This window comes from Dipodomys merriami, unplaced genomic scaffold (genome assembly GCF_024711535.1).
Source record: "Dipodomys merriami isolate MVZ:Mamm:240054 unplaced genomic scaffold, mDipMer1.0.p SCAF_10, whole genome shotgun sequence".
NCBI classification, from domain to species: domain Eukaryota; kingdom Metazoa; phylum Chordata; class Mammalia; order Rodentia; family Heteromyidae; genus Dipodomys; species Dipodomys merriami.
The window spans coordinates 948401-1210642 of record NW_027202271.1 but is presented as its reverse complement, the minus strand read 5'-3'; the positions used below and the strand labels follow the sequence as shown (position 1 = coordinate 1210642).

The 262242-nt window shown below is 43.1% G+C and overlaps 6 protein-coding genes, 1 long non-coding RNA gene and 2 pseudogenes across 15 annotated transcripts; 5 read left to right on the top strand and 4 right to left on the bottom strand.

Moving 5' to 3' along the window:
- Positions 1 to 37221: 37221 nt before the first annotated feature.
- Positions 37222 to 49555, bottom strand: Klhl42 (kelch like family member 42). The gene is made up of 3 exons (XM_070038090.1): positions 48687 to 49555; positions 44553 to 44746; positions 37222 to 40944 (listed from the first exon to the last, which is right to left on the bottom strand). The coding sequence occupies exons 1-3, from the start codon at positions 49553 to 49555 to the stop codon at positions 40493 to 40495; spliced, it is 1515 nt and encodes a 504-aa protein (XP_069894191.1). The 3' UTR covers positions 37222 to 40492.
- A 6703-nt stretch (positions 49556 to 56258) lies between these two features.
- Positions 56259 to 64482, top strand: Mansc4 (MANSC domain containing 4). Its single transcript, XM_070034542.1, has 3 exons — positions 56259 to 56490; positions 59138 to 59272; positions 63809 to 64482. The coding sequence occupies exons 1-3, from the start codon at positions 56259 to 56261 to the stop codon at positions 64480 to 64482; spliced, it is 1041 nt and encodes a 346-aa protein (XP_069890643.1).
- Positions 64483 to 68992: 4510 nt separating this feature from the next.
- Positions 68993 to 92416, bottom strand: Mrps35 (mitochondrial ribosomal protein S35). Its single transcript, XM_070038080.1, has 8 exons — positions 92233 to 92416; positions 91709 to 91755; positions 89647 to 89814; positions 87723 to 87783; positions 83858 to 83997; positions 78838 to 78947; positions 78509 to 78578; positions 68993 to 70128 (listed from the first exon to the last, which is right to left on the bottom strand). Exons 1-8 carry the CDS (start codon positions 92342 to 92344, stop codon positions 69859 to 69861), a joined length of 978 nt encoding a protein of 325 aa, XP_069894181.1. The 5' UTR covers positions 92345 to 92416; the 3' UTR covers positions 68993 to 69858.
- Positions 92417 to 93473: 1057 nt separating this feature from the next.
- On the bottom strand, positions 93474 to 95895 carry Rep15 (RAB15 effector protein). Its single transcript, XM_070038066.1, has one exon. It carries the CDS (start codon positions 94983 to 94985, stop codon positions 94293 to 94295), a length of 693 nt encoding a protein of 230 aa, XP_069894167.1. The 5' UTR covers positions 94986 to 95895; the 3' UTR covers positions 93474 to 94292.
- A 2463-nt stretch (positions 95896 to 98358) lies between these two features.
- Positions 98359 to 230622, bottom strand: Ppfibp1 (PPFIA binding protein 1). 7 transcript variants are annotated; one of them, XM_070038056.1, is made up of 31 exons: positions 230048 to 230221; positions 192232 to 192264; positions 190218 to 190308; positions 160697 to 160795; positions 159663 to 159868; positions 152297 to 152383; positions 149489 to 149602; positions 148306 to 148437; positions 144753 to 144845; positions 144340 to 144432; positions 141971 to 142085; positions 140801 to 140833; positions 138958 to 139019; positions 135757 to 135841; positions 133181 to 133338; positions 130795 to 130910; positions 129136 to 129177; positions 125522 to 125582; positions 125137 to 125166; positions 121504 to 121675; positions 117548 to 117698; positions 116721 to 116849; positions 114584 to 114734; positions 112610 to 112721; positions 112421 to 112509; positions 105573 to 105695; positions 103575 to 103700; positions 102692 to 102880; positions 100399 to 100578; positions 99975 to 100040; positions 98359 to 99120 (listed from the first exon to the last, which is right to left on the bottom strand). In XM_070038056.1, the coding sequence occupies exons 4-31, from the start codon at positions 160758 to 160760 to the stop codon at positions 99034 to 99036; spliced, it is 3066 nt and encodes a 1021-aa protein (XP_069894157.1). In that variant the 5' UTR covers positions 160761 to 160795; positions 190218 to 190308; positions 192232 to 192264; positions 230048 to 230221; the 3' UTR covers positions 98359 to 99033. The 7 variants fall into 7 exon arrangements, with proteins under 7 accessions (XP_069894157.1, XP_069894158.1, XP_069894156.1 ...); XM_070038057.1 differs by lacking the exons at positions 192232 to 192264; positions 230048 to 230221 and adding an exon at positions 230385 to 230622; XM_070038055.1 differs by lacking the exon at positions 192232 to 192264.
- LOC138836138 (G2/mitotic-specific cyclin-B1-like) lies at positions 156385 to 157731 on the top strand (annotated as a pseudogene).
- CUNH12orf71 (chromosome unknown C12orf71 homolog) lies at positions 174248 to 177023 on the top strand. Of its 2 annotated transcripts, none has more exons than XM_070034647.1 (3): positions 174248 to 174345; positions 175491 to 176080; positions 176672 to 177023. In XM_070034647.1, the coding sequence occupies exons 2-3, from the start codon at positions 175535 to 175537 to the stop codon at positions 176975 to 176977; spliced, it is 852 nt and encodes a 283-aa protein (XP_069890748.1). In that variant the 5' UTR covers positions 174248 to 174345; positions 175491 to 175534; the 3' UTR covers positions 176978 to 177023. The 2 variants fall into 2 exon arrangements, with proteins under 2 accessions (XP_069890748.1, XP_069890745.1); XM_070034644.1 differs by having other exon boundaries at positions 174248 to 174376.
- On the top strand, positions 230331 to 249542 carry LOC138838733 (uncharacterized). Of its 2 annotated transcripts, none has more exons than XR_011375734.1 (4): positions 230331 to 230413; positions 231467 to 231532; positions 246179 to 246380; positions 248395 to 249542. It is a non-coding gene; the product is annotated as an uncharacterized lncRNA (long non-coding RNA). The 2 variants fall into 2 exon arrangements; XR_011375735.1 differs by lacking the exon at positions 230331 to 230413 and adding an exon at positions 230795 to 231372.
- A 7041-nt stretch (positions 249543 to 256583) lies between these two features.
- Positions 256584 to 257386, top strand: LOC138836117 (NADH dehydrogenase [ubiquinone] flavoprotein 2, mitochondrial-like; annotated as a pseudogene).
- Positions 257387 to 262242: the final 4856 nt, after the last annotated feature.

Sequence of the window (262242 nt, the reverse complement as noted above, 5' to 3'; positions counted from 1 at the left end):
TATGGAAGGAAGGATTCTGGTTTGCTTCTCCAACACAAACACATGCTCAGGAGGAATCCATACAAGAATTAACAGAACATCACTCCTGAAGTTTACTTGTCAGATTAGAGTTTTTTATGCCTGACTATGAAAAAAACAGCAATGTCTTACTGATCACAAATAAAGCTATGCAGGCTGGCACCAGCCACTTATACTTGTAATCCTAGCTTCTCGGGAGATTGAGATATGAGCATTGCAGTTCAAAGCCTGCCTGGGCGGGAAATTTTGTGACACTTTTTAACTAACCAGCAAAAGGCTAGAAATAGAGCTGTAGCTAAAGTGGTAAAATGTGAACTTTGAGTGAAAAGGCTGAGGGACAGCACCCAGGCCCTAAGTTCAAGCCCCAAGACTGACATCAAAAAAGAAGGTGGCGGGGGGGGGGGGGGGGTGAGGAAAGGAAAGGAAGGAGATATTTAATTTTCAGAAAAAGAGCTAAGTGAGTGTATTTATTAAATCTGAGTGTATTTGAGGCAATCCTCCCCCCAAAGAAACATTATGTCATTGTCCAAAAAAAAAAAAAAAAAAAAAAACAAATGAGTTTGTGGCAAGGAAAAGACCAATCTCTGCCCTTATGAGATCTCCCTTCCGTCACTTTTCAAATGCACATCACTGGTTTGCCTATAGGGACATGCTTCTTTGGAGGAGCCCTCTGAAGTTTCTCCACCTCAAAAGAGTTCTTCTCTAAGCATGCGTAGCATGTTAACATAGCATGTTAACATACATAGCATATGCTTGTATATACCAATATGTGTATACAGGGGATTTGTCACCAGCAGAGTCCTAGAGGGGAGAACTTGACCCTGACTGCACAGGCAGACAATAAACACACAGAGATGACATTGCCAAAGCGCTCTTATAATGACTTGTTAAATTGATTTTTAAATATTTTTGAGCTGTCTGTGGTGGTGCAAGCCTGTTACCCCAGCTTTCAGGAGGCTGAGGCAGGAAGTTGGAACTTTGAGGCCAGTCTGGGCTCCCTAGTGAAATTTTGCCTGCCTTGATATTGCAGCCTGAGCATCTGAGAGAGATTTGACTGAAAAGGAAAGTGTGCATGTGTGTGTTTGGAACTGCAGTCTAAATCCTATTACTTATTAGTTGTATAATACCTGATATGAATTTTTTTCTAAAAATTGAGGATAATAAATCACTTAAAGGGTTATTTTAAAAGCTAAATACAGCCAGGCTCCAATGCCTCACAACTGTAATCCTAGCCACTTAGGAGACTGAGATCTTAGGATCACAGTTCAAAGTCAGCCCAAGCAGGAAAGACTGTGAGACTCTTACCTCCAATTAATCACCAGAAAACCAGAAGTGGCACTATGGCTTAAGTGGCAGAGTGCTAGCCTTGAGCAAAAAAAGCTCAGGGATGGTGACCGGACCCTGAGTTCAAACCCCATGACTGACCCCCCCCCCAAAAAAAACTGAACAATAGCACAAGGCCTTGAGTCCAAGCCCCAATATTGGTGTGTGCATGTGTGTGTGTGCGCACACACACACACACACACACACACACATCCACCTTTGTGTGTATGAAACAATTTTGAAAGTATGTGACCAAAAAAAAAGTGCTTAGAAAGTACACAGGGATCAGGAAGGAGGAGGTGAGAATCTTGCTTTGTTCTTCTTGTTGCCTAGCCTTCAGCAAATGTGAAATCTATGAAAAACAAAAGGAGATATTTTTCAGGATCTAGTTTTACAACAAAGCAATCATTGATAACATGTGTACCCCTTCCCCAGTCATCATCGTCTTGCCAGACATTTCTCATTTAAACTATGATATTCGGCCTCCTGAGTGGCTGGGATTACAGGCGAAAGCCACTGTCCCCAACTCATTCTGTCTGTCTTTGCCCGATTGTTTCCAGTGGTCTTTGGTGTTATGATGGTTGGTCTGTAATTGGGTTTGATGATGTTTTTCTATGATCATAATAACCTGGTTTGGCTTTGTGTCCTTGATGTTGTGGCTGTTTGTATCTCTGTGAGTTCACACAGAAGGAAAACCTGCAACTGAGGTGCTCCCTGGGCCTTGGACCTGAGCTCTGATGACATCGGAAGTCAACAGAAGAGCAAAATGCTCTCACTCCTCGTTTATTATGCCACCATTTCCTCTAATTACTACTAAGATGCTGCTTTGCCTGAGTCACTGGGAAACTGAAATCCAAGCCACAGGAGTCAGAGTCAGAATGCTGACAAGTCCCAGGCCAGCTAGCTACGTAACCTTCACTATCTAAAAGAAACCAATTCTGATGCTGGAGGGAAATGCAGCTTCATTCTCCCATCTCACTTCTTCTTTCTTCCTCTATAAACTTTGTTGATTGCTTGATGGGGTTTTTTTGCAGGGGGGGGGGGTGGAGGGTCAATCATGGACTTGAACTCAGGACCTGCGCATTGTCCCTGAGCTCTTTGTGCTCAAGGCTAGTGCTCTACCACTTGAGCCACAGCCCCACTTCTGGCTTTTTTGCTGGCTACTTGGAGAAAAGAATCTCAGGAACTTTTCATGCCCGAGCTGACTTCAAACCACAGTCCTCAGATCTCAGCCTCCTGAGTAGCTAGGATAACAGGCATGAGCCACCAGCGCCCAGCTTGAATTGTACTTCTACTTATCTATTATTTGTAACATATAAGCCAGCTGAGCACAGTGGCTCACCTCTGTAATCCTAGCTATTAAAAAAGCTGAGCTCTGAGGATCAGGTTCAAAGCCAGCCTAGGAAGGGAAGTCCATGAGACTCTTATCTGCAGTGAATCACCAAAAAGCCAAAGCAGAGGTGTGACTCAAGTGGTAGAGTTCCAGTCTTGCGCTACAAAAGCCAAAAGAGAGTGTGACACCTTGAGTTCAAGCCCAAGGGGGGGGAAAGAAGAGAAGGGAAGGGAAGGGAAGGGAAGGGGAGGGAAGGGAAGGGAAGGAGGAAGGGAGGGGAATGGAAGAAAGGAAGGAAGGAAGGAAGGAAGGAGGGAAGGAAGGAGGGAGGGAGGGAGAGAGGGAGGGAAGGAGGGAGAGAGGGAGGGAAGGAGAAAGAAAAAGAGAAGAAAGAAAGGAAGAAAGGAAAGAAAGAAAGAAAGAGAGAAAGAAAGAAAGGAGGAGGGAGGAGTGGGCAGGAAGGAAGGAAGGTAAATGAAGGAAGGAAGGAAGGAAGGAGGGAGGGAGAGAGGGAGGGAAGGAAGGGAGGGAGGGAGAAAGGAAAGAAAGAAGCGAGGAAGGAGGGAGGGAGAAAGAAAAGAAAAAGAAAGAAAAGGGAGAGAGGAAGGGGTGGGCAGGAAAGAAGGAAGGAAGGAAGGAGGAGGGAGGGAAGGGAGGGAGGGAGGGAGAAAGAAAAGAAGGAAAGAAGGAAGGAAGGAAAGAATGAAAGAAAAAAGAAAGAAAGAAAGACAGACAAAGAAAGAAAGAAAGGAAAGAAAAAGAGAAAGAAAGGAAAGGAAGGAAGGAAAGAAGGAAGGATAAAAGACAAACTGGATTTTACAAAGAGATTCTTTAAAAAAAAAAAAAAACAACAACTTATGGGCTGAGGTAGTTACTGGTAGGGTGCTATGTCATGTACATGAGGCCCTATGTTCTAGTCTGAGCTCTCCAAAATAATAAAATAACAAAAACTTCTGTGCAAAGGACACTCTTTCATAATAGCAAAAATATTAGCCAATTCATAAAAATCACATACTCTAGTGTGTGGTGATTAAGCAGAATCTATAGAGAGCTCTTCCAAAGCAGTAACCAAAAGAAAGGAAAATGAGAGAAGAATGCACAGAGCTCTTAGATAGTTCTTAAAAGAAGATTCACAAAGTTCAATACAGACTTGAGAACAAATCTCAACAGCAGCGATTTGAAACCAAGACCACTGTAAAAGGTCACCTCACACCTATTTGGCCAACATTAAAAAGTAATACTACCTTGGCACGGGTGGCTCACGCCTGTCATCCTGAACTACTCAGGAGGTTGAGATCTGAGGATCATGGTTTGAAGCCAGTCAAGGAAGCAAAGTCTGTGAAACCCTTATCTCCCAATTAACCAGCAAAAAGCCAGAAGTATAGCTGCGGCTTCAGTGGTAGAGTGATAGCCTTGAGTGGAAAAACTCAGGGACAGTGTCCAGGCCCTGAGTTCAAACATGAAGAAGAAGGAGAAGGAAAAAGAAAGGACTAGGAAGAGAAAGGGGAGGAGGAGGAAGAAGAGGAGGAGAAGGGAGGGGGAGGAGGAAGGGGAGGTGTGGGGGGGATGGGGGGGGGGGGGAAGAAATTGCTGAGTCCAACAAAATTAATTGAAAAATCATACAGCTTTTGTCAAAGTACAAAATGGCTCTAGAAAAAAAAAAGTAAGTTAGATAAATGTTAATTCCTAATTACAGGGTTTCCGTAGAGGAAGGCTTCAGGGTAGGACTAGCTTTTCAGCTCATCAACTGCTTTCACTCAAAGAAAATTATGGGTTTTCCAAGTTTGACAGGTTCTTAATTGCAAGAGACAGGAAAAAAGGGGCTTGATTTTTTTTTCTCCTAGTTCATCTAATTAAATTCTCCATATTCTTCAGATTTTGAAAGCTTTCCATGAGGAAGCTAACCTTCTTAATATTGGCATTTCTATGCTTAATTAATTAAACAAATCCCATTGTTTTGTTTGGAAAAAAGCAAAGCCTCAAAACCAGAGAGACACAGAAGGAAAAAAAAGGGAACTTTGGATGCAGAGTTTGTCATAATAAAAAGTCTGCCTGATTTGCCATTTGGGTTTGACCTGACTTGTTAAATGAGAAAAAAAGAAAGAAAGATTAAATCTTAACACAGTGAATTAACTGTGTCACAACCCACATTAATCAGTACAAAGCCTTTCCAACAAGAGAAGACTCTTTTCTGGGAACTTAAATCGTTTCAGGGAAACATTATATATTCTAAGACCACATCAATCCTTCTAGGAATCAAAGCCTGTCTTCGGAACATGTAAGTCTTTGTTAATGTGTATGTGTATGTGTGCATGCGCATGCACACATATGCCAGTACTGGGGCATGGACTTGGAGCTTGCTTGGCTTTTTCTGCTCAAGGCTGGCAATCTACTAGTTGAGCAACACCACTGCTTCGACTTTTTTGGTGGTTAATTGGAAATAAGAGTCTCACTAACTTTCCTGCCTGGGCTGGCTTCAAATTAAGATCTTCATACCTCGGCCTCCTGAGTAGCTAGGATTACAGACATGAGCACCTGCGCTCTGCTTTATTTTGATCATGTTTGTATTCTATGAGCTCAAGTCTTTGCATCAAGCCTGAAAATTACAAGATGAAAAAATGTGTTCACAATATTGCTCCTCCACGCTTTGGGAAAGAACATTAACGATCACACTTTCTGTTTCCATTCTGTGATGTGAACCAGAAAATAGATAGGCCAATTCTCTATCATTAAGTTGTAGTTTTTCTCCCCTTGTTTCATAATATTTCAGTCAAGCTGTCATTTTAAATTCTGTCAAACTAGCATAGGTTGAAATTCAGGCCTAGAGATATAACTGCCATCAAGAATCATAGGTGGCATTCATCCAGTCTCTAATTTTCCCCTAAAACAAATCTAGTTCCAGAAAAGTCCACACGATCTGTACCAAATTCCAATGTGGCCACACATCTCCTCAAAACTTTGGACTCCACCAAGAGCGATGGCGCGCTGTCCGCTTCCAACTGACTGATCACAGCTGATGAGGGTGAGGGTCTATTATTTTCCTTTCTGTCACTTTCATTGAAACGATATTTGTGTTTTGGTCCAAGCCTGTCACTTCTCTCTGACCAACCACACAAGTAATAACATAGCCCATAATATTGAAGGAAACAGGGCTGCCTAAAAGGAAATCAAAGCCTGGCACAGTGACTTAGACCTGCCTGCAATCCTGGTTACTCAGGAGGTTAAGATATGAGAATTAAGGTTCAAAGCCACTCCAAGCAGGAAATTATCTGTCTGTCTGTCTACCTATCTATCTTTATTCTATACAAATATAAACTAAGTCAAACATAAGCTATTAACTAAACAGATCCTATATATGTATATATGTATATGTAAATATACAGAGAATTTTTTTACTTATGCTTTTTTTTACAAAATAATCATTTTATTAAGGAAACTGAACATAGTTTACACTTGAACCTCTTTTATTTTCATGCTGGTCTTGGGTCTTGAATTTAGAGCTTGGACACTGCCTCTGAGCTTTTTCATGTTTTTAATGTTTCTCATCTATACTTATTAAATATATCATTTTAATATAATTTTATTGTTACTATTGAGTTGTACAGAGGGGTTTCCATCTTATAAGTCAGGTAATGAGTACATCTCTATTTTTGGACAATGTCACCCCTTCCTTCGCTTTCCCCTGTTTCCCCTCCCATTCTTGCCCAAAGTTACATAGCTCATTTTCCACATATCAAGAGTGCATTGGGTCATTCTTCCTCCCTGCCTTCTCTCCCCCTCCCAAAGAAAAAAAAACAAAGCAAAATCAAGCAACAACAATAACAAACATGTTAGTGCATGAGATTCTTGTCCACAATTAACTAGCAAAAGCCAAAAGTGGAGATAGGGCTCAAGCAAAGCAAAATTGTGAGGCCCTGAGTTCAAGACTCAGTATAGAAGGGAGGGAGGGAGCGAAGGAGGGAAGATTAAATCCAGCTAAGTATGGTGGCATATAACTGTAATCTCAGCCATCAGGAAGTAGAGGCAGCCTGGACTATTTATCAAGTTCCTCTAAATAATAAGTAACTAAATAAATCCAATTAATATTGTGCCAAGAAAACAAGCTCTGGATTTTTAAAATTTCATTTCTGTGCCATACTGGGGCTTGAACTCAGGACCTCATACCCCTCCTTTGGCTTTTTGTGCTCAAGGTTGTCACTCTACCACTTGAACCACACCTCCTCTTCTGGAGTGATGTGTGTGTGTGTGTGTGTGTGTGTGTGTGTGTGTGTGTGTGTGCGCATGTGTGCGCGCATGCACTCTGGTCCTGGGGCTTGAACAGAATCTGGATGCTTCCCTTGAGCTTTTTCTCAAGGCTAGTGCTCTAGTACTTGAGAAACAGCTACATTTCCAGCCTTTTGGTAGTTTATTGGAAATAAGAGTCTGGTGGACTTTCCTGCCCAGGCTGACCTTGAACCACGATCCTCAGATCTCAGCCTCCTGAGTAGCTGAGATTCTAGGCATGAGCCACCAGTGCCCTGCAATTCTGGATTTTTTTTGGGGGGGGGGTCCAGTTGTGGGGTGTGAACTCTGGGCCTGGGCGCTGTCCCTCAGCTCTTCAGCTCAAGGCTAGCCCTCTACCACTTAAGCCACAGCGCCACTTCCGGCTTTTTTCTTTTTGCTTATGTGGTGCTGAGGAATCGAACCCAGGGCCTCAGGCATGCAAGGCAAGCGCTCTACCACTGAGCCACCTTCCCAGCCCCCTAATTCTGGATATTTTTAAACCAGGTTATTATAGCTTCAAACTTAACATACAGCTTATTTAGTACATTTTCACAGGAATCAAATCTACTTGAAAAATCAGTCTTGAACACCAATTTACTGATAGTCATTTTAATTTTTATTAGGATGCATACCTAGTTGAGGTCCTATTTTATCAAATTTTAATCTGGGCACTGGGGGCTCACAATATAATTCTAGCTACTCATGAGGCTGAGATCTGAGAATTATGGTTCAAAGCCAGCCTGGGCAGGAAAGTCCCTGAGACTCTTATCTACAATTAACCATGAAAAACCTGGAAGTGGAGCAAAAACCCCAGCAAGAGCACAAAGTCCAAGCCCCAGTACTAACACAAAAAGTAATAATAATAATAATAACTTTTAAATAGAAAGCAAGGAGATGTTTATGCCATGTACTAAGAAACAAACTCAAAGATGTAAATTTTTCCTGTTGAGAGAATAATCACATAGAAGTCTAGATGTCTGTGGAGACCACTGCTCTGAGGATTTGATGTGAACCACTTCCCCACCCCTACCCCCAGCCCCCATCCTCCACACCTCATCATTCAACACTTCATACATGGTCATGTCTCTGAAAATGTGCTGTGGTGGAGCCGGGCGCCAGTGGCTCACACTGATCGGAGCTGCTCAGGAGGCTGAGATCTGAGGATCACAGTTAGACACAGGTTCGGGCAAGAAAGTCTTTGAGCCTCTCATCTCCATTTAGCTAGGAAAAAAACCCACAAGTGAAAGAGCACTAGCTCTGAGTGAAAAATCTAAGGGACAGAATCCAGGCTCTGAGTTCAAGACCCAGCACATACACAAAAAAATAAAATACACATATACACACACACAAAAATTTAAAATTATAATTTAAAAAGTCATAAGTAAGGAAAAGTAAGTCCTCAGATCTCAGCCTCCTGAGTAGCTAGGATTACAGGCGTGAGCTACCAGCACCTGGCTTCCATTTTGTTTTCTTGGAAACTTCCTGTAAAGAAGTGACTGTTCATAAGAATGGAGGTTAGGTAGAATTTTTAACCTCATTCATACATGTTGAAGCCCTTCTCATTTTTCTCAGAATCCTTTCATCTCTCACCCAAATGGCTAAAGATATTCTGTGCCCCAAAAACCAAATTACAGGGTGCAGAAATGAGAACAATAATAATAACAGCCTACTCCAGAGATAGATGACTGAAGAGAGAAATCAGCTGAGCACAATCACACCACACACATTCACACAGTCTCCCCCACAACAGACTCATACATACTCACACTCTCACACTCACTCTTTCTTGCACAAACTCACACTCTCTTACACATTCACACACTCACAAACACACACACCCTTTTACATACTCACAATATTACTCACATACACATTCTCTTACACGCTTCCACATACTATCTCTTACACATTCTCACACTCACAATACTCTCTTATACACGCACATGTGTGCACGCATACACACACACACACACACACACAAACACACACCCTGCATCCACCTCAGCTTCCTTGGCCTCAGAGTGCTCTGTGTGGCACGCGCTTCCTGCACTGGGAAGCGTCCTGACCAGGAAGATTCCACACCCACCCAGTGGAATCTCTGGGGAATGGAGGCTGGACAGCTCCATCAAAGCACCACCTCAAGCTTTTTTTTTTTTTTTTTTTTTTTTGTGAGTCAAACAAACCTCTTTCCTTTCTTTTTTTTTTATATATTTTATTTTATTTTATTTGAGAACATACTGTACAGAGGGGTTACAATTACATGGGCAGGATAATGCATACATTTCTTACCAAGCATTGCAGCCTCCTCCTTTGTTTACCCTTCACCTCCCTTCCCAGCCTCCCCCCTCCCCCCCACCCAATCATACCCCCCTCCCCCCCCACACCGACATTGTAAAGCTTGCTTTGACATGACATTTTGTACTTCTCATTGTTGCAACAGGTCCACCTGAATCCTTAAACGACTTGTTCACCTCAAGCTTTTACCTTGACATTGATCATACAGAGAAAGGCAGTGGTTTCATGACCAAGAGTCACAAAAGATAATCATCACCATCATAAGCAAGTAGCATATTTTCTTCCACAATTTACCCTCTAGAAAGAAGCAGAAAGATGAGGATGACAAACTGCAGATGCAACAACAGTTCCATGGATGTCCTTCTGACAGCCTTCCTCACCGCTCACACCTGCCATCACCTTCCCTTCCCCACCCCTGACAGCCCATCACCTTCCCTTCCTCACAGTTGACATCTGCCTGTCGCTTACCCCTCAGCGTTGGCATCTATCCATCACATACACCCTGGGAGTCTGTATCCACCTGTCACTTGTCTCCCTCACAGTTGATCTCCTTCCCCACAGAGCACCGCACACCAGCATCTGGCCGGCGCCCACCTTCCCCCATTCCTGGGCAGATGGCTTCCCGAGGCGAGGCCGGTGGCAGTCAGCCATCTGACGCAGGCCTGTGCTACCACTGCATCTCAAACTGCAAGAAGGCTGGAGCCAGCAGAGGTCAGGGGTCAATCTGGACTGGATTCAGGCCTGGTTCCACGTGATTTGGCACAACTTGTTCCTCCATTTGTTCTCCTTTTAATGTCTTTATCCTTTAGGTTTTGTATTCTGGGCAGTCACTTTCCCTGCCTAGATCCAGATGCATTTCTGTTTTCCTAAATTCTTTTTTTTTTTTTTTTTTGGGGGGGGGGTCGGGTCGTGGGGCCTGGACTCTGGGCCTGGGCGCTGTCCCTCAGCTCTTCAGCTCAAGGCTTGCGCTCTACCACTTGAGCCACAGCACCACTTCCGGCTTTTTTCTTTTTTGCTTATGTGGTACTGAGGAATCAAACCCAGGGCCTCAGGCATGCAAGGCAAGCGCTCTACCACTGAGCCACCTTCCCAACCCCTGTTTTCCTAAATTCTTATCATCTCTACCATATCCCCAAATCTTCCTTCCTCTGCCACTCCAATTCCTTTTCGGTTACACCATTTTTTCTTTAAAAACAAAAACAAAAACAGGAATGAGCTCGAGACAAAATAAACCAATGCAACCAATAGAACATCACTAATTTGAAAGTGTGTTCCATTTCACTAAAATATCCTTTTCTTCTGAAATTTTTTGGGAGATTCAATAGGAAGTGTGGTAGACAACTCAGATATTCAGACTGAGCAGAGATAGATAGAGCAAATAAAAACTTTCTCTTCTACAAGCACCTTATATGGAAAATACACAATGGAAAATCTCACAATATGACAAATTACTGGCAAAGACTTCTGTGTGTTTGGTGATTGAAAATAACCACAAACCACAGTTCACCAGTGCTTTTTTTTTTGGGGGGGGGTGCAGTCCTTGTGCTTCAATTCAGGCCCTGGGCGCTGTCCCTAAACTTTCATGCTCAAAGCTAGCACTCCACCACTTAAGCCACAGCTCCACTTCTGACTGTTTTGCTAGCTCATTGGAGATAAGAAGTTCATAGACTTTTCTGCCTGGTCTGGCTTCAAACCACTATCTTCATGTCAGCATCTTGAGTAGCTAGGATTACAGGCATGACCAGTACCCAGTGTCACTTTTAAGCCAAAGGGCATTGTGAATTCTACCTTTCTTCATAGAAGATGGATCTCTTCCTCTCTCCTCCTCCACTTCCTCCTCCTCCTCCCCCTTCTCCCTCTCCCTCTTTCTCTCCCTCTCTCTCTCCGTCTCTCTGTCTCTCTGGTGTGTGTGTACACGCGCGCACACACACACACACACACACACACACACACACACGCATATGCACGTGCCTGTGCACCAATAGTGGGCCTGGACACTGTCCCTGAGCTTTTTTGTTCAAGGTTACCACTCTACCACTTGAGCCACAGCACCACTTCCAGCTTTTAGCAGGTTAATTGGAGATAAGAGCCTCACGGACTTTCCTGTCCAGGCTGACTTTAAACCTTTAAATCCTCTGATCTCCACCTCCTGAATAAGCCAGGATTATAGGTATAAGCTACAGGTGCTCAGCAAGGGTAGATCTTATGTTACATGTTCTTATCACAAATACAAAAGCAAAATGAAACTTTCAAAGGCAATGAATTCATGGACAGCATAGTTTATAAGCAGTATTCCATGGGTTTCTCCAAACTAACCAAATTGAGTACGCTAATATGTATGGATTTTTACAGGCCAAGAAGACACAGTTATACCAACTAAAACAAATGAAAGTAAAATATAAAATAAGGCATTTCACCCATTGACAATTATTGAAAATTTACCTTCAAACCTCTAATACTACAACTCTTGCACATAACCCATAAAATTATTCTGGATACTCAATTGCAGTCCTACAGAATCACTGGCATCCTATGAGATTGTGTGTGTGCACGTGTGCACACATGCATGGGCACGCATGCCAGTCCTGGGCTTGAACTCAGGGCCTGGGTGCTCTCCCTGAGCATTTTTCTCAAGGTTAGCGCTCTACCACTTGAGCCACAACTCCACTTCTGGCTTTTTGGTGATTAATTGGACTTTCCTGCCCAGGCTAGCTTTGAACTATGATCCTCAGATCTCAGCCTCCTGAGTAGCTGGGATGACAGGCATGAGCCACCGGCGCCTGGAAAGATATTTTTTAACCCCAGGGAGAGGAGGCCATCTTCTCCATCCCTCCGCTCTCCTGTTCTTTGGATCCTTCTCATCCCTTTCTTTTCCTGATATTTTCAGTTCCATCCATTTTTCTGATCTGTTTTTCCTAGAAACAAATGTAAGAGACATTCACACCAAATAGGGGCCTTGAATGACTGACTCTTTCCTCACCACACCCAAACCACAGCCAGCCTTAAAAACGTGGCTGTCATTACCTTCTCACCACTCAGGCCATTTCTCCACTTGGTGACTTACTCAGGTTTACACTCTTTCTAGCCAAATCTCCCTGGTTTTCATCTCATTAGTGTATATGGAAGGGTGCTGGGAGGGAGGGAAAAAGGTCAGAAGTGCTCACATTGGACCAAAGGAAACGATTCTCTATTCTCTTAGATGAATTCAAAGATCATTTTTGGAAAAATCAATCTTTTAAAAGATTACATCATTATTTTGTTTGGTGTCAATATCTCTTCATAAACCATGTTTGGGTACTTCATGGCCACTGTTGCTCAAAAGCACGGAGGATTTTAATTTGAAAACATTGCTGGATGCATAAAAAAGTAAATGAAGAGACAAAGAAGACAATTTATGTCTCCTAAACACAGCTCGAGTCTTTTCACTGAAACTTGAACACAGGGCCTTGTACTCTTGCTTGGATTTTTTACTCAAGGCTGGCACTCTACCCCTTGAGCCACATCTCCACTTCTAGCTTTTTGATGGTTAACTGGAGATAAGCGTCTCTCAGATTTGTCTGCCTGAGCTGCCTTCAAATCCCCATCCTCAGATCCTAGCCAGCCTCCTGAGAACTGGGATTACAGGCGTGAGCCACCAGCCCCAACCTGGCTACATTTCACATCTTATCTTGAGTCCACCGTGGGGACTAGAGAGTTAGGTTTGTATGTCTAATCTTTCTAGAAAGTTAAAATGGCCTTGGGAAGTGATGTATTGCTAGTGTTATTGGGTTTTTTTTCTCCCCTTGGGAACATCCATGGAGTGTGGTAAATAAACATTTTTTTAATCTATCAAGCACATCAGGACAAGTGATCTTATTTATGTCAAGGGTCTTAGATTAGCCCACTCTTATTTCAAGGAGATACCAGTAATAATTCGAATCAGCCTGAATAAAGCTCTGTGACTCAGGGAGATAATCCAGGCTCCAGGGAGCGAACCAGAAAACACAGCCAAAATCTCAACGTCCTCTGAATTATAAAAGCCCATGGCAGCCAGTGCTGGTGGCTCACACCTAGGATCCCAGCTATGCAAGAGGCTGAGCTCTGAGGGTCACGGTTCAAAGCCCATAGACTCTTATCTCCACTTAACCAGCAAAAAGCCGGACATGGAGGTATAAGTGGTAGGGTGCCAGCTTGAGGGAAAAAGCTAAAGGACAGTGCCCAGGCTCTGAGTTCAAGTCCTGGTACCAGCAAACATTTTTAAAATGTACATCAGGAGCACCGAATGTATCCCAAAAGTTCACATATTAGAAAGTCCAATTTCTAAGTTCATATGTTCGTGGCATTTGGGGGTGAGATAACCCAGACACACACAGTGATGGAGTTAATGGCTTCATCAGAAGAAGAATTGGCGGTCACCATGCCAGGCCCTCCCCCAACAAGAAGGCCCCAAGCAGATACGTTACTCAAGTTTCCCAGCTTTCAGAAGTACGAGCTGAAGAAACCTGCATGGCTTATAAATTCACAGGTCTGTGACACTCTATTCCAGTCCTGTGAAATGGACTAAGAAACAGCTCAGCTCCCCTCTGACGCGACTTGCTCTAAATCACCTCCTGCCAATTCCTCAAACCCAACCTTTCCATCCGTCTGAGCTGAGGTGGTCTTGGCCTCTGCTCTCCCAGGAGTTTCAGGGAAAATTAAATAGAGAGAAGGTATAAACAACACTTGAATGTTCAACACACAACCCCTTTTAAGAACTACAAGTTCAAAAATCCAAGGCCTTCCAGCTGGGCTGAAGACAGCTGCTCTACTCCTCTTCCATGCCAGGCCTTTGAAACAGAAAACAAAGCAGGAGTAATAAAAATAAAATTTGTACTTAAAAAAAATATGTTGGTCTCTTCCCACTCATGTTTATGTATAAACCAAACACCCAGCCAAGCAAACCAGTGGTTACACTGGCATTTGAGTAGGGAGCCATAGCATTTACCAAACAAGCCATGGGACACCCACAGAATCTCTACTTTTTATAATGTTGGATGGCAGGAATGCCAGGCTGGTCTGTCCAGGTATCCCAACTGCTCAGGAGAGGTTGGTGACCTTCATTGTTTCTACAGAAATTGATCTTAATTTTTTAAAAAATCATAAGAAATTTTAGAAGTTTTCAAAGGAGAAATTACTCCTAAGCTTAGGCTTCACCACCTTTTTTAAAGAGAAACTAAATGATTTAGTTTAATTTAAAGCTCCTTAGCTGGGTATCAGAGGCTCATGCTACCCCAGAGGCTGAGATCTGAGCATCCTGCTTTGAAGCCAGACAGGGCAGCAATTAACCAGCAAAAATGCCAAGTGTGGCAAAGCACTGGCGTTGAGTGAAGAAAGCCAAATGAGAGCTTGAGGCTGAGTTCAAGCCCCAGTATAGGCACAAAAACAAAAACAAACAACAACAACAACAAACCTTCCACCCTCCAAAGCATAACTTTTCCAACTGACTGATGGACGGCGTCTTGAATTCTGGCTCTTCACTCGGGTTCTTTAACCCAGATCATATTCTCATCTCGCCAATGCAGGTGATGCCATGTTACTAGACCTAGAGGCCTTTAGTCAACCAGAAATCCACAGCAGGCCACAGCTGGCCACAGCAGGCCACAGCAGGCCGCTGCCAGCCTTGGAAAACAAGTCCACCTGGGTGGACTTTGTCTCTTTCGTGTCAAAGAATGGGTCCACAGACTCAGGGGAGAAGGAAGACGGCAAAGGTTTACTGAAGAGAGTGAAGAGAGCCATCAATCAGGAGGATCCACCGCTCCCGCTGGACGCTGGACGGGAGGGTGGCTCAGGAGGCACTGCTTGGCGCGCTGTCGGGGTGGCTGCTTTAGCCCCTCTGATTGGATGCCCATCTCGGCGCTCACCTCGCGTAGTCCAATCAGCGCATTTGTTACCAGGCAAGCTTTTGAGGCTGCAGGCAAGCTTTTGAGGCTGCAGAGCTTCTGGGACAGAGGCCCAAGGCCTTGTGGCCCAGCCCAGCCCTCTGCCCGCTCTCAGGTGTGAACACCTGGCCAGCAGCATTCCAGAGAGCGCCTGTGTCAAGGCAGGGACAAGAAAAAGTGGGAGCATCCCAGGAAGCGAAGCTTGGGTTTGACTGGCAGTCGGCCTTGCAGGTTAAGAAGTCAATGGAGAAACGATCCTTCCTCAGTTACTTTTATTTTGTTTTTGTTAAAATTTCTTTCCGGGGGGATGGGGGACACATGTGGATCTCTGGGTGGAAATCATTGTTATAGTCACTGGAAAACAATCATAGATGTATTTTTTGTTTTTTGTTTTGTTTTTGTCGGCCGTGGGGCTTGAACTCTGGGCCTGGGCGCTGTCCCTCAGCTCTTCAGCTCAAGGCTAGCGCTCTACCACTTGAGCCACAGTGCCACTTTCAGTTTTCTGGAGGTTTTTTGGAAATAAAAGTCTCTCACGGACTTTCCTGCCCAGGCTGGCTTTGAACCATGATCCTCAGATCGCAGCCTCCTGAGTAGCTAGGATTACAGGCGTGAGCCACTGGCACCCAGCTTGGTGTTTTGTTTTGTTCTGTTTTGTTTTGTGTTTTCATAGAGTTTGGCCAAGGAAGATGTGAGGGTATAAAAAGCTTCAAGACAGGGTGACTGCTTCACTCGCCTTCAAATATTTTGAAAATAAGTGCACTGAATACATTTCTGGGGCGTTGATCTAACACTACATTGGGCTCTGCCCAGCAAAGACAGGAGCCTCACTTCCCTAGGCAAGGAGAAGTCCTTCTAGTTTAAACTTGATTGTTTATATTGCTAAATATTATATTTTTTCCCCTAAGGTTGATGTTTCTATTTTGGAAAGACAAGAAAGACAATTGTTGTGCTATATTTTAATCACTATTGTGTGTGTATGTGTACAAGCCAGAGTGTATGCGTGTGTACATGTGCATTCATACATTGTATGTGAGTGATGGTCCTAGAACTTGAACTCAAGGCCTGGCCCCAAACCTAAGCTATTTTGCTCAAGGCAAGAGCTCAATCAATTGAGCCACAACTCCACTCCTCGCTTTTTTTAGTGGTTAATTGAAGAAAAGAGCCTCATGGACTTCCCTGCCAGGGCTGGCTTTGAACCACAATTCTCAGATTTCAGCCTCCTGAGAAGCTAGGATTATAGGCATGAGCCTGGTGCCTGGCTCATTATATGTTTGTTGTGTCAGTACTTTGGGCTTGAACTAAGGCCTTGACATTTTATTTAACTTTTTCACTCAAGGCTAGCACTCCCCCAGTGCCTGTAATCCTAGCTACTAAAAAGACTGAGATCCGAGGATCGAAGCTCAAAGCCAGGCCAGGTAGGAAAGTCTAAGACTCTTATCTGCAACTAACCACCAAAAAGCCGGAAGTGGAGCAGTGGCTCAAGTGGTAGACCATTAGTCTTGAGCAAAAAAGCTTAGGAACAGTGCCTGGGCCCTGAGTTCAAGCCCCCAAACTGACACACATACAAAAAAGAATTACACTGAGGGGGCTGGGAAGGTGGCTCAGTGGTAGCATGTTTGCCTTGCATGCATGAGGCCCTGGGTTTGATTCCTCAGCACCACATAAGCAGAAAAAGCCAGAAGTGGCGCTGTGGCTCAAGTGGTAGAGTGCTAGCCTTGAGATGAAGAGCTGAGGGAGAGCGCCCAGGTCCAGAGCTCAAGCTCCACAACTGACTGGGAAAAAAAAAAAAGAATTACACTGAAAAGATGGTATAAGACAGGAAATGTAACCACAGATAAGAAAAAGATACACATATTTTACATTTATGTTCTGCCTCAGAAGCCTAAGTGAACAGGAGATCTGCTTCAGCACAGCCTGAGGCCAAGCTTTAAGCAACAGTCATTTGTCTGGACATGAGCCTGCAAAGTACTCCAGGAATATGGGAAGGAAACAAGGAAGTGATTTAGAAAAACAAGAACAAGGCTGGATCCAGTGTTCACACCTGTAATCCAACACAACCTTTTGCCAAACATTTTTGATCCAAATCCTAACACCCAATAAAATGGCCACAGTTTACTTTAAGAAGATATAATAGGATTCAGTCCACAGGTTTTGGTGTGTGTGCTGGTTCTGGGACTTGAACTCAAGGCCTGAGTGCTGTGTACTAGTCCACTGTTGTATAGTGGCCCTTGTCCACCCTGATGTAGTAGCTGTGTGCACTGTGGCATAGTAGCCATGTGCACTGTGTAGTGACCATGTCCACTGTGGCATAATGGCTGTGTGCACTGTGGCATAGTGGCTGTGTGCACTATGGCAGAGTGGCCATGTCCATTGTGGTGTAGTGGCCCTTGTCCACTGTGGTGTAGTGGCTGTGTCCACTGTGGTGTTGTGGACGTGTGTACTGTGGTGTAGTGGCTGTGTCCACTGTAGTGAAGTGGCCGTGTCTACTGGCATAGTGATTACTTCCTTAGTCGCTGCCATTCTGAGTTTCTCTTATTCTCATTGAAATACAGGAGTTCCACTAGCTCAAATAAAGAATATTCCAGTAGCATCCCGAGCTGTTAAAAAATATAGTTACCAACAGTGTGCGAGTGCGCATGTGTGTGAATGCGCACAGGCACACAAGTACTGGGACTTGAATTTAGGGTCTCATCATCTTGCTTGGCTTTTCCACTCAAGCCTAGGACTCTAACAGTTGAGCTAAACTTCTTCTGAGTTTTTGCTGGCCGGCTGGAGACAAAGAGCCTCATGCATTTGTCAGCCCATCCTGGCTTTGAACTGTAATCCTCAGATCTCAGCCACCGGAGTAGCTGAGATCACAGGATGAGCACCAGGAGCCCAGTCAAAGCACTTGCAAAGTGCTTAATGTGTTCAGTAAGGTCTCAGTGGAGGAAGTACACTCGCAAGTGGCATTTTCCCCGTACTTTTTAAATTACCTTCAAATGGGCTCTGAATGCCTTGTGAGAAGAGAATCCCATGATCGGCATCCCAGCCTCTGGCTCCCTGCTCCCTCGCACTGTACTGCAGCAAGCCATCCAGGACATCTTCAATTTATCTGAAATCGTCCAAGGTCTTAGACCTGAGAGAGCAATCAATGCAGGTTTGTACAGCTGTGCAACCTGGCAAAGTAAATTTTAACTATGTTCTTACCATCTTGAGACATTTTTTGTGTATGTGCCTATAGTGGGGCTTGAACTCAGGGCCTCACACTCTTGCTTAGCATTTTTGTACTAATCTGGTGCTCTACCATTTCAGCCACACCTCCATTCCCTGTTTTTGAGTAGTTAATGGCAGATTAGAGTCTTTCAGATGTATGTGCCCAGGCTGGCTTCTAATCAGAATCCTCACATCTCAGCCTCCTGAGTAGTTAGGATTACAGGCGTGAGCCTCCAGTGCCTGGCACTATTTTGGTTTTTATTGCAGCTTTTCACCCAAAGCACAGATTTCCCTGCACTGATTTCCCTGACCGTATGTAGCTACTTTTTATACTGTTAGCCAAATGGCTTAGGTACAACAGAATGCAAATCTGGCTTTAAGCAAAAAGTAATATCGTAAGTAATATGTGGCTACACAATTAATGGAGGTCTTCAGAGCCCAGCTCAAGCCATCAGTTAGGAATAAGGTTTGTGTTTTGTTTTTGTTTTGTTTTGTTTTGTTTGTTTGGTAGTTGTGGGGCTCAAACTCTGGGCCTGGGTACTGTTCCTGAGCTCTTCAGCTCAAGGCAAGGAAGTGTTCTACCACCTGAGCAACAGCGCCACTTCCAGTTTTCTGGTGGTTTATTGGAGATAAGAGTCTCATGGACGGGCTGGGAAGGTGGCTCAGTGGTAGAGCGCTTGCCTTGCATGCCAGAAGCCCTGGGTTCGATTCCTCAGCACCACATACGCAAAAAGAAAAAAAAGCCGCAAGTGGTGCTGTGGCTCAAGTGGTAGAGCGCTAGCCTTGAGCTGAAGAGCTGAGGGACAGCACCCAGGCCCAGAGTTCAGGCCCCACGACCGGACCCAAAATAAAAAAAGAGTCTCATGGATATTCCTGCCCAGGCTGGATTTTGAACTGAGAGCCTCAGATCTCAGCCTCCTAAGTAGCTTGGATTGTAGGCGAGAGCCACCGGTGCCTGGTTAGGAAAAAGGTTTGACAAGGAAGCCAGAAGCACAGTCCACATGACCCCACACAACCAATATGGCGGAGAGGGCAATGGTGCAGCCACCATGGCCAGCAGCCACGGTGATCCTTCCCAAATGAGCTGTTCCTGCGCTCCAACTTTGTCTCACTCAATGTAGTAGACTCCAAGTTCTGAAAAGAAGCATGGGCTGGATTGCTTTTCAACCACAGTTGAATGTTCTGTTGTCTGGGAAGAAAGATGAGCCAGAATCTGGCCTCTCTGGAGGAGGAAAGAAGGGTGCATACTTCCAAATGGAATAATTGCAGAGAGAATTGCCCCATGGAGGACACAGACTACATCCTAATTTGGGGTCTCTAGAAGTGGAAACATAGCAGGCCCTTCATAAATAGAAAGAATATATGAAATAGTATTTCTAGAGTTTTCTTAGGACCTTTCAAAACAAGAATAGGAAATGAACTATTAAAGGATAGTAGACAGTAATTGGGAAAAAGCAAGAGCTTAGGGAAAAAATGACTCAAAACCTTAAACAAAGTATCATGTAAGCAACTAATAATAACCCATAGTTATTAATGCCCAATGCCCTCAAATTATTTTTCCTAAAACAAATATCTCATCAAAGAACTCTCCACCCAGAAACTTTCAACAACTTACCAATGCCAGAGAATAAAATCCATATGCCTAGCCAGGAGCTAGTGGCTCATGCCAGTAAGTCTAGCTATTTGGAGGCTGAAATGTGAGGGTGATGGTTCGAGGCCAGCCCAACAGAAAAGTCTATGAGACTCGTATCTCCAGTTAATTGGCAAAGGCCAGAAGTGGAGGTGTGGTTTATGTGGTAGAGTGCCAACTCTGAGCCTAAGTATAAGCCAAGCAAGAGCATGAAGGCCTCTAAGTTCAAGCCCCAGTACCAACACAAAACAATAATCAGGACCACAGACCTCTCTCTCCACCTGCTCCTGCTCCTGCAGGCTTCTCTTCCAGCAGGGGCAAAATTGGAGGGAACTCTGGATTTTGGCTTCCAAGAAGGGTTAATAGGACCATGGAAGGACTTTAACTTGATCTCATGAAAGCTGTTTTCCTTGTGATTAAGTTGTATTTGCCTGTTAACTATGTGGTAAGCAAACTCTCCGCTCTAGTCTCTCTGCTCTAGTGAACACTCATGGCTGAGTGTTCACTGGGACTTGGAGAGTGGTGGATGGCAGGGAGGGCCATGGGGGACAGGAAGCCACAGAGCCCAGTCTGGTTATCAGTTCTGTTGACACATGTGGGTGTGTGGCTTGTCCAGCAGGTCCAGCTGAGGTTTTGCTGTCGTGAAAGGCCTGCTGTTTGGAATACCTGGCCCAGAATCCAACAAGGATTTGAGATCAGGGCCCAGAATCCAACAAGGATTTGAGATCAGGGCTCAAGGCCCTGCAGTCTTACCAGCTCATAAAGGGGTCAGCCAAATGTGCTGGTCCTCGATTGTGTGAAGGCCTAGAGTGTTGGGAATGAAACATCTAGAGCTGATCTGGTGTGTGTGTGTGTGTGTGTGTGTGTGTGTGTGTGTGTGTGTGTGTGTGTTTGTGTGTGTGTGTGTTTGTGTGTGTGTGTGTGTGTGTGTACGCGCCCACACACGCACATGTACTGAGGTTTGAACTTAGAGCTTTATATTCTTGTTTGGCCTTTTTTGCTCAAGGCCACACTCTACCACTCCATCCACTGCTCCACTTCGGGCTTTTTTGTTGGTTAAGTGGAGATGAGTTGCATAGATTTGCCTGCCTAGAGTGGCTTTGAACCACAATCCTCAGCTCTCAGCCTCCTGAGTAGCTGGAATTCCAAGTGTGAGCCACCAGGCCCCAGCCTGTTTTTTTGTTTGTTTATTGGTTTGGGGGAGGGGGGGTTGCCAGTACTGGGGCTTGAACTCAGGGTCTGCGCACTGTCCCTGAGCTTTTTTTTGCTCAAAGCTAGTACTCTACCATTTGAGCTACAGCACCACTTCTGGCTTTTTCTGTGTATGTGGTACTGAGGAATTGAACCCAGGGCTTCATGCATGCTAGGCAAGCACTTTACCACTAAGCCACATACATTCCCAGCCCCGTTTTCTGTTCTTAATAACACATCACACATCACATTCCAACTGAGGTAAAAGAAAACTCCTTGTCCTGAGACATGCTAGGAAAGGCCCTGTTCTTGCATGACCCATCAGAACTGAACTCAAGCCCTCCGGCCTCTGAAACCAGGCCTCCCAGGAATACTGTGAGATCCAAGAGCATGCTGGGAAATCCCTTATCACAGCCCTTGGACACCATGTGACTCTCCAAGAAAATGCAGAACTGCCCCACACAATGTGCCATTCCTCCCCAGGGCAATCACTCTCAAGAATTTTTTTTTTTCTGGTCCTGGGGCTTGAACCCAGGGCCTGGGGCACTGTCCATGACCTTTTTTTCTTTCTTTCTTTTTGTCGGTCATGGGGCTTGAACTGTGGGCCTGGGCTCTGTCCCTCAGCTCTTCAGTTCAAGGTAATCACTCTACCATTTGAGCCACAGCACCACTTCCAGTTTTCTGCTGGTTAATTGGAGATAAGAGTCTCACAGACTTTCTTGCCCAGGCTGGCTTTGACCTACAATCATCAGCTCTCAGCCTCCTGAGTAGCTAGGATTACAGGCATGAGCCACTGGTGCCCGGCCTTCAAAGCTAGTGCTCTTCTATGTGAGCCACAGCTCCACTTCTGTCTTTTTGGTAGTTAATTGGAGATAAGAGTCTCACAGGACTTTTCTGCCTGGGCTAGCTTCAAACCATGATTCTCAGATCTCAGCCTTTGAGTACTAGGATTACAGGCATGTGTCACTGGTGTTTGACAAGAATGATTTTTTTTTTTTTGCCAGCACCAGTGATCTGCCACTCAGGGCCCAGACACTGTCCCTTCCCTTTTTTTGGTCGTGGGGCCTGAACTCTGGGCCTGGGCACTGTCCCTCAGCTCTTCAGCTCAAGGCTAGCACTTGAGCCACAGCACCACTTCTGGCTTTTTCTGCTTATGTGGTGCTGAGGAATCGAACCCAGGGGCTCATGCAGGCAAGGCAAGCACTCTACCACTAAGCCACCTTCCAGCCCCTCCCTTCACTTTTTTGTTCAAGACTGGTGCTCTGTCACTTGAGCCACAGCTCCAGTGTTTCAAATTCTTAGAGGCAGGAATATTTTCTATCCACCTGACCTAAACCTTACAATTGGTTATTTGAGAGGCATTTCCTCCTCCTTTTTTATTTCAAAGAAAATAGATTCACTCATCATTTAATAATTACGTACGTAGCTGGACACTGGTGGCTGACACCCATAATCCTAGCTATTCAGGAGGCTGAGATCTGAGGATCACGGTTCAAAGCCAGCGTGGGCAGGGAAGTTTATGAGACTGTCATCTCCACTAAACTACCAAAAAAGCTGGAAGTGGTGCTGTGGCTCAAGTGGTAGAGTACTAGCCTTGAGCAAAAGAAGCTCAGGGACAGCGCCCAGGCCCTGAGTTCAAGCCTTAAGATCCGCACCAAAAAAAAAGGAAGGAAGGAAGGAAGGACTGGAGGGAGAGAGAGAAAGAAAGAGAGAGAAAGGTGGGAGAGAAAGAAGAGAAAGAAAAGGAAGTGGGTACTGGTACTGGAATGTGCATTCACGGACGCACAAGCTCACACACACACACGCACACGCACACACACACACAAACACACACACACCTCTGCATGCATAGATTTAAATATATCTGATCACATGGATTCCTAAGCCATGGAACATGGGAAGACATTTCTCAGTGTTTCTCCCATGTACTTGAAAGGTGTTGCCTGAGCAGTTCAAGTTTCTGGAACCTTCCAGAATGGGCTTGAGGCAGCTCTTAGGTCTTTAATAATTCCCCAGGTCCTCACTTTGAAGTGATGACTCACAGAAAATATTTTGTCAGGCCAACTAAGCCATAAAAATATTAAGTGTGGTTTTAAGTGGTAAAGGGTTTTTTATTATCTTGCTCACTTCCTGTCACGAAGCATGGCATTAAATTGTACTTTAAAGGGATTAATGACCTGCCTGCCATGTTTCACAAGAAATTCATCCCCATAAACATTCTTAAAGCATTGATATTAATACTCAAGTTTAATTTTTTTTAAGCAAAGGTACTCACTACGCTCCGTGCACAGCATTGTCATGTGTTACATATGGAGCAGGATAGTGCTGAGTGCATTGTCGGTTGATATTTTTGTGTGTGTGCCAATACTGGGACTTGAACTCAGGGCCTCAGTCACTTGATTTTTATACTCAAGGCTGGCGCTCTATCACTTGAGTCATACCTTAACTTTGACATTTTGCTGGTTAATTGACGATAAACATCTCATAGATTTGTCTGTCCAGGCTGGCATCAAACACTGGTCCTTCTGTAGCAGCCTCCACTGATGTCCCACACAGTGCCATCATCTTTTATAAAATCCAGCCAGGAAAATAATCACTTCCTATGTAGGTTATAACTAAGGTTCACCATTTACTAACTGGATAAGCTCCCTCCTATCAGCCCACAAGCTATGTCCGGCTTTGAGCGACCCCTGCCTTGTAGAAGCCCTGTTTTCACCTAACATCCTCCTGTTAGACCCAACATTTATCTTCCATTTTTCTCTTGCGTGTCCAACTGCCTCTTCTGGAAGGGGACGATAATTCTACAGATTGTTTTAAGCTGCATAATATTTCCAGATAAACTTGCTAAATGCCAAGAACTTTGCACAGAGCCATGGTCTGGGACCACAATGCCCAAGCCCTAATTTTGACAACATTTCAGATGTGATGCTTTGATTTGCATTACAAGAAAGGACTGAAGCACAACATCTGATGAGACTGGAAGACAGGAAGCTGCACACGTGTTTTTCTTGTTAAATCCATATTGCATTGTACACTTCTCTGTCGAAAAAATATGTAAAAGTCCTAGCTACTCAGGAGGCTGAGATCTATCTGAGGATCATGGTTCAAAGCCAACCTAGGCAGAAAAGTCTGTGAAATTCCTTTCTCTAATAATCTTGCAAAAAAAACTGAAGAAGAGTTGTGGCTCAAGTGGTTGAGCACCCACTTGAACAAAAACTCTCAGGGACTGCACCAGGCTCTGAGTTCAGACCCAAGTTCCTGTACACGCAAATAAATAAATAAATAAATAAATAACTTCCAGAGGAGGCTAATGCTTCCAAAGCCAATTTTGCTAATACATTTTCCAAACACCAAAAATTCACACTAACTCTCTGTTATTTACTCAAAAACACTCTTGTGGTTAAGTCTGAGAACTGATGATTTGGGGGAAAATCATTGAATTTGTTCCTGATTGCCCTTATAAATATTACAGTAACTTTCCTTTTCTTGAGAAATTTGAAACTATTCTATCTGTTTGACATACCATCTTCTTTGGGGTATAAGAAGTTCTGGGAAATCTCTTAGTATTGTGCCAGATTTAGTTACTCTGCCAGTATACAAACTTTGATTCTGGTTTTTCCCTTCAAGACAGAACTCTGGGTGTTATTTTAGATGGGTGCGTGGTGAGGATGATCACCATTTGATCCACAAAAAGAAGAGCTTAGAAAAACATAGTTTGACGGTGCTTTTCCTCTCTGAGCTGCTAAGAAGCCAGCTCCAGAAGCTACAGGTTATAAATCACTCTGCCTGCTCCACAGAACTTGAGAAATCTGACCCCAAGTCTCCACAGGAGCCGACAGGAAAGAACCAGTTTCTTTCTGCTGAAAACTGCTAGATTATCACTGAGATTTTTTTTTTCCTAGAAAGGAACTGTTCATAGATGGAATGGAGCCAGGCACTGGTGGCTCATGCCTGTAATCCTAACTACCCAAGAGGCTGAGATCTGAGGATCACAGTCCAAAGCCAGCGCAAACAGAAAAAGCCTGTGAGACTCTGAACTCCAATTAGCCAGAAAAGGCTGGAAGTGGAGCTGTGGCTCAAGTGGTAGAGTGCTAGTCTTGAGTACAAGAAGCTCAGGAACAGTGCTGAGGCCTAGAGTTAAAGCCCTAGGACCAGAAAAAAATTTAAAATTAAAATTAAAATTAAAATTAAAGAAACATGGGGTGGAGTAGGATAAAAAAGTTTTCCAAGAAAGGTTTCTTTTGATTTTATAATTATTGTCTTGCTATTTTATTTTATGTGCTCAAGGCTAGTGCTCAACCACTTGAGCCAGGCCTTCACTTCCAGGTTCTTAGTAATTAATTGGAGATAAGTCTCAAGGACGTTCCTGCCCAGGCTGACTTTGAACCACAATCCTCAGATCTCAGCCTCCAGAGTAGCTAGGATTATAGGTGTGAGCCACTGGCACCAAGCTATAATTATTATCTTTAAGTGGTTGCACAAAGTATTGTCATTATTTTTTTCAGTTACTATTTTTATAGTTTTAAGGATAATCCAAAATTCTGTTAGATTATTAGATGCAGTTTTGATTATATAGTTTCAATTTAAACATCATCAATATTTTCAATATATCTTAAAGATTCTCAATATAGTCTATACAGATGAATTTATTTCTTATTGTTCTCTCTTGATATGATTAGATTATATATGAAAAATCTATATAAATAATAGATATATGAAGATTATATATGCACAATCTATATATATGAATAATAGATATGAACAAATTATATATATTCTACAATCTATATATCTATCATAACCTATATACCTATATGATCTCAATATATTATATATTAATCTATGAACATCTATATATGTGAATGATCTATTTAGAGAGAGAGAGAGAGAGAGAACACGCAATAAGAAAAACCCTTGAGAGCTAGGTATTTTATTTATTTGTTTGTTTTGTCTTAAGGGATTATGCTGTTTTATTAGGTTTTCTGTTATTTTAAAAGTTCTTCATTTTAATAAACATTAAAGTTATTTAATACTCAGTTTATTTAAATATTTAATCTCTTTGACAGATATTTGATTTATTTATTTTAATAATAATCAAATTATTCTCTTTCATTGTACAAAGGGGTTTCAAGTCAACAGGGCAGTTTGTGAGTACAACGCATCCTGATTGATGTTACCTCTTCCTAGAAAGGTTCCTTAATTCAGCCCAAAATGGCCCAGGGAAACTATTTGCAGAGAATTTGGGTGAGTTTCTGGTTTCTCCTAATGGGAACAGACTGTTCCAGCCAGGCACACTGTAATAAAAAATGACCTGCCACATCCCAAGCAGAATTTTGCCTAAAAGATCTCAAAATGGCAAAGCCAACTTCCATTAACCTCTCCAAACCCTATAAAATTATCACCTGAGTGGACATCTATTTTATTGGTTTGCTTTACTTTGCATGCCAATATTCTTTTTCCCCTTTTCTTTTGGCTAAGAATACTCAGGCCATGCACATGTGATTCCAGGTTGACCAGTTGATTTTTCTCTTCTCAGAGTATGACCCTTGTTAAAATTGCAAAAAGCAAAAGAACAGTTGGGGTACATTCCTTTACAATGACCCGATGAAGAAACTACCACTGCTCTCTGTTGCTGCCCCCTTAGACTCTCCTGGTCTCTGCCCTTTCCCAGGCCTTATCCTCAGATTTGGCAAGGAGCTTATGTGAACTGGAAGTAATGTCTGTTGCTTGCAACCAAGGAAACCTTGCTGACAGGTCTCCTGAGTGGAGAGAAATGCTGAGTTTCCCCACAGGAAATCCCCACTCAAGTGGCACCGTGATACATGCCAGCTCTCAGAAGGCTGAGGCAGCAAGATTAGACATTCAAGACCAGACTGGCTGTGTATTAAGACTGGTTTGCCTGCCACCAGTGATTCACACATATAATTCTAGCTACCGGGAGGCTGGGATCTGAGGATCCTGGTTCAAAGCCAGACAAAGCAGACAAATCTGATTCTTATCTCCAATTCACCAGCCAAAAGCTCAAGTGGCAGAGTACCAGCCTTGAGTGAAAAAGCCGAGACAGCCTTGAATGCAAGCCCCAGGTCCAGCGCTCACATGCGTGCGCGCGCGCAAGCGCACGTGCGCACACACACACACACACACACACTCAATCAATCAACCAGTCAATGAAAAGACTTAGCCAAAAGATATAGATCTAGAGTTCAAAATTATTGCTTCTGGGGACAGAGACCAAACTGAGAAGGGAAATAATTACTATTTTGTACAATAAAGCATTTCATTTTTTAATTTTAATTTTGAAGCTACCCATAGATAGTCCTTTGATAAAAAAAAATCCAAATTAACTTTTCAATTGCTAGAACTAGTAGGAAGATTAATAACATGCCAAGGGCCAATGGATTTTTTTAAACAACACATCAACTGTAAGTCCTGAATGATTTAGTAAGATGATCAAAGTCCTTGCTGGTGGGCTCCTGCTTATTTGAAGTGGGTTATGCATAAAATAATTTGGAGATGCAAAGCCTTTTGTGTGTGTGCTGGTAGTGGGGCTTTAACTCTTCCTTGGCTTTTCCACTTGTGGCTATACCACTTGAGCCAAAGCTTCACTTTCATCTTTTTGCTGGTTAAATAGAAATAAGAGTCTTGCAGCCTTTTTCTACCCAGGCTGGTCTAGAACCACGATCCTCAGATTTCAGCCTCCCAAGTAGCTAGGATGACAGAGTGAACCACTGGTGCCTGGTTGCCATTTTGAAACAAAATAAAAATAAAAAGGAAGTTAGCCAGGCGCCGTGGCTCACACCTGTCATCCTAGCTACTCACGCCTGTCCATGCTTCAGTAGGCTTGCTTTAGGAAGCTAAGATCTGAGGATTGAGGTTCAAAACCAGCCCAGGCAGGAAGGTCTGTGAGACTCTGATTTCCACTAAACTACAAAAAGCTGGAAGTGGTGCTATGGTTGAAATGGTAGAGAGCTAGCCTTGAGCACAAAAGCTCAGGGACAGCACCCAGGCCCAGACTAACACACACACACACACACACACACACACACAATCAATCAATCAATCAATCAAGCAAGCAAGCAAGCAGTCAGCCCTGTACTGCTGCTGAAGCAGGTGCTGACCACAAGGGACCACTCCCGTGTCATCATTCCCAGGTAAGGGAGTGACCTCTGACCCCAGGCAGAGGCCCCGCCCCAGCCTCTCCTGTGCACCACGGCCCATCCAAGGTGAGAGATGCTAACCTAGTCATTCTAGAAAAACAGTCCTCAAACACCCTGACCCCATCCATCCTGGCTGTCCCCCATGGCCCCCTTGCGATCCTTGCATGTGGTTCATGCCTCCAATCTCAGGAACACCAAGCACTCAGCTAAAGCAACTGTTTTAAGCCTGTGTATCAGGCGTCTATTCTGTGCCTTTCCCCCGTAGACCCTTCAAACCTTTGCTCTCTCCCCAAAAGTTGGTGAGCCTGTTTGTTACCCCCCTCCGAGAAGCAGCTCTGTGAGGACAGTAGACAGGACAGAAGTGGGGGGAGATGCCCCATGCCTGCCCTTCCCCTCTGCGGCCTGAGGATGAAGGGTCCACCCCCAGTTTACCCCCAGTGTGCTTCTACAGCTCACCCCTGTCCCCTGCATAAGACTGGAGCTGTGGCTCAAGTGGTAGAGCACCAGCCTTGAGTGAAAAAGCTAAAGGACAGCTCCCAGGCCCTGAGTTCAAGCCCCCGTTCAAGCCTGAGTTCAAGGCACAGAATTAAACACACACACACACACACACACACACACACACACACACACACACACACACACACACACACATACACACACGCAACATGAAACTGGGTGGTCAGAAAACACTTGAACCCCTTGCTCCTGCCAGTCCCCAACTGGAGTCTCTGAGGCATGTTTCAAGGCTGTGTCCCAACCACTGCATTGTATCAACACCAGGCATCCCAGACCCCAGCTCTGAACTCATGCAGCAGGCACATGTGCTGCTCTGCCCCGAGCCCTTCAGGCTGCCAGGCTTAGCCAGATGGGAACAGCTTTATTTTATTTTATCAGTCGTGGGGCCTGAACTCTGGGCCTGGACGCTGTCCCTCAGCTCTTCAGCTCAAGGCTAGTGCTCTACCACTTGAGCCACAGCACCACTTCCAGTTTTCTGGCAGTTTATTGGAGATAAGAGTCTCAAGGACTTTCCTGCCTGGGCTGGCTTTGAACCATGATCCTCAGATCTCAGCCTCCTGAGTAGCTAGGATTACAGGCGTGAGCCACTGGTGCCTGCGGGGAGCAGCTTCATTTTTAAGACCCTAAGTGCAGGGCCCACGTTGGAGGCTAACTTAAGGCCGCTGTGCCGACCGATCTCGGCGATGGCCACTAATAATACCTGCTTTACAGCTCCCTCCCGGCCTCCCTCTGCCAGGGGAGGCCACAGCTGCCAAGCCCAGTGCCCATCCAGCCAGGGCTGAGCGCACGGACTGAAAACACTTTGCACACCCAAGCGCCAGAGTCCTCCCCCCCAGCCCTGCCCACGCTGGAGGCGCCCCTTCCTTCAGTCTATACTGAACAGCAAAATGACCAGCACCCCAGGAACGCCCCAGGGCCACGGGGAGACACGTGCAGAATGGGAGGGCGACGGGGAGCCTCCAGAGAGGTCTGGGGATAAAGGCCGGGGAACACGATCAACCGCCTCACCTTCGGAGAAGCCTGGACTGAGGCAGCGTGGGTGAGTGGGGGCTGGCCCCTGCCTTGGCACCCAAGTCTGAGGCAGAGCCCGTGTGGAGTCTGTACTCCCTTCTAAGGTTCACTTTCTGTTGTTCCCATCCTGGAGCTTAAACTCGGGGCCTGGGCACTCTTCCCGAGCTCTTTTGCGTGAGGCTAGTGCTCTTCTCCACTTCTGGTGTTTGGGGTGGCTCATTGGAGGTAAGAGTCTCTCAGACTTTGCCTTCCTTGGCTGACTTTGAACTGCTATCCTCACATCTCAGCTGCCTGATTAGCTAGGATTACTAACATGAGCTACAGTGCAAACCTGGGTCCTCCTATCTCAGCCTCCTGATTGGCTAGGATTACAGGCATGCGCTACAGTACCCTGCTGACCCAAGGCTGTTGCTGTCTAATTCTTTCTCAGATCACTCATCCTAGAGGAAAAGCACCGGGCCATGAGTCAGCTTGTGAAAAGCCCCAGCGGGTAGAAAGCCAAACCCTCCTGAGACCAGAAACGGTCGCACCACCCAGGCAAGCGTCCAGACAACGGAAACATTTTAATTGAACCCACACAGGAGACTGGGCCATGAGTGTCTGGCCAGATTGCTCTTGGATTCTGACTCTCCCACACTATGTAAATAAGAAATATTTGTTTATTAAGCTGCTTATGTTGTGAGGTGATTTGTTATATAGCAGTAGGTAGCAAATACAGAGTTAATACAGGAAAAAAAACATATAAAGTGTTGCATTAATATGGTTAAGTACAATAAAAATATATATACATATATATGTATTATATATATATATATATATATATATATATATATATATATATTCAGTTAGCCAGGCAGACACTGTCTGCGGCTCGTGCCTGTAATCCTAGTGGCTGAGGAAGATTGGGGTTCAAAGCAGGAAAGTCTGTGAGGCTTTTAGCCCCAATTAACCAATTAATTAAAAGCTGGGGTGCTGTGGCTCAAGTGGTAGAGTGCTAGCTAGCCTTGAATAGAGAAGCTCAGGGACAGCACCTCGGCCTTAAGTTAGAGTCCCATGACCAACCAAAAAAAAAAGCCAAACAGGATCATGGAGGCATCATCAAGGAAAAAAGCAGCAGGAAAATGAGGACATTCCTGTCCCCAGTCCTGTCCCATGGCATGCTGGGTAGGCAGCTAGCGGGGTTCTCACCACCAAGTGCCCTGGAGCAAATCTTATAAACCACATCCATTGCCTATTTTCTTTCTTTTCTTTTCTTTTTCTTTTTGTGCCAGTCCTTGGGCTTGAACTCAGAGTCTGAGCACTGTCCCTGGGCTTTTCTGCTCAAGGCTTGATGCTCTATTACTTGAGCCACAACTCCCCCTCTAAGGTTTTTTGGGGGTTTTTTTCGGGGGGAGGGGTTGGTTCATTGGAGATAAGTCTCAGGCTTTCCTGTCTAGACTGGCTTTGAATCTTGATCCTCAGATGTGAGCCACCAGCAGCCAGTTTTTCATTTTCCCTTTTCAATTTCACAAAGCTCCATCTCCTGACACATTAGAAGCAGAGGAGCTGCTGTGCTTCAAGCCCGTCCCTCCCCTCCCAGGACTCGAGTTCTTCCCTGGCAGGTGCATCGGGCACACGGGGGTAGACAGGGTGGGAAGAAGGCTGTGCATGAACAGAGACACCACAAAAGGATGTGGCCACGTCCTGCACAGAACCCCGCACACCTGGGCCACCTAAGCCCTACTGTGAGGGCCAGCATCTCCAAAGCGGGGGGAAGATGGCTCCTTGTCTGCTTTGTTGAGCCTGGGAAGCTTTTCCTTAAAACATTTATATCAAGGCCCCTCAGAAAAACTCCCATTTCTATATATACTGGGCGGGGCAGGGGGGTGTATATTACACACAAGGTTAGAGAAACTTAGCTAGACACACTAGCAGCTCACGCCTATAATCCTGGCTATTCAAAAGGCTGAGATCTAACATTATGGTTTGAAGGCAGCCCAGGCAGGAAAGCCCATGAGACTCTTATCTCCAATGAACCAAAAAGCCAGAAGCAGCGCTGTAGTTCAAGCAGTAGAGTACCAGCCTTGATCCTCAGGGACAGTGCCCAGAGTTCAAGCCCCAGAACCAGCAAAAATTAAAATTAAATAACTAGAAGTAGGGCTGTGGCTCAAGTGCCAGCCTTAAGCATGAGTTCAAGTCCTAGGACCAGCACATACACAAAAATAAAATCCAAAACAAAAGTATTAGGCAAGCATTGTGCTGGGGGCGGGGGCACCCCACCCCGGACCCCTCAGTGCTTGAGTGGGGGCAGGAGCAGGGCTAGGCAGCACGCAGAGGCCAGTGTCCACTGCCCCAGCCCCGTCCCCACAAGATAGCTGCCAATTCCTGAGGGCCTGCTCGCAGATCTCCCCAACAAAATACAAGCCCACCTCAGAAGGGCCTTTGTGTGTTACTTTGGCCACAGAACAGTCCACTTCCCAAACACCCTGCACATGTCAACCAAGATACCTGTAAATAACAGCCTGACTCAAACAGAATTTGCGCTTGTCCGATGTGGAGAGCCGTCTGGATCCAGCCTGGTGACTAAGAGGCCTCAGAAAGCATGTCGTGAATCAGGCTGAGTCAGTGCTAACTCATGCAGCAGGTGGTGTTGGGGATGTGCAGGTCCTGGGCCGCTGAAAGCCAACAGCCCCTCATTTGTTATTTAATCTCCTCCTGGGGTACTGCAAAATAGGATCCCATGTAAGAGGTAAATGAGGCTTGGGGAGCATGCAGTGCCCCCTAGAAGACAAGTCCCGACATTGCTAACCACACTCTGTGAGACTATGGATGCCTTTCAGTAAGAAGCTGTAAATAAGGATTGAACATGGAGCCAGGCGCTGTAGCTCACGCCTGTAATCCTAGCCATTCAGGAGGCTGAGATGTAAAGATGGCTGTGTAAAGCCAACCTTGGCAGGAAAGTCCAGGAGTCTCTTATCTCCGATTTACTAACACAAAGCTAGAAGTGGAGCTTTGGCTCAAGTGGTATAGTGCCAGATTTGAGCAGAATAAAAGCGTATGAGAGTATGTGACCCTGAGTTCAAACCCTAGTACTAGTACACACACACACACACACAAGAATTTAAATGATTTAAAACATCCCAGAAGCTTCTACTTTTTACTATTACTATTATTATTATTTTAGGGTTCTTTTAGACAAAATAGGCCACACTGACCTCCAACCCATAATCTTCCTATCTTGGCCTCCCAAGTTCTAGGATTCCAGGTGTGCGCCATCAGGCACGTTCTAGACCTCATTTTAACTATGGCTTTCATTTCCTCACCTAAGATAAACTCTACAAGTAATAAAGTAAATCTTTTATTTAATACTTCATTTCTTCTATTCTTATCCAAGTGGGAATTTGTAGGACTTAATCTAGCTGACTGGGATCACTGACACACAAAAGCACAAAATCCTGAGTATGGGTGTATCATTAAGGTACTATTTTTCTGATGGCTGCTGACAGCTCAAACACATATTCATAAAGAACTGTGTCAGAACTAGCCTCAAGGGGGTGCACTAGCCCATGTTCCTTTGGCCTGTTGAGATCCCCTCTATCTCCCCCCCCCCATCCCCAAGAATGATGGAGCTGCCGGGAATGGTCGCTAACACTTGTAATCCTTGCTACCCAGGAGGCTGAGATCTGAGGATCACAGTTCAAATCCAGTGTGGGCAGAGAAATCCAGAAACTCTTCTCTCCAAGTAACCAAGCAAAAAGCCAGAGGTGGGGGTATAGCTCAAGTACTAAGTAGGGTGTCAGGCCAGCCTTGAGCAAAATCCATAAGCAAGAGCTCCAGGCCCTGAGTTCAAGTCCCAGTATGGAAACAAACAAAGCAAAACAAAACAAATAGAATGGCAGAGGCATCCTTAACAACAGGAGGCCCTGTGGGCACACGGATGGGAACCCTTCCAAGTAGGAGCAGGCCTGCAATTCATATTTGAACCGGTAGGGGGCTGGTGGGACTTCATGCATAGTCCAAAAGCACTGCTGACCAACCAGAGCCAGTAAAGTGCATTATGAAGTCAGCTCAGATGATGTGCACCACTGCACAGCAAGACTTCACACAGGCCAGGAGAACAAACATACAACGAGCAAAGTTCAAGCCCAAAGCCAGGACTGTGGCTCACACCTGTAATCCTAGCCACTCAGGAGGCTGAGATCTGAGGATCGCAGTTCAAAGTTATCCTGAGCAGGAAAGTCCATGAGACTCTTATCTCCAATGAACCACCAGAAAACTGGAAGTGGAGAAGTGGCTCAAGTGGTAGAGCGCTAGCCTTAAGTGAAAGAGCTCAGAGACAGTGTCTGAGCCTTAAATTCAAGTCCTAGTACCAGCATACAGACATCACACACACACCATATATACACATCATACACTCCATACACCCATCATAAACACTACACATATACACACACCATACACACATCATATACACCATACATATACACACCATACACACATCATATATACCACACACACATCATATACACCATACACACATCACACACAAGATACACATGGTATAACATATGTACACATACACATTCATCATACACACACTGCATGTGTGTGTTCGCACAGCTCAGACCAAAAATTCTCAATTATGCCTTTTTGTTAAAAAGAATGAACTAATCTGATTTGGGACAAACAGAACCGACTCTTTTCTTTTTTTATTTTAAAATTTTTTTTAATTTTTTATTGTGATTGATTACATAATTTCACAAATTTCACAGTATTGTGGGATAGTCACAAACACATTCTTTCATGGGGAAAATTGTCTATCGTGGTCTATAAAGTTTTTGAGTTCTATGAACTTTGACAATACAGTTATTTCTTCCACATCAGATGATCTGTACATTCCTTTCCTTTTGCATAGTATCAGCTGTTCCCTCTTTCCCACTCATTCCCTCCCTCCCATCGCTGCCATTGAGTTGCTTAGTTCATTTTGATCTATGTCCAGTGCGGCTGATGGGTCCCACTGTTTTCCCTGTTTCCCTCTAGTTCTGTGTCCTCCTCCTAGTTTCCCTCCCATGTGCACATATACACCATATATGTGATCAGCAGCATGGGGGTTATTTAGTAGTGATTCGACCAGATGAGTGGAAGTCCTTTGTTTCTCGAGTCTTGTTTACTTTGTGGTATCACCTTACCTTTTGGATTTAACATCCACTTATCAGGGAGGTCATGTGTTGTTTGTCTCTTTGCTCTTGGCTTACCTCGCTCAACATGATTCCTTCTAGCTCCATCCATTTCCCTGTGAATGCCATTATTTTGTCCTTCCTAATGGCTGCATAATATTCCATTGTGTATAGATACCACAATTTTTGGATCCATTCATCTGTGGTGGGGCATCTGGGTTGTTTCCATATCCTGGCTATTGTGAACAGTGCTTCAACGAACATGGAGGTGCACGTGTCCTTGTATATTGGTTCCTGTTGTTCAGGATAGATGCCTAGAAGTGGAATGGCTGAGTCATAGGGGAGGTCAATATTTAGCTTTCTGAGGACCCTCCAGACTGCTTTCCAAAGTGGCTGTATGAGTGTACATTCCCACCAGCAGTGTAATAGTGTTCCTCGTTCTCCACATCCCCTCCAGCATTTGCTGTTGGCTGACTTGAGGATGTGGGCCATTCTGACTGGGGTAAGGTGGTATCTCAGGGTTGTCTTTATTTGCATTTCCTTCACAACCAGGGATGGTGAACATTTCCTCATGTGTTTCTTTGCCATTGTTATTTCTTCTGAGAGGTCTCTCTTTAGTTCCCTTGCCCATTTAGTAATTGGTTTGTTGTGTTTGGGAGGGATTAGTTTCTTGAGTTCCCTGTATATACTGGATATTAACCCCTTGTCTGATACATTGCTGGTAAATATTTTTTCCCAGTTAGTTGATTGTCTTTCTAGCTTGGTTGCTATAGCTTTAGCAGTGCTGAAACTTTAAGATAGTCCCATTTGTCAAGACTCCCTAATTTGTTGTGACCGTGGAAGTTCCTTCCTGTGCCTATAAGTTCAAGTGTCTCTCCTACTCTGTCCTGCAGTAGTTTCAGAGATTCAGGTTTGCTGTTAAGATCTTTAATCCATTTTGAGTTGATGTTGGTGCATGGTGATAGGCTGGGGTCCACTATTAGTTTTCTGCATGTGGCCGCCCAGTTTTCCCAGCTCCAGTGGTTGAAGAAGCTGTGCTTCTTCCACTGTATGTGGTTGGTCGGACTCCTTTCTCAAAGCTCTTGGACACCTTTCTAGCTAAATTTCAGTGCTGCTGACTGTTTCCAGTTTTTACTCAGTCACTCTTTTTGTCCTCCCGGCCTCCCCACCCCCGGTGTCAGTACGCCCCCAAGGCGGGGGCCCTCCTCCCAGTGGGTCAGTACCCCTCAAGGCAGGAGTGCACTGGGGCACTCGTGCTTGGCTGATAGCACATAGGAACCATCAGTTTTCCCGGGCTGGGAACTCCTCCGGGGAACTGGTTTGTCCTCCGGTGCCACCGTGGCTGACAGGCCTGTGCCAGCCCTGATGAGCACCTCCTTTCTCAACAGACTCCTAAGGAATTTGAGCTGCTCCAAGGCCGAGATGTCAGGATTGTGGTTCAAAGCCAGCCTGGGCAGACAAATCCAAGACTTTTATCTTCATTGAGCCAGAATGTGGCTCAAAGAACCAGCGGGGCGCTGGGCTGAGCAAGTCCCCAAGTTCAAGCCCCACAACACAACTAAAGGAACAAAAGAAGTATAACTAATTCCCTGCACTGACTCTCTTAGACTTGATTATATTTACTACACACATGGCAGATTCTAATATATATAGTAATATGCATGTTATTGTATCTCACATCATATAGTGTAGCATATAATGTGTATGCTATAGTATGTTATATATACTAATTCTAGTAGATAAGAGAATATATTATATATAGTGTGACATCCATAGTATAGTACAATCTGCCATGGTTGATATACTGAAGCATATATGCACTATATACGGCTCATAGTGGATGCATATGGTGTGTATATATCACATTCTGTATACTATATATGGTATAAGGGTATCATTATAATAAAGTAACATACTGCTATTATAGATACAGTGTCCTGCTGGTCAGTTGGAGACAGGAATCGCTGGGTCTTTCTGGCTAGCCAAGACATGAAAGGCATGATGTCTATAATCCTAACTGCTCAGGAGACTGAGATCTGAGGATCATGGTTCAAAGCCAGCCCAGGCAGATAAGTATTATCCCCAATTAACCATACAAAGCCAGAAGTGGAGCTGTGGCTCAAGTGGTAGAACACCAATCTTGAGCAAAATAAGCAAAGGGAAAGCACCCGGGCACTGAGTTCAAGCCTAAGACTGACAAAAAATAAAAATAAATAAATAAAATCTTACAACATAGTGATCCACAAGTGCTTTATTTGAAGACAGTCTCTTCATAGACACAGGAGAGCTCTTACGGTGCTTCATCTAAGTCATGAGTGTATGCCACACCTTTAAACAAGGAAGTACCAGTCCAAACAAAACAGAACTTTACCCTACACATCATTTTTCCTAAAAACGACTACTACAAAGGAAAATACTGTAAGGCCCATTCTAAAGTTAATTTTTGAATGACACTAATACTCCTGATCCCATTTGACTGCACCAGCTGACCCCATGAAGGCGATTTCTGTACCCTCTGCTCTTCAGCCATCTTGAATGGGCATCTCGTGGCTCACTCCTGAAATCCTAGCTATTCAGGTGGCTGAGATCTGAGGATCACAGTTCAGGGCCAGGCAAACAAATCCACGAGACTCTGACCTCCAATTAACCAGCAAAAACCAGAAGTAGAGCTGTGGCTCAAGAGATACAGCTTTAAGTGAAAAACACAAGTGACGGTGTCCAGGCATTGAGTTCAAGCCCCAATACTGACAACACATGTGTGTGTGCACACACACACACACATACTCACAGAAACACAAATTCTCTTTGGTTTCATATTTAACCTTTTGCCTTGTTTCTAACATCCATAACTTTCTCAGTACTTCAATATTAAGACAATCTACACTGTAGGGAAAAAAATCACCTTTCTGGCAGAAAAACTCTTTAAAAAAGGAAGAAAGCCAGAAGTGGAGGCATGGCTCAAGTAGTAGAGTACCAGCTTTGAACAGAAAAGCCAACCAATAAGGTCCCAAGATCTAGACCCAGTACCACCATTAAAAAAATTGTAGGCGAGGCGCTGGTGGCTCATGCCTGTAATCCTAGCTACTCAGGAGGCTGAGATCTGAGGATCGTGGTTCAAACCCAGCCTGGGCAGGAAAGTCCGTGAAACTCTTTTCTCCAATAAACTACCAGAAAACCGGAACAGCGCTCAGGCCCAGAGTTCAAGCCCCACAACCGACAAAAAAAAAAAAAAAAAAGAATTGTAGCTGCGGGCTGGTGGCTCACGCCTGCAATCCTAGCTACTCAGGAGGCTGAGATCTGAGGGTTGTGGTTCAAACCCAGCCTGGGCAGGAAGGTCCCTGAGACTCTTACTTCAACAATGAACCACAGAATACCAGAAATGGCTCTGTGGCTCAAGTGGTAGAGCATTTGCCTTGAGCTGAAGAGCTCAGGGGCCGTACCCAAGGCCCAGAGTTCAAGTCCCATGACAGACAAAAAAATAAATTCTTTAAGTATGACTATGGCAGTTTTTTCTTTTGGTTTAAGTTTTGGCTTTTTGGTGTGGGTTTTTTTTTTTTGTTTGTTTGTTTTGGAGGGGCGGGGGAGAGGAAACCAGTCCTGGGGCTTGAATTCAGGGCCTGGGCATGTCCCTGAGCTTTTGTCCAAGGCTAGCCCTCTACCACTTGAGCCACAGCATCACTTCCAGTTTTTTTTGAGTTGTTTATTGAAGGTAAGTATATTGGCAGACTGTCCTGCCCAGGCTGGCTTCTAACTTCAGTCTTCAGATCTCAGCCTCCTGTGTAGCTAGGATTACAGGTGTGAGGCACCGGCGCCCAGCTTGGGGTGTTTCTTAGTGCCGGGGATTATACCTCAGACATCATGCATGGTAAATGTGCTCATGTGCACGAATGCTAAGATTAAATTAGAAAACATGATGATTTCAACATGGGAAAGTTGTTCAAAACAAAACAATAACTAAGTCAAATGCATTCAATGAAAGTAACTCTTTTAATGCTAGGTGCTGGTGGTTCATGCCTGTAATCCTAGCTCCTTAGGAGGCTGAGATCTGAAGAACAAAGTTCACAGCTAAGTGGAGGCTGCAAAGTCCATGAGACTCTTATCGCCAATTAACCACCAAAAAGCCAGAGGTGGAGCTGTTGGTCAAGAAGTAGAGTACCAGCCTGAGTGAAAAGCTAAGTAAGACCACCAGGTCCTGAGTTCAAGTCCCAATACTGACATATACAAAAAAATAAATAAATAACCCTTAAAGGCAATTGTTTTTTCTTATTTAGCATTTCCTTGTTTCTCTATGTAAGACTGATCTTTAAAATACTTGTTTATGTTCATTCTTTAAAACAGCATACTCTTTTCAACAATCCTCTCAGCAACTTACATGAACTGCACAGATCTGTAGTATGTCAAATCTGAAATAAGAGGTTTTACTCAGTCTCTATTCTTCATTCCTAAATTGAAAAAAACAAACAAAAAAGCACACTGATGATAGCTTTGTGTAAGTCTGAGTAGGGTGAAATGCTTGTGTGTATTCATGAAGAAATCCCATTTGTGTAGCTTTCTTGAAAATGAAATATGTAAATAAAGCATTTGAACATGGAAAGATATCAAAAACACACAGGAAGTGTGCGTATGATGCTGGAGGACCATAATGTTGATACTAATGTTCATCCATTAAATTGTTGTCAATTCAAAGAAAGGAAATCTCCCACTTAAAACACTAGAGTTTAAGTAACATAAATGAAGCAAGTTCAAAGTCATCTTTGCTGTTCACTCATCAACTCTGGTTCTTCTCATGTCTTCAATTTTAGTCACTGGACTAAGAAAAAGCATTATGGGATGGTAAAAATATGTATTTATCTGGAGGGCTTGTAGCTCAATCCTAACTACTTAGGAAACTGGAATCTGAGGACTGGAGGTTGAAGCCAGCCATGGCAGAAGAGTCCATAAGACTCTTATCTCCAATTAACTAGCAAAAAGCCAGAAGTGGTGGTGGTGTTCGAATGGTAGAACACCAGCCTTGAGCAAAAAAGGTAAGGGGCAGCAGCACCCAGGCCCTGAGTTTGTCTCAGTTTGGGCACCAAAAAAACCCAACAAACAAACAAACAAGAAAATCAATAACATAAGAAATAAAGATAGTTTTTTCTTTGCCACATGTATTCAACTTTAAGCCTATTTATGCTGTTAGTGCAAACTATGGGATGTATTTCAGTGTATTTTTCCCTAGTAGAAAGAACACACCACTAGTTTTGCTTTTTCTTTCCTTCCTATTTCTTTCCCTTTTTTCTTTCATTTTTTCTTTCCTTTTTCTTTTTCTTTCTTCCTTCCCTTCTCTTTCCCTCCTTCCCTCCCTCTCTTCCTTCCTTCCTTTCTTCCTTCCTTCGGTCCTTCCCTCCCTCTCTTCCTTCCTTCCTTCCTTCCTTCCTTCCTCCCTCTCTCTCCTTTCCTTCCTCCTGTCCTCCTGAAGCAGGCCTCTTGGCATCATCCATCCATCCATGCGTGCATGCGTGCGTGCATCACGTCCGGGCCGCGCTGGGCAGGTAGAGAGAGGAGAGGAGCAGGTTGTGTCCAAAGGCGGGGAAGCGGCGGAAGGCCTCCCAGCTGTGGGAGAAGACATTGTACTTGAGGAAGACGCGGTGCTCCAGGCTGGTGGACAGAGTCACGTCCCTGCTCATGATGTAGATGCCGTCATTATGCAGCGCACAGGTCAGGTTCAGGCCTGACTTGGATGTGTTCTCCTTGAGGTGGAGCCATTGCCGGGTAGCCGTGTTGTAGGCCTGCACCGTCAGCATGTCCTGGCTCTGGCCACTCCTCCGGCCGGGCCCAAACTCATGGAGGCAGCCCCCCACCATGTAAATGGTCTCCTCCACAGACACCATCTGCTGCTTGCGAACGTGGACACCGCAGGTCTCGAAGAGTGTCCACACGTCGGATACCGGGCAGTACTGCAGGACATGCATGTTGCGGTCTGGAAGACAGAAAAAGCCCAGCATGGCCCCGCTGCCACACTGGGGCACCACCCTCTGTACAAATTCCCTCTACTTTGTGCCCAACTTGATCACAAAGAAGCAAAAGGCATTCAGGAGAGGTTGGCTGGCCAAACTGGTGGTTTATGTCTGTAATCCCAGACACGCAGGAGGCTGAGATAGGAGGATCATGCTTCAGAACCCGCCTAGTTAAAAAAGTCTTATATAAGACAAGATGCGAACATAAAGGGGATCCAAATAGGGAAAGAAGAAGTAAAACTCTCCCTCTTTGCAGATGACATGATCTTGTATTTAAAGAATCCCATAGACTCCACTCCCAAATTACTCAAGCTGATTCAAAACTTTGGCAAAGTAGCAGGGTATAAAATTAACCCACAAAAATCAATGGCTTTTCTGTATACCAAGAATGAGAAAAGTGTGGCTGAAATTAGGAAAGCAACTCCATTTGTAATAGCCCCACAAAAAATAAAATACCTAGGAATTAACCAAAGAAGTGAAGGACCTCTATGATGAAAACTTTAAAAACTTGAAAAAGGAAATCAACACAGAACTTAAAAAATGGCAAAACCTCCCATGCTCCTGGATAGGAAGAGTCAACATCGTGAAAATGGCAATACTTCCCAAGGCTATCTACAAATTCAATGCGATACCTATCAATATTCCATCCTCATTCTTCAAGGAAATAGAAGAGGCAATCCAAAAATTCATAAAAGACCCCGAATAGCAAAAACGATCCTCAACAGAAAGAGCAGTGCTGGAGGAATATCAATACCAAATTTCAAACTCTACTATAAAGCCATAGTAATCAAAACAGCTTGGTATTGGCACAAGAACAGACCTCAGGACCAATAGAATAGAATTGAAAACCCAGAAATGAACCTACAGACCTATAGCAATCTAATCTTCGATAAGGGAGCTAAAAAAATAGAATGGAAGAAAGACAGCCTCTTCAGTAAACGGTGCTGGCAAAATTGGTTAACTACTTGTAGAAAACTAAAGCTAGATCCTTATATATCACCTTGCACCAGAATCAACTCCAAATGGATCAAAGACCTCGAAGTCAAAGCAGACACTCTGAAAACATTACAGGAAGGAATAGGAGAAACCCTAGGACTCCTTGGCACAGGCCAAAATTTTCTTAATAGAGACCCAGAAACACAACAAATCAAAGAAAGGTTGGACAAATGGGACTGCATGAAATTGCAGAGCTTCTGCATGGCAAAGGACATAGCTAGCAAGATCAATAGAAAGCCCACGAATTGGGAGAAGATCTTCACTAGCCATACAACGGAGAAGGATCTCATATCTAAAATATACCTTGAACTCAAAAAATTAAATCCCCCAACAACAAATCTTCAAGGAAACAACTGCCCAATAAATAAGTGGGCGAAAGACTTAAAGAGAAACTTCTCTGAAGAGGAAAGAAGAATGGCCAATAGATACATGAAGAAATGCTCAACCTCCCTAGCCATAATAGAAATGCAAATCAAAACAACATTGAGATACCACCTCACTCCAGTTAGAATGGCAAAAATCAAGAACTCTAATAACAACAGATGCCGGAGGGGATGTGGACAGAAGGGAACCTTATTGCATTGTTGGTGGGAGTGTAAACTTGTTCAACCACTTTGGAAAGCAGTATGGAGGTTCCACATAGAGCTTCCCTATGACCCAGCAATCCCACTTTTGGGCATTTATCCAAATGTTTACAAACAAGACCACACTAAAGCTACCAGCACAACTATGTTTATTGCAGCATTATTTACTATAGCTAAGATATGGAACCAACCCAGATGCCCTTCAGTAGATGAATGGATCAAGAAAATGTGGTATATATACACAATGGAATTCTATGCCTCCATCAAAAAGAATGACATTGCCCCATTTGTTAGGAAATGGAAAGGCTTGGAAAAATTATATTAAGTGAAGTAAGCCAGGCCCAAAGAAACATAGGTCCCATGGTTTCCCTTATTTGCAATATCTAGTATATGTCTGAGTCAAGCAGAAAAGGACAGATAAGGTGATGTTAGGGATATGTATTCAAATGTTGTTTTTTCTTTCATGAGATTGTTTCTAACACATTTATAAGATTATCTCTTTGTTGCTTTGTATGTCCCTCCCCCACAGTATAACCCCTGCTTTCACTGTATTTGATGACAATATAATTTGGAGGGGAAGGGGAAAAACAAATCGTTTAAACAGGGATACAGGTGGACCCATTGCAACAATGAGATGTACAAGTTGTTATGTCGAAAACGAACTTTACAATTTTGGTAGTGGGGTGGAGGAGTGTCGGGGAGGATTGGGGGGGGCAGGGGAGAATGGGAAGGGATAGGAAGGGGAAACAAAGGAGGAGGCTACAATGCTTGATAAGAAATGTACTCATTATCTTGCCCATGTAATTGTAATCCCTCTGTACAGTATTTTCACAATAAAAAATAAATTAATTAAATTTAAAAATAGTCTTATGTAAGACTCTTATCTCCAAGGAACCAACAAAAAGTAGCTCCAGTGACAAGAGTGCTACCTATGAGAGGAAAAAAACGAAAGACAGTGACCAGGCTCTGAGTTCAAGTCCTCATATACACACAAAAATTTATAACAATTAGGATGAAGCTGGATGCACACACACACACACACACACACACACACACACACACACACACACACACACGCTGATTTGTTTGAAGTACTATAAGAAGGGCTGAGCAAAGGCCCACCCAGAGGAGGGAGAGCTCTGCAGGGCTCACACAGCTGTCCTGTCCTCTCCTCTTAGAAAGCGCTCATCCATGTGTGCTAGCACCATGGCCTTGAGCACAAGGAATTCGGTGGCAATCACACTGGGTGGCCCCTGGGCAGAAGGTACATTCATGGTGGATTGTGCAGCTCAAAACACACAGAGACCACAGTCAGGAAAAAAACTAGGAGTTCACAGCTCATCCAGAGACATAAAAAAACAAAAAACAAAAAACAAAAAAAAACCCCTAGGAATCTATCAGCCGAACCATACAGGGCTCAGGGGCTCTGGGTTAGAAAAGAAATAGAAAGCAAGACAGCCAGAGACTGGTGGCTCACACCTATAATCCTGGCTTTTTAGGAAGCTGAGATCTGAGAATCGAGGCTAAAGGCCAGCCCAGACAGACAGGTGGCAAGACCCTAATCTCCAATAAACCACTCAAAAAAGTCTGGAAGTCAAGATGTGGTTCAAGTGATAGAGCACCTGCCTTGAGCAAAAAGTTCATGAGTACTGCCCAGGCCCTGAGTTCAAACCCCAGGAGCAGCACAAAAAGAAAGAGAAAAGAGGGGGGAAGAGCGAGAGAAGGAGAGAGGGAGGGACCATACCTTCACTTGAGCCTTTTTTGCCGAGATAGGAGTCTCACAGACTTTGCTGCCTGTGCTGACTTCAAGCTGCAGTCCTCAGATCTCAGCCTCCCGGGAAGCCAGGATCATAGGCGTGAGCCACCAGTGCCACTGGATGTACACAATGACACTCCTGGTGTGTGTTTGGGGGGCGAGGGGAGTCCCTGCCGACACACCGACATTCCCGTGCAGTGGGCACATGCGCAGACCCTCCTCAGGCCCTGCTCACCTCTGGTGGTGTAGCCTCCAATGACGTAAATCTTCCCTTTACACTCACATGCGGAGAACTCAGCCAGAGGGTTTGGTAAGGGTGCCACAAAATTCCAGGCATCCTGCTCCGGACTGTAACACTCCACATTGGATGTGGCCTGCCCACCAATGGCATAGAGCTTGGAATGGACTGCCACCAGTTTGAAGTTAGACCTGAAGGAGAGATGCAAAGTCCGCCAAGTCAGCGTGGCCCATGAAAATGACACTTTCACCTGGGCAGTCACCTGCGGCGGGCACTCGGGTGCACGCCTGTCATCCTAGCAACCCAGAGGCCCAGATCTGAGGATACAGGTTCCCAGCCAGCCTGAGCAGGAAAGTCCTTGAGACTCTTATCTCCCATTAACCAGCAAAAAGCTGGAAGTGCCTGAAGTGGAGCGGTGGCTCAAGTGGTAGAGTGCCAGCCTTGAGTGAAAAAGCTCAGGCACGGCGCCACTGCTGTTCAAAGCCCCAGGAGTGACACCAAAAAAAATTTCAAAAGTGGGGGCTGGGAAGGTGGCTCAGTGGTAGAGCGCTTGCCTTGCATGCCTGAGGCCCTGGGTTCGATTCCTCAGCACCACATAAGCAAAAAAAAAAAAAAAAAGCCGGAAGTGGCACTGTGGCTCAAGTGGTAGAGCACTAGCCTTGAGCTGAAGAGCTGAGGGACAGTGCTCAGGCCCAGAGTTCAGGCACCAGGACGGGACCCAAAAAAAAATTTTTTTTCAAAAGTGCTACAGTGTTTATATTTCAATGTTTTCCTCTAGCCTGTGTTCTCTAAACCCAACCAGCCATGCAGGTTTTTTTTTTTTCCTGCCAATGTGGTGGCAGTGGCTGGGGGTGCTTAAATCTAAGCAGGAAGACCTCCCTGGGTATGAAGCAGGGAAGTGGAGGAGAGGAAGCTTGTAAACAAGCACTTTCACCAGCTCTCAATTTGGATTTGCTCCCCAGGGTACACAGGCTGTAAACTTTGTAAGATCGATGCAAAAACAGAACAGTTTTGCTTTTTGTTGTTTTTTTAAGATTGTATGTGTGTGCATGTGTGCACGCTGGCATACATGCACACATGCACACACACACACATATGCTAGTCCTAAGACTAACTCAGGGTCTAGGTGCTGTGCCTGAGCTTTTTTTGTGCTCAACGCTGGTGCTCTACTACTTTAGCCACAGCTCTTCTGGCTTTTTAATAATTAACTGGAGATGAGAGTCTCATGGACTGTTCTGCCCAGGCTGGCTTCAAACCTCAATCCTCAGATCTCAGCCGCCCGAGGGGCTAGGAAAAGGCATGAGGCAGCGGTGCCCGGCTAAGCCCATTTCTGGAGGTGGGAAGGTGGATGTCTCTCAGCATTGCAGGCAGTGGCTGAGCTGCACGTGCCTGCGTGCTTCTTTGATTCCAGACAATAACCCACCACTCGCTGCATGGCACAGCCTGCACATGGGTCACACATCATTTCAGAATTGTGGCTTCCAGCCGCAGCCTCAGACCTGTAATCCTAGCTACTCCAAAGGCTAAGATCTGAGGATTGCGGTTCAAAGCCAGCCCAGCAGACAAATCTAAGACTCTCCTCTGAAATTAACCAGCAAAAGGCCAGAAGTGGGGGTGTGGCTCAAATGGTAGAGCTCCAGTCTGGAATGAAAAAAATCAACTGAGAGTGTCAGGACCTAAGTTCAAACTCCACTGCTGACATACACCTGTGTGCATACACATGCACACGCACGTGTGCACACACACATAAAGAATCAAGAAGAAAATACTGCCACAATGATTTCTTCATACTATGTTCATAACTATAAATAGAAAAACTTTAAATAAATGTGAGGAAAAAATAAATTAAAAAATCAGATAAAATAGCAATTTGAGCTGGGAGCCAGGGGATCACACCTGTAATCCTACTTACTCAGGAGGCTGAGATTTGGGGATCACAGTTCAGAGACAGTCTGGGCAGGAAAGTCCATGAGACTCTTATCTCCACTAAAACTACCAAAAAAACCAAGAAGCAGAGCTGTGGCTCAAGTGATAGAGCACTAGCCTAGTGCAAAAGAGCTCAGGGACAGCACCCAGACCCTGAGTTCAAGCCCCAGGATTGGCACCAAAAAGGAAAAAAAAAAAAGCAACGACTTGATGTTGACAATACTCTTTTTGTGTGTGTATTCTGGTACCAGTATTTGAATTCAGTGCCCCACAGTAGCTTGGTTTGTTTACTAGGTTGGTGCTCTAACACTTGAACCACACCTCTAACATGACTTTTTGCTATTTTCAAAATAAGAGTCTGAAAATTCTTCTGCTCAGGTTAGCCTTGAATATTGATCCTTCAGACCTCAACCTCCTGAGTAGTTAGAATTATAGGTATGAATCACTGATGCCCAGCTAAGTTTGACTTTAGTTTTGTTCTTTTTCTTTTAATGGTACTTCGATTTTAACTCAGGGCTTTATGCTTGTTTGGCTGATACTTGATGTTTAAGAAATTAATGGCTGCTGGGCGCTGGTGGCTCACGCCTGTAATCCTAGCTACTCAGGAGGCTGAGATCTGAGGATCGTGGTTCAAAGCCAGCCCCGGCAGGAGAGGCCGTGAGACTCCTATCTCCAATAAACCACTAGAAAACCGGAAGTGGCGCTGTAGCTCAAGTGGTAGAGCCCTCGCCTTGAGCTGAAGAGCTGAGGGACAAGCGCCCAGGCCCAGAGTTCAAGCCCCACAACCACCAAAAAAAAAAAAAAAGAAGAAATTAAAGGCTGTCCTAAAGCAGGGCAGTACATACTTTTATAATCTCAGCCTTCTTCAGGAGTCTGAGGTTATGTTTCAAGGCCAGCTTGGGCGATACAAGACTATGGCAAAAACAAAACAAAACAACAAAAACAGGAGGGAAAAAAAAGTAAAAGAGGAGGAGGAGGAACAGGAGAGGAGGGTGCTCTGAGCTCCTCATACGCTAAGCCCTGAGTGATCGAACTCACTGAACTTTGTCAGGTACCAGTGGCTCATGCCTGAAATCCTAGTGAATCAGGGAGGAGGTTAAGATCTGAGGATGGTTTAAAACCAGTGGAGGCTGACAATTCCAAGACATTCTTATATCCAGTTAATCAGAAAAAAAAAAAGCTGGAAGTGGAGCGATGGCTCGGGTGTGGAGCACCAGCCTTGAATGAAAAAGCTTCCTCCCCCCCCCCCCATAGTGGGGGGAGGGGACCTTTCTAAGGATCTCCTGGCCATGAAATGGTGAATAGCTGTTATTATCCTCACCATTACACCCTAAAAATTAAAATTCTTTTTTTTTCTTTTTTTTTTTTTTTTTTTTGTCGGTCATGGGGCTTGAACTCTGGGCCTGGGCGCTGTCCCTCAGCTCTTCAGCTCAAGGCGAGCGCTCTACCACTTGAGCTACAGCGCCACTTCCGGTTTTCTGGTGGTTTATTGGAGATAGGAGTCTCACGGTCTCTCCTGCCCGGGCTGGCTTTGAACCGCGATCCTCAGATCTCAGCCTCCTGAGTAGCTAGGATTACAGGCGTGAGCCACCAGCGCCCGGCCTTTTTTTTTCTTTTATTCCTTCAGTTCTGTGGCTTGAACTCAGGGCCTGGACACTCCTGAGCTTTTTCACTCAAGGCTGGCACTCTACCACTGGAACCATACCTCTACTTCCAACCTTTAGTTGGTTGACTGGAGATAAAGTCTCAGATTTTCCAGTTCTGGCTGGTTTTGAACCCCAATCATCAGATCTCAGCCTCCAGAGTAGTTAAATGACAGGCGTGGACCATCAGCTTCTTTTAAGGTTTCTTTGCCAGAAACCACATCATCTTCCTCCCCCTGGGAGAGGAGGCAGAGAAGTTCCTGCAGGGAAATCACTCAGCCCACTGCCCTCCCCAGCACACGCCTAGCATCCTGGGAAAGAATGCTCCACTGCCCTGGAGGGAGGGGCGGGAATTCGGCCTGGAAGTTTGGGCCCCAGACAAGAAACAAGGAAGTTGTCATACTGGCTCCAGGACCGGGGCAAGGAGTCTCCAGATCATTCAAGGGGCAACAGTGAGCCGGACAGCGCCCGGGCCCCGAGTTCAAGGCCGAAGACCGGCGCGCCACCTGCACGCACCCCCTCCGCACGCACATCCACCCCCCCCCCGGCCCTGGAACCTCACCTCTTCTGGTTCATGGAGGCCACCTGCAGCCACTCGTTGGCGCCGGGGTTGTAGGAGTGCGCAGCGGCGATCTCCTGGCTGGAGGCCCGGTAGCCCCCCACGATAAAGAGGTAGTTGTGCAGGGCAGCGGCACCGTAGCCCCGGACGTTCTCCAGGTCCGGGGGCAGATTGCTGGCCAGGGGGAACCAGCGCTCGGTCGTCTCCTCGTACCTGAGCATGGACGGGGGCTCGCCCTGGTAGGGGTGCGGGGCCAGGGGCCCCCCCAAGAAGTCCCCCAAGGCCACCAGGACGGGGGTCCCCGCCATCCGGGCTTCCAGCAGCTGCTGCTTCAGACCGACGTCCCCCGGGGCGGGCGCGGGAGGGGCCAGGAGGGGAAACTGAGGCTGGCACAGCACCTGGTGGAAGTGGACGGCCATGAAGGCCAGGCAGGCGTCCCGCAGGTCGGGCAGGCCGTAGACCTGGGCCAGGCGGTAGAGCTCCAGGCAGTTGGAGAGGCGCACGTGGGACAGCAGGCGCTGCAGCAGGGGGGTGACCTGCAGGAAGGAGGCGGCCTCCACCAGCCCGGCCAGCAGCCCGGCCTCGTCCTCCTCTTCCTCCGGCCGGCCTCCGCCCGCCGGGCCCCGCGCGCCCGGCACCCAGCCCTCGCGGGCGCCGCCCGCGTCAATGAACTCCAGCACCAGCCGCAGGCCCGGGGCGCTCAGGCCGCGCAGCTGCTGCACCTCGGGCCCCCCGGCCTCGGCGCCCAGGGCCTCCCGCATGCCCGAGCGGTAAAGCGCGCGGAAGTAGTCGCTCTGCTCGATCAGCTTCCGCTTGCTCACTGGGAAGCAACGGTCCTCCAGGCGGATCTGCACCACCTCCTCGGCAGACATGGCTGGGCCCGCGCGCCCCGCGCCCCAGGCCCCGCCCCGCGCCCCGCCCTACACGGCAAAGTCCCGCCCCGCACCTAAGCTCCGCCCTACACGACGAAACCCCGACCTCCTGCCCTGCGCCCACCCCTACACGCCTGAGCCCCTCTCCTCGCCTGTGCCCCGCCCATCCGCGCCTGAGTCCCGCCCTCCGCCCATAAGTCCCGTCTGGCCCGCCTGGCCCCGCCCACATCTCCGCCTTGTTTACATCAGCCCCGCCCCATACCCTCCCAGTCCCTCCCCCGCTGACCCGCCCCCTCCGGCCTCAGTTCTGGGGTGTGCCGCCTGGATCGCTGATCTCGGGCTCCTCCTCCTTCCCCGCCCCTCCCCGCTTTCCCTTCCTGGGCAACCATAAAGGCCTGGGCTGCTGCAAGCCGGCTCAGAGCCCTGCTATGGAGTTCTGGCCACATCCGCATTTCCACCCCGAGGCAACCTGGAGAAGTCTGGTGGGGTACAGGGCGTGGGGCCTCCTCCCCAGGGGCACTGGGCCTCTTCCCCATGGGCGCTGGGCCTCCTCCCCATGGGTGCTGGGATTCCTCCCTATGGGATTCTGGGCCTCCTCGGGCACTGGGCCTCCTCCCCATAGAGTGCTGGGACTGAAGTGCTGTCTTCCCATGACTGCCATGTAATAAATCTATCCCTGTCCTTTGTCGTGTGTCTTTATTTGGCATAGGGAGGTGAGGAGCCAGACCCAACAATGGACTCCTGGACTTTGGGCTTGGGGTCAGTAGGATGAGAAAGTCCTTCTGCTTTGACCTTTCCAAGAAAGTAACCAAAATGAATCCTGCATTTTTGAATTTTGGCCTTTGGTTTGTTTTGTGCCAGTACTAGGGTGTGAACTCAAATCCTCAAGTTCTTGCTTAGATTTTTCAGTCAAGACTGGTGCTCTACCATTTGAGTCACATCTCTACTTCTGGCTTTTTACTGCTTAATTGGAGATGTGTCTCAGATGTGTCGGCTATGGCTGGCTTCAAGCCACCATGCTTTGATCTCAGCCTCCTGAGTAGGTAGAATTACAGTAGGGAATCACAGCCCCTGTGCACTTTTTTTTTTTTTTTTTTTGTCGGCCGTGGGGCTTGAACTCTGGGCCTGGGCGCTGTCCCTCAGCTCTTCAGCTCAAGGCGAGCGCTCTACCACTTGAGCTACAGCGCCACTTCCGGTTTTCTGGTGGTTTATTGGAGATAGGAGTCTCACAGTCTCTCCTGCCCGGGCTGGCTTTGAACCGCGATCCTCAGATCTCAGCCTCCTGAGTAGCTAGGATTACAGGCGTGAGCCACCAGCGCCCGGCTCCCCTGTGCACTTTTGGTTCTGTGTGTTTCCCTTTGCTCTTTTCTACCTAATATTAGGTCCACTGGGGAAAATGGCCCCTACCCTTTGTTCTCCCTGGGCGCACAACTCCCTAGAAGTCCCCACCCAGCACCGTAACCCAGGTAACTGGCACACCTGGGCGCAGTCGGAGGTTCCCAGGTTCTGAGGTTATTTCCACATCCACCGTGGTCGGTGGTCACGCCTCCTTCAGGCCTTGAGAGGTTCCGTGGCCACACCTTCCTCCCCACCCACCCACCATATAAGCAGTCTCCATGATTAGACCCCCCACTCCATCAGGTGTGGCCGGCAGTTCTGTTACCCTAAATACACTTTTTAGCCTGAACAACGGCATGGCAGTCTCCTTTCAGCTAACCTTGCACCTATGAAAAGAAAACTCTACTTACCTAATTCTGGACACCAGAAAGAGATGTTTCCTGATTCTAGAATTTAAAACATAAACCAAGGGCTGGGAATGTGGCTTGCCTAGCATGCACGAAACCCTGGGCTCAATTCCTCAGAACCAAATACAGAGAAAAATCCGGAAGTGGCACTGTGTCTCAAGTGGTAGAGTGCTAGCCTTGAGCAAAAGAAGCTCAGGAACAGCTCCTAGGCCCTGAGTTCAAGTCCCAGAACTGGCAAAAAAAAAAAAAAGATAAACCAATTAATATCTTTAAATTGTGCTGAGCACCAGTGGCTCACACCTATTATCCTACCTACTCAGGAGGCTGAGACCTGAGGACTGCAGTTCAAAACCAGCCAGGGCAGGAGACTCTCATCTCCAATAAATCAGCAAAAAGCCAGAAGTGGAGCTGTGTCTCAAGTAGTAGTGTTGCAATCTTGAGTGGAGAGGGGAAGTACCCAAGCTCTGAGATTAAGTCACAGGATACGTACACACACACACACACACACACACACACACACACACACACACACACACACACACACACACACGACTTGTGACTATAGAATTTAAAAGCCAAGTATAATTATGCTCAATTAGGAGAAAAGGTATATTTTTACTTTTTATTTATAAGACCTGGAATTCAAATATTGATTTTTATGCATGATAAACTACCTCTACCAATCTACATCCCTCCTCCTATCCTTCTTTAAAAAATAAACTTCATCTTTCTTCTTGGATGATAAGACATTAAATGAAATCTTCCTACTTAAAATACTTTCCCCTATTTCAAAGTCAAAGAACATTGTGCCATGCTCATTAGTCTGTTGTTTTAGGAGGATTTAAAAAACCAGAGAAGAGAAAGTCTAAATGGTAAAGCACAAAGTTTTTTCAACAGATTGTTGAAAATTGCACATTGTATTCACAAACTGATTAAAAACCCTTTGTACAACTAAGGATAATCAATAATAATAAGGCTGGTGGCTCCTACCTGTAATTCCATCCACTCTGAAGACAGATCTGAGGATCCTGGTTCAAAGCAAGCCCAGGCAGCAAAGTCTGTGAGACTCTTATTTCCAATTAACCACCAGAATATCAGAAGTGGCACTGTGGCTCAAGTGGTAGAGTGCTAGCCTTGAGCAAAAGAGCTCAGGACAGTACCTAGGCCCTAAGTTCACACCCCATGACCCACAAACATTAATTAATGAATTAATAATATAGGCTGGGCGCTGGTGGCTCATGCTGTCATCCTAGCTACTCAGGAGGCTTAGATCTGAGGATCATGGTTCAAAGCCAGCCTGAGCAGGAAAGACAGTGAGATCCCTATCTCCAATTAACCAGCAAAAAGCTGGAAGTGGAGGTGTGACTCAAGTGGTTTCAGCACCAACTTGGAGCAAAAAAGCCAAATGAAACTAAGGGGCCCTGACTTGAAGTCCCAGGGAAGGCGCACACACACACACACACACACACACACACACACACACACACACACACACACACACACACACACACACACACACACACACACACACACACACACACACACACACACACACACAGAATAATAATATAAAATAAAGATACATTGTACTTATAAACTGACATATTGAATAGAACCCCCCTTGTCAGACTAGAGATCATTTAAAAAATAATAATATAAAATAAAGATGTACTCATAAATTGACATGTTGAATGGGAAACTGACTCAAGGTAATTTTTAAAAATCAATGAATTGTTTATGTCATTACTAGTAAGACTGACTTCATCTGTTCCCACAAGGGCCTCTCACCCTCCATCTGCCGACAGAGTGGTGGGACAGTGTTGTTTTTGGTGGGGGAGCAGGAGCAGGTGTGGACCCATGAGGACAGGTGAGAGGTCAAGGTGTAGCCTTCTCTGCAGAAATACCACTTGGATCAAGGATTAGGCAGTCGGCTAGAGGACCTGCTGGAAGACCCAGTGTCAGAGCAGTTGGCTGTGCAGTTGATGTGCTACAGTGCAGGACTCAGCGGGTCAGTCAGGATGAACAGGCTCTCAGTCTCTCCTCAGCCTCTTTAGAATCCTACACCAATGGATGCTTTTGTTTCCCATCAGCCACAGGTATGCTTCAGACTGGTATTTTCTGGCCTTTTGAAATAGACCAAAAACAAAATCCTGTTCAATGAAAGATGTGTCCTGGAAAAGCAATGCGAGCACAGTAATAATATCAGGGCAAGATCGCCTGGCCTGGAAATCTGGTCTTAGTCTGACAATTCTGGGCACTGGTCCTAGGAGCTTTTTTTTTTTTTTTCCTTTGACATAACAATAACATCATTGAAGACTGAGAACATCTAAAAAGATCAAATCATCTAAATACCTCACACAGTAAGTTTTCTGTTAGGCTGGAAATGCAAAATCAGAGCCAGTATAAATTCCTTTCTTTATAAAAGACCTAAAATATTATGCAAAGGCTTCAAGAAAACACTGTTCTATGAAATAAGGTAAATTGAATCAATCTGTATTCTATTATCAAGTGATCATGGAACTCTGGTTCACTTCAAGAAATTTATATCACTGTTGTACAAAAAACCAAAATAAGAAAGCACATTGTGGTTTACGCCTATAATCCCAACTCCTCAGGAGGCTGAGATCTAAGGATTGTGGTTCAAAGCCAATCCTGGAAGAAAAGTCTGTGAGACTCTTATTTCCAATTAATCAGGTTCTTGCTGGTTAACTGCTGGTTAATTTGCCTTGAGCAGAAAAGCTAAAGAACCATATGTGGGCCCTGAGTCCAAGCTCCAAAACTCCCATAAAAACAAACAAAACAATCCTGCTCACCACACAACTGCATATCTTGATCCACATTCCCCATATTCTTAGCTGTTTCAGTAGATAAGTGTTTTTAAGAGGGTAATTTCATTTTGAATTTCTCATAATACCCTACTAGAAACATAAATATAAAGCATCACTATATTACAATAGTACAGTCAGGGGCTGGGAAGGTGGCTCAGTGGTAGAGCACTTGCTTTGCAAGCATGAGGCCCTGGGTTCGATTCCTCAGCACCACATAAGCAAAATGAAAAACCCAGAAGTGGCACTGTGGCTCAAGTGGTAGAGCGCTAGCCTTGAGCTGAAGAGCTGAGGGACAGCGCCCAGGCCCAGAGTTCAGGCCCCACGACCGGACCAAAAAAAAAAAATAGTACAGTCATTCTGGGTAACTGACAGGATTTGTAAGAAAGGCTATCTGCTGTGTGTGTGTGTGCTTGAACCCTGGAATTCATCACTATATTACAATAGTACAGTCATTCTGGGTAACTGACAGGATTTGTAAGAAAGGCTATCTGCTGTGTGTGTGTGTGTGTGTGTGTGTGTGTGTGTGTGTGTGTGTGTGTGTGTGTGTGTGTGTGTGTGTGTCTGGGTAACTGACAGGATTTATAAGAAAGGCTATCTGCTGTGTGTGTGTGTGTGTGTGTGTGTGTGTGCTTGAACCCTGGAATTGGGTCCTGTCACTGAGCTTTTCAGCTCAAGGCAAGCGCTCTAACCCTTGAGACACAGTGCCACTTCCGGTTTTCTGATGGTTAATTGGAGATAAGAGTATCTTGGACTTGCCTGCCCAGGCTGGATTTGAATCGTGTTCCTCAGATCTCAGCCTCTTTAGAAGCTAGGATTACAGGTATGAGCCACCAGCATCCAGCAATGCTGATACTGGGGCTTGAACTTGGAACCTGGACACTCTCGCTTAGCTTTTCCACTCAAGGCTGGAACTCTACCACTTGAGCCACAGCTCCACTTGAGCTTTTTGGTAGTTTATTGGAGATTAGAATGTCACAGAATTTTTCTGCCTACACTGTTTCACACTGTCATCCTCAGATCTCAAACTCTTGACAGCTATGATTTCAGGAATAGGCACCAGCACCCAGCTCTGTTTGGCACATTTGAAGGCAAGCTTTTACTTTACTTATGAAACAATGGCTTTCATTTAAGAATCATTTGGCCGCCAAAGGGTTAAACAATGATGGAGGGTTCCACTTTCCCTGCGTGGACTGTGAGAATTTCTAAGAATTACACATCACACAAAAGAAACATATTCCATGTGTCTAAAAGACTGGAAGGAAGCCAGGTGCTGGTGGCTCACATCTGTAATCCTAGCTACTCAGGAGGCTGAGATCTGAGGATCATATTTCAAAGCCAGCCTGGGCAGGAAAGTCCTTGAGACTCTTACCTCCATTAACCTACCAAAAAAAGCCTGAAGTAGAGCTGTGACTTAAGTGATAGAGAGCCTTGAGCAAAAGAAGCTCAGGGACAGTACCCAGGCCCTGAGTTCAAGCCCCAGGAACAGCACCGGAAAAGTGACCAGAATCTATGATCAATCAATGATTTAGCAATCTCTATAAAACTAAAACTTCAAACTTTCTCTCATCTTCACTTTCAAGTTGTTTTGAGGTAGAAATAACAAAAATATGAGAGTGCAAAGTGAACTTGAACACCAGAACTTAGAATCAAAGAAATAAAGAACTAAGTTATACTTAGATCCTTTAAAACAATGCAGAATACTCCACAAAACAACATCTTGTTTTTGGTGAACTAGATCCTTCCTTTATCAGATGCTTGGTGACGAACTTGTTTTCCTCAGCAAGACTCCTGGGTAGGGTTTCTTCTTGTTTTTCTATTTGCTTTACTAAGAGGTGTCTGTGACTCTATTTCAGAGAAAGAAGAAAAGCCAGGGGAGAGGATCGGCATCTTTAAAAGCTCGAGGGAAAGACACTGAAGCCGTCTGAAAAGTGTTCAGAAGAGAAAGCAACAGTTTGCTGCTTACCTTGGATGCCACTGTGAGGAAAGAAAAAATCAACATAGGTGACTCTGGAAACGTCCCAAAAGAGCCTCACCCTAGCAACAGCCTGAAGATCTGCAGATTCCTAAAACCTGCACTCCAATGGTGGGCTCCTGCACCCCTCTGGAGGTCGTGCTGTCTGCGCGTGGGCCATGCGGGCGGCCAAGGCACTGACGCTGGCTGCGCTGCTGCTCCTCAGCAGGGGCCCCGCCGCACACACCCTCTGCTCGCCCACCGTCTTCTTCAGAGACTGCTGGATCCGCCGATTCCCGGGGCTCCTCCTCGACCTGGAAGAGTCTCAGAAGCTGGGAGCCCAGTTCTTGAAGTATTACTCTGAGAGCACCGGTCAGAAGTGTGGCCGCAGCTGCTGTCTCAGGAAGGATGGTAAGTGGTGAAAAGTCAGGGCAGGGCCTCCCAAGACTCAAGGCCTAGGTAAGGAGCCCAGGCCCAAGACCTGGGCAGAGAGAGGACGAAAGGGGGAGAAGAGATGCGCTGTGATGGGACCTAGGGGAGGGAGGGAAGGAGAGTCAGAGAGACACAGGGAGAAGAGAGAGGGAGAGAGAGAGGTGAGGATGAAGGGGGAAAGGGAGGGGAGGAGAGGATACAAGAGAAGAGACTGAGGGACACTGAGAGGCAGATTGCCTTTGCAGGGTGGCCACAGCAAGCTCTGTTTCAGAATGCTACAAGATCTGGACTGCTGCAAACAGCCTTCCTGCCTGCCTGCCTGCTTGCTTCCTTCCTTTCCTTTTTACTCTTTGTGCCAGTACTAGGGCTTAAACTCAGGGCCTAGTACACTCACTTGGCTTTTTCTACCACTTGAACCACACCTCCACTTCTAGCTTTTTGCTGATTAATTGGAGAGAAGAGTCTTGCGCTTATCTGTCCTGACTGGCTTCAAACTGGGATTTTTTGTTTTGTTCTGTTTTTTTTTGTGCTCATCCTAGCGCTTGAACTCAGGGTCTAGGTGTTGTTCCTGGGCTTTTGTACTCAAGGCTTATCACTTGAACCAAGCCCCAGTCCAGTTTCTTGCTGGTTAATTGGAGTTTGGATTCTCATGGATTTCTCTGCCTGCGCTGGCTTCAAACCATGATCCTCCCATCTCTTGAGTAGCTAGGATTACAGCTGTGAGCTACTAATGCTTGGTTCCCAATCCTTTTTTCTTTCTGTGTGCGTGTGTTTTTGTTTGTTTTTTGGTCGGTCATGGGGACTGAACTCTGGGACTGAGCCCTGTCCCTCAGCTCTTCAGCTTAAGGCTAGCACTCTGTCACTTTAGCTACAGTGCCACTTTGGTTTTCTGGTGGTTTCTGGAGATGAGTTTCATGGCTTTTTCTGCCCAGCTGGCTTTGAACTGTGATCCACAGAGCTCAGCCTCTTGAGCAGCTAGGATAGGCGTGAGCCACTGGTGCTTGGCTGGCTCTGTGTGTGTGTGTGTGTGTGTGTGTGTTTGTCCATCATGGGGCCTGAACTCTGGGCCTGGGTGCTGTCCCTGAGCTCTTTAGCTTAAGGCACTCTACCACTTGAGCCACCTTCCCAGCCCCGGTGTGTGTTTTTAAGTGCTAAAAGAACATATTTCCTTCAGGGTTGAAAATATTTTTTATAACCAGATATGATTTCAAAAATGTTTATAATAATTAGCTTTTTAAAGTACCATTTAAAGGTTAGTAGTATCATTTTTTTTTTTTTTTTACTTTGTGCTAGTCCTAGGGCTTGAACTCAGGGCCTGGACACTGTCATTGAGTTTTTTATCTTAAGGCTGGTGCTATATCACTTGAGTCACAGCCCCACTTATGGATTTTTCCTGGTTAATTGGAAATAAGAAGCTCACAGACTTTCCTTCCTGGGCTGGCATTGAACCATAATCCTCAGATCTCCTGATAGCCAGGATTACAGTTGGGGCTCCAGTATGCAGCTAGATCAAACAATTTAAACATATCTGATACTAAAATGGGGTTGACTGAGAGCTTTTCCACACCAACAGAGGTATAGAATGTACATGGAGAACTTAAAATTATTATTATTATTTGGTCAGTCATGGGGCCTGAACTCTAGGCTTGTGTGCTCCCTCAGCTCTTCAGCTCAAGCCTAGTGCTCTACCATTTGAGCCACAGCACCACTTCCGGCTTTTTCTGCTTATGTGGTGCTGAGGAATTGAACCCAGTGCCTCATGCATGCAAGGCAAGCATTCTACCACTGAGCCACCTTCCTAGCCCCTTAAAATTATTTTTGAAATTTGCTTTCTAATTTATTATTTTTGGCCATGCTTGCTCAACACTACAAATAAATAAGGTATGCTTACTGTACAAAACCCAGAAATTTTCAGTCAGTTCAAGTTTTCATGAACATACACTACAAAATAATGACTTACAGTATCCTTTGTGGAAAGAGAAAGACAAGTGTTTTCTTTTAAAAAGAATTATCAAAACTAGGTACTGGTGACTCACACCTATAATCCTAGCTACTCAGGAGTCTAAGATCTGAAAATTGAGGTTCACAGCCAGTCCAGGTAGAAAAGTCTATTAGTCTCTTATCTCAAATTAACCAGCACAAAGCAGGAAGTGGAACTGTGGCTCAAGTGGTAGGTGAAATGCCAGCTTTGGACGGAAAAAGCCAAGCAAGAGCAAGAGGCCCCAAGTTCAAGCTCCTAACAGTCCTCATAAGTGCACACAAAAAAAGCAGTATGAGAACGAGGGACATGGCTTAAGTGACAGAGCACCTGCCTAGCAAACACAAGGCCCTGACTTCAAACCCCAGAACTGCCAAAGAAAAAGAAAAAAAAGGGTTCGGTCACAGGTCTAAATGGAGTTTTACAATGTAGTGTTAATCCAATGTTCCTGAAAGAGAAGTAATTACAGCTGTCATCACACTAATAGTGGGGCTGAGTGTGGTGGCATATGCCTATAATCCCAGTATTTGGGAGGCTAAGCAAAGAGGAGATTGACGCCAGCCTGTGTTAGATAGCCAGATCCTCAAACAAAAACTGGTGGAAATCAAGACCACCTGCAGATATACTTTGCCTATTCTTGTTTTACAGTGTCCTGTAATTTGGCAGTCTTCTTCTATGACCCAATTCATGACAACGTCAATTGTCTCCACATCCACTGCCCAACACTAGAGAGCTGCATATTAAAACCTGGAACCAGCGCTATCTTGTACAACATAACAGATGGTAATAGATCAGTATTTCAAGACTCTGTGTGTGTGTGTGTGTGTGTGTATCTGTGTGTCTGTGTGCTGGTTCTGAAGCTTGAACTCATGGCCTGGGTGATGTCCCTATTAGCTCTTTTTGCTCAAGGCTAGCATTTTATTTACCACTTTGAGCCAGTTTTCAGGTGGCTTTCTGGAGGTAAGAGTCTGATAGACTTTCCAGGCTGAGCTGGCTTTGAATTGTGATCCTCAGATCTCAGCCTCCTAAGTAGCTAGGATTACAGGTGTGAGCCACCAGTGCCTGGCTTATATTCAAGATGTTTGAAGGTGTTGATAATACTCTAGTAGAGGAGGATAGCCTGGAAAGTGGCTGGCAGCTGTCACGCAGCTATCAATCCCTAAGTCATTCAGTGCCCTCTGTGTGAAAAGGTGGCAAGGAAATTCCTTTTGGCTTGGCAAATTCAACTATGACAAGTTCACTCCAGATGATAAACCTTACATGAACTTAAGTGCTTTATTTCAGGAGCCCTCAACAAAACCTAAAGTAGGTACTTGAACTGAATGAATATATCACTAGAAAAATAAAAAGAATTATAAAGCCAGGTGCTGGTGGCTTACACCTGTAATCCTAGCTACTCGAGGCTGAGATCTAAGAACTGCCATTCAGAGCCAGCCTGGGCAAGAAAGCCTGTGAGATTCTTATCACCAGTTAACCACTAAAAAACTGGAATTGGAACTGTGGCTCAGGTGGCAGAGCACTAGCCTTGAGCAAAAAAGCTCAAGGACAATACCTAGGCCCTGAGTTCATGGCCCATAACCAACAGTAACAACAACAAAAAGAATTATAAAGCCAGGTGTAGTGGTGCATGCCTATAATTCCAGCAAGATTCACCAGGGTGTCTGTGGTTTGGAGGATTTTGAGTTGTAGCCAGTCTGAGGTACAGAGAAAGAACCTGCTCCCAAAAAGGGAAAGGGGCAAAGCCAAAAGTAAATGTTAACTGTCTATGGGCATTGCATATAAGTACAAAGATGGAAGGCAGGGACCACTGTGAACATGTATTAGCATCTCATTTCATTGGTCTCAAAGCAACAGGCCTTGGTCATTTTATATGATTCCACTGGTGATCTTAGCTACTCTAGAGGCTGAGATCTGAGGATCAAGGCAAAAAGCCAATTAGATATAGACCTATATAAGTATAGATTATCAATATAAATATAGATCATTATAGATCTCTCTATCTATACATATATATATATACATATATATATGTATATATATACCAAAGAGATAGAAGTGGAGATATGGCCCAAGTGGTAGAGCACCAACCTTTAGCACAAAAGCTAAAAAAGAACATGCACACACGTACGCACGCACGCATGTGCGCGCACGCACACACGCACACACGCACACACACACACACACACTGTAAGAAGGAGTACTGGTGGGAGCTAATTTCTTGGGGGGAGATGAAGAGGCCAGGAAATTGGCCATAGGTTTTCTGGAATTCCAGTGGCAAAAGACATTTTTGCCCACTGCATGCTATAACCATATGTTCAATGCTAAAAAAACAGGGAACATCAAACAAAATACAAGGCAAAACAAGACACAAAGCTTTTGCTAACAGACAGAATCTCTTACAGATAACCAAGACCTAAATAAGCAAGAACAGAATATGTTTAGGCATTTTTTCCAGCAATTAGACGGAGGAGCCCAGTTTCCAGTGCCTGTGAAGAGAGGTAGCAACTTTGTTAGTAAGGCACATTAGCATATGAATTAATCATAGAATACTTCCTGGATGGGTGGAAGAGTAAGTTTGGTGGAAGAGTAGGGGCTATGCAGGGTTAAACCCTTAACCACCATGTGGCCAAGATGGTGAATTTCTGGACAAGTCACGATGGTAAGAAAATTTGGCGGAGCTTTAGTAAGTAGGCAAGCAAACAAACACAAAGCAGACAGACAAGCAAAAAGAAAGGGAAAGGCAGGGGCACCTCTTTTTTAACAGTGTGGGTGCTCTTGAGGAGAGACAGACAGCTTTAGCTAGGAGAATTCAAGCCCAGGACAGCTAGCCTTCAGGGGGGAACTAGAGGGAGGAGAGGGGGTCCCCAGGACTCAGCCTGCATCTTACTTCTAAAGGGCACAAACCAAAGGGCTGTTGGCTGGTATGGATGTGATCCAATGGCAAATGATCTCCAGTTTGGAGGAAGGGAGGGAGGGGGGGAGGAAGAGACAGAGAGATAGGGGAGAGGGAGGGAGGGAGGGGGAGAAACTACTACAAGCCAGATTTCTAAGTGGATGTTTCTTTTGATTTTAAAGTGGTTTCAAGTCCAGAATGGCTAGCCTTCGAGAGGAAACCTAGAGGGTTTCCCCGGGATGTAGAGGGGTTGCCTGGGACTTAGAGGGGGTCTGTGAGAACAGAGGGGTCCACAAAGATGTAGAGGGGTTAGGCCTGCCCAGGAGAACAGCCCCCACTTCCTCTTAGTGAAAGACAGCAGGTAGCCATACCAGAAATCACCTGCCTGAAACCAGTATTCACCTGACTGTCAATCACCTGACTGTGGGTGAGCAAAGGACCCTAGACTCTGAGGTCACTTCCTGAACCAGAGGTTCCCCAGGCTCTGTGATCACTTCCACATCCGCTGTGGTCACACCTCCCACCTTTCCCTACAGAATTCCACTCACCCACGTTTCCTCTTCTTCCCTTCTTCTTCCCTCTCTCCTCTTTGCATGCCGCCATCTTGTGTGGGATGGCAGTTTGCTCTCTCCCCAGTAAGCTCTTTTCTGCCTGAACCACGTGGTGTTATCCTTTCAGTCAACTTTACCCAGGGGAAGTTCTGTCTTCCTGCAGGAACATGAGAAAATCTGCCTGCTACCTTAAGAAGACATGAGGAATTGGACTGGAAAATAAAGCTGACCTAGAAAAGAACAGGGCTGGGCATGCATGTGAAAGGTGTGGATTCTTTTGGGATGACTTTGTCAGCATTTAGGGAATCAAGCCAAGTGTGATGGCTCCTGCCTTTAATCCCCGCACAGGAGGCCAAGGGAAGAGGATTGTGAGTTTAAGGCCAACCTGGACTACACAGAGAGACTTATCTCAACAAATGTGGAAACAAGACAGTTAAAGTGATAAACTGGATTGCCTTAATCTAGGAAAATGCTCAGGGCTACAGGGTAGAAAACTGCTCAAGGAACTATCAAATAGATAAGTAGATCTTTTATATATAAATTTATATATACCCTTACATATAATTGAAAGATACATAAATAGGTATATTTGTATATAAATATATCCATAGATATGTATACACATCTGACACTTTATGCTCACTGGCAGGCACCTTACCACCTCAGCCATAACTCTAACCCCTTTTTTGGCTTTTTTGCTCAAGGCTGGCACTCTACTACTTGAACTACACTTCTACTTCTAGCATTTTGGTGGTTCATTGGAAGTAAGAGTCTCAAAGACTTTTTTGCCTGGGCTGGCTTTGAACCTAGATCCTCAGATCTCAAGGATTACAGATATGAGCCACTAGTGCCAGACAGAAGAACCAGATTTTAACAGAATGGTGAGTAGAATAAGATGACAGAGATAAAGTCAGAAAAGAAATGGAGAGAATGGGGTTGCTAGCAGGAACAATGGGAGAGCTCTTGTTTTAATCTTGCCATTGCTTAAAGATGTCTAAAGTCAGAGGAAAAGGAGTTAGTATACAAAGAGAAAAGAGTAAAGCAGAGCAGAGCACCTCAGGGATTGTTATTTTTGAATCACTCCCCTACTCAGGTCCTTATTTTATTTTGTTATATTTTTATTTTTGCCAGTCTTGGGCTTGAACTCAGGGCCTAGGCACTGTCCCTGAGCTCTTCTGCTCTACCACTTGAGCCACAGCTCCACTTTCATTTTAGTGGTTAACTGGAGGTAAGAGTCTCAGACTTTCCTGCCTGGGCTGGCTTTGAACCTCAACCCTCAGATCTCAGCCTCCTGAGTAGCTAAGATTCCAGGCACAAGCCACTAGCACCCCCGGCTTATTTTGTTCTATTTAAATATGTTCTAGAGCACCTCACTATGTTTCCATTTCTCACACCCACTGCTGTTCAGTAGCACTTGCACATGAAAGGCCTGCTTGTGGTGTAAACAAACATGCTCCCAGCAGAGAGTCTTCCAGCGTTTTGATACATGCAATACACCCAGTGCTCTGTGTATGCCCTTCAGAAGTTCACAGTGGCACATTTTCAACTTTGTTCAAATGTCGAAAACTCAACATTTCTCCAAACTATGCCTTAAAGCTTTCTGGTATTTATCTGGCATTAAAAATTGAAATGAGCCAAGCACTGGTTGACTCACACTTGTAATCCTAGCTATTCAGGAGGCTGAGATATGAGGATCACAGTTCTACCAAGAAGCTGGAAGTGGAGCTGTGGCTCAAGTGGTAGAGCGCCAGCCTTGAGTCAAAGAAACTCAGGGGCAGTGCCCAGGCCCTGAGTTCAAGACCCATGACTGGCACCCAACACATGCACACAAAAACCTTCAAAAATCAAATCAGTGATATTTTATTTATCTTTCAGGTAAAGATCCAGACTTGATGGTTTTCGAGCAGTCACCTTCCACCTATCTAAACACTCGTTCTTCATCTGATGGAAGGGACAGATTAAGGTTCTTAAAAACTATGAATTTACATCACCAACCAACTACTAGGATGAGCTATTTTCTGCCATTAATAGAAAATCCATCAGCAACCACACAGGAAGGTTTGGTTGCAAACACAGAGGATACTGGTAGTCCCCAGGAACTCACCACAGATTCTGGGGCCAAATACAGTTCTCTGAAGGAGTTCATTACCCCCAAGGTAAATATGCTGTCACCACCAAGTTCTGACTCTGTCAGCAACCCAGATAACAAGACCATCTCGCCTTTCTTTGTGCCCAGAGACACAAGGCTTTCCCATATGCCGGTTCCTTCACCATCTAACATCAGCAAACAATCATTGAACAGAACAAAGGGATCTGATGGCAGGAACCACACATCTGAGAATGAGAACCAGACCTGGGGGGACCCACAGGTGACTCCGAAGCCGTGGCTGGCGCCCCTGGCCTGGTGTGCCTTGCTCTTCTTTCTTTGCTTCTGTGTAGTCACCCTGGTCTTGGGACGCTGCGGTAAGCAGCAGGGTCACTATCAACCAGGACAGAGGAAGTCAGGATTTGGGCCAAGGAAAAAGTACCATCCCTTGGAGAAATCTTAAAACATTGGAGCAAGGTTAAACAGATACCTTCAAAGGTATCATTTCTGCCTTATATCTAAGAAATGTGGAATTTGGAAGTAGAGGTGTGGTTCAAGTGGAAGAACATCAGCCTGGAGTAGAAAAAGCCAGTAAGAGACAAGGCCCTGGGTTCCAGGCCTAGTACTGGCACCAAATTAAAAAAAAAAATGAGGAATTTGGATTCAAAATCTGACCCAGAATGCCACCCTACCACTCTAAAAGGTCAATGGTTGGTAAACATAACCATCTTGTTGATATTCCTATTTCTCCCTTTGCCAACTTTCCAAAGTCTAGTAGTCCCAGAAGCTATTGACTACTGTTAAGGACAGTTCTTGCTGGACACTAGGACTCATGCCTGTGATCCTGGCTACTCACAAGGCTGAGATCTGAGGATCATGTTTTGAAGCCAGCCCAAACAGGAAAGCCCATGAGACTCATATCTCCAATTAATCACCTAAAACCCAGAGTGGAGGTATAGCTCAAGTGGTAGAGTGCCACCCCCAAGAGCCAAGCACAGCATGGGGTTACTAGTTCAAGCCCCAGTACCAGCATTTAAAAAAAGGTAGTTCTAAGTGCTTTTGGTACATTAGCCAATTAGATACTTACACTCTGCAAGTTAGGTATACTGTTATTAACTATTACTATGAATAAAATTATGATTATTAACAATTAGTACTGTGTTTGACAGATGGGGAAATTGAGGGAGACCTCAACTCAAGTCACACAGAAATAGCAAGGCCAAAATTAATTATATAAGCAATCCAGTTCAGAAGACTGTGTCAGAAAAAATGCTATAATGGCATCAGATTTATCTGAGTTCAATTCCAATTATTACCACATATGATAACATTGAGCAAAAGAGCGTTGTCACAGTTACTAATCCAGAAACAAATGCCTGCTGATTTTTGTGCTCAGTTGATTAAATCCTTCTCAAACCCAATCCATCTTGAGAAGTTTTTTTTTCTTTTTCTTTTGGTCAGGGGCCTGAACTCTGGGCCTGGGCATTGTTCCTCAGCTCTTCAGCTCAAGGTTATCGCTCCACAACTTGAGCCACCACACCACTTCCGGTTTTGAGTGGTTTATTGGAGATAAGAGTTTCATGGACTTTTCCTGCCCAGGCTGGCTTTGAACCGTGATCCTCAGCTCTCAGCCTCCTGAGTAGGTAGGATTACAGGCGTGAGCCACCAGCACCGGCTTTGAGAAATTTTCTAAGGCTGTGGTGCCTCTCTATGACTGGCACTGGGTTTTCAGTTGGCTTCTGTACAATCCCTGGATGTATCTTCAGCGACTGCAGTTCTGTGGAATGCCAGGGCTGGGGTTAATGCTAGAGATCAAGCAAGCCATGACCTCACGTGCAGGATGCAGTATTCAAATAATGAAGCTACATGAGCAGCCCTGCTCTGCCCAAATTGTGTTATGTGCATGTATGCACATGCATGTGTGTACGTGTTTGTGTTACAGGTCTGGGGCCTGCACTCAGTGCCTGGGCACTGTCCTTAAGCTTTTTTGCCTAAGGCTAGTGCTCTACTATGAGCCACACCTCCACTTCTGGTTTTTTGTTAATTGAAGCACCTTGGCCTTGCTGCTCGGGCTGGCTTCAAACTGCGATCCTCAGAACTCAGTCTCTTGAGTTAGGACTGTTCAAATCTTACAGCAGATTTATTCCCTTAATCTTACCTTCAGACTTTTTAAATGTAGAAAACTGTAATTCCACTCTAATGACCTTATGCGTTAGGCAGTTCCATGCCATCCCTAAGAGACAGCTAGTAAGCATAAAGAATAAATCATAAGATTAATAGCATGTTTCTTCAGATAAAAACAGTCCAGGGGCTTAAAAGACAACTCATTTTCTTTTTCTGTGTGGAAGTGGACCATCATTACTGGTGGAGTACCAACCACAAACAGAAGGCTGCTCACTCACCTTAATTGTGTCATGGTATTAAGAATCATAAATTTTTGCTGGGTGCCAGTGGCTCACACCTGTAATCCTAGCTACTCAGGAGGCTGAGATCTGAGGATTATGGTTCAAAGCCAGCCCAGGCAGAAAAGTCTGTGAGATTCTATTTTTTTTTTTTGTCGGTCATAGGGCTTGAACTCTGGGCTTGGGCGCTGTCCCTGAGCTCTTCAGCTCAAGGCAAGTGCTCTACCGCTTGAACCACAATGCCACTTCCAGTTTTCTAGTGGTTTATTGGAGGCAAGAGTCTCATGGACTTTCCTGCCCAGGCTGGCTTTGAACTTCAACCTTCAGATCTCAGCCTCCTGAGTAGCTAGGATTACAGGCATGAGTCACCTGTGTCCAGCCTGTGAGATTCTTATCTCCAATAAACCACTAGAAAACCAGAAGTGACACTGTGGCTCAAGTGGTAGAGCACTTGCCTTGAGCTGAAGAGAGCAGGAACAGCGCCCATGGCGAGTTCAAGCCCCATGACCAACAAAAACCCCCCAACAAAAAAGAATCAGATTTTTATCAGTCTATTTCTTAATACATCAGAGGACAAAAACATTAGTGGGAAGGGCATTAAGATTTAAATTAGCATAAAATTAGATTTGTGGCTTGTGTGTGTTTGTATGTGTGCCACTACTGAGGCTTGAACTAGAGGCCTAAGCACTGTCCTTAATCTTCTGTGCTCAAGGCTGGTGCTCCACTTCTAGCTTTTTGGTGATTAATTGGACATGGTCTCATGGACTTTCCTACCTGGGCTGTCTTCAAACTATGATCCTCAGATCTGTCTCTGCAGCTAGGATTACAGGTGTGAGCCACCAAGCTCCTTGCTAAAAATCTCACTTTTAAATATGTATGAATGGCTTAGATGTTTTCTAATAAGCTAGAGCTACTAGAGAGGAAACCTTCCACAAGGTTTAGAATTTTACTACTTCCTTGAAGATGGAGAAACACACTTACTGATGAAGACAACACATTTCATCTCTTCCTCAGCCTCTGCTTTTGCCCTTCTGATGACCTTGGCCTGGAGAGGCAACCCAAGTCAGTCAGGTGAAGAAGGAAAACTAAGTGGGCTAGAAACCATACCCTCACTGGATGATGGACCAAAAAGAATTGAATACAACTCAGCTGGCTCACACCCTTAATCCTAGCAACTCAGGCAGCTGAGAACTAAGGATCAGGGTTCAAAACCTGTCTGAGCAAGTCTATGAGACTCGTCTCCAATTAGCCACCAAAAAGCTGGAAGCAGAGCTGTGGCTCAAGCTGTAAAGCTCTAGATTTGAGCAAATAAACCCTGGGACAGTGTCCACGCTCTGAGTTCAAGTCCCTGGGCCAGCACAAACACACACACACAAACAAAAAGCAAAACAAAAAACAACTCAGGACCCAGTTAGGAACCATAAAATCCCTAACACTACAGGTCATACTTTTTAATAAAAAGACTCATCTCCAGTATTGTGTGTGACACGCAAAAACCAAAAGTGGTTGAGAACTGAAGCAACTTACAAACACAGGTTTGGGCAGTTTGTCACATGCTTAAACTTTAAACTTTTGAGCCTCACTACTCAGTTTGAGAAATGATTGCAATAAGCCAGGCACTAGTGGCTCATGCCTGTAATCCTAGTTCCTCAGGAGGCTGAGTTCTGAGGGTTGAGGTTCAATGCCAGCCTAAGCAGAAAAATCCATGAGACTCTTATCTCCAATTAACCAGCAAAAAGCCAGAAGTGGGGCTGTAGCTCAAGTGGTAAAGTGACAGCCCTGGGCAAAGAAACCCAGTGAGAGTGGGAGGCCCTGAGTTCAAGCCTGGGGAACAGCACACACACACTCACTAATACGGCTTGCACCTTTTAGAATTTTCATTTATCAGGACAAATATGGTAATACTCATTGTATATATTGTTATCAACTAACAAATTTTAAAAGGAAAGGATGTAATTAATGACTGCTGCTTAATTGTTGCTAAAATTACAGTTATCAATTATTTGTGTGTGTATGCCAGTACCAGGGCTTGAACTCAGGACCTCAGGTTACTTTTGCCCATATACCTCCCCCATGATCTGGAATTACTGAACTACCATGCCCGGGGTCCACACTCTACTATGTCACTGCTGCTTGCTCTCGTCTGTACTACTGTGATGGCATAGTCACTCCAACCTGCTCCTCAGGATCACCCCAGTGTCTGTGTCCCCAAATGTTCCTCCCACCACCTCTGTGGGTTTTCTTTAAATATGCGGACAGATCTTGTAAATAATCCAGGCTGGCCTCAAACCCCAGATCCTTCTGTCCTGGCCTCCTTAATGCTGGGTTACAAGTATCTATCATACCTGGCTGATGTGTGTATGTGTGTGCGCATGCTGGCAACAAGGCTTGAGCTCTGGGCCTTCTCTCATGTGGCATTTCTGCTCTCATTTGCATCCCTCTTCCACTACTGCCTATTTACAAGTCTGATCACGGACTTTGAGCCTTGATCCTAGGATATTAGCCTCCCAAGTTACAGGTGTGAGCTACCACTTCCCAGATATACAAACATTTTAGCAAACGAACTCAAAATTTCTTTCTTTTTTACTTGGCGGTACTAGCATTTGAACTTAGAACCTTGCACTTGCTGTGTTGTGATCCAGCCCTTGAGCCATTCCTCCAGCTCTTTTTTGCTTTAGTTGTTTTTCACTTAAGGTCTCACATTTGTCTAGGCTGGCCTGGCCTATGATCCTCCTCTTTATGCTTCCTGTAAAACAAGGATTACAGGTGTGTGTATTATGCCCAACTTTAAATTCCTCTGTTTTCTTTTTGTATTTGAATTAGGGCTTGAACTCAGGGCCTGGGCACTGTCTCAGAGCTTTTTCTGCTCAAGGCTAGTGCTAGCAAAAAAAGCAATACCAATATATGAGGATAAAAACATGGCAATGACAAAAATATATATTAAATTCATCCCATAGAAAAAAATTCAAAACACTTCAGAGCCAGAGAAATCAAAGTGACCCTCTCATTATTTAAATTATTCCAATGTACAGAGTAGAAAACTTTGAAATAACTATTGTCATTGTACATAAACATGAAAGGGATTTTATTTTTGTGCAAGTACTGGGGCTTAAACTCAAGGCCTAGGAGCAGTTCCTGAACTTTTTCACTCAACGCTGGCATTCTACCACTTGAACTACAGTGCCACTTCTGGCTTTTGCTAGTTAATTAGACATAAAGATTCTCACTGACTTTGCTGCCTGGGCTGTCTCTGAACCACGATCCTTTAGATTTCAGCCTCTTGAGTAGCAAGGATTATAGATGCGAGCACCAGTACCTGGCTGGATGGGATTAATTTCAGTGCTGACATGAAACTGTGATTTTTAAATCTTTTCATTATATACTGATTACCTAGGTCCTAAAATGTATAAATCAAAGCCTATTTTCGACTTCATTCTTCATGTCAAATTTAATAGTCTCTTCACTGATTCTTTGTACTGGGAAAGGATTGCTTCATTCTCCCCGTCATTCTTCAGGCTCACGACACACTTCATGTACTCTTTGACTTCCTTGGTGCCAAGCAGCTCTTCCCTTGTCACTTCCCCGTCCTTCTCTGCAGCTCTAATTTGTTGCAGTGTCTCCAGGACATTTCTTTCCGAAGAGCTATTTTTCCATACATACTCATCCATGTCTCCTTCTGTCTTATTTTTTTCCCATTCTTCAGTTTTCTGAAAGAAAGAAAAAAAAAGGGGGGGAGGGAAGTGCTTCTGAATTCTGAGAAATAGTATCTGTAGCTATGGGCTATTTGTTGTTATTGTTTATCTGCCTGAACTGGAGCTTGAACTCAGGGCCAAGTTGCTGTCCCTTAGCTTCTTTGCTCAAGGTTGGTGCTCTACCACTTGAGCCACAGTTCCACTTTTGGCTTTTTGCTAATTAACTGGAGCTATGCGGTATCTCTCGTATTTGTCTGCCTGAGCTGAATATAAATGGTAACAGTTCTCAGCTAGCTGAGCTGCGAGAATTACAAGAGTGAGCTTCTGGTGCCTGGCTAACAAGAGGCTGGCACCCTACCATTTGAGCCATGCCTCTACTTCTAGATTTTTGGTGGCCAATTTCAGCTGAGTCCACAGACCTTTCTGCCTGGGCTGGCTTCAAACCCAGATTGTTAGATCTCAACTTCTTGAGTTGCTAGAATCACAAGTGTGAGCCACTACACTTGGCTACAATTAAGTTTAATGAAATTAAAGTATCAAGTCCATGTACACATTTGTACACAATAGGTGGCTTTTGTTATAATGACCTCCTGCCTTCCCGAATTTTGTTTTATTATACTCTTTATTTTCTGTTTCCACAGGATAAAGAATGTCTTGTTTAGTCTTGATTTAAAAAAAAAATCATGCTATTCTAGGGCAGATTATTCAGGTTGGTGATTGAACTGGAGCTGTAACATTCTGAGAACATCAGCAACACAGCTAGTATGCTCTAGTCAAGGCGTGCTGAAGAACAGGCACATTCTTTTCATGTTAACATCATCTCCAGAGCTATGAGGTGGTGAAGAATCCTCCCCTAGACTGAGTAAGGATTCTTGAAGGTATTATGAGTGGTATATCCATAACTGGGCATAGTGGCACATGCTCATAATCCCAGCAACTCAGGAGGGTGGAGACATGGGGATTATGCAGCTCAGGAAAAGTTAGGTCTTACTTTAGAAACAAAATACAAAAGCAAAGCAAGAAATACTGTATTATCTCTTAAAAAGAATCCCATTGAAGGAGCCCCACCTAGGAGTACAAGGCTCAGGTTCTTCGAACATCCTGCTCATTCCCAGCTTCCCCCCCTTCGCCCCACTTTTTTTTTTTTTTTTTTGCCAGTCATGGGGTTTGAACTCAGGGCCTGGGAACTGTATATGAGCTTCTTTGGCTCAAGGCTAGTGTTCTACCACTTGAGCCACAGCTCCCCTTCAGGCTTTTTTCTGTGGTACTGAGGAATCGAACCCAGGGCTTCATGCATGCTAGGCAGGCACTCTACCACTGAGCCAAATTCCCAGCCTTAGTCCCCCTTTTACAGGAGTCCATGAACAAAGAAAAAAACAAAAGCCAAGGACGTAGCTAGGGGAAGAGTGCTTGCTTAGCAAAGCCAGGACCTGAACTGGATCTCTAGTACTACTGAAATGAACAAAAACAAAAACAAATATCCCCAAAGACAGGGTTTGGAGGTATGAGTCAGTTGGTAGAGTACGAGCAAAGGGGCAAAAGCACCCTGAGTCCTGAGCCCAGGCCTCCACCCAAACATCCAGAAAGAAACATGGGGACAATGGGTCCAGTCAGAGGCAGAGGATCTAATCAGTAGGACCCAGAAATGGTCAGAAGAAATCCCCTGGAGTCTTCAGACTCAGTATTTGTCCTTTAGAGAAATCAGTAAAGACACAGGATATCTGGAGGGTCTCTACTCTGACTCCTAAATTCCTGAGCCCAAGTGGAGAGTCTGTTCTCTTGCTCCTGAGCCATGTTGTCCCTCAAACTGAATTTATAGTTAGGGATAATAGCCTAGCTTATGTTTAAGAAATAACATGAGCCGGGCGCCAGTGGCTCACACCTGTAATCCTAGATCTCAGGAGGCTGAGATCTGAGGAACATGGTTCAAAGTCAGCCTGGACAGGAAAGTCCATGAGACTCTTATCTTCAATAAACCACTAGGAAACCAGAAGTGGCTCAAGTGGTAGAGCGCTTGCCTTGAACAGAAGAACTAAGGGACAGCACCCAGGCACAGAGTTCAAGCCCTACAACCAACCAAAAAACCCCCCAAAAACATGTCCAGGTCTGGGGAGGTGGCTCAGTGGTAGAGTGTTTGCCTTGCATGTATGAGGCCCTGGATTCGATTCCTTAAAACCACATAAACAGAAAAAGCCAGAAGTGGCGCTGTGTGTCAAGTGATAGAGTGCTAGTCTTGAGTGGAAGAGTGAAGGACTGCACCCAGGCTGTCCAGAACATGTCCAGGTAAACCAATCCTATGTCCTTTCTTTGTCTGGTAGGAAAGATTTTTTTTTTGAAGCATCTACACTTGAGATTTATTAATAGCCATGGTGAGAGAGAAAGAGACAGTTAATTGTCAATTGGTATTTTAGGTGTTAAAAGAGGAAAGTTGTTTTTGCTTTTCTTTTGGTTTTGTGCTGGTAGTAGAATTTGAACGCAAGGCCTCACATTCTTCTTCTTATTATTATTTATTTATTTTTGTCAGTCATAGGGCTTGAACTCAGGGCCTGAGTGCTGGTCCCTGAGCTCCTTTGCTCAAGGCTAGCTAGTGCTATACCACTTGGGGCCACAGCACTACTTCTGGTTTTCTGTAATTGGAGGTAAGAGCCTCACAGACTTTTCTGCCTGGGTTGACTTTGAATCATGATACTCAGATTTCAGCCTCCTGAGTAGGAGGGAGCTACCAGTACTTACTAAGGCCTCTCATTCTTGCTAAGCTTTTTCCCTCAAGCCTGGGATTATACCATCTGAACCACAGCTCCATTTCTGGCTTTCTGCTGACTAACTTAAGTGATAAAGTCAGCACATTCTGTAATAACAAAGTAACATACTAAGATCTCATGTACAACTCCATTTGGTAAAGACATGAATCATGATCCACTATTCATGACTACAAACAAGGCACTGTGCCATGAGGAAAACTGTTAAGCCATTAAAAAAATCCTAGGGGCTGGGAAGGTGGCTCAGTGGTAGAGCGCTTGCCTTGCATGCATGAGGCCCTGGGTTTGATTCCTCAGTGCCATATAAGCAGGAAAAAAAAGCCGGAAGTGGCGCTGTGGCTCAAGTGGTAGAGCGCGAGCTGAAGAGCTGAGGGACAGCGCCCAGGCCTAGAGTACAGGCCCCACGACTGGACCCCCCCCCAAAAAAAATCCTAAGCTGGGTGCCAGTGGCTCACACCCGTAATCTTGGCTACTCAAGAAGCTGAGATCAAGAGATCATGGTTTGAAGCCAGCCTGAGCTGGCTGGAGATTCATATCTCCACTTAACTAGCACAAAGCCAGGAGAGGTGTGACTCAAGTGGTAGAGCACCAACCAACCTTGAGGGAAAAAACAAGTTCACGAGGACCTAATTTCAACCCCAGTGTATGTAGACACACACACACACACACACACACACACACACACACACTCACTCTCTCACTCAAAAAACATGCAAATCAGAAAACACAGGTAGAGAAAAATATTTATAGTGGATTAAAAGCAAAAGTTATTGCAATGCTAAATTCTAACCTAGTACGCCAAGAAATTCAATTAGATTTAGATGTGTGTATGTGTGTGTGCGTGCGTGCGTGCGTGCGTGTGTGTGTGTGTGTGTGTGTGTGTGATTGAAATCAGGTCCTCGTGCTGTTGTTTGGCTTTCTTCCAGAAAGAACGCAAAGCCTCCTGAGTAGCTAAGATTATAGGCAGGAATGAGCCACTGGCACACATCTTGGAGTTTTTTGTTTTTTGCCCATCCTGGGGCTTGAACTCAGGGCCCAGGGAACTGTCCCTGAGCTCCTTTTGCTCAAGGCTAAGACTACCACTTACGCCACAGTGCCTCTTCCGGCTTTTTCTTGTGTTTATGGAACTGAGGAATCGAACCCAGGGCTTCATGAATGCTAGGCAAGTACTCTACCACTAAGCCACATTCTCAGCCCCTTGAATTTTTTTTTTTAAATGATTAAACAGTTTTCCTGCATCTATAGCACAATGCTTTAAGAGTCTAGAGTTCATCTGCTCAGGTTAGCTTTGAACTGAGATCCTCAGATCTCAGCTTCCTAAGTAGCTAGGTTTATAGGCAAGAGTCACCAGTGCCTGGCATTAATTTAGACAGTTTTTCTGAATGCTAATATGTGAGACAGTGTAACAATCTAGGAGCTGCTGGGTTCCTCTGGCATGTTCCTCAACTGGGGATTTTTTTCCTGTTAGGTCTCAACCTTTGTAACTAAGAAATAACTGACCGTAAGTATCTTTTTTTGTGTGTATGTACCCAGTCCTGGGGCTTCAACTCAGGATCCGGGCACTGTCCTTGAGTTTCTTTTGCTAAAGGCAAGTGCTTTACCACTTTAGACATAGCTACATGTCCAAGTTTGTGCTGGTAAACTGAAAATATGAGTATCATGGACTTTCCTGTCCAGACTGGCTTTGAACCACAATCCTCAAATCTCAGCCTCCTGAGTAGCTAGGATGGCAGGGATAAGCCACAAGCATCCAGCTTAGCGTCTGTTTCCTTAGACTTCTGAGAGTAAGTGTCTTTTAGTGACCTCTCAGTTCTGACATAACGGGGTTCTGAGGCATCGCTGGGCCCCTCCAGCAGAAGCCTGTGCTTTGTGAAAGGTGCGCCCACTTGAGTCAGCTTTGATGCTATAGAGTCTTGAAGATTTTACAGCAGTAACATTCCTGTACAGGAGCTTCCATGAATGCTTTTTCAGCTGAGTCCCAACTACTTTCCTCTCAATGCTACTTAGAAGCGACCATGGAACAATGAAGAAGCCAAGGGACACAAATATTTGAGGATTAAGTGCTCGGAGGCTAGCATATAAAAAATAATAATGCAACGATGTATTAAGCAGGGCTCTCTATAAATACAGGATTGGATGCCAAGTATAACACCAGTATCAAGCTTGAATTCCCTGCTGGTGAAGGAAAAAAGAATTCTGATTCAATAAAAATTCTGTTCTGCAAACCTTCATGGCTGATCTTCATTCTTTTAAAGCTTCTTCCCTGATGGTGCTTGTTTAGAAAGGCCTACGAGTTGCTCTTAATGTAGGAATTCTTTAATTATGTGTATCTGTGCTATGGGGCTCCTTGTTCTCGCCTCAAGTCATTAGCACGGTAGATGTCATGCATGAATCTAGAATAAGGGCTGGTTGGGTCCTAAGTCACAGATTTCCCAAGAAGAACCCAGTCAGTCAACTTTCACTGAGTTCATTTATGGCTGCCATTTCCTTTTGTAGGGGGAGGGATGCATTTTACAGGCTGCACGGCAAGAATGGAAACTGGCTGGTTTGATTGCTTGTGATTAACTCTCAGAAACAGCAGCTATGGAGCTATAGCTAATGCAACCATGCTGCTGGTTCAAAGGGACAGTGACTGTCTGATGTCCACGGTGTTTCTTAAATCCACTGACAGGAAGATTACCTGCTGCTGTGATGCTGCTCCTGAAGCCAGAGGAATGAGAGGAAAGAGAATACTGCCACCCCCGCCCCTACACAAAAGCAAGTCCTGCTGTCTGTATGTTTTTCTTTTTTTTTTTTTTTGGGGGGGGGGTCCGGTCATGGGGCCTGAACTCTGGGCCTGGGTGCTGTCCCTCAGCTCTTTAGCTCAAGGCTAACACTCTACCACTTGAGCCACAGCGCCACTTCCGACTTTTTTCATTTTGCTTATGTGGTGCTGAGGAATCGAACCCAGGGCCTCAGGCATGCAAGGCAAGCCCTTTACCACTGAGCCACCTTCCCAGCCCCATGTATGTTTTTCTTAGGTGCTTAGCTAGCTCACTCAAGGCTAGGTGCTCTACCACTCGGGCCACAGCTCTACTTCCTCAGCTTTTTTCCCAGTTAATTGGAAAATTCTTGCCCAAGCTGGCTTCAAACTGTGACCCAGAGGGCCACAAATAGCTAGGATTATAGGTGTGAGCCACTGATGCCCAGCTACTTTTTGTTTTAATATTCAAAAAACATTTTCTTTTTTTTATTTTAAATTTTTTTTATAATTTTTTGTGAACATACTGTACAGAGGCATTACAATTACATGGGCAACATAATGAGTCCATTTCTTATCAAGCATTGCAGTCTCCTCCTTTGTTTACCCTTCACATCCCTTCCCAGCCTCCCCTAACCCCTCAACAAAAAACATTTTCTTTTATTATTATAAATGTGATGTATAGAAGATTTAGAGTTAGGTAAACAGCACATTTCTTTTTGGACAATGTCACCTCTTTCTTTGCTCTTAAATAATTTGAAATAAAACTTTTCCTTCTCCACTTGCTACTGCCCTGTGTTAAATGGCTTTGTTTAACACCAATGAAGATGCCTTGAGCAGTCTGAAGAACAGCTCTATCACAAGACCTCAGGCTTGAATCCTAGGAATTAGTTTCTTCACTAAATGGCTAATAGTTGCATGTGCCCGTGCATGCACATGTGAATGCCAATACTAGGATTTGAACTTAGAGCCTGTGGCAGCTCAGATTGGTTTGCTCAGCTGGTGCTCTACTATTTGAGACACACTTCCAACCTGGCCTTCTGTGGGTTATTTCAGAAATGGGAGTCTTACAGAGTTTTCTACCAGGGTTGACTTGACCCATGATCCTCTAGATCTCAGCTTCCTGAGTAGTGAGGATTACAGGACAGAGCGCCCGCACCAGGCTGACATGGAACATTCTTACCACTATATAGTAGTCTATTGCATCTTTGTCTCACTACCACTTCTACATTGTTGTAGCTCTAAAGTTCACAAAACAACAAATCGAAAGCCCGTGTGGTGGCACACACACACAGAAACCCAGCAATTAGGAGGCTCAGGCAGGAGGATCATGAGTTCAGCGCCAGTCTAGGCTAGCATTACATAGAAAGACCCTGTCTCAACTTCTCTATCTAAATCTAAGTTCTCTATACATTGAAGAGTCTCTCTAGTTAACTCTATTAAAATGTTCCTAATATAAAATGCTGCTCAGTGCCTAGGTATTTGGAATGCAAACTAATTTTTAAGTAATATTAATATTTACCTAAAATTAAAAAATTAATGTTTAAAACTTTGAGGCCAGGCACTGTGTCTCACACATGTAATCCTAGCTGAGGACTATAGGAGGCTGAGAGCTGAGGATTCTGGTGCAAAGCCAGCCTGGCAGATGTGTCCAAGAAACTCTTTTTTTTTTTTTTTTTGGGTCTGGTTGTGGGGCCTGAGCTCTGGGCCTGGGCACTGTCCCTCAGCTCTTCAGCTCAAGGCTAGCGCTCTACCACTTGAGCCACAGTGCCACTTCCGGCTTTTTTCTTTTTGCTTATGTGGTGCTGAGGAATCGAACCCAGGGCCTCAGGCATGCAAAGCAAGCACTCTACCACTGAGCCACCTTCCCAGCCCAAGAAACTCTTATCTACAATTAATCAGCAAAAAGCTGGATGTAGAGGTACAGCTCAAGTGGTAAAGCTCCAACTTTGAGAAAAAAGCTAAGGAAGAGAGCATAGCCCTGAGGCTTTTTTTTTTTTTTTTTTTTTGGTTGGCATGGGGCTTGAACTCTGGGCTTGGGCGCTACTCCTGCACTCTTCAGCTCAAAGCGAGCACTCTGCCGCTTGAGCCACAGCACCACTTCCGGTCTTCTAGTGGTTAATTGGAGATAAGAGTCTCATGGACTTTTCTGCCCGGGCTGGCTTTTTTTTTTGGGGGGGGGGGGGGGGGGAGTCCGGTGGTGGGGCCTGAGCGCTGTTCCTCAGCTCTTCAGCTCAAGGCTAGCTCTCTACCACTTGAGCCACAGCGCCACTTCCGGCTTTTTTTCTTTTTGCTTATGTGGTGCTAGGGAATCAAACCCAGGGTCTCATGCATGCAAGGCAAGCACTCTACCACTGAGCCACCTTCCCAGCCCTAAAATAATTTTTTAATCAAATAAAAACTTACATGTTTTCCAAGAAAAGTGAGAAACATCATTTAAGGGTCTTTAGGCATATGGCAGTCCAGTCCTGTGAGTGAGTGAATAATCTAACTCAAGATGCCTGCTTTTGGCCCCAGAAGCTCTGTAGGACATTTTATGCGTTCTTAGTGGTTACAAAATACCCAAGTGAGTACTTACATGAGACCTTTTTGTTCTTTTTGATGGTCATGGGGGCTTGAACTCAGGGCCTGGGTGTTGTCCCTGAGCTTTCACACTCAAGACTAGTAGTGTACCACTTTGAGCCACAGCGCCACTTCTGGTTTTCTGGTAGTTAATTAGAGATAAGAGTCTCACACAGACTTTCCTGACTAGGTTGGCTTTGAACCATGATCCTCAGATCTCAGCTTCCTAAGTAGCAAGGATTACAGGCATGACTTACTGGCACCTGGCTTACCTGACACCTTAGCGTGATCTAAATTAAACTTACAAAATCATTAAATGTACACATACACTTACCCAAGACTCATGGTATAAAACTGTCAGCAGGTACATCGCATAATCATAGTTCTGTCTCTTTAAAGGGCACCTTTAAAAAAAGGAAAAGAAAGTCAAATTCTACAAACTCAGTACCTAAGCACATTTGTCAAAGGGGTCATCTACTAAAATGCTGTTTTTAGAATAGTCTGGGTAGCTCATTAACTGAGGATTTAAAAAGTCTGGAGTTATTATTATTGTTGTATTGCTTAAACTGGGGCTTGAACTCAGGCCCTAGGTGCTCTCCCTCAGCTTTCTCACTCAAGGCCGGCACTCTACCATTTGAGCCACTGCCCTACTTCTTTTCTTACCTATCTGTTTTGATAGTAAGTATATCCGTGGTCTTGCAATATTGGTTTCCTACAAGTTTAGTAAGTTTCTTCTTTGCGTGGTCATCTAAATTCAAACTGGAAAGTTTAACCTTAAAACAAAACAGGAAAAACAATTATTGAAACAGTAATTTCATGTAATGAAAACAAGTAGCAGTATTATATTACTTACTTGTATTAATATTAACCCCACTAAAAACAAACAAACAAACAACAAACCTCTCCAAACCCTTCTCTATACAGTTAGTGGTTTGAATACATTATGAAGCTGATTTTCCTAACAGAAAAGGGGAACAAAAACCAAAAAACAAGCCGGGCGCTGGTGGCTCACGCCTGTAATCCTAGCTACTCAGGAGGCTGAGATCTGAGGATCGCGGTTCAAAGCCAGCCCGGGCAGGAGAGACCGTGAGACTCCTATCTCCAATAAACCACCAGAAAACCGGAAGTGGCGCTGTAGCTCAAGTGGTAGAGCGCTCGCCTTGAGCTGGAGCTGAGGGACAGCGCCCAGGCCCAGAGTTCAAGCCCCACGGCCGACAAAACAAACAAACAAACAAACAAAAAACCCAAAAAACATTAGAAGTAAACTTAGTATCTTTCCTGAAAGAACTGGTAATCCTCTAAAGTAAGTAAACTCAAGGACATCTGAGATGCACCAATAGAGTTTAACTAACAAAGGTGGATTATAGAAATAAGTGGATAAAACATAATTGCTTTAAGGCTGGGCGTGCTGGTACACATCTATAATTCCAATTACTCAGGAGTCAGACAGGAAGATCCTGGTTGGAAGCTAGCCAGGACAAAGTTGGTGTGAGACTCTACCTGAAAAACAAATTAAAATCAAGAGGAGCAGGGCACTGGTGGCATGCTTGTAAATCCTATTTAAGGATTGCACTTGGAAGCCAGGCAAGGCAGACAAATCTATGGCTCTTATCTCCAATGGATCAGCAAAAAGCCCAAAGTAGAGGCATGGTTCAAGGAGTTAAGTGCCAGCCTTGATCAAAAAGACAAGTAAGAGCACACAGCCGTGAGTTCACCCTCCAATACTAGTAAAAGAAAAAAAACAAAAACAAAAGGACTGGCTATATGGCTCAGGACGCAAGCAGGTACAATGCCTGAGGTCCTGAGTTTATGTAATGCACAATACTGCAAGGGAAATCCTCTTCTGTGCAATTCTGAAATATACATCACTGCCAACAGTTAGGGGACGTTTGCTGAGAAGGCCTTACAATGTAGCCTATGCTGGTCTTGAACATGTGATTCTCTCCCCTCAATCTTCTGAGTGTGGGGATTATAGGTGTGTGCCATCATACCTAGCTGGGACATTTACTTTTAAAACATAGATATCTTTTGAAGGTTGGAATATTATATAAAGGAAGGATCAAAACATTTAAAAATAATTCAGCTCAACATTTTTCAAAAGTTAAAACTAATCTCAGACTTAAGAATTTTTTAAAGACTGGGTAGAGGGTGTTCTTAGCATATAAGGCCCTGGGTTCAATTTCTGGAACAAAAGAAACATTTTTTTTTTTTAGGTCATGGGGCTTGAATTCTGGGCCTGGGCGCTGCTCCTGTGCTCTTCAGCTCAAGGTTAGTGCTCTTCCACTTCCAGTTTTCTACTAATTAATTGGAGATAAGAGTCTCACAGACTTTCCTGCCTGGGCTGGATTCGAACCACAATTCTCAGATCTCAGCTTCCTAAGTAGCTAGGATTATAGGTGTGAGCCACTGGTGCGTGGCTTTTATTCCTTTTTTTTTTTCTTTTTTAAAAAGTCATGTCCTGAGACAAGGTAGCCAGGCTGATCTGGAACTGACTGATCAAGAATGGCCTATCTCAGCCCCCAGCACACTCAATTCTAAATTTGGATTTTTTTTTTCTTGTCAGTGCTAGGTGGAACTTCACTCCAGGTTGGTGCTTTACCACTTGAGAGACATCTCTAGTTCTGGCTTTTTGTTGGTTAGAGATAAGAGTCATGGATTTATCTGAGCTGGCTTTGAACTGTGATCCTCAGATCTCAGCCTCCACAGTGGCTAGGATTATAAACATGAGGCCACCAGCATTTAACAACACATTAAAAAAAATGGTAGCAATGCTAGTATTTCATATTCATATGAACACCTTGATGTTAAAAACTAAGAGTTTATGCCAGAAACTCCATGGTTCAAGAAACTGTGGCACAGTCTGCCCCCTGGTGGATGCATGGGTACTACAAAACTAGCCTTAATTGGGGATCCCCTGACATAAAGGCTGTGTGCCACCTTCTTTCATCAAAATTCTAAAGAATCCTCAAGACGCTTTTTTTCCAAGTTGTTATTTTTCAAGAATATATATTATGCTATTTCCATAATATCCCCCAAATAACAGTGATGCTTCAAATTACAAGTGAAGGTAACATGATAGTGGCGCTTATTTTTTCTTTACCTATATGCCAACTGGATGTAGTTAGTGCAAGTCTGGTATTGCATGTAAGACACGAACAAGGTTAAGCCTCCGCAAGACTCAGTTTCCGCGGAGTAAGTTCATACACAGGCTTTTTGCCAGAAATAAATCAGAATGGCAGCACTTTTAAAGGGAAGTGCCTGTGGCTCACGCCTGTAATACTAGCTACTCAGGCAGCTGAGGTTTAATGATCATGTTTGAAGCCAGGCTGGGCATGAAAGTCTGTGAGATCCTTACCTCCAATTAATAAACAAAAGCTGGAAGTGGAGCTTTAGTGGAAGAGCACTAGCATTGAGCAAAAGAGGCCAAATGAGAGAGAATAGCCCCAAGTTCAAACTCCAGCACCAGCACAAAAACAAACAACAAAAAGAGAAAATAAAAAAAATGAAACCTGTGCTGAGCACCAGTGGCTGATGCCTGTAATGCTAGCTACTCAGGAGGCTGAAATCTGAGGATTGTGGTTCAAAGCCAGCCCAGGCCGGAAAGTCCATGAGACTCTTGTCTCTAATAAACCACCAGAAAACCAGATGTGGCACTATGACTCAAGTGGTAGAGCACTTGCATGAGCTGAAGAGCTCATGGACAGCTCCCAGGCCCAGAGTTCAAGCCCCACAAATGACAAAAAAATACCCCAAAATACAAAAAATCCAAACCAAAAACCTGTTAAAATTGTTTTAAGAAGCACCATCAGGGGTTGGGGGAGATGTAGAGTGGGAGTCTGATGGGGTGCACTCTACGCACATTTGGATACATCACAAGATGTAATATGTACTCATATATATATATATATATATATATATATATATATATACGTATATATATGTTCATAATGAGAAACGAATTAAAATTTAATTGTAAAAGGTTAGAATAAATGCATTTTCTTCATTTATTTGGATTCTGCCATTCTAACAAAGTGCTTCCAATGCTTTCCCCACTAGTATTACTTTTTGCTAGTAGTAACTCTTGTTTTTTGGGGTGTTTTTTTTGCCTTTGGTGCAGGTACTGGGGTTTGAACTCAGGGTCTTGCATTTTCCCTTAGCTTTTTCACTTAAGAAAGACACTCTACCACTTGAGCCACAGCTCTACTTCAAGCTTTTGGCTTGTTGTTTTTTGAGTCTCATGGACTTTCCTGCTCCAGTGGGCTTTGAACCAGCATCCTCAGTAGCTAGGACTACAGGCGTGAACTCCAAGCCCTGGGGTACATCTCTTGATTTTTTATGTCTTTTTTTTTTTTTTTAATGCTTTTCAAATGGCTTGTCAGGGGCCCACTTTCTTTTTTAATTTCCCCCAATGGTAGACTGATATGAAGCCCAATAATATTACAACCAAGTTTTCTACCAGGTAAGTATCTCCCAATAATGTTTATTCTACTTGCTCCTCACCACTACACTGCCTCATTATGCTGGGCTGCAACGCTGGGCCCATGTTCATGACCACCCCTGAGCATGTGGCTATCACCACAGGGATCACTGCACTGCACTGCACTGCGGCCTGACTGTCAGGAAACAGGGGTGAGTCCCAAGGCAGAGGAGAGCCATCACAGCAGGCAATGATACAGAACAGATTCTCGGCCTCACTAGTACTAAATCACATGTTTCAATCCTTTGCAAAATGCTGATTATCAATTATAAAAAATTTAGTGTACCACATGGCAGTATATCAAAGTTGTGAATGTATAGGAAAATAGGACTTTATAGCAATCTGCCTTAAAAAAAAATCCTGCAGAAAATTTGTGATATATAGCAAAAACTACAAGAGTTATATCCTTTGACCTGCATTTTCCCATTCATTTTAGGAATATATACAAATATTAATCCTGAGGATATTCATTTCATTTCTAAATAGCAAAGTATTGAGGTTGAGGATGTAGTTCAAGGGACAGAGCACTTGCCTTGCATGCAGAGGGTCCTGAGATGAATTTAGGAGAGAAATGGGGTGGGGGTAGGGAGAGCAAGTAAGGAAATACATTCATCTCTGTGTACGTAGACATGTACATTTCTATGCATATTATATAGGTATTTATCATCTATCATCCATAATCTATATTTCTATGATCTATCTTTTGTGTGTGTGTGTGCTGGGGCTGAACTCAGGGCCTAGGGTGCTGTGGCTGAACTGCTTTTTCTCAAGGCCAGTGCTTTACTACTTGAGCCATGGAGCCACTTTTGGCCTTTGTCTATTGGAGGTAAGAGTCTCTCTGCTGGAACTGGCTTTGAACCCTGAGCCTCAGATCTCAGCCTCCTGAGTAGCTAGGATTGCAAGCATGAGCCACCAGCACTGGTGATTCTTATCTTTAAAAAAAACCTCTTACCAGCCGCTGGTGTCTCACACTTGTAATCCTAGCTACTCAGGAAGCTGAGATCTGAGCATCGCACTTGGAAGCCAGCTGGGCATACAAATCTAAGAGTCTCTTAACCTCCAATTAACCAGCAAAAATCCAGTGGTAGGGCATCCTTGAGCAAAAAAACCCCAACCAAACAAAAACCTAAGAAATAGCACGGGGTCCCGAGTTCATGCCCCTGTACCAACGCTGCCCTCCCCCACCCCCATGCACACACCTCTTACCCTTAATGTTACTACTCTGGCTTTGGGGTTCCGGATGGATGGTCCTGATGACACATAGTCAGCAGTGTCAATTTCAATAGGAAAATGCTTCTCACATTTCTCATCACTGTCTAGTGCAGCTGGCCACTCAGTGCAGAAATCTGAATATTAAAAGGGTATCAATTATATTTGGCAAGTAAATTCTTTTTTTTTTTTTTTTTGGGGGGTCTGGTCGTGGGGCCTGAACTGGGCCTGGGTGCTGTCCCTCAGCTCTTCAGCTCAATGCTAGTGCTCTACCACTTGAGCCACAGCGCCACTTCCGGCTTTTTTCTTTTTGCTTATGTGGTGCTGAGGAATCGAACCCAGGGCCTCATGCATGCAAGGCAAGCGCTCTACCACTGAGCCACCTTCCCAGCCCCTTGGCAAGTAAATTCTTGTTGTAATGCGTGCTACCTGACAATGTCAAATGAGTGCAACCTACTCTCAGGTCACAGGAAATGAAAGCCTGGAATCTCTTTTGCATTTTACATATATAATCACAACCCTCATCCCTTTTCTTCTTAACTACATTCTAAGTAGAGAATTTTATCAAGAAAATGATTCTGAATATTTCAGGTGTAGCGGGGAATAGTACATTCAGCTAAAAGGAACAATTGCACTGGATTGGAGCTTAGTGGTTCAACTCCCAACACCAAAATTAGACAAAAGGTGGGGAAGCTGGATGCTAGAGACTCAGGTCTGTAACCGTAGCTACTCAGGAGGCCACTGAGGACTGCAGTTCGAAGCCAGCCCAAGCAGAGCAATTTAAGACTCTAGTGGAGCTCAGATGACATAGTACCAGCCTCAAATGGAAAAGCTAAGGAAGAGCTCTACGCCCTGGGTTTAAACCCCAACAGCAACACATGTGGGCACTGACTTGGGTGCACGTGTGTACACAGGGAAGAAAGGGTGGGAGCTTCCAGCACCCCTGCAGTGCTAGTGGCCACCTCTGTGGCCCTGTTTGGGGACAAACTTTTGACAGTCTCAGAATCCCCTTTCCTTCCTCAACGAGCCCCACACTCTAAGAAGAGCTAAAGCAACTGGTTGGCCCTGGTGGAGCCCCTTCCTGTAATGAATCACACTGCAGGACGGGCGGCCAGATATGACCACCAAAGTGACAGTGAGAGGTGCCTTTACCTAAGGTGAAAGTTTCCTAACAGCAGGGATGATATTTAGCTGATATAAAATCAAGCTTTAGGCTTTATTTTAAAACCATGGTCAGAGCGGGGCAATGGTGGCTCACACCTGGAATCCTAGCTACTCAGGAGGCTGACATTTGAGGATCATGGGTCAAAGCCAGCCAGGGCAGAAAAGTCCATGAGATTCTTATCTCCAATTAACTACTCAAACAAAACAACAACAACAAAAAGAAGTGGAGCTGTGGCTCAAGTGATTCAGCCCTAACCTTGAGCAAAAAGCTCAGGGATAATGTCTGGGTCCTGAATTCAAGCTCTGGGACTGGCACAAAAAAAATAAAATAAAACTAGAGTCAGTAACATGTCATTCTAGGTTACAAAGACTCCCTTGATATTGAGAACTAAAATCAATGCTCAGAAATTAAGTAGAGCTCATATCACTCCCTAACCATCCTATTTATAAGATCTATAACTAGCTACTTTAATGAAAAAGCAGTATTTTTGGAATTAGGAAGTTTTTGGCTTTTTTTTGGGCCAGTCCTGGGGCTTGAACTCAGGCTAGCACTCTACCACTTTGAGACACAACTGCACTTCTGGTTTTTCGGTGGCTAATTGGAGATGACAGTCTTATGGACTTTCCTGCCTTGCTGGTTCTGAACTATGATCTTCAGATCTCAGCCTCCTGAATAGTTAGGATTACAGGTGTGTGCCACCAGTGCTTGGCTACCTTTTGACATTTAAAACAATGAACAGCCGGGCTTCAGTGAATGACTCATACCAGTAAACCTAGATCAAGATCATGGTTCACAAAGCTAGCCCAAGGCTTGCCCTGGTGGATAAATGTGAGATTCTTATTTCCAATTAACCAGCAAAAGCCCAACATGGTGGTGTGTCTCAAGTGGTAGAGCACCAGCCTTGAGCAAAAAAGCCAAGGGAGAACACACGGCTTACCTTGAACTGCCATCTCAGTCTCAGACTCCTGAGAAGCCAGAAATACAGGCATGAGTGACTGGGGCCAGGCTAAGTTTGATAATTTCATCAGCACAAATAGATTGTATAAAAGGGTTTCACTGTGCTATTTCATGATACCTTTAAATCGGCATGAATCCACGAGACTTTATTCAAAGGTCCTAACTCTTGAATTAAACTGCAGCAATGACTACCGCTGTGACACAGAAATAACTGGTACAAGTTTATCCCACACACAGTCTAGTATCCATTACATCAAAATACATAAAAATCTATACCTAGGGATCAACATATGTTCAAGCCAGACACCAATAGTTCACACATGTAATCCTAGCTGCTCAGGAAGTCTGGGATCTGGAAGATTGTGGTTCTAAGCCAGGTCAGAGAGCTAAGTACAACAGATTTCATCTTTTAACCAGCAAAGAACTACATTGGAAGCAAGGCTCCAATAATAGAATGACAGCTATGAGCAAAAAAGCCAAATGAGAGCACAAGACCTTGAGCTCTAGCTCTAGTACCAACACAAAACCAACTAACCAAATAAACAAACATTATTCAAAAACATCAGATCATGACCTGGAGGTGCACTCACTCTGTGGATTACTTCTATTAGTTACTCATATACAGACACATGTGAAATGTAAGCATAAACAAACAACTATTAGAATAATAGCATTTCAGGATGAAGTTTAGGGGTAAAAGAGAAGTAGGTGACTTGATTGTCATCATAAACTCTAACTATTTGTATGGCAGTACCAGGGTTTGAAACCAGGGCCCCATACTTGCTGGGTAGGTACTCAACCATTTGAGCCACTCCTCCAATCTTTTATGCTTTATTTTTTCCAAAACAGGGTCTTGCATTTACATCTGGGATGGCCTAGCCAGTGATCCTACTATTTACACTTCCTGCAGAGCTGGAGAGGTGTAACACCATACCTAGCTTTTCACTGGTTGAGATGGGGTTCTCACCAACTTTGGACCCAAGCAGGCCTCAAACTGCAATTCTCCTGCTTTCTACCTTCTCAGCATCTAGGATTACAGATGTGAGCCACCACCACAGTATTTCCTTCAGCCTCATCACATATGCACGTTTGTATTTTTATTTCCCGGCAGTACTGGGTTTTGCATTTATGGCACCGCACTTTATAGGCAGCCATCTACCCCTTCTTCTATGCCCTCAGCCTTTTCACTTTCCCAACTGGATCTCATTTTCTGTTCAAATTGGCCTGGAATATGGCAGGTGAGCATCAGCATACCAAGCTTGTTTGTTGAGATATGGTCTCACAAACTTTTTGCTTAGGTTGTCCTTGGACCATAATCCCGATGACTAGCTAAGATTATAGAGTGAGCCTTTGTGCCTAGCTCATGTATGACTTTCAATAACCCAACATTAAGTCCCTAACTTACCCTTTTTTTGGTTTTCAGAGACAAGGTCTCCATTGTGAGGCCTAGGCTGCTAGCCTTCAATTCCCAGGCCACCTGCCTCAGCCTCCTGCAACCTGGGACTATAATCATGCACCCATTGCCAGTTGGCTTATGGCTTCACTTTAACATTCATAATGCCTTATAGAATAGTGAGCAAATTGGTGCAGATTTAAGATCTAACAATTCACTGAGAGAACAGCTTAAAAGTCTTTTGAAAAAAAGGGAGAAACTGACAAAGCTTTAGAAGACAATTTTATGCTCTTCAATTTTATGCTCAATGTCAATGAAGTTTATATAACTTATAACAAGTCACTTGCCTTTAAGAGCGTCACAGTGCTTCTTGATTGCTACAGGTGTCAAATGGAGAAAGTTGGGAATCTAAAATAGAAAAAGATATAAAAACCATCACTAAATGTCTCTTCTTTCTGAAATAGGATACATGCTGTCAAAAGTGATCTTAAACTCATGAGCTCAGCTGATCCTTCTGCCTCAGTTTCCATAGCCGGAACTACAGGTATGGGTCACCTTACTTGGCTAGCTAAATGTCCTGAAAATATGAAAAAGACAATTTTCTCAGAGAATGAAATTGTAGGCCCCACAGATTTTATTTATGTAGCAAATAAAATCTGACAATAGTTTTACAATATTAGTTCAATGTCAATGTGTTGTCAATTGAAGAATCAAATTTCTTAAAATAGACATTCAGTACTAATATACTCTCCAGTGTCTTCATACAGTGTATATCATTTACTTTTTATCACGCATCTTGTGACACTTATGCTGGAAATGCCAACCTGGTTTTGATTATATTCTTTGGCCATGAACATCCAGGTGTCCATGTAGAGTCCCACAGGAAACTGAGAACAAAGGATGCTTATCATTGTTACATAGTCCCAAAGGTCTACAAAGTCTCACACAGTGGCATTTCCACTTTGTCAACCATAAGTTGTTTTGTTTTTATTTTTGTCAGTCGTGGAGCCTTAACTCTGGGCCTGGGCGCTGTCCCTCAGCTCTTCAGCTCAAGGTGAGCTCCCTACCACTTGAGCCACAGCGTCACTTCCAGTTTCCTGATGGTTTGCTGGAGATAAAGAGTCTCACAGACTTTCCTGCCCGGGCTGGCTTTGAACCGTGATCCTCAGATCTCAGCCTCCTGAGCAATTAGGATTACAGGTGTGAGCCACCAGCATCCAGCTTCAACCATAAACATTTTATGACTTGGATAAATGAATAAAAGCTAGCAAATCTTAACTGAGTAATTGAATGATGTTAGGGATACATTTGTGATGGCACACAGAAGGGCAAGAAAAAGGAAAATTCAATCCTTTTAAAAAAGTAACTTAGGGGCTGGGAAGGTGGCTCAGTGGTAGAGTGCTTGCCTTGCATGCCTGAGGCCCTGGGTTCGATTCTTCAGCACCACATAAGCAAAAAGAAAAAAGCCGGAAGTGGCGCTGTGGCTCAAGTGGTAGAGCGCTAGCCTTGAGCTGAAGAGCTGAGGGACAGCGCCCAGGCCCAGAGTTCAGGCCCTACGACCAGACCCCCCAAAAAAAATAAAATAAAAAATAAAAAAATAAAAAAATAACTTAATAATTAATATTAGTAATTAACAAATAGGCTATTTATATCATTAGTGATTAAGATAGACATATTTAATAAGATTGATATCTGACATTGTTAATTAATCACCATGCAATTGTTTTGACAGTAGATATTAATAATTGATAATTAATAAAGCTTATTTGATGACTTACTGGGAATGGAGGGAAGGTACTCAATACTTACTGATGGACATGTACAGATTTTAACACCCATTCACAACTGTTAACCTCACTACAAACCTGCTATGCGTTCATTTGGAAAGATTGTCTTCTTCAATATTTAATTGCCTGTTGTTTCATGAAATGTTCTCATTTCCAAATTTCAGTGATTTCTGTCTCTAGGAGCACAGTACCCCTTCATCCTATTGTGTCTTCCCTCTCTCTCTCTCATCAGCCTCCTTAGTAGCTAGGATTACAGGAGTGAGCCACTAGTGCTTATCTAATTAATTTAATTCTAAGCTACTTTGAATCTTCCTCACCATGACAAATAAAAACACAGCATTTCTTATTACCTGAAAAAAATGTAATTAAAATGTGGTTAGGCTGCTCTGTGCTGAGCCTTGAGCTATAGGAGGGTAGACAAGAAGGGAAGGTCAGCATTCACTCAGGTATCAGTCCTAGCCAATGAACCAGCAATTTCCCTTACCTTCAAGAGCTCTGTATTTCCCTCCTTTACCAGTGGCACACCCTTCTTTACTGGATAACCCATTCGGATAGGAAGTGGCACCACCGAGGGTTTGAATGGCGCTGCCACGGGGTAAACACTAGGCCAGTCCTGATCAACTGTCATCTTCTCCGTCCTAGGAGGCAGGGCCTGAGATACAAAATACACAAGTATTTTCAAAGTTAAACATAGTAACTTTTTTTTTTTTTGTCAATCATGGGGCTTAAACTCAGGGTTTGGGAGCTGTCTCTGAGCTCTTTTGCTCAAGGCTAGCGCTCTACCACTTGAGCCACAGCACCACTTCCAGTTTTCTGGAGATAAGAGTCTCATGTCCTATCCTGCCCAGTCTGGCTATGAACCATGATCCTCAGATCTCAGCTTCCTGAGTAGCTAGGATTACAGGCATGAGCCACCAGTGCCCAGCTATATTCTTTAACTTTAAAGCAAAAGATACAATTACAAGAAGTATAAAGCAAAAGTATAATACATAAAATCTGACTTCCAACAAATCAGCTGTTGTACATATGAAAAAACAAAAATCAAAAAACACAAGTTCTAAATCTCTGTAATATTACTTCATTATTTCAGTCCTTTTTGGCAAACACGTTCCCACCCCATCCTTCCTCCCCCACTTTTTTTTTGGACCTTTGTGTCAGGTACTAGGGCTTGAGCTCAGGGCCTGGGCACTGTTCATTAGCATTATTGCTCAAATCTCATGCCATATGAAAACAGTTGAGCCATACCTCTAGTTCCAGCTTTTTTGCTGGTTAACTGGAGATAGTCTCATTTTCTGCCTGGGCTGGCTTTGAACTGCAATCTTCAGTTTTCAGCCTCCTGAGTAGCCAAAATTACAGGCATGAGCCAATGATTCCTGACAAAAATCCATTTTTGGTGTTAATATTTCCTTCACTAAAAACTGCTTTGACTTTCAAAACTCTTACATTTTTGCTAACAGTACATTCTGAAATAATATATATATATATATATATATATATATATATATATATATTGCTTGATGGAAATCAAAGTATATCCACATGTATCTATTTTGTATACATGGTCCTGGTATTAAATAGGAGATACCTGGGCACCAGTGGCCCATACCTATAGCCCTGGCTACTCAGGAGGCTGAGATCTGAGGACCAAGGTTCAAAGCCAGCTTGAGCAGACAAATCCAAGAGACTCCTTCTATGCCCTCACTTCTAATTAATGTGGCTTTGTTTTAATTCCTCAGTGACAAACCAATGATGGAGAGATGCCCACAGGCGTGTGATGAGTTAGAATAACGCATACATAAGCATATGTGCTATGCCACTACCAAAACTAGTTCTATGCCCTCACACCTGCTTCCTGGGAGTATATGAGTGCATCTACTTCTTAGAGGTGAACCATTCCCTCAGTATTGTTTTTAACAAGTCCACGCTGGGAGCTGGGACTTCATGCTGGTAATTCTAGTTACTGAGGATGCTGAGGTCTCTCAGGATCACTGTTTGAAGCCATCCTGGATAGGAAAGTCCATAGACTCTTATCTCTAACCATCAAAAAGTGAGACACAGAGGTATGGCCCAAATGGTAGAGTGCCAGCCTTGAGAGAAAAAAATTAAGGGATAGCACTGAGGTTCTGAGTTCAAGTCCCAACACATACAAACAAAAAAGCCAATTATCTTCAACTAAGCCAGTAGTGGATATGTGACTCGAATAGTAGAATGCTAGCCTTGCGCAAAGAAAGTTCAGGACCAGCACTTCGGCCCTAAATTCAAGCCCCAGAGCCAGCATACAAATACACACATGTGCAACCACAACACTGCAGGGTCTGGCCCTTTTGACCTGATCTCCATCAGTTCCCTTTTATGTCACCCGACAATTCTGGACTTTGGGTTGGGGATTTAGCTCAGTGGAGGAGCACTGGCCTAGCCAGTGCAAGGCCCTGAGTTTGGTCCTCAGCACCACAAAAAAAAAAAAAAAAAAGAAAGAAAGAAAAAGAAAAAATAATCATTTCAGACACCATTAAGACAGAATTTAGAAAAGTACGCGAATGATTTACCTTTCTTCTCATCTGCCCGTCACTTCTGGGTGCTCTTTCGGCGGTACCTAAACGACAGCACAATATTGGCACAAAGTTTATAAGGCAGGTTTGTTCCGTACCCCACATTACCCCATAGTCCTGATATGGCTTCCGATGTTCAGGGAAATAGGCATTAAACAACAGTCTCGTCAGCTCAGAGCTGAAAGCATCGTAATGAAACTGGAGTGAGAACCAGGTCAGGAGACTTAGATCGCCGGCCAAACGGAAAGCTTTCTGAGCTCGGCGCCGGTGGCTCACGCCTGGCGTCCTAGCGACTCGGCAGGCTGGGATCTGCGGATCCAGGTTCAAAGCCAGCCCGGCAGAAAGTCCGTGAGACGCTTGCTATCTCCAGCTGAGCACGACGCCGGCAGTGGCGCCGGCCCGGGAGGCTGAGCGCCGGCCGGGAGCGCGGACGCACGCGGAGGACGCGGCCGCCCGGGCCCGTGGCGGCCGGGATTCGGCTCTCACCTCCCCGGAGCCCAGGGCCCGCGGCAGACACTCACGCGCGCGCGGTGCCGCAGCGTAAGCGGCCGAGCTCCCGGCGGCGAAGAAGGCGCGCGGAGTTCTGGCCAACGGCTGCAGACGCAGCCGCTGAGAAAAGGCGGTGGCCGCCATGATCCTAGGATGGCAAGCCGGTGTGGACGGCGCCGCGCATGCCAGAGGACGGGGCCGGGCGTCGGAGCCGGGTGTGGCGGCGTGGCGAGCCGAGTCGAGGGGGCGGGGCCCGGCGGCGTAGCGTGGGGGCGGGGCCGACGTGGCGAGGGGGCGGGGCCGACGTGGCGAGGGGGCGGGGCCGACGTGGCGAGGGGGCGGGGCCGACGTGGCGAGGGGCGGGGCCGAGTGGAGAGGTGGGGCTGAGAGGCCCAGGCCTTTACTCTGGGCGTGAACGCCCGGAGTTCTTGGGTTTGAGTATTCGCAGTTTAGGGAGATAGGCCCCCGGAAGGCTAAAACAAAACAAAACAAACCAAGAATCTGAAAGAGCCCTGCGAATACCTCCGCACGAACTGGGGTGTGGCTCCAGGCCCCAGATCCTTTGCGGCTGCTGCTCTTTTGCTGCCTGGTGGGCCTGAGATAGCCCAGGGCAGGAGATTGCCCGGGTGCGCGGGCGCCAAGGCGGCTCACACCTGTCACCTCAACTACTCGGGAGGCTGAGATCTGAGGATCGCAGTTCTAAGCCAGCCCGGCAGGAGACTCTTCTCTAATGAACCACCAAAAGGCCTGTAGTGGAGGTGTGGTTCAAGTGGTAAAGCACCACCAGCCTTGAGTGCAAAGGCTCAGGACAGAGCCCAAGCCCTGAGGTAAAGCTCCACAACTGTCACACACACAGAACGGATGGCTTCTTAAACCAGACTAGAGTTTAAAGTTTGATTTTACCTTCTCTAGGATGTGTAATTTTTTCCGTCTTATGACTTGAATTCAGGGCTTTGCACTTTCTCTTTGTGGCTCACTGCTGGTGCTCTACCATTTGAGTCATACTTCCAGTCTGGTTTTTTATTGCTAGTTGGAGATGGAGTCTTTCGGACTTTCCTGCCTGGGCTGGCATTGAACCAGAAATCTCAGATCTCAGCTTCCTGTGTAGGTAGGATTACAGGCCTGAGCCACCAACACCGAGTTGAGTCATACAGTGAGCTCCCTGTGTGCATATCCTATCATTGACTCAGCTTGTTTTGTCAGGTTAGAATTTCAGAAATCAGCATTCAACAGGACACAGAAAACAATGATAATGTTTCTTGTGTACCAGTACTGGGGCTTGAGCTCAGGGTCTCTCCAGGTCTGTACCTGACTTTTTCATTCAAAGCTGGTGTTCTACCACTTGAGCCACAGCTACACTTCCCATATTTTTTACGTCTTTTAGACTATTTCCAACAAATACGTGTGGCAAATCAAATTTTATTATTCTCTCCCATTCTTTTTTTTAAATTTTTTATTGTAAAGATACTATACAGAGGGTTACAGTTACATGAGCAAGGTAATGAGTACACTTCCTATTGAGCATTGTTACCTCCTCCATTGTTTTTCCCCTACCATCCCTTCCCTCCCTACCTTCCCCGAGGTTCTTTTTTTTTTTAATTGTGATTAAGTGATTACATAATTTCCCAAATTTCACAGTATTGTGGAATAATGATGCTCATTTAAAGTCACAAGTTCATTCTAACTTTCCTGGAGCAAATTGTCTATCACAGTCTATATCTCCCATTCTTTTTAAAAAAATATTTTTATTGTAGATACTGTAGAGGGGTTAGTTACATGAGTGAGTACATTTCCTGCCAAGCATTGTTACCCCCTCCTTTGTTTTTGCCCTATCACTTCCCTCCCCACCTCCCCAGTCTCCCATTCTTATTATTGAACAAATGCATGAAGATTCAACTTTCTTTTTTCCCTAAAATTCAATTAACCAGCTTTTGTTTTTCTCCATCATTGTGACATGAGCCTGTTTCGACCCAGGTACATCATTTGAGGAAGGAAAAAAATCCCATGCTGGCTTCACTTAACAGATGACTTTTTGCTTAAAAGAATAAAAAGCCCTTTCCCCCTTTCCCCATACCCAACACACATACCCAGTTCAGAGGATGCTAATATACACCTTGCCCACCTTTCTCAGCCCATTTTTCTTACTCAGACAGTTTCCAAGAAGCTCTTTGATAGAGACGCAGTCATTGGTTTCTAAGACAAAATGTTCTACAACCTTCCTTCCTGGCAGCTGACTCTTTACTGTCCAGTTCCTGACACTGTCCAGGACCACTGCCCGAATGTCTTTGGGTTTTCCTGGTATACCAAAGATGATGAACAGGCCCAGGCAATCCTCTCCAATCAGATCACAAAACTCTTCCAGTTGGTCAAACCTGCTCTTCTTCCAAGACTCTTGCATTTGGGCATCTGGATTGAAGGAATTACAAGGCTTCGGTCCTACGGGAGGAAGGGACGCCATTTGTAGAGTCTGTACTGCAATCTGAAGCTGTATTTGTTTATCAGGTCCCCGAAAGGTCCAAATCCAGTCTGCCCCAAACAGAAAGGCTTGGTGCTTGGTCATTTTGGTGGTGGTGACCCACTCTCCAAGCCCCCTTTCTTGGCAGAAGGTGATGAAGGAGATTAAGAAGATCTCATTGAGTGTACTCAAAGCAGGGCATAGGCTGCACAAGGGATACTCGACACCCAGATATTCCTTCAGTTTCTGAGCTGCATGGACGATGGCCTCACTGGATCCCTCACAAATGCTGTCATTCAAGGCCAGTGGCTGAGATGCTTTCTGTCCCATGGTTTGGGGCCCAATCAACACCACTTTGAAATGTCTAGGACACACACATGGAGAATTGCTTCTTTTACAGAATAAAAGTTCTGCTACCAACTCCCATCTATTAAATATGATCCCAGTTGGCTAAGCATATAGACATTTGGCTATACAAACACGAGTATTCTGTTTGAGAATTGGGAGTGTGTCATACAGATTCCTGTTGGTTAAGTTACATAATAAATTTCACAAGAACATCTGTTGTTCAGCACTAGGCCTTATTCACTGTAATGTGTGCATGTGCACATACTAAGCCTTGAACTCTCAGCCTTCTCACTCTAGGCTAGTGTTCTTCTACTTGAATCAAACCTCCAGTCCAATTTTTGCTGATTAACTGGAGATGAAAGTCTCACAGACTTTTCTGCACAGGCTAGCATTGAACCAGGACCCTGATTAGCTAGGATTACAAGGGTGAGCCACAAGTACCAGTACTTTTAATATTTTTGATTGTCTCTGACCTTCTGGCACTCAGTGAGAATAGCATGTCGGGGCTGTTGTTTCTAGAAAGCGTGCAGGGTAGAGCCTGTGCCTTCTTCAACTAATCTCATCAAATTTCCTTACATCCCTTCTATCATAATACCTCATTCGTTAGTTCAATAAAGACCTCAATTTTCTCTCTGTTGATACATTATGAACCCAACTCAAATTAATTCATGGGCTTTACAACTACAAAGAGTTGGTATTATCATTTTCTAGAACAAAAATCAAGTCTATTATTTTTGTGCCAGAACTGGGGCTTGAAATCAGGGCCTCATAGTGGCTTAGCTTTTTTCAAGCTTATTTAGCCACACCTCCACTACCAGCTTTTTGCTGGAGATAAGATCCTCTCAGATGTTTTTACCCTGGCTGGCTTCAAACCTCCATCCTTAGAGCTTCAGCCTCCCGAATAGGTAGGATTACAGGTGTGAAACACCAGCACCTGGCTCCTATGTTGTGAACAAAAAATAAATGAATAATGACAATTAAAAACATGAAACAATTATCAACTGGCTTTATTTCTTTTTGTAAGGTAACACCAGTATATATTATATGTGGTAAAGAATACATTGCCAATGTTTTCAACCTAATCACATCTCATCAGGCATTCATACTGTCATAAGATATAAAGAATATTTGGCATGTACAACAGTCTCCTGGTATTTTTGACCAGGTTCTAAGAACACATTTTTTCATATGATAACACATATTTGCATGAAAAACCCCAATAAAGAACCCAATAGTTATCCAATAAATGATAAAAGGAAATCATTGTTAGCATGAGCTCATTTTAGTTATCCATAAATAATAACCTAATGTTACAAGTTCCTTGATGAATACTTTGGTAAACTGCCAACAATATAAGAATCCACTGATATTCAAAAATAGTTTATAGCCAAGTTCATTGGCATAAACTAAACTGCCCACCAACATCCCAATGTATGAAACTGTCTTTTCCACAATAGGTTAATGTGAATAGCCCTTGATGAAAAATAGGTATTTTTTCCTAATATCTCTTAAAAAACACAATAGTAACATTTTTTTTGCTGCAGCTTTCAATTTGCTTTATAAAGAATATTTGGCCTTGTGTTGCAGAAAAACATGAACTATATTTTATCTAATAAAATAGTCATTATAAAACAAGTTTTTGCAGGGCATCAGTGGCTCGTATTTGTAATCCTAGCAACTCAGGAAGCTGAGATCTGAGAATCACAATTTGAAGCCAACTTAGGTATGGAAATCCATGAGACTCTTATCTCCAATTATCATGAAAAAGCCCGAAGTGGAACTAGGGCTCAAGTGGTAGTGTGTCAGCAAAAAGGCTAAAGGACAGCACCCAGACCAAGTTCATGCTCCAATAGTAGCATGTGCATGCGTACGCATGCACACGCACGCACAAACACACACGCGCGTGCGCACACACGCACGCACACACACACAACCAAACAAGCCCAAACTAAATTTTCAGCCTCAAAAATTTGAATTGTGGCCAGGCACCAGTGGTTCACATTTGTAATCCTAGCTACTCAGGAGGCTGAGATCTGAGGATCATGGTTCAAAGCCAGCCTGGGCAGGAAAGACTCTTATCTCCAATAAACCACTAGAAAACTGGAAGTGGTGCTGTGACTCAAATGGTAGAGCTTTTTGCCTTGAGCTGAAGAGCACAGGGACAGCGCCCAGGCCCAGAGTTCAAGCCACCACCAATCAAAAAAAAATTTTTTTTGAATTGTGATAGAAATAAAAGCCCCACTGGGAAGGTGGCTCAGTGGTAGAGTGCTTGCCTTGCATGCATGAGGCCCTGGGTTCAATTCCTCAGCACCACATAAGCAGAAAAAAAAAAGCCAGAAGTGGCACTGTGGCTCAAATGGTAGAGCGCTAGCCTTGAGCTGAAGAGCTGAGGGACAGCGCCCAAGCCGAGTTCAGGCCCCATGACCGGACACCACCCCCCCCCCCAAAAAAAAAGAAATAAAAGCCCCATTCATTGACAGTTGAGAAATATACAATGAACATGTTTAGGCAAACTGTTAGTAGTTAATGTTCTTATCCAGCAAAGAGGAAATAAGAAATTACTGTGAAGGTTTTTGTTTTGCTTCTGATTTTATTAGAAATTATTTCATGTGTGCGTGCGTGCGTGTGTGTGTTTTGTCAGTCATGGGGCTTGAACTCTGGGCCTGGGTACTGTCCCTCAGCTCTTTAGCTCAAGGCGAGCACTCTACCACTTGAGCCACAGTGCCACTTCTGGCTTTCTTTTTCTGCTCATGTGGTGCTGAGGAATCGAACCCAGGGCCTCATGCATGCAAGGCAAGTGCTCTACCACTGAGCCATCTTCCCAGCCCTCTGAATGGTTTATTGGAAATGAGTCTGATGTATTTTCCTGCCCCAGCTGGCTTTGAGCTGGGATCCTCAGATCTCAGCCTCCCAAGTAGCTAGGATTACAGGCATGAGCCACTGGCACCTGGCTTGTGTGTACACTTTTTTTTAAAAAAGGAAGCTGTTGAATACTTCTGCATGCATTCAAAATGATGTTCTATGAATGCCACTCAAGTTATTTCAAAAAAAAGCAAACAGATCTCCCAGTGTTGATGGCTCACACCAGTAATCTTAGTTACTCAGGAGACTGAGATCTGAGGACTGAGGTTCAAAGCCAGACTAGGAAGGAAAGTCTATGGGACTCTTATCTCTAATTAACTAACAAAATGCCAGACACAAAAGTGGTAGAGTACCAGTCTTGAGTGAGAAAGTTTAGTGACGTTACCTAGGCCCAATTCAAGTCTCAGTATTAGTGCACGCGCACACGCGCACACGCGCGCGCGCACACACACACACACACAAACAAACACAAGCAAATGGATTCAAGATTGAGGCCAAAATTCTTTTTTTTTTTTTTTTTTTTTTAGGGCAAAGCTCTTATAAACTATCATTAATTTAATCTGTTATCAGAGAAGTAGATTTCATGTATACTGAGTCTGGAGGACCATGGCTGTGACAATACAGCTGTGGAGAAAGAAAAGATCACCTGCCCTCCTCAGGAACTGCTGGCATATGAAAATTTAGATCCTTGCCTTTTGCTTTTGTTTTCATATGATCCTTTCATTATCTTCCTTAGGTCACAAATAAAAGATTTAGTTTCTATGCACGGTATATATACATTTAGAAAAATATATAAAAATAAGCCAGTAAGAGACAAATGGCAGAGCCCTTGTAATTTGGCAGGCACATACAGTCACACATGCTTATGTCTTCTCCCCACACCTCCATGCCAGAGAGTAGAAACGCTCACCTTAAATGCACTACTTTACACGGGATATTTCACAGATACAGATTTTTTTTTTTTTTACATTAAATAGAGTGAAAACAATTATGCTCCTATTCGCCTGTGTCTTGTTTTCCATGGCATCTTCAAAATAGGCCCAGGTCCCCTGTTTTTCATTTCCACCTGTAGATGTGAAACTTGAACCATGAACAATATACAATGTGTCACTTGGTGCTGCATCTGAACACTTAAGTGGAAGAAAGAGGAAATGACTCTGGGGCGACATCAGACATTGGAGTCCTCATCAGTAATGCTGGCACTAGGGGAGCAGGCAGCGAAGTCCTTAAACATGTCGTCTTCCTTCAGCATATACTAGGGGGAAGCAGATGGTTACCAGAGACACACGCTGTGCTCAGACAGCATCACTCATCCTCTAACACCCAGGCAATTATATATATATATATATATATATATATATATATATATATATATATATATATATATATATATATATTTATTTATATATTTATTCATTCATTCACTCATGTGCCAGTACTGGGGCTTGAGTTCAGGGCCTTTACACACTTATTTGGTGTCATTTATTCAAGGCTGTAACTCTACCACTTGAGCTATACCTCCACTTCTGTCTTTTTGCTGGTTAATTGGAAATAAGAGTCTCAGGGTATGTGTGTGGGTCTTTCCTAGGGAGGGGAGCTTTGAACTATGATCTTCAGATCTCATCCTCTTGAGTAGCTGGGAACTGAGTAGTGAGCCACTAGTGCCTCTCCCCATGAAGTTCTTTAGGATAATTTACTTATTTTGGGGAGGACTGAGTTCAGTACCTCATCCTTTCACTTGGCTTTTTCACTGAAGGCTGGCACTCTATCCCTTGAGCTACAGCTCCACGTCTGGATTTTTACTGATTAATTGGAGTTAAGAGTCTCACACACTTTCCTATCCAGACTTTAACCTAGGTAGCTAAGGTGTGAGCCACCAACACCTAGTCTTGTGCAGTTTTTTTTTTTTTTAAGTATTTACTCATTCATGCATGGACTTTCCTTCCTAGGCTGTCTTTGAACTCTGATCCTCAAACCCCAGCCAACTAAGTAGCTAGGATTGTAGGTGGGATCCACCAGTAACCCATGCCATGTAGTTCTTTGGAGTGATTTTAGCAGTGATCATTAGAGTCACATTTCCAGTCATTCACCTGTGTCTTACAAACTTACTGTGAGATTGTTGATGCCTTCAGAGAATGCACCGATCTGTCTTACTGTCCCTTCAGAATCTTCCATCTGCAGAGAGCAAATCACACTGTACCTATTCATATCCATTATCTCATGAAAACTAAGCAGAATTGACATGAATGACACTGAATGGGGCAGGAGCAATAGAACACAATTATGCTGTTTTCTTACCTCTACAATGTGGTCAGCAAACATGAATATAAACTATATGCTGTGATAATAGAATGAAGATCATAGGTAGATAGAATGAAGTAAGCAACTCCAAGTGTTTGTAGGCATTTGAAGAACATATATCCTGGTTAATAGATGTTATGTGAAATGGAAACAAGAGGGTTTTAGGTATTAGGTGAAAATTTCCCTTTCAGCATCTGTGCAGCTGAAAAGCATTGTGCAGTGTCTTATTTACCTGCTCTAGCCGGTCCAAATCATCCTCATCATACAAGTGTAGGTCCAGGTCAGTATTACAGGCCTGGTTAGAGGCATTGCCTGATGCCTGTCCCAGGTCCATTGGACAAACATATTCTTCTCCATCTTCCTGCTTTTTCTTTCTCAGATTGCCAAAATTGCTGAAGGTCAGTTTCTTTGGCTTGAAATGCAAACAAAGAGAATCAGGAATTTGATAAAATTCACAGGACAGGGGCCTGAGAACAGGTGTAGTTAAATTGCCCATCCCACCTCAGAGAGAAAAGCAACCACGTGGTTATATCAATAACAAAAAGAGCACCAGAAGCCAGGTGCTAGTGGCTCATGTGTGTAATTCTAGTGACTAGAAGACTGAGTTATGACGATCATGGTTCAAAGCCAACCTGGCAGGAAAGTCTGTGAGACTCTCTTCTCCAACTACTATCAATGCCCCGCTGGCCCCTGGCCACAAAAAAATAAACAACCACAACAACAACAAAAAACCCAATTAGAAATAGAACTGTGGCTCAAGTGGTAAAGTGCTAGCCTTCAGCACAAAAGTTCAGGAGCAATGCCTAATCCCTGAGTTCAAATCCCAGGACCAGCACTTAAAAAAAAAAAAGGCACCAGAGCCATGTCAACAGTGCCATGAATCTCAGAAGATGAATTTTTCTTTTTGTAGTAAAGTAATAAGTTTATTAAAAGTGGAAGTATAGACTCTCCATAAAGGGTGTCTCAGGGGCTGGAGTCCAAGGAATTCCCCAGGAAAGTAGCCTTTATGTTTATTAATTCTCCTTCTATCCTAGGACATGAATGAGCATGAGGGTCCACGCAGGAACCTGGATCCCTCATTGGTCCCTACCACAGGGTAGAAGCATGGAAGTAAGTCAGATTGGTCAAGGCCAATAACACACCAGGGACTGCCTCACTACCAACCTGGGGCAAACAGGAGCCTGAAGCATTGTGGGAAAAAAGAAGGGTCATTAAAAAGAAAGGTCATTATAGTTGAGTGCTAGTGGCTCACTACTGCAATCCTAGCTACTCAGGAAGAGGCAATTTGAAGCCAGCCAGGGCAGGAAAGTCTGTGAGATGCTTATCTCCAATAAACTACTCAGAAAGAGCTGGAAGTGGTGCTATGGCTCAAGTGATAGAGTGCTGGTCTTGAACAAAAGAGCTTAGGGACAGTGCCCAGGCCCTGAGTTCAAGCTGGGAAAGGGGGAAAAAAAGGCCATTATGAGCAAGAGCCCGAGCCACCATGGGAAGAAGTATTTGAGTAACAGCCCAAGGCACCATGATGTACTACATGCTGTCTGACATGTTATGTCCATCATTTTCTGTTACCTAGTAACAGTTCCCCTTTCTTCCCTCTCAGATGGAAACTCTAAAAGACAGAAGCAATGACTGCTCTAGACTACTTGAGGTATCATATGAACTGTCCTCTAGAATTTTACTGTGGCCCACTGGATCAGCAAGTGGACCATGTCCTGTCCCTCTAGAAAATCCCTTCCAAGTTGGGGGGGGGGGGGAGATGGTAGGAGATGGGAAGTTATGGGAAGGGGAAACAAAGGAGGAGGCAACAATGCTTGATAAGAAATGTACTCGTTATCTTGCCCATGTAATTGTAATCCCTCTATATGGTATTTTTACAATAAAAAGAAAAAAGAAAAAAAAAAGAAAATCCCTACCAACTGGCCATTCCCACTCTGTGCTCTTGTAGAAGATGAACCATATTCCTCTTATCCACTCTCACTAACTGGATAAGCAAGGTACACCAAGTCCATTAAAAAGGATTTAACACAGTAGGGTTTTTCAGAGCCAAATCCAATGTAGCAAAGTTTTTCTATATAAGCTCAGCAGAAAAACATGGTTCTTATTTATTATGGGTAAGGCTATGACTATTTTATTTGCCTGTTCGACTTCCATAACTGACTTAGTGACTGGGTAAAAGAATTCCCACTCTTGGAGAAAAAATTATTTTCTCTTTGTGCTGGTATTAGGGCTTAAACTCAGAGCCTTGCACTTCACTTTGGCCTTTTTGTTCAAGGCTGGCAATCTACTACTTTAGCCACAACTTCACTTCTGGCTTTTTGCTAGTCAAATGGAGATAAGAGTCTTTTGGATTTGACTGCTTGGGTTGGATTCCAATCTTGATCCTTGGATCTCAGCCTCTGGAGAAGCTGGGACTACAGGCTTGAGCCACTAGTGTTGCGCTCTCAATTGTTTTTTAAAGCTAGATATATCTTTAAAAGCCTTTGTAAACTTCCCACAAGCATTATAAAGTACAAGTTTGAACCAACCTTCACTTTGGCAGTGGCAGTCAAAAGTACATAATCTGGTAACTCCATGGCGTCTCGCTTCTGGTGCTGGGCCTCAGAGCCAATCAGGAGGTTGAAATGAGTGGCCAAATGTCTTCTCAACAAGGTCTTATTAGGGGGGATGTTCAGTAACTGAGCCATGGTTTCCACGTTAAAGCGAGGTTCGAGAACCTGTGATAAAAATGAATATTGTTAAAAGCTTTCATAGTTTATGTATGTTTGCATTTTGCTAGAATCTCTTTCCTGCCTCATCTTGCTTCAGACCTTGCTCTTTAGATCTCAGCCTCCTGAGTAGCTAGGATTACAGGATTTCTAAGCCACCAGCCAGCACCCAGTAGTTATGGCTTTTATCTTTAATTAGTGCTTGAAAGTAATCTAAAATTTTATTTCCACAGTAGAAATAAAAATACCCTGAAACCAAAAGTCACTAGAAATAATGCAGAAGGTTGTGAAACTTGAATTAAGGATTATGACAGGCAAATGGAAAAAGAAGAGTACCCCTTATCTAAAGTGCTATGCATTTTGGTTTTTGCTTCCTTTTTTGAATTTGTGGGAGAGGGGTACTGGAGCTTGAAGTCAGGGCCTTGTGTTGTTGGCTTTTACAGCTGGCACCCTACCACTTGAGCCACACTTCCATTTCCTTTTCTTTGCTGGTTAGAGATTCATGGACTTCCCTGCTTAGGCTGGCTTCAAACTGTGATTCTCAGATCTCAGCTTCCTGATTAGCTAGGATTACAGGCATGAACCACCAGCACCTGGCAAGATTTCCAAATTTTGAAGCCGTTCAGATTTCAGATTAGGAACCCCCAACTTTGTAATACCCTAACACATTAGACTAGAGAAACAAAATAAGGGTTAAATTTACCATAAGACCACCATGGACACCGCTACCCCTGAGGTTAGGGGCGTATTCTGCCAAGTCCACAGAGCGCAGCCATTCCATCACCCGGTGATTTGTCCACTGCTGCACTTCGGGAGGGGAGATGCTATTCTGCAACAACAGATGCCACAAGCTTCAGCTGACGGTGACATGAACTTCAGTATTAACCATGCACATGTGCTCTAACAGGCCTAGAACATCATCACACAATAGCCCATGAAATGTTTGGTGGGACAGAATAAGAATTCTAATTTGAATTCTTTTTATTTGGGGGGGGGTGTCAATTATGGGGCTTGAACTCAGGTCCTAGGCACTGTCCCTGAGCTTTTTGTGCTCAAGGCTAGCACTCTGCCGGGTGGTTAATTAGAGATGAATCTGATGGACTTTCCTGCCCAGGTTGGCGTTGAACCTCAGATCTCAGCCTCTTAAGCTAGGATTACATGCATGAGCCACTAGCACACTACTTGAATTCTCTTTAATTTTTTTAAATCATTATTATAAAGGTGATGTACAGAGAGGTCACAATTACTTAAGTCAAGTAAAGAGTACATTTCTTTTTGGACAATGTTACCTCTTCCCTCACTCCCAGTTTTCCCTTCTATCTGCACCCTGAATTCTCTGACAGAATTTATACTCAAATATTATACTTCCTTTTATTTTCTTCTTTTTTTCATTTCAAATTCCTTTTTTAATATGTATTTTTTTATTGTAAAGATACTGTTTGGAGGAGTTACATGAGTAAGGTAATGAGTACATTTCCTATTAAGCATTGTTACCCCCTCCTTTGTTTTTCCCCTACTATTCCCCCCACCCCACCAAAGTTTTCAACATATTGTCTTGTTCTTCTCATTGTTACAATGGATCAACCCGTATCCTTATTTCAGCATTTTGTTATTTCCCTTCCCCTCCCCAAATTAGAAAAAAGGTATATACAAGATGCAGGGCACTGGAATCAAATACAGTGAAAACAGGGGCTATACTATGGGGGAAGAACATACAAAAGAAACAAACAAACAAAAAATCACATAGTACATTATAAGTACATTAAAAACAACAGCAAGAATGATAGAACTTCTTATGTCCCTATCTTGGGGTTCATTTCACTTAGCATCATCTTATCTGGTCATATGTACATAGCTTTTGACCTTTTCTGCTTGTCCTAGACATATACTAGTTATTGCAAATAAGGGAAACCATGGGACCTATGTTTCTTTGGGCCTAGCTTACTTCACTTCTACATCCCCTCCCCCCCGCCTTTTTTGGTGCCAGCCTGGAGTCTTGAACTCAGAGCCTGAGCACTGTCTCAGCTTAGGTGCTCAACGTTTTGCAATTATCACTTGAGCCACAGTTCCACTTCTGGCTGGACTTTATTGCCTGGGCTAGATTGAACTGCAATCCTTAGATTGCAGCCTCTTGAGTGACTTCAAGCCACGATCCTCAGATCTCAGCCTCCTGAATAGCTATAGGCAGAAGTCACTGGCACGACTAAACTTCCTTCCTTTTTTCTAGTGTGTGCTAGACTCAGAGCCTTGTGCGTTCACTTGTCTTTTCTGACTAATGTGGGCACACTACCACTTGAGCCACTTCTGTCTTTCAGCTGGTTAATCGGAGATAAGAGTTTCTCAGATTTGTCTGCCTTTTCAGTCACTATGGCCCACTGTGCTTCTTTATACAATAGTATGAAAAAGAAAAGCCAAGTCTCTATAGTGATATTCAACTGTGAAAAGTAAGGAGGCAGGAGGAATATACCTATGAAAAGGAAGTAGCACAAATGAAGACCATTTCAGTTTGTTCTAGTTACAAGCAGACCTGTCCTAAGGAAAGAAGGGACATAGGACCACAAAAACAAGTAGTAAATTGAGACTTTCATGACAAATTGAGAATTTCATGACAAAACCCAAGAGGAAATAGGCCTCACTCTTGCAGATCCAGAAGTCACATGTATGGACATGCATATGCAGCAACACCTATCAGACACACTACCTCATCAGACGGCCGCCTCCGGAGACAGTTTGGCTCAAAGTTATTGATCCTTAGGACTTGGATGGCCCTCTTGATACTGAGATGATGCAGGACACTCACAACCTTCAAAGACAGCAAGTCATCCTGCAAAAGAGAACAAAAGGAAATACTCAATGGATTGGGCCATGCTAGAAAGATCTCCCTAGGGAAATCACAGAAAACTGGAATGAACTTAGGAGAACCATTTAAATCAGTATGCCTCTCAAAGGGCATCAATTGCTCATGTTTATAATCCTAGCTATTCAGGAAGCTGATATCTGAGGATTGCAGATCAAAGCCAATCCAAGCAGAAAAGTCCATGAGACTGTTTCCAGTTAACCAGAGAAAAAAAATAGGACTTGTGGTGTAGTTCAAGTGGTAGAGTACCATCTGAGCAAGTAAGTTAAATATGAGTGAGGCACTGAATTCAAACCTTAGTACTGGCCAAACAAAACAAAACAAGTCAATAGACCCACAAGACCTTCTCAGTGATTTTTAAAGGTATTATTTAATGACAGAACTCCTTTTCCTATTATGAACAAAATCTCCTGTGGGGACTGTCCCCAAATTAATGTTGTGCATTACAATGATGACTGTCAATTCTTCCCTTCTGTACCTGAGGCTCTGACTGGATAATAGAATCTTAGTGCTCTAAAATTCTATTGAAAAGAACTTGCTGGGTCACAAAATACATCTGTGACCAGGTGCTAATGGCTACTACCTGTAATCATAGCTACTCAGAAGTCTGAGATCTAAGGATCAAAATTCAAACCAATCCCTGGCAGAAAAGCTTATGAGACTCTTATCTGCAATTAACCAGCAAAAAGCTGAAAGTAGAGCTCTTATGGCTCAAGTAGAGCACTAGCCATGAGTGAAAAAGCTAAACAAGAGTATAAAGCTCTGAGTTCAAGCATTAGTACTACCACAGAAGAAAAAAAAGGAGGGAGAAGAAAAAAGGAATTATAAATATGATAATGTCAACGGTCAATGCCTTCAACATTGTTATTTGTTTTGTTTTGTTTTCTGGTCCAGTCGTGGGGCCTGAACTCTGGCTCTGGGCGCTGTCCCTCAGCTCTTCAGCTCAAGGCTAGCGCTCTACCACTTGAGCCACAGCGCCACTTCTGGCTTTTTTCTTTTTGCTTATGTGGTGCTGAGGAATTGAACCCAGGACCTCAGGCATGCAAGGCAAGCGCTCTACCACTGAGCCACCTTCCCAGCCCCAACATTGATATTTGTAATGTGACAGGCACACCAAAGCAATCATTCAGAAGCTGACACACACAGTCAGTATAAGAACCAGTCTACTTTCAAACACACCCTGAAAATAAATACAGAACACTTATTTTAGGCACAATCTACTGATAACAAATATTTTATGAAAGTGAGAAAGAGGAAGTAGAGAACATTAATCTAATATAAAATATTTCTAAGATTTAAAAAGTTAGATGGTATGTTATCTCCTTAAGCAAAAATAGTTTCCTGAATTTTCTCTAAATTATTATTATTATTATCTTTTTGGCGGTCATGGGGCTTGAACTCTGGGCTTGGGAGCTGTCCCTGCGCTCTTCAACTCAAGGCAAGCGCTCTACCACTTGAGCCACAGCACCACTTTTGGTTTTCTAGTGGTTTATTGGAGATAAGAGTCTCACGGACTTTCCTGCCCGGGCTGGCTTTGAACCTCAATCCTCAGATCTCAGCCTCCTGAGTAGCTAGGATTACAGGTGTGAGCCACCGGCGCCTGGCTTCTAAATTATTTCTTTTATTTTGGTCCGGTTGTGGGGCCTGAACTCTGGGCCTGGGCGCTGTCTCTCAGCTCTTCAGCTCAAGGCTAGCGCTCTACCACTTGAGCCACAGCACAACTTCCGGCTTTTTTCCCCCCTGCTTATGTGGTGCTGAGGAATCGAACCCAGGGCCTCATGCATGCAAGGCAAGCGCTCTACCACTGAGCCAACTTCCCAGCCCCTCTAAATTATTTCTTAAAACTAAGATCTTACAACAAATTGTTTTTGGTCAGGTGTGTGTGGTGTGTGTGTGTGTGGTGTGTGTGTGTGCGCGCGTGTGTGTGTTGTGTGTGTGTGTGTGTACACTGAACTTGCACTCAGGGCCCCATCCTCTCACTTGATGTCTTGATGTTTTACTCATAGCTGGCATTCTACCATCTGAACTATAGCTCCACTTCTGTTTTTTTTCTGGTTAACTGGAGATAAGAGTCTCTCAGATTTATCTGCCTGCTGGTTTTGTACCTGGATCCTCAAATCACAGCTGCCTGAGTAGCTACTATTATAGGTGTAAGCCACCAGCACTCAGTTATTGCTTCTGTTTTGTGTTTTTTTTTTTTTTTTTTGTCATGGGGCTTGAACTCTGGGCCTGGGCACTGTTCCTCAGCTCTTCAGCTAAAGGCTAGCACTCTACCACTTGAGCCATAGCACACTTCCAGTTTTCTTGTGTTTAATTGGAGATTACAGTCTCACAGACTTTTCCTGCCCAGGCTGGCTTTGAACTGCGATCCTCAAATCTCAGCCTCCTGAGTAGCTAGGATTACAGGCATGAGCCACCAGTGCCTGGCACTTCTGTATTTTTTAAAAAGCTACCTTCAAATAATTTCAGGCTTAAAGTTGCTAGATATTATAGTAGAAAACTTCTGTATGCTTTTTACCCAGCTTTCCCTAATATTATCATCTTATAAAGCTATGATATCTTTTTTATAACTGAGAAATTAATAGGGACAATAAAATACTTGCCAGGTGCCAGTGGCCCACACCTGTAATCCTAGTTACTCAGGGAGCTGAGATCTGAGGATTATGGTTCGAAGCCAGACCAGGTAATGAAGTTCAAGAGACTCTTATCTCCAAAGAACCAGCAAAAAAGCAGGAAGTAGAGCTGCAGCTCAGAGCTAGACTTGAGCAAATCCTGAGTTCAAGCCTTAGGATTAGTATACATACACAAATAGTTAAGTAAACTACTGAGCTATTTACTTCATTTTTTTTCTTTTTTGCCAGTCCTTGGGCTTGACCTCAGGGCCTGGGCATTGTCCCTAAAGCTACTTTTGCTCAAGGCTAGAGTTTTATCAACATGAGCCATAGCACCACCTTCAGCTTTATCTGTTTATGTGGTAGTACAATCTAACCCAGGGTTTCGTGCATGCTAGGCAAGCACTGTACCACTAAGGCACATTCCCAGCCCATACTTCATTGTTTTTTTTTTTTTTTGGGTCTGGTCGTGGGGCCTGAACCCTGGGCTTGGGCGCTGTCACTCAGCTCTTCAGCTCAAGACTAGCGCTCTACCACTTGAGCCACAGCACCACTTCCGGCTTTTTTCTTTTTGCTTATGTGGTGCTGAGGAATCGAACCCAGGGCCTCATGCATGCAAGGCAAGCACTCTACCACTGAGCCACCTTCCCAGCCTACTTCATATTTTTGATCAGGCTTTTACTAAGAACTTTTTTTTTTTTTTTTGGTCGGTCGTGGGGCTTGAACTCTGGGCCTGGGCGCTGTCCCTCAGCTCTTCAGCTCAAGTTGAGCGCTCTACCACTTGAGCTACAGCACCACTTCTGGTTTTCTGGTGATTTTTATTGGAGATAGGAGTCTCACGGTCTCTCCTGTCCGGGCTGGCTTTGAACCGCGATCCTCAGATCTCAGCCTCCTGAGTAGCTAGGATTACAGGCGTGAGCCACCAGTGCCCAGCACTAAGAACTTTTTTTGTGTTGTTGTCTGCAATACAATTTGGGATAATTCATTTAAACAAGATGTTTTAAGGGCCATGACCTAGGGGCTCATGTGCTTCTAATCCTGGCTACTCAGGGGGCTGAAATCTGAGGATCATAATTCAAAGCTAGCTTGGACAAGAAAGTTTGTGAGACTCTTATCTCCAATGAACCAGCAAAAAGCCAGAAGTGGACTGTGGCTCAAGTGGTAGAGCACCAGCTTACAGCAGAAAAAGGCAAGCAAGAACTGCAGCCCTGAGTCCCACCCCAGTACCAGCACACACAAAAAAAGCTCTTGTAACTTAGAACTTAAAAGACAAAAATTTCCAAGGCAATTTATCATTACTTTTACCCTTGAAAGCTATGTATCTGTTCCTTGAGATTTTAAACCTGAATCAGTTAAATTTCTAGAACAGACTCTCAAGTGTTACTGGCATATACCAGGCAGCCATGGAAAGGATTCCAAACAGCCCTCAGTCAGGCCTCTGGGGCTTTATATTTCTCACTGCTCAAAGACACTTGGTTAAGTCACCCAATCTCTAGATTCTTTTCTTTCCTATTGAAGAATAATAGCACTCTACTTGCCCCACAACAAAATCTGTTTCAGCTTCCTGGTATTCATTTTGTTAAACAGTTAGTAGTGCTGAGGAATTCCACCATTGGGATCCCCCTGAGTATACCATCCTTTAGTCAATGTGTAGGATACATATGCATATGGCCCTGTATATGTTTTCATGTATGTTTATAATTTAGATTGACTTTCATATGAGATAAAATGTGTACTTTGTCTCTCTGAGCCTTAGTTACACCACTTACCATAATTTTTCCAGGTTTCTCCATTCCCCTTCAAATGACAGGGAGGAAGACAGACAAATGGAGAGAGGATGGTAGGTGAACACAGTCATAATACTCAATGTACATATGTGAAAATGTTACCAGGGAACTAGAGGGGAGGAGTGGGATTGAGAGAGATGGAGAACAATGAAAGAGGTGACACATTGACCAAGATGCATTGTACTCATAAGCTGGAAGAGAAAATCCATATACAGCTACTTAAAGATTAAAAAAGAATAATAGCACTAACTCAAAGTTAGTGGAGTTGAATATTAATATAAGTAAAATGCTAAAAGACTTTAGACGATTAAACAAGCAACATAGTACAGTTTTATTTATACAAGCTTACACCATATTCCTGCCAAGGTAAGGGCTTTGGTTCAGTGATAATTGAAAAAAAAAATCCATTAAACTATCCACCCATCCATCTAGCTAGCTAGCTTTTTCACTTAAGGCTGGCACCATAACACTTGAGCTACATTTCCACTTCCAGCTTTTTGCTAGTTAATTGGAATTTCTGATTTTTTTTGCCTGAACTGGCTCTGAATCACAATCCTCAGATCTCAGCTTCCTGAGTAGCTAGGATTAAAGGTGTGAGCCATCCATCTTGTGCAACAACTCTGTCCTAGTAACTCCTGCCCACTACAATTGGGTTAAAGTGGGAAATGTTTCAGTAAGTTTTCCAGGAAAAGAAAGGAAAAGTCTCTGGTAGCCCTTTGCAGTTTCTATGGTCACTGCATAGAAACACTTAATATAGAATCCAGGAGAGCTTTAAAACTCCATATTCTGTCTTTGAAAGATCTTAATGAAGCCAGGAAAGGTGTTTAATACCTGTAATTCCAGCTACTCAAAGAGGCAGATGTGGCTGTGCACTGGTGGCTCAACTGCAATCCTGGCTATCAGGAGGCTGAGATCCAGCCAACGCAGGAGAGTCCATGAGACTCTTCCTTCCTTCCAGTCAAGCACCAAAAAACTGAAAAGTGGAGCTGTGGCTACCGTGGTAGAATGCTAGCTTTGAGCAAAAAAGCATAGGTACAGTGTCCAGTCCCTGAGTTCAAGCCCCAGGACTGATTAAAAAAAAAAAAAAACAAGCTGGTGCCAGTGGCTCACACCTGTAATCCTAGCTACTCAGGAGGTTGAAATCTGAGGATCGCAGTTCAAAGCCAGCCTGGGCAGAAAAGTCTTTCACTGAAACTCTTATCTCCAATAAACCATCAGAAAACCGGAAGTGGCGCAGTGGCCCAAGTGGTAGAACGTTAGCCTTGAGCTGAAGAACTGAGGGACAGCACCCAGGCCCAGAGTTCAAGTCCCATGACCACCACCACCACCAACAACAACAAAAAAAGCAGCAGGAAGATTTTGAGTTTGAAGCCAGCCTTGAAGAAGGCTGCATTTACTCAAAAGTAAAATATAAAAGGGCTAGAGACAGGTCTCAAGTAGTAGATTGTTGGCCTATCCTGTATGAGGGCCTGGGTTAACCTCCAGCACCTCATAAAGAAAAAAAGCAAACAACTATCTTTATGAGATATTATTCACATACCATAAATTTACTCATGAGAGTGTTCTCTCCAATATTTATCTTGTAGTTATACATAAAAATCAACCTTTGGGAAAGCTTAGTTGTTTTGTTTTTTTGGGTCCGGTTGTGGGGCCTGAACTCTGGGCCTAGGCGCTGTCCCTCAGCTCTTCAGCTCAAGGCTAGCACTCTACCACTTGAGCCACAGCGCCACTTCCAGCTTTTTTTTTCTGCTTATGTGGTGCTGAGGAATGGAACTCAGGGCCTCATGCATGCAAGGCAAGCGCTCTACCACTGAGCCACCTTCCCAGCCCAGAAAGCCCTGTTTAAATTAGGTTCTGCATAATTTAAAGTTTCAAATTACCCCAAAGCTATTGCAATCACCAAGCTATCTGATGTGGACTTAACAGGAAAATATTCTCCCTTATTCTTTATATATTATTTCTATTTTTTATTATTCTTTTTGTGTGTGTGTGTGCCAGTACTTACACTTGAACTCAGGCCTGGGTGCTGTCCCTTAGCTTTTTTTCCTCAAGCCCAATATTCTACTACTTAAGCCATAGCTACACTTCCATTCTTTCAGTAGTTCGTTGAAGACTAAGAGTCTTGGATTTGTCTGTCCAGGCTGGCTTTGAACCATGATCCTCAGATGTCAGTTTCCTGAGATCTAGCTAGGGTTATAGGCGGAAGCCCCCCACTCTGGAGGCAATTCCCTATTTACATTCTTCTCAGAGAAAAAAGTATTAGTCCTCCAGATCCAGACTGACAATCACTTACAACAGTCATGTAGTGTAGCATTCGGCCATCCACACGTCCTTCATCAAACTGAGTCTTGTACTGGGGGAGGCCAATATCATCAAGCCATCCTGAAAGACAGAAACCAGTTCCACAGAATATCTGTTTTGGTGACTGAAAAGGAAAAAAAAAAAAAGCAGCAATATTCTTTTAAGCATAAAAACCTCTTACTAGTGACCCAGTTGAAATCCAACTTTCCATGGTTCGTTTCTTCTTCGGATCCTAGGGCCTGCAAAGCCAGCTGCAGTTTCTTCCTATGAAGTGAATGCTTAATTCCAAGTTCCTGAAACCATCAGCAGAAAGATCAATCTTTTCATTCTTGTTTATATGCACTGTGTTCACTGGCAAAGGATGCTGATTCCCCTAGATGAAGCATCATTGAAGACCAGATTCTGATGCTAAGCACTGGTAGCTCACATCCCTGTCACTAATCAGGAAGCTGAGCTATGAGGATCCAGGGTCTAAGGCAACCATGCTAGAAAAATATGTGGGTGGGACTCCTATCACCAATGAATCAACAAAAAGCCAGAAGTGAAGGTATGGCTCAAGTAGCCTTGTGTGGAAAAAGCTAAGTGAGAGTTAAAGGTCCTGAGTTCAAGCGCTAGTATCAGAGTGTATGTGAGCACACACACACACATGCACACACATGCATGTACACAAGACCACATTCTGCATCACACTAAGATCTAATAATATTAACCAAGGCTAGTGAAAACTTGTTGAATAAGAGGATTCTCAAGAGTCAAGACTACCACAATTAGTGTGTGTTAGAAATTCTCTACTGACTCATTCTCTTTGTAAGACAGTAAATGTAGCAATAACAATTTCACCCTTATCCTGTACAAAGTATTAAATAATTGGGACACAAAATATATAAGGAATTTTGTGGAGCTTGAACTTAGGGCCTCGGTGCTATCCCTGAGCTTCTTTTGCTCAAGGCTAATGCCCTACCACTTGAGCAAAGTGCTATTTCCAGCATTTTCTGAGTAGTTAGTTGGAGATAAGTCTTACAGCTTTTCCTTCCCCAGGCTGGCTTCAAACCACAATCTTTAGATCTCAGCCTCTTGAGTTAACTAGGATTATAGGCATGAGCCACCAGTGCTTGGCAAATGAGGCTTTTTTGTTTTTCTGTTGCTGTTACTGAATTATATATGGCACATAGATGGTAAGTCAGCAATAAGGCCCCCAATGGTTTTGAGATGTGTAAACTTAAGGCTTATTATCATGGACATATAATTACATAAGCCAACAATTCTGGCTTAAAGAACCATTTAATTAAAAAAAAACAAAAATCATCAATCAAGACAAAGCCAGGTGCTGGTGGCTTACACCTATAATCCTAGCTGTTCAGGACATTAAGATCTGAGAACAGTGTTTCAAAGCCAGCCAGGGCAGACAAATCCAAGAGTTATCTTCAATTAACCAGCAAAAAGCCAGAAGTGAAGCTGTGTGATTCAAGTGGTAGAATGCTTGCTTTGAGTGAAAAAGCAACCAGGCCCTGAGTTTAAACTCCAGTATCAATACCAAAAAAATTATGGCTGGAAGCATGGTTCAATTGATAGAGAACCAGCCAAGTAAGAATAAGACCTTAAGTTCAAATCTGGGTCACAGGGGAAAAAAAAAAAAAAGCATCAAGAGGAGGCCCTGCTCCCCACCCAATCAGTAATGGGGCTTGAATTCAGGCCTGGGCTCCCCCCCAATCAGTAATGGTGCTTGAATTCAGGCCTGGGCGCTGTCCCTGAGCATTTTTGCTCCAGGCTAGTGCTCTACCACTTTTGAGCTACAGTTTCATGTCTGGTTTTCTAGTCATTAATTGGAGGTAAGAATCTCTTGGATTTTGTTGCCCAGGGTGGCTTTGAACTACAATCCTCAGCTCTCAGCCTCCTTGGTAGCTAGGATTATAGGTGTGTGAGGCATCAGTGCCCAGCAAAACCCTTCCTTTTAAGTTTATGAGATGAAATAAGAAATCATGAAATACTTGAAAACTAAAACTTCTGTTTTTGTTCCTTCTGGTCTTGAAGCTTGAATCCCAACTTCATCAGGAGAAGTCACCTAGGCTCTAACCAGCCTTTTCTGTACCATAAGAAACAATCCTACATTTGTATTCTCCTTCTCTCAAGTGTTTTGTAAACAAGAGAAGATTACCTTCTCCAGATCCTGTGGGGAAGCCTGCAGAAGTGTTTGGCCAGAGGTGATCCAGTGCTTGCCAGAATTCAGGTAAGACCCCAGACCTTGTTCCACCAGCCAATTACAAACTTGCTCCTTGGTCCACTTGGCAAATGGCATATCCAAGTTACTATAGGAAAATGACAACTGCATGAGAAAGAAATCAACTCCAACTGTGTACTTTGAACAGTTGTTATACCCAATTAAATAGCAAAAACAGCTAGAAGTGGAGCTGTGGCTCAAGTGATGTGCCAGACTTGTGCAAAAAAGTCAAAAGTGCAAGGCCCTGAGTTCAAGCCCCAGAACCAGCACTCCCTCCCTCCCCAACACACACACTCAATAAAAGAATATATTCTACAGAAGAACACCAATTTGAACTACTACAAGTCATTAACCTGAAACCCTGTTGTTTGAAGAATACATTCCCAAACAGGTAATACTCAAGTATTACTGAAAAAAATAACTAAATCTAATTTGAGTTAACTTTGGCAGAATTGTGGTTTCTCTCTAGCCAGCACAAGATGAGAGCAAGACACAATGCCCTCACCTCAGGAAGGAAAGAGAAATCAAAACAAAATACCTATTTTCTTTTTACCTAGCCATACAAATAATGTTCCTGTTTGAAAAAAGGGTGAACTGCCAGCCTGGGCAGAAAAGACTGTGGGACTCCTATCTCCAATAAACCACCAGAAAACCGGAAGTGGCGCTGTAGCTCAAGTGATAGAGTGCTCGCCTTGAGCTGAAGAGCTGAGGGACAGCGCCCAGGCCCAGAGTTCAAGCCCCACGACGGACAAAAAAAAAAAAAAGAAAAAGAAAAAAAGAAAAAAGGGTGAAGATGAACATATGTATGTGCCAGTACGGGGGCTTGAACTTTCTCTTTACTTTTTCACTCAAGGCTGTCACTCTACCTCTTGAGTCACACTTTTACCCTTGGCTTTTTGTTGGTTAACTCAGAGTCCCATAGATACTTCTGTTCCAACTGGCTTCAAATTGGGTCCTCAGGCCTCCTTAGTAGCTGGGATTACAATCATGGCCCACAAGCTCCCAGCATTTTATTTTTTAAATATTACAAGGAAGTCCTTTACTATATTTAAAGGCCACATATGGCAAATGACACCATTTGGTGTTTGAAGAAGGCCACAGAGCTCCCTCCTTACCAGTGAAGTGCCTATGTGGGAGGGCCTGAGTTTAAAAGGTTTCTAGTCTACTCATTATCTTAAAAGATTGGTCATCAATGCTTGAAAGATGTGTGTACCAACTCCTCCCTTCTATGTTCTTATACTCCAGGCGCCCTCAAGGCAGTTAAGGAAAGTTCTAGGTGCCTTAATAGATAAATCATTATCTACTCTTGATAGGTCTAAGAATTCTGATAGCATACCTCTACTGGCTTTCAAAGATTCAATCTCTAATGTTTAGGCAATGGTTACTATTTGCCAGATATTTAGCACATATTAACTCAGTCTCTGGAATGACCTTTTGGGTTTAGGCAGTCCTTATCAGTATTATGACAGGAAGATTGCAGTACAGTCACTGCTCAAGGCTGCCTACCCGGCTGGCAGAAAGGGATAATGTGAGAAATGAAATCTACGCAACGTGATTCTAGATTATACTGTTGTTTTTTCTTGTGCTGGAGAGGGGACCCCATGCATGTTAGCAAAGAGCTTCACTACTGAGCCACAAGTTAGCATGTACTTTTTTCCCATTTTGTGCTGGTACTGGAGCTTTGAACTTACCAGCACCCAGTAGTTAACCCAGCCACAAGACTAACACAGAGTTGTTTGCAAGGCCTTGACAACTGGGATATAGACACCAGAGTCCAAGCCAGATGCTGGTGGCAATGCTTGTAATCCCAGCTACTTAGGAGGCTGTGGCTCACACCAGTAATCCCGGCTGCTAAGAAAAATCCAGTGAGACTCATCTCCAATTAACTAGCAAAAAATGCAAGAAATGATAGTGTGGTACAAGTGATAGCTTGCCAGCCATGAACAACAAATCCAAGGGGGACCACAAAGCTTTGGGTTTAACCATTGAGTGCAAGTACTGGCATAATCAACCAATCAATCAAACAAACAAATGAACAAAAGATACTAAAGTCCACTCACTCAGCTGTTCTTACCTGTTGGACTGTCCCAAATCTCGAGACCACCCGAGTCGGGGGCCTGCAGTCGCTCGGGTCCCTCCTCTTTTGAACTCAGGCTCAGATAAGTCATCTGGATTGAAGGTAGTTGATTGGCTTCTCTTAAGTCTGAAGAAGATATAACTCATGGAGCCAAGAATTACACAAGGACAATTTAGACTTCACAGTTAATAAAAAATCTTTTTAACTGGTGGGTACACTTGAACTACTTTTCTTTTTATGTTAGACATACTGTTTACATTCAAATGTCTGGCAGTGCTTTTTTTTTTTCTGGTGTTGGTCCTGAGGTTTGAACTCCATTATTCTCAGATCTCAGCCTCCTAAATAGCTAGGATTACAGGTGTGAGCCACCAGCACCCAGCTAGTGGCTATTCTTTCCAGATAAAATCACGTGGCACTAAGTCTTTTTTTTTTTTTTTTTTTTTTTTGGGTCCGGTCGTGGGGCCTTAACTCTGGGCCTGGGCGCTGTCCCTCAGCTCCTCAGCTCAAGGCTAGCACTCTACCACTTGAGCCACAGCTCCACTTCTGGCTTTCTTTTTACTTATGTGGTGCTGAGGAATGGAACCCAGGGCCTCATGCATGCAAGGCAAATGCTCTACCACTGAGCCACCTTCCCAGCCTCATGTGGCACTAATTCTGTATCAGAAAAAAAACACCTTAACATTTGAAGAAACACTGACTTGAAGTCCAATCAATTAGGGAATCCCCAAGTTCTCTCAAAAGAGAAACACAAAATCTTCTAATTTGGTGCCTATCTGCCCATTCCTCTTCCCATTTGAATAACGTGTGAGACTCACTGCACTTACTTTCCAAAAAGTCTCATGATCCCTCGGGATTTCTTTCTGGAGTCTGGAGAAGGTGGAGATAGCTGGAAGGGGCCGGTCCCCTGTGAAGCTCTGGGCCGAGAAGACACACCAGCCAAATCTAAGTGCTCTGCTGCTTCCTTTTCTGTTTCAGCTATTCCAAAGAAGAAAGGAGACTTGATGAGATTTAAATTATGGCATGATTAGATTAAACTTCTCCCTTTTGCAACTGTTAAGAATTCTATTGGTTTATAACTCTGTGAGTTAGGGGCTGGGAAGTTGGCTCAGTGGTAAAGCGCTTGCCTTGCATGCCTGAGGCCCTGGGTTCAATTCCTCAGCATCACATAAGCAAAAAGAAAAAAGCCGGAAGTGGTGCTGTGGCTCAAGTGGTAGAGTGCTAGCCTTGAGCTGAAGAGCTGAGGGTCAGCGCTCAGGCCCAGAGTTCAGGCCCCATGACCGGACCCAAAAAAAAAAAATCTGTGAGTTAGATAGTACCCTGAAATATGGTAAACGGAATATAAATGTCCTATTTTGAGTTTTCTCTTATGTATGAAGTTAATTAACTTAACCTCTCATTTGAGATTATGAAAGGTCAACTCTGTGTATGTGTGTATGTGTGTGTGTGTGCACGCGTGCGTGCGCGCGCGTGCATGTGTGTCCTGAGGCTTGAACTTGGGGCCTGAACACTATCCCTGAGCTTTTGTGCTCAAGGCCAGCATTCTTAACAATGTGAACCACAGCTCCACTTCCAGCTTTTTTGGTGGTTAATTGGAAATAAGAGTCTCATGCATTTTCCTGCCTGGCTGACTCAGCCTCCTAAGTAGCTAGGATTACAGGCGTGAGCAACCAACACCCTTCAGGATTGTTATCTTTTTTGTTTTTGTGCCAATCCTGAGGCTTGAACTCAGGGCTTCATGTTTTTCCCTCAACGGTGTTACTCTACCACTTGAGCCACACCCCAACTTCTGGCTTTTTATTGGCTCATTGGAGAGAATAGTCTCCAGATTTTTCTGCACTTGCTGGCTTTGAACCTTGACCCTCAGATCTGAGCCCTTTTGAATAGCTAGCACTACAGCGTAAGTCACAGATGCCTGGGCTAGTCTTTCTTCTGATATAAAATGAATTCAAGGGCTGGGAAGGTGGCTCAGTGGTAGAGTGCTTGCCTTGCATGCATGAGGCCCTGGGTTCGATTCCTCAGCACCACATAAGCAAAAATAAAAAAGCCGGAAGTGGCGCTGTGGCTCAAGTGGTAGAGTGCTAGCCTTGAGCTGAAGAGCTGAGGGACAGCGCCCAGGCCCAGAGTTCAGGCCCCACAACTGGACCCCCCCCCCCCAAAAAAAGAATTCCACATGATTTTGTGCAGAAAGAATAACTTGCCAGATCTCCAAGTACAAACTGCTTCAGTTGAGTTGTCCTTTAGTAGACAATTGTACATACTGAGCACAAGGACTGCTGCTTGATTTTTCATTTTATAAATTAAAACTTGCTAAAAAAAAAAAAAAAAAAAAAAAAAAAAAAAAAAAACCAAAACACAGACACACACGCACAAGAGCTGGGCACCGGTGGCTCACACTTGAAATTTTGGCTACTCAAGAGGCCGAGATCTGAGGATGGAGGTTTAAAGGTTCCAGCCTGGGAAGGACAATCTGAGAGATTCTCAACTTCGATTAACCAGCAAAAAACCTGATATGGGGGTATGGCTAAAGTGTAAGGGTGTCAGACTTGAGCAAAAAAGCTAATTGACAGTGCCTACACTCTGAGTTCAAGTTCTAGTATCAACACACACAAAAAAAGGACAAACATATAAACAACCAAAAATAAAAACTCAATAAAGTGTTTCAGTAAGAAATATAAATTGCAAAAGCTGACTTTTCTATGAAGCAGAGCTGTGATTATAGGTTATAGTAAGCAACGTTTGTTTCAAAGCATCATCTACAATTCTTTAGAAAGACAGAGAAGACACGATAATAGTTGTCTCACTAGATCTGTTTATGTACCCAGTGCTCATTTTAGAATGTATGGCCACAGAGCAAATCACCTAGCCGGCATACACAAGCAGACAGGTGGACATCTACGTAGGGGGACAGGACCTACTAAAAGATCCACAGAGATCTACTCATTCACACCCTAAAGCCAAGATAGGTACAAGTGTCTTTGAAAATATGGTCTAGTTTATACTCATTTCATTTGATTCTACTTATTTATCTGTTTATTTACTTTTCGTCTGTGTGCTGATCCTAGGTCTTGAACTCAGGATCTTAAACTCAGGGTCTTGCTCTTTCACTTGGCTATTTTGCTCAAGATTGGTGCTCTACCACTTGAGCCACACCTCTACTTCTGGCTTTTTGTTGGTTGAAGTTGTAGATAAGAGTCTCTCAGACTCTCCTACCTGAGCTGACTTCTGGGATTCTCAAATCTCAGCTTTCTGAGCACCTAGGAGTCCCAGGCAGGGGCCATCTGCATGCTGCTATCGCCTCATTTTAAAAACATCCTATCCTCCTTCTGAGGACTTGTTTATCCCACTGTATACCAGGCACAACAAAGAAGAAAACTCATCTTCCTTTCTCCTAAAATTACTTTGGGTTAACTATCCAAATTATAACATGTAAAATTAGCTTTGGCATCATTAAATAGGATCTTCATCTTCAAAACTATTAAAGGTCAGAAGTCAGTTCCCTAGGAGAAGAGAATCTAAACTATCTTCTGTAAGTCTCCTGTATAAAATTCCCTACCCAGTGACTAGCACTTTTTTTTTTTGGTGCCTGGACACTACCCCTTAGCTTTTTCCCTGAAGGCTTACAGTCTGCCACTTCAGCAATGCTTCTAATTTGGGTCTTTTGCTGGTTAATTAAAGATAAAAAATCTCACAGACTTTCCTGCTCAGGCTGGGACCTTGATCCTCAGATCCCAGCCTCCTAAGTACTTAGAATTACAGGAGTGAGTCACAGCACCTGGCAACATGCAGTTCCTTTGTGAATAGAGGAAAATATTCATGTGGAGATGTGCTCCTAGGACAGGGAAAGAGAAAGAGTAGGATGAAAAATGACAGAACACTTCTTCCCGACACTCTGTAGATGAGCTTTAAAACAGCATTGAGGCTTGAAGTAAAAGGTCTAAGAAGTCTATTATAGCAGCAGATGAAATACTATGAAATAGTGAACAATGTTTTCTGATTGCTGCCAGCTCACTTTCTAGCAATCAGAGAGGCTTAGAGCAGGAATTAGCTGGGTCTGGAGCACAGTGCTGATGAGGCTGGCATGCACGGGTACAATACCTAAGGTGGGTGCACTGGCACTTCGTTCACGATCTTCCGATATCCAAACAACGCACACAATCACACGCAGCCCCACGGAGAGAACACAGGGGATGGATGATAAAATGAAACACAGATGAAACACGGTGGAGGAGCAGCATGTACAATGCTGACAGTTACACTCCAACTCTAGCACAGCTGTCCACAACACACAACCAACCACCAAAAAGGAAATTTCCAGAATGAAATCACAAAGAATCCAGGTTTTAAGTGGAGGTTGCAGGACAGTGAGCAGAATAAGAGTCAATATATCTTCACATTGCTAAGTAGCCAGGTGCTAGTAATTAACACTTGTAATCCTAGCTACTCAGGAGGCTGAGATCTGAGGAGCACAGTTCAAGGCCAACCTGGGCAGAAAAATCTGGGGCTCTTGTCTCCAATGAACCAGCAAAGGGCTGTAAGTGGACGTGTGGCTCAAGTGGGAGAGTGCAAAAAGAAGCCAAGTGAGAGGTTGAGGCCCTGAATTCGAGACCCAGCAGTGGCTCAAACAAAACAAAACACACACTGAAATATTTTTTGCTAAGTTCTCCCCCAAGTCATTCTGTTCATTTCTGAGGAGAAACACATGGGAACCTCGGAAGAGAGAATCAAGCTTGAGCCCTCTGCCACCAAGCAGTCGGGCTGCAGGCCTCATGGCCACACGTACCCAGGTTGGGAGCACTTGCCGTCCTCTTGTTGCTTTTGATTTTGAAAAAGCCCCGGCCAAAAGAAGATCTCGCTTTTCGAGTGCCAAAGGGGTTGTCATCCACAGAAGGAACATGTCTGGGAATCTTGGGAGGGAGGGTCCCACACGTGCGGCCTTCTCCTGGGGCTTTCTCCTGAGAGGGGAGTCATGAAGAAAACAGCGTATTAACATAGGAAACCATTAGGATATGCCAGGCTCAAGGGGACATGGAACTTATTTTATTTAAAGAATAACTGAAGCTGTATGTTAGTGGTTCACACCTCCCATCCTAGCTACTCAGGAGTTTGAGATCTGAGACAGTGATTCTCAGCCAGCCTGGTCAGAAAAGTCCATGAGACTCTTATCTCCAATAAACTACTCAGAAAAAGCTGGAAGTGGCACTGTGGCTCAAGTGGTAGAGCACTAGCCTTGAGCAGAGAGGCTCAGGGACAGTGCCCAGGCCCCTGAATTCAAGTCCCAGAATTGGCAAAAATAAATAAACAAATGAATAACTGAAGGCAAAGGTGCTAATGACTCACATCTGTCATCCTAGCTACTCAGGAGGCTGAGATCTGAAGATTGTGGTTCAAAGTCAGCCTTGGCAGGAAAGTCCATGAGCATCTTATCTCCATTAGCCACCAAAACGCTGATAGTGGACTATGGCTCAGTGGTTGAGCATGAAACTGCAGAGACAGAGCCCAGGCCCCAAGTTCAAGCCCCAAGACCAAAAAAATATATATAAAGAATTACAATATATCTTACATCATATATTACAACAACTTCAACACAATGTAATTCTTTTTTTTTCCTTTTTTTGGTTCTGGCTTGAACTCAGATCATTGTGTTCTCATTTGGCTTTTTTTTTTTTACTCAAGGCTGGCACTCTACCACTTTGAACCACATCTCCACTTCTGGCTTTTTGCTAGTTAATTAGAGGTAAGGCTTGTGGATTTTTCTGCCTAGGCTGACTGAATCACAATCCTCAGATCTCACCCTCCTGAGTAGCTAGGATTATAGGTGTAAGCCACCAGCATCTTGTACATGCTGTCATTTCTGTAACATATTTTGCTTTCTGTTTCTTTCTTTTGCAGACATGGAAAAAAGGTAAAGGCATATAGACATTTTAAGGTGTCTTTTTTTTTTTTTTTTGTGCCAGGTGTAGGGCCTGAACTCCATCTGAGCACTGTCCCTGAGCTCTTTTGCTCTAGGCCAGTGCTCTACGACTTAGAGCCACAGCTCCACTTCTGGTTTTTGAGTGGTTAATTGGAGATAAGAGGCCCATGGGGACTTTTCTGTCCAAGCTGGCTTTGAACTGTGATCTCAGCCTCCTGAATAGCTAGGGATTACAGGCATGAGACACCAGCACCTAACAAGGTCTCGATTTTTTAGTCTACATGATTTACTGCTTGCACTAATTACAAGTTTATCTTGACAGCACAATATAGTGCTGTTATTATCTGTCTGAACACTTATGTCAGATCTTTTTTTTTTTTTTTTTTTTTTTTTTTTTTTTTTTTGTCGGTCGTGGGGCTTGAACTCTGGGCCTGGGCGCTGTCCCTCAGCTCTTCAGCTCAAGGCGAGCGCTCTACCACTTGAGCTACAGCGCCACTTCCGGTTTTCTGGTGGTTTATTGGAGATAGGAGTCTCATGGTCTTTCTTGCCCGGGCTGGCTTTGAACCGCGATCCTCAGATCTCAGCCTCCTGAGTAGCTAGGATTACAGGCGTGAGCCACCAGCGCCCGGCTAATTTTTTTTTTTTTTTTTAAATGTATGCTGGTTTTGATTTATTTTTGTTTCTTTTTTTTTTTTTTTTTTTTTTGGTCGGTCATGGGGCCTGAACTCTGGGCCTGGGAGCTGTCCCTCAGCTCTTCAGCTCAAGGCGAGCGCTCTACCACTTGAGCTACAGCGCCATTTCCATTATGTCAGATCTTTTACCCATTTATTGAAGTGACAAGTCAAACAGGATCTTATTGATAGCTATCTCCACTGCCCACTTTGCCCCTTCTGTATATAATGACTCAGGCATTAAGAGCTAAGAGTCAAGATACTACACCTCAGCTTGACTACCCAGCTGTCTCCTTTACCAGTGTTCATGATTGAAAACGAAGGCAAAAAGAACTGAAGCCTATGTGGTAGACATCTTTAAAAAGGCTGACATGTGGGCTGGGAAGGTAGCTCAGTGGTAGAGTGCTTGCCTTGCATGCTTGAGGCCCTAGGTCCAATTCCTCAGCACCACATAAGTAGAAAAAAGCCAGAAGTGGCACTGTGGCTCAAGTGGTAGAGTGCTAGCCTTGAGCTGAAGAGCTGAGGGACAGTGCCCAGGCCCAAGGTTCAAGCCCCACAACCGTCAAAAAAAAAAAAAAAAAAAAAAAAAGGCTGACATGTTTGTTTCAGATGGACAGTAGTCTTATACAATAAACTATTAGCACCTTAAGCCTTCTTGTAAGGCCTAAGAAAGTATAGGATGGCCATTAAGAACAAATAGCTGGGTGCCAATGGCTCACGCCTGTAATCCTAGCTACTCAGGAGATTGAGATATGAGGATCAGGATTGGAAGCCAGCCCAGGCAGGAAAGTCTGAGACTCTTATCCCCACTAACCAGCAAAAAGTCAAAAGCAGAGATGTGCTCAAATAATAGAGCAAGTCTTAAGAGGAAAAGCTAAGGGACAGTGCCCAGGCCATGTGTGTAAGCTTTAAGTATAGGCACATGCACACGCACAAAAAAACATCAAATGGCCTGATTATGAGTTCAGTTTTCTTTTTGCTTTTTAATAACTGATGGACATGAAATTCACATAACATAAAATTAACTTTTCTTTGTGCTAGTACTGATATTTGAACTCAAGTCATTGAGCTCTTGGTTGGCTTTTATGCTCAATGCTATCACTCTACTACTTGAGTCATACCTCCAGCATTTTGCTGGTTAATTAAAGATACAAGTCTCTCAGATTTGTCTGCCCAGAGTGGTTTTGAACCTAGATCTTTAGATCTCAGCTTCCCGAGTTGTTAGGATTATAGGCCTGAGACATGGATGCCCAACCACGGTGTATTGAGCTTTCTGAACTCAGGATCTCCCACTTGCTCAGCTTTTGTTTGCTTGGCTGGTGTTCTACTGCTGAAGCCACACCTCCAGCCCAGGTTTTTGTTAGTTAATTTGAGAGGAATCTCTTGGACTTTTCTAGCTAGATTGCTTAGAATCAAGATTTTTTGAATCTCAGCTTCCAGAATAGCTAGGATTATACACCTGAGTCACTGGCACCCAGCACAGCCAGCAACCTCCACTTTGTCTGAAGTCCACTATGGACCTATCTATGTTGGACATTGCATAGAACTGGACCCAAACAGTGCACGACCCCAGTGTCTGCATTCTTTCAGATGTGTAATGTTTCAGGGATCCTGAGAATTCTGGTCTAATACAGACATTTAGGCAATTCATATGCAATGGTAAGTTGAAAACATTTTGGTACATTAATTTGAATATAAAAATTACCTGATGTGGGGGAGGGAGACTAGGAATGTGGCTTACTGGTAGAGTGCTTGTCTAGCATACATGAGGCCCTGGGTTCGATTCCTTGGTACCATATAAACAAAAAATGAATTAATTAAAAAAAATTACCTCTGAAGGCTTCTGAGTAGACTCCTTTTCCTATTCAAAACAACAATATTTAAGACCATTATAGAAACCCTTTATAGATTGAAAATTTGTTCACATTTCCATAAATACAAAAAAGCTGACAACTTTTTTTTTTTAAAGCTGACAACTTTTAAACTACAAAAACGACAAAAATTATGCTTTTATTTATTTCAGGCAATGTTTCATTTAAGTTTCAATTTTTAATTTTATGTACTACTTTTGATGGCTCATAATCATACTTATGACTTGCTATTAGCAAAACCAAAAGTTCTTCCTAAGAGTTTTACTTGCAAAGTGGAAGAGATAAAATGAAAATACCTATTGAAAATACCTCAGGTTAATAGAAAAAAAAAAATATCAAACTTACCCCATCTGATATCTCTTTCTTCAAGTTCCCCAGGCTGCTGGACTTTTGCAGACTTGAAGTCCTAAAAATAGCAACAATCATAATTAAAATTAATATTATGTGGCTCTGGTGTTTTCGTTCCTAAGTTGTTCATCTTCAAAAGAAACTAAAATTGTTGTGGGTTGAATTTTTGGTCATAAAGAAAATCTAGAATCAGGCATTCACTTCTGTGCTTAACTGACATTTACTTCTTTAAAAAGCAAGGATGTCTAGGTGCTGGTGGCTCATACCTGTAATCCTAGCTACTCAGAAGGCTGAGCTCTAAGAGTCATGGTTGGAAGCCAGCCCGGGCAGGACAGTCTATGAGACTCTACTCTCCAATAAAATACTCAGAAAAACCTGCAAGTGGCCCTATGGCTCAAGTGGTAGAGTGCTAGCCTTGAGCAAAAAAAAGAAGCTCAGGGATAGCTCCCATGCCTAGAGTTCAAGCCCCAAGATTGGCCAAAAAAAAAAACACAGTTTGTTGGCCTGCCAATACTCTAAATATGTTAGAATAGCTAAAAAATACCACCTAGGATTACCCTTGTGAGATCAATATTTGAAAATTAACCAGTGTTTTCCATGGATCTAGCACCTCCACTTGAATCTATACAATTATACCAGAAACAATTTATGCATGCGTATGCGCTAGTACTAAAGTTTGAATTCAAAACTTCCCGCTTTTGCTTGTTTTTGCTGTTCAAGACTGGTGCTCTATGCTAGCCTTGAGCAAAAGAGCTCAGGTACAATGCCCAGGCCCTGAGTTCAAGCCCCATGAGCAACACACACAAAAACAAGACTGGTAATCTACCACTTGAGCCAATTTTGGCTCCACTTCTAGCTTTTTCTGGTTAACTAGAAATAAGAGTCTCAAAGACTTTTCTGTCTGGGCTGGCTTCAAACATCAATTCTTAGATCTCAGCTACCTGAGTAGCTAGGATTACAGGCCTGAGCTACCGGTGCTTGGCTATAGCAGCAACTTTTAAGACACTGATCTACTGTTTATATCTAATCCTTCATGTTAAAAATGAAGTATTACTTCTTAATTCAGAAAGCCAGAAATTTTTGAAGGTTAGCAAAGAAACTCACTTCATCCTTCTGAGAAAAGTATAGTACAGGAATTCTTCTCATTGACTGTAATAATTCATTTGCTAATTTCAGGCAGGCAAAGGGAGAGACTATAAATACACAGACACTTTCTCTCTTACATAATTAACATCTGGAGGTGATCTTACCCAAACATCGAACACAGGAATAGATAATCAGTTTTTAAAATGAGGGAATGAGTCTGTGTTTCATACCTAGAATGCATCCTTAACATGGGAGATGCTCTGAGTTTGATCCCTATCTTCACAAGAGGGGTGGGGATGCAACATGTCTGCTCTCAAAATACAACAGTGGCCGAGTACCAGCAGCTCACACCTGTAATCCTAGCTACTCAGAAGGCTGAGATCTGAGGATTGTGGTTCAAAGCCAGCCCAGGCAGGAAAATCGGTGAGACTCTAATAAACCACCAGAAAACTGAAGTAGCACTGTGCCTCAAAGCTCAGAGACAACACCCAGGCCCTGCGTCCAAGCCCCAGACTGACAAAAAGTAAAAATAAAAATTGAAGAGTAGCCTAGTGCCAGTGGCTCACTGCCTATAATCCCAGCTATTCAGGAGGTTGAGATCTGAGGATCCAGGTTCAATGCCAGCCTGGGCAGAAAAGTCTGTAAGACTCTTACTTCCAATTAACCTCTCCCCCAAAATCAAAAAGCCAGAAGTGGCTCAAGTGCTACAGTACCAGCCTTGAGGGAAAAAAGAAAAGGCTAAGTGACAGCACCTAGCCCTAAGTTGAAGTCCTAGTATTAGCAAAAAATAAAAGAAGAAAGAAAAGAAAAAAGAATAGTATAAACATACAAACTTTTTGGGGGGTAGTACTACAGTTTTGATCTCAGGGAGGTGTGCTTGGTAGGCAGGCATTCTACCACTATAGCCACACCTCCAGAACACAAACTTTGAAAGTTTTCTTCTGTACTTTTTTTTTTGTCTTGTTTTGTTTTTGTGGGTCATGGGGCTTGAACTCTGGGCCTGAGCGCCTGTCCCTGTGCTCTTCAGCTCAAGGCGAGCATTCTACCTCTTGAGCCACAGAGCCATTTCCTCTTCTGTACTTATATGTATATAAACTGCTAGGGCTGGGAAAGTGGCTCAGTGGTAAGAGTGCTTGCCTTGCATGCATTAGCCTCTGGGTTTGATTCCTCAGCACCACATAAGCAGAAAAAGCTGAAAGTGGTGCTGAAGTGGTGGAGTGCTAGCCTTGAGCTGAAGAGCTAAGGGACAGCGCCCAGGCTCAAAGTTTAGGCCCCAAACTGACAAAAAAAAAAAAAAAGCATAAATAAATAAACTGCTAGGTCTTCTTAACTACCAAATCAAGTAAAAAGTAACAGCTAAAAAAGAAAAAGATATAATCTCATCTTGGAATCTTGCTCTGAAAATAGACTTCCCTGATATATATTTTAAAAATTTCCTTATTTAATCCAGACTTTAACTTGGATTAACATCCCTATCTAAAAGTATCCTACTAAAAGTATCAAAATCCAGTTCAGTTTTTCCAATGAGAACATTCTGATATTCTCACCTGCTGGAATCAAAAACAGAATCAGTTTGACAATGAATTAAAGGGGTCAGATGATATAATTAACTGTAGCTACTCAGGAGGTTGAGATATAAGGATCACAGTTCAAAGCCAGATGGGGCAGAAAATTCCACGAGACTCTTTTATCTCCAATTCCAGTAAAAAGCTGGAAGTGGAGGTATGGCTCAGATGGCAGTATGCCAGCCTTGAGTGAAGGAGTCAAGCAAGTTCAAGGCCCAAAGTTCAAGCTTAATACCAGCACAAAACAAAAAACAAAGAAACAAAAAGAATTTAAGGGCTGAGGTATAGCTCAGTGGTGGAGTGCTTGCCTAACTTGAGGAAACAGGTTTGATCCTAAGCATCACATAACAATACATAAACAAATAAGTAAATATTTTTAGCCAGTCCTGGGGCTTTGACTTTGGGCCTGGGCACTGTCCCTGAGCTTCTTTTGCTCAAGGCTAGCACTCTACCACTTGAGTCACAGTGCCACTTCTGAGTTTTTTTTTGTGTACGTGGTACTGAGGAATCGAACCCAGGGCCTCATGCATGCAAGGAACACTCTACCCCTAAGCCACATTCCCAGCCATATATATATATATATATATTTTTAAACCATAATAACGAAAAGTACACATTGTAGCACATGCCTGAAATATGACTGCAGGGAGATCTGAAGCTAAACTGGGTGATACTGTGAGACCCTGTTTCAAACAGCCTGTCCCCCGCAAAAAGAAAAAAACTCTAAACTTTAAATAACTGGTAAACTCCTAAAGATATGTAAAATAACCTTGCATGAGATAAAATTAAATTAGTATTTCTTTGTAAATGTCTAAGACCTTCCCCCAACCATTGCAGTCCCTTTAGATTTTATTCATAAATTTAATGGCCTCAGTACTGGCTATTAGAATTGCTTAGTGTTCATGTTATAGATGACCTTTTTCCTTAGGCTTGGATCATGACATTTGTCCTGTAACTTACGAGAGGCTATCAACAGCAGCACCAAGGACTGTTTTTCCATCCCTAAAATGTCATAAAAAATCATTTGTTAACATTACAAATTTAAAAAACAGCAACAACAAAAAACTGCATATATGTGCTATGTCCACAAAACCCCAGAGCAAGTTCAAATTCCTCTATATCCAGAACGGCTTAATTAACTAAATCTAGCCTACCAAAAAAGGGATGTTCACCTGTCTGACCTTAACTTTACACAGAGGGCCTTATGTTAACCTGATGCTGGGCAAATCACCTGACACAAAACCTGAACTGTCACAAGGTGTTGACATCTTATGTCCTTTAGCAAATTTTGTACTAAATTCTGTACTAAAAATGAAAAAACAAGCCACGAGCTGGTAGCTCATGCCTGTAACCCTAGCTACTCAGGAGGCTGAGATCTGAGGATTATGGTTCAAAGCCCAGCCCAGGCAAGAAAGTCTGTGAGACCCTCATCTCCAATTAACCACCAGAAAACCAGAAGTAGAGCTGTGGCTCAAAGTGGTAGAGTGCTAGCCTTGAGCAGAAAAGTTCAGGGACAGCACCCAGGCCATGAGTTCAAGCTCCATGACCAAAAAAAAAAAAAGGTTAAAAACCAACACTAGTGTAAAGTTGAACAATTATTAAATTGTGTATTCTAAATGAATTGTCAAAATAAAAAATTACCAGGTGCAGTTAGTTCACACCTGTAATTCTCAAGGTTCAAAGCAGAAAAATCTGTGAGACACATCTCCAATTAACCAACAAAAAGCTAGAAGTAAGGTGTGTGGCTCAACTGCTAAAGAACCAGCCTGTGAAAAAGCCCAGTGAGAATGAAAGAAAGCACCAGGAATGGCACAAAAATGAGGAATACTTTTCTTTGTATAGTTACTTATTTATTGCCAGTACTAGGGCTTAAACTAAGGGTCTCTCACCCTCACTTTCATCTCAGCCTCCTGAGTCGCTAGGACTGCAAGCATGAGACACTAGTGCCCAGTTATTCCTAATTTTAAAACATTAATTAATTAGTTAACTTATTTATTTTTATGTGGTGGTGCTAGGGCTTGAACCCATGGTCTAGGCACTCTCACTTAGCTTTTTCACACAAAGCAGTTTTTAGAGGTTAATTGGATGTAAGAATCTCTCACGTATTTCTTCCCAGGGTGGCTTCAAACACAGATCCTTAGATCTAGGCATCTTGAGTAGCTAGGATTAGAAGTGTGAGCCACCAATGCTTGGCTAAAATATTTTATTTGGCCTAAAGGTCAGTTTAAGCAATTAATTTGAGAGTATACTGACAAAAATTTCTATTTTCCTACAGGGAAATCACTGTATCTTTGTGTCCTTCAGTCATCCAAACCGCTTGTGGCACCTGACAAGGACTGTCCTGCTTGCCACACTTTGTTGGCCACCCACTAGCAAGAGACTAAAACCCAACTGCCTTAAGCTCCTTCCAACCTCTTTCATCACTTCCTCCAGTTTCCAGTTACTTCCTGCTTCACATCTTTGCTTTTAATAACATACAACTGACTTAAGAGTCTTTAGGACAAGCCTTCTTTTGCCCCCTGGGTAAAATCATATGTTGTGAATAACTACAATTATCCCCTAGCTTCTGGTTGATCTCCATTTTTAAACATTTCTAGTAAATGGCTGTAAATGACATACTTCTCTTGCAATGAAGTTTCTTGTTTGGGAGGTGACTTCGAATATTCAGCAGTTTCCACATCCACATTTGCTGGCAATAATGAAGGGACTGAAACTTGCAATATGCTGGTTTGGAGCTGTAATACAATTATTAAAAGTAAAAAATAAATCCAACAAAAAATACATAAGATCTAATATATAAGTAATCAGTATAAGGATAAATTTCATATCTAGATTTAGAACAATTTTCTTGCTTTTTCTTTTTCTTTTTTTTTTTTTTTTGCCAGTACAGAGCTTGCTTGAACTCAGCATCTTTCACTTGTTTAGCATGCTTGCTAAAGGCTGATGTTCTTTCACTTGAGTCATGCTTCCAACCTGACTTTCTGCTGGCTAACTGAAATGGAGTGTCACTGACTTTTCTGCCCAGGGTGGTTTCGAACCTCTATCCTCCAGGTCTTAGCCTCTTCAGAAGCTAGGATTATAGGCATGAGCCACCTGTGTCTGGCCACACACATAATTTTTTTAAGAAGTAGGGGATTTTTTCCCCCCTCTATCTCTTATTCTGTAATGAATTCCTATATTAATTACATTACTGATGTTAAATACAGAAATGATGCTTTCTCCATGAATCCTGTGTGTGCATGTATGTGTGTGTGGGGGTGGGCGCGCATGCACGCCCACCTGCACACCCGCCAGCGAGTACTAGGACTTAAACTCAGGACCTAGACACTGTCCCTTAGCTTTTCTTCTCAAGGCTAAGGCTCCACTTCTGGCTTTTTGGGTACTTAACTAGAGATAAGAGTCTCACAGACTACTGCCTGGGTTGGCTTTGAACCATGATCTTCAGATCTTAGCCTCTTGAATCATTAGGATTAAAGGTATGAGCCACTGGGGCCAGTTCTTACATGTTTGTTTGTTCTTTTGTTTTTGTTTTGTTTTTTTGGGTTCGGTCATGGGGCCTGAACTCTGGGCCTGGGTGCTGTCCCTCAGCTCTTCAGCTCCAGGCTAGCGCTCTACCATTTGAGCCACAGCGCCATTTCCGGCTTTTTTCTTTCTGCTTATGTGGTGCTGAGGAATCGAACCCAGGGTCTATGGCATGCAAGGCATGCGCTCTACCACTGAGCCACTTCCCAGCCCCTCTTACAGGTTTTTATGATGTGATTTTTGCCACTTGTTCATGAAGCAGTTAAGCCGTGACCACAGCAGAAGAGATGCTATGTGACTTCTGAAAAGTCATAAAAGGTTGTAAAGATTTGCTCAATCCCCACTTGAGATGCTCATGGCAGAACTGTAAGAAAGCCTCAAGTCACCCTGAGTTCAGCTCAGGGCTGCAGCTGAGGTTCTAGATGACAGGCAGCTGCTTCCAGCCCAGCTTTCAAGTCACTCTGTCTGTTAAATGTGAAACCCTGCCCACTGACAGATTCATGAGCAAGATAATGTTGTCACTCTAGCCACAAAGTTACGGGTCAGTGCATAATAGATGTCTGGTGCCAGTTTTCTGCAAAGTACATTCCACTCTGGTTGTTTTTCTCCAAGTCTTAAAATAAACCAATAGAAATCTTTCCTCAATTATCTTTCAGTCACCATCAGAAGAATGTAAAATAAATTTACTACAGGGCACCGGCGGCTCACACTTGTAATCTTAGCAACTCAGGAGGCTGAGATCTGAGGATCACAGTTTGAAGTCAGTCCAGACAGGAAAATCTATAAAACTCTTATCTCCAAGTAACTAGAAAAATGCTGGAAATGGAGTTGGGGCTCAAGTAGTAGTAGTAATCCTGAGTGAAAAAGCCAAGCAAGAGCACAAGGCCCTGAGTTTAAACCCCAGTACTGGAGTAAAAACTAAAAATAAAAAATAAAGAAATTAATTCACTTATACAACCTCAGTTTAGCCCCATTTTACCTATTCCCTACTTTAAAAAAATAGCCTATAATCTCATATTTAATATTTCTAGGCTCTGAGAATGTTCCTGTGTCAACCTCCAGATTACATGAGAGTATACGCATGTTACCATGACTAGCTAGTGGTTTTCCCTTGAAATTTAAAAGCCATCTTGACATTGTCTAAAGCATTTATTAAAAAGAGGTGGGGGGGGGGGGGATTCACACATCCAAATACAAAAAGAAAATGAAAAGAGATCTATAGGATACAAAAAGTTGCCAGAACTGCCAGGTGCTGGTGGCTCATGTCTGTAATTCTAGCTTAGGAGGCTGAGAGCTGAAGATCACAGTTTAAAGCCAACCTGGGCAGGAAAGTTTGTGAAACACTTATCATCAATTAACCACCAAAAAAGCTGGAAGTAGAATGAGGGAAAAAAGAAAAAAATGTGACAGCACTGGAAAATGTCCACGTTCCCCACAGTAATATGCAGACTCTTCAGTGTGAAGAATGAAATCTCAAAAGTACCTCTTCTGAAGTGCTTGTGTTGAATGGCTCATGAATTGGAGAACCTGTTCCTGGAGTGGATGAAGGACTCTTCTCCAGATCACCAAAGCCCTGGGTGTTCATCAAGGTGGAGATGGAGCTAGAATTGAGCAGCAGGTCTTCATATTCACCATCTTTACCTAGAACAAGACAAAGCAGAAAGAAAGCACCTGCAGCTTTTCATTTATATATAAATATATATATTTATATATTTTAAAAAATTACTACTATTATTATTATTTGCTAGTCCTGGGGATTGAACTCAATATCTGGGTGTTGTCCCTGAGCTCTTTTGCTCAAGGCTAGTGCTCTCCAGTTCAGCTACAGCTCCACTTTTGGCTTTTTTGAGGTTAAATGGAGATAAGAATCTCACAGATGTTCCTGCCCAGGCAGGCTTTGAACGTCAATCCTCAGATTTCAGCCTTCTGAGTAGCTAGGATTACAGGCATGAGCCACTAGTGCTCAGTTTATACTTCATTTTTAAATTATATTTTTGTTTTTTTATTTTTGCTTCTGGTTGGTCGTGGGGCTTGAACTCTGGGCCTGGGCATTGTCCCTGTGCTCTTCAGCCCAAGGCAAGCACTCTACCACGTAAGCTATAGAGCCACTTCTAGTTTTCTAGTGGTTCACTGGAGATAAGACTCTCACTGACTTTCCTGCCCAGGCTGGCTTTGAACTGTGATCTTCAGATCTCAGCCTCCTGAATAGCTAGGATTACAGGCGTGAAACACCAGTGTCCAGCTATTTTTGTTATTTTTCAGTAGCTGTACAAAGGGATTTCAACTCAACATACTAATTTATGAGTACAATGAATTTTCACCAATGTTACACTTTTCATTTTTCTCCTCTATCCCTCCCAATGCCATCACTCCCCTCAATTTTGCTAGTTTTAAAGGATATACATTATGACTATATTTTCATTTTTATTTATTTTTTTTATTTGCCAGTCGTGGGGCCCGAACTCTGGGCCTGGGCACTGTCCCTCAGCTCTTCAGCTCAAGGCTAGTGCTCTACCACTTGAGCCACAGCGCCACTTCCAGCTTTTTTCTGCTTATGTGGTGCTGAGGAATTGAACCCAGGGCCTCATGCATGCAAGGCAAGCACTCTACCACTGAGCCACCTTCCCAGCCCCTATATTTTCATTTTTGAAAGGAGATAACAATCTCAAATGTGGACAATTATTTCTGTTTTACCATTTGGTGTGTGTGTGTGTGTGTGTGTGTGCCAGTACCAAGGTTTAACTCAGGACTTAGACTCTATCCCCTTTTGCTCAAGGTTAGTACTCTACCACTTCAGCATAGCTCCACTTCCAGCATTTTGTGGTTAAATGAAGAGTCTCACAAACTTTTCCTGCCTGGGCTGGCTTCAAACTGTGATCCTCAGATCTCAGCTTCTTGAATAGTTATTAGGATGAGAAACCTATGTCTGGCATTTTTTTTTTTTTTATAATAGTGCTAGTGTTAAAACTCAGGACCTCATGCATTCTAAACACATTAATTCACCACTGAGCTATAAACCTCTAGCCCCAAACAGGAGTATTTCTACTAGGCAATACCGATTCACCTGCAATCCTAGCTTCTTGGGAGGCTGAGATCTGAGGATGGTGGTTCAAAGTCAGCCAGAGCAGCAATGTCCATGAGATTCTTATCTCCAACTAACCGCAAAAAGCTGGAAAGTAGCTCAAGTGGTAGAGTGTTGGCCTTGAACAAAAAAGCTAAGAGACAGCATCCAGGCCCTGAGTTTAAGGCCCAGTACTAGCCTCTTCCCCACCCCCCCACACAAAATCAGTCAACTTTTCCTGTTATTACTCAAGAAAGAGCAACATGAATTGTAAGAAAAATCATCTTCAAGTATTAGCAGACAAGGCCCAAGGTTCAGACTACACTGAGAACTCAGCAGTGGTATTAATACACAAAGTTATTATTTGGTATGAATACTGGAAGGACATTAAGTAAACTTCCTACAAAGACCCTGTAATTGGTTTGAAAAAATACAGAGCTTCACTCATTTAAGAAGTTAAAAAAAAAAAAAAAAGCATATGTAAAAGGATCAGGGTCCAAGGCCAGCGCTGGCAAAAATGAGACAAAATACTGACTGAATTTGAGACCTTTTTTTCTTTTTCCTGGTAGCTCATACCTGTAATCACAGCTACTCAGGAGACTGAAAACTGAGGATGGCAGCTGGAAACAAGCCTGGACAGAAGAGTCTGTGAAACTCTTATCTCTGATTAAGTAGCAAAATGCCAAAAGTAGAGGTTGGCTCAAGTGGTAGAGCATCAGCCTTGAGCAAGAAAGCCAAGCAAGGGTGTAAGGACTTGAGTTTATGCAACATGCACACACACACACACACACACACACACACACACACACACACACACACACACACACACACACACACACACACACACACACACACACACACACACACACACACACACACACACACACACACACACACACACACACACACACACACACACACACCCCTGAAGCCAAATGTATTAATTTATAGCCACTTAAAATTAAGTAAAGGAAAAAGTCTTTAGCGCTATACTCTACCTTTTTGGCCTTGGACCAGTGCTACTGTGTCTTGCATTTTCTTGTACTTGTTTAGGCACTGTTTGAGATCTTCTATTTTTCTATCCTGTGATTGAAACAAATCAGCACTTTTAATATTAAACTGTATAGGCAGCATGATAGAAGAGTAAGAAGGTATCAATTATTTACATTATTTAAAGAATACTTCTACACTTTAGTAAAATGATAACAGCTCTAATATTTTTCCTATGTACATCAGAGATAGGAAAAAGGTACCTCTGAATTTAGAGAGTCTATCCTTCAGCTGCCATCTTTAAAAAACAAAAACAAACAAGACAAAGCAATAAGATATAAAGCAAAAGAAAAAGGCAAGAAAAACGTCAGATTTAATCACTCTCCTCTGTAATTTGTATATCAAATCATGAAAAGCCTGTTTCTTTCATCTTCATTAACTATCACTAAATAACTACCTGGCTTTTTCCTCCTCAAAACACTACCAAAGTTGCTTTGGTTGGTGACAAGCAACTTATAATCCATCTAGAAGGAATATTTTTCATCCTTTTTCTGATTTAACCTCCATAAGAAACTACACTGATCCCACTTTTCATTCTTCCCTTTGCTTTTCTGTTCACTCTTTCTGTTTTAACTTTTCAGCCCCTTGATCAGACAGTGAAGCACTTTTTTTGTTGTTGAGGGAAGAGTCCTGAGTCCTGAGAAAGGAATCCAGGACTTTATGCATGCTCCAAATTTACAGCCCTTTTTATTCTACTTCTGTAACTCCCATTATTTACCATCCTGAATTCTAAAAAGTTAGAGGTTCAAATTTTGTCCTTAACCTTATTCTTTTCCAAGCCCTCCACTGTGACACAGTAAGAAGTGGTCTCCAAAGCTTTCCTGCATCAGGACCTGACCATGTGACTTGCTTTGGCCAATGAGATACCATAAGCACACAGAAACCTGCCCCCTGGCGATGCCTGAGGCAACTCTTGAGGACTTATAGGAAGAAGCCTTAGCCAGTGCACTGGAGAAAAAGAGATGTAGTGAAGAGATGAGTCATCCCAACTAACACCAACCTAGACCAGTCTGTCAGTCATCAGAGATGAAAATCGTTCTATTTGTCCCAAGAACATCTAGCTAACCTCAGAAGTACAAGGTGAGCTGGGCACTGGTGGCCCACCCCCGCAATCCTAGCTACTCTGGAGGCTGAGATATGAGGATCACAGTTCAAAGTCAGCCTAGAAAATAAAGTCTGTGATACTCCAGAAGTGGAGCTGTGGTTCTAAGTGGTAGAGTGCTAGCCTTGAGCAACAAAAGCTCAGGGACAGTGCCCAGGCCCTGAGTTAGAGGCCCAGGACCAGCCAAATAAAGAAAAAAAAAGCAATTTAGGTTGTCAAGCACAGGCCCCAAATCCTGAGCCTTGCATATGAAGTGTTGTTTACTGCTCCCAGAGCTCTGCTCAGCCTCACAGAGGCCCTCCTCCCATCACATGCTCATTACTGTCAGCTGGGAGCTGGGTCAATTTGGAGATGGGTTGCCTCATCAAAAACCCAGTGCCTAGAAGCCTTGATTTTCCTGATGAACAACTCTTGTTCCTGCGCAGAATTTGTTCAAATATGTTCCCTTTGAGGCCTTCCAGAATTCTGCAGAAGTTAATACTACTTTTGGTGCTCTTAAGGCAGTCTAGCATGTACTAAATATTCATTAGCATTAAAGGTTTTACTTGTTGAAGGGAGGAAGGGGGAGGTTTGGAGTGCCAGTATTGGGGCTTGAACTCAGGGCCTTATACTCTGCTTAACCTTTTCTGCTCAAGGCTGGCACTCTAGCACTTAAGCCACAGCTCAACTTCTGACTTTCTGGTGGTTAACTAGAGATAAATCTCTGAGATCTGTCTGCCCCTAGTTGGCTTCAAACCTGGATCCTTAGATCAAATGAGGATCCTCAGATCTCACCCTCTTGAGTAGCTGAGATTATAGGCATGAGTCATAGGTGCCTGGCCGCTGTTGCTTTTTGAGAAAGATAAATTATGACAAAATTAATTTCTGAGATTTTTTAGTTTAAAAGCCGTGGTGGGCATCTTGATAATTTGATTTATTTTAACTCAACAGTAGAAAAGACTAGCAAAAATACTCAACATATTGGGTGGGTGAATATGTCATAAGTTTATTTGCATGACATAAAGAGCAAATATAGAAAATCAAAAGCATAACTGGAGGCATGGCCCAAGTCGTACAGTATCAGCTGAGTGAGCGCAAGAAGATCTAAGTTCAAGACTCAATACCAGCATCAAAAAAAAAAAAAAAAAAAGAAAGAAAGAAAAGAAAAAGAAAGGAAAAAATGGAAGGCAAAAAAAGAGATTAAAAAAAGAGACTAGGCAAAACTTAGAGAAAGTTATGATGAATAAGATAAAGCTATTTCTTTGGCATTTTATTGTTATTTTAATTCCTTGAAATGACTTTTGTCCTGGGAAAATGTTGCCAATTGTATTTGTTAAGGGAGAGCAGTGGAGAGCAGTCCTTAAGACAGGAGTTGAGCCTGGCAGAGGCCACCTGCAGTGTTTTTGTTTGTTTTTTGTCTGCATGGGGCCTGAACTCTGGGTCTGGGCACTGTCCCTCACCTCTTCAGCTCAAGGCTAGCGCTCTACCACTTGAGCCATAGCACCATAGTTTATGTGGTGCTGAGGAATTGAACCTAGGGCCTTATGCATGCAAGGCAAGTGCTCTACCACTGAGCCACCTTCCCAGCCCTGCAGGGAGCAACAAAGCAGCACAGTCCTAGTGGGGACAATGGCATTCTGCTCTCCGCAGGACAAAACACTAAATGTGAGCGGGGCACCAGTGGCTCAAGCCTATAAACCTAACTATTCAAGAAGGTGAGATCTTAGGGTCACAATTCAAGCCAGTGTGGGCAGAAAAGCTCATGAGATTCATCTCCAATTAAACAACAAAAAAGCTAAGGGAGAGGGCACAGGCCCTGAGTTCAAGCTCTAGTACCAACAAATAAATATAAGTAAATAGGTAAATAAATAAACATTTTTATTAAATGCCTCTTGGAAACTGGTGTTGTCCATAAGCATTTCTACACAGAGCCACAATCTTAAGGGCCATTCGAGAGACTGCATGCTTGCTGGGGAAATGGCACCCCCTAGTGTCAGTGCCTGCTGGTATGTTCTTTCCAAGTAGGGCATCTGGATCAGCAGTGAAGCTGCACCCCCCCCTCCCATACCTTTTCTTCATTTGCTGCCATCAAAGACTCCATGGCCTTTTTCAGTTTTTGTACTTCAACATCTGAAAAATAACCCAAAATCCAATCAGAAGTCACTTCAGTTAACAAGCATGTTTTGAAGATAAAGATATTAACGATATAATTAGTTAATTAAGTGTGCCACTTCTGGGGCTTGCACTTAGGACCTTACATTCTTCTTTGGCTTTTTTGCTCAAGGCTGGCTCTCTTCCAGCTTTGTGCTGGTTAACTGGAGATAGAGTCTCTTGTATTTTTCTGCCTGTGTTGGTGATCCTCAGATCTCAGCCTCCTGAGTAGCTAGGATTACAGCTGTGAGCCACCAGCACCTGGCATTTTATTCATTTTTTGAAAAAGGGCACATTTAATACTGTGAGGAAAAATCAGAAAGATGCATATTTTCTGTCTTATCCTGAAGAGGAAGAAACAAATGAAGTCTGTGATATCCAACCACCCCTCTGCAGGCAACAATGAGATATTCATGAGAACACTGAGGATGAATGTGAGCTATGGCAATCAGAGCATGGAGTTTTCAAAGAGGACGCTACACACAGGGAGTGAAAGCCATGTGGTTTACAAAGCAGAGCAAATGATACTGAGTATAGTCTCCAAGATGGACAAAACAGTAATAACCTGACATGTGTGGTATTTACATGAGTAATCATGCTCAGAGGATGGCCAGGCTTAGACAGAAGGATACAAAATACTTTGCTTCATCTATAAGCTTCATTTTTAACACTATGTAAAAGAGATAGCAAGATAGAATGGCCTAAGCGTACCAAACAGAATTTTCCTTAAAAATTCACTACCCAAAAATAAAACCATATTACTGGAATAATAAAAACCTAAAAAATTTGAAAGGATGAAAAGTTCATCTCAAAATGAAACTTCAATTAAAAAATGAGAATATTCAAGGCTAGTCCAGGTAAAAACTTGGAGGAAAAAAATAAAACATCTCAAGCAAAAGCCTGGTAAGGTAGTGCCTGTCATCCAGCTATGAAAGCAAGCATGAAATAGGAGGATCAAGGCCCAGGATGTGATGGGAGTTGGGGGAGCAGCAAAGTGAGATCCTATTAAAAAATAACCAAAGTAAAAAGGGCTGGAGACATGACTCTGGTGGTACATCACTTGCTTAGCAAGTAGCAAGTCCTGAATTCAAACCCCTAGTATAATCTAAGAAGACAAATGAAATAATATTCAGCAAAAGTTACTTGCGTATCAAAAAAAAGTACTACTAAAGGTAATTTTTTAAAATAGTACATCATTTAACACTGACATAACATTTACAATTTTCTCAATCTCACACACAGAAAACTGCCTTAATAATTTAATTTCTAGAGAAAGAGTCCATGAAGGATTTTTAATTTGTGTGTCATTAAGTAATCCAAGCTACATAATCAATCTGGACACAATCTGGACATAGTCAATAGAACTTCCAATACAGATGAATGTTAAAAACTCAAAATGACCTTTCAAATATAGTACATAAAATTTTTTTTTCATGCAAGTATTGAGGCTTAAACTAAGGGCCTGGGTGGTATTGCTTACAGCTTTTTCACTCAAGGCTGGCATTCTACCACTTGTGCCATAGCACTCTTCTGGCCTTTTGGTGGTCAATTGGAGATAAGCCTCATGGACTTTCCTGCCTGAGCTGGCTTCAAAAACATAATCCCCTCTATTTGGTACTCAAGAAAAAAAAAATGAAAGGCTTACAGATGAAGCAACTTTATATATGTTTGGTGAGAGAAATATTTTTCAACACATGCAACGAACAAAGTAGTACTTTTGGTGAATGTAAAGGCAGATGAAAATACACCAAAAACCTTACTTTTTTCTTTGAACTTCTGTTTAAAATTTTCATCTGTACAGGAAAACCCATTGCATTGCAAATTAGCATAGATACAACAACAATTACTATTTTTACTGTACTCTTAATTTCCAGTTACCTAAAGTGAAAGGTCTCTAATTTCCTGAATATAGTATAAAAGCATTATTTTGTGATGTTGGGACTGGTAGTACAATACATCATGCAAATGCGCTATAACTAGTCAGAAGATTAATTCGAGTTACCACTTCCAACTCTCTGTACTTCTAAATTTTTATTTATTTATTTATTTTGTGCCAATACTGGGATTTGGAATCAGGGCCTGGATGTTGCCCCTTAGCTTTTTTGATCAAGGTTGGCACTTTACCACTTGAGTCAAAACTCTACTTGCAGATTTTTGCTGGTTAGTTGGAAATAAGAGTTTCATGGATTTGTTTGCCCTAGCTGATCTTGGAACTTGTGATCCTCATATCTCAGCCTCCTAAATAGCTTATAGGCATTAGTCATTCACACCTTGCCCTCTTTTCTCTTAAAAGGGCAGAATGAATTTCTAAATCTTTTACCCTGTCTCAAGTTTGGTCTTACAGCATGGTAACTTTTCCTAACTGTGTGCACCTGTGGGTGTATGTATAAAACCCAGGACCTCCCACACACTAAGCAAATGCTCTGTACCTAAGCTGCATTTCAGCTCATTATTCTTCTGACATTCTCTTATATTCCAACTTGAACAAGTATACTGCTGTCATGATAATTTACATATAATAATCTAAAATAAACACCCAAGAAAATACAGGGTTCCCTTTCTCCACCTACTGAAGGGGAGCTGGCAGATTCTCCCATAGGAGAGTTCCTGAGCCTCTTTGCTCAAGGCAGTGCTCTACCAGCTCCACTCCAGCTTTTTTTTCTTTTCTTTTCTTTTTTTCAGTTAATTGGAGTTAATAGTCTCACAGGCTTTCCTGAACAGGCTTTGAACTGAGATTCTCAGATCTCAGCCTACAGAGTAGCTAGGATTACAGTGTGAGCCACCAGTGCTGGCTCCACAGAAGAGTCTTGGACTGCTTCCCGAAGCCCTAGGCTTAGGGAACCCTGCTCAGATGATAAGATTACGCTTCTCTTCTAGATTTGGGTAATTTTAATAAAGTAAGGTAATTTTGGGGAAATAGACATTGTTACCTCTGTCAATAATTTCAATTCCTTCTCCTTTGAGCTGGCACATCAATTTTTCTTGTAGTCTTTGTACTTCAGATTCTTTTTCTTCCAGTTGCTCTTTTAAAGATGCCAGTTCTTCCTACAAATTATACATTCATTTAAAAACAGTAGATTAGGTATCAGAGGGGATATTTAGAGGCCATAGTAGAACCTAACACAATAATTAAGATTATGGAAATGAAACAAAAGAAATCTGCATGAATTTAGCTACAAATATCAGAAAGTTGACAGTTGGCAGTGATAAGCAGGAAACCAGACTGTTAACATAAGTCTAACAGAGAGTAATTATGGCATAATTGTTTTACATTTGTGAGTGAATTAAAAAAATCTTTGGCCAGGTGCTAGTGGCTCATGCTTGTAATCTTAGCTACCAAGATGCTGACATCTGAGGATTATATTCAAAGCTGGCCCAGGAAAGAAAGTACAAGAAACTTTTTTTTTTCCTTGCTCATGTGGTGCTGAGGAATAGAACCCAGAGCCTCATGCATGCAAGGCAAGTACTCTACCACTGAGCCACCTTCCCAGCCCCTCAAGAAACTCTTATCTCCAATTAAGCAGCAAAAAGCCAGAAGTAGAGCTATAGTTCAAGTGGTAGAGCATTAGCCTTGAGCAAAAAAGCTAAACAACAGCACCTAGGCCCTAAGTTCAAGAAGCATTACCAAAAATCAAAAAAAGAAAGGTAGCAAATATTTAAGTCTCCTTTATTTAATCTATACAAATACACAAGCTTTTGAATCCATTGAGCTATCTTTTAGTATTTTAAATTTCAGTTTTACTATAGGAAAGAATTAGCTGGGCACCAGTGGCTCACACCTGTAATCCTAGCTATGCAGGAGGCTGAGACCTGAGGATCATGGTTCAAAGCCAGCCTAGGCAGGAACGTCCATGAGACTCTTATCTCCAATAAACTACACAGGAAAATCCTGAAGTGCTGCTATGACTCAAGTGGTAGAGCACTAGGCTTGAACACAAAGAGGTTCAGGGACAGTGCCCAGGCCTGAATTCAAGCCCTAGAACTGGCAAAAACAAAAAACAAACAAAAAAACACTACAGGAAAGAATTAGCTTTAGCAACTTTGTAATTTGTTGGCTGTATTGAACCCTAAAAAATGCAGCTATTCAATGTTACTGTATGTTACCTGACTTTCAATCTTAAAAGAAATATACCATAATTAAATGGAAGATTAACTAGAATGATCACTTCTAAATCTTTATATTTCTAAATTTTTATTTATTTTTTATTGGTGCCAATACTGGGACTTGAACTCAGGGACTGGATGTTGTCCCTTAGCTTTATACAGTTAGATGTATTGTATTTACTTAAAAGAGTAAGAATGGAAATCATGTACAAAACTTTTCAGTAGCACTGTGAGAAGTGTTGTCCTCTTCTATCAAGCAGTACTTTGTTACTGCCATGATATAGCTAACTCCTATACACATTTACCTTCAAGAAATCCCAAAGGAAGCCAGGCAATGATGCTCACACCTGTAATCCTAGCTACTCAGGAGGCTGAGATTCTGAGAATCTCAACACTAGCCCATGAAGGTAAATCTGAGAGACTCTTATCTCTAGTATACTACCAAAAAACGGAAATGGAGCTATGGCTCAAGTAGTAGAGTACTTGCTTTGAGTGAAAATGCCAATTGAAAGCACCAGGTCCTGAAGTCAAGTCCCATTACTGGTATAAAAACAACAACAATAACAACAACAACAACAACAAAAAATCCCAAAGGTATGAAGCATAGACTTTCTATGCTTATCTGAGAAATGCAATGCTTTCATGCCAAGTGCTTACAATTATTTCATAATGCTTGGGGCTCAGAGAGTTTGAGGGTTAAACTTCATTTATAAGCTAATACTTTTTTTGGGGGGGTCCGGTCGTGGGGCCTGAACTCTGGGCCTGGGCACTGTCCCTCAGCTCTTCAGCTCAAGGCTAGCGCTCTAGCCACAGCGCCACTTCCGGCTTTTTTCTTTTTTGCTTATGTGGTGCTGAGGAATTGAACCCAGGGCCTCAGGCATGCAAGGCAAGCGCTCTACCACTGAGCCACCTTCCCAGCCCAATAAGCTAATACTTTATTTTACCTGATTGGTAATTTTACTAATTATTCTGATTGGTAATTTTACTAATTATTCTAGACATTTCTGAAACAAATATGGGGTCTCACTGTCTTTACTCGGTGTGGGATGTATTTTTAATGAACAGGTGACACACGCTCACACATACACTCACACACACACAATGAATTCACATGCCAGGAGAAGGCTACAGTACCACAACAAAACAATACAAGCCAGAAAATAGGCCCTGGGGCCATCACCAAAATCTACTACACCTTTAATGACTCCAACTTTTGTTCCATCCGCAGCTTTTCATACTGCAGCTGACCCACCTTGATTTTCATGCTAGAAAGTTTGGCCATTAAAGACTGGGAGAGAGACAGAAGGGAAAAGAAAAACTAGATAGAAAAAAAGACAAGCTAAGTCACCAAGAAAATATAGCATCTGTTTTCCAAGGAGGTTAGATAACTCAGAAATGGTAGGTTGTATCCTGGGAGATTAGTTAAGCTTTGAATTTCATTTAGAACAGTAGCATTTAAATTCTAGAAGGTTTCAAAGCATCACGGACATACAAAGTATCTTTATCGTATACTAACTAGAATATATTTTTCTGATAATATTCTCCAGAGAATGAGTAGTAGAGACATTTATTTAAAAATTTTTTTAAAATTACTGGTGAGTAACTTACTTTGGTTGACTTAAGCTTTTTCTCATATTGAAGTCGTTCAGTATCCATTTCACTGACTTTGAGCCTTAAATCACTGATCTCTTGCATGAGCTCCTGTCCAAAAGGAAACAGAGAAACTTATCAGGAAAGGGTAACAGTTACCTGTACCAAAAGAAATCTTAGATCAGAACTGCTTGGACTTAAAGCTGTGTGAGTCAGACCTTACCACTGAAATGTATGCAGTGTATTGCTGAAATAATTAAAGTGCTTTTCCATTTAAAACATGGCTTTAAATTCTCCAGGCCTAGGTCCCAAAGGAGTGGCTTAAAAAAAACAAGCCCTGTGGATTTAAGAAGCTCAGTCCTAAAATTTGGGGCCTGTCAGGTGTGGTGGCTCCTAATCTTACTCCAGATTAGACTGTAATCTTACTCAAGAGCCTAAAATCTGAGGACCACAATTCAAAGCCAGCCTATGCAAAAAAAAATCCATAAAGCTCTTTATTTCCTAATTAACCACCAAAAGGCCAGAAGTGAAAATATGGCTCAAGTGGTAGAGTATTGTCCTTGACCAAAAAATGCAGGCAACAGAGTGAGTGCCTGAATTCAAGGCCCAGTACTGGCATCAAAGAAAAAAAGAAATCATGAGGAAAAGAAAAAAGAAAGCAGAAAAGAGAAAGAAAGGCTAATTCAATAAGAATTCCTTGGCTAGGAGTACCACTCAGTGGCAGGTGACTTGTCTAAGATGTGCAAAGCCCTGGATTGATCCCCAGCATAGAAAAGAGAAAAAGAAAAAGAAAAAAAAAAGAAAGAAAGAAACAGAACAAAGGAAACTAGAACCTTACGCTTTCAGAGAACCCCAAAGAGTTCTTAGAAATTTAGTTTCTAACATCTATGCTCTTACCACAAGAGGGCAATATCAAGACATCTATCTTCCAGTGGCAATTATTGGACAGTGAAGTTTTGAATCTTTCAAAGGTTTTAAATTTTAACCCACTGGTTTTTGGAAATGCCTATATTTCTTCCCAATTTTATAAATTAATATCCAAGAACTGGACATTGGTATTTCATGGTTATAATCTTAGCTATTCAGGAGGCTGAGATCTAAGAACTGCAGTTCATAGCCAGCATGCACAGGAAAGTCACTGAGACTTATTACCTCCAATTAACTACCAAAAAGCTGGAAGTGGCACTGTGGCTCAAGTGGTAAGCACCAGCCTTGAGAGAAAAAGCTCAGGAACAGTGCCTGGGCCCTGAGTTCCCCAACACACACACACACACACACACACACACACACACACACACACACACACACACACACACACACACACACACACACACACACACACACACACACACACACACACACACACACACACACACACACACACACACACACACACACACACACACACTCTCTCTCTCTCTCTCTCTCTCTCTCTCTCTCTCTCTCTCTCTCTCTCTCAAAAAAAAAAAAAAAAAAGAAATATCCAGATACTATAAAATTCTAAGACCAAATTAATGAGACAGCCAGCACCCAGCTACATTTCTTTCTTTTCTTTTCTTTTTTGTTTGGTCATAGTACTTGAACTCTGGGCCTGGGAGCTGTACCTCAGCTCTTCAGCTCAAGGCACATGCTCTACCACTTGAGTCATAGTGCCACTTCCGGTTTTGTGAGTGGTTTATTGGAGATAAAAGTCTCATGGACTTTCCTGCCTGGGCTGGCTTTGAACCCCGATCCTCAGATTTCAGCTTCCTGAGTAGCTAGGATTACAGGTGTGAGCCACTGGTGCCCAGCTACATTTCATTTTTAATGAATAGATTTAAAGTGGATGAGCTCTCCATCCCATGAACTAGAAAACCTGGATCAACATAAACTTGGAAGAAAAGTGTGAAGTCTGTGGAGCACAGGCACTTAAGTTTGCAGAATCTATCTTGAGATAGTGAGCTTTACTTAACTGGAATGATTTGTGCATGGACCAGACTGAGTGTAGAAGTCAAGATTAAATGACCTCTAAAAGGCTCTGTGATTTATAATTACATGTCAACACAAATCTCATACCTTGAAAAAAATCCTCAGTGCCAGCGTAAGTAGCTCACACCTGCAATCCTAGCAACACAGAAGGCTAAGATCTGAGGACTGAGGTACAAAGCCAGCCTGGGCAAAGAAATCTAAGAAACTCTTGATTCCAATTAAACAGCAAAAATTACAAAGCAGGGGTATAGTTCAAGTGGTAAGGTGCCAGCCTTAAGCAGAAAAGTCAAGTTGGAGTGCAAGGCCCTGAATTCAAGCACGAGTACCAACACACACACACACACACACACACACACACACACACACACACACACACACACACACACACACACACACACACACACACACACACACACACACACACACACACACACACACACACACACACACACACACACACACCCTTCTAAGTCTATACATCAAAGTAGAAGAGGCCTACAAAATTATGAAATCCAGTATAGGCTGACAGTCTACAAATATCCAAACGTGAACAGTATTACTACAGGCTAACAAAAGGGTTAATATTTCAAAAGTCCAAATGAAATTCCAGCTGGAGGCACAGTTCAAGAGGTTAAGTGCCTTAGCAAACATGAGATCCTAAGTTCAAGCAGTAGTACTGCCAAAAAGTAATAATTTCAAAAGCAAAATCTCCAGCAGCATTTAGTGACAATCATTAAATGAAATTGGTCTATTTTGTTTTTATTTTTTATGAGGTGGTACACGTTGGAACCCAGTACTTTGTGCATCGGAAGCACACTGTGCTCTATCACCAAGCCACTCCTCAGCCCTCACTAAAGTTTATTTGCAAAATCTAAGCAAGCTGGGCGCTGGTGGCTCATACCTTAATCCTAGCTACTCAGGAGGCTGAGATCTGAGGATCATCGTTCAAAAGCCAGCCTGGGCAGGAAAAGTCTGTGAGACTCTTATCTCCAATAAACTACTCAGAAAAAGCCTGAAGTGGCACTGTGGCTCAAGTGGTAGAGTGCTAGCCTTGAGCTGAAGAGCTGAGGGACAGTGCCAAGGCCCAGAGTTCATGCCTTACAACTGAGAAAAAAAAAAAAAAAGAAATCTAAGCAAGATGAGAGACACACAATGATGGCTTACACCTGCAGTCCTAAGTGTACTCAGGAGCCTGAGATAAGATTACAGTTCAAAGCCACCCAAACAAGCAAATCCATGAGACTCTTATTTCCAATTAACAATAAAAAGCCAAAAGTAGAAGTGTGGCTCAAGTGGTAAAGCTCCAGCCTTAAGCAAAAAAGCTAAGCGATAGCACTCAGGCTAAGTTCAAGCCCCAGTACATAGGTCCATACATACGTGTACACACACACGTACACACACACACACACACACACACACACACACACACACACACACACACACACACACACACACACACACACACACACACACACAGAGAGGCAGGCAGGATGAAAGCACACAGAATTAATTACCTTCCCTTTACACTGCAAAGGAACTTCAGTTGTCCCCCAAGTACATGTGTGTGAAAGAGACAGAACACAGACAGACGAGTGTCACTCACTTCTGTGTCTCTGAACCTGTCTTCATAATCCAGTCTGTCCTTCTCCACTGCTGTCAGTTTTAACTTCAAGTTAGATATTTCAGCCATAAGATCCAACTTCTGAGTCTCTAAGGATGTTCGACTAAGAAGCTCCTATTAGAAATTTAAAGATGCATTCAAAAAATGACTTTATTCTAAATGGCCACATGGAATTTTTAATTCGTGACAATAAAGACGAAGCAAGCAAGTAGAGGACCTGGCAAAGAGTAATTCCTCCATAAGTATACATTCATAGGTGATTTAGTTTAGGCCATCTCATCGAAGAGCACAGTGTGTGTGTGTGTGTGTGTGTGTGTGTGTGTGTGCATGCGTGCGCGCACGTGTGTTTCCTAAGAACAATAGTCACATATGGTATTAATCTTGGATCATAATGTAAATTCTCATAGTTGCATTAGGAATGCCATTTTAATGTATAAAGAAAGCCAACCTATAATCTATGCATATTTTATTTTATTTTGATTACAGAAGCACTTCCCAATACTAAGATTTGAATTAAGGGCCTGAATTAAGGGTCTTTATATTTTGAGACCCGGCAATACAGACATGAAGTAGCTTAAAATGCTCCAGTTTAAATGAATTTAGAAATGGGTTGCATCAAAGTAAAGACAAGATGGTAATATAGTACTTCAAGTAAAACAGGTTAGCAGGAAACAGCTGTGCTGATCCCATGCTGACCTGGGTCTACATCTAGTACTGCCCCATGCTGGTACCTGCTGGCCCTGTGCTGACCCCAGGCTGAACTGCATGTCTTCCCATTCTGATTCTGTGTTGACCCTACATTGACCCTGCACTGACCTATGCTGACCCTGGGCTAGTCTCATGCTGACCCAGGCTGAATTCATGCCAGTCCCATTCTGACCCTGTGCTGACCCCCATACTGACCCTGTTAACCCCCATACTGACACTGTCCTAGCCCATGTTGACCCATGCTGATCCCATGCTGACCCTGTACTAGTCTCATGCTTACTCCAGGCTGAGCCCCTTGTGGGTCTATTTTACTTCTGGGTTGACCTTGTCTTGACCCAATGTTTACCCCTCCTGGGCCCATGCTGACCCATGCTAATGCCATGCTGACCCCCATGCTGACTTGATCTGACCCTATGCTGACTGCATGCTCTGGACCCCTGCTGGCTCCTATCTGTACCTGCTGCAGCATTTCTTCAGTGGCATTCAACTTCTCTCGGTGTTCTTCAAGACAAAACTCCAGGTCTCGAATCTTCTCTCCCTGGGCCTCCACCTGGTCTGTCAGCACACTGACCTGCATCCCAAGAGAGACAACACAATAAGTACGAAAAGAGTTGAGTCCTCTTGCAGACTTTGCTTCCTTAAATGGAACAAACACTTACCATCTCAGCACTCAGGGCAGGAGAGGAAAAGTAAGGGTTGATAAGACCACACTAGTGGTCCTTTGCTCTCAATTTATGTGTTGCTTTTTATTTACTTATTTATGTTTATTTTCCTTTCTTATGATTCTGAAGTACTGGGAATTGAACCCAGGGTCTCATTTGCACTATTCAAGTGTTTCACTGGGATACATCCCAGCTTTCTATATTGCTCTTTGTTCTTTGTGCCAGTACTGGGGCTTGAACCCATGTTTTTGTTTGGCTTTTTCACTCAAGGCTAGTCCTCTACCACTTAAGTCATACCTCTACTCCGGCTTTTGGTTGGTTAACTGGGTATAAGAGTCTCACCAATTTTCCTGCACATGCTAGCTTTGAACCATGATCCTCAGATCCTCTTGAGTAGCCAAGATTACAGGCGTGAGCCACCAGCTTCTATATTGCTTTATAAGGAAGAAAGTTTTACTGATCAATCATTTATGACAGGGAATATGTACATAAATTGTGTATTTGGGGATGTAGGAGATAGTATTAGGGACTCATAGAGGAAATGAAATTAATATTTGAAGTTGGTATGTTTTTTAAGTATCAAATCAGGTACTTAAAAAAGTTTTTTATCAGTTAAACCGGGAATTTCATTGTTATATCATCACACATTTTTAAACTGTATTTTAATCAATTCAATTCCCCCCCCCTTTAGCATACTCCTACACCCTCCCAGATACTTTCTTAAGAAGAATAATGGGAAAGGGAAGAATTAAGAAAAGATACCAAAATATTCCACTTCCATAAGGCCTTCCAGTATCATATTGATCACAAACAGGTTCTAAATAAGGTTAGTGCAGAGGTAGAACACCGACTGAACACTTGCAAGGCCCTGGCTTAGTTCCCAGCATCAAAACAGAAACAAAGAATAGAAAATAATAGTCAGGTGGCACATACCTGTAATTCCAGCATTTAGGAGGCACTTAGGATCAAACTCTTGCCCTATAGCAAGATTATGTCTCAAAAACAACCACCACCACACCGGGCTTATACCTGTAATCCTAACTATTCAGGAGGATGAGATCTAAGGATCATGGTTCAAAGCCAGTCTGAATAGACAAATCCATCTTATTTCCAATTAACCAGGAAAAAAACAAGAAAAGATCAGGCTCAAGTGGTAGAGTGGGAGCCTTGACCAAAAACCTCAGGGATAGTGCCCAGGTCCTGAGTTCAAGCCCCATGACTAGTACCAAAAAAAGAAAAAGAGAAGCTGGGTGTCAGTGGCTCAAGCCTGCAATCCTAGCTACTCATATATATGTGTGTGCATGTGCGCGCGCATGCGTGCGTGTGTGTATGTGTGTGTGTGTGTGTGTGTGTGTGTGTGTATTTATAGAGAGGGAGAGGGAGAGGGTGAGGGAGGGAGAGGGAGAGAATCCCCAGCAAAACAAAGCAATCAAAACTGAAAATATCTGTCCTGGCCAGGTGCCATCCTCATGCCTGTAATCCTGGCTACTCAAGAGGCTGAGATCTGAGGATTGAGGCAACTTCAGAAACTTCTATCTCCAAGTGATCATCAAAAAAACCAGATGTGGAGATATGACTCAACTGGTTGAGTGCCAGGTCAAACAAGAGTACAATGCCCTGAGTTCAAGCCCAAGTACTAGCACATACACACAGACACACAGACACAGAGACACAGAGACACAGAGACACAGAGACACACACACACACACACACACACACACACACACACACACACACACACACACACACACACACACACACACACACACACACAATCTTCAAGCATTTCAAACATTCTGAGGAAGCAAACAAAAGAAAAGCAGGATTCTATTCCCTGTAGTGTTCTGTTGGGCCTATGGTATTATATGAAAAGTTGGAAAATCAAATACAGACTCAGAAATATGTATTATTGAGACTTTTATACTACTGATATTACTATATCTCGATTTCTAGTACATATTAAAATATATTCAGTCAGATCAGGTGACAGATGTGATTAGCAGATTGTGAGATGACACCCCTTGGGGAGCTGACCCTTCTGGATAGGGTGTGCTCACCCTTTTTCACCATAGTCCTCACCACTCCTTGTTGGGTACCCACTCACTCCTTTTATCAGAAGTCTGGCTGTTGTAAGCATCTGATTTTACAGGTGTCCCTTGGAGTATGTGTGGTACCAGGTACCACGATCCCTCATAGTACCAAAATCGCATGTTTAATTCACCATATAAAATGGCACACATTTGTACAGAACTTCTGCATCTCTTCCTATGTCCTTGCATTATCTGGACATTACCTGCTGTGATGTAAATGTTATGAAAAAGAGCTGTTATACTACTTTGAGATAAGAAAAAAGATATACACACAGATGCACCTTTACCAAGTACTTTTTAAAAATCCTATTTTGGGAAGGCCAATTGTATGCTATGAAGAATGAGTGACATTGAAAAAGATAGGGTATGGCTCAAGTGGTATAGTGCCCGCGTAGACAGTGAAAGGCTGAGTTCAAATCCCAGTACAGGAAGGAAGAGAAGGAGAGAGGGAAGGAGGGAAGGAAGGAGGAAGGGAAGGAGGGATTACAAATTTGTCATTTATAAATTACTTGCCTGAAGAACAAGGGATTCTTTGTCATTTTCTAAGCGAGCTAGTCTTTCTTGATACACATCACCATTCCTAGATAGATGTCCATTTGTCTAAAAGAAAATGAAATCATACAGGTAAGTTCTCTAAGATTGACGAGAAAAAGTGAATCAACACAATTTGCCAATACTGAACTCAGGACTCAGGTTCTGGGCCCTCTCCATGAGCTTTTTTACTCAAGGCTAGTGCTCTACCACTTGAGCCACAGCTCTATTTTTTAGTTGTTAATTGGAGATAAAACTCTCAGGGAGGAAGTGGCACTGTGGCTCAAGTGGTAGAGAGCTAGCCTTGAGCTGCAGAGCTGAGGGACAGTGCCCAGGCCCAGAGTTCAAGCCCCACGACCAACCAAAAACAAACAAACTCTTAGGGACTTTCCTACCCAGGCTGGCTTCAAACTACGATCCTCAGATCTCAGCCACCTGAGTAAGTAGGATTACAGACCGGAGCCACCTGTACCTAACATTAATTTACATATTTTTAACCCAAGGAGGCTGAAATAAATTAATCAAAACTGTCACTAATAATGAAAAGCAGGAGAACTCATATTTATCTTAAAACAGGTAAGACAGGTATATAAGACACTTAGATATAATTTTACCAACTTACTTTTTTTTGGTGCTGATACTGGGACCATGGCCATCCTTGAGTGCCACTTGAACAATCTTCCAATCTGCTATATCCTCACATTACAATAGTGCCTCTAACTTAAGGCGGTCTTACAAGCTGCTCACTTACTTCCCTTTCTAAGTTTCTATTTCAATTCTCAAGATGAAGTAAGAACTCCAAGCCAGAGAGCAATATATTTTGAAGCCCTCTATTTAGCCCCAGAATCTCATCATTATCTCTGTTCAGAAAAAGAAAAAAAGAAAATCCCAAATCATCATACCCAAAAAAAGCACCTACACCCAGGACCAGACAAGACGTCAGCTGACTAGATTTCAGAATGTGTGTTAGAGGCAAGTACAGAGCAAACTGGGAAGTACTCTGCTCTTTCTGAGCCCAAACTGTATGTGTTTAGGACAGACTATTCTGGGTTTTCTTTTTCTAGATTGTTTTACTTCTGAGTTTTCTGCTTCTGAATTTAATTTTCTCAGAAGTGTTTGCTTTCAAGATGATTTTTCCACAATTATAACTATACCTGGGCACTGGTGGCTCATGCCTTTAATCTTGGCTCCTGGGGCTGGGAAGGTGGCTCAGTGGTAGAGTGCTTGCCTTGTATGCATGAGGCCATGGGTTCGATTCCTCAGTACCACATAAGCAGAAAAAAAAGCCGGAAGTGGTACTGTGGCTCAAGTGGTAGAGTGCTAGCCTGAGATGAAGAGCTGAGGGACAGCACCCAGGCCCAGGGTTCAGGCCCCACGACCGTACCAAAAGAAAGCTAATCTTGGCTCCTCAGGTGATTGATATATGAATATCAAGGTTCAGAGCCAGCCTGAGCAAACAAATCCCAGCCATAAAGCCATAAGTGGAGGTGTGGCCCAAGTGGTAGATGCCAGCCAAGAAGGAAGAAGCAAACCAAGAAGCTTGAGGTCCTCAGTTCTTCCTTTGATCTGAGCTATTGTCTGCTACAATCCCTGGGCAACCTCCTTGAGTTCCAAGAAAGAAAAAAAAAATCACTGGGAAGCATCATGTTTCAAAGGCAAAGTGCCCCTCAAACAAGCAATGCCTTCTTTTTATCTTCTTGGAGAAAACTGGAGATTACCTTGTTCCTGATCTGCTCCAGTAATATGTGACAATTCTCCAGAATTCCTCCAAGGACAAAGACTGAGCCTTACCAGTGACCTGGGAATGTCTGAACCCTGATACCTTTCTCACTACCTGCCTCCGTTTGTCCCTATTTAACCTGATGCCAGTGTCTGTCTCCTGAAGATGGCTGAAGATGGACTGAAGTGCTGCTGCCATGACCTGTCTCTGCCCTTTACCAAGTGTCTTTATTTTGCCTAACTATAGGGCGAGTGGCTGGACTTCTGGACTTTGGGGTCTGGGGTCTAAAAATTCGATTTCACATGCACAAAAAAAGAAGGGAAATAAAGTGTGGGTGATTTACAAACCCAACTCCCTTGTAAATGTACCAACCCTTTCCCACAATACACAGGGATCATTTAAATATTCTCTATAGAAGATCTACTCTTCAGGACTGGCTTCCTGCCTGGCCTCCTGCCAAGCTCCCTGCCAAACACTTTGCATATATTGGCCTATCTTAATCAGCACGGGCTTTTCATGAGGCTGCTTGCCAGAAAACCATGGTCCACAATCACAAAGGTCTTAAGAAAATTTTCTAACGGAACACTTCTAGGCATTAAGAGATCAGAAATCCAGTTCTACGCTTCCAGAGCTTGAGTCCTGCTTACAGTCTAGACACAGCCTGACTGATTTGTTACTAGCTGATTCTCTCTCCCAGAATCATCTTCTTATGTGGGCAATTCATCCATGTACAATATAAAAGTGTTCACTAGGATTTGGTATTCTTCCTTTTTAGATTTACTTATCTATTTATTTAGTTTTGTGCTGGTACTAGAGCTTGAACTCAAGGCCTTGTGTCCTCATTTATCTTTTCTATCCAAGGCTGGCACTCCACCACTTGGGCCAAACCTTCACATTTTTGCTACTTAATAAGAGGTAAGAGTTAATATCTGTCTACCCAGCTAATCCATGATTAAAACCTCCTCAGATTTTAGATTTCAGCCTCCTGAAATGAATTAGTACCTGGCAAACAGCATCCATTTTTGAACTGAATGAATAGAAACAGTATCACTTGGTGAAAATCACCATTTAAAGCCCAACCACTCAGCCAGGCACTGGTAGCTCACGCCTGTAATCCTAGCTACTCAGGAGGCTGAGATCTGAAGATCACATTTCAAAGCCAGCCCAGGCAAGAAAGTCTGTGAGATTCTTATCTCCAATTAATCACCAGAAAACAGGAAGTGGCACTGTGGCCCAGGTGGTAGAATGCTTGTGGAGAGCTGAAGAGCTCAGGGACAGCACCCAGGCCAAGAGTTCCAGCCTCACAACTGACAAAAAAAAAAAGATCCAACCACTGGAACTGGAGTTGCAGTTCAGGTGGTAGAGCATCAGCATGGGGCGAAAATACTAAAGGGCAGTGACAGGGCTCTGAGTTCAGCCCCAGTGCTAGCGCATGTGCACACGTGCACAAATACACACACAAAATTACTAAATTAGATATAAAATAAAACAGCCAGGCACTGGTGGCTACCATCCATAATCCTATCTACTCAAGAGGCTGAGATATGAGGATCGAGGTTCAAAGCCAGCCTGGGCAGAAAAAGTCTCCACGAGACTCTTATTTCCAATTAACTACCAGAAAACCAGAAGTGGCATTTTGATTCAAAGTGGCAGAGTGTTAGCTCTTTTGAGCTCAGAAACAGAGCTCAGGCCCTGAGTTCAAGCCCCACAACTGACCAAAATATTAATTAAATAATTAATAAAATATAAAAGAGCCCAATCCTACAACCTAACTAAAGGACTGGTCCTGATGATATGTACCACTAGCTGGCACTTCATGTAGAAAACCAGCACAAACCCTCACTGATTTTTTTGAGTCCTGATTTTTTTGAGTCCTCGCACTCTACTTCCAATCGAGAACTGTCAATGAATTTTCCTTAGGAAACTTTCTATTACTTGTGCTAAAGCATCTGTGTGCAAAATCAGCACAAATCAGTCCATGTTTCTAGACAGAATCTGACAGCCATAAAAATTAGAAAAAAAAAATAGTAATAGCCAGATGCTGATGGCTCAGGTCTATACCCTAAACTACTCAGAAGGCTGATCTCATGCTGGTTCAAAGCCAGCATGAGCAGGAAAGTTCATAACTCTTAACTCCAATTAACCAGCAAAAAGCCAGAAGTAGAGCTCTGGCTCAAGTAGTAGAGCACCAGCCTTGAGTAAAAAAGCAAAGAGAGTGCACTGGCCAAGTTCAAGCCCTAATACCAGCATAAAAAACAAACAAACCAGTGCTGGTAAGGAACGGCTGTTGGTCTGTGAGGCTCCAGGTTCTACTTCTGCCCACAGAGCAGCTCCCTGGTGAAGAGGAACCATGATGCTCCGGTTCACCAGGAACACGAAAACTAATGCTGAAAATAAGGTCTAGGTCACCATGGCAGGCACAAAGCATGTGCCTGTTCCCACTGCGGCAGCTTCTAAACCTGCGCTGAGACGAAGAACTTGCTCTTGGAGATATTGGTAATAAAAACAGTGAACAGCTACAGGCCAGAGTGCCTCTGAAGAAGGAAGTAAAAGCTTCAGCTACTGGAAAAGTTGCTAAAAAGTTACCAAAACCACTGGTAAAGGCCCCTGTGAGTTTGCACGAGATAGAGCAGGAGTCTGAGCCAGAGCCAGAGCCAGAGCCAGAGCCAGAGCCTGAGCCTGAGCCTGAGCCTGAGCCTGAGCCTGAGCCTGAACCTTAGCCTGTAAAGGAAGAAAAACTTTTGCCGGAACCTATTTTGGTTGATACTCCCTCTCCAAGCCCAATGGAAACATCTGGATGTGCCCTTGCCGAATAATATTTGTGTCAGGCTTTCTCTGATGTAATACTTGCAGTGAATGATGTGGATGCAGAAGATGAAGCTGATCCAAATCTTTGTAGTGAATATGTGAAAGATATTTATGCTTATCTGAGACAACTTGAGGAAGAGCAGTTTGTCTGACCAAAATACCTGCTAGGTCGGGAAGTCACTGCAAACATGAGAGCCATCCTAATTGACTGGCTAGTGCAGGTTCAAATGAAATTCCAGTTGCTACAAGAGACCATGTACATGACTGTTTCTGTTATTGATAGGTTCATGCAGAATAATTGTGTGCCCAAGAAAATGCTGCAGCTGGTTGGTGTCACTGCCATGGTTATTGCAAGCAAATATGAAGACATGTATCCTCCAGAAATTGGTGACTTTGCTTTTGTAACTAACAATACTTACACTAAGCACCAAATCAGACAGACGGAAATGAAGATTCTAAGAGCTTTGAATTTTGGTCTGGGCGGCCCTCTACCCCTGCACTTCCTTCACAGAGCATCAAATTTGGAGAGGTTGATGTTGAGCAGCACACATTGGCCAAATACCTGATGGAACTGACTATGTTGGACTATGAAATGGTGCACATTCCTCCTTCTCAAATTGCAGCAGGAGCTTTTTGCTTAGCACTGAAAATTCTTGATAATGGTGAATGGACACCAACTCTACAGCATTACCTGTCTTATACTGAGGAATCTCTTCTTCCTGTTCTGCAGCACCTGACTAAGAATGTAGTCATGGTGAATTGGGGGCTTACAAAGCACATGACTATCAAGAACAAGTATGCTACATCTAGGCATGCTAACATCAGCATTCTACCACAGCTGAATTCTGCACTAATTCAGGACTTAGCCAAGGCTGTGACAAAGGTGTAACTTGTACATTGGCACCATGTGCCACTTGTTCATACTATACTACATTTACTTGGTTTTTAATGAAGGTTGTGGACATTTTTGCTTTTAATAGCTTAATTCATCTAAATGTCATAACTTCCTATTCTGGGGTAACCTGTAAGTCATATTAAAAAGGTGTTGTTTTTTTTTAATCTTTTTTATTTTTAAGCTGCTTTCAGTTTACGAGGGACTTCAACTGATGTATGTAATTGTCACTTACATGTTTATATACTTGACTGTTTTAATGTATCTGGATTTTCCTTTTGATATGGTAAAGATACATAAGACAGATAGTCTCATAGGGCATAACTGCATGTGAGCTAAGTCATTTTACAGAACTTCTTACCTAGTTCTGTTTTTCAGTCAAAGCTCACACCATCTCATCCCTAGTTTGTGTTGTTTCTTCTGTTGTTTCTTCAGGTGCTTGCTGCTCTGTTTTTACCACTTTCTTGAGCTATCAACTTTATCTTTTTCTTTACTTTCTCATTTTAAAAATCCAGTTTTCATTTTATGTATTTGTTTTTGTTTATTGGTTAGGAAAATAAAACAAGATGTTCAAAACAAAAAAGTTAATTTGCCCAACCTTTCTGAACCTCATCTGTTTAAAGGATATTGACAGATTAGATGCATCTAGCTCCCCTACCCTCTCTAAACATCCATATATATGAGTTGTCCTGGAGAGTTTTCAATGGGTCCATTCAGTACATAGCAATATTCCTTCCAATGTGTAGGCCTTTCTGTGTTTATTTATACATCACATACTATGGATATACTATATGTAATGCACATAACTACTGCCCTGTTGACATTCAAATACATTTTTCATTGCCTAAACAATGCTGGTTAAAGATCACTTTATATAGTTGTTTTCTTGATGTGATAGATCTCCCAAAATGTTTGTTTACTCAGTCACATGACTTTCTCAGTGCTGTCAGCAGTGTACACAAATGCTTTTCTCTGCATCTTTGTTAAATCTAAAAGTAATCTGTCTTAAATCTTTGTGAATGTAACTAGCAACAACTACTTTATCTCATTTGTTGTTTTAATATATACTCTCACCTGTACATGCTATGTTACCCCAAGTTAAATAAATGGTTGGTCTTATCAATGTGAAAACAAAACAAAACTAAACAAACCAGTAGTGATAGCACTTTTTTTAAATCACTATACATTATTTTTAATTTCATTTTATTTTTTCTTCCTGTACTGGAATTTGAACTCAAGGCCACTCACTCTTCTGTAGCTTTTCTACTCAAGGCTGGTGTTCTAACACTTAAATCATATCTGTACTTCGAGCTTTTTGCTGACTTACTGTATATGAGTCTCTTGTACTTGTTTGCCTGGAATGACTTCCAACATCAATACTCAGATCTCAGCCTCCTGAGTAACTAGTATTACAGACATGAACTACTGAGACTAGCTACTCAGGAGGCAGACCTGAGGATCTTGGCTCAAACCCAACTCAGGCAGGAAAGTCCATGAAACTCTTTTTTTTTTTTTTGGGTCCAGTCATGGGGCCTGAACTCTGGGCCTGGGCACTGTCCCTCAACTCTTCAGCTCAAGGCTAGCACTCTACCACTAGAGCCACAGCGCCACTTCCGGCTTTTTTCTTTTTGCTCATGTGGTGCTGAGGAATAGAACCCAGGGCCTCATGCATGCAAGGCAAACACTCTACCACTGAGCCACCTTCCCAGCCCCTCCATGAAACTCTTATCTCCAAAAGCCAGAAGTACAACTATGGCTCAATTGGTAGAGTGCTAGCTTTGACCAAAATGCTCAAGGACAGCACCCAAGCCTGGAGTTCAAGCCCTAAGACTAGCACATACCACCACCACCACCACCACCACAATAGTAGTAGTCGTAAAAGTTTTTTTTAAAGAGTCATAGTTTAGAAAAGTAACATGCAGATCTACCATCTGACTCTGCAGCCATTCAACCAGGGCTTCTGCTGTGGAATCTGGGACCTGGCATCGCAAGCCTTCCTTCTCATCTGATTCCATCATCTCTAACAGTCCTCGCAGATCCTCCACTAGGTGCAGGGCTCGCAAACCTCCCATGAATGGAGACGTGGGAGACTGGCAATCAAAAAGCCCATTGGAATATTCCAGGGCCTTAGAACCTGGGTTAAAAACAAACAAAAGTAAAATAAAAAAATAATCAGTGCAAGAGAGATAAACCACCACGACTGAAATGGTCAACCAAGGAATAATCAAAACAGGAACAGGGAAGAGGGGTGCTGGTGGCTCACACCTGTAATCCTAGCTACTCAGAAAACTGAGATCTGAGGATCATGGTTCAAAGCTAGCCGAGAAAGGAGAGTCCAAGAGAGTCTTATCTTTAGTTAATCAGCCAAAACAGGATTGGAGGTATGGCACAATTGGTAGAGCATCAACTTTGCGTAAAAAAGCTAAGCAAGAGTGAGTTTAAGCTACAATAGCCATGCCAAAATTTTTTAAATAAAGTTTCAAAATAATTCTGGTAGAAACTGGAGAAGAGAAACAATGATAAAACCATTGGGAGCTGGGCAAGAGAGATAAATCACCACAGATGAAATGGTAAGCCAATCTTGTCACAAGGAATAATCAAAACAGGAACAAGGAAGGAGGGTACCGGTGGCTCACTGCTGTGTAATCCTAGCTAACTCAGGAGGCTGAGATCTGAGGATTGTAGTCTGAAGCCAACCTAAGCATGAAAGTCCATGATATTCTTATTTCCAACTAACTACCAAAAAAGCTGGAAGTGGAGTATGGTTCAAGTGGTAGAGCACTAGCCTTGAGCAAAAAGCTCAAGAATAGTGCCCAGACCTGATTACAATCTCCCTGACTAGGAAAAACAAAACAAAATAAAACAAAAACTAACACTGGAAACTACAGACACTGGAAAGAGCAGTGAAAGGTTAAGGGGCAGGATAAATGTCAGGACCCAGCTTGTAGCAAAAACAGATTACCTGCTATAATACCATCCATCTGCTCCAACGCTGCAGCCAACATATCACTTGCATCACTCATCATTTTCCTACTTGTTGAGGGCAAATTCCAACCTCGATCTGAAAACAAATAATGATGATATTATTACAGGCTTTAAATGATGCCTGTATGCTAGTGGGTTTGCTAATTGTGTGTGTGTGTGTGTGTGTGTGTGTGTGTGTGTGTGTGTGTGTGTGTGTGTGTGTGTGTGTGTAATTGTCAGTTGTGGGGCTTGAACTCAGGGCTTCACATTGTCCCTTAGCTTTTTTGCTCAAAACTGCAATCTACCACTTGAGCCACACCTCTACTTGCTTTTTGGTGGTCCATTGAAGATAACAGTCTCATATACTTGTCCGCCTGGACTGGTTTTGATCTACACTCCTCATATCTCAGCCTCCTGAGGGTAGCTAGAGCTAGGCTAGGCTAGATTTGCTATTCAATGCCAACTAGCAGTGGCATAGAAAGAGAACTGCAGAAGTGGAGGAGCTGAATGATTGTCCTGTGCAGGACAATCATCTCCTGTGGTATAACATAGGATACAGATGCACATCTGTTAATAAAGTAACATTCACTTCTTGCTCTGAAACTTCTGTAAAGTCAGTAGAGGGATAGGGATGTAGTTCAGTGGTAGAGCATTTGCCTGAAATGCACCAAGCCCTGGGTTCTACCTAGACAATCCTATTTAGGAGACTAAGAGCTGAGGATCAAGGTTTGAAGTCTCTTATTAGGGGCATGGGTATTCATTTTAGGATCCCCCTTGGATCCAGAATCTATTGAAAAATGCCAAAATCCATACTGTCTACAAAATGACATTATTTGTATAGAATTTTTCAATCTTCTCTAATAATTTTATAATACTTAATACAATGTAAATATTGTGAAAATAATTGAGACACCTAATAGAATATCTGGACCTAGGACAAGGAAAAAAAGAATGTGTATGTGCAGTAGACATAATTATACAGAGCATATACTATATTTTCATATATAGTAGAGATATAATTATTTAAAATACTTTCCACATGCAGCCAGTTCAATCTGTAGATTCAGACGACCAAATATACAAAACATATATCACATCAACTGGTATTCTATAATGTGACAATAGCTACCATGTCCTGAGTACTTTTAATGGTCCCCATATAGTTACCTGAATTACCCAGGGCCTTATTCATGCTAGATAACCACTGTCACTAAACTATGACACCAGCCAGTTAACTATAATTCTTAATCATGACAACTGTATGTAAACAAATACAAATAAATTAGTCACTCCTATTTATTTTAGTCTCTCCTTTTTATAAATGACAACTAAGGCTGTTTGGTATTTTTATATTTGCATATCAAATAACTATGAAAAATAGCAGTTATTAACCAAGGTCTGTAAACTCATACTATAGTATGAATTTCTATTTCCCTGCGCTTATCTCAAGAGGAGATTCATTCTGAAGCTATTGTGCATAATTTTACCTAATAAAAAACAACAACAAATTGAAGCAAAATCGTCAGGAGGCTAAGATACGAAGATCAAGGTTCAGAACCAGCCTGAGAAGACAAATGTGAAAGACTCTTATCCCCAATTAACACCCAGACAGCCAGAAGTGGAACTGTAACTGAACTGGCAGAGCACTAGGCTTGAGCAAGAAAGCTAAAGAGATTGCAAAGCCCTGAGTTCAAGCCCCAGTACTAGAACCAAATAAAATAAAAGGGAAATATACTTGCAAAAAGTTGGTCATTGGCAGAAACACACACATACAAACACACTATATTAGGTTTTATATATATATATATATATAGATATAAAAAAATATATATATATATATATTCCACATTAGTTGGTGTACCCAAGGGGATTCTCCCAACAAGCCTGAATGAAGTTCTTCCTACTTGAAGGTTTTATGGTACAGATAACACCTGGAATAGAGGCAGTCATGTCTCAGAAACCTTTGATCTTTGTCTCCGAGCAGCCAGTCCTCATTCACCATCTATTTTCACAAATATATTTATAGTTCTGAGATCAATTCATTATTGTACAATAATGTCCTATCATTCTACAGAAATATTACTTGGTTTTTAGTAATTTTAGCATACAACACAAACAAGCAGGTGTTAGGCACTGGAGGCTCACACCCAAAATCTTGGGCAGAAAAGTTCCCATGAGACTCTTTATCTCCAATCAACCACTCAAAAACTGGAAGTAAGTGGCTCTATGCTTAAAGTGATATAATGCTAGCCTGAGCAAAAGAGCTCAGGGACAGGGCTTAGGCTGAGTTCAAGCCCCATAACCGATTAAAAAATAAAAAGAGTGTGAGGTCTTAAGTCAAGCCCTATTACTTGCACAAAAACCAAACAACAACCAAAAAACATGGAAACAAATGTCCAACAACATGAGAGATGAATAAACTGATATATTTACAGAGCAAAATGTCACAGAAACTAAAAACAATAAACCAAAAGCAGTATGGTCAAATATAAACAATATAAAAATAAACAAGTATGTAGCAAATTCAGCAAGGTTTGTTTATAAAGTTAAAAGCAATGAAATATGTGTATTTACTTGGTACATAATGCAAGTATGTATGTATTTGTCTGTCTACCTATCTAAATCAGTTAAATAATGTATATGACATTGCAAATAAAATTCAAACTTGCTAGGACCCAGACCACAACTGTAATATCACTGGCTCAGAGAGATTTTTTTAAGGGAATAAAATCCTGTTTAATACAAATGCATAATAAACTGTGATAAAATATATTATATAATCCATTAAAACTATTCAATAAAGAGATATAAAAAGCCAACCAAGGTGATGCAAAAAAATCTTAATAAAACCCAGACTTTGCTGGGTATGGTAGGTTACATCTGTAATTCTGACTACCTGGGAAATAGAGATCTGTAGGACTGAGGTACTAGCAAAGTTAGCGAGACCCCCATCTCAAACAGTAAGTGGGGTGTGCTGGAACTACCTGCAGTCTTGGGCAGAACATGAGACCCTAGCTGAAAAATAACTAAGACTTTTACAGGATGTGGCTCAAGTAACAGAGTGACAGTCTGTCCAGCCAAGTCCAAGGCCCTGAGTTCCAGACCCTAAATGCGGTCAACTCTCCTAAATCCAGAGAAGGCAGGGAGGTTGGTGTGGGCGCCAAGATAGCTTAGGAAATTAACCAGTGTTTCCAGATTCTGTATAGCTAATACATACCTCACCAGCGACCTACTACTGAAGGAAAATACCACTAAGCATAACACCCCAGCACAGGACGCCAGCCCAAGCTCACTGTCAGAGCTCAAAGCAGGAAAGTCCCTTCTTCAGTGGGAGGTGGAAACTTCAAAGCATCACTCTATTTGAAGGTGTCCTGAGCAATACCAGTTTTCCATCCCAATAAATTAATAAAAATTAATCTGGGGGGAGGAAAAGTGTGAGAAAAACGAGGGAGGAGGTAACAATGTTCAAGAAGAATATATTCATTACTTATGTAACTGTAACTCCTCTGTACAAATCACCTTTACAATAAAATTAAATTTAAAAAAATAATTTACTGAGGGCTGGGAAGTTGGCTCAGTGGTAGAGCGCTTGCCTTGCATGCCTGAGGCCCTGGGTTCTATTCCTCAGCACTACATAAGTAAAAAGAAAAAAGCTGGAAGTGGCGCTGTGGCTCAAGTGGTAGAGCGCTAGCCTTAAGCTGAAGAGCTGAGGGACAGCGCCCAGGCCCAGAGTTCAGGCCCCACGACCGGACCCAAAAAAAAAAAAAAAAAAAATTTAGTGAAGTCTTAGCCTTATTGAGGGTAACATTCTTGGATCTCAGTTTGGAGCCAGCCAGGCCTAAGCAAACAAACCCTCCAGATTCTTATCTCTAATTAACCAGCAAAAAGTAGAAGTGGAGGTGTTGCTGAAGTGGTAGTGCACCAACCTTTAGTGATAAAAAAGCTAAAGGATAGCACTCAGAGCAAGAGTTCAAGCCCCTGTAAAGGCACATATGTACACAGGCATGCTCACATGCGCACACGTGCGTGCACACACACACACACACACAGAAAGCACATGCGCACACGTGCGTGCGCACACACACACACACACACACACACACACACACACACACACACACACACACACACACACACACACACACACACACACACACACACACACACACACACACACACACACACACACACACACACAGCCAGTCTAGCAAGGGTAAGGTCCTAGCAAGCAAGCCCTAATACTGACACAAAAATAAAGAGACTCCACAGAAATATATTTCAAATGTAGTCATGACACATTTAGAGCACAGAATGGGATAAATGCCAAGGAATAGTCCAACAGTGGGTGTAGTGGGTCAGGGTTGTTAGAATACCACAATCCTTTTTCATGAGAGCTGACTAACTCCTGTTTAGGTTAGGCAGGCTTCCCGATCTTGTGAAGAAAAGAAAGACTAGTATGAAAGTCAGCTAATTTTGTTACATTTTAGTGTAGTAAACATTTGTCCTCTCAGCTTGATGTGTAAAATGAGCTTGAAATTGGGCCTCAAACATTTTAAAACACAGAAGTCATGGAGAATAAGAATCATCAAAGAATCTCCCTGTAACTCAGGCTGGTAGCTCACTCCCGTAATGCTACCTACATAGGAAGCTGAGAACTAAGAAGCCAGCTTGGGCAGGGAAGTCCATGAGATTCTTATTGCCAATTAACCACCAAAAAAGCCAGAAGTGGAGCTGTGGCTCAAGTAGTAGGGCACCAGCCTTGAGCAGAAAAGCCAAGCAAAAGCTCAGGGCCCCAGTTCAAGAAAAAGGCAAAGTGAGCCTTAAAACTAATCAAGGCTTTCTGCGTGAGGAAATGTACAGTTTAGAAAGCATTCATTCAGGCTGGGAATGTGGCTTAGTAGAAGAATGCTTGCCTAGAACACATGAAGCCTGGGTTTGATTCCTCAGTACCAAATAAACAGAAAAAAACGGACGTGGCGCTGTGGCTCAAGGGGTAGAATTCTAGCCTCGAGATGCAGAGCTCAGGGACAGAGTCTAGGCCCAGAGTTTAAGCCCCATGATGTCAAAAAAAAAAAAAAAAAAGTTCAACTTTCATGTTTAGCAGATGACTCATGCCTAGCAAGAATTGGGCCTCCTCCTATTAGTCTTCTGCAGTCAGGTCTCTAGGCTACTTCTACAACAGCAAGTTTGTGAGATTAAGGAAGGTCTTACCTGGCAAGTCTGTAGGTACCTCCATTGAACAAAACTATAGCCTGAGGGCTTTTAAATGCTCAGATTGGAACCTTTTTTTCTTTACTTTTTTTTTTTTTCTCTGTAAGTCCTGGGGCTTGAACTCAGGGCCTGGGTGCTGTCCCTGAGTTTTTGGTACTCAAGGCTAGCCCTCTGCCACTTGAGCCATCATTCTACTTCTAACTTTTTTGGTAGGTAATTGGAGATATAAATCTCACAGACTCTACTGCCTAGGCTGGCTTTGAACTGTAATCCTCAGATCTCAGCCTCCTGAATAGCAGAGGGGTAAAGCCATTAGGCATTTGGCACTGACCCTCTTCTTCACAGTTATTTTTGTATGTATGTGTGCCTACACGGGGACTTGAATTCTAAGCCTCCTGCTTTCATTTGGCTTTTTCGATCAAAGCTGGTGTCCTACTACTTGAGCCACAACTCCAGTTCCCTCACCTTCTCCAACAATGAAACACAGGAACTGAGCAAGTCTCACTTGAAAGACACATATATGACATAACCCTGGCTACACCAAGAACAATTCCCATAGCTCCTGGTTAAAGTCTTTCATATGTATTTTATTATTATTATTATTATTATTATTATTACAAAATCACTGGGCTGCTAGGATTTCAGGAAAGTCCTCGCTGTTCTTTAAGGTCAAAGCAGACTTAATTTGGTAGCAAAAGAACTTAGCCGATCAAGGCCACCACGTTGGTTGTGCAGTTACTGACCCTGCAAAGGGATGCATTTGCTGCCTGCTGTCCCCTGCACATTCTCAATACCTATACTATTTTCCGGCTTTTGTCTCCATAAAAATATTATCTAAATTTGGCACTGATGGCTCACAGCTGTTATCTTAGTTACTCAGGAGGCTGAGATCTGAGGATCATGGTTCAAAGCCAGCCTAGACAGTAAGGTCCATAAGACCCTTATCTCCAATTAATCACTAATAAGCCAGAAGTGGAAGTATAGTTCAGTGATAGGATTCTAGCCTAGAGGTGAAAAGAAAAAGAAGAAAAAAAAAAAAAGCTGAGAATTTGAAGGCCTGCTGCTGAGTTCAAGTACCAAAAAGCGGTGTGTTAAAATGCTTTTTAGTATATTTCAGCAATAAAATGGGACATACTAGACTTAATTGTGATAAGGATTTTAATGGTACTAATGGTATATGTTGCATATAAAAACTGTAGTTCTCAAATTGTCTATGATAACATTTCTGTCCAGAGCTCCAGTATTTTTGGTTAGGCCAGTGGCTCTGAAAATAAAGATATCTCTGAAGAAGCCTGATGCCAGTGGTTCCCATCTGTTACTCTAGCTACACAGAAGGCTGAGCTGAGGATTGAAGCTCAAAGGGGTAGAAAAGTCCATGAAACTCATCTCCAATTAACAAGCGAGAAGCTGGAAGTAGAACCATGGTCAAGTGGTACAGACAGCCTTGAATGAAAAGAAAGAAACAAAGGACACCACCAAGGCCCTAGTACAGGAACCAAAAAAAAAAAATCCCCAAAGGAAAAATAAGTGGTAGAAAAAAAAATGGAGGAAGTAGCTGTGCACCCATGGCTCACACTTATAATCCTAGTTACTGAGGAGGTTGACATCTAAGTGTCACAGTTCAAAGCCATCCTGGGCAAGAAAGTCTGTGAGACTCTTACTGTGAACTGACCTTCAGAAAACCAGAAGTGGCGCTGTGGCTCAAAGTGGTAGAGAACTAGCCTTGAGTGAAAGAGCTCAGCAATAGTGCCAGGGCCATGAGTTCAAGCCCCATGGCAAAAAAAAAAAAGAAAAAAAAGTGGGGGGGGGGGGAGGAGGAAGTAGTCCATATCACATTATCACATCACCTTGGTTCCTCAATTAGTTATAATTCGTGTAATTTTTGATCAATTAAAGCATCAAATTCATTAAAAGCAATAGATTTCCAAGCCTAGTCTCCAGACCAGCATAACTTGTTATATACATAAATCCTCAGGCCCCACCCAGATGTCCTCCTAATCCCAGAAACTCTGTAGGTGGATCCAGAAACCCATGTTCAAACAAATTCTCTGGGTGACTCAGAGGTACACTCAAGTTCATGAGCCACCAATAGTAATCAACTGCATTCACTTCATATCGGCAGCTACCTCTTTACTGCATTTTTTTCCTGGTTTCGTTGCTGTTTTTTGAACCAGTATGAGGGCTTGAACTCAAGGCCTAGGAATTATTTCTTAGCTTTTCTCACTCAAGCCCAGCACTCTATCCTTGATCTATAGCTCCACTTCCAGACTGAGAGTGGTCAACTGGAGATTAACCACAAACTCTTCTGTTTGAGCTGGCTTAAAGCCTTGAGCCTCAGATTTCATAGCTAGGATTACAGGTGTGAGTCCCCAGTATCCTGCTCAAATTTTCTTGGTGGTGGAGAAAACAACTGCATTCAATATTGAAGTTTAGTTCCCTCCTCCGGTAATGCTCTTATCTCTATGGACTCATCTCCAAAAGGTGGATACCTAGAATGTCTCAGCTAACCTGAATCTTACTAGGAATCAGTTTGTGGCACTGGCTTTCCAGCGCTGAGCTCTTATGGCTCCCATTGGCTGGAGGTCTCTTGTATTGGTCTTGTACTCTAACTTCTCCAAGTACATTTACCACAGGCATCCTGCCTTCTTCCACTTGAGTCCATCATGGTCTCTGTGACTGGTCTAGAGCAGTATACCTTAAGGTGAGAACTGTCTCCAGAACATCCCCAGGAACACTGCTCCTTCTAGACCCAATTCCAACCAGACTGACCCAGAAATTCCTAGGAATGGGGATCTACATTTGTGTGTGTTTGTGTGTATTTGGACTTGATCTCAGGGTTTGATCGCTGTGCCTTAGTTTTGGGGTTTGGTTTTTTTTTTTGGTTTTTGATTTTTGGTCAGTCGTGGGGGCCTGAACTCTGGGCCTGGGGGCTCTTCAGCTCAAGGCCAACGCTCTACCACTTGAGCCACAGTGCCACTTCTGGCTTTTTTCTGCTTTTGTGGTGCTGTGGAATCGAACCCAGGGCCTCATGCATGCAGTCTACCACTGAGCCACCTTCCCAGTCCCTCCCTTCATTTTTTTTGTTTAAGGACAGTATTCTACCACTTGAGCCACTTCTGGCTTTTTGCTCATTAATTAGAGATAAGAGTCTCAGGGATTTTTCTGCCCAGGATGATTTTGAACTGCAACCTCAGATCTCAGTTTCTCGAGAGCTAGGAATACAGGCATGAGCCATCAGTGTCTAAGAGAAAGTATATTTCTTTTCTTTAAAAAATGATTTTAGTTATTATTAAGGTGTTGGACAGAGAGGTTTCCATTTCATAAATCCAGTAATGAGTACATTTCTTTTTTGGACAATCACCCCTTCATTTGCTTTCCCCCATTCTCCCTTCCATCCCTGCCCATAAGTAACATAGGTCCTTTTCTATGTAGTGTACACTCAACAGCATGATTGTATTTGTCTACCCTCCCTCCTGCCCTTTCTGCACCTCTCCACCTATGGAGGGAAGCCCATTTCTTAAGGTTTATTTCTCCTACATGTATTAATTTGTGAACTGCCAAAAGTTTATATAAATATAAGCAAAAGGAAAACCTGGAAGGAAAACATCCAAATTGTTATGCAATCCAAACAACATTATTTATAACTAGTATCACACTATTCTGTAGTCAAAACTATTTCCTAGTTTAAATTATTCAAGTTAAACTTACTTTTTCATAACCAACGACCCCTCAAACTTCCCCTATAATATGCGTACAGAGGCCCTGCCTTTCTCCACACCCCCAAAATGATTGCAGAGAGATCCACAGTCAAAATACTTATTATAAAACATAGTACACAATAGGAGCAAAAAAAGTCGAGAAAAGTGTGTGTGTGTGTGTGTGTGTGTGTGTGTGTGTGTGTGTGTGTTAGTACCAGGTCATGAGCTCAGGGTTTGGATACTTGCTATCATGTGTGTGTGCGTGCGTGCGTACGTGCGTACGTGTGTGTGTGTGTGTGTGTGTGTGTGTGTGTGCGCGCGTGCGCGCCAGGTCATGAGCTCAGGGTTTGGATACTTGCTATCTTTTAGCTTTTTCATTCCCAGCTGGTGGTATATCACTTGAGCCATACCTCCACTTCTACTTCTTTGCTGGCTAATTGGAGATAAAAGTCTCACAAATTTTTCTGCCTGAGATGGGTTTGAATTGTGATCCTCAGAACTCAGCTTGCTGGGTAGCTGCAGGTGTGAGCCACCAGTGCCTGGGTGAGACAAGTGATTTTTAACATTGCTGCTGAAGGAGTAATAGTTTTTAAAAGAAATGACAAGCTCTCTTTTTTTTTTTTTGGTGCAGTCCTAGAGCTTGAACTCAGGACCTGAGCACTATCCCTGAGTTTTTTTGTTCAACACTAAAGCTTTACCACTTAAGCAAAGCTTCATTTCCAGGTTTTGTTTTGTTGAGGGTGGGGGGTGGCGGGGGGAGGGGGGAGAAGGACAGATAATAGGCTTTGCTGTCTGAGCTGGCTTAGAACCACAATTCTCAGATCTTAGCCTCCTGAGTACCTAGGATTATAGGTGTGAGCTATGGGGAAGTCTGGCTTCTGCATCATTCTTTTCTTTTCTTTTGTCAGCCGTGGGACTTGAACTCTGGGCCTGAGAGCTATCCTGCAGCTTTTCAGCTCAAGGTGTGCACCCTACCACTTGAGCCACAGTGCCACTTCCAGGTTTCTGAGTGGTTTATTGGAGATAGGAGTCTCACAGAGTTTCCTGCCCAGGCTGGCTTTGAGCCACGATCCTCTGATCTCAGCTTCCTCCTGAGTAGCTAGGATTACAGGCATGAGCCACTGCATCATTCTTATTAACCCATTTCCATGCTGGCAGCCTGCACAAGTTTACTTTAGAAAATGAACTTCCTTCTAAGCCTATGTACAAAGGCTCCAAATTGAACAGAGCCTATGCAGACACATAAAAGTATCTATTCACAGATACAGCAGGGAACTCCCCAAGACATTTAATTTACTTAGCCTTAGGGAAGTGTAGAGAAAGCTTTGTGCTAAAAAGAGGTCTGGACACCAATGTAAAGTGCACTCTGAAATGGCAAATCATTCTTGTGTGTGTGTGTGTATGTGTTGCTAGTAGGGCTTGAACTCAGGGCCTGGGTGCTCTCCCTTAGCTTTTCACTCCAGGCTGGTGCTCTCCATTTGAGCCATACATACTTTTCCAGCTTTTTGCTGGTGAAAGTTGCAAAGACTTTTCCTCCGTAGGCTGGCTTTAAATCTGGATCCTCAGATCTCAGGCTACTGACTAGCTAAAATGACAAGTATGAGCCCCCAGAGCCTGGCTTGAAATTGCAAATCATAAAGTGGGAAGAAGCAGGAGTGGAATATTCTAGTTAGAGGCAGTCTAACAGTGGGCTCTGTGGTGGCTGACGGCAATGTGCAGAGATACATATACCCAACCCTTGCATCCTCCACTCCCATCCTAAGCTTTATTCTGCTTCTTTTTCCAGGTTCTTGCCAATTTAATAAAACTGAAGCAGGGCCCTGGTTGCTCATATGTCTGTAATTCTAGCTACTCAGGGGGCTGATATCTGAGAATTACAGTTCAAAGCCAATCCAGGGAAGGAAGATCATGAGACATCTCCAATTAATTGGCAAAAAGCTGAAGTGGTACAGTTCCAGCTTTGAGCAAAAAAAGGGGAGGGAGAGAACGAGGCCCTGAATTCAAGCCCTAGTACCCTATCCTCCCCCTAAAAAAGGGAATTATTGGCTTTAATAGGCATTCCCGGTTACCTGTTCCCATTCACATTCTCTTTTCCCTCATCCCTCACATAAGTTACCATCTTTCTGATTTTTCAACAATGTAGGCCATCCCCTAGCCCTTTTCTCTTCTATGCTCCACTGGAATATAGTAGAAAGCCAGCTTGTCTGCCACTGAACCCTTTCAGATTTTTCTCAGATAATCAACTTTGTACATTTCTACTTTTTTTTCCTCTATTTTCTTTCCTTTGGTACTATCTCTTAGCTTTTTCTATCAAGGATGGCTCTCTGTCACTTGAACCATACTTCCACTTCTGGCTTTTTTGCTGGTTAATTGGAGATAGGAGTCTCACTAACTTTCCTGCCCAGTCTGGCTTAGCCTTCTGAGTAGCTAGGATTACAGGCGTGAGTTACAGGTTCCTAGTTCAACATTCACTCTTTTCTAAAATTTCCTGGGAACTAGTAAAAAAAGGTTGTCTTCACATTTTGATCATTTTATATGAGTCTTTTAAGCAAAGGTCATTAAATGCCAGTCTTTAATCTGTAGTTTCTTGTTTGTTTCCTGTGGAGTCTACATCCTCCTTACCTTCTTTCCTCAAATTTTAGGTTTATTTTTTTTTCCTTTACCCAATTTAAAATGGTTTCTAGAGGAAGAGTCCCAGTATTGGTGGCTGTAATCCTAGCTGAGATTGAGGATGGAGGTTCAAAGCCAACCAAGGTAGAAAGACCCATGAGACTCTTATCTATAATTAACCAGCCCAAAGCCAGAAGTGGAAGTGTGACTGAAGTGGTAGCGTAGCAGCCTTGAGCAGAAAATCTAAGCAAGAATGGGAGGCTCTGCATTCAAGTTCCAGTATGGCACATTAAAAAAAAAAAAATAGTGCTAGAAACAGAAAAACTGTATTTCAATGACTTCTACCTGTGGCTTCTCAACATGATGCAAATTAAATGTCACATGACATTACTCATAACCCCCAACAGATTCCTTCAGTGCATTTCCTGTTGGACAAGTCTGCAATGTGGCCTCCTCCAGTAGCAGTACCCTGGGAAAGCATTCAAATCCTGATTGGTTCTTCAGTGGGACCTGCACAGTTTTGCAGGGGCGCCGTGACCAGGCATCACAGCAGAGGATCCACCTCACTTGAGGGTGAGTCCTAACCAGAAGCACAATGGTTACATGGACTACATTTTCATATACAATCACAGTTGGAAACTAGTTCATGTCTAATTTTTTTATTATTTGTACAAACATTAAAAAAAAACCCACCATGGCATGTCATTCTCTGCCCCTTGAATGAACACACCAACTGTGATATGGTGTCTCTATTTGGGAATGAACACGGAAACAGAACAAAGAAAATTGTACAATCCACCAACCTCACCCAAAATAATCACCACACCTATTTCAGCTAAGAATCTGGTTTGGAAAACTGTTTTTATCCACAATAATTCTTCTAAAATAAATAATCAGAATAAAAAGATAGCTGGGCATCAGTAGCTCACATCTGTAATCTTACCTACTAAAGGAGGCTGAGAGGGGCTGGGAAGGTGGCTCAGTGGTAGAATGCTTGCCTGGCATGCATGAGGCCCTCGGTGATTCCTCGGCACCACATAAGCAGAAAAAGCTGGAAGTGGGCCTGAGGCTTAAGTGGTAGAGAGTTAGTCTACAGCTGATGAGCTGAGAGACAGCTCCCAGGCCCAAAGTTCAGGCGCCGACAAAAAAAAAAAAAAAAAAAAAAAAAAAAAAAAAGGAGGCTGAGATCTAAGGATCTCAGTTTGAAACCAATCTGGCAGGAAAGTCTCTTAAGACTCAACTCCAATTCACGAGTAAAGAGTAGGAAGTTGGTATAGAACCAGCCTTGAGCAAAAATCTACACTTTGAGTTCAAGTCCCAGTACCAGCACCAAAAGGGAGGGAGGGCTCTCAGCCTTAGCAGATACAGGTTTTGAGCAGCCTCACTGACCACATCCATCCCCCTGTGCCCGACCTGCCCACTGGGGCTGCTCCCACCAACTGTTCCCTCTTCACACCTCCACCCCTTGTTTAATAGTCCTGTCACAATTATTATAAAATAAGCAGTAAGAATAAAAAAATAGCTAGGTGTCAGAGGTTCATGCCTATGTCAAAGCTACTAGGGAAGCAGAGATCTAAGGACCTCAGTTCAAAACTAGTCTGGGCAGGAAAGTCCATGAGACTCCTATCGCCAAGTAACCAGTGAGGAAGAAGCAGGAAGTGCTTAGGTCACTCACTTAAACTCCGCCTTGCCCAGGTCTGCCTTGATGCCACCACTCCACCCTAGCCTGGCAATGAGGCCCCTATGCCCTCACATGACTGAGCTGTGGCTCAAGTAGTAGAGCACCAACCTTGAACAAAATTGCCAAGCCAAAGCACAAGGCCATGAGTTCAAGTCCCAGTATAGACATATGAAAAAAAAAACTAAAAATTAAAAAAAATTAAGAACCATATAATTCTTTAAGCCACAAGGATCCTCTTCAGTGTCCTGATGTGTGTCCCAAGGGACTGACTATGGCTTTTTCTCCCCACACTCATGACTTTGACTTGGCTGCTCTGTTGCTGGGGAAACCAACAGTCCTGGAACACAGATGTCAGGCAGTTGGACCTGGAGTCCCTGACACTTGAGTGAGGGACTCAAGTGTCAACATCCTATTTATGCCTCAGGCATTTGAAGAGCTTCTTCTCATGTAGGCAGCCATCAAAGCAGGGGGGTGAGAGGTGTGTGTGTGTGTGTGTCTGTGTGTTTGTGTCTGTGCGCACGTGTGCGCATGCATGTGCATGTGCCCATGTTCTTCCAGTCACACTTCCATGAATTTCAGGCAGAAAGCTGGACCAAACATGCCATTAGATGGTGGGAAGGTAGGCATTTAAATGTCCATAACCTTTCCAGAAAGCAATTTGGTACATAAAAGAATATTAGAAGCCAGGTGCCAGTGGCACATGCCTGTAATCCTAGCTATTCAGGAGGCTGAGATCTGAGGACTGCGGTTCAAAGCCAGCCCTGGCAGGAAAGTCCATGAGACTCTTATGTCCAATAAACCATCAGAAAACCAGAAGTGGCGCTGTGGCTCAAGTGGTAGAATGCTAGCCTTGAGCTGAAGAGCTAAGGGACAATGCCTAGGCCCAGAGTTCAAGCACCATGACCAAAAAATATATATATCTATATATATCTATATATGTATACAGACAGATGTATGTATGTATATATACACATATATGCCTAGATATATAGATACAAATTAGGTTTTTTTTTGTTTGGTTTGGTTTTTGCTAGTCCTAGGGCTTGAACTCAGGGCCTATTACTGTCCCTGAGCTTCTTTTGCTAGCACTCTTAACATTTGAGCCACAGCATCAGTCCCAGCTTTTTCTGTTTATGTGGTACTGAGGAATCTAACCCAGGGGCTTCATGCATGCTAGGCAAGCACTCTACCACTAAGCCACATTCATAGCCCAGGCAGGTTCTCTTTTTAAAAACTGATTTCAACTGGGCAAAGTCGCCCAGGCCTGTAATCCTAGCTAATCAAGAGGCTAATATCTGAGGATCACAGTTTGAAGCCAACCCAGGCAGGAAAGCCCAAGAGACTCTTATCTCTAATTAACTACCAAAAAAAAAAAAAAAGCCACAAGTACAATGAGGTTCAAATGCAGATTATCAGATGTAAGGTAAAAAAATAAGGGAGAGAGGGCCTAGGCCCTGATTTCAAAGCCCAGTACCAGTGCACACACACCAGAAAAAAAAGGTAGATATATTGTTACTTAAGGACATGACTTTCTCCTTCTTCCCAACATTAGTTATTATTTGTGTGTGTGTGTGTGTTTTTCTCTTTTAAAGTTCCAAGTCAAGGGAGAGCTAAGGTTTTTCTGCCTCGGAATGTCATGGCAAACTCCTCCTCCAGCAGTGACTACTCAGACACAGAAGACTATGTCTCTGACTCCAAATCTGACCTGAGCCTCTCTGTGGGCTATTTCCCCTGGGAGAATGTCTTTTTCTATGAGGATCTAACCAGATGTGAAGACCTGACCTGTATGGATTCTCCAGCCCACTTCCTCCCTCCTCCTGCCCAAGGGACCCAGCAGATGAGGAGCATAAGGAGACTCTTGAGGAGACAAGAACAGATTCAGGACAACCCAGAGCAGTTTCGCCAGCTAAGCATTCCCCTGGCCTGGGACATGGATGCCGACTGTGACCAAGCCGACTCCATAACTAATAGGGATCTACACAGGCCCCACTGGTGGGCAGACAAGTGGCCAGAAGAGGACACAAAACTGACTCTTGGCAAACTCAATGGACTTGTACACAAGCTTGAAACTTTTCTAGAAAATCAGAAAGCTGATAAGGAGGAAGAGGAGTCCATGTTTCTGAAATCTACTCAGGAGGAAGATTTCCTGCTGGCCAGCAGCACCCCTCTACAAATGGCTCAGGTCAGTCACACTGTCAAGGCTTATCCAAGGGGACTGTACCAGACAATGCAGATGACATCCAGTTTTCAGAGACTTCTCCAGTTTAGGGAACATGAACTCGGGTAGAGAGCACAGAGATGCTCCACAGGATTGCCAGGACAACCCTAGTGATAATATTTGGTTTGACAGTAGACCTTTAATACCTGTTGGAGCAGGGTACTGGTAACACACACCTATAATCCTAGCTATCTAGGGAGACTGAGATATGAGGATCACAGTTCAAAACCAGTCCAGGTAGGTAAGTCTGCAAGTCTCTTTATTTCCAACGAACCTGCAAAAAGCTGGAAGTGGAGGTGTGGCTTAAGTGGTAGAGTGCCAGCCTTGAGTGAGAAAGCTAAGGGACAATGCCTAGGCCTGAGTTCAGCCCCAGTACCTTCACAGAGGGTGGGGATGGGAGGAGGAAGAGAGAGAACACAAATGTATTTAAGTATGTATGGGTATCAGTACTTGGCATTTACAGTTGGGCTATGTTTTTTTTTTTAGCAACTTATGTTGAGGCTCACAAACAAGTAGAGGTGGATGGGACTTGACTCAGTCTCCTTTTCTAAGCAGGTGATGAGCCAAGAGACTGAGAACCACAGCAAGAGCACCCCAGAAACCTCCTTCAACTCATCTGGACAGCTGGAGGAGGCGGCCACCTCTGATGCAGACACTCCCACCATATCCTGCCTGAACTTTGGGTGGGCCTTCCGCTGGCTATGGCAGCAAGTCCTCTCTTCCCTCCGGAGGAGAGAGCAACCTGACAAGGGCCAGACCAGATGGCACCAAAATACAGTAAAGAGACATTCTGTTAGGAGCAACACAGTGGAGCCTCGAGGATGCCGCCAACCACGACAACCTCCATCCCCAGACTGTTAAACCTTTTTCTTTGCTCTTGTTACACAATCCCCATGCGTTTGTTTCTCAATAAATAAAATGTTTTTGTTATTCACATCTGTATGAGATCTTGACTCAAGCTGCTCCAAGTATGGACATTGTATAGAAGACTAAAATGGCTGGGCACTGGTGGCTATGCTTGTAATCATGAAATAAGGAGGTCAGGTCTGGCCGGCACCACCTTGGCCACATGGTAGATGGTAGAGTCTGGCATCTTGTCTTCATGCTGGGGAAGGGAAACATCCCCTGCCCAACACCTACAGGAGTGGGCACTTGGCTGATAGGATACCGAATCTGTCAGTCCAGTGCCTGGAATTTCCTTTAGGCCCTGACTAGCCCAAACGCTAGGATGCCATGCCATGTGTGTCTCCATGATTGTGTTCTGTGTCCTGTCACCTGATTCATCTCCAGTCATCTTAGTGTCCCAATTCAGCTTTCCATCGGAGCTGAATTGGTTTGTTGGTATTGTTTTTGTTCTTTCCTCTCTGGCCTGTTTCCTAACCTTATTAAGTATATTTGGGGGCTGCAAGCCTTTGTTACAACTGGCTGCCTGCACCCTGCTAACTGTATAATAAAGACTTCAATATTCCATCTTCCAAAATGTGGCTTCTGGGATAATTTGCCTTACAACAATCCTAGCTACTCAGGAGGCTGAGATATAAAGATTGCAGTTTGAAGCAAGGCCAAGGAGAAAAGACTATGAGATTCCTATCTCCAATTAACCAGGAAAAAGCTGGAAGTGGAGGTGTGGCTCAAGTGTAAGAGTGCAAGCCTCAAGTGAAACAGTGAACAGTGCAAGCCCCTTAAGTTCAAGCCCCAGTACCAGCATCAGAGAGAGAAAGAGAGAGAGAGAGAGAGAGAGAGAGAGAGAGAGAGAGAGAGAGAGACTAAAATTCTAAGGTAGTAGTATGCTTCTGCACGGAAGGTAGGGGTTGGAGATTTAGCTCAGCTCGGTGGAAGAGTACAACACCCTGAGTTCAGTCCTCAGCTCTGGGGGGGGAAAAACAAGCTAAAAAGAACAAGGCAACTAAATGGAAGGTATTCTTTTGTTCCCTCCTTTTGACCCTCACAACTGACAGGTGAATTGTTACAACTATTATTATTAAGAAATTTGTACAAAGGGGTTACAGGTCCATAAGTCAGGTTCTGAGTACAAGGCTTCTTGGTCAATGTCACCAGGGAAGGTATTCTTCATTCTCCTCCTTTTATTGTGTATTTTATCTGTTACATATTTTAAACTGTTTTATCTGACTCAAATTCCCACATCCAGAAGGCACCAATTCAGCCCACTGCCCCCAAACTAACAGAGACGGGTGTCATTGAACTTTGGGGCTTGGTTGAGTGGCACCAAATTTTGGGTCACCTGGCATGCTACTTCAAATGGCTGAGTATCAGACACGAGACAGCAGCTCCAAGGCTTGCAGGGGACTAGGCTAGTTCAGCAATGCAGGCTGTCATAACGTGCAGTGGCATGCTAGCTGACTGGCGCAGGTCATCCATGGAGGAGGGATGTGTAGGCTGAGAATGTCACTTAATCACTCTGTGCCCAGCTTTCCTCATTCATAATAAAATCAGTGTGATAAGAATTGAAGCTTTGCAGGCTCAGAGTTAACTGGGCTAATGTGAGTATTGGGTGACTATTATTGTTGTCACTGCCAGTAATTCTCCTAAGGATATTCTCCAGGGACATTCAAGAATGATGATTTCTTTTTCTGCCAGTGTTGGGGTGTGAACTCAGGAACTTCATATTCTTGCTAAGCTTTGTTGCTCAAGGTTGGTGCTCTACCACTTGAGCCACAGCTCAACTTCCAGCTTTTAGCTGGTTCACTGGAGATGAGTTTCATAGACTTTTCTGCTCAGTTAGCTTCAAAACAGGATCCTCAGATCATAGCCTCTTGAGTAGCTTGGTATAGTATGAACTACAGCACCTGGCTTAAGATAAAACTATATGACTATCAAGGGCTATGGGCAAAAATACTCTATAGAAGGTACACACAGGGTACTAAAGAAAGAGTTATCAGTTCAGTATAGTGAGTCACACCTAAAATCTTAGCTACTCAGGAGGCTGAGATCTGAGAACTGCTATTCAAAGCCAGTCTGGATAAGAAAGTCCAAGAGACTCTGATTTTCATTAAGCACCAAAAAGCCAAAAGTGGAGATGTGAGTCAAGTGGCAGAGCAGCAGACTTAAGTGAAAAAGCTAAGGGACAGTGTCCAGGCCTACTACTGACACAAGGAGAGAAAGAGGGGTGGGGGGGAGAGAGCGAGGGAGGGGAAGAGAGAGAGGAAAGGAAGGAAGGAAGGAAGGAAGGAAGGAAGGAAGGAAGGAAGGAAGGAAGGAAGGAAGGAAGGAAGGAAGGAAGGAAGGAAGGAAGGAAGGAAGGCAGGCAGGCAGGCAGGCAGGCAGGCAGGCAGAAGAAAAATCTATGAAGCAAGGAGGCTGATTTTCCAAGATTCCATATGTAAGGGTCCTTGAGTTACAAATGTGATTAGTGTAAGATTTTAAATTTCTAACTATTTTATTGTGAAAGTGTGAGGCCTGGGTGGGAAAGGCAAGGCAGAGAAGATCAAAGAATAAGACTCTGAGCAAGTTGGGTGCTGGTGGCTCATGCCTGTAATCCTAACTACTCAGGAGGCTGAGATCTGAGGATCGTGGTTCAAAGCCAGCCCGGGCAGAAAAGTCGTGAGACTCTTATCTCCCCAATAAACCACTAGAAAACTGGAAGTGGTGCTGTGGCTCAAGTGGTAGAGCGCTCGCCTTGAGCTGAAGAGTGCAGGGATAGCACCCAAGCCCAGAGTTCAAGCCCCAAGACAGACCAAAAAAAAAAAAGACTCTGAGCAATGCAGTGTATGTTCAAGGCCACATGCTGACATTCTTCAAATACAGGCTAGCACACATCCACCCCTCTGAGAATGGCTTCTCAGAAGACAGGAGTTAAAATGCCCTCAACACAAAGAAATGATAAATGTTTAAGGATATGAAAATTCTAATTACCCTGATTTGATCACTCCATACATATATATGTATCCAATTACCACGCAGCACTCAACACACCTGTGTATTATCACATACCAATTTAAAAAGAATTTTAAAAAATGTACACACATCCTTAGGTGTCAGTGGCTTAAGCCTATATAATCACAGCTACTTAGAGGCTGAGATCCTGAAGATCAGTTTGAATGCGGCCTAACCAGAAAAGCCCAATGAGATGCAATCTCCAAAACACTTATGGCTCAAGTGGCAGAGGTTCAGCTGAGTGAGCAAGCAAGCTGAACAAGCATGTCCTGAGTTCAAACCCTGGGATTGAACAATAAATAAAGGAATAAATAAATACACAAATAATTGTCTGCAATAAATAAGAAGCTCAGTTCTATTTTTTTTTTTTTTTATGGTGCCAGTACTGGGGCTTAAACTGAAAGTTCTATGCTCTCACTTGGTTTCTTCACTCAGGGCTGATGTTTAACCACCTGAGGCACAGCTCCACTTCCGGCCTTTTGCTGGTTAGTTGGAAATAAGAGCCTCAGACAATTCTGCCCAAGTTGGCTTTAAACAAGGATCCACATAGCTCAGCCTCCTGAGTAGCTAGGATGACAAGTGTGAGCTACCAGCGCCCCTTTTCTTTCGTAAGACTTCTAACACATTTGCGTTTCTTTTTCAGTATTGTATAAACCTGCACAATAAGCATGAACCTGTCCCTAAGACTCAACCAATGAACTTTGCAAACCCTTACAAGAATACAAACTTTGAATAATTAAGGTAAAACAAAGCATTTAAAAATAGAAACATTTCAGTAATTTCCAAGTTTATTGCCCTGTCCTGCATGTCAGACTATGACCAGGTCCTCTGCTTGGTGACCTGAGTGTGCACAGGAAGTGGTCATGAAAAGATAGTGGTTTTCTATAATCTTGAGGCTCTCCTTACAATCAGTATAATTGCCAGTAATTTGGAATTTATAATCAAGACTGAAAATTAAACACATTTCTTCAAGTGAGTGACTCAACTTTGAAGCACCTATCAAGTTTAGCCTTTAACAGGCCAGATATGGATTTAACCCGTCAGTATTAAATATTTTAATTATTCAATTGTGAAATATTTAATAGTCTAGCATCCATAGCAATACCATCATATATATCAGGGGCGGCAATTTATCAAGCAAATATCTGGGTATTCAGCCTCAGCAAACTAAGGGGAACATGGCAACTCAGGAGGCTGAGATCTGAGGATCACAGTTCCAGGGCAGATCTGGCAGAAAAATCCATGACATTCATCTCAAATAACCAGCAAAAAGTTGGCAGTAGAAGTATCATTCAAGTGGTATAGCCTTGAGTGAAAAAGCCAAGCCATAGAGCAAGACCCTGAGTTCAAGCACCAACCCCCCCCCCAAAATAAAAAACTAGTAAGAAGGGAAATGTGTGACTGAACCAGATGGAGGAAAAAAAAAATTCCTAGACTTAAAGAACAGGATGTGTAAATTCACAGCAAGAACATGATATGAGCCCAAGGCTCTTTGGATACAAGAATAGCAGCTAAAATCCTCTTTGAAAATAATAATAAACTAAGTCAAATGAAAAACAAATTCCTAGACAGTACTAAGGCTCTTACTCCAATATGAAAGAAGACTTTTGTTCAGTTATAAGTTGTTTCAAAATAAAAACCTTCAGGTTATGAACTGCCAAGTGAAAGAATTTACATGCATTCAAGACACTATCTAATTTTAACCTGAGGGTGAGTTTTATATTGCATACCTAGATTCAGTCTTTTCCTGCTGCCCACCCCCAATACTCCAACAATAGAACAATGCCTTGTTTTCAGAAGTGAAAAAAAAAAACCTCTCATCAGATAAAGCTTTGTGAATGAGCCACTCTTTAGCACAGGAAGTACAAAAGGCAAAAAAGAAATTTCCCAGGAGATTATTAGCCTAGATCAAGAAGTCTCTCTAGGAAACAATTTCCATTTCATCTCACCTTTCAAAGGAATCCTATGACGCGCGCGCGCGCACACAAGAGAGAGAAAGAGAGAGAGAGAGAGAGAGAGAGAGAGAGAGAGAGAGAGAGAGAGAGAGAGAGTGTGTATGTGCGCGCGCGCGCCAGTATTAAGAAATCCTATGGCGTGTGCGTGGGGGTGGGAGGTTTTTTTTTTTTTTTTTTTTTGTGCCAGTATTGCGGCTTAAACTCAGGGCCGGAGTCTGGCCCTACTGTAATATCTGAGTTGCTATTCACTGGCAGAAAGTTCCTCCAATTGTCTGGCCTCAGTCCCTCCTACTGTTGGAAATATACTCTCTCTCCTGAGTTTCCCCACCTCCCTTCCCTTGGAAAAGAAGGATATCCATGAGAACTAAAATGTAAAATCAGAAAACAGAACAAAATGATTGATAAAGGGCAAAACCTCCTGGTAAAGAAAAACCCCAAAGGTTGACCAGCCTTTGCCTCTTTTCCATCCTTACTAAAAAGTGGAAGACCATCTCCCCCTCACTTAACTTTACCAAGCTGGCAGCTTTGTAGAAGGCTACTGACAACCTTGAGGCTTATCACCAGCTGCACTGAGTTGCTGTATTAGTCAGAAGCTTATAATAAAAATCATTTCTGGACTGGGAAGATGGCTCAGTGGTAGAGTGCTTACCTTGCACGCATGAGGCCCTGGGTTTGATTCCATAGCACCACATAAGCAGAAAAAAAAGCCAGAAGTGGCGCTATGGCTCAAGTGGTAGAGCACTAGCCTTGAGCTGAAGAGCTGAGGGGCAGTGCCCAGACCCAGAGTTCAGACTCCATGACCACCACCAACAACAACAAAAATCATTTCTGGGGCTGGGAAGATGGCTCAATGGTAGAGTGCTTGCCTCTCATGCATAAGGCCCTGGATTCCATTCCTCAGCACCACATAAGCAGGAAAAAGCCGGAAGTGGTGCTAGTCTTGAGCTGAAGAGCTGAGGGCAGTGCTCAGGTCCAGAGTTCAAGACCCACAACCGACAAAAACAAAAACAAAAACATTTCTGTAATAAGTGTCAATAGCACAGATAGTATGATCATGCTGACCAAGTCAAGATTATGTTTTGCTTATGCTCCTGTAACTCAAGGCTAAGTTTCTGCTATGTTTTGCTTCTATAACCTTGCTTGCTTGCCTCAGTAGCAAGGCCTTAAGCCCAAAGGTGACATCACCACTATCCTCCAACTGAAGACCACTATGAGCAGCCTATTGCAAAATTATTATGTATGATATTTACCATAAAGAACAAATGAATTTAAAGGTCATATAACCATAACCAATGAAAATATACCAAACCTGCTTTGCATGGCTCATCTATACAACTCCATGTAACCCACCCCTTAAAAACCCATCCTCCCGGGGCTGGGAAGGTGGCTCAGTGGTAGAGCACTTGCCTTGCATGCATGAGGCCCTGGGTTCAATTCCTCAGCACCACATAAGCAAAAAAAGAAAAAAGCTGGAAGTGGCACTGTGGCTTAAGTGGTAGAACGCTAGCCTTGAGCTGAAGAGCTGAGGGACAGTGCCCAGGCCCAGAGTTCAGGCCCCACGACCGGACCCAAGAAAAAAAAAACCCATCCTCCCCTGAGTTCAAGGCTGTTCTCCTACTTTCCCTGCTCGTGGCTGTAATGAAGTTCCTAGCTCCTTTAACAGGGTGTCTTGGAGTCTCCTCTGGATCTGGGATATTATACCTATATTATGGGACAGTTGGATGGAGGCAGTTTCCTAGCTAACAGCTGGGATTATTTCACTTACATAGTTTGTAAATGCAGCCTAAGGTAAATTTGCAACCTCAAAATCACACTTGCTTTCTTGGTCACCTGTGGACACAGCACAGCAGGGAAATCCAGGCAGAGAACATTTCCAGCTAAGGTAGAACAAGGTAACCTGAGCTCCACCTCAAAGTCCTCTCCATGGGGTATCCAGTGCCACATTTTTCACATTCTTCTGCTTCCTGTTAAAGATTTCCTTCCCAAGCAGAAGGGTTTGCCTGGTTTAGGCTATTTCTTTTTTTTTTCTCTCTCTCTTTTTTTTTGTCTCTCCTGGGGCTTGAACTCTGGGCTTGGGCACTATCCCCGAGCTCTTCAGCTCAAGGCTAGTGCTCTACTACTTGAGCCACAGTGACACTTCCTGTTTTCTGTTGGTTAACTGGAGATAAAAGTCTCACAGACGGTTCTTCCTGGTGGGGCTGGCTTTGAACCAAGATCCTCAGAATAATAATAGTGTTGAGCCACTCCTGTAATCCTAGCTACTCAGGAGGCTGAGATCTGAGGACTGCAGTTAAACTCCAGTTGGAAAGTGTGTGAGACTCTTATCTCCAATTAACCACCAGAAAACAAAGTGGAGCTGTGGCTCAAAGAGGCAGAGCCCAATGTTTGACAAGAAATGTACTCACTACCTTATGTATGTAACTATTATCCCTCTGTACATCACTTTGACAATAAAATTAAATTAAAAAAAATTTAAGTGGCAGAGCAAAAGAGCTCAGAGACAGCACACAGGCCCAAGTTCAAACCCCACAATGAGGGGAAAATGTAATAAAAAAGGGCCAAGCCATAAGGCCAAAGCAGGAACTTTTTAGAAAAACAATTATCACAAGATTAAGAGAAAGGAAGCAAACTACCTCCATAGAAAAGAGCTTTTCTCATACCTAAAATCCCTCTTGTTAAGGAAAGAATACATTCTGTAATGACTGAAAGATAAAAGGAATAAGACAATTTATATTTCTCCAAGTCATCTGAAGCCTTTGAGAATGCTTAAGAAATCACATTTCCCTTTGGACACTACACTCCAAACTACCCAGATGACCAGAGACAGGAAGTGGCTTTCTTTCTCTCAGGAATCTCAGCCTTACAGGCCAGTTCTATCCTGTGTCTTCTTAGCTCCTCCCAGAAAGCTGAGCTCATGTTCATTTTACAGAACTATTACCCACAAACACAACTGTTGAAAAGCTTCCCAGCAAGAGGAGAGGCCAAGGCCCTTGGCAGGGCCAGCTAATCAAAAACCATGAGCAAGAAAAGTTAGATCCATAATAAATATAGCACAAAATGCCCAGAATAGCCAGAAAGACAGCTGATGACCTTCTCATCTAAAATCTCTAAACAGTACAGTGTCAGATGACCCAAGTATGTAAAGCAAAGCTCATAAGTAAAATAAAAAAACATTCATATAAAACAATATTCATATAAAACTCCAGGAAATGGAAACAAGACTTTTTTTCTTTGCTGTTTTATTTTTTGTCTTGTTTGTTCATTTGTTTTAGGGAGGGTATGTGGGTGGCACAGAAATGGAGGGACAAAGAGTGAACTGTAGCAGAGTACTCATTAGACAATGTGTTTAAAATGAACTATACAAGTTATGGATGGGGACAGGAGGGAAAAATTCAGGAGCAAGTAACAGAAGAGGTTAACATTGTCCAAAAAGAAATGTACTCTTTACCTGACTTACATAACTGTAACCCTTCTGTACATCACCTTTATAATAACAAAAAAAAACCAAACTTTTAAACACAGGTACAAAAAAGGTGATGGTATAATGATGTTTTGTATTTGAAATACAAATTAAAACATGTAAGACAATGTTTGGTGTGTGTGTTTGTGTGTGTATGCCAGTACTGGGGCTTGAGCTCAAGGCCTAAGCATTGTCCTTTAGTCTTTTTGCCCAAGGGTAGCATTCTAACACTTGAGCCACAGCTCCATTTCTAGCATTTGGCTAGTTAGAGATAAAGTCTCATGGACTTTCCTGCCAGGCTGACTTCAAATGGCAACCCTCAGATCTCAGCCATCTGAGTACCTAGAATTATAAGTGTGAGGCACTGTCACCAGGCTCAACACTATTATTATACTGTACTTAAGAGTCCATCCTGACCAAGGGTCTAGACTCAGTTGAAGAGAAGCTGTCAAAGTTATTTCAATCTAGACACTTGCAGGATTTCTAGAGATAGCATATATTATCTTCAGCCTAGAGAATTAATGAATCTTGCTATAATGGCTATAAACTGCAACATCCTTAATTTTGAGTTTTCCCTTTATTGAAGAAGCTCTGAGCTGCGATTTTCCCAGGAAAGCACTAAGGTGTGCAAAAGACACAATCCCAACGGACCCAGCCTCACACTCTTAATTAGGATACACTGAGACAAGCTACTGTCAGAATTTTGGATTTTTTTTTTTTTTTTAGTCAGTCGTGGGGCCTGAACTCTGCGCCTGGGAGCTGTCCCTCAGCTCTTCAGCTCAAAGCTAGCGCTCTACCACTTGAGCCACAGTGTCACTTCCGGCTTTTTCTGCTTATGTGGTGTTAAGGAATCAAACCCAGGGCCTCATGCATGCAAGGCAAGCATTCTACCACTGAGTCACCTTCCCAGCCCAGAATTTTGGATTTTTAAAACTATTAAAAGGTGAGCACAGATGGCTTATGTCTGTAATCATAGCTACTCAATAGGCCAAGGCCTGGAGAATCACAGTTCAAAACAAGCATGGGCAGAGAAATCCAAGAAACTCCATCTCCAATTAGCTAGTATACACTGGGCTGGAGCTATGGTTCAAGTGGTAGAATACCAACTGTCAGCAAGAAAGCCGAATAAGAGTACCAAAATGCTATGACAAAGGCACAGATCATAATGAGTATATTTCTTTTTGGATAATGAATGTCACCTTTTCCCTCTTGTTCTCCCAGTTTGACCCTGTCCTTGCCCTCAAGTTGTATACTTCATTTTCAGCAGTGTCTAGTGAGTATCATAGCTGCATTTGTTCACCCTTCATCCTATCATTCTTGTGCTTAGCCTCCCTTAAACAGATAAACTTATATATAACACAAAAGTTACAGAACAGAAAAACAGCAACAAAGGAGAAAAAATGCTCATTTCTAATTCTTGGAGTTCATTTTGATAAACATCATTTTATATGATCATATGCACATAGCTACTGAGCCTTTGTAATCCTAAGAATATCCTCTAGAGTCCTGTCTAATTTATCATGCCTAAGTGTACTTTTTGTCTTTCACCATTCAGTGTGTTTATTTGTAGACTCAGAGGCACATTCTAATTACCAAAAATGAGGGAACCCAGGCAGTCTATGTGTCTTTGAGTCTGGCTTACTTCACTTAATATAATGTTTCCAAATCTTTCATTTCCTTACGAATGGTACAATATCATTCTTTCTGATGGAGTAGAATTCCATTGTGTATATATACCACATTTTTCTTCTTCTTTTTTTTTTTTTTGGGTGGGGGAGGGGGCTTGAACTCTGGGCCTGGATGCTGTCCCTGAGCTCTTCAGCTCAAGGGTAGAAGAGCTCTACCACTGGAGTCTCAGCACCACTTCCAGTTTTCTGAGTGGTTTATTGGAGATAAGAGTCTCATGGACTTTTCCTGTCGGGGCTGGCTTTGAACCATGATCTTCAGATCTTAGCCTCTTGAGTAGCAAAGGATTACAGGCGTGAGCCACCAGCGCCCAGCAAATACCACATTTTCTTGATCCATTTCCACTGAGGGGCATCTTGGGTTGATTCCATATCTTGGCTATGATAAATAATGCTGTAATGAAAATCGTTGTGCTGGTAGTTTCAGTGTGGCCTTCTTTGTGGTCTATTGGATAAATGCCTAGGAGTGGGATTGCTGGGCCATAAGGAAGCTGAAATGTACTCATTACTTGATTTATATAACTGTAACCCCTCACTATAGCATCTTTACAATAACAATACATTTTTTAAACTAAAAAGTATAGTATCATGATAGTGGATATATCTACAGTAAACAACATGACAGAGTTTGGAATGCTAGCGGTTCATTTATTGGTGATACAGGATATATAATTAAAGAATTAAAGCTAAAATTCAATACCTTAAAAAGTAAGATATATAAGTTGGATTAACTCCTTTCTGAGAAAGATAAATAACACTAAAATCCTCCAAGTGTCATTGTTTCAAATAAGTATTTAATGACTATCTTTAGTCTACGTGAAAATAAGACTTGGATCTAATAAACTCAATGTGAGTAATATGGAAACATTTCTATTTTTAAAGTAAAAAGGACTTAGGAGCTGGACACCAGAAGCTCATGCCTGTAATCTAGCTACTCAAGAGGCTGAGATCTGAGGATCGAGGTTCAAAGCCAGCCCAGTCATGAAAGTCCGTGAGACTCTTATCTCTAATAAACCACTGAGAAAACCGGAAGTGGCTCTGTGGCTCAAGTGATAGAGTGCTTGCCTTGAGCTGAAGAGCTGAGGGACAGTGCCCAGGCCCAAGTTCAAGCCCCTAGACTGACCAAAAAAAAAAAAAAAAAAAAAAGGACTTATGATAAAAAAAAATACCCAAAGCTCAGACAGCAGCAATGGGTTGTCTTTGTATTAATAATATTTTTTTTAAAAAAGCACAGATCGGGGGCTGGGAAGGTGGCTCAGTGGTAGAGCACTTGCCTTGCATGCTCGAGGCCCTGGGTTCGATTCCTCAGCACCACATAAGAAAAAAGCCGGAAGTGGCGCTGTGGCTCAGGAGCTAGAGCGCTAGCCTTGAGCTGAAGAGCTGAGGGACAGCACCCAGGCCCAGAGTTCAGGCCCCACGACTGGACCAAAAAAAAAAAAAAAAAAAAAGCACAGATCAAATAAGTACATTCAACCCCCTTGGAGCCTCTTTCTTCTTTCCTAAAAAGTTTCAGACCTCATGCCTATCAGCCATTATAGACATATTAAGGTCTCCTAATTAAATGTATAAATACATAAGTGACTTGAGAGGAAAAACACCTTTACCCAGTTAAAGTCAACATTAGAATGCCTGAGCACATGTATGTCAAACACAATCATTTGCTAAGTATGTATATAGTTATACTCTAGTGTATGTCTCTTGTAGAGGAAAAAAAAATTAAAGACAATGGCGGTCAACTTCCTAAGAAATTGAAAGTGTCAAGTACTAGTGTCACTCATGCCTGTAATCCTAGCTATTCAGGAGGCTGAGATATGTGGATCACAATTCAAAGCCAACACAGGCAGGAAAGGAAAGTCCAGACTCTGATCTCCAGTTAGCCAGAAAAAAGTAGGAAGCAGAAGTGTGGTTCAAGTAATAGAGTACCAGCATTGGGCAGAAAAAAAGCCAAGAGAGAACAGAAACCTTGAGTTCAAGCTCTAGAAGCAGCACACATACACATGTGCGCACACATGCATGCACATGCGTGCACATGCGCACGCACCCCCACACCCCCACACACACTAACATATCACCCCTCGTTTACAAAGTTATTGTGAGGCTAAGGTGTTGTAGTGTCTAAAGAATGACAATCATTTACATAAATAAAGTATTTGAAAAACGATTTTGAATTAATCAAATGTTTATCAACTGTTGAGAGATCAATAAACAGAAATGATTAAGTGTCAAGTGCTTGTGGCCCAAGCATGAATCCTAGCTACTCAGGAAGCTGAGATCTGAGGATCACAGTACAAAGCAAGCTGGGTCAGGAAAGTCCTAAAAATTCCTATCTCTGGTTAATCAGCAAAAATCCAAATGTGGAGCTGTGGTAGAGTGCCAGCCTTGAGTGAAAAAGTTAAGCAAGAGCATGCGGACCTAATGTCAGGCCCCAATACAGGCACACACACAAAAAAGGAGATGAGCCAGATGCTAGTAGCTCATGCCTATAATCCTAGCTACTCAGGAGGCTGAGATTTGGGATCAGAGTTCAAAACCTACCCAGGCAGGAAAGTGTGTGAGACTCTTTTATCTCCAATGAACCACCAGAAAACTGGAAGTAAAGCTGTAGCTCAAAGTGGTAGAGCACTAGCCTTGAGCAAAAGAGCTCTGGCACAGGTGACCAGGCCTTGAGTTCAAGCCTCATGACAAACAAACCGAAAGAAAAGAAAAAAGAAAAGACTGAGCAAGAGAAACAGAATGGCAGCAGATGGGCTTTTGTGCCCACATCAGACAGTGGGGTCACTCAAGATTCAGCAAGCTCTTCCTGGTTTGGGTTTAACTGGAATGGTGTGAAAAGTTAAGAACAATGAACATCAGAAGAAGAAAGAGCGTGATGTCTTTGATATGCTACCAGGCCCATATTTGCCTTCTCAGTGCCAAAGACTTGTTCACTGGCTGCCACAACATGCCCAAAGCCTCCAAGGCAACCTGTGTTAGTCATGACGTTTTTAGAATTTCCAACTTTGAAAGAGGGAGCTGGGTCATCACTTGCCAGTGGCATAATCAGTATCCAGGTAAGTGCAGGTTTAAAGATGGCAGAAATGAATGATGGTGAGGGGAATGTTACTTACGTTTTTAAAAAGCAAGCTCAATTCTTAATGGTGTCCAACTTCTCAGATCTTGTATATCCTTAGCAAACTGATCCATGAAAGTTATCCAATACTGAGAAGACAGGAAAATAACAAATTAAAACTAAATTCAGAAGTGGTATTGTGGCTCAAGTGGTAGAGCGCTAGCCTTGAGCTGAAGAGCTCAGGGGCAGTGCCCAGGCCCAGAGTTCAAGTCCCATGACTGACAAAAAAAAAAAAACAAAACTAAATTCAGATAAATGCTAACAGCTTGCCACCTGTAATTCTAACTACTCAGAGGCTGAGATCCAAGGATCGAGGTTCAAAGCCAGGCCTGCCAGGAAAATCTGTGACACTCTTATCTCCAATTAACCACCAGAAAATTGCAAGTGTACTATGGCTCAAGTGGTAGAGCGCTAGCCTTGAGCTGAAGAGCTGAGGGAAAGTGCCCAGGCCCAGAGTTCAAGCCCCATGACTGACAAAAAAGAAAGAAAGAAAGAAAGAAAGAAAGAAAGAAAGAAAGAAAGAAAGAAAGAAAGAAGGAAGGAAGGAAGGAAGGAAGGAAGGAAGGAAGGAAGGAAGGAAGGAAGGAAAGAAAGAAAGAAAGAAAGAAAGAAAGAAAGAAAGAAAGAAAGAAAGGAGAAAGAAAAAACAAAGCCAGCCTGGGCAACAAAGCCTGTGAGACTTTTATCTACAATTAACCAGAAAAAGTCTGGAAGTAGAGGTGTGACTCAAGTGGTAGAAGATCAGTCTTGAGCAAGAAAAAAAAGATAAGGGACATCATCTAGGCCCTGAATTCAAGCCCCAGGACAAGCATAAAAGGGGGCAAGGGAGGGGGGAAGAGAATGGGAGGCAGGGAGGGAGGGAGAGAGAGGAAAGAGAAAAAAGAAAAAACTAATTTCAAATTAAAGCACGCAGACGTGCACGCACACAATAGATGGCAAGTTACTGAATAAGCAATCAAGTATCAAACTAAAAACAAGTATATGTGTATTAAGGATTTCGTACTATCTATTATCCTTCCTCTGTCCTTTTCCTTCTCTCATCCAGCACTGTCCCCTTCCCTCTCTGCTAATAGACAACCTTCACACAGCCCTTGAACATTGATTTTCTACTAAAATCTTCCCGTGTGTGTGTGTGTGTGTGTGTGTGTGTGTGCGCGCGCGCGCACCAGTACTGGAACTTGAACTCAAGGCTTTGCACTCTCACTTGGCTTTTTCCCTCAAGACTGGTGCTCTACCACTTAAGCCACACCTCCACTTCTGGCTTGTTGCTGATCAATTGGAGAGAAGAGTCTCATGGAATGCTCTGCCCAGGCTGGTTCTGAACCACCATCCTCAGATCTCAGCTTCCTGAGTAGCTGGAATTAAAAGGGTCAACCATTGGTGCCTAGATTATCCTCATTAATTTTTATAACCAAAGTACCCAGCACATATTAGTTGCTCTATGAATGTTTGTTGACTAAATAAATTAACTATGGCTTTTTCCCTCAGTATCTATAAAGGTGTTGGTTTAGGGGATGTTTGGGTTCTTACACAAAATAGCATAGTACTTGCTTCTAACCTTCATACTATCTTCCCTTATTTCTAGATTACCTACCATGCCTAATAAAATATTAAATGCTACATAAATAGCAGTCACATTGTATCATTTAGGGAACAATGACAAGAAAAAGAGTGTGCACATGTTCAATTCAGGTGTAGTTTTCCCCTGAATATTTCCAAATCTGAAGCTGATAGAATCCATCTGCCATGTGTCACAAGGCGTTCACCAGGAGCCATGGCTGGCACCAAGCTGTTGAACCTCCAATTTCTTACAGCAAAACAAACTGAACTGAGACTGATGAGAAAAACCCCAAGGCTCTCGCAGGGAACAAGACACATGACATTTTTATAAATCAGTCACTTCCCAGGCCCTACTCCAGTCTCCATCTACCTCTTTTCTGGACAAACATCAGGTCTCTTTAGATAGAAATGAGAACATTTTGAAGAGAGAGATGAAAAAAGAAATACAGTACCTGGGTGTTCTGTAAAACTCAATTCGAAACAACCTAAGAAAGGAAATTTTTAAAAAATGTAAATAAAAGAAATGTGACAGTGTACTGCCTGAGCTTGCCCCAGAGGAATTCATGCTAACTTAAGTACACTGGAATCCTCCCTCTGAACAGAGCTCTGATTATTTGGCCCAACCAGTACTGAATACATAAAAACATTTATTGAACATGAACCATTAGGGTTGGGATTTTGGTTGTGGGGTTTTTTTTTTGAGTTTTCATTATAGGCCTTATTTAAGAGAGTCAAAGATGTTCATTGTTAAAGAGTTTTGATCAAATGCAAGAGACATTTAGTCACTTCCTCAGCAACAGACCTGAGCTATAAATACTAGCTCACCAGCGTCAGCCACATTCAAAAAGGCTCCTGACAAGTTTAATATAAAAAACAAGAGCACATTATTAAACTGAAAAGTTAGCCATTAAAAAAACCCAAACCCAGGCAAACAACATTCTTAAAAGAAATCACAAATAGCTGTTTTTTTTTTTACTTATAATCCTCTCCTATACAGAAACTACACAAGGAAAAAAAAATAGTCTGTATTTGTGTCCCTTTACTAAAATAAGCATGCTTCCCACAAACTCAAGTTTCAAATTCCAAGAAAATCCTTCCACCCATTAAATAAGCGACTTCTCTAAGTCCTTGTAAGATGAATACATTTATCATTTCTGCTTAGTTTCTAAATGCTCTCATGTTCTAATGTATACCCATTACCCTACAGTAACACATTTAAAAATCACAAGAAAATGCTGAGCACTGGTGGCTCATGCCTGTAACACTAGCTACTCAAGAGGCTGAGATCTTAGGATCAAAGCCAGCCCAGGCAGACAAATCTGAGAAACTCTTACTTCCAATTAACCAGCAATAAGAGACACATAGAAGTGTGGCTCAAGTGGAGAGTGCCAGTCTTGAGAGGAAAAGCCTATTGAGAGCACAAGGCCTTCAGTTCAAGACCCAGTACCAAACCAAAAAGAAATCAAAAATGGAGAAGAAAGAGCCAATAGAGCTAACAATAAAACTGAAGGTCAAGTTGAATGGTATTTATAAATAAGCTGACATTAAAAGGCTGAAGAAATTATATTTTATATTAGCATATTTGCAAACTTGAGGATGGATGAGTGAGTCATTCCTCACCCTCTTTAAGGTTGGGGTGTTTTGGGGGGGTAGGGGGAGAGTATGGTCCCATAGTGCCAAGGGCCATGTTATAAATACAAGCTGAATGTATGACTTGATAACACTGAGCGCCCCAATTCCTTAACAAACCCAATTCTACTCAAGGCTGGCGCTCTACCACTTGAGCCATATCTCCACTTCCAGCAAACCCACTTTCAAAACAGTCAGGTTCCCCTGGGTTCCATATTAGAAAGACCCATGTGGTTTATTGCAGCATTATTTACCATAGCTAAAATATGGAACCAACCCAGATGCCCCTCAGTAGAGGAATGGATCAAGAAAATGTGGTATATATACACAATGGAATTCTATGCCTCCATCAGAAAGGATGACATTGCCTTGCCCCATTTGTTAGGAAATGGAAAGGCTTGGAAAAAATTATATTAAGTGAAGTAAGCCAAGCCCAAAGAAACATAGGTCCCATGGTTTCCCTTATTTGCAATATCTAGTATATGTATGAGTCAAGCAGAAAAGGTCAGATAATGTGATGTTAGGAAAATGAACCCTTAGATATGTAGTTAAATGTTTTTTCTTCTTTCATGCATTTGTTTCTAATGCATTTATAAGATTATTTCTTTGTTGCTTTGTATGTCCCTCCCCCACAGTATAACCCCTGCTTTCACTATATTTGATGTTGGTACAATTTGTGGAGGAGAAGGGGAAAAACAAGTCGTTTAAGGATGGGTAACTGTGGACTCCTTACAACAATGAGAAGTACAAGTTGTCATGTCGAAACGAACTTTACAACTTTGGTGGAGGGGGGCGGGGAGGATTGGGTGGGGGGGCGGGGGAAGGCTGGGAAGGGATGTGAAGGGTAAACAAAGGAGGAGGCTGCAATGCTTGATAAGAAATGTACTCATTTTCTTGCCCATGTAATTGTAACCCCTCTGTACAGTATGTTCACAATAAAAAATAAAAATTAAAAAAAAGAAAGACCCTTGTGGTTTCATTCATACATTCATTCATTCATTCATTCGTGCATCTTTATAATTCAAGCTCAGGGACAGTGCCTAGGCCCTGAGTTCAAGCCCAGGACTGGCAGGAAAAAAAATGTGAAAAATATGGACTACAGTGTAAAATTTACTAACTGTACTAAAATTGATATAAAAATATTGACTAGAATCATGGCTATAATCCTCAGCAGGCGACTGCTGAGGCATTCATGTTATCATTTGTGAAAGCAAAATTACTGGATTTTAAAAATTTTTATTTTTGTCAGTCATGATGCTTGAACTCTGGGCCTAGGCACTATCCCTGTGCTCTTCAGCTCAAGGCAAGTGCTCTACCACTTGAGCCCAGAGCCACTTCCAGTTTTCTGAGTGGTTTACTGGTTTCACAGACAGAATGCCTTGGCTGGCTTTGAACTGTGATCCTTAGATCTCAACCTCCTGTGTAGCTAGGATATTATAGGCATGAGCCACCCACACCTAGCTTAACTGGTTATTTTTTAAAACAAAAAATGCTCCAATGTATTCATCCAAGAATTCTTAAATAACAAGTCAATGGAAATACCAGAATATCCATTATTAAAAGCATGAAGAATAGTTTCATTTGGGGATGAAGAATAGTTTAGTTTAGAAAGAAAGCAAGAAAGAAGGAGAGGGAAGAGAAGAATAGGAGCAAAAAGTCAGTGTGCTTAACTTATCAAGTGAAAATCTGAGATGTTTTCATTTATTCATTCATTTATTGAGACTGGGCTCCGTGCTTGCATGGCAGGCACTGTATTACTTGAGCTAAGCTTCAGCCCTGTTTACTATGGTGGTTGCGATATGGTCTCTGTTTTTCACCTGGGCCAGTTTGAATTAAGATCCCCTATTTTGGCTCCCTCTATTGCGGAGATCACCATACTCAGGTTTTCTGTTGAGATGGTCTCATTAACTTTTTTTTTTAGTCTAGGCTGGGCTGGAACCACAGACTATTCAATCTCAGCCTCTGCATAGCTGAAATGACAGGCACAGAGGGCAGGGATGTAGCTCAGCTTGCCTCCAAGTGCAACAGCCTGAGTTCAATCCTTAGTACCAAAAAAGAAAAGATAAAAAAGGATACACTTGGGGCTGGGAACGAGGCTAGTGGTAGAATGCTTGCATAGCATGCATGAAGCCCTGGGTTTGATTTCTCAGCTGGAAGTGGCACTGTGGCTCAAGTAGTAGAGTGCTAGCCTTGAGCAAAAGAAGCTCAAAGACAGTACCCAGACCCTGAGTTCAAGCCTCAGGACTGGCAGAAAAAAAAAAAAAAAAGAAAAGAAAAGAAAAGAAAAAGAAAGAAAGAAAGAAACCAGAGCACAGGCATAGACCACCATGCCAAGCAACTATCCAATTGAGGTCTGCCATTTTGTCCAGTCTGTATACTAATCATGATCCTCCTGGTATCACCCACTGGTGAGGATAAGAGGTATGGAACTTCTAGCTCCTAGACAAAAATGTGAAATTTGTTGAAAGGCAGCACATCTTTAGTAGAAGTTCAGCAGTTTTGCCCCAGAACAGCACTAACTATAAGCATCCTGAGCACGTATGCATAGAATGCACGCTTTTCCTCTCTGGCAAACTCCTTGGAACCAGAGATGTCAAGGGATCCTATAATGAGCCAGGGTATCTCCACTGGAATCTGCAGAGACAAATGGTATCTGAGTTTACATGCTTGCACTCAGCCAAACCGAATAATCAGTGATATTAAAATCCAGTCTTTAGACCCCAGGCCCAAAGTACAGGAATGTCAAGTTAGGTCCAGCTACTCACCCCATATACCAAATAAAGACACATGCCAAAGGGCAGAGAAAGGAGATTTATACATGGCAGCTGTGGGAAGATAGCTTCAGCCATCTTCAGGGAACAGATATTGGCTTCAAGTTACACGGAGAATTTGGGGGTATAAGGTCTGCTCCTGGATGAAGAGAAGACTCCACCCTCCTTGCAGCAAAGTCTCCACCCAGTACCTGCATTACCTAGGCAACTGACACACCTGGAAGAGGTCACATCTGCATCCTCTGAGGTCACATCTGAATTTGATGTGGCCACATCTTTCTCCGCCCATACCCTAGATAAGGCCTAGCCCAGGCCCAGACACTTTTTCTCAGCTCTTTCCTTCTGACCAGCTCTCTCAGCTCTTTTTCCCAGCTCTCTCTCTTTCCCTGCTCTCTTTCCTAGCTCTCTCTCTTTCCCACCTCTTTTCCCAGCTCTCTCTCTTTCTCAGGTCTTTCCCAGGCCTTTCCCAGCCTCATGGAGTGCCAACCTGGCCTGGTCCCTGCAGGTCTACTGAATAAACCTACCCCTTACCTGAATACCACGTGTGTGGTGCTGTTCTTACTCGATCACCTCATTTTTAAAAAACCTAACAGGGGGCTGGGAAGGTGGCTCAGTGATAGAGCGCTTGCCTTGCATGCCTGAGGCCCTGGGTTCCATTCGTTAGCACCACATAAGCAAAAAGAAAAAAAAAGCCGGAAGGGACGCTGTGGCTCAAGTGGTAGAGTGCTAGCCTTGAGCTGAAGAGCTTAGGGACAGCACTCAGGCCCAAAGTTCAGGCCCCACGACCGGACCCAAAAAATAAAAAATAAATAAATAAATAAATAAATAAATAACCTAACAGGGGGCAGGTGATGAAAAAGGCATGCAGAGTTAACATAGTCCCAGGTCACGGGTACCACCTGATTGACCTTTAGCTCAGTCTTTGTCCATGAAGGAGTTCTGGAGAATTGCTATCACATCATTACTGGAGCAGAACAGGAACAAGGTGATTTCTTGAGTTTCTAGCTGTTTTCCTTATGATAAGAAGGTAGCTAGGGACCAAAGATTCACACCTGTAATCCCAGCTACTCAGGAAGCCAAGATCTGAGGATCCAGATTCAAAGCCAGCCAGGGAAAGACTGCCCAAGAGACTCTTATCTCTAACTAATCACAAAAAAGCCAGAAGTGGGGCTGTGGCTCAAGTGGTAGAGTGCTAGTCTTGAGCAAAATGAGAAAAAAAAAGATAAAGGACAGGGCCAGGCTTGAATTCAAGCCCCAGTACAAACACAAAAGAAAAAAGGAAAAAGCATTGTCTGAGGGGAATTTGCTGTTCACAAGATGATTATCTGAATCTTTCCCCTTGGAAACAAGGTGATCCTAAAAGGACTGCAGTAGAGAATAGCTCGGAGCAAAGGGCACAGATACAAACTTGGGGGACTGTTAGTTCATTCACAGCGCCCACCAAAAGCACCTCTCATTAAAAAAATACTACTCAAGCCGGGAGCTGGTGGCTCACGCCTGTAATCCTAGCTACTCAAGAGGCTAAGATCTGAGGATCTCGGTTCAAAGTCAGCCCGGACAAGAAAATCCGTGAGACTCTATCTCCAATAAACCACTAGAAAACCGGAAATGATGCTGTAGCTCAAGTGGTAGAGCGCTCACCTTGAGCTGAACAGCACAGGGACAGCGCCCAAGCCCACAGTTCAAGCCCCATGACCAACCAAAAAATAAAATAATAGTCATGACTACAACAGTTGTGTCTGTATTAAAACTTACACAGGTTTCTTTTCTAGCCATTATTCCCTAAACCATACTATATATATTTCAGTACCATGATATTAAGTAATCTAAATATAGTTTAAAGAATATGGATGTATGTGCATATATGCAAACACTGTACTGCTTTATACAAGGGATTGGAGAATGTGTGGACTTTGATATTCTGGAGAGGAAAAGAGTGGTAGTTTCTGGAATCAATCCTTCTCAGACACCAAGGGACAATAGTACTTATAAGTATCTTTTTTTGTTGTTGTTGTTGGCCGTGGGGCTTGAACTCTGGGCCTGGGCGCTGTCCCTCAGCTCTTCAGCGCAAGGTGAGTGCTTTACCACTTGAGCTACAGCGCCACTTCCTGTTTTCTAGTGATTTATTGGAGATAAGAGTTTCATGGACTTTCCTGCCTGGGCCGGCTTTGAACCACAATCCTCAGATCTCAGCCTCGTGAGTAGCTAGGATTACAGGCGTGAGCCACCATCACCCGGCTTATAAGTATCTTTTTAAAGTAATAAGCAATTTCAAAAAATAAGCATGTCGCTGGGTACTAATGACTCATATCTGTAATCTTCCTCAGGAGGCTGATATCTGAGGATGACAATTTAAAGCCAGACTCAGCAAGAGAGTCAGATTCTTTCCTCTAACTAACCAGTAAAAAGCCAGAAGTGGAGCTGTGGTTCAAGAGGTAGAGTGTCAGCCTTGAGCAAAAAAGGCACAGTGAAATTCAGGCTTCAAGTCTCAATACTGGCACCAAAATCAAAAACAAAGAAAAAGTATGTAAATAAACTAAACTTACAAACACACCTTAAGGGCTGGGAAGGTGGCTCAGTGGTAGAGTCCTTGCATGCATGAGGCCCTGGGTTCTATTCCTCAGCACCACATAAGCAAAAACAAAAAAGCCGGAAGTGGCGCTGTGACTCAAGTGGTAGAGCACTGGCCTTGAGCTGAAGAGCTGAGGAACAGCGCTCAGGCCCAGAGTTCAGGCCCCATGACCGGACCAAAAATAAATAAATAAATAAATAAACACACCTTAAAATTATTGTTATCACAAAGCAGAAATGTTTTCCAAAATAAGGAAGTAGATGCAGTCAGTCACCTTGCTCTTACCAAAACTGTCAGAGCCAGAAATGTTAATAGCTGAGAACATTGTTATTTTTTGTACGATTAATAAATGTAATTTCTGTTCATAATGGTATTGCTAATCAAACACTAGCCTTGCTGTCTGATAACCCATCTTCTATTGTTCTCACACAGCAGACAGCTTTAGCAGACAGCTAATCTTGGCTACAGAAGCAGTATTCATGGGAGGAAAAAAGAAGTTTGTTCTTTGATGAAGAGCTTATTATGTGCCAGGGCTGGAATTCAACACATACACACACATACACATACCCATATACCCATACCCATACACACACACACACACACACACACACACACACACACACACACACACACACACACACAACTTTCATGAATTCTCATATGCTGAGTTTGGAGGGAAGGGGGAAAAAACTCAATGGTTATATGTTTTAATTACATTTAATTAATTTTTTGTGTCAGGCTTTTGAACTACTGGCCTAACACTATTGCTTTGTTTTTATCAAGCACTGCTTGAAAAAGAGGTTGGCTCCACTTCAAATGTCTGCTATCTCATCCTATCTGGATACTTGATGTCACTCAGAAATCCCTTTATTCATCATTGATCCCCTCCCTGTCATGTTTCTCATTTCTCTTTTGTTGTTGTTGTTGGTTGTGGGGCTTGAACTCTGGGCCTGGGCACTGTCCCTCAGCTCTTCAGCTCAAGTGAAGCACTTGAATACTTGAGACACAGCGCCATGTCCAACCTTTTCTGCTTATGTGGTATTGAGGAATTGAACCCAGGGCCTCATGCATGCAAGGCAAGCACTCTACCACTGAGCCACCCAGCCCTCTCATTTCTCTTAATGACTATCTCTAAAAATTCCTATGGAGCCAGTGGCTCATGCCTGTAATCCTGGCTACTCCAGAGGATGAGATCTGGGATCCCAGTTTGCAGCCAGCCTGGACAGATAAATCCAAGATACTCTTATCTCCAAGTAGCCAGCAAAGAGTCAGAAATGGAGCTGTGGTACAAGTGGAAGAGCAATAGCTTTAGCTTTGAGCAAAAAGCTAAGGGAGTAAGCTTCACTAAAACCCCAGATGGATGCTTACAGAGACCCTAAAGGCAACTTTGTTTGAAGTACACAACTCAGCAGGTATCCATGGCTCACCCCATAATCCTAGCTAATCAGGAAGCTGAGATCTGGAAGATCAAAGTTTTTTCTCTGACTACAACAACAACAACAAAAATCATGTAGTTACTCAGGAGGCTGAGATCTGAGGATCGAGGTTCAAAGCCAGCCTGGGCAGGAAAGACCATGAGACTCCTATCTCCAATAAACCACTAGAAAACCAGAAGTGGCACTGTAGCTCAAGTGGTAGAGTGCTTGCCTTGAGCTGAAGAGAACAGGAACAGCACCCAGGCCCAGAGTTCAAGCCCCATGACTGACCCCCCCCCCAAAATCATGTCTGGGTCATAATATTTATTTATTTATTTATGTCAGTTGTGGGGCTTGAACTCTGGGCTTGGGCACTGTCCCTGCGCTCTTTGTGTCATAATATTTAAAATGCACAGAAGTCAAATGTGGCTCCAGTGTTAGAACACTAGTCTTGAGCAAGAAAGCAAGAAAGCACCCTGAGTTCAACCTCCAGGACCAGAACAAAAAATAAGAAATACAATAAAAGGTACATAAGACCTGTTCTAAAAAACATATATTTTAGTTAGGCACTAGTTATACCTGAAATTCTAGTTACACCGGGGGCTGAGATCTGAGGATCCCAGTTCAAAACCAGAGCAGGCAGATAAATAGGAGACTATTATCTTCAACTAATCTACAAAAAGCCAAAAGCAGAGTTGTGGCTCATGTGGTAGAGCACTAGCCTTGAAAAGGCCAAGGGGAGAGTATGAGATCCTGAGTTCAAGCCCCAATAACAGCATAGAGAAAGAGAAAGACAGAAAGAGAGAAAGAGAGAGAGAGAGGGAGAGAGAGAGATCATGTTTGCAACTTTGTTTACCACAAATATATACTGAGTACTCTGTGTTTGTTCCCTGCCCCCTTTTCATTCATGCACCCCCTCCCACTCACCCTTCCCCTACAATCTCATTTCAGCTTCCTGATACTGATTTTGCTAAACAGTCTGTTAATTGTTAGAAAGGTTTACCATTGGATTTTTCACTACTGTGAATACTATTCTGTAGTAACTAAATCAGTGTATAGTTGTACATACCTCTGTGTGTTTACATGGGAGATTGCATTTGGGGTTAAACATATATATGTATATGTGTGTATATATATATATATATATATACACACACACACACATATATATGTATATATATGTATATATGTATATATATATATATATATATATATATATATATATATGTCTGGCTTACTTTGCTCAGTAGGATATTTCCCAGATACATCCATTTCCCTGCAAGTGACATCATTTCATCGTGACAGCTGCAAAGAATTTGATTACATATACGTATATGTGTATATATGTGTGTGTATATATATATATACAATTGATATATAAATATATATATACATATACATATATGTATACACACATACACATATATGCCAGGCACTAATGGATGACACTTGTAATCTCAGGAGGCAGAGAAGTGAGGATCACCGTTCAATGCCAGCTAGGGCAAGGAAGTCCAGGAAACTCTTATCTCCAATTAACCGGCAAAACGCCAAAAGTGGAGGTATGGATCAAGTAGTAGAGCACCATCCTTGAAGCAAAAGAGCTAAAGGACCATGCCCAGGTCTCTGAGTTCAAGCCCCACAACTGGCACCAAAAAATAAAAATAAAATTTTAAAACCTTTCTAGTAGACTTAAATAGACAAGCTTTAAAAGGGACATTAAGCCTATCAAAATACATTACAGTAAACAAAATAAACTAAGGCAAAATACAACTTATAAAAGTATACATTGAGGGGCTGTGAAGGTGGCTCAGTGGTAGAGTGCTTGCCTTGTATGCATGAGGCCCTGGGTTCGATTCCTCAGTACCACATAAGCAAAAAGAAAAAAAGCCGGAAGTGGCCCTGTGGCTCAAGTGGTAGAGTGCTAGCCTTGAGCTGAATAGCTGAGGGACAGCGCCCAGGCCCAGAGTTCAGGCCCCACGACCGGACCAAAAAAAAAAAAAAAAAAGTATACATTGAAAATAATCTGTGATTTTAACAGCAAGTTTTTTTTTTTTTTTAATCACTGATAGCTTTAATTATTTGCATGCTGGGTACTCATACTTATAATCCCTAGCTACTCAGGAGGCTGAGATCTGATGATCTTGGTTCAAAGCCAGCCCAGGCAATTAGGTCCATTAAACTTTTACCTCTAATTAACAACCAAAAAGCCAGAAATGGAGCTGTAGCTCAAAGTGGTAGAGAGCTAGCCTTGAGCATAAAAGCGTAAAGACAGCACCCAGGCCCTGAATTCAAGCCCCAGGACTAGTAATAACTGTGGTTGACAAAGGATACAAAGAGAAAGATGTGAGAAGATAAAAGGCATTCCTGAACAGAGGAATCTGAGGTCTCTGGTAATATAACCACAGGGGCCATTTTCTGAATTTCAGCAAAAAGTCAAACTTCTGTGAAAGGTAAAAACAACAATAAGGTCCTATCCCAGAACAGGTAACACAGCTCTCAGGAAATAAGGAGATGAAAAGAGAAAATCAGAGTACTATAACACATTATGAGGCTGGGGGAAGGGCTCCATGGTAGAGCACTGGCCTAGCATGAGCAAAGCCCTGAACCAATGTTATCAATCATTCAATGGGTGAATGACGGCATCTGTGCCATATTATCTCATTCTTTGGTTCCATGGGAGTCCCCCGATATCACAGATGAAGGGAAGAGAAGACTTCTCCTGTAGGCCACAGCAACTCAGCATCATGGGGGAAAATCTGTAGGTGTTTTTTGTTTTGAGTTCAGCTCCAGTTAGCTTCAATTCAGGGCTTGGGTGCTGTCCCTTAGCTTTTTCACTCAAGGTTGGCATTCTATCATTTGAGCCATACCTCCACTTCCAGCTTTTAGCTGGTTAACTGAAGAAAAGAGTCTCATGGAGCTAGGTGCTGATGGCTCATGCCTGTAATGCTAGCTACTTGGGATGACAGTATCCACTCAGGATCACAAGCTGAGAGGATCACAGTTCAGGGTCAGCCTGGCAGAAAAAGTGTGAGAGACTCTTATCTCCAACTAACTGTAAAAAGCGGGAATCCACTCAGGATCACAAGCTGAGAGGATCACAGTTCAGAGTCAGCCTGGCAGAAAAAGTGTGAGAGACTCTTATCTCCAACTAACTGTAAAAAGCGGGAAGTGGAGCTGTGGTTCAAGTGGTAGAGTGCTAACCTTGAACAAAAGAGGTCAGGGACTGTGTGCAGGTCCTGAGTTCAAGCCCTAGTACTAGCATGCATGCATGCACATACATACACACAAATAAAGTCTTACAGCTTTGTCTGCTCAGATTGGCAGGCTTAGAACCTCAATACTCAGCTCACAGCCTCCTCTGTCTCTAGGATTACAGGCATGACACCTGTGCCCAGGCTCTGTGAGTGTTTTTGATTTGGGGTTGTTTTTGTTTTTGGTTGGTCATGGGGCTTGAACATGGGGCCTGGGTGCTGTCTCTCAGCTCTTCAGCTCAAGGCTAGCGCTCTACCACCTGAGCCACAGCACCACTTAGGACTTTTTCTGTTCATGTGGTGCTGAGGAATCAAACCCAGGGCCTCATGCATGTGAGGCAAGCACTCTACCACTGAGCTACCTTCCCAGCCCTCTGTGAGTGTTTTTAAGAGCAGCTATTAAAAACAGTGTTAATGCAATTTCTTACATTTACATTCTTCAAGCCAGGTGCTGCTGGCTCCTGCCTGGAATCCTCGCTTCTCAGGAGGCTGAGATCTAATCATCTTAATTTGAAGCCAGACAAGGGAGAAAAATCTGAGACTTTTAATTCCAATTAACCAGCACAAGCACAATGCCAGAGTGGAGGTATGGCTCAAGTAGAAAAGCAGAACTTCAGCCTTGAGTGATTAAAAACAGGCAAGCAAGAGTGTAAGGCCCTGAGTTTGAGTTCCAATGCTGGTGTGTGCATACCACACACTAGAAGAAAGGGAAGGGAGGAGAGGAAGGGAGTAAAAGAGGAAGGAAGGAATACAGAAAAAAGAAGAGAAAAAAAAAAAGGGTCAAGCACCAATGGTTCACGCCTATAGTCCTAGCTACTGAGATCTGAGGATCTCAGTTCAAAGCCAACCTAGGCATGAAAATCCATGAGACTCCTATCTCCAATTAACCACCCAAAAGCCAGAAGTGGAACTGTGGCTCCAGTGGTAGAGTGCTACCCTTGAGCAAAGAAACTTAGAGACAGCACCCAGGCCCTAAGTCCAAGCCCCAAGACTGGCACAATGAGAGATTGGGGGGGAGGAGGAGAGGAGGAAGGAGGAGAAGGAGAAGGAGAAGAAGGGGAGAGAGGGGGGGAGAGGAGGGAGGGAGAGAAGGAAAGAGAACGAATTTGTGATTCATTACCATTTTAAGGAATAGAAATGAGCAAACTCCTATGTCCTGGTAAGAATGTCCTCTAGAAAATGTGAATTTAGCTGAATTCCACTATTTTTCCTATGGAAATAGCAGGGTTTGTTCCACATTGGTGTAACATATATGCACACTTTGACTTTAATTTGCATGTCTGGAGGAGAGAAGCTTATAATTCTGCCATGATGTATAACTATAATCAGGTTTCCGAATGCCTATGAGTATCCTATGATCCAGAGGTTTCTGGTGCTTTACAGGACTGGCTTTTCCCCCTTGAACCCCTGCATAAATCAGGCCTCAGGACAAGTGAGAAGATCTTTTTTTTTTTTTGGTCGGTCGTGGGGCTTGAACTCTGGGCCTGGGCGCTGTCCCTCAGCTCTTCAGCTCAAGGCGAGCGCTCTACCACTTGAGCTACAGCGCCACTTCCGGTTTTCTGGTGGTTTATTGGAGATAGGAGTCTCACGGTCTCTCCTGCCCGGGCTGGCTTTGAACCGCGATCCTCAGATCTCAGCCTCCTGAGTAGCTAGGATTACAGGCGTGAGCCACCAGCGCCCGGCTAAGATCTTACATTTAAGAGGTTATACTATTTGTAAATAAAGAAACTAATCTCATATGACTATTATTCTTTAACATTGAAGAGAATTTCATGAATATTTGGTAATGCTTAAAAATTACTGTTAACGCCAGGCATTGGTGCTCACACCTATAATCCCTTACTTAGGAGGCTGAGATCTGAGGATCAAGGTTCAAAGCCAGCATAGGCAGTCATTTAAATCCATGAGACTCATATCCAATTAACCAACCAAAAGCTAGAAGCAGAGGTGTGGTTCAAGTGGTAGAGTGCCAGCCTTAAGTGAAAAAAACAAAAGCACAAAGCCTTGAGTTCAAGCCCCATTATGAGCACACTGAACTCTCTCTCTCTCTCTCTCTCTCTCTCTCTCTCTCACACACACACACACACACACACACACACAAACACACACACTAAAAAAAGAAAAAAAAATCTTGTTCAGGGATAGAGATATAGTTCAAAGAGTAGAGCACCTGCCTAGCATCTGAGAGGTCCTATCCCCAGGTACCACAGAGAAAAATAAATAAAATATAATAAAGGCAAGCTAGATCAGGGAAAATGAGGCATGGGAAACATCAGCCAGGAATTCAGAGACAAACACTGTATTAATCAGTAGTTCCACTAGAAATATGTGAGCACTATTTGCTGCAAGCCTTACACTCTCTCATAAGCCACACTAAAATAACAGCTCTGTCTCTCTTTGACCATCCCCACTTGCCCAAGTAACTTAGCATGCTTTGGGAATTGAGCACTGATTACTTAAAAGACACTTGGGGGGGGGTGCTTACTGGGGGAAATTACTCCTATGGCACAAAATACCTTTCAAAGTTTTACTTATCCTCAAGGATGGGCCTATCTTGGAGTACATGGCAAAAGCTATCTTTTGTTTGAAGGGATTCCCAAGCACCTATGACCAATGTTTAATGAGAAAATCATTCTAAAAGTCTCTGAGCCCAACTGATAAACATGTAACAAGAGCCAGCCCTGGCACTCACACCTGTAATCCCATCTACTAAGAAAGCTGAGATCTGAGGATCACAGTTTGAAGCCAGCCTCAATGGCTCATGCCTGTCATCCTAGCTACTTGTTGGCTGAGATCGGAGGATGGTAGTTCAAAGCCAGTCCAGGCAGGAAAAGTCCATAGACTTTTTTTTTAAAATCTCTAATTAACCACAAAAAGCTGCAGCTCAAGTGGCAGAGCTGCAGACAGAGCATTAGCCTTGAGCACAAAAGCTCAGGGACAATGCCCAGGCCCTGAGTTCAGGCACCGGGACCAGCAAAAAAAAAAAAAAAAAGTAACCAGAGTGATTAAACATGCTACATAGGAGATCAAAAAGAATACTTTTCCTAAGATAAATTTGAGCCAAACCCTAGGCTCCTCTTCACCATAAATACCTACAATGTTAAAGCACTCAATGAACGATATGAGGTATGCTGCACAGCTCTGAGTGTGCTATTTTCTTTCACTTTGCTTTACTAATAAACATTTTTGTTTTACCTCTACCTCAATGTGTCCTCAAATTCTTTTCAGCTGTAATATCAAAATTATAGTATATAGACCTTGGCCCAGTGGCTCAAGCCTGAAATCCCAGCTCCTCAAGGAGATTTGAAGATCTCTCTTTTATGATTTTTTGAGGTCTTTTCTTTTTTTTCATACTGGGGATCAAACCCAGGACATTGTGCTTTGCTACTGAGCCACATCCCAGCCCAAGGATCACAGGATGAAGTAAGCCCAAGCAGGAAAGCCTGTCAGACTCTTTATCTACAATTAATCAGCAAAAAGCTGGAAGCAAGCCAGGCGCCAGAGGCCCACACCTGTAATGCTAGCTACTCAGGAGGCTGAGATATGAGGATCTCGTTCAAAGCCAGCATGGGCAGGAAAATTTGAGACTCTTATCTCCAAGTAACTATTTAGAGAAAAATGTAAGTAGTGCTGTGGCTCTAGTGGTAGAACTCTAACCTTGAGCTAAAAGAAGCTCAAGGACAGAGCCCAGGCCCTAACTTCAAACCTCAGTACTAGCACCAAAAAAAAAAAAAAAAAAAAAGAAGAAGGAAGAGGAGGAGGAAGGAGGAAAGAAGAAAGAAGAATTAAGAAGAAGAGGAGAACATTTTATCCCAGGGCCAGGCAGAGGCCCCCTTCGTTCTGGAGACCTCCCTCCATGAACATCACACAACCAATCACCGATCAGGTAACAAAATCACCTGGGATGGTTATGAGTTCTATCCAGCAAAACTAGTTAATAGCATGTTTGGGTTAAATAAATTTTCCCTTTTGCCTCTAGTGATGCTGAGGAGGCTACAATATAACATAACTTCCTAATTCAGGTGCATCATGCACTTTACACACGCTCCCTGAGGCTTCTGTTTTGTACAAGATAAACATGTACACAGTCTATAATTATGAAGTACAAGAGGCAAGTTGGTGCAGGGGCAGCAGGGGTGGGGGGTGGGGAGGAAGCACACCAAAGCTATTTTCTGGAATACATATATGCAACTGCGTTTTTCTTTTTTTTTTGTATGTGTGTGCACATGTATGCATACGTGCACATGTACATACATACCAGTAATGGGACTTGAGACCCTAAGACCTCACACTCTTGCTTGGCTTTTTTCACTCAAGAAAGGTGCTCTACCACATGACCCACAGCTCCATTCTTGGCTTTTTGCTGATTAATTGGAGATAAATCTCATTAACTTTATCTCCGCTGTTTTGGAACAACTGTCCTCCAGATCTCACTCAGCTCCTGGGTCACTAGCAGGGGCCCAGCAGATCTTGAGATCACCTATAAACCGAACACTGCTCAAAGCCAATATAAAACAGTGGCTCAGTGGTAGAGCGCAAGGCACCACATAAGCAAAAAGAAAAAATCTGGAAGTGGCGCTGTGGCTCAAGTGGTAGAGCACTAGCCTTGAGCTGAAAAGCTGAGGAACAGCACCCAGGCCCACAGTTCAGGCCCCACGACAGGACCCAAAAATAAAAACAAAAACAAAAAACGCCAGAAAATATTTTGCTCCAAAACAGATGGATTCAGGAAGTAGCTTTAGCACTGGGCTAGTTGCTAATTCCAGAATATTCTATATTCATTCCTCACAGTTTCACACAAACTTCACAGTTCTAGTTCCAAACATTGCATCTAAAATTAACACTGACAAGTGATAGCTGGGAAGTTGGCTCAGTGGTAGAGTGCTTGCCTTGCACGCATGAGGCCCTGGGTTTCATTCCTAAACACCACATAAGCAGAAAAAGTTATAAGTGGTTTTGTGGTTCAAGTGGCAGAGCACTAGCCTTGAGCTGAAGAGCTGAGGGACAGCACCCAGGCCCAGAGTTCAGGCCCTAAGACAGACCAAAAAACAAAAAACAAACAAACAAAAAAACCAAACCAATCTCTTTCAACCATAAGCCTATGATTTTATGTAAAAATATATAAATAAACTACATAATTGGCAAAAATATACAATGACATAAAATATCACATGGAAAAAGATATGCTACAATTTTATGTAAAATGGCGTACAACTTAAGACAATAAATACAACTGCCAATAAGATTAACCAATAAAAAGTGGAATCTTTTACTCTACTTCAATAGAACACTTAATTCTGAATCATCTGGGGCTGGGAAGGTGGCTCAGTGGTAGAGCACTTGCCTTGCATGCTCGAGGCCCTGGGTTCGATTCCTCAGCACCACACAAAAATAAAACCGGAAGTGGCACTGTGGCTCAAGTGGTAGAGTGCTAGCCTTGAGCTGAAGAGCTGAGGGACAGCACCCAGGCCCAGAGTTCAGGCCCATCACAGGACCCCAAAAGAAAAAAAATTCTGAATCATCTATCTGCAGGGCTACATCACAACCAAGTAACCTACTCCTTAGAGGCATGACTTGTGTCAAAATATCCTTTGCCTTCTAACCAAGCATAGTGGCTCCTATCTATAATCACAGCTACTTGGGAGGCTAAGATTGATGGTGGTTCCAAAACAATCCAGGGAGAAAAAAACCCAAAGAATTCTCTAATGAACCAGGAGGAAGTCAGAAGTGGAAGTGTGGCTCAAATGGTAGAGCTCCAGCCTTGAGCAAAAAAAGCCAAATGAGAGCATGAGTCCCAGTTCAAGCCTAAATATCAACACAAAACATATATAAACATACACATACGTATAATATGCATGTACGTTGATATATGTGTGTGTGTGTGTGTGTGTGTATATATATATATATATATAAAATTTGCCTTCAAAGAAAAACACAGTATCTGCCAAAAGGAGCAAAGCAAGGCTATGCTTTCACATCAAGAAAAAAACTACAGCAGTTTTTGCATATAATAACCACTGCTATTTAGCAACCTACCGTAACCAAAGAAAAGAATAAAGAATCTATAGTCCTAGCAACATCTGTACATAGAGGAGGAAGAAAAGATTGAGAGGTATTTCCAGAGCTTCCTAGCTCTCCTCAGAAACAAGCCACTGTACTCTTTGACCTATGCCCTCTCCCATTATTCCTCTCTGCCTCTTCCTCCCTCCCTTCCTCCTTCCATCTCTCTCATGCCTTTTGCTCCCGCTTCCTCTTTTTCTCTTTCAATTGTTTTTATAAACCAGCCAGCTGGCTGATTTACAAAGTCATTGAAGCTCACTGCTGAAAAAGCCTGGGGGTCACAGCTGGGCCCCTGGCGTGGACACCAGGTTAAGTCCTAACTCTGATACCCTGCCCTACTCCAGCCCAAAACCCACTTGTGGGTTGTCCTCAGGAACTCCAAAGGCCCAGCCTATCCTGTTTGGCAAGAAGACAATCTGCAGGTCTCTGGTCAGCTCATCCTCACACCCCACCATGGGTGTATGCCAACACAAAGGACCTCTTACCTCCAGACACTGATGCTAAGTTGCTTAGGCTAACAACTTTTCATTAGTACCAATGTAGCCTGTGCTTACCCACAAGCCCCCTGCAGGGGGTTTTGTTCTTTTTGTTACTGGATCTTTTACAGGGCCTAGTGCTTTCACTTGGCTTTATTACTCAGGCTAATGCTCTGCCACTTGAGCCACAGCTCCATTTCTAGATTTTTGGTGGTTAATTGGAGTTAAGAGTTTAAACTTTTTTGCCTGGGCTGGCTTCAAACTATGATCCTCAAATCCCAGCCTTCTGAGTAGCTGGGGTTGCAGGCATGAGCCTCAGTAGCCAGATGGTTTTTATGTTTTTATTTTTTGATCAGTTGTGGGGCTTGAACTCTGGGCCTGGGCCCTGTCCCTCAGCTCTTCAGCTCAAGGCTAGTGGCTCTACCACTTGAGCCACAGTGCCACTTCTGGCTTTTTCTGCTTATGTGGTGCTGAAGAATTGAACCCAGGGCCTCATGCATGCAAGGCAAGCACTCTCCCACTGAGCCACCTTCCCAGTCCCTATGCTTAGGAATCTTAATAAACCTCTCATCTAATGTAGATGAGTTAATATTTTTATGCCATTTATCCAACTTTAAATTTATGCATGCCATGCTAACTAGAGGTATGCCACGATAGAACCATGGGAATCAAATTCTGTTCTACAGGAAACACTGGCATTTTAGCTCTGCTCAGTTCCATGCAAGACAAATCATTCAGCAAGAATTGCTGACAAACTGCCTCTTTAAACAGTTTTAATTAATTTAGTTTGTTGGTCATGAGGCTTGAACTCAGGGCCCGGGGCCCGGGCACTGTCATGAACTCTTTTGCTCAAGGCTAACCCTCTACCACTTTGAGCCACAGTGCCACTTCTGGTTGTATGGTTGTTAATTGGCACCACTTCTGGTTTCTCTGGTTGTTAATTAGAGATAAAAGTCTCACAGATTTTCCTGTACAGGCAGGCTTTGATCCATGATCTTCAGATCTCAACCTCTTGAGTAGCATGAGCCACCAGCGTTCCGCTAAACAGTTTTCTTAACATTTAATTCATCATCATTCAGTGTGAAAAGCCTAGAGAGGAAAGAAAAATATGGGGAGAACCAAAGAAATGTGTGAAAACTGATACAGCTGCCACACCTACTGGTCCTCACCAAAGACCACTCCAAATGTCCTAAGAGTTACAGAGAATTACTAAGGAAATTGAGTCCAGGTAATATACATGGTACCTAGTATGGATTATGCCGGCCGGATCCCTGAGCCTAAAGCCCAGAATTGCCTTCTATTCAGCCACTGGTGGCTCATGTCTATAAATCTCAGCTACTCAGGAGACTGAAATCTGAGGATCACAGTTCAAAACCAACCCAGGCAGAAAAGTCCATGAGACTCTTATCTCCAATGAACCAGCAAAAAGCCAGAAGTAGAGATGTGGCACAAATGGTAGAACCCCAGCAGGGAGAGAGAAAAAAAAGCCAAGTGAGAGTTATAAGGCCCTCAATACTTCACAAAGCACCCAGTTCAAGTCTCAGTACAAGCACCAAAAAAAAAATCTTCTATATAATTCCTGGGTGTACAGTTCATAGGAAATCAATTATCCTTGGAGGGCTGACTGTACTACAGTACTTCTATGCTGCTGGAGGAGTCATCAAGCCCAAAGGGCTCTCCCATCACACCTGCCAGAATATATTAACCCCTTCTATAGAAGAGCTGCATAACAGTCAGCTTCTGAGCCAATTCCTGCTGTCACGGAGTACATGGTGCACTAGTATCCAGTGGGCACACGTGGCACACAGGCATCCAGGTGGGCACATTTGGTAGACAGGCTCTTCAGATGCATGTACGTGGCACAGAAATGATCCAGCTGAGTGCTCAATAGCTTTTAGCTTCTGGGAGCCAGGGAGTAGAAAGGGCTGAACTAAACTAACCAACAGAGCAGAGAACAAAACAGTATTCACACAGGGTGTAGCCCAGCAGGACTGAGTAAGGACAGAGGCGGCATTGTTGAAGCCAAGAGCTGAGATCAGCCTTGTCATTGACTTCCTATTACAGTAAACAAGACTGGGTTCAGCAGTTGTGTGTGTGTGTGTGTGTGTGTGTGTGTGTGTGTGTGTTTATGCACGCGCACGTGCAAGTCCTGGGGCTTGAACTCAGGGCATGGATGCTGTCCCTGAGTTCCTTTTTGTGCAAGGCTAGCAACTTACCACTTGAGTCACAGCACCATTCAAGGCTTTTTCTGAGTAGTTTATTGAAGAGTCTCAGACTTTCCTGCCAGGGCTGGTTTTGAATTGTGATCATTAGGTAGGACCCCAGCTATCAGCTGTTTTTGTTGTTGTTGTGGTTATTGTTTGTCAGTCATGGAGCCTGAATTCTGGGCCTGGGTACTGTCCCTCAGCTCTTCAGCTCTCTATCACTTAAGCTTGCACTCTATCACTTAAGCCACAGTGCCACTTCTGGCTTTTTTTTTTTTTTTTGCTTATGTGGTGCTGAGGAATTGAACTCAGGGCCTCATGCATGCAAGGCAAGCACTCTACCACTGAGCCACCTTCCCAGCACTCAGCTCTACTTTTAATCAACCACTGTTCCTAACCCAGGGCCATTCAGCAACAAGGTTAAGTTCAGAGTTGTCAAAAGATCATCAGTTTGTACTTTAGACAGGCCCCTGGGCCCATCTGTGCACTTCTTATAAAATTCAGTGTTAGCAAAGAACCCAGCTAAGTCAGGTGGCAAGAAGCTCCCATCCTCAATATGTCAATCATCTGACTGGGTAGGTCTATGTCTGACCAAATGGGTGCTTGTCCTGTACCCTACCCCAGGTTATGTCTCACCAATAAGGCTCCAGCAAAACCTATTAGGTCACTTTAACCAAAAATCATCTCTTACCTGTGATATTTCCTTATACTAACCTCCACCTTTCTACTCCTGGAATATCCACACCCATTTCCCACACTGCATTTAGTCTCCGGCCCAAATCTTCTTGCCTTGGTCTTTACACCTAGCCCAACGGTCCTGAATAAAATCTTCCTTATTGCCAGACACAGTGGCCCACACCTGTCATCCTAGCAACTCAGAAGGCAGGGATCTGAGGGTCTCAGTTCACAGCCAGCTTGGGCAGGAAAGGCTCTTACCTCCAATTAACCACCAAAAAGCTAGAAGCAAAGCTGTGTCTAAAGTGGTAGAGTATAAGCCTTGACTTACAAAGCTTAGGGAGAATGCCCCGATCCTGAGTTCAAGCCCCAGAATTGACACAGGACCAACACAAAAAAAAGGGAGGGAGGGAAGGAGGGAAAGAAGGAGAGAAGGGAGGGAAGATGGAGGAGGGAGAGAGAGAAGAAGAAAAGAAGAAAGGAAAGAAAGGAAGTCCAAGCCAAATGCTGGTGGCTCATATCTGTAATCCTAGCTAGTTAGGAGGCTAGATCTGAGGATCGCCATTCAAAGGCAGCCCTGGCAGGAAAATCCATGACCTTTATCCTACAATTAACCATCAAAAAACCAAAAGTAGAGATGTGGCTCAAGGAATAGAGCATCTTTTGAGTGAAAAAACCAACTGAATGCATGAGGCCCTGAGTTCAAGCCCCAGTTATCAGTACAGAACAGAAGAAAAAAAGGTAAAATTACTCTGACCAATCTAAGCACATGAAAGCTTTGCTACTTTAGTCAATAAACACCAATTTTTTTAAAAATCTTACACATGAGAATTATCATTTATATAGGCTTGCTTTATATTCACCACAGTGATACAAGTGTGTAATGGAATTAAAGGCAAGATTTAAAATCAGACAGGCATATCTGGACAGAATAATGAATTAAAATACCTGTAATCCTAGATAATCAGGAGGCTGAGATCTGAAGATCACAGTTTGAAGCCAGTCCAGGTAGGAAAGTTTATGAGACTCTGATCTCCAATTAAATGCCAAAAAGCTGGAAAGTATAGCTGTGGCTCAAGTGGTAGAGTGCTAGCCTTGAGCTGAAAAGCTCAAGGACAGAGCCCAGTACCTGAGTTCAAACCCCAGGAGAAGCACCAAAATAATTTTTTTAAAAAAACCTTTTTAAATCTGCATCTTTTTGTTTGTTGGTTGGTTTCTACTACCTGTTAGTTATACAAAAGGGTTTCAATTCAACACATCCATTTATGAGAACAATGTACCCTGATCAATGTCACTCCTTCCCATCTCTCCCCATCCATCTCTTCTCTCAGGATACCTGGTTCCATTTTCACATTATTATGACTGCATTCTCCCTCCTTCCTCTCTCCATTCATCTATCCACCTCTCCTTGAATTCGCCTCCTTCTTACATGTTTCAGCTTCCCAGTATTCATATTAAACTTTTTTTTGGGGGGGAGGGGTCCAGTCGTGGGGCCTGAACTCTGGGCCTGGGTGCTGTCCCTCAGCTCTTCAGCTCAAGGCTAGCACTCTACCACTTGAGCCACAGTGCCACTTCTGGCTTTTTTCTTTTTGCTTATGTGGTGCTGAGGAATCGAACCCAGGGCCTCAGGCATGCAAGGCAAGTGCTCTACCACTGAGCCACCTTCCCAGCCCTCATATTAAACTTTAAGTTAGTTGTTCAGAGGAGTTACAACAGTTGGAATTCTCCCGAGTATACTTTAGGAAATGTGTGCATATATGCATATGACCCTGTATATATAAAAAGAAGGTACCTCTTTTTACCTTTTAACACTTGATATACTGGAATATTTTATATAATTCATAGTGTCTTAAAGTACCCTCTTGGTATTATATCTGTTTGATTTGGGGCAAATTATTTAATCTCTATAAAACTGGTAATATTACTATACTAATATATTAACTATAATTTACTATAACTTCAAGCATCAGCATAACCATATAAACTCCTAATACATAATTTGTATAAGAAGGTCAGACAGCCAGGTGCCAGTGGCACACAAGTCTATAATCCTAGCTACTCAGGAAGCTGAGGCCTCAGGATTATAGTTCAGAGCCAGTCTGGACAGACAAATTTGAGAGATTCTTATTCCCAATTTACCAGCAAAAAGCCCAAAGTGAGGTATGACTCAAGTGGTAAAGCACTAACCTTGAATAGAAAAGCTAAGCAAGTGTATATGGTCCTGAGTTCAAGTCCCAACAGGTGTGTGTGTGTGTGTGTGTGTGTGTGTGTGTGTGTGTGTGTGTGTGTGTGTGTGTGTGTGTGTGTGTGTGTGTGTGTGTGTGTGTGTGTGTGTGTGTGTGTGTGTGTGTGTGTGTGTGTGTGTGTGTGTGTGTGTGTGTGTGTGTGTGTGGCTTATAACCATACATTTTATTGCCTTTTATGCATCCAATGTGTTGTATACAGGAAATGCTTAGGAGCTGAGTAAATAATCCCATATAGTTGACAAAACAACCCATTATTCATATAAATCATTGTTCTGTATGTGCATGTCAGTCCTGAGGCTTGAACTCAGGGTCTGGGCACTGTCCTTGAGCTTTTGTGCTCAAGGCTAATGTTCAATCACTTGAGCCACAGCTCTATTTCTGGCTTTTTAGGTAGTTGGAGATAAGAGCCTCATGGGCATTCCTGCCCAGGCTGGCTTCAGTGATCTCAGATCTCAGGATTACAGGTATGAGCCACCAGCACCAAGATTTATACAAATTCTTAGCTAACCTGTGAACATGCAGATGATATGGTTGGTACAGCTTACTGCAAGGATCAGGACCTTAAATATGGGAGCCTTCTACTGGGTTAAGCTTGGCCTGCAGCTGCTTCAATGCCCCACCCACAGCCTGGGATTCTAGCCAGCCTCCACATGAGGTCAGAGTCTGACTTCCTATCCAAAAGTCTTTTTTTTTTTTTTGGGGGGGGGTCCGGTCATGGGGCCTGAACTCTGGGCCTGGGCGCTGTCCCTCAGCTCTTCAGCTCAAGGCTAGCGCTCTACCACTTGAGCCACAGCGCCACTTCTGGCTTTTTTCTTATGTGGTGCTGAGAAATTGAACCCAGGGCCTCGAGCATGTAAGGCAAGTACTCTACCACTGAGCCACCTTCCCAGCCCCCCAAAGTCTTGTTAGGACTTTAAATCTCAACTGCTATTGCTGAGCTCAGGTTCAAAGTTTGAACAGTAGGTTCTAGGAATGTGGGAAGGTGCTTTTTGTTTTTATTTTTTATCTTTTTTTTTTCTGTCGGTTGTGGGTCTTGAACTTTGGGCCTGGGCACTGTCCCAGCTCAAAGCTAGTGCTCTACCACTTGAGCCACAGCACCACTTCCAGTTTTCTGGTGGTTTACTGGAGATAAACAGTCTCACAGACTTTCCTGCCCCAGCTGGCTTTGAACTGTGATTCTCAGATCTCAGCCTCCTGTGTAACTAGGATTATAGCCATGAGCCACTGGCACCCAGTGGGATGCTTTTTATAACTCCTAACTATTGGCATTCAATAATAATGACTTTGAGCAGTTACTCATGATGCTCAGCTGAAGTCCAGCATCTACATCTCACCTGAGTGACAGTAGTCTGTCTGGTTCTAGTCTGTCCTTAACTGCTACATCCTGCTGCTCCCCAGTGTTAAGTTACACTGGCTTAAAAAGCAAAAGCTCGGGCTGGGAAGGTAGCTCAGTGGTAGAGCACTTGCCTTGCATGCATGTGGCCCTGGGTTCGATTCCTCAGCACCACATAAGCAAAAAGAAAAAAGCCGGAAGTGGGGCTGTGGCTCAAGTGGTAGAGCACTAGCCTTGAGCTGAAGAGCTGAGGGACAGCGCCCAGGCCCAGAGTTCAAGCCACGACCGGACCCAAAAAAAACCCAAAAGCTCTGCATAGCACCAGTGGCTCACACCTATAATTCTAGCTACTCATGAGGCTGAGACATAAGATCACAGTTCAAAGTCAGTCCAGGCAAAGGCAAGAGACTCCTATCTCCAATAAACAAACAAAAAGCTGAAAGTGGAGCTGTGGTTCAAGTGGTAGCACACCAATCTTGAACAGAAAAAGCACAAGAGTACTAGGCTATGAGTTCAAGCCCGAGTACTAGCACACTCACAATTTCTCTCCTAACAGCATTTCTCTCTGCCAGCACCAGACTTCCCAAGGAGGAAATCTTTTCCTCCTTTGCAGATGTGAGTCACCATGAAAAGGCACAGCCGATAACTGTCATTGGAACAACTATACCAGAGCATCCTGCACTAACCCCAACACGTCCAGAAATACACTTGTGTGGGCCCTCTGGAAAGATGGAGAAGAGCCAAAGGCTGGTGGCTCACTTCTATAATCTTCCTACTCAGGAGGTTGAGATATGAGGATTGTGGTTCAAAACCACCTGGGCAGGAAAGTCCATGACAGTCTTTTCTCCAATTAACCAGAAAAAAAATATAAGTGGCACTGCGGCTCAAGTGGTAGAGTGCCAGGAGTTCAACACACACCCAGTACCAACACACACCAAAAGAAAAACTTTTAAAAAGTCTGGAAAAATAACGAGGCACCAGTGGCTCACTGGTGGCCTATAATTCTAGCTACTCAGAAAGCTGAGATCTAAGGACTATGGTTTGAAGCCAGCCTGGGCAGAAAAGTATGTCCCTCCCCCACAGTGTAACCCCCGCTTTCACTTTATTTGATATCAGTATAACATGTGGAGGAGATGGGGACAAACAAGTCGTTTAAAGATTCAGGTGGACCTGTTGCAACAAGGAGAATTACAAAATGTCATGTCAAAGCAAGCTTTACAATGTCGGTGTGGGGGGGGGAGGGGGGTATGATTGGGTGGAGGGGAGGGGGGAGGCTGGGAAGGGAGGTGAAGGGTAAACAAAGGAGGAGGCTGCAATGCTTGGTAAGAAATGTATGCATTATCCTGCCAATGTAATTGTAACCCCTCTGTACAGTATGTTCTCAAATAAAATAAAATAAAATTTTAAATTAAAAAAAAAAAACTCTAATTAGCCACCAAAAAAAAAAAAAAAGGCAGAAGTAGAACTAAGGCTCAAGTGGTAGAGAGTTAAAACCTTGAGCAAAAGAACTCAAGGGATGGTTCAGGCCCTGAGTTCAGGCCCCAGGACCAGCACCAGAAAAAGAAAAAGAAAAAGAAATCTGAAAATGAACACGCAGTGATTCATGTTTGGAGAAAATTACTCAATTTTGGATCAGCCACTGAACAGATACAGAAGCTAGGCCCTGCTATACCACAATCTACCATAAATATTCTGCAAGAATCTCATATGCTTTTAGGAAGCTGGAGAGTTCAATAATAAATTGAAGGAGATGCAGCATCTGCCTTCAGTATTGCTTTGGATATAAACTTTCTTTTATTTTCTTCTGTGCCAGTACTAGCGCTTGAACTCAGGGCTTTGAACTCTGGTTTGACTTTTACGTTTTTGGGGGGTTTTTTGTTTGTTTGCTTTTTTTTTTTTTTTTTGCCAGTTCTGGGGCCTGGATAGTATCCCTGAGCTTCTTAGCTCAAGGTGAGCACTCTACCACATGAGCCACAGTGCCACTTCTGGCTTTTTTGAGTAGTTTATTGGAGATAAGAGTCTCAGAGTTTCCTGTGGGGCTGGCTAACCACAAGCCTCAATTCTCAGCCCCTTGAGTAGCGAGGATTACCAGTGAGAGTCACCTGCACCCAGCTGACATCAAAAGTTCCAACTATGTGTAAAGGATGACCAGGTTACTCCCCTTCAGGAGAGCTATGTTTACAAGAACAGAAAAGTAGGGGCTGGGAAGGTGGCTCAGTGGTAGAGCACTTGCCTTGCATGCAGGAGGCCCTGGGTTCCATTTCTCAGCGCCCAGCCCCAGAGTTAAGGACCCACGACCGGACACCCCCCCCCAAAAAAAAAGAGCAGAAAGATAAAACATGTTTAATTTTAGCTAAGAGAATAATTCTATGCATTGGATTTCAGAGAAGCAGCTAGAAAAGAACATCTACTGAAGATGAAAGTAAGTAGGCCTGGAAAGAAAAGTCCAAGAACATTTACCTATCATTCTAAAAATTGTGTGTATATGTACTAATACTGGGGCTTGAACGCCAGGCCTCATGCAGTTGCTTAGCTTTTTATGTCAAGGCTAGTATTCTATCAACTTGAGCCACACAGTGTCCCTTCTGACTTTTTTTGCTAGTTAATGGGAGATAAGAGTCTGGTAGACTTTCCTACTTGGACTGGCTTCCAAATGTGATTTCATATCTCAACCTCCTAAGTAGCTAGGATTACAAGCAAGAGCACTGGTGCCCCACAAATCTATTTTGCTAAGACCTATACTAGGTGAATGTTGCTATTTCCATTTTGCAGGTGAGAAAGCCAGGGCTAGGCTGTGTAAGGATCAAAATCACAGTACTAACAATCAACTAGCTTGGGATCTCTGAAACTTAAAAAGGAGTTGATGCTACCCTCTGCCTAATAGTTCCACTCAATAATTACAAGTACAAATTACAAAGATTGATTGTCCCTAACTAGAGCAGATCAGCCCTGGAGCCAGAAGCTCCTAGTTTTAATGACACTTTCACTAAGTGAGTGACGGTTTCTGCCTAATGAATTGGGATATAAATGGTATTTAGCCCAATAATGTTGAGGTGAGAGGCATCTATAAAAGCAGCAGTGAGCTGGGCCCTGGTGGCTCACACCTGTAATCCTAGCTACTCAGGAGGCTGAGATCTGAGGATCATGGTTCAAAAGCCAGCCTGGGCAGGAAAGTCCAATTAACCAGAAAAAGACAAAAGTGGAGATGTGGCTCAAGTGACAGAGCACTAACCTTGAGCCAAAAAAAAAAGTCAGGGAGAGCATGAGACCCTGAGTTTAAGCCTCAATATCAGCATATTTTAAAAAGAGGAAAATTTAAATAACACTCTCAAGTTTAAATGCACAATCAACAATATATGGAAATGGCACAGCTCTCCACCCACTTCAGTTGGCAGGTAACTTAGTCCTCAAAGAGAGCTGCCCTGTTTGACAACCAGGCCTAGAAAAACATCAGGCTTCATGATGTAAAAACAAACACTTCTCATGTCCCACACAGCAAAACATAAAACTGGTTAAACAAGCAAGAGATTTATTAAAAATTAATAATTGTTTTACAGCCCCGATAAACCCACCAGTGTATGGTAGCATACAATGTGACAGAAACAATCTCCAGTGCTTGTGTCACCATTACAACAGGAAAATAATGGAACAACAAGCAAGAGGCATTTCCTTGGAGCAATCACAGATGTGACAGAAATTCAGTCTTTTAGGGTTCTCTCAAAGCCATTCTAGTAGTCTTTGTAGGGTCATGAAGACCCTAGAAAGCCAAGTTTCTAAGCACTATGGACATTTTGTGCCAAATAACTCTGCTGGGGTGGGGAGAGGTGGAGGGAGAGCAGTGGGTTTGGAAGATAATGAGATTCCTGGACTCTACCCATTAGATACCGTGGGACTCTGAATTGTAGGTTGTGACATGGGAAAGAAGTCTCCTGACATTGTTAAACAGCTCCTACAGGTCCAAATCACCTCCGATGAAAACCAGTGGACCAGCTATAAATCCTAGCTACTCAGGATGCTGAGATCTGAGAATCCCAGTTCAGAGACAGCCTGGGTAAAAAAGTCCATGAGATTCTTACTGCCAACAAACCACCAAAAAGCCAAAAATAGAGCTGTGCCTCAAGTGGTAGAGTACCAGACTTGAACAAATAAAGCCAAGTGAGAGTTGAAGGCCCTGAGTTCAAACACCAATATGTATTGGCTCTATTTCCAGATTTTTTTGGTAGTTAATTGGGGATCAAGAGTTTTACAGACTTTTCTGCTGCCTAGATCTGAGAATCATATCTCAGCCTCCTAGGTAACTAGGAACACAGGTGTGAGCAACTGGCAAGAGGCCCAGTACATTCTTAATTACTGGATTTCTTCAATCCTTTTCTCCATCTCTCTGATGTTATTGCCACAGTGTTATCTTCTACCTGTTTCTTTTTTATGGTGTGTGTGTGTGTGTGTGTGTGTGTGTGTGTGTGTGTGTGTGTGTGTGTGTGTGTGTGTGTGTGTGTGTGTGTGTGTGTGTGTGTGTGTGTGTGTGTGTGTGTGTGTGTGTGTGTGTGTGTGTGTGTGTGTGTGTGTGTGTGTGTGTGTGTCTGCATGCACACCAGTACTGGGACTTGAAATCAGGGCCCAGAAGCTGTCCCTAAGCTTTTTGATCAAGGCTGGCATTCTACCACTTGAGAAACACCTCTACTTCTGGCTTTTTGATGGTTCATTGGAGGTAAGAGTCTCATGGACTTCCCTGCCCACTTGGGCTGGCTTCACATCTCAATCCTCAGATCTCAGCCTCCTGAGTAGCTAGGATTACAGGCAAGAGCCCTCAGAGCCAGGTCCCTGGTGTGTCTTAAGATCCTGGGGGGAATAAGTTGTTAAAATGGTTACTAATGACAACTTGGCAGGGCAGTATTAAATGTTTCCTGTGATCTATTTCAATCCAGGCTGACTATGGCACCAAAGCAGCCTGTCACCACTCAGCACTCCTTCCCCTCCAGAAGTTGGTCTGTGAACTATTAAGTCTGGTTGTCTAAAAGTTCCTCCTGCAAACACAGTCAAGTTTCACTTTGTCTAATTTCAGACTTTCTTCTTTTCTGTCCCACTAACTCCATTCCACTTCAGTAAGTTAACTTCGTGCCTGGAGACATGACCTGGCAAAAATGTCACTCTGGATTGTTTAGATGAGAGACTTCTGTCATTATTTCAAATTTTTCCTCTGCCCTTAAAGCCAGCCTCTGCAAAGCCAGGAGTGACTGTCTATAGATTTCCTTCCACTGGTTCCAGCTGCACTACAAAATGCAGCCCTTCCTGCAGTAAACTGCAGTAAACTTCCCATTGCATTTCTTCCATTCTGCCTAGGGGTTTTCTTCCACCCAGATGAAGAAAGGTTCTTTATGGATTTCAAACCAAAGCAGCTGCCCTCCACCCACAGTCTGTCTCTGTGGCTCCTCACACACAGTTCCTGCTTGATTTGGGCTCCTTCCTGTCTTTAATCCAAGCTACTACTGCACCACACTTGTTAACTCGCTGAAAAGTCAGATGAACTGGCTACCACATCCTGTAATAGTCTTCAATTTGGGGTGTTTAAATTCCAGATCTTTTGTTACCCAACTGCTCTCTCCAAGCTCAAAAAATGACCTGATAGTCAGACCCCACCCCAGATTTGTGGATGTATGTGCATACATGTGTGCTAGTCCTGGGGCTTGAACCCAGGGCTTGGGTGCTGTCCCTGAGTGTTTTTTTTCCTCCAGGCTAGCACTCTACCACTTAAGCCTCAGTTCTATTTCTGACTTTTCTGGTGGTTATACCACTTAAGCCTCAGCTCTATTTCTGGCTTTTCTGGTGGTTATTAGGAGATAAGAGTCTCATGGACTTTCCTGCCCCAGCTAGCTTCAAACTGTGATTCTCAGATCCCAGCCTCCTGTGTAACTAAGGTTATAGGCATGAGCCCAGTGTCTGGCTCCCAGCAGATTCTTGTCCTCATCAACTCAGGAGTCTGCTGTAGTGTGTAGTGCAGACTTTGCCATTTCTTCCATCCGTTGGGTCTGTTCTGTCCCGTTGTCACCACCATCTTCTGCTTAACTCATGCTTTGTGCTCTAGACTAACGATTTTTGTCTATTTCTAAATATTATTTCATTGTGTATGTATGCTATATGTGTACAAGGGCTGGTACCAGGGTTTGAACTCAAGGCCTGGGCACTGTCATGGTTTTTTCACTCCATACTGGCACTCTACCACTTGATCCACTTTTTGCTAGTTAACTGGAGATAAGAGACTCTCAAACTGGTTTGCTAGCGGTGGCTTCAAACCAAGATCCTCAGCTCTCAGCTTCCTGAGCTAAGGATTATAGGCATGAGCCACCAGAGCCTAGTGTCTCTTTGTGTGTGTGTATGTGTGTTGTGTATGCATGTGCCTGCATGCCAATCCTGGTCCTGGGTTTGAACTCAAGGCCTGGGCTCTGTCCCTGAGCTTCTTTTGCTCAAGGCTTGTGCTCTACCATAGTACCACTGGAACAATAGCTCCACTTCTGGCTTTTTTGGTAGTTCATTAGAGATAAGAGTCTGGACGTTTGGGCCCAGGCTGGCTTCAAACCATAATCCTCAGATCCTAGCCTCCAAAGTAGATAGGATTATAGGTATGAGCCACAAGCTCCTGATGTCTCTCTTTAAAAACATCTACAGTCTAGCCCAGCTTTATTTTACCTTCCGGAACAATACCTATCAGTCTACTTTAATCTAAACCCAATCTCAGTCTAGACTACATTTTGTTCCTAACTCAAGCAAACACATCCCCCTCTCCCTATACTCCTGATGCAAAATCCCTTCCCCATCAAGGCCCATTCAAACCCCACCACTTCCAGTGGGAACCCACTCAGCCATTCTCTCTTAGCTTTAATCTAGTTTCTACCACTATCTTCCCAACTACCTCCAAAAGGCCCAACAGTTTCTGAAACTAATATACTTCATATTTAAAGAGCCAGACAGCAGTGACTCATGACTGTAATTTTAGCTATTCAGGAAGCTGCGAAGTCAAAGGTAATATAGACAGAAAAGGCAATGAGTCTCTTATATTCAATTAATTAGCAAAAAGCCAGAATTGGAGGTGTGGTTCCGATGGCAGAACACCAGCCTGGAGCAAGAAAACTAAGCAAGAGTGCAAGCCCCAGTCCCAACACACACACACACACACACACACACACACACACACACACACACACACACACACACACACACACACACACACACACACACACACACACACACACACACAGCCAAGCATCAATGGCTTACGCCTATAATCTTAGCTATTCAGGATGTTGAGATCTGAGAATCATGGTTCAAATCCAGCCCAGGCAAGAAAGTCCTGGGACTTGAACTCAAGGCTTGAGTGCTGTCCCTAAGCTTCATTTGCTCAAGGTTAGCATTCTACCACTTGAGCCACAGTACCACTTCCGGCTTTTTCTGTGAATGTGGTACTGAGGAATCAAAACGAGGGTTTCATGTACACTAGGCAAGCACTCTACCACCTTCCCAGCCCAGTCTGAGACTCTCATATCCAATTAACCACCAAAAAGCTCAAGTAGAGCTGTGGCTCAAGTGGTAGTGTTAGCTATTAGCATAAAACTGAGGGACAGTGCCCTGGCCCTGAGTACAAACCCCGAGACTGGCTGACTGACATACACGCACACACACACACACACAACTACCTCACAAACAACACACAACAAAGCCCTCTGATATTCTAATCACACAGTCCATGAGTCATTCCATTTAGCAGTTTCCATGCACTGAAAAACATAACCCACAAATTGTTAACTTGGGGGGGGCGGTTCTTAAAAAAATATAGAGAGATAGGTGTTCTTTTTGGGTTTTTTTTTTAACAGCTAAATAGCATTCTAAACTCTGTTTTTCTTCTTCTTTTTTTTTCATTATACAGGTAAGGCACACTTAACTCAGTATCTGAATACTGCAAAGGGAAGACTACAAGTTTTATCCATCCTCACATCTCCAAGAGGACTTCTTTCCCAGCTAGAAACTCTTTGCCAAATGTTCAGTGCATAACCCTATCATCATCAACTCCTATGGATGATCTGCCAGGGAAACGAGTTCGTGAGCTTCACACGGGTTTCCACACTTGATCCCCATAACCACCCAGACACTGTTGTTTTTTCAGATCTAATTAACCCACATTACATGGCCTGTAAGGACAATAGATTCTGGTCACCACTGTTCAATTCTAGAACTTGAACTCAGGACTTTGCACTCTCACCCACAGCTGGCACTCTACCACTTGAGTCACACCTCCATATTGTGCTTTTTGGTAGTTAAATAGAGATAAGAGTCTCACAAACTTTCCTGACCAGGCTGGCACTGAACTGTGATCCTTAGATCTCAGCCTCCTGACTAGCTTACTTTACCCATATGCCTTAGCCAATAAATTTTCCTAAGAAGATTCTTGACTTTTTCAACTAAAACTAGAAAATAAACTGCTGTATATTCTGTTAATTCTATGTTTAGAAGCTTTCACGATGGTGTAAAATCACACGTTGGTAGAGGTGGATAAAAAACATCCTTTTTTGATTAAAAAAAATGCCAATCAGCTGGTCCAAGGAAAAACACTGAGAGCCAGATGACTTCACACATTCTCTCCTCTGTGCTCATGGGTTCAGGGGAGCACTTCCTCTGACTCATCACTGAGTTTGTTCAGAGGAAAATTAATAGGCTCATTCAACCTTCCCATCTTTCACAAAGAGGAGAATGTGTTCAAATTTCAATTCAAACAAAATAAAATTATCTACAAACAACTGGTATCTTTAGAAAATGCTAATCAGCATAAGGACATATCTGTGTTACTACCAAACACTGGCAAGTGACTACGTGGAGAAAGTAAGCCAGTCCAGCCCTGGTGGCTCACGACCATAATCTTAGCCACTCAGGAGATTAAGATCTGAGGATAGAAGTTCAAAGCCATCCTGGGCAGATAAATCCAAGAGAATCTTATCTCCAATTAAGTAGAGGGAAAAAAAAAAAAAAGAAGTGGAGATATGGCTCAGGTTGTAGAGCACCTGCCTTAAGTGAAAAAGCCAAGCAAGCATGAGTAGTACAAGTCGTGATTCAAGTCCCAGTACTTCACAAAAAAAATAAAACCAAGGGGCTGGGAAGGTGGCTCAGTGGCAGAGCGCTTGCCTTGCATGCCTGAGGCCCTGGGTTCAATTCCTCAGCACCACATAAAGAAAAAAGCAGGAAGTGGCACCGTGGCTCAAGTGGTAGAGCGCTAGCCTTGAGCTGAAGAGCTGAGGGACAGCGCCCAGGCCCAGAGTTCAGGCCCCATGACGGGACCCAAAATAAAATAAAATAAAATAAAACCGAGAGATCTGAGTAGCAGGTCAACACTGCTATAACCTCCAAACAGCCTTTCAAAGTTTAAAAAAATTCAAACTTTTGCCATAAGAAATTAATACTTCTCTGTATTAATTTCACATTGATTACAGCTCATACCTGTAATCAATCCTAACTACTCAGGTTGCTGAGATCTGAGGATCACTGTTCAAAGCCAGCCCAAGAAGGAAAGTCTGTGAGACTTTTATCTCCAATTAACTACCCAAAGCCAGAGATGGAGCTGTGGTTCAAGAGGCACTCTACCTGTAAGCGCAAAAGCTCAGGAGCAGAGCCCAGGCACTGAGTTCAAGCCTCAGGACTGGTACCAAAAAAAAAAAAAAGGAAGAAATTAATACAATTCTGTAGTAATCAGATGACATTTACACAACGTTCCATAGAAAGAGAGATGGGTGACAGCTAACGAAAGGACTGCAGTTCGCCAGATCCTAGGCACAGAAAAGTAAGGTAACATGGGGACACTATTACAGCACAATATTATATTCATGCTGTGAGAGAGTTAACATACTTTGCATTGGATCCTGCTAGTTTCTTTCCAAGAGCATATCTCACTTAACTGAAGAATTCAGTCACTTATCTGTGAGCAGTCTGTGTGTGTGTGTGTGTGTGTGTGTGTGTGTGTGTGTGTGTGTGTGTGTGTGCGTGCCAGTACTAGCACTAGAACTCAGGGCTTCATTCGTTTAACCTTTTTTACTCAAGGCTAGCACTCTTACCACTTGAGCCATAGCTCCACTTCTTGCTTTTTGCTGGTTAAATGAAGGTAAGAGTCTCATGGACTTTTCTGCCCAGGCTGGCAATGAACTGCGATCCTCAGATGTCAGCCTCCTAAGTGACAGTTAGGATTATAGGCATGAGCCATCAGCACCCAGCTTTGCAAACTCTTGCCACTTAAAATTGAAGTAAAGTTTGAACTGTTACCAAAGATTCACACATCTGCTTTCTTGAACTACCAAAACAATAGCAACAATAATAATAACATCCTAAAGATACTTTTTGCTTGACTGTTTTACAATCTGCAGCCTGGATACTCTTCTCAGCCAAGGCCACCAAAAGCTCTCAGCCTAAAGAAACTCCTTATCTGTCTCCTATTAATAAAAGTACACTGCAAAGCCAGGCACTGGTAGCTTACATTTGTAATCCTAGCTACTCAGAAGGCTGAGATCTGAGGATCAAAGTTCAAAGCCAGCTGAGACAGAAACGTCTATGAGACTCTGATCTCCAATTAAGCAGCAAAAAGCCAGAAGTGAAACTGTGGTTCAAATGGTAGAGTTTAAGCCTTAAGCAAAAAAGCCCAATACTGGCACCCATATGTGTACATGCATGCACACACACACACACACACACACACACACACACACACACACACACACACACACACACACACACACACACACACACACATACTACAAGACAGTACATTTTACCTCCTCAGGGAACTTTAAAAGGAGAATTCTTAACTCACCATAACTACAGAACTATTTGCAATCTGTATCTTCACTCAAACCACAAGTCAAACTGAAATGTTTTGGTCTTTCAAGTAAACCTCACGTTCCCTTTTCCAAAATCCCATATTACTTTTTCTTTTCTTTTCTTTTTCAGGAACTAAAACAATACAGACCCAGGTGTTCCACAGACAACAGCCAAACAAAACCACACAGTTCCTCCTACTCTGAAATCTGTCATCTGACTAGAAAGATTAAGAGAATCCATCTACAAAGTTCTCTTTCCCCACACTTCCTGACTCTACTAGATTTAATGTGATTTCTTTCTTTTTCCCATCTCCTGGAAATGCCCTTTTGGTCACAGCCTGGGATGAAGTTTTGGACTTACTGTTAAATCCACACCCATTTCCTCCAATCCTGACAACAGTGGAATCTTGTTGCAGAGCAGCTATTTTGAGAGACAGGGGAAACTTGATTCAGGAGTACTGGCCGTGTGTGTGTGTGTGTGTGTGTGTGTGTGTGTGTGTGTGTGTGTATGTGTGTGTACACGCGTGCCCATGTGTGTGTATGTGTGTACATGTGTGCCCATGTGTGTGTACACGTGTGCCCATGTGTGTGTATGTGTGTGTACACTCGTGCCCATGTGTGTGTGTGTGTGTGTACACGCGTGCCCATGCTAGTACCAGGGCTTGAACTCAGTGCCTGGGCGCTGTCCCTTACCATTTTTGCTCAAGGCTAGCACTACTCTACTACTTAAGCCACAGCTCCACTTCTGGCTTTTTTCCAGTTAATTGTAGATAAGAGTCTCATAGACATTCCTGTCGGAGCTGGTTTTGAACTGTGATCCTCAAGATTTCAGCCTCCTGAGCAGCAAAGATTGCAGATGTGAGCCACCAGCAGGATCCGGCTCATACTTCCTCTCTCCCCTCTGAAAGATTCTCACACCACTGATAAACCAGTGTTCAAATCAGTATTCACTAGTTCCCCAGAAAGGTAATCACACCCAGCTAAACCACTGCACCCAAACTCCAACCAAACAGGGAAAGGATTTGAAACAGTAAATGCAGATCAAAATCTTAAATTTTCCATTTCTCTCAAGTATCTTTCAAATATGTTTTCTCCTCCCAACCGACAATCATTTTCTCTGCATAGAAAACTTCACTTTCAAATCAAGTTCTGTTCCCACTGCTCTGCAGTTCTTACCAAAAAAAAAGCCACGGTTAGTTTGGTCCCTATAATTAAGAGATTGTACGCCTCACCTACCCCCAACTCCTTCTGTAAAAGGATCCCTGAAAATATGGGGAGAAGCCCATGTCCTATTCTCCATCAGCTACCAAAAAACATCTGAAGATCAACAGCAGCCTGCCCCAACCCTAGGGAACACCAAGCTGGCAGCCAGGGGAACATTACCAGGAAACCCACACTGGTGTTTTAGAAGTGTGCCACCACCAGACCAGCCCAACCTCCTGCTTCCTAGAGAATTGCACCCAAGGGAATTTCTCCCATCTAGCTGTACTACCCACTAGGCATTTCACAATGATAATCACATTGACACTTTTCCAGATGAGCAATATATTAACAGGCCATAAGGGAAATGGAAATAGATTGGTGGATATATATATATATATATATATGTATATATTTACTTATCTATATTTTCTACTAGGATATTTAACATTGACCTGTTTACAAAAGAATCACATTGATACTCTTTCATTCAAGCAAAATATCAGCAAGCCATAGGGGAAATGCAAATACCTTGAAATACATTTCAAGGTAATATAAGTATAAATATATGAAATGTAAATATATTTTATGTAACTATGTATAATCATAATATACAAATAACTGCTTATATATATCTTTATATGAGTCATGTTGATACATGTTTGATATATACTTATATATAAATATAGTATATCTAAAATTTAAATATATTTACTTATAAATATGTAATAAATATAATACATGTATACTACTTATAGATATATTAATTAATATATTATGAATAGATGTTAATGTTAATGTGATAAAAATCTATTTGTATACATATACAAGTATATGATTAAACTCATAAATGATATATGTACAAATAAATATGCATATATATACATACACACATGTATGTATGAATGACTGCTGTTTTTTCCCTTTTAAGTAACAAGCCATAGGAGAACTGAAAACAAAATCCCAAAACTTCTTCCCCCCTCTCAGAAAGCTCCATTTTTTTGAGTCCACCATTCACGAGTCTTGGTGGGGGGGGAGGGCACACTTTCAAACTTCCCAACTTTTGCACTCCACCCACCTACATGTCCCAGGATAGGATTCCTCCGGAATAAGGAGGGGAAGGATCTAAAGACTTGATCCTGCCTACCTCCGTTGCACACTATACCCACACCATCCACACCACACAATTCACACACCCAGCACACACACAAGACCTGCCACACACACAAAACACACAACTCACACACAAACCACACTCACACCATACACCCAACACACTCCCCCACAAGACACACATGCAACACACCATACACAACACACACAAAACACCATACACAACACACAAGACACACATGCCTTACACACACACCAGACACATCTCACACACCACACACGATCCACACACACCACACACGATCCGCACACCGCACGCACACATGTGCCTAGCACACTCCTACCACACCCGCGCACACACCCAGCACGCGCCCCGCACAGCTCGCACACACTCCGCACGCACACCACACGCGAGGAGCCGGCCAGGCCCGCGCCCTAGCTCCAGCCGCGCCCTCCGCTCCCGCGCCGGGCCTCACCTGGGAGGGGCCGCCGCCCCCCCGCTCGAGTTCCCGAACTTCGGGGGTCCCCTCCTCCGGCGTCCGCAACCCGAGCCCGCACCCGCTCAGAACGACTCCTCGGCGGCCCCGCCCCGCCTGCCCGCTTGGCTCGCCCCAGCCGCGTCCCGAGCCCGCGCCGCGCCCGGAACCCGTGCCGACACCGCGCTGGGAGCTGACGTCACCACCCCGGTACCGCCCTTCGCCCGCCCCGCCCTCCGCCTCCTCCGGCCCCCCTGCCCCTCTCGCCCGACCCCCCCCCGCGGGAACAAGCCAACGAAAGCGCGCCAGAGGCGGGATCGCCGCGGTTACGCCCTACCGATTGGACGCGCGCCGAGCCACTCCAAGGTACCAACTCCGGGGACACATTCCAGGCTGAGCCGGACGGGCTGGGCGTGGGTGCTGGGGGGGAGGGGGGGGAGGGAAGGAGAAAAGGGAGAAAAAGTTGTCTCCCCCGCAGTCGCGGAGACGGAAGCTCAGGAGGAGGAGACTCTGGAAGGCCGACTTGGAAACTTCTGTCTTTACTCCCTGTCGGGTCGGAAGTGAGACTGACGCGAGCGCGTGCGCGCGCACGGACCCCTGAGGCCGAGCCTGTGGCGTCGCGGCCGCGGAAGCCGGGCTGGGGGCGGGCCTCGAGTGGGGAGCCGCCCCGCCGGCGACCTGGACGCGCAGGGTCCCGACCTGCAGAGACGGCCGGGAAGAGCTGGGAAGGGGATGGGAGGCCGCAGGAGCTAAACTGCTGCCACCAGCCGCGGACTTCGGCTTTGGCAATTGATATGTGAAAAAACGATCACCCCGCTTAGCCTCCCAGAGTCTCCAGAAGGGAAGACGCTGTGATCGTCATCATAGAACCGTTTAAGGGCCTTGCGCGGTCATTGTTTGAGTGCCCAGTTAAAAGGGAGAAAGTTGGATACGGGTGGCTCACGCCTGTAATCCCAACTACTAAGAAAGCTGAGATCTGAGATCCTGGTTCAAAGCCAGCCCAGGCAGACAACTCCAGTAGACCCTTTGCTTCAATTAATCAGCAAAAAGCCAGAAGCAGAGGTGTGGGTCAAATGGTAGAGCACCAGCCTTGAGCAAAATGAGAGTGCAAGGCCGCCAGTTCAAGTCCTAATACCAGCATAAAATAAAATAATAAAATGGAGTTCAACGAACCCCATGAGAACAATTACTGTTGACTGGAACCAATGGCAGTGGCTGAGCTCACATTCACTTTTGACACCAAGGGCTGAGGAAACAAGTGTTTCCATTTGCCCCCATCCGCACCAAAATCGAATTGCTTCATGTACATGGGCTCTAAGAAACAGGTGGGATCCATCATCTTCTAGAGGGAGAATTAATGAATTGACTTTCTGTTGGTTTTGTTTTTATTGGTGACGTCATACTTTCACTATCTGCCAGAAATTGAAGAGGAATGTCCAGAGCCCAACACTGTGATACAGTTCACCCTCTCAGGCCGCCTGTACAGTGAGTGTTAAATTAGCTCTGTGTGTGTGTGTGTGTGTGTGTGTGTGTGTGTGTGTGCGCGCGCGCGCGCGCGCGTGCCTGTGGCTGTACTAAAGCTTGAACTCAGGGCATTGTGGTCTCATTTCACTCTGGGCTGATATTCCAGCACTTGGGCCACACCTGCACTCTGAATTTTTGCTTGTTAATTAGAGATAAGAGTCTCTCTTATTTGTCTGCTGGGTTGGCTTTGAACTGTGATCCTCAGATCTCAACCTCCCCAGTAGCTAGGATTGCAGGTGTGTACCACAAGGCTGGGCTTACAGCTAACCTTTTAATACTCTCCCAGTCTGGCTTCTAATTACCTCCCTGCTTTATCTTCCACTTCATGCCTGAGAACCCTCCTGCTGCAGTCTAACCCACAGATCCCTGCTGGGTTCCCACACTAGGTGTAATTGGAATCCCTACCCTTTTCTCAAGGCCTAATTAAAATCTTCTCTGCCAAGATTTAGCTGTGTATTAGAGACACAGAAAAAGGTAGTGGATCCTAGGCCCAGCTCTACTATTTACGTATTCAGTAGCACGGAACACACCACTAAATCATCCACTTAATGCCAGTAACCAGTGGCTCACACTTGTCATTCTAGCTACTCAGGAGATTGAGATCTAAGGATCTCAGTTCAAAGCCAACACAGGCAAGAAAGCCTATGAAACTCTTATCTTTAATTAACCACCCCAAAATAGCCAGAAGTAGAGATGTGGTTCAAGTAGTAGAGTGCTAGCCTTGAGCAAAAAAAAGCTCAGAGACAGCGCCCAGGTCCTGAGTTCAAGCCTGAGGATTAGCATAAAAAATTTTTTTTCATCTGTCTGAAACTTTAGTTCTCTCTAAAATAAGGCAAAAACAATACCTAAGTCATAAGTTATTTGTAAGGTTTATTGAGATTGTACATTTGTAAATTGTAAATGTGGTTCATGTATGTTCAATACATTTCAATAAATTTTGTGCTTTTCTGGTAAATACAGCAGGTTTCCTGCTGTTACTCCTTTTTACATTCCTTTTACTCCTCTCCCCCCATACATGGAAAGGCTCAAGAAATAAATCTGTCTCTAGAAATGTATCATAATACCATCAGTCTTTCCCATTCTTGTGTGTGTGTGTGTGTGTGTGTGTGTGTGTGTGTGTGTGTGTGTGTGTATGTATGCGTATGCTCGCGCGCGTGCGCGCACCTGCCCTAGGGCTTGAACTCAGGTTAATGTTCTACCACTTGAGCCACAGCTCCACTTCCAGCTTTTTGGTGGTTAATTGGAGATGAGAGTTTTAGGGATTTTCCTACCCTGGCTGACTACAAATTGTGATCCTCAGACCTAAGACTTTTGAGTAGATAGGATTACAAGCATGAGCCACCAGTACCAAGTTCTCCTTTTTTTTTCTGTAGGTTATGGGGGCTTGAATTCAGCCTGGGTGCTGTCCCTGAGTTTTTTTGCTCAAGGCTAGTGTTCTACCACTTTGAGTCACAGCTCCACTTTGGGTTTTATGGTAGTTAGTTGGAAATGAGTCTCAAGGACTTTCCTACCAGGGCTGGCTTTGAACGAACATCCTCAGATCTCAGCCTCCTGAGTAGCGGGGATTATAGGTGTAAGCCACTGGTGCTAGGCTTCAACCATTTCCTAATGTCTTCTACCTTCAAATAATATATAACCAAAAAGTCATCCATTGCCTCTTGTTCTTCTTGTCTCTCTCTGTCTCTCTCTCCCTCTCCTTTCCTCCCTCTTTCTCTTTCCCTCCATTTCCCCTTTTGCTTTTCCCTTTCCTCCTTCTCCCTTCCCCTTCCCCTTTCTTCTCCCTCCTCCCCTCCCATTTCTTCCCTCTCCCTTCCCCTCTCCCTTCCCCTCTCCATTCTTCCCCCCTCTCCCTCCCCTTTCTCATCCTTCCTTTCCCTTTCCCTTCTCCCTGCTATCCCCTCCCTGTCCCTCTCTCCTTCCCTTTCTTTCCTCCTCCTCCTTCTATCTCTCTAAGCTTCTTGGACCAGAGCATTGCCCTAACCAGTTCCTATACTCAAATTAACTCCTTTAGGGTGTCTTCTGAGCAGGCCCTAGAGCCTCTGCTTGGCCCCACTCTCCCTCTCCCTTCCTGAGCTGGTGCACACTTCGGGCTAGTGCCTGCAAGTCCAGCCTCCTGCCCAGCCTCTGGCCTCCTTCCCAGCCTCAGGCCTGCAGGCCTTGGGGGAAGGCAGGGGGGGATAAAAGAAAGCAGGCTCAGCCCTCCCTCTGGAATGAAAACAGCTGCCTGTGGTAGAGTTCACCAAACTCTCTGGGAGTGAGGGAGAGGAAATGCCACAGGGAGATTTCCGTCTTCTCTCCTCTTTTATTTACAAGTGTAGTACTGGAACTTGAACTCAGGGCACTGGGGTCCAGCTTTGCTTTTTCACTCAAAGCTGACACTCTAGCACTTGAGCCACAACCTCTGCTTCTGGCTTTTTGCTGGTTAACTGGTGATAAGAGTCTCTCTGGATTTGTCTGCCCATGCTGACTTTGAACCTAGATCCTCAGATCTAAACCCGCTAAGTATCTAGAGTTGTAAGGTGAATCATCCCAGAAGTCACATTTTGGAATATGAAATTCTGAAGTCTTTATGATACAGTTAGCAGGCTGCAGGCTGCCCATTGTTACAAAGGCCTGCAGTCCCCAAATAACACAGCTAGGAAATATGCTAAGAGAGGAAAGAAAGAACAAAAACGATACCAATAATACCAACAATCCAATTCAGCTCCGATGGTCAGGCCAGACCTGACCTCCTTATTTCACTAGGATTACAGGCCTGAGCCACCAGGGCCTAGCTGTCCTCTCGAGGCTTTTTACCAGAGTTAAGCTCTTATCTATTCTCCACTTTGACTCCAGTAAAATACTGCACTGTTTGAAAAAGAAAAAGAGGGATGGAAGTGGCACTGTGGCTCAAGTGGTAGAGTGCTAGCCTTCAGCTGAAGAGCTGAGAGACAGCGCCCAGGCCCAGAGTTCAAGTCCCATGACTGACAAAAAAAAAAGAAAAAAGAAAAAGAGGGACTGGGAATATGGTGTGGCTTAGTAGTAGAGTGCTTACCTAGCATGCATGAAGCCCTGGATTCGACTCCTCAGCATAACATAAACAGAGAAAAGACGGAATGGCGCTGTGGCTCAATGGTAGTAGTATAGCCCTGAGCTAAAGAAGCTCAGGGACAGTGCCCAGGCCCTTAGTTCAAGCCCCAGGACTGGCAAAAAAAAAAAAAAAAAAAAAAAAAAAAGGAAGAAAAAAGATGCTTAACCACGAAACACATGAATAAAAACCGTTAGCCTCTGGGTATGCTAGAGAAATGCAAAGGAAGCTAAATGGGGCTGGGTGGTGGGGGAGGGAAGCCCAGAGCTCACAGGCTAGCCTGACCCTTTCAACACTACTTCTGTAGTCTAATTGGTCATCTGCCAGGGATCCACCTAAACCTAGGTACCACTGAACTCTGGGATCCTGGCCAGCTCAGAAACAAGCAGACACAGTGGCCACAGCAGAGCATTACAATACAAATGGGGGTTCCTCTATGCCAAGCAGTCTCTTCTAGCTGCACCCTTCATCCATGAGTGAAGCTGGTTCTACTAGCCCCAGTCTTATCATCCGGAGAGTGGGGGAATAATTGCACTGACCTTTAGGATTGTTGGGAAGATTAAATCAGATTATAGGATAAGGTCTGAGAAAATGAAAGGGTGGTGACCAAAAAGGATGTTCAAAGTTTCCCATCATAATTGATGTGCCTGGGTCAAGTCCCAGGATCCCAAAAGAGAAAGACGGGTTGTCTTTTGTTCCATTGACAATCAGCCAGGCATATTTATCAGTGGGATATGTGAGGTGTGTGGAATGGGGTGGGGTGAGGTATCTGGGATAGGATAGATAGTGTAGTCTCCTTCAGCACCCGTGGCTCATGCCTGTAATCCTAGCTACTCAGGAGGCTGAAATCTGAGGATCACAGTTCAAACTAGTTGGGGCAGGAATGTCAGTGAGACTCTTAATTATTTCCAATTAACTACCAAAAAGCCAGAAGTAGTAGAACATTAGCCTTGAGCACAAAAGCTCTGGGACAGTGACCAGGACTCCAAGTTCAAGCCCCAGGACTGCACACAAACATCAACAAATGTACAAAGTCTCTGATGGCTTGAATGCTTATTGTTAGCGAAATGAGTTCCCTTCCCATAGCTTAGTCCACTCCTTCCCTTCTCCACAGCTTAGCATGCTCCCTTCCTAGGCAACAGTAGGCCCAAGTAGTAAAAGCAGTAAATAATCAACTTCCAACCCCCTTTACCTTGGGATGGCGCTTCTCTGGGGCAGCTACCACCATATAAGACAAAAGGAGCCCCTTAGAGTGACCTTCAGGTGTGGGCAGCTGCAGGACCCTTATTTACTACTTAGAATGCAGCCATACATCCTAGTCTGTCATGATGAAGTCCCTGGCCCACACATCCACACCAGGGTCTCCGCCTCCTAGCCCCTTCTAGCCCCTCCTAAACCTCCTAGGTTATATAGGTCACCTCAGACAATAGCCCGTGCTTCTTCTCACTTCTCCCTTGTGAGAAGGGGTCTTGCTGGCTCCCTTTCCCAGCAATAAACCTTTCTTTGTTCTCTGAACCTGGATGTCTGCATGGTTCTCTGGCAAAGTCTAATTAATTTTTTTTAAGCTTACGCTTATGGTCTGAGGGTTTCTGCTGCAGGGAGAGTGATTTCTTCCCCCTCCCTCTCCCTCCTTTCTGAAATCCTTCCCTTCTCCCATTCCCATGTCCTCCTCCATCCTCCCCTATCCCATTGTAAAGACAATCCTTCTCCCCTATTCTCCTCCCCCCCTTCCTCCTTTCACCACCTTCGCCTCCTCCCTCGCCTTCTTCTCTCTTCCTCCTCCTTCCTCATCCTCCATTCTCTTCCTCCTTTCCCCCTCCCCTTCTTGCCTGCTCCCCAATCAGTGTGCTCCTGACAGGGCACTGGGCCCTCAGACCTTCCCTGTGATTGCATGACTTGCTCAGAAAAGTGTTAATTCCTCACCTATGACTCCTTTATTCTATAAATAAATATAGCCTTAGGAGGCAAATGAACATAACCCTGATGTCTAAAACAGGACAGGACAAAAGTAGCTGATCCTTATAAGATTAATCCTCAGGAGGAGGCAAAGAAAGTTCTGTCTGTCTGTCTGTCTACTAGGACTTGAACTTGGGGCCTGGGTGCTGTTCCTTAGCTTTTTTGATCAAGGCTGGTGCTCCACCACTTGAGCCACAACTCCTTTTCTGGCTTTTTACTGGTTAATTGCAGATTAAGTGTCTCATGAACTTTCTTGCCCAGGCTGACTTCAAACCAAGATCCTAGATCTGAGCCTCCTGAGTAGCTAGGATTACAGGTGTGAGCCACCTGTGTCTGGCCCGACTCTTTTTTTTCCTTCTTAACATCATAATGAAATCATATCTTTTGCCCTTTAGGTCAGACATCTCAGTATCTTACAAATGAGTCATAAGAAAGCAGGAGTTTCATCCATCCCACTGGTCACTCTCACTAGTGTACTCAATAAATGTACAAAGGAATCTGACTTGTTCAGTTGAAATCTCTGTGTACAACTACTTCAAATTTTAAAAAATTTATGGAAAGGAAACACAATGAAGCAAGTGAAACACAATGATAACAAGATATGCCTTGACTTTGTTCCCATTATAATTATAGTAAGTCTAAACTCTTTTAAGACTAAGTGATCTAAGAGGTTATAGAAAGATAAGACAATCTCCCATCTCTCTCTCTCTCTCTTTTTTGGTCTCTTTTTCATTAACCCTATAATTATATCCTCTTCATTCTAGTTGCTTATGGAAGGAATGAAGTAGAACAGAGCCATGTAATTAATGTAATGATGTTTGATTAATATGCAATGAAAATTACATGTTGTAAACTAGTACATTCTAAACTTCTCCATGATCTGACAAAATATACCATCAAACCAAACAATGTCATAAAGAAATTTGATTTCAAGATAAACTCAATCTTCATCCACAAATAAATATCCTACCAACTTTGGCTTTACATACAGTGAAAACACTTTACTTTGTTCTGTTCATTTCTTTCAGGGAAGATAAAATGCTTTCATATTTCTGTGTATATGTGTGTCTTTGTGTGTGTGATGTATGTGTGCACATGCATGTGCACCAGAACTGGGGCTTAGACTCAGGCCCTGGGTTCTGAACAGTCTCACTTTCTCCAAGGGTTGGCTTCAACCCTCAATCCTCAGACCTCAGTGTCATGAGAAGCTAGGATTACAGGTGTGCCACCAATACTTGGCTAGGTTATTGCTTTTATTCTGTGTTATCTCACTCAGTGTCTGGAGAAAAGCACTTGTACTGATCCTGGGCTTGAGCACTATCCCTGGGCTTTTATGCTCAAAGTTGCACTCTACCATTTGAGCCACAGCTCCACTTCTGGCAGCTTTTTGCTGTTTAATTAGTAACTTAAATTTCACAGAGCTGGCTTTGAACCTCAAACCTCAGATCTCAAGCTCCTGAGTAGGTAGGATTACAGATGTGAGCCACCTGTGCTTGGCTCACTATGAGATTCTCTTTATTTTTCTTCTTTCTTCCTTCCTTTCTTTCTCTTTCTTCCTCCCTCTCTCCTTCCCCTCCCACTCTCCCTTCCTTTTTCTCTTTCTTTCTTTCTCTTTCTTTTTGTCCGTCTGTCTTTCCTTCCTTCCTTCTTTCCTTCCTCCCTTCCTTCCTTCCTCTCTCTTTCTCTTTTTTCTTTTTGTCCATCTTTTTTTCTTTTTGTCCATCTGTCTGCCTGCCTACCTTCCTGCCTTCCTTCCTTCCTGCCTGCCTGCCTGCCTGCCTTCCTTCCTTCCTCTCTCTCTCTCTCTCTCTCTCTCTCTCTCTCTCTCTCTCTCTCTCTCTCTCTCTCTCTCTCTCTCTCTCTTTCTTTTCTTTCTTTTTTCTTTGTAGGTCATGGGGCTTGAACAGTCTGGGGTGTTGTTCCTGAGGTCTTTGGCTCAAGGCTAGCACTCTACCACTTGGAACCACAGCACCATTTCCATCTTCTAGTAGTTAATTGGAGCTAAGAATCTTACAGACTTTGCTGCTCAGGCTGGCTTTGACTGTGATTCTCAGATCTCAACCTCCTGAATAGCTAGAATTACAGGCATCAGCCACCAGTGCCCAGCCACCATGAGACTTTTCTTATTATATTTATTTATTTACTTATTTTATTTTGCCATGCTGCGTTTCAAACCCAGGGCCTTACACACACTAGACATACACTTCACTACTGAGCTACATCCTGATCCCATAGATTTTTTTTTTTTTTTTTTTTTTTTTTTTTTTTTGGTGGTTGTGGGGCTTGACCTCTGGGCCTGGGCACTGTCCCTCAGATCTTCAGCTCAAAGCGAGCACTCTACCACTTGAGCCATAGTGCCACTTCCGGCTTTTTCTGCTTATGTGGTGTGGAGGAATCGAACCCAGGGCCTCATGCATGCAAGGCAAGCACTCTGTCACTGAGCCAGCTTCCCAGCTCCTGAGTCCCATAAATTCTTAACTATTTATTTTTTTCAGCAAGAGGTCCCATAATTTCCTCTGAGCTGAGCGCTTGATGTAGTTCATCGTGCCTAGAAGAGTTAAGTAACATTCCCAAGATGAAGTAACTTTTTCAAGATCCCTGAGTCTGTTTTTAGGGTTGTGCCTTACCAAATGGCTTAGACAACCGAAACTTATTTTCTCCTCCTCGTTCACATATCTCAAGTCCAAGGTCCAGATGTCCACGGGGGTTTGTGTCTGCCACCTCCCTTTTTAGCTGGTGGATGGCTGACTTCTGTCTTTTTGAGGTCTTCAGGATTAGGGCCCATAGTAATGATCTGGGTTTAACTTAATTACAGCTGCAAAGACCATCTCCAACTGGGCTGCAGTGGCTCACACCTATAATCCTAGCTACTCAGGAGGCTGAGATATGAGGGTTGAAGTTCAAAGTCAGTCCTGGTAGACAAATCTGAGAGATCTTTTTTTTTTTTTGGTCAGTCGTGGAGCTTGAACTCTGGGCTTGAGCACTGTCCCTGTGCTCTTCAGCTCAAGATGAGTACTCTACCACTTGAGCCACAGCACCACTTCCAGTTTTCTAGCGGTTTATTGGAGATAAGAGTTTCACAAACTTTGCTGCTGGGGCTGACTTTTTTTTTTGGGGGGGGTCCAATCGTGGGGCCTGAACTCTGGGCCTGGGCACTGTCCCTCAGCTCTTCAGCTCAAGGCTAGTGCTCTACCACTTGAGCCACAGCGCCACTTCCAGCTTTTTTCTTTTTACATATGTGGTGCTGAGGAATCAAACACAGGGCCTCAGGCATGCAAGGCAAGCGCTCTACCACTGAGCCACCTTCCCAGCTTTGAACTGGCTTTAATCCTCAGATCTCAGCCTCCTGAGTAGCTAGGATTACAGGTGTGAGCCAAGGTGCCGGCTAAATATGAGACATCTTTATCTCCAGTTAACCAGCAACACCCAGGAGTGGAGCTGTGACTCAAATGGTAGAGCACCAATATTGAGCCAAAAAAGCTAAGGGACAGCACCCAGCTCTTAGTTCAAGCCCCAATATTAGCAGAGAGAGGGAAAGAGAGAGGTTTTGGCTCAAGGCTAGCACTCTACCACTTGGAACCACAGCACCATTTCCATCTTCTAGTAGAGGGAGAGAGGGAAGGAGGGAGGGAGAGGAAGAGAAGAGGAGAGAAGAGAAAAAGAGAGGAGGGGAGGAGAGGGGAGGGGAGGAGAGGAGAGGAGAGGAGAGCTCAATGTTCTAGCCAGGCACTGGTGGCTCATGCCTATAATCCTAGCTACACAGGAGGCTGAGATCAGAGGATCACAGCTCAAAGCCAGCAGGGCTAGAAAGTCTGTGAGACTCTTATCTCCAATTAACCACCAGAAAACCAGAAGTGGTGCTGTGGCTCAAGTGGTAGAGCGCTAGCCTTGAGCTGAAGAGCTCAGGGACAGAGCCCAGAGTTCAAGCCCCTCAGCTGACGAACGAACGAACAGAAAAGAAACTCACTGTTCTAGTGTGAAAAAGGAAGCTGACAACTTGATGTTACAGATGAAGGAAGATAGGATGGAGAAGGACAATGGAAGGATGACTGATCAAAATGCATTGTACACATAAATGAACGTGCTAAATTGTACCACCCTTGTACAACAATTTATAGATTTAAAAAACTTGAAATAATATTAATGAAGCACACAACAGAACAACATTGGGAAAAACACAAAAGCACTGAGGAAAAAATAGGAGTACAGCCAAAATGTTAGCAGGAATTATATTTGAATAAATAAAGTATAATCATTAAAATAATAAGCATGCAAACCATACTTTATTAAACCAATTATTTTTTATTATTATTTATAATAGTAAATGTTTGTAATTCATAATTGATAAACAAAATAACAAATTTTTAATTTTTTTGTTCTTTTTTGGTACTGGGGATTGAACCCAGGACATTGTACTTTCTGGGCAAGTACTGTGCCATTGACTGAGCTACATCCCAGCCCTTAAATTATATTATTATTTATTAATAGTAATAATTTTTGTGTGTGCTCATCCTGGGGCTTGAACCTAGGACCAGGTCACTCTCTTTCAGCTTTTTTGCTCAAGGCTAGCGTTCTGCCACTTAGCCACAGCTCCACTTTCGGTTTTCTGGTAATTAATTGGAGATAAACGTCTCAGATTTGGGGCTGGGAAGGTGGCTCAGTGGTAGAACGCTTGCCTTGCATGCATGAGGCCCTGGGTTCGATTCCCCAGCACCACTATAAGCATAAAGAAAAAAAGCCAGAAGTGGTGCTATGGCTCAAGTGGTAGAGCGTTAGCCTTGAGCTGAAGAGCTGAGGGACAGCGCCCAGGCCCAGAGTTTAGGCCCCACTACCAGACCCAAAAAAAACACCAAAAACAAAACTCAGATTTTCCTGCCCAAGCTGCTTCGAACCACAATCCTTACATCTTAACCTCCTCAGTAGCTAGATTTATAGGCTTGAGCCATTATTACCTGCACTAGGTGTTGTTTTTGTTTCATTTTTAAAAAAAAGTCCCATTTGTCCTACTTACTCAGGAGGCTGAGATCTGAGGATCATGGTTTCAAGCCAGCCCTGGCAGAAAAGTCCATGAGACTCTTATCTCCAATAAACCACTAAAAAAATGGAAGTGGTGCTGTGGCTCAAGCAGCAGAGCACCCGCCTTGAGCTAAAAAGCACAAGAACAGCGCCCAAGCCCTGAGTTCAAGCCCCATGATCACCACCAACAACAAAAAAATCCCGTTTCCTTGATGCCTGATTCTAAACACTCCCCTCCTTCATCTCAGTTGTTTTGATGTATTTACACTGTCTGTGTCCAAATTGGAAATGAGGTTCTTAGCACTCCAATGAGTTTCCTTAATCCCTGCCTGTTTCAGCAAACTCATTGCTCACTGCTGGCAGCTGAGGCCAGCCAAGAATGACACAAAAAGAGCAGACAACAGGTGCTGGATTCAGTAGACAGAAGTGACTTTGTGTGACTTGGGAGTAGAAGACTAGTGATTTTGTTTTGTTTTTTTTTTCTGATTTGAAGCAGTCAACTGTGCTATTTTGAAATCTACCAAAGGCAGACAGTCCAAGAACCTGTAATTGTAGCAGGCTCATCTTTTCTGGCATGTGTAGTTTGCAAAAGGTAGGATGGGCCGAACGGTAATTCAGTGGTAGGTGAGCTGAGATTACAGGAATGCCTGTTCTGTGTTGCCATTTTGTTTATGATAGCAAGTGCTGACTTTCTTGTGTCCTTGCTTTTCTAAGAAAGGGTAAGAACTGCTCTTAGATGCTGACCTGGGCATTTCATGAAGGTAAATGGAGCATCCAGTCTTGGTGCTTTTCCACTCACTGACTGAGGGAATACAAAAGGCTGAATTGTTCCCCACTCCAAATTCACCCAAATTCACTAGTGGAAGTGCTTGCTTCTGACATGTCAGATAGGAATGTTTTCAGAGATAGTCTTTTTGCTCAAGGATTCATACTCTTAGATTTCACACACACACACACACACACACACACACACACACACACACACACACGGCTGGCACTCTACCACATGTGCTAAAGCTTCACTCCCAGCTTTTGCTGATTAAGTGAATACTCATACTGTAAGATATTAAATAGGTTGGTTTCATTAGGTAGCCAATGTGCTATTCAGGCAGAAGAAGTTTATTTACCAAACCACTGCCCCAGCCATGCACGGTGGAGAGGCATGGCGGAAAAGGAAGGGGGACCCACCCCCTGGGCCAGGACTTATCTAGGCCAGGGACAGGAAGAGGTGTGGCCACACTGGATCTGGATGTGACCTCAGGGTCTGAGACCCTCCAGAGGTCAGATGGGAGGCTTGTGATCAGAGGTGGCCCAGGATGTGACCTAGCAGGAGGGGAAAGTCTGCCAGTTACCTAGGTAACAGATACTGGATGGAAACTTAGCCAAGAGGGAGGGAGGTGTCGTGCAGACCTTATACATACAAGTATCTCAGATTTGTCTGCCTGGGCTGGCTCAAGTGGTAGAGCGCTAGTTCAAGCTAAAGAGCTGAAGGACAGCATCCAGGCCCAGAGTTCAGGCCCCACAACTGACAAAAAAAGAAAAAGAGAAAAAAGAAAAAAAGAAAAAAAAGAAAGTCTGATACAACCAATTGCTAACTCCAAAAGATCACCTGTAATTATGCTAGCTGGGGAAAAATAGTCTTTCAAAATCAAATTCTCAAGAAGAAAGTGTTAAAGAGCAAAAACAAAACAAAAAGCCTGGACACTGCCTCTTAGCTTTTTCATTCAAGGATGGTGCTCTACTACTTGAGCCACAGCTCCACTTTCAGCTTTTTGCTCATTAACTGGAGATAAGACTTTTCTGCCCAGGCTGGCTTCCAACCATGATCTTCAGATCTCAGCTTCCTGAGTTACTAGCATTACAGATGTGAGCCACTGATGCCAGGCCATGTCTTGCGTTTTGACCTAGCCAGTGTGCCTCTGGGAACAATCAGGACTTTTACCACGAGCTAGACTACTTCTGTAATTAGGGAAGAGGAAGGAAGTTGTTTTGAAAATAAACTAAAAGCCAAGAGCTGATGGCTCAGGCCTATAATCACAGCTACTCAGGAGGCTGAGATTGGAGGAACACAATTCAAAGCCAGCCTGGACAACGAGAAAGTCTGAGAAACTTTATCTTCAGTTAACCCCCAGAAAACTGCAAGTGGCACTATGGCTCAAGTGGTAGAGTGCTAGCCTTGAACTGAAGAGCTGAGGGACAGTGCCCAGGCCCAGAGTTCAAGCCCCATGACCAACAAAAAAAAAAAAGGAAAATTAACACGAAAGTGAATTAAGCAGGCAAAGATGATCTTTTCTTTTCTTTTATGTATTCATACAACCTTTGCTCTGACTTGAATGGAGCTCCCTGGGGAGAGGGCCAAAGAGGAAAGCCAGCAGGAAGCTCTGCAGGGAGGACCCTGAACTCAGCCAGGCTTCAGATTCTCCTCACTCTTTCTCTTTGCTTTATTCAGACAGTTCATTTTGGTGAGGCCACAGGCATTTGTAAAATTCTGCAGCATGGAACACCAGCAGAGTCAGCCTTTTTCTTCTTTTTATGGCTCAGTGTTTGTGAGTTGCTCAGGGAATATATGTGAGGAAAGGTTCCAATCTCTAGCTGGGTTGTGAGCCAAGGTAAAAATCCTTCTTCCTCCCCTCCTCCCTCCCTCCCTTTTTTCCTTCCTTTCCTCCTTCCTCCCTCCTTTGCTCCTCCTTCCCTCCCTTCCTTCTCTTCTCTTTCTTTCTCTTCCTTTTTCTCTCTGTCTTTCTTTTTTGTTTTTTTTTTTTTGTCAGTTGCAGGGCTTGAACTCTGGGCCTGGGCACTGTCCCTGAGCTCTTCAGCTCAAGGAGAGCAGTCTACCACTTTGAGCCACAGCACCACTTCGTTTTCTGGTGGTTAATTAGAGATAAGAGTCTCACTCATGGACTTTCTCCTGCCTGGGTCAGCTCAGCTTTGAAACTTGATCCTCAGATCTCAGCCTCCTGAGTAGCTAAGGTTACAGATGTGAACCACCTGCACTTGGCCCAAAGTAGAGGTTTTAAGAGCTGTAGAAATAACACAGGACAACAGCTTTTATCTTGGTTGTTCTTCATCATTATAATCATCTTCTCATGATGATAAACTTTGAATAATAGATTGCATGCTACAGAATCTGATGGGGAGCCCAGTGGCAGTGGTTTACACCTGTAATCCTAGCTACTCAAGAAGGCTGAGATCTGAGGATCAAGGTTCAAAGCCAGCAGGACTCAGATCCAATAAACCACCAAAAAGCTGGAAGTGGAGCTGTGGCTCAAATAAAACAGTGCCAGCCTTGAGCAAAAAGAACTCAGGAATAGAGCTCAGACACTGAGTTAAAGCCTCATGACAGATTAACAACAACAACAAAATTTGACCTTAATCTGTTTGATTAGTAGATTGATGAGCTCCTGGCACAAAAGGCCCCGTAGAGAGGCATTTGCCAGATCCTATCTCAGTGAGCAGTGGCAAGTGCCCAGTGCCCTTGAGATTGAAGTGAGGAGGAAAAGGACAGGCAGGCTCAGGTTGCCGTGGAATGACCTTTGCAGACCTCTGTCCTGAGAGAGAGGGAACTGGGCCCAATGAATCTTGTTCTGCACAGTGCCCAGAGTCATTCCTGAGAGCCTTTGATAAGACTGACTAAGAGGCTGATGTGGATGGAGTAGAAGATTGAGTTGAAGCTGGCTGAAGAACTGAAGGACAGACGGGAGGAAGGAAAAGGCGGGGGGGGGGTTGCAGGGGGGGCAACAAAGACAGCCACTCTGCCCTTTGGTTTTATTGGTGGTGGTGGTGGTGGTGGTGGTGGTGGTGGTGGTGGTGGTGGTGGTGGTGGTGGTGGTGGTGGTGGTGGTGGTGGTGGTGGTGGTGGTGGTGGTGGTGGTGGTGGTGGTGGTGGTGTGTGTGTGTGTGTGTGTGTGTGTGTGTGTGTGTGTGTGTGTGTGTGTGTGTGTGTGTGTGTGTGTGTGTGTGTGTGTGTGTGTGTGTGTGTGCGCGCGCGCCAGTACTAGGGCTTGAACTCTGGACCTGGGTGCCATCCCTGAGCTCTTTAGCTCAAGGAGAGTGTTCTACCTCTTGAGCCACAGCCCCACTTCTGTTTTCTGGTGGTTAATTGGAGATAATCTCCAGGACTTTCCTCCCTGGGCTGGCTTTGAGTTGCGATCCTCAGATCTCAGCCTCCTGAGTAACTAGGATTACTAGCATAAGCCACCGGGCCTGGCTCATTCACTGTGTTTCTGTCCTCTCCACTTTCATACTCAGATGCAAAGGATAATAGTAGGTATTATCATAACTTTCTTTGACCTACCAAATTAAAACATTGCTCTGATCCTTAAACAAATAATATTTGGATAAACAAACATACCCTGCTTTAAGTGAGCTTTCTGTAAGAGATAAAATAATCCACTGTGTACTTCTAAAAAACCCTAAGGGACAGAAACAGGCTAACAAGCCTTCCCCGTGATAAAGGTTGTCCCTGTAAGCACCAGGTTATTAAAATTAATGGACCAGGGCTGGGAAGGTGGCTCAGTGGTAGAGCGCTTGCCTTGCATGCCTCTGAGGCCCTGGGTTCGATTCCTCAGCACCACATAAGCAAAAAGAAAAAAGCCAGAAGTGGCGCTGTGGCTCAAATGGTAGAGCACTAGCCTTGAGCTGAAGAGCTGAGGGACAACGCCCAGGCCCCACAACTGGACTCAAAAAAAAAAAAAATTAATGGACCAACGAAAAAAGAAAAAGAAAAAGAAGTACAGTGAACGTCTTCACAGTGGCACACCAACACTTAAGGTAAAGTAGAATTATTCATATAACCCTTGGGTGGCTGGCTGCTGGGGCTCACACGTGTAATCCTAGCTACTCAGGATGCTGAGATCTGAGGATCGAGGTTGGAGGTTTGAAACCACAGTGCAGGCAGGAAAGTCTGTGAGACTCATCTCCAATTAACCAGCAAATAATCCGAAGAGCAAGTATGGCTCAAGCACTATCATACTAGTCTTGAGGGAAAAAACCAAATGAGAGAAGAGGTCCTGAGTTCAAGACCCAGTACCAGCACACACATGCACACACATGCACCACACGCACAGACATCCCAATCACAAGCCTCGTATAAGTATAGCTCCTTTCTGTCAATCACAGACTTTCAGTGGTCCCTAGGGGAGGTGTTCCAAAAATTGCTTAAGGCTAACTTTCCATCCTATGATTGTCCTGTGATTTTCCCATGACTACAGACTTACTTTCTATGCCCCTATGCTGTCTATAAGCATATAATGTTTTAATAAACTTTGTCCATACCTACATGGGGTGTTCCACTTTCTGCCTACCAGGTACTACATTCCCGTCTCATTGTGTGAACAGCAACGGGTACAAATTAATAAAACTTTAACAAGGTCAGCCATGTTCAAGCTCTTCAAATGCTTTTCTAATTCTACTAGACCTGAGAACTTGAACTGATAGAAAATTGCAAGAATGAAAAGGAAATAAACAAGTGAAAGTGAAATAGTTACCTAATCAGAAATAAAGGTCAAATGAAAAAAGTCTTAGCCAGGGGCTGGTAGCTCACTTGCACTTTGAGGTTTATAGTTGAGAGCCAACCCAAGAAGAAAAATCCTTGAGAATCATCTCCAATTAACCACCAAAAAGGCAAAAATGGATCTGTGGCTCAAGCGTTATAGTGCTAGCTTTGAGCAGAAAAGCTCAGGGAAAACTGACAGACCCTGAGTTCAAGCCCTAGCATCAGCGCACACAGAGCTAGACAGCAAAGTCTGGAATTCAGTGTGGGAAAGATCTGCAAGAATAGGACAATGGCAGCTGTGCTAAAGCAAATGTGAGCTTACCAATGCAACCACAATGGCAGTTTCTTGCTTCCTAAACCTGGCCCTCTGCGGTTAGCTCTGATTTGGTGATGGTTGCTCAGTAACCATCTTCCTTTCTTTCCTTATGCTTTTAGTCCTACCATGTAGGGATGTCTTTGATATTCAGTAATTAATCACATTTCAGATGTCAGCAGACTTGAAGCTGCCTCCCAACTTTTATTCACCCACTCCACCTGTCCAAGTACAATGTCTAAAGAAGACCACATTTTCTATTGGTCATACTGGGGTTTGCACTCTAGGCTTCATTCTGGACAGGGAGATGCTCTATCACTGTGCAACACTCCCTCACTCTCTTTGGTTAGTTTTGAGATATGTTCCCTGGGCTGACCTGTTTTATCCTTGTCCTGTTTATACTTTCTACCATAGCTAAGATGTTAAGCATGTACTACCACATCTAACTTTTGTTGTCAAGATGGGGTCTTGTGAACTTTTTTCCCTTGGCTGGTCTAGAAACATTATCCTTCTGGTCTCAGCTTCCTGGATAGCTGGCATAAGAGCCACATAACAGTAAACAGTTATTGAGGTGTGGTTGTATGAATCCTTTATCCAGGCTGGCCTCAAACCATAATCCTTTAATTCTGATTCTCAATCGGCTAGGATTGTAGGTACATGCCTAGATGGTAAGTTTGCTTATTTTTCTTATTTTTCTTCTTGGCTTTTTGTGTAGTACTAGAGTTTGCACTGAGGACTTGGATGCGGGCCCTTAAAGAATTCTCTCCTGCCCAAAGAAAACTTTAAACCTCCATCTCTATCTTGGGAATTTAATCCAAAGAAATATTCAAAAATACTATCAGTAATCCCTTATACATGTAGTTGTCATTTTAAAATTGCTTAAGTACATGAAGTATATCTGAGCTGCCATTACTAAATTCAGGCTTAATAGTTCATTCACATTATTTTTTAAAATCAAGCATCTTATTATCCTTTAGGTTGCTGTAACTGAACACCACACCCTGAGACATGTCTAAAGGAATGTATTCCTTGTGACTCTTGAGGCTGAGAAGACCAAGGCTGAGGAACCACAGCTGCTGGGGGCCTTCTTGCTGCATCATTTCTTGGAAGAAGGAAGGGTCAAAACCAGAGAAGAAGAGAGCCGAAGGACACAAGGAGGCTGATTAGCCCAGTCCTGTGCTGGTGACATAATGAATTTGAACAGGCAGAGCTCTTACAATCCAGTTACCTCACAGTAGACTCACTTCCCCATTCTGTGGCCCTGGGAATTAAGTTGCTGATGCATAAACTTTGGTGGGCATATTCAACCTATAATGTGATGAAAACATATTTCTTCTATCTTCCTTTAAAACATGTGTTATCTTTATAACATATATAAACTGAACAACTAGAAGAATGAAAGCCAAATGTTAATTGGGTGACTTTGAATGGTAAAATCAGGGTGAGCTTTGATTTAGAAATATGTAGTTATTTGGTACTTTCCTAGCATTAAGATTAGAAATAAAGCCAGGTACTGTTGGTGCAAGACTGTAATCCTACTTACTCAGGAAGCTGAAATCTGAGCACCATGGTTCAAAGCCTGCCTAAGCAGAAAGTCTATGAGACTCATATCACCAGTTAACTATCAAAAAGACAGAAATAGCCAGGCGCTGGTGGTTCACACCTGTAATCCTAGCTATTCACGAGGCTAAGATCTGAGGACTCAGTTCAAAGCCAGCCCAGGCAGAAAAGTCCGTGAGACTCTGATTGCCAATAAACCACTAGAAAACCAGAAGTGGCGCTGTGGCTTAAGAGGTAGAGCGCTCACCTTGAGCTGAAGAGCGCAGGGACAGTGCCCAGGCCCAGAGTTCAAGCCCCACGACCAACAACAACAACAAAAAAGACAGAAGTAGAGCTATAGATCAATGTAGTAGAGCGCCCTAAATTCAAGCCTCAATACTGGCATAAAAATGAAAGAAAAAAGAAACTATATTCTTTTTAATAACATAAACAATACTCAAAAAATAAAATAAAAACCAGAAAAGCAAAAAAGAGTCAATATTTGCTGGAAATTCAAGAATGTAAAATTTATTTCCTGTCATCCTCCAAATAAGTATAAAATAATTTACTGTTGTTTAAAATTTCACATTTAGTAGCATATTTCTTGGTAAACACTTCATATATTTTCTAAGATAAAAATAAATGAAATATAAGTACTAATTCTTGGTCATTATAGTAATGGAAGTCTATTTTCCTTTTCTGCCTGTTTTGAGATTTGAATTTAAGGCCCAAGGTTTCTTAGTTGGTGCTCTACCATTTGGTCATGGCTCTAGCCTGAGTTTTCCTGGATATTTTGGGGACTGTGTCTTGCAAACTTACATCAGATGGATTCACAAGTGAATTCCATAAGACCTTTAAAAATGAATTAACACCAGTACACTTCAAACTTTACCATGATATATAAAGGAAAAGATCATTCTATGAAGCCAGCATTATATTCATCCAAAACAAGGTTCCTTAATACTTGGTAACTGAATTCAACAATTAATCAAAGAAATCATTCATGAAGATCAAGTCTACTTCAGCCCAGAGATGCAAAACTAGTTCAATATATGTAAATCAATAAACATAATACATGACATTAACAGAGCCTCTGACAAGAATCACCTGATCAGCTATAGATGCAGAAAAGGCCTTTGACAAAATCCAACATCCATTTATCATAAAAGCTCTGGAGAATCTAGGAATAGAAGGAACAAACCTCAACACAGTAAAGCCAATATATGACAAACCTACAGCCAACATGACGCTAAATGTTCAAAAGCTAAAACCATTTCCTCTATAATCAGGAAAAAGATGATGATGTCCACTCTGTCCAATCCTTTATGACAGAATACTGGAATTCCAAGCCAAAACAATGAGACAAGAGAAAGACAGAAAAGGGATACAAATAGACAAAGAAGTCAAACTATCCCTATGTGCAGATGACATGTTCTTGTAACTAAAAGGACCCTAAAGAATCCATGCCCACACTATCTAGAGCTGATCAACTACTTCAGCAAAGTAGTAAAGCACAAAATTAACACACAAAAAATCAATAGCTTTCCTGCATACCAGCAATGTGCAGAGAGAGAAATCAGGAAAACAATTCCATTTGCAGTAGTCTCAAAAAAACTAAAATAAAAATATCTAGGAATAAGTCTAACCAATTAAGTGGGAAAGAAACCTATGAAATTTTGAAGAAGGAAGTTAAAGAAGACAGTTGTGAAAGACCAAGCATGTTCATGGATTGGTGCAACTTATATTGAGAAAATGTCCATATTGCTAAAGGCTATCTAAAACTTCAATCCCATGTCATTCTTCACCAAGATAAAGAAAACAAAAAATTCATAGGGAACCAAAAAGGTCCAGACTCACACAAGGAATCTTTGATTTTTTTTAAAGTAATGCTAGAGGTGTAACAACTCTAGCCTTCAAACTCAACTACAAAGTTCTAGTAAGGAAAACAGCTTGGTACTGCCACAAAAACAGAGTCAAATAAAAGACCTAGAAATAAACCCACAAACTATAGCCATTTAACATTTGACAAGCAAGCCAGAAATGTAAGATGGAAAAAAACACAGCGTTTTCAACAAATGATGTTGGGAAAACTGGATATCCATTGGTATAACACTGGGGAAACTGGATAACCATGGGTAAAACCCTGGAATTGGATCCCTGTCTGCCACCTCAATGTCAGACCTCAATGTCAGAAACCTTGAAACGACACTAAGGAGGAGTGGGAGAAACATTAGAAGTCATTGGCATAGGCTGGAACTTCCTAAGGAGAGTTCTAGGGAGTTGGCAAATAGGGCACTCTAGAAAGGGGACTGCATCAAGCTAAAAACATTCTGCACAGCTAGGACAGAGTTAGTAAGCTAAAAAGACAGGCTACAGAGTGGGCTATCTTTACTCGCTATACATCTGACATGCGCCTAATACCCAGAATATACAAAGAATTCAAGAAATTAACCCTCCCCCCAAATAAATAACCCAATTAATACATGGACAAAGGAGCTAAATAGAGACTTCTCAGAAGAAACAAGAATGGCCAGTAAACACAGGGAGGAAACGCTCAACATGCCTGGCCACAAAGGAAATGGAATTTAAAACAACATTGAGATTCCATCTTACTCCAGAAAGAATATGAACAACAACAAATCCTGGTGGGCATCCAGGGGAGGTGGGAGGAATTCTTTGCACTGTGGTGTGGATGTAAACTAGCACAACCACTCCACAAGGCAATTTGGAGACTCAACAAGAACTACACATAGAATTACCCTAGCATTCAGTGTTATCATTCTTGGGCATTTACCAAGATTATTACAAGTCAGGAGACAGTAAAGATGCTTGCACATCCATGATGGCTGCAGCAAGTTCGAGAAGGGGCCCAGATGCTCTACAAAGGATGAGAGGATCAGAAAATGGAATTTTACTCATCTATTACAAAGAGTAATATGTACCTTGTAGGGAAATAGATAGATCTTGAAAAAAATTACAGTGATGTAAGTCAGGCTCAGAGAGGCACATGACACATGTTTTTTCTCAGGTATAATCTAGCTCTAAAATAAAAACATGCATGATAACATATACAGGGTTTTATGCATATACACAACTGATGAAAAATTGTTTACTTAGGAAGATTACATAGGTGTTATTCTTCTGAACAAATAATAAACTACTTAACAAACAGAAACATGTTTGGAAGGGGAGACAAGGGAGGGGAGACACATGTAGAGGGAAGAAAGGGTGAGCAAAACAGTCATTATATGCAATGTACATTATGTAAAAACTGAACTATGTAACTTGAGAGTAGGAATGGGAGGGTGAAAATGAAGGAAAACAATGAAAGGACTGACACTGGTCAAGATTCATTTTGCTCATACCTGTACTTATGGAATTGTAACTGCTTTGTGCAACTATTTAAGCATTGAACATTTAAAAAACTGATACTGTTGGAGCAACATCAAACTACCCATCTAAAAATTCTATCTTCTCATGCAAAGCCACATGTATTGAGCCCTCAAATGGATGGAATCTTCTTTCTGTTAAAATCATCTGGACTTGAACTTATAATTCTTGATGGAGTGATTGCCATATCCTAATTTATTACTGGGTCATATTGCTTACTAAATTTGGATTATAAATTCCTGAAGAACAAGATTGGTACTTTTTCTATTTATATTTCAAAGCAGTGATGTAAGCAATAAAAGCTGTGCATTAGCCAAAAGGATGGAGCTCATTAGTGAGAGAACTATGACAAGATTATACCATTCACAGTGGTAGAACTGGACTTCTAAGAACCAGACCATGGAGGGGAGTCCAGAGAGGGGGAATGGGAAAAGTGACAGAGCGGGGTAAGTAAGACTGTTCAAAAAGAAATGTACTCATTTGTAGGGAACACTACTACACTGTTGGTGGGGATGTTTACTGGTTCAACCACTTTGGAAAGCAGTCTGGAGTCCCCTATGATCCAGCAATCCCACTCCTGGGCATTTACTCCAAAGACCACAAAAATTGCCACACTAAAGCTAACAGCACAACTACGTTCATTGCAGCATTATCTACCTAAGATGGTAAGATGTAGAACCAACCCTCAGATGCCCCTCAGTAGATGAATAGATCAAGAAAATGTTGTATATATACACAATGGAATTCTATGCTTTCCGTCAGAAAGAATGGCATCACCTTATTCGTAAAGAAATGGAAAGACTTGGAAAAAATTGTATGAAGTAAAGTAAGCCAGAAATAAAGAAACACAGGCTCTGTGGTTTCCCTCATTTGTAATTATTAGTATATGTTTAGAATAGTCCTAGCAGGGGATCACAATAGCTCAATAGCTGTGTACATATGACCATATAAAATGACGCTAATTGAAATAAATTCCAAGATATGGAAACAAGAGGTTTTTCTGTTTTGCTTTGTTTTTTAAATGCACTGTGGGAAGTGATTTCTCTTTTCTTTCATTTTTTTCCTTTGGTTTATGCCCTGTTGTCAGTGTTTTTTATTTTGGTACCCTGTGTCTTGTATATATGTTTATCTAATTTGTGGAAAGGAGGGGGAAAAACAAAATAATGAGACAAAGGACCAAGGGTGAATGAACTAATGTACCAGCGAACAAGACATTATGTTGGAAATGAACATTACAACTTGAGGGGAAGGGGATTTGGCAGGGGAGGGAAAGAGGGAGAAAGCGAGGGAGGGGATAACACTGAAAGAAATGTATTCATTACCTTACATAACTGTAACTCCTCTTTACATCACCTTCACAATGAAAAATTAAAATAAAATAAACAAAAAAGAATCAGATCACATTTTGTTGGATTGGAATGTGAAAACTGTACTTATTTCCCTGTCTTTCAGACGACCAACATTTGACAATTTGAGGAAATGTCAGTATATGAGAAAAATGCTACCCAAATTTAAATTTGATGTTTTATTTGTTAGTAATACTGAGATTTGAACTCAAGGCCTGAGAGTTGGTAGGTAGGTACTTCAACACTTTTAAATTTTTCACATTTTGTTTATATTTATTTACTTACATAGATTTAGTTATTTTTCAGACTCCTCTCACCCTGCAGCACCATCACTTTGAGTCTTTCCAATCAACATACAGACCCAGATCTTTTTGTTTTCCTATTCCTTTGCACTCAAGGTCTCATCCTTGCTAGGGTAGTCACCTCTTCCTCTAGAAGCATGACTCTAGATCTGTTTTTTTGATATTGTTGTTGTTGTCATTGTTGTTTTCCTGGTGACAGTCCAGGAGCATTAACTCAGGATCTAGGTGCTGTCAATGAGCTCTTTTGCTCAGGGTAATGATCTACCAGTTGAGCCAGTTTCACAATTCCACTTCTGATGTTTTGGTGGTTCATTTCAGATAAGCATTTCACTGACTTTCTGCCCAGGCTGGCTTTAACCATCTATCCTCCAATCTTAGCCTCCTGAGTAGCTAGGATTACATGCATGAATCACCAGTGCCCAGAAGTTGATGGTTATTTCTGAGCTGGCCCCCTCACATTTTTCTGCCTATGCTAGCAAAATGTTGATCCTTCTGATTTTAGCCTCCTAGGTAGGATGATAGGTGTGAGCCACAGGGCAGCAATCCTCTTCAATGTTAGTGATATTCATCTTCACCCACACAAGCCATTTATTCCATAGCTGCAATGAAATCTATATTCCTCTACAATTGCTTCAACTTCTAAACTCGGATTCATATGTCATTGACATATCATCCATCGCCTATTGGCTTCTCTTTACCATCACAAAATTTGTTAATCTATCTGAGATTTCCAGTCCTGTCTATCTAGTCTCTGTAATTTGATCATGTCACAGTCAGGAAACAAGCTTCCTGAAATGAATCAATGAAAGCTTTGGGAAACAATACTTCCTAATCTTATTTGAAATTATGTGGTACCCAGTGATTTTCAATTCAAACAGCTCTAGCGAGTATCTGGAATATGAACTGATCAACACATGGAACGCAAACACATATAAAATCCTGTTTGCTTCTTAAGGCTAGTACTAATCCCTGAAGCCCACGATTAAAAACTGCCTGCGGGGCCCCAGTGCCTGATGCTTATAAGCCTAGCCTCTCAAAAGCAGACAAGGCCAATTTCAATCCCAGGACTGGCACAAAACCAAAACTAAACAATGCAAACCCTGTTGTCCATGAAAGTAGAAATGTGGCTCAAGGTGTAGAGTGCTAGCACTGACCAAATAGCCAAGTAGATCCACAAAAACCATATCAAACACCAGAACTGGCACACAAAAATACATCACCAACTCACTCACATATGCACAAACACACACACACATACATACTCGCACAAAAAAATACCTCCTGCATAAATACATAGTCTTTTTAACTACAGGTAGCAGAATTCAGCTGTTTCAAAACAGCATCACATTATTCTTCATGCCACACTGGCAGCTGTTTAACAGAAACTTGACTTCCTTTCAGTGTTGTGTTTTACAAAGTCTAGTTAAGCAGACACAATAAACTCTGACCTTTTGATTTTGAAACAAAAACTGAGAAAATTCATTATACACAGAATAGCATTAAATCTAGAATAATTTTAAAATGACAGAAGATGCACAGATTTTATGTAACAAAATCACTAGTAATCATTCATATCGTCTGGTATTTCATAGGAATTTATTATTAAGGAAAAACTTTTCTTTCTGTTCCCTAAAGAAGCATCAGATAGAGTTGAACCTAACTATGACTCTGTGGATGGTCTTGGTAGGGTTTTAAGAAGGTTCTTAATCTTCACTACAATATACCAACCTAGAAAATAAATCAAAATTGTGTTATCTGGGTGCCTGTGGCTCAGGCCTGAAATCCTAGCTATTCAGGTGGCTGTTTGAAGGAAATCACCTCAAATCCAGCTTGGGCAGTCAAGTCTGTGAAACTATTATCTCCAATAAACTACAAAAAGATCATAAATAGAGCTGTGGCTCAAGTGATGGAATGCTTGCCTTGTGCACAACAAAAACCCAGGGAAGCCGGGCACTGGTGGCTCACACCTGTAATACGGCTAAGATCTGAGGATCACGGTTCAAAGCCAGCCCAGGCAGGAAAGTCCCTGCAACTCTTATAAACCACTACAGAACTGGAAGTGGTACTGTGGCAAAACGGAAGAGCACTTGCCTTGAGGTGAAGAGCTGAGGGATAGCACCCAAGCCCAGAGTTCAAGCCCCAGGACTGAAAAAAAAAAAAAAAAAAAAAAAGCCCAGGGAGAGTGCACAAGACCTGGGTTCAATTTCCAGGACTGTTCCACAAAAAAAAAAAAAAAAAAAAAGAAAGAAAGAAAAGAAAAAAGAAAAAAAAGAAATGTGTGCTCTCTGCCTGCCTGTTGAGCATTGAGGATGCAGTAAGGCAACAGACATCAATCGAGAGGTAAGGATGCCATGACTTGGACTGTGAGGCAAACAATGTCCTATTGTTTACACACTAAGAAAGAAAAAAGTTGTGCAAAGCTCTTCTTTTTTTTTTTTTTTAGAATTGGGTAGTGAGTTCTCCCTTCCTCAATTAAAAAAAACAAAGAAAAAAATGAAAAAAAAACAACAACAACAAAAAAAAAACACCCTTGCTTTAGTCCCAATGAAAGTAACTGAAAAGTCATGAATGTCCAGAAGAGGGCCTGCCATGTTCTTCTCCCTGGCATTTCAGGCCAGAGCAGTCAGCCTCACTGCCCAGTGGGGAAGACAAATAAGGAATTTGCGTAAGTCATCTGTGCAAAATGGTGCTGGAGGAGCCTTATTTCTGCACAGAGATATTCCTGAGAATAACCCAGATGTCCCATTTGATTTCACACCAGAAAACTATAAGAGAATAGAAGCAATTGTGAAAAACTATCCAGAAGGACACAAAGCAGCAGCTGTGCTTCCAGTCCTGGATTTAGCCCAAAAGCAGAATAGTGGTTGCCCATCTCTGCTATGAACAAGGTTGCAGAAGTTTTACAAGTACCTCCAATGAGACTATATGAAGTTGCAACTTTTTCTACAATGTATAATGGAAAGCCAGTTGGAAAATACCACAGTCAGGTCTGCACTACCACACCTTGCATGCTTTGTAACTCTGACAGCATACTGGATGCCATTCAGAAAAAGCTTGGACTGAAGGTTGGGGAGACAACACCTGACAAACTTTTCACTCTTACAGAGGTGGAATGTTTAGGGGCTTGTGTAAATGCACCAGTGGTTCAAATAAATGGTAACTATTATGAGGATCTGACACCTAAAGATATTGAAGACATTATAGACAACCTCAAAGCTGGCCAAGTTCCAAAACCTGGGCCAAGGAGTGGATGTTTCTGTTGTGAGCCAGCTGGAGGTCTTACCTCTTTGACTGAACCACCTAAAGGTCTTGGATTTGGTGTTCAAGCAGGCCTCTAATTTATGTTAAACTATAAATATGTCACTGGAGAAAAAAACCTCCTACTTTATATATTGTTTGTTTATTCCATTGTGTACATCTTGCTGATAATCTAGCAACTTGCAGCTTTAAATTTTATGTCAAAATGCCAGAACAATTTTAAAGGTAAACTGAAAATTTTAATAGATAAGCAAGTTACTCCAATGTCAACTACTTTCAACTGCCAACTTTTATCAATATTAGTTTCTCTGAGGTAAAATATGCCAGATTTGAAGTATACTTTGCTTTTCCCAATTCAGCCATAGTCAAGTTTTTTTTGTTACCATTATCTTTCTATAAGCTGTATTTTATTTCATTACATTAGACATTTTTAATACCTTTAATATACAGTTGTTGCTGTGTAAGATCATAAGCCTAGTGTAAATGTAATCAAACAAGAGATAGTTTTAGAAGCATTATATCATTTTAAAAAACAAAGGTTGAGAGAATCTGTCAAAAAAAAAAGTCCAGAAGATCTTTTCTGTTTAGGCGGTCATTAAATAACTAATGTAGAGCACATAGATAGAGGAGGGGAAGGGAAAAATATATGATCCTAAAAGACACTATGAAAAGGGTCAGACTTCAAAATTAAAACCAGGAAAGAACTGAAAATCTGTCAAGTTTCCCTTGCAAGCACTGGAAGGCTGGAGATGAGCGGTGTAAGTCTGTCCTCTCCCATGACTGACAAAACAAACAAAGAAAAAAAACTCTCTTGACATAAGGAATCTATATAAATAAATATAAAGGGTTGAGAAATGAGTGCTTCACATTGATTTTCAATTTATTTGTTTACCTTGGATATGTCTATTTTTAATCTTATAAAATATTTCTATTCCATTCTTTCTATTTATTCATCGATAAACATAAATACTTCTTATATAACATATATTTTGGAATGCATGGTTGTTTAAAGCTAAATCATTGAATGGTTTGAAGTAGGTCAGATATCTAAGTACATTCAATAATTTGTTGCAAGTGAAAGTAAAGGTTAGAATGTACCTCAGTTTTCTATTTTAATGACTAAATTCAGTTTTGAATTATATTATTCACAGTAAATTTTGAAAAATGTGTAAATGAGCTTTGTAAAAAGACTCATTTGCTCTTGCACATCTTTTTAAAAACAAACACATCATAGGTGAGAAAATAAAATTTATTTTTAGGTATAATATGTAGAGAGGAGTTGGTGATTTAAAAAACATTATCGCCTGCTGTGTGTGTGTGTGTGTGTGTGTGTGTGTGTGTGTGCATGCAAGTGCACATGCTCATGCCAGTCTTAGGGCTGGAACTCAGGGCCTAGGTGATGGTTCTGAGTTTCTGTGCCCTGGCTAGCTCCCTATCACTTGAGCCACAGCACCCCTTCTGGCTTTGGGGTGGATAACTGGAGATGAGAATCTCATGGACTTTCCTGCCAAAGCTAGTAGGATCCTCAGATCTCAGACTCTCATGTAGCTAGGATTACAGACATGAGCCACCTACCCATCCTACCTACTGTTTTCTAAATAGAATTTTAAAAATTATGTTTAAGTAGTTATACAAAGAAGTTTTAATTCAACTATGAGTTTACTACATGCTTGTATTTGTTTAAATGTCTAGCATTCCAGCCTTTAAAATGAGAATGTATGGAAGTGGTTTCTAAAGTCTCTTCAATTTGCAATGATGGATTTCACCAGGTAATGTGGTCTCATCCTCCCTTTTCCAGTGTGATCAGGTGAGTAGTAATGCATCTATGTTGCCCTCTATAGTGGCAACAAATTAAAGAGAATTTTAAAAACCCTGTTACACAGAAAAGTCATTTAAGGAAACAAAAAGGCCAGTAGGGATAGACAGCAAATCATATAGACAGCTAGAGAAAAAATAAAATAGGATGCAGGAGAAAACTATAGGAAGCACTTAGATAAGAATATTCAGACTCAGTATTTACAAAGCAGGCTTTCAACAATGTTTTCATGTTTGCTAACTTAATCTTCATGAAAAACTCCAAAAAGATCATACAACCTCTGTTTTTACACAGAGCTTTTCAATGGAAAGTCAAAATAATGTGCCAAATAATGTAATCAGAAACTATAGGGGAAGTGATTGATTCCAAAGTCAATGCGCTTTTAATATCAGGTTACAAGCAAAGTTGGGGACATTGAAGATAGGTTGGATGAAGTCATCCTTTATTCCTTACTGGGATGCAACATCATGTTGGCTATCTACCTACTTATGGTTCCTATGGAACTGGAGGGGAGGAGTGGAGTTTGCTGATGACTCCCAGGTTTGTAGCTCACTCTTTCTAGAATGTACTAACTCATATCAGTAGAGTGGGAGCAAACCAAGAAATACTGTTAAAATTGTTCCTAAGGAAGTGATTTCCGTATCTCAGGTTCTGCAATGCCTATCAACCACCTGTAACCATTTTCTATCCCCTAGACTTGAGAAAGATTACAGCCTAATTCCTCTCATTTTCCCACTGCCTTTATTTTTCTCTATCAATTTCATGGCTTATATTACTGTATCTATAGCTAAAGGCTAGAGATGGGCAATGCTTGGTAAAATATTATTCTGATTCCAGGAATACATAAACACTGTGAATCACTTTAAGAAAAGTTCTTAAGAAATGAAGCAAGACATGTGGCAGGGAATGCCCATAAAATTCTAAATGTTACTTGTGAATTTCTTTCTAAAACTAATCATCTAATGCAATACATATATTTTCTTGTGCTGGGGATCAAACCCAAGGCCTTCCACATAGAAAGTAAGAGATCTATTATGGAGCCACATCCCTAGTCTTTTAAAATTAAAATGAAAAGTGATGCTGGCTACCCAGGAAACTAATATCTAAGGATCACAGTTCAAAGCCACCTGGCAGAAAAGGCCTTGAAACTCTTATCTCCAAGTACTACCAAAAAGACAGAAGTGGAGCTATGGCTTAAGTGGTAATGTATGAGTCTTGAAAAAAATATCTCAGGGAAAGCACCCAGGCTGGGAGATTAAGGCCAGGACCACACACCCATGAAAGAAATGCATAGATAGAATACTAAACATACATCATAAGAAATTTTCTGTCAAGTAGTTCTCACTACAACAAACATCTACATGATCATTTGACTTAAAACTCGAATAGGGATCGTGTTCTAAAAAAATATTAAGTACCCAAATAATTTGGAGCCAGGCACTGGTGGCTCACACCTATAATTGTAGCTACCCAAGAGACAGATCGGAGGATTACCCTTTGAAGCCAACTTGTGCAGGAAAGTTCAAGACAGTCTTGTCTCCGATTGACCACCAAAAAAGCCAGAAATAGAGGAGTGGATCAAAGTGTTAGAACAGGAGCTTTGAGCAAAAATTTCTAAGGGACAGTGTCCTGGCCCTGATTTCAAGCCCCATGATTAACCAAAAGAAAACACAAATGTGAGTTCTTTGCTCATATACTGTTCTCAATGTTATTTATTCATTTATTATCTCTTGTACTGCCGAACAACTATCCTTCTTCTTGATACTAGCTATATATTGATGGCATCCCTTTGTAAAATTGCAATTTGTTTTGAGGAAATACCGGTTATTCATCACTGAAGGATTTTTGCGGCTTGAACTCTGGGCCTGGGAGCTGTCTCTAAGTTCTTCAGCTCAAGGATAGCACTCTACCACTTGAGCCACAGCACTGCTCCCTGCTTTTTCTGCTTATGTGGTGCTGAGGAACTGAACCCAGCAGAACAATTTTCCCTCCTGTTTGACAAGGAACTACTGAGCTCACTCATTTCTCCTGCTGAGCTGTTGCTATACCAGTGAAACAGGTGCATGGAGGTTTCTTTCTGGTTTTTACACAGTTGGAAAGAGCTGTCCTGACTGCACACACGTTTCACAAGGCAGTTCTGAGACTTCAGACAGACAGTGAGGAAACTGGGGCTTCTCAGGGAGCTCTACCCATTACAGCCGATTCCTTTCTAGGATTAGCTGAGCAAATCCATCACCAATTTTGGTCAGTATTTCTACTTTTACTGCTTATGATCAAAGTATTTCAGTGAAAGCAAACCATGGCTTATTCAACTACAGTTAGCACAAGAGAGAAAAGTCTTCCTAAATTCAAAGAAAGAAATGGTTGAATAATTTGATATGATGCCTATACCATATGTAGATTATAAAAGAATGAGAAATGAATGCGTTTGATGTACCGCCTGATACACATTTATGGAAGATGGAAGACGTATTAGTGAAATTATTTTATGTAAACAGTTATTGCTAACATTTTTCTCAGCATGTATTTAGCTGTGTCCCACAAATTTTGGTATGTTGTATTTTCCGTTTTATTCAATTAGATGCATTATTACAATACCTTCCCTGGAGACTTCCTCTTCAAACTCATATGTTAATTACAAACATGTTTAGTTTCTGAATGTTCCAAAGACATTTCTGTTCATGATTCCCAGTTTGATTGTATCTCACTTACAGAGCAAACGCCGCATGGGCTAGCTTGAAGAAGCTTGAACCTCAGCCTCCCCAGTGGCTACAATTATAGGAATGAATCAACAACACCCAAACATGCTAACATATATAAAGATATAATCATTAGTTTTAATTTTCTAGGAAAAGAGCCCAAATGTTTTCCATTTAGATATCTAGCAAAGTGAGCTTCAATTTCAGTGCAATACCTGAAAACCACTGTTACTCAGCTAAGCCAGCTGTTCTTCTGTAGAGGATGAGTAGAAACCTCTAGGCCTGATTCCCTCAGGTCCTTGATTCCAGAACAGGAAATAAATTGCCTGGGACATATCTACACCTAATACTGACATTTCCTCTTCTCAATGCGTGTGTGTGTGTGTGTGTGTGTGTGTGTGTGTGTGTGTGTGTGTGTGTGTGTGTGTGTGTGTGTGTGTGTGTGTGTGTGTGTGTGTGTGTGTCGGTGGTGGGG

What these genes read in the sequence shown, in the direction of transcription:
- Klhl42 (XM_070038090.1), bottom strand. Translation starts at nt 49,555, where the DNA reads ATGTCTGCCGAGGAGGTGGTGCAGATCCGCCTGGAGGACCGTTGCTTC. An exon ending in GCCTCCATGAACCAGAAGAG is followed by an intron (nt 44,747 to 48,686) that starts GTGAGGTTCCAG and finishes TCTCTCCTTCAG; the next exon opens with GTCTAACTTCAAACTGGTGG. An exon ending in TGGAGGCTACACCACCAGAG is followed by an intron (nt 40,945 to 44,552) that starts GTGAGCAGGGCC and finishes TCTGTCTTCCAG; the next exon opens with ACCGCAACATGCATGTCCTG.
- CUNH12orf71 (XM_070034647.1), top strand. Translation starts at nt 175,535, where the DNA reads ATGGCAAACTCCTCCTCCAGCAGTGACTACTCAGACACAGAAGACTAT. An exon ending in CCCCTCTACAAATGGCTCAG is followed by an intron (nt 176,081 to 176,671) that starts GTCAGTCACACT and finishes TTTTCTAAGCAG; the next exon opens with GTGATGAGCCAAGAGACTGA.
- Rep15 (XM_070038066.1), bottom strand. Translation starts at nt 94,985, where the DNA reads ATGGGACAGAAAGCATCTCAGCCACTGGCCTTGAATGACAGCATTTGT.
- Mansc4 (XM_070034542.1), top strand. Translation starts at nt 56,259, where the DNA reads ATGCGGGCGGCCAAGGCACTGACGCTGGCTGCGCTGCTGCTCCTCAGC. An exon ending in CTGCTGTCTCAGGAAGGATG is followed by an intron (nt 56,491 to 59,137) that starts GTAAGTGGTGAA and finishes CTTGTTTTACAG; the next exon opens with TGTCCTGTAATTTGGCAGTC. An exon ending in CTTGTACAACATAACAGATG is followed by an intron (nt 59,273 to 63,808) that starts GTAATAGATCAG and finishes TTTATCTTTCAG; the next exon opens with GTAAAGATCCAGACTTGATG.
- Mrps35 (XM_070038080.1), bottom strand. Translation starts at nt 92,344, where the DNA reads ATGGCGGCCACCGCCTTTTCTCAGCGGCTGCGTCTGCAGCCGTTGGCC. An exon ending in GAAATACAGAGCTCTTGAAG is followed by an intron (nt 87,784 to 89,646) that starts GTAAGGGAAATT and finishes TTTCTATTTTAG; the next exon opens with ATTCCCAACTTTCTCCATTT. An exon ending in CTTACTATCAAAACAGATAG is followed by an intron (nt 78,579 to 78,837) that starts GTAAGAAAAGAA and finishes CTTTTTTTAAAG; the next exon opens with GTGCCCTTTAAAGAGACAGA.
- Ppfibp1 (XM_070038057.1), bottom strand. Translation starts at nt 160,760, where the DNA reads ATGATGAGTGATGCAAGTGATATGTTGGCTGCAGCGTTGGAGCAGATG. An exon ending in ACAGAAGTTCAAAGAAAAAA is followed by an intron (nt 139,020 to 140,800) that starts GTAAGGTTTTTG and finishes GTTATTTTTCAG; the next exon opens with ATGTTGAAGTACAAAAACTG. An exon ending in GGATTTCAACTGGGTCACTA is followed by an intron (nt 112,510 to 112,609) that starts GTAAGAGGTTTT and finishes TCTGTCTTTCAG; the next exon opens with GATGGCTTGATGATATTGGC.